The sequence below is a fragment of the Anomaloglossus baeobatrachus genome, chromosome 2, assembly GCF_048569485.1.
Source record: "Anomaloglossus baeobatrachus isolate aAnoBae1 chromosome 2, aAnoBae1.hap1, whole genome shotgun sequence".
Taxonomy (NCBI): domain Eukaryota; kingdom Metazoa; phylum Chordata; class Amphibia; order Anura; family Aromobatidae; genus Anomaloglossus; species Anomaloglossus baeobatrachus.
The window spans coordinates 624132656-624421013 of record NC_134354.1 but is presented as its reverse complement, the minus strand read 5'-3'; the positions used below and the strand labels follow the sequence as shown (position 1 = coordinate 624421013).

The 288358-nt window shown below is 44.9% G+C and overlaps 1 protein-coding gene across 2 annotated transcripts; it reads left to right on the top strand.

Annotated features, from left to right (window-relative positions):
* Positions 1-46908: 46908 nt before the first annotated feature.
* EPSTI1 (epithelial stromal interaction 1) lies at positions 46909-256321 on the top strand. Of its 2 annotated transcripts, XM_075334382.1 has the most exons (16): positions 46909-47097; positions 55675-55733; positions 65599-65682; positions 70045-70118; positions 77276-77359; positions 82236-82309; positions 135243-135318; positions 182233-182304; positions 187736-187792; positions 197529-197603; positions 197680-197745; positions 200810-200866; positions 211129-211212; positions 240825-240886; positions 251496-251583; positions 254522-256321. In XM_075334382.1, exons 1-15 carry the CDS (start codon positions 46928-46930, stop codon positions 251548-251550), a joined length of 1149 nt encoding a protein of 382 aa, XP_075190497.1. In that variant the 5' UTR covers positions 46909-46927; the 3' UTR covers positions 251551-251583; positions 254522-256321. The 2 variants fall into 2 exon arrangements, with proteins under 2 accessions (XP_075190497.1, XP_075190498.1); XM_075334383.1 differs by lacking the exon at positions 197529-197603.
* Positions 256322-288358: the final 32037 nt, after the last annotated feature.

Sequence of the window (288358 nt, the reverse complement as noted above, 5' to 3'; positions counted from 1 at the left end):
CCTGTGTCACAAATAATAGCCTTCGTTGCAGAGAAAAACAAGTCTTGGTCCCAGGGTGTATTAAGAAGTAGCTTGTTGTTTAGGCTCTAGTTTATAGTTTTAAGATGTGATTTAATGCATTGACGAGAAGTACGCTTCATGGATAAAAGTTATATGGAGACACTTTTGTAATTACTAAATCAAGCTCTCAGCTATCTTATCCCCCCTAGACCAACACATCAGGAGAATAGGTCATGCTAAAGAACTCGGTGACACAGCACTCTCACAGGACACCACCTTTCCAGCAAGTCACTTCATCGAATTTCCGTCCAGCTTAATTGCTCTTGTCCACTGCAGTGAAAACATCCAGAAGCAGTGACAGGTGCCAAATGGTAGACTACACAAATTCACACAACGAGACCGGCGATGCTGAAGCATGTCACACATAATTATACAATAGTACATCGACATCCAATATTACTTAGCTCCGATACCACTGTTGTATGTTCAGATATTATGTGTTGAAGCTATCATTTTATGGAAAATGGTCATTTGATTTCTAAAGCCTCAAAGAGCATTGCCAACTTTTCTTTTTCTGGACAGCTTATCAAAAAATCATGGACAGAACTATTTTTTACAAAAACATTGGAAAACTATAATAAATCATTAGGATTATAAGTGATTATAAGTTTGTAGCCCGTAATTCTTTATGAAGACATCAGCTGCATTCACTGTAAACTGTGAAATGATGAGAATTACAGTCAAAATAATATGTGTAAGTTTCTATAGCTTCAAAAACATCACAGACTCCTTACTTTTTTATGGACTAGGTAAAAAAGTGCCGTATTTTTAAGCACTGTCCTGTAATATCTAGGTAGTTGGTAATCCAGGCCTCAAATGACAAAGCTCCCACACCAAAAAAGGGAGATCGAGCAAAAATAACACAAAACTATAACAAAAAAATAGTCCCTGCATACAGTAATCAGAAGGGGCTACTAGAGATGTTAGATAATTTCTATGACAATGGGAGCATTTTTACGGTCTGACATCGTAAGGTCACATAATACATTTTCCAACAAATGATGTCTGTAAGCCCATATAAAAGCAACATAAATCATGCTCTGAGCATAACATTACATAAAACTTATTGCTTTTATATATATATATATATATATATATTGATATATACTGTATACAGTTAGGTCCAGAAATATTTGGACAGTGACACAAGTTTTGTTATTTTAGCTGTTTACAAAAACATGTTCAGAAATACAATTATATATATAATATGGGCTGAAAGTGCACACTCCCAGCTGCAATATGAGAGTTTTCACATCCAAATCGGAGAAAGGGTTTAGGAATCATAGCTCTGTAATGCATAGCCTCCTCTTTTTCAAGGGACCAAAAGTAATTGGACAAGGGACTCTAAGGCGGGCTTTGCACGTTGCAACATCGGTAACAATGTGTTACCGATGCTGCAGCGATAGTCCCGCCCCCGTCGCACGTTCGATATATAGTGAAAGCTGCCGTAGCGATTATTATCGCTACGGCAGCTTTACACACACATACCTGCCGTGCGACGTCCCTCTGGCCGGCGACCCACCTCCTTCCTTAGGGGGCGGGTCGTGCGGCGTCACAGTGACGTCACACGGCAGGCGGCCAATTGAAGTGGAGGGGCGGAGATGAGCAGGATGTAAACATCCCGCCCACCTCCGTCCTTCTCATTGCAGCCGGGAGGCAGGTAGGTGAAGTTCCTCGCTCCTGCGGCTTCACACACAGCGATGTGTGCGGCCGCAGGAACGAGGAACTACATCGTACCTGTCGCTCCCCCGGCATTATGGAAATGTTGGAGGCTGCAGCGATGATACGATAACGACGCTGTTGCGCTCGTTCATCGTATCATCTAGGATTTACACACTACGACATCGCAAGTGACGCCGGATGTGCGTCACTTTCGATTTGACCCCACCGACATCGCACCTGCGATGTCGTAGTGTGCAAAGCCCGCCTAAGGGCTGCAATTAACTCTGAAGGCATCTCCCTCGTTAACCTGTAATCAATGAAGTAGTTAAAAGGTCTGGGGTTGATTACAGGTGTGTGGTTTTGCATTTGGAAGCTGTTGCTGTGACCAGACAACATGCGGTCTAAGGAACTCTCAATTGAGGTGAAGCAGAACATCCTGAGGCTGAAAAAAAAGAAAAAATCCATCAGAGAGATAGCAGACATGCTTGGAGTAGCAAAATCAACAGTCGGGTACATTCTGAGAAAAAAGGAATTGACTAGTGAGCTTGGGAACTCAAAAAGGCCTGGGCATCCACGGATGACAACAGTGGTGGATGATCGCCGCATACTTTCTTTGGTGAAGAAGAACCCGTTCACAACATCAACTGAAGTCCAGAACACTCTCAGTGAAGTAGGTGTATCTGTTTCTAAGTCAACAGTAAAGAGAAGACTCCATGAAAGTAAATACAAAGGGTTCACATCTAGATGCAAACCATTCATCAATTCCAAAAATAGACAGGCCAGAGTTAAATTTGCTGAAAAACACCTCATTAAGCCAGCTCAGTTCTGGAAAAGTATTCTATGGACAGATGAGACCAAGATCAACCTGTACCAGAATGATGGGAAGAAAAAAGTTTGGAGAAGAAAGGGAACGGCACATGATCCAAGGCACACCATATCCTCTGTAAAACATGGTGGAGGCAACGTGATGGCATGGGCATGCATGGCTTTCAATGGCACTGGGTCACTTGTGTTTATTGATGACATAACAGCAGACAAGAGTAGCCGGATGAATTCTGAAGTGTACCAGGATATACTTTCAGCCCAGATTCAGCCAAATGCCGCAAAGTTGATCAGACGGCGCTTCATAATACAGATGGACAAAGACCCCAGGCATACAGCCAAAGCTACCCAGGAGTTCATGAGTGCAAAAAAGTAGAACATTCTGCAATGGCCAAGTCAATCACCAGATCTTAACCCAATTGAGCATGCATTTCACTTGCTCAAATCCAGACTTAAGACGGAAAGACCCACAAACAAGCAAGACCTGAAGGCTGCGGCTGTAAAGGCCTGGCAAAGCATTAAGAAGGAGGAAACCCAGCGTTTGGTGATGTCCATGGGTTTCAGACTTAAGGCAGTGATTGCCTCCAAAGGATTCGCAACAAAATATTGAAAATAAAAATATTTTGTTTGGGTTTGGTTTATTTGTCCAATTACTTTTGACCTCCTAAAATGTGGAGTGTTTGTAAAGAAATGTGTACAATTCCTACAATTTCTATCAGATATTTTTGTTCAAACCTTCAAATGAAACGTTACGATCTGCACTTGAATTCTGTTGTAGAGGTTTCATTTCAAACCCAATATGGTGGCATGCAGAGCCCAACTCGCGAAAATTGTGTCACTGTCCAAATATTTCTGGACCTAACTATATATATATATATATATATATATATATATATATATATATATATATATAAATATATATATATATATGTATATATATATATATATATATATATATATATATAGCAAAAATTGAGTCCAAGGCATAATTGTCAGTTTTTCTGATTTTTCTCTTTACAGGTATATTTTTGAGTAAAATGTAAATTGTTTTTTTATTCTATAAACTACTGACAACATGTCTCCGAATTTCCAAGCAATACATTTTGTATTTATTTTCTGAAAATGAGAAGTGGTCAAAATAACATAAAAATGCATTGCTTTCAGACCTCAAATGATGCAAAGAAAACAAGTTCATCAATATTTTGTGGAATATCCATGATTTTTAATCACAGCTTTCATGCGTCTTGGCATGCTTTCCACCAGTCTTTCACACTGCTTTTCGGTGAACTTATGCCACTCCTGGTGAAAACATTTAAGCAGTTCTTCTTTGTTTGATGGCTTGTGACTATCCAACTTCCTCTTGATTACATTCCAGAGGTTTTCATTGGGGTTCAGGTCTGGAAATTGGGCTCGCCATGATAGGGTTTTAAAGTTGTGGTCTTTCATCCACACATTGATTGACCTAGCTGTGTGGTACGGTGCATTGTCCTGCTGGAAAGAAAAATAGTCCTCAGAGTTGGGAAACATTGCCTGAGCAGAAGGAATCAACTGCTTTTCCAGGATAACCTTGTGTGCGGCTTGATTCATACATCCTCGCTTAAAGGGATATTCCCATTTCCAAGATGCTATCCCAATATGTAGTAAACATAATAATAATAAATTATAATAATATTTGCAAATATGTCTAACTAAAAATGTAGTAAAGTTTTCCTGATATAGCCATGTCTCTTACCTCATGTGCAGGGCATTGCAGATTACTGTAGGTATTCATGAATAGAACCATGAGCATAACTGACTAACTGTCTTTATATGAGGGGACATAACCATGGATACTTAAGCTGCCATGCCCTACACTTGAGGTAAGAGACATAGCTATATCAGGAGAACTATACTATATTTCTAATTGAAAGTATTTGCTATTATTATTACTACACCTACTACATATTGGGATAGGATCTTGGAGATGGGGATAACCATTTAAGTTTCCTTCCTTTGAGGTCCATAATGTCAGACGCTTCAAAACGTTCTCCCTGAGAGTGGCAGTTTTGTCATGCTCCAAGCAAAATGAACCATTTTTTGGATCACTTTGCCACCTGGCTTCCACATTTCCTATCGTAAGACGTTCCATCTATCATCATGGGGGACTTCAACATCACCATTGATAATCCACTCTCACCAATTACCCCTCTTCTTCTGTCTTAAGCCTCCTCTCTTGGCCCTTCTCAGCTTACTAACCTTCCTATGTATGAAGATGGAAATATGCTGGACCTGATATTCTCCCACTTCTTCTCAGCGTTTGACTTTATTGACTCTCCACTCACACATTCTGACCATAACCTTCTTTTGTCTGTCAAGATCTCTCACACAACCTGTTACCACACTTTCAGAAATCTACGTTCCATCAAGACGCAGCAACTTTTGAACAATCTACAGTCCTCCTTAGCTCCAATCTCTTCCCTCTGCATTCAGTCTTGAGGGTATGCACAAAGCAGATTCAGTCATCCCTGACAGCACTGTTCACGATAATGTGAGTGGTGGCTATAAATATGCCCTATAAGTTTGATTGCTTTTTCACATCACCTAAGTAAAATTAAAAAAAAAAGTTTTTTAATATATAATATAAACATTGAGTTTTTCACCATTAAAAAAAAATATAATATCAACATTATGAGTTTTTCACCATTAAAAAAATAAATTAATCAATTAAAAAAAACAAAACCCCTAAATATTTGATATCACATTGTTTTTAATTGTCCAATCTATCAAATTATTAAATCAATTAATCTGATTTTATGGGGTGGTGACCTTTCTGAATTTGAGAGTCACACTCAGCTCTGAGACGTGTTGCAAGACACGTCCAGCTTCTGCCTCCCTCATAGTAATGACAGTAGTGACAGCCAGAGCCCCCATTACCTGTATGATGTCATCCAAAGTTTTTCCACAGAAATAACACTGAGGCAGTATACCAACATCCCAGGGGTTCCAGCCTACCCTGATTCATACCTGTTCTTCTGTGTGGGGCTACTCACAAATCCCCATCTGGAGACCTGTTTTTCACAGCTGTTTGCTTGACCTGGTGACAGTGGCATACCACCAATAGAGGAAGGCCATGCCTCTGCTGTGGGGCCCGTGAGTTGGGGGCTCAGTGGTGGCTGCCTGCCATGTCAGCGCCAGCACCATGCCCCCCACCCAGGATCGCACTTTCAAATGTATTGGCATCGCAGATGTCGATACAGTTGAAAGCAATGATGAGATGGAGCACAGTACTCACTCCTGTCCCACTGTGTCTGTGCTCTGACAGCTTAGCTCAGTGGTGATATCACTACTGTGCACCACTATGTTGAGATGTGCAGAGCACAGATACAGCGGGCGAATGAGGAGCAGTGGCTGGGGACCGAGGAGAGGTGAGTATGTATTTATTCAGTACACAGTAGGGGCGCATAATGCTATGTGGGGGTGTATAATACTATCAGGGGCTGCATAATGCTAAGTGGGGGTGCATAATACTATGTGGGGCTGCATAATTCTATGTAGGGGTGCATAATGTTATCTGGGGTGCATAATGCTATATGGGGTGCATAACATAATGCTATGTGTAGGTGCATAATACTATCTGGGGGTGCATAATACTACGTGGGGGTGTATAATACTATGTGGAGCTGCATAATTCTATGTAGGGGCGCATAATACTATGTGGGGGTGCATAATACTATGTGGAGCTGCATAATGCTATGTAGGGAGTGCATAATGCTATGTCAGGGGTGCATAATACTATTTCAGGGTATATTATACTATATGGGGCTGCATAATGCTATGTGGGGGTGCATAATTCTATGTGGGGCAGCATAATGCTATGTGGGATGTGCATAATATTATGTGGGGATCCATAATGCAATGTGGGGGTACATAATGCTATGTGGGAGGTGTATAATACTATATGGGGCAGCATAATACTATGTGGGACAGCATAATACTATGTGGGGCAGCATAATACTATGCGGGGGCTGCATAGTGCTATGTGGGGGCTGCATAATGTTATGTAGGGACTGCATATTGTTATGTGGGGGCTGAAAAATGCTTTGTGAGGCTGTGTAATGCTATGTGGGGCTGCATAATACTATGTGGGGGCTGCATAATACTATGTGGAGTAATATGGAGAGTGTGTTATAGTATATGGAGGGCTATGGGGTGTATTAGATGAAATGGAGGACTAGGTTTGACCCATTATTATATGGAGATCTATGGGGCAGCATTATACTATATGAAATATATGTGGTGGCCATTACTATATGGAGGACAATGCTAGGCCCATTATACTAAATGGAAGGCTTTGTGGGGCCATTATAATATTTGGGGCTATGAGGGAGTCTTTATACTTTATTTAGAGTTATATGAGGATCATTATACTGTGTGCAAGCAATTATATAGTGTGAATTTATGTGTGGGGTCTGTCATACTGTGTGGAGGGCTGTGTCAGGGCCAATATATTATTTGGAAAGATAGTAAGGGCCATTATACTGTATGTGGGCCCATTATACTGCATAGAGGGCTGTGTAGGGGCCACAGATGGGGATCTTACTGTGTTGGGGTCACCATTCATTGCTGAGGTAGTTGAAGGGGGGTACAGTAGAGTCATCATACTTTGCATGTGGAGGGTACTGTTGAAAAATTTACTGTGGGGTATCATGCAGTGTTTGTGGGGCAATTTTATTGCCATCACACTTTATAGCTGTAATGAAAGGGGAATCTAAGGGCTTCAATAGGAGGAAAATTACTTGATAAGGGCTGTAAAGTTGTGAAATATGCTCTTCTGAGACCCAACCGAGTATTTTTTTTCTTTGGGGGGCCCAATTAGAAATTCTACTATGGGTCCCCATGATTTCTTTGTATGCCCCTGCCTGGTGCTAATGCACCAAGCTGGCAAACAGCCATGAGCCAAACATCACAGGCCCGTGAGCCACATGTGACTCCTGAGCCACAGGTTGGGGACCCCGAGGATAGAGAATAGCTTTCAAACTTTAGAATTCCTCTTTAAATGAAAACAAAAATCTATACAAGTTTAGTATTTCCTTAATCTTAATAATCTTTGGAATTGTGATTCAGAGTCATGTTAAACCAAAGCGTATGCCGTAAAAAATGAAAACCCAAATAACCATGTCGGAATTGCATTTTTTTTACTTGATCTCAATAAGTGCCTGCCACGACAACTTCATGAATGGCAGATATACAAGCCCTAAAGTCTACTGAACAGAACAAGTGCATGATATGTGCTGAAAGTGCATAGACCTGGTACGTACCTGTTGATACACGCCCGCATCTTTCACTTCCCGATGGAGAAGTGAGAGGCGCCAAAGGATCCTTTTAATTGTTGATTTTAATAAAAAGGCATCACATTTGATACATTGGTGTTACATGTTGAGAAGTACTTTAGCGTCTTTCATCTTGTTACCACTGTTCACAAAGCTCACAGTTGTTACATATGCATATGCTTCAGGAACTGTAGTTAAATCTCCAGTTTCATTAGTGGTGCACCTCTTAATTATTTGGTTCACAGAATTCTGCTGTATCTTTTCTTGCGAAAGGTTTTGATGCATATTTTAACAACAATATATGTTCACTGAGTGTTCCAGTTCATTATCCTAATTCCTGCCAGTACACAGAATCCATATAATTTATAACAAGGGGATGAGTTTGCTTGTTCTGACATTTTTTCCAGACTCGGGCACATGCTGAGTTACAAAGAGCTAGTTTTATGCACTGGAGACTTTAAATGTCAGACACGGTAAGCTATCAACGCGTTGGAATCCCTTAAGACAATTAGAAAACTCACTGGTAATATTGTTGATATTGGATTTTTGTTCCTTGAAACCTAAATTACAGACTGGCCTTATCATTAAGTAACAGTCAATTTGTGCACATTCTATTTGTACTCTCAGTACAACTGGTTTCAAATGCTGTCACTACAGAGAAAATTGTTACCATCTCTTTTAATAGTATCCTATGGAAAGGCTACATACATATGTATAACATATGACTATTTAAAAATTCAGCAAAGGTATGAGGGAAGATCACATTCATAAACATGTTCAAGGTTATACAGCGGGTGAAAAAGTATTGAACATGTCACCAATTTTTTTTTAAGTAAATATATTTCTAAAGGTGAATTTAACACCAGATGTCGGTAACAACCCATCCAATCCACACAGGCAAATAAATCAAACCATAAATTTAGTGGTGTGTAATAATGTGAAATGACACAGGGAAAAAGTTCAAACACACTTACTGAAATGTATTTAAAACTTTGTACAAAAGCCTTTGTTGTTGATAAAGCTTCAAGACTAGTGTTGAGGGAATAGTTGACTATTCGTACTCGCTATGCTGTTAGTAAGTACTGTCCGCTACTCGCATATTCGTTACGAGTAGCGGGCGCAATGTAAGTCAATGGGAAATACGTGCGAGTAGCGAATAGAACGGCTTTCGGGTTACTCGCTACTTAGCCCGGTATTCGTAACGAATATGCAAGTAGCAGACAGTACTCGCTAACAGCATAGGAAGAACAAATAGTCAACTACTTGCTCAACACTATTCAAGACGCCTCGTGTGTGGAGAAACTAGTCACATACTGTATATTGCTCATGTGCGATTTTGGTCCATTCTTCCACACAAACTCTTTTCAAATCCTGAAGGTTCTGTGGGCTCCTTCTATGAACCCTGAGCTTTAATTCGTTCCATAAATGTTCTATGGATACAGGTCAGGTAATTGGCTGGGTCATTCGAGCAGCTTTACTTTCTTTCTATGAAACTGAGAGTCTCCTTAGCTGTGTGTTTGGAATCATTTTCTTGCTGAAATGTGTAAACAGCCCAAAGGATAAGTAAATATAATGATTCTCTCAGGATATATAGGGTACACAGCATAATAGATTCAGTAAAACTTTTCCTTTAAAAGGTATCAATGAAAATCTGGATATACCTAGAGCAGATGATGCTGTAGAACCCCATGAAACAAAATGTCGCACTAACAAAATAATGATGATAAAGTGCAAGTGCAATCCAGTGCAGATAATAAAATGTGTCAATCTTACCAATCTTGTATATTGAATCACTTAGTCCATGGAGCCATGAAGGGGAGAGACCAATCAAAGGAATAGTCCTAACTGCTGTTAGGGCCAGGTGGACGGGCAGACCCAGGAGGTGGATCCACTGGGCTGAACACCTCACCGAGGGCAAGGTGCCTGGTAGCCGGAGCACTAGCAGGACAGTCCGTTTAGAGGAGTGGAGTAAAGAAGTCCCTGGGACCACGGGGTCTCTGATGGTAGTCCGGGTGACGGAGCTCAGGTTCGGAGGCCGAGATGTCGTCAGGCAGAGTCCGGAACCAATGGAGCGAGAAGACGGGTCACCACAGGGATCGGAGATGGCAGGAACTGACGGGATGGCAGGCCGTCACCGTTCGGGGTTCGGGTATCGTCAGGACCGGTTGGCAAGGCAGGATCGGCTCTACGAGAGAGATAGGTGAGTATATCACAGACACAAGGAGACCTGACTCCTAGCTTGGAAAACACGAAGAACAGGCCCCGCCCACTTGGAAAGGTTTCCCCCTATATACCCAGTACCTGATCCTTCAATATCCTGTTGGAGGACACTGGCCCTTTAAGAAAGGGTCAATGACCGCGCGCGCGCCCTAATGCGCATGCGCGAGGCCCGGGTGCCAGAAGCCAGGGCAGGGAGCGGTGAACAGGAGGCAGGGGAGCCGGCCTGGAGCAGAGCTGCCGACGGGTGCCGGGAGCGGGGACCGAGCCGCCTGGGGACCGCAGGTGATGGGGGCTGGAGGCTGTGGAGCGGGGAAGCTCTTGGAGAAGAAACCGCAAGTAACCATCTTCCCGGAGGAGGACTTCTGCATGAGCACTGCTCCGGCTCCCGAGGAGGAGGCATCCACCTCCAAGGTAAACTGTCGGTTTAACTCAGGACGGTGGAGCACAGGGGAAGAAGCAAATGCCTGTTTCAGGGAGCCAAACGCGGCGTCGGCCGCAGGTGACCAGTCCTTTGGATTAGCCCCCTTCTTGGTCAAGGCGGAGAGAGGTGCAGTCAGAGCAGAGAAGTGAGGGATGAACTGACGATAATAGTTTGCGAATCCCAGAAAGCGTTGGATTGCCTTCAGTCCGGAAGGAGGGGGCCAGTTGAGAATGGAAGAGACCTTCTCCGGGTCCATCTGCAGACCGGTATCGGAGATTACGTAACCCAAGAAGGGAAGAGAAGACTGCTCGAATACACACTTCTCGTACTTGGCGTACAGGCGATTCTCTCTCAGTCTTTGTAGTACCAGCTGCACGTTCTCTCTGTGGGTCTGGAGGTCCGGAGAGAAGACCAGGATATCGTCAAGATACACCACCACACAGACGTAGAGAAGGTCCCGGAACACGTCGTTCACCAATTCCTGAAACACTGCTGGTGCGTTACAGAGGCCGAAGGGCATCACACAGTATTCATAGTGCCCATCGCGAGTATTGAATGCGGTCTTCCATTCGTCCCCAGAGCGGATGCGGACCAGGTTGTAGGCACCCCGAAGATCCAACTTGGTAAACACACGAGCTCCTCTAAGCCGATCAAACAATTCGGGGATGAGCGGCAGGGGGTATTTATTTTTCACGGTGATTTGGTTCAATCCCCGGTAGTCAATGCATGGGCGTAGATCGCCCTCTTTCTTCTTAACGAAGAAGAAGCCTGCTCCCGCAGGGGAGGAGGACCTCCGAATGAATCCCCTTGCCAGGTTCTCCGTGATGTAGGCAGACATAGCCCTTGTTTCAGCAGGAGACAGCGGATATATCCGTCCTCGAGGTGGTGTAGTTCCCGGGAGTAGGTCGATGGCACAGTCGTAAGGACGATGTGGCGGAAGTACCTCTGATTCCTTTTTATCAAAGACGTCCGCGAAGGACCAATAGGCCGAGGGCAGTCCCGGTAGGGACTCCGGAACCGGAGGTCGTCGGATGGGCTGTATAGTCTTCAGACAATTCTCGTGGCAAGAGGAGCCCCATCGGGTGATTTCACCAGTACCCCAGCTGACTGACGGTTCGTGTGTCCGTAACCAGGGGAGTCCCAGCAGAATTTGATGGGACATGTCTGGGAGGACGTAGAGAGCGATGTTCTCAGTGTGCAGGGCACCGATACGTAGTTCCACCGGCTTGGTGATCCACGAAATGGTGTCAGAGAGGGGTCTCCCATCTACAGAGGCAATCACGAGGGGTTTGTCGAGTGGAGTAACAGGCACCTGGTACTTGTCCACCGTGGCCTGCTGGATGAAATTGCCTGCTGCCCCGGAATCGAGGTACGCCTCGGCCGTGAACCGCGTCTCTCCCGTTGTCACTTGAACAGTCCACGTAAGCGGGTCTGAGAGAGTCCCAGCACCTAGGGTGGCCTCTCCTACCAACCCTAGGCTTTGGAGTTTCCCGGCCTCTCTGGACAGGAGCGTAGAAGTAGTGTGCCCTCTCCGCAGTAGAAGCAGAGGCCCTTGGCGAGCCGTTCTGCTCGGCGTTGTTCGGACTGCCGCAAACGGTCAATCTGCATGGGCTCGTGGACAGAGACACCAGACGACGCTGACTGAAGTACGGCGGGCTTCTGCGGAGGAGAGGAATGCCGTATCGGACGTCTCTCACGGGACACCTCTTTGGATCGTTCCTGGAATCTGAGGTCCACGCGGGTGGCTAGTGCGATCAGGGCATCCAGGGTGGAAGGAACATCGCGGCCTGCCAGCTCGTCCTTAATACGGCTGGAGAGTCCTTCCCAGAAGGCGGCGGTGAGGGCTTCATTGTTCCACCCCAATTCTGAGGCCAAAGTGCGGAAGCGGATGGCATACTGCCCTACCGTCGTAGTCCCCTGACGTAGCCTGAGGAGTGATGAGGCGGATGCAGCGGCACGTCCAGGTTCGTCAAAGGTGTTTCTGAATGCCTGCAGGAAGTCCTGGATGTTGGTAGTCACAGGGTCCAGCTTTTCCCACAAGGGGTTCATCCAGCCAGTGCCTCACCCTCTAGATGGGACATCACAAACGCCACCTTGGGTTGGTCAGAGGCAAACAAGTGCGGAAGCAGCTTGAAATGAAGGGAGCACTGGTTTAGGAATCCCCTGAAGGTCTTGGGATCTCCGGCGTACCGGGGTGGTGAGGCCAAACGAAGTCTGGAAGCATCCGAGGAGGCTGCCATGGGAGCTGTGGCCGTGGATTGTACAGTGGAAACCTGAGATGCCAAGGATGTGGCAGATGATTGCAGCGTGTTCAGGCGGGTATCCACAGAAGACATGAAGTTCAGCATGCGGGTCTGGGTCTCGCGCTGGCGTGTGAGTTCCTGCTGCAAGGCCGCTAGTGCTTCGGCAGGATCCATGGCCTGTTCTTACTGTTAGGGCCAGGTGGACGGGCAGACCCAGGAGGTGGATCCACTGGGCTGAACACCTCACCGAGGGCAAGGTGCCCGGTAGCCGGAGCACTAGCAGGACAGTCCGTTTAGAGGAGTGGAGTAAAGAAGTCCCTGGGACCACGGGGTCTCTAATGGTAGTCCGGGTGACGGAGCTCAGGTTCGGAGGCCGAGATGTCGTCAGGCAGAGTCCGGAACCAATGGAGCGAGAAGACGGGTCACCACAGGGATCGGAGATGGCAGGAACTGACGGGATGGCAGGCCGTCACCGTTCGGGGTTCGGGTATCGTCAGGACCGGTTGGCAAGGCAGGATCGGCTCTACGAGAGAGATAGGTGAGTATATCACAGACACAAGGAGACCTGACTCCTAGCTTGGAAAACACGAAGAACAGGCCCCGCCCACTTGGAAAGGATCCCCCTATATACCCAGTACCTGATCCTTCAATATCCTGTTGGAGGACACTGGCCATTTAAGAAAGGGTCAATGACCGCGCGCGCGCCCTAATGCACATGCGCGAGGCCCGGGTGCCAGAAGCCAGGGCAGGGAGCGGTGAACAGGAGGCAGGGGAGCCAGCCTGGACCAGAGCTGCCGACGGGTGCCGGGAGCGGGGACCGAGCCGCCTGGGGACCGCAGGTGATGGGGGCTGGAGGCTGTGGAGCGGGGGACGCCTGATAGAGGAGCCGGGGAACGAGGCAGGGAAGCCGGGGAGCGTGGCAGGTGAGCCGGGGAGCGTGACAACTTCCCTGTCATTCCGTCGTGCGATTGCTCCTGTCCTAACAAGGGCAGTCCTCAAGTCTAGGACTAGACTTGATATTCCCCAAAGGTGAAAAGAAATCTCTCCCAATGCATTTACCTCTCAAAAATCATCAGTGTATTTTTAGGGGGAAAAAAAGATAAACCAGCTTCAAAAAGAAGTATGCTGCATTCTTGGGGTGCTGCAGTGGTAGACAACCCCCAAAATTGTGTGCAGGCTATTGCACTACCTCAAAGTCATAGTCTCCCTGCTATCTTTTTTTCCCCCTATAAATATGCTCCCCTGATGATCTCTTATTATTGAGAAGGAAATGTGTCGAGAGGCATTTTGTTTCACCTTTGAGAGACATCAAGTCTAGTCCCACACTTGGGGATTGCCCTTGTTAGGATAGGATCAATCACATGGGGCACAACAGGGCGGTTAGGGCTGTTCCTTTTATTGGTCTGTCCCCTTCATGCTTCATGGCTCCATGGACTCAGTGATTCAATATACAAGATTGGTAACATTGACACATTTTATTATCTGCACTGGTTTGCACTTGCACTTTATCATCACTATTTTGTTAGTGTGACAACTTATTTCTTAGTGCGACATCTTGTTTCATTGGGGGACTACAGCAGCATCTGTTCTTTGTATATCTCGTTTTTTTATATCTATTAAAGGCTATGTTTTACTGGATCTCTTCTGCTGTGTACCCTCTTGGTGAAATGTCCACCCTTGTTTCATCATCATCTTCATCATCCTGGTAGATGGTAGCTGATTTTTATCAAGAACATCTAAGTACATTTGTACATTCACCTTTTTTTCAGTTATATAAAGTTTGCCAGGGCCATATGCTGAAAAGCAGCGCGACATCATGAAATTCCCATCTACAAACATCACTCCAAGTATGGTATTTTTGCTATTATATATATGCAGTACTTTTTGGCCTCTAAACGTGGTGTGTATTATGGCATCTAGAGAGTTCTATTTTGGTCTCATCTGACCAGACTATATTCTCCCATTTCACAGGCTTGTCTAAAGGGCACTTTACATGCTGCGATATCGGTACTGATATCGTTAGTGAGCGTACCCGCCCCCGTCGGTTGTGCGTCACGGAAAAATCGCTGCCCATGGCGCACAACATCGCTAACACCCGTCACACGGAATTACCTTCCCTGCGACGTCGCTGTTGCCAGTGAATCGCCTCCTTTCTAAGGGGGCGGTTTGTGCAGCGTCACAGCGACGTCACATGGCAGCCGTCCAATAGCAGAGGAGAGGCGGAGATGAGCGGCTGGAACATGCCGCCCACCTCCTTCCTTCCTCATTGCCGGTGGACGGAGGTAAAGAGATGTTCGTCGCTCCTGCGGTGTCACACATAGCGATGTGTGATGCCACAGGAACGAGGAACAACATCGCTATTGACCAGACAACGATTTTTCATAAATAAACGACCTCTCAAACAAACTATTTTTGCCTCTTTTGCGATCGTTTAAGGACGCTCCAGCCTGTCACACGCTGCGATGTCGCTAACGATGCCGGATGTGCGTCACAAACACCGTGACCCCGACGATATATAGTTAGCGATGTCGCAGTGTGTAAATGGCCCTTTAATGTTGTTGAGCAAACTTTAAATGCAATTGAACATGTTTTTTTTTTTTTCAGCCATGGAGCCGTGCGTGGTTGTTGAGGTTGGAGTGGAGGTTAAGTACATTACTTATTGTTTGCTTTGAAGCAATTGTACCTGCTGATTCCGGGTCTTTCTGTAGCTCTCCACAGACGGTCCTTTGCTATTGGACAAACCCTGATCATTTATGATAATTGTTTTCACTTCTCTGTCTGAAATCATGGAGGGAGAACTTGGTCGTGGCCAGTTTGTGGAGAAATGATGTTCTTATCACTCCAGATTATGGGCCCAACAGTGCTCACTGGAAAATTCAGTAGTTTAGAAATTGTGTAATCAATGCCATTAGTAACAATAAGGTCACTGGTTTTATTCCTCATGAGATGTTTCTTGGCTGGCATCTTGGTAATCAGACACCTTTTTATAAACCATCAGTTGAACCAGCTGATATTATTTTTCAATAAGTGGAAGGATTTCTGAATTTCTTATCTACATACATAATCGCCAGTTTCTGTAACCCTATTCCAGCATACACCGCGGCACTGTCAGTTGCGCAGGCACAGTTTGAACTGCGCCTGTGCAAGTGACATACACGTCACCGCATGAACTGTGCGTGCGCAAGTAGCGGTGATGTCACCGCTCTTCCCACACACGCGCAGTAGCAGGTGTGCTTTGTGGCTGGTACTGCACCTGTGTGGGAAGAGCAGTGATGTCACTGCTACTTGTGCATGCGCAGTTTATGCCCGGAAGCTGCAGTGACATATATACGTACGAATAACAATGCTATAGCAATGAGACATGGTGGGCGACACTGAAAGAGACATGCAGCACTGAGACAGATATGGCGGGCGGGCGGCACTGAGAGAGACATGGTGGGCGGCACTGAGAGAGACATGGCAGGCGGCACTGAGAGAAACATGGCTGGCGACACTGTGAGAGACCTAGCGGGCGGCCCTGAGAGAGACAGGGCAGGCGGCACTGAGACAGACAGGGCGCGCGGCACTGAGAGAGAGAGAGAGACTCCAATTATAGTCACGACAGCTTACAAGAGACCATATAGTGTAAACACACACACAGCACACAGGAGAGGCACCATATAGTGAACACAGCTCAAGAAACACAACACCAGATACCAATATACAGCACACAACAATGAAGAAAGAGTGCACAGGGGTGAAAGAGGTCAAATGATGCAACAATACAATACACAAATGTGGAGGGATGACATACAACAGATATGTTGGAAAGCGCAAACCGTGACACGTCCACTGCTGCTGTCAGCACCACTAAGCATAGACAGATGATCATTCCCTCTTCCCTCTGTGATAGTCTGTCTATTGTAACGTGTATATGTATTCTGTATGTAACCCCCTTCTCATGTACAGCACCATGGAATCAATGGTGCTCTATAAATAAACAATAATAATAATAATAAAAATCATTTCATCGCTCTACCGATGCCTATTTCTAGTTACTGATAGATTTCAGTTGGTGTCATGAAGTTCCATGTCTGTTATCACGTCTCTTTCTGCTTGTGCTCAATACTTTTTCCCGTTGTCATTTCCTATTATTACACATGATTAAATTTATGGCCATCTATGGTTTGATTTCTTTGCGTGTGTGGAATGGATGGGTTGTGACTGACATCTGGTAAAAATATGTCAATAGCACCTTTAGAAATATATTTACTTTTTGACTTAGTGACTTGGGAACGGAAAAAAGATTTAATGTCTTGATAAGTAGGACTACCTAAGTCTAGAAATTTCTAATTAAATGATAACTCCACTATATGTGTCATCATCCCCATCCTCGTTCCACATCTCTAACATCTGTCTGACACTGCAGGGTACCATCTGTGCATCAACACTGACAGACAATACGATTGAGAAGTGATCTTGAAAGAGGTTTCTTGGGTTTTCGTTGCAAGGGCCAATTGGAAACAATTAACCCATTGTTGGTAATCAAAGGATTTTTCCAAGCAGAACAATATAATGCAGCAGGAGAAAAAACATCAGGCACTTACCCTGGTCTCAGTGACCAGCTGAAGCACCAGAAGGGTGCGAAACGGCCGTCGTCCTGGACGTGCTAGCGTCCTCTCCCTCCCCACCAGCCCTCATGCACATGTAAGCCCGAATGATTGAATAAATCATAAGCCTGCACAAGCAACCCAGGGTGAGTGCCTGATGTTTTTTCTCCTGCTGCTTTGTGTTTTAATGTTGATCGCATCAGTGGCACCGCAGAGCGGGGTTTTTTTCAGCCGATATTGAAGGACTTAATCTTCCATGGTATTTGGTGCGGATCAGTGCCCTGGATACCTTTCCTTAACAAGAACAATATAATGGTCTGTTATTAAATATCTGAGCAAGAAGGTTACAATAGAGCAGAGCTATGGACTGAGAAGGAGGAGACAACAATGGACACAGCTCTTCAAAGTAAGTGGGCTCTCCGTGAAGCTTCATATTTTTGTTTACTATGAAATAAAAGTGTTGTAGCTGTCTATAATCATTATTGGCTCTTGGAAGGATTGGAGCTCCTTGGAACATCTCACTTAGGGTACGTGCACACGATTAGGACCCGCTGCATCCTGGATGCAGCTGGTCCTGACCTGTGGGGACACGAGTCTCCTCCACTGGATACCACAGCTGCCCGTGCCCACAATCAGGGCTTGGGCAGTTGTGGTCTCTCTCTTCTGTTCTACCTGCGGAGGACGCTTTTGACTCTGCAGCAAACAAATTACTTGCTGCGGCTTGTAAAATCACACTGCAGGTCAGTGTTTGCTGCTAAAAAAACAAACACAATGGGCACGGGATTTCAAGAAATCCCATCCACTGTGCTTATACTGTACAATGCAGCGTTTCGGATGCAGCTGAAGCACCCTAAGAGACGTTTTAGACAGGACATGGGCAAGATGAAGGGTATGTTATTTTCACGAATTGGCTAGAGCAGTGATGGCAAACCTATGGCACGCGTGCCACCAGGGGCACGCTGAGCCCATTCTGGTGGCACGCGTGCTGTCGCCCGACCCTGCAGTTTTGATCTGCTAGTGCAGTCGCGCCGGCAGATCAAATCTGTGTTGGAGCGGAGGAGACATTTCTCCTCCGCTCTGACACTCCTCCTCCCCCAGGCTGCAGTGGGTTGCCTAGGAGACGGAGGAGCGTCAGAGAGCAGCGCCGGCGCCGTCTGCTGGCCGCGTGGGAACTGAGGACCCAGCAGCGCGCAGCGGGGGAGCGTGTGCAGGTAAGTTGTGTGTTGCTTTTTTTTAAAAAAAATTTTATAACTCGTGTGCGGCAGCGGCATGGTGGGGTGGGAGAGGGGGAACGCACATGGCAGCGTGGGGTGGGAGAGGGGGGAAGGCACATGGCAGCATGGGGTGGGAGAGGGGGAACGCACATGGCAGCGTGGGGTGGGAGAGGGGGAACGCACATGGCAGCGTGGGGTGGGAGAGGGGGAAGGCACATGGCAGCGTGGGGTGGGAGAGGGGGGAAGGCACATGGCAGCGTGGGGTGGGAGAGGGGGGAGGGCACATGGCAGCGTGGGGTGGGAGAGGGGGGAAGGCACATGGCAGCGTGGGGTGGGAGAGGGGGAACGCACATGGCAGCGTGGGGTTGGAGAGGGGGGAAGGCACATGGCAGCGTGAGGTGGGAGAGGGGGGAACGCACATGGCAGCGTGGTGTGGGAGAGGGGGGGAAGGCACATGGCAGCGTGGGGTGGGAGAGGGGGGAAGGCACATGGCAGCGTGGGGTGGGAGAGGGGGGAAGGCACATGGCAGCGTGGGGTGGGAGAGGGGGAACGCACATGGCAGCGTGGGGTTGGAGAGGGGGGAAGGCACATGGCAGCGTGAGGTGGGAGAGGGGGGAACGCACATGGCAGCGTGGGGTGGGAGAGGGGGGGAAGGCACATGGCAGCGTGGGATGGGAGAGGGGGGAAGGCACATGGCAGCGTGGGGTGGGAGAGGGGGAAGGCACATGGCAGCGTGGGGTGGGAGAGGGGGAAGGCACATGGCAGCGTGGGGTCGGAGAGGGGGAAGGCACATGGCAGCGTGGGGTGGGAGAGGGGGAAGGTACATGGCAGCGTGGGGTGGAGAGGGGGAAGGCACATGGCAGCGTGGGGTGGGAGAGGGGGAAGGCACATGGCAGCATGGGGTGGGAGAGGGGGAAGGCACATGGCAGCGTGGGGTGGGAGAGGGGGAATGCACATGGCAGCGTGGGGTGGGAGAGGGGGAACGCACATGGCAGCGTGGGGTGGGAGAGGGGGAACGCACATGGCAGCGTGGGGTGGGGGAACGCACATGGCAGCGTGGGAGAGGGGGAACGCACATGGCAGCGTGGGGGTGGGGGAACGCACATGGCAGCGTGGTGGTGGGGGAACGCACATGGCAGCGTGGGGTGGGGGAACGCACATTGCAGCGTGGGGTGAGAGAGGAGGAACGCACATGGCAGCGTGGGGGTGGGGGAACGCACATGGCAGCGTGGGAGAGGGGGAACGCACATGGCAGCGTGGGGTGGGGGAACGCACATGGCAGCGTGGTGGTGGGGGAACGCACATGGCAGCGTGGTGGTGGGGGAACGCACATGGCAGCGTGGGGTGGGAGAGGGGGAACGCACATGGCAGCGTGGGGTGGGGGGAACGCACATGGCAGCGTGGGAGAGGGGGAACGCACATGGCAGCGTGGGGGTGGGGGAACGCACATGGCAGCGTGGTGGTGGGGAAACGCACATGGCAGCGTGGGGTGGGGGAACGCACATGGCAGCGTGGGGTGGGAGAGGGGGAACGCACATGGCAGCGTGGGGTGGGGGAACGCACATGGCAGCGTGGGGTGGGAGACGGGGAACGCACATGGTGGGGTGGGGGAACGCAATGGCAGCGTGGGAGAGGGGGAACGCACATGGCAGCGTGGGGGTGGGGGAACGCACATGGCAGCGTGGGGGTGGGGGAATGCACATGGCAGCGTGGGGTGGGGGAACGCACATGGCAGCGTGGGGTGGGACAGGCAGGAACGCACATGGCAGCGTGGGGTGGGAGAGGGGGAACGCACATGGCAGCGTGGGGTGGGAGAGGGGGAACGCACATGGCAGCGTGGGGTGGGAGAGGGAGAACACACACATGCCAGCGTGGGGTGGGAGAGGGGGAACGCACATGGCAGCGTGGGGTGGGGGAACGCACATGGCAGCGTGGGGTGGGAGAGGGGGAACGCACATGGCAGCGTGGGGTGGGGGAACGCACATGGCAGCGTGGGAGAGGGGGAACGCACATGGCAGCGTGGGGTGGGGGAACGCACATGGCAGCGTGGGAGAGGGGGAACGCACATGGCAGCGTGGGGGTGGGGGAACGCACATGGCAGCGTGGGGGTGGGGGAACGCACATGGCAGCGTGGGGTGGGGGTGGGGGAACGCACATGGCAGCGTGGGGTGGGAGAAGGGGAACGCACATGGCAGCGTGGGGTGGGAGAGGGGGAACGCACATGGCAGCGTGGGGTGGGAGAGGCGGAACGCACATGGCAGCGTGGGGTGGGAGAGGGGGAACGCACATGGCAGCGTGGGGTGGGAGAGGGGGAACGCACATGGCAGCGTGGGGTGGGAGAGGGAGAACACACACATGCCAGCGTGGGGTGGGAGAGGGGGAACGCACATGGCAGCGTGGGGGGGGGAACATGCATGCCAGCATGGGGGGAACATGCATGCCAGGATGGAGGAAACATGCATGCCAGGATGGAGGAAACATGCATGGTAGGATGGAGGAAACATGCATGGCAGGATGGAGGAAACATGCATGGCAGGATGGAGGAAACATGCATGGCAGGATGGATGAAAACATGCATGCCAGGATGGAGAAAACATGCATGCCAGGATGGAGGAAAACATGCATGCCAGGATGGAGAAAAGATGCATGCCAGGATGGAGAAAACATGCATGCCAGGATGGAGGAAACATGCATGCCAGGATGGAGGAAACATGCATGCCAGGATGGAGGAAACATGCATGCCAGGATGGAGGAAAACATGCATGCCAGGATGGAGAAAACATGCATGCCAGGATGGAGGAAACATGCATGCCAGGATGGAGGAAACATGCATGCCAGGATGGAAGAAACATGTATGCCAGGATGGAGGAAAACATGCATGCCAGGATGGAGAAAACATGCATGCCAGGATGGAGAAAACATGCATGCCAGGATGGAGAAAACATGCATGCCAGGATGGAGAAAACATGCATGCCAGGATGGAGAAAACATGCATGCCAGGATGGAGGAAACATGCATGCCAGGATGGAGGAAACATGCCACGATAGGGTACATTTACCAGTAAGGGGTAAATTAACCAGGATTGGGAACATTTACCAGGAATGGGGTACATGCCGGGATGGGGGAACATTTACAAGGATGGGCAATATGTCAGGATGGGGTACATTTACCAGCATGGGGGAACATGCAATAATGGGTAACATTTACCAGGATGGAGGACATTTACCAGGATGGGGCCTTGATGGGGACAAATATACCAGAATGTAGGAAATATATATCAGGATGGTGGACATGTTTACCAGGAATTGGCCAGGAAGGGGGGCAGAACTACACAATGAAAGGGGAGGGGAGCAACTAGTACGTCTTTATGGGATTTCGAGATGTTCAGACTTTGAAATGTAGATGTGGATTACAGGGTGACATCTGATTGCATTCCAGGCTAAAATCTCTGTCTAATATGCTGCAATTTTTTTCCAGAAAGATCAATCCAACTGCTATGTCTGGAAAGGGCAGGGGCTCAGCTTCAATGTGTGGTAAGCATGCATGAGCGTGATGCCCCCTGCTGAGGAGAAGACGGCAAAGGTAAGATTACAATCAATTCTTTATATAATAGGATTGGTTGGCACTTCGGAAAAAAAATTGGGGTTAGGGCTACAGTTTGGGCACTCGGCCTGTAAAAGGTTCGCCATGACTGGGCTAGAGGATTATCCTTGTAAGAAGGTAGAGTTATTTGAGATTGACCCTACTGGCCTTCTATTTCCAATCAGAGAATTATTGTTGCTAACACATGTCAAGTCTAGGATTATCAAATATGTGTTGAATGACATATGGTTTATGGAAAAGGTAGAGAGATGCGAGTACCAGGAGAGGGTATTGTCACAATAACTATGGGGACAGCAGATAATCAGGGCTTCTAAGCAAACCCTCAGGCTAGGGGGCCCTATGTTATCCTTAGTCTCAGAGATACTCCTAGAGGTGGGGATGTCTGAGTCTTCTTCTTGGCCCTGCAACTGAGCAGCCCTGATCTGATACCCCCTCCCCTAGGAGAAACCGAAACAGGAGTGAAATTAAACCGACAAAAAGAGACAGGAGAAAACAAAACTCTGTCACAAAGAATGCAGTCACAGAGGTATAAGACCATAAAAGGTAAGAAGGAAAACAAGAGCAGGGAGGAAACAATAAGATGATGGGTATAATCCACAATCACTCCAGACAAAAAGCAACACTTTCCAGATAGTCTGGGACACCAAAACACACAGACCAACATAGTATAACCTATAGCTGGCATTGGTAGAATATTTCATCCAGCTTAAATATGAGAAGAACAGATGTGATTGGCCTCCTCACAACATGTTATCAAAGGAGCCTAACAAGCAGACTAGCAGAGGTTAACTCTTGTTAACCTGACTATGACTAAGCACACAGCAGGCTGATGCTCGAGTCTGCCTGTGTTGATTAGACGACAAAGAAACCATTGGCCGCAGTGTCAGAATCTGCAATGTGAACAGAGCCTTACACCGCTATGACAGTTGGCGAAGTTCATGAAAATCTTCATTATAAGTCAACTAAAAAATACCCTCAAAGTACATTTCAACATACAGTTGATAGACATATAATGATGATTATCATGGAAAACATGGAGAATTAAGAGAACAACTGTATTTTTAGTTAATATAAAGACTAGAAAAATGCAACAGAATACACAGAATAGGCTTTAAATTGGTAAAGTAGGATATTCCATTATTAGGAAATACGAATGAGTCCTACTTAAATCATAGAAATGTCCAAAAAGATGCACACCAATGCCATTCCAATATTTTCCCTAGCTTTCCCTTTTAGCTATAATTCCACCTAGCTACAGAAGTTGGCACCCTAGGTGTAATGACAGTAGTGCCCCACAAGCACAATGCTATCCCATATAAATTCCCTAATTGACTTCAAATTTCCACAATGCAGTAAGTAGTAAGATAGGTCATCGTTATCTGGTTGATGAGAGTGCAACAACCGGCACCCCCGCTAATCAGCTATTCCCAATGGTGCTGCCGACCAGAAGTACTCAGTTGCGGAGCTACACAGCACAGCGCCGTTGACAGAAAGTAGCCACAGCCAGGTAGTGCACATCCAACCCTTATTGATTCAATTAAGTGAACAATATGCATTACCTAGCTACTTGATGGAGCTGTGCTATGCGGTTCCGTTAACAGAGTAGTCCCAGCCAGCAGCCCCGACTATTGCCGATTGGCAAGGGTGCAATGTGTCACTCCCTCACTGTTTGGACATTGATGACCTTTCCTAGGGTTAGGTCATCAATGTTAAAGTACTAGACAACTGCTTTAAGCCCTTCATGACCAATGACGTACTGGTATGTTGTCGGTCATGTAGCGGTAATCACTGCTGGCTGCTGCGGTGAGCTGGCAGTGATCTCCACACATGTCTGCTGATTTGAATAGCAGACATGTGGGGCTAACAGACGAGAGTGGATCCGCGATCCACCCGCACCTGCTTGCCACTTAGATTGCACTGTCAAATTCTGACATTGCCATTTAAATGGTGGTAGCGGGGATTGCACCATTCCCAGCAACCATCGGTGGCTCATTGAGGTGATTGCTGCACTTCTGCTGATCAGAGCTGAGCAGATCTGATTGACAGAAATGAATAAGCGATCGGACTATGCAGTAATAAAGTCCCCTAAGGGGACTAGTAATATAAATAAAAAATGTAGAAATAAAGTTTAAAAATATAAAAAAATTTAAAAAAAACCTAAAAGTTCAAATTACCTACATTCGCCCCATAGAAAATAAAACAGTTAAAAAAATAAAAATATAAACATATTTGGTATTGCCACATTCAAAAATGCCCAATATATCAAAATATAAAATCAATTAATCTGATCGGTACACGGTGTGATGAGAAAAAAATTCTAAATGCCAAAATTAAAATTTTTGGTTGCCGGAATTTTTTTTAAAAATGCAATAACAGACGATCAAAGCATCTGCACAAAAATGGTATAATTAAAAATGCTGGCTCAAGACACAAAAAATAAGCCATCACTGAGCCCCAGATCCCAAAAAATGAAAACGCTATGGGTCTCAGAAAATGGTGCCAAAAGCACTACTCTTTATTTTGTACAAACTTCTGAATTTTTTTTAACCCCTTACATAAAAGTAAAAGTATAAATGTTTTGTATCTATGAACTTGTACCGACTTGAGGCATCACACCGACACATCAATTTTACCATATAGTGACACGGTGAATAAAAATATCCCAAAAACTATTGCGCAATTGCACTGGGTTTTTTTTCAATTTTATCGCACTTGGAATTTTTTTCCTGTTTTTCAATACACTATATGGTAAAATTAATGATTTCATTCAAAAGTACAACTCGTCCCGCAAAAAATAAGCCCTCATGTGACAAGATTGATGGATGAATAAATAAGTTAAGGCCGCTTTACACGCTTACCCCATCTTGCGTGCGTCACAGGCAAATCGCTGCCCGTGGCGAACAATATCGCTAGTACGCGTCACACACACATACCTTCCTAACGACATCGCTGTGGCCGGCGAACCGAACAAACTCTTTTTTTAAGGGGGACGTTTGTGTGGGGGTCACAGCAACGTCACACAGCGGGCCACCAATAGAAGCGGAGGGACGGAGAGCAGCTGCATTAACGTCACGCCAACCTCGTTGCTGGAGGACGCAGGAACGCTGTTGTTCGTCGTTCCCGGGGTGTCACAAGGAGCGATGTGTGCTGAACCAGGAACGACGAACAACCTGCGTCCAAAATGAGCAACGATATTTGGGAAAGGAATGACGTGTCAACAATCAACGATTTTTGCCGCTTTTCGAATCGTTTCCGGTCGCTCGAAGGTGTCACACGCAACAACATCGCTAACTAGGCCGGATGTGCGTCACGAATTCCATCACCCCAGCGATTTCTCGTTAGCAATGTCGTTGCGTGTAAAGCGGCCTTAACATCTCTCGAAAGAAGGGGATCAAGAAACGAAAATGAAATATGGAAAATCGCTCGGGTTAACTTAGATATAAAATTCCTCCATATTATAGCAGAAATCGTATCACAAACACAATCTCTATCTAATTTTTTCAATTAGAAGCAAATATACACAAAGTTGGGAATAGGTTAACATGAGTTTCAGCTTCCCGATAGTGACCTTGATAAATGCTGCCTACCTCTTATGTAAGATTTGCGTCTTTCCAAACACTGGAAAAAAAACAAAAATGAAAAAATTAGTGTCATCCACATTGTTACACAATTTATAATACATTGTAAAATAAAGTATTACCTACAAACCCTGCCTAACAGAAAGACAACTTAACTTTCAAATAATGAAATATTGATCTCTGGAAAATCATATTCATTTTTTTGCTCTAAAATTAGGCTTTTCAAATTATGGAAAATCATTATATTTCAAACAACTGTGAAATAAACATTGACATGGGCTTAAATGGGTGTACTGGAATGTCTGTTAATTAGGTTGATCAGCTATTTACCTACTGGGTGTTTATTGATCTCGCTGCGCATTCTTGAGAAGGACTCATGTAAATAAATAAATTACTTAAGTAACTATGTTTTCTGCTACATTTAACTTAGTTTGCTCTTTTTCATCATAAAACCCAGCATAACTTTAAAGATTTCCAACAACCTGCTATTAAAAATTTATTTGTGCTATATTTTTTCTGTATTCATGAAAGATGCAGGGAATAAATTAGCATCTCCTTTTCTCAAAGTCTGTATTAGTGATATAATTTCAGAACATATTAATATCAACAACATGTTCAACGGTTGTAGGTTTATCACCAATTTCACATTTATGGTTGTGGTTTTTACTAATATATGTTTGAAAAACAAAATTACCAAAATGTAAATATTTTGAGAAACTATTAAAGTGTATCATCTCTAAATGCTTTACTTTTGGTCAGAGATAGAGTTGAGCGAGTCCCTAACTATTCGTACTAGGTATACTCATAACGAGTACTGTCTAATACTCGCGTGTTCATTCCGAATAGTGTGTGCAATGCAAGTCAGTGGGGAAAGACTCGCAATGTAACGAGTAACCCGAATTGCGCATTATTCGCTACTTGCACAAATAGTACGGCATTCGGGTTACTCGTCACTTTGCGAGTTTTTCCCCATTGACTTGCATTGCACATGCTATTCAGAATGAATACGTGAGTATTATACAGTACGGTATTTGTTATGAGTATAGTGCGTACGAATAGATAGGTATTCGCTTAACTCTAGTCAGTGTTAAAAGATTTATCAAATAAAAAATGTTCATAGCATTGCCCGCTCGCATCAGCTGGAGTGCTGAAGGGATGGCATGGCAGCTGGGGGCATGCTGAAGGGGGCCATCTTTGTGTAAAAAGTCCACATTTATTAAATAATTCACAATACATATAAATATATACAGTACAGACCAAAGGTTTGGACACAATTTCTCATCTCTAGAACAACTATTAAGAGGAGACTTTGTGCAGCAGGCCTTCATGGTAAAATAGCTGCTAGGAAACCACTGCTAAGGACAGGCAACAAGCAGAAGAGACTTTTTTGGGCTAAGAACACAAGGAGTGGACATTAGATCAGTGGAAATCTGTGCTTTTGTCTGATAAGTCCAAATTTGAGATCTTTGCATCCAACCACAGTGTCTTTTTAGAAAAGGTGAACGGATGGACTCTACATGCCTGGTTCCCATCGGGAAGCATGGAGGAGGAGGTGTGATGGTGTGGGGGTGCTTTGCTGATGACACTGTTGGGGATTTATTCAAAATTGAAGGCATACTAAACCAGCATGGCTACCACAGCATCTTGCAGCGGCATGCTATTATATCCGATTTGCGTTTAGTTGCGCCATCATTTATTTTTCAACAGGACAATGACCCCAAACACACCTCCAGGCTGTGTAAGGGCTATTTGACTAAAAGGAGATTGATGGGATGCTACACCAGATGACCTGGCCTCCACAGTCACCAGACTTGAACCCAATCGAGATGGTTTGGGGTGAGCTGGACATTAGAGTGAAGGCAAAAGGGCCAACAAGTGCTAAGCATTTCTGGGAACTCCTTCAAGACTGTTGGAAAACCATTTCCGGTGACTACCTCTTGAAGCTCATCAAGAGAATGCCAAGAGTGTGCAAAGCAGTAATCAAAGCAAAAGGTGGCTACTTTGAAGAACATAGGATATAAGACATATTTTCAGATCTTTCACACTTTTTTAAGTATTTCATTCCACATGTTTTCATTCATAGTTTTGATGTCTTCAATGTGAATCTACAATTTTCAGAGTCATGAAAATAAAGAAAACTCTTTGAATGAGAAGGTGTATCCAAACTTTTGGTCTGTACTATATATATTTATATATATATATATGTATATATACCGTATATATATATACTTTATATATATATATATATGTATATATATATATATATATATATACAGTGGAACCTCGGTTTAGGAGTAATCCGTTTTGCGAGTATTTCGCTAAACAAGCAAAGCTTGCTGTAAATTTGTAACTTTACGAGCAAGCTTTGCTGTACGAGCAAATACTCACCGCACCACCGCACACACTCCTGGTTCTGTACTTTCATCGCGCTCTGACCCGCTCTTGCAGTCCGCACAAGCACACACAAAGACGCACAAACACACACAAGCATGCACGCACACACACATATTATGCTCACCTTACCTTCTGTTCCATCCCCGGCCTCATGGTTCTTGTAGTCCGCTGGTAATGGATGTGTATCAGGTAACCATCGCGACGATGGAGGAATTTCCGCTGTCAGCCGCTACTCAAAGGCAGCGTGCCGGCCAATCAGAGGCAAGCGGCTCATACCGTTGACGTCAGCACTCTGGCAGCGTAAGCTCCGGCATCGGTCTCAATGGTTACCCGATACACATCCTGTCCCAGCGAACTACAAGAACCATGAGGCCGGCGATGAAACGGAAGGTAAGGTGAGCATAATATGTGTGTGTGCGTGCGTGTTTGTATGTGTTTTTGTGTGTTTATGCATGTGTGGAATGGCAGAATAGGGGACCAGGATGGGACATTGAACAAGTTTTGGAACAAATTGTCTGAGCTTGCATTATTTCCTATGGGAAATTTTGCTTTGCTAGATGAGCAACTTGGTTTACAAGCACGCTCCCAGAACGGATTATGCTCGTAAACCTCGTATATATATATATATATATATATATATATATATATTAAATATAATTATTTTTTTTTTTGCTGACATCAAAAGCGGATATCTGTGTGTAATCCTGGTAAAGAGTTGCATCATGCAAGGGACAGGACCTCCTAAGAAGGACATCACTAGCTACACCTAAGACATATAAATACTCCATCACATGACACACAGTGGGCTCACTTTACTCGGGGGCTCGTCGCTGCTGCAAGACGTCAGAGCTGCAGTGTGAGACACTATGGCTTAGGCCCCCTTCACACGTACGTGCCTTCGGTACGTGTTTGGCAGCTTTCTCACGTACCGGAGACACGTACACACGTACACCTAGGTTTTCCTATGGTTTTGGACACACGTAAGTATTTGCGCACGGAAGGTGTGTCCGTTCCATACTTACGTGTGTCCGTGTGTTTCTCACACCGACATGTCCATTTTCTCTCCGGCATCACAGGAGTAACACAGAATGCAAATGTGTAACACGTAACACACACGGACCACACGGATGTGTTCCGTGTGACACGTACCGGAGAGAAGACATGTGTCTGTGAGAAAAAAAACCCAAAACATTACTCACCTTCTCCTGCCCTCCTGACTCTGCCTCTGCTGTCACTTGCTGCTGACCGCCGCTCATTATGCTCATTGAATATTCACTTCACTGCGGCCGAAAGCAGCAGCAGCGAGGACTCTGCAGGAGCGGAGACCGAAGATCAGTATCATGGACAACGACGCCAGGGACAGGTGTGCATTAAGTTCCCGTTCTCCAGATAACACATGGAGAACACACGTAGCCCATAAACACGGGTCACGAAGGGCAAAACGCACCTCTGACACGTCCGTGGAAACGTGCGTGATTTTCACGGACGTGTGAAAGAGGCCTAAGACTGTCCAGGATCTGGCATGGATGAAGAAAAAAGAAACCAACTTTTACAGATTTATTAGAGAAATGGACTATTATCCATTAGAACCTCAAAGACTTCATCACATAAGATAAAGGACAATACTATTTTTTCCTTTTCTGTAACTGATCAACATACAATGAACTCTTTTATTTTTGTCAATCATTTTTATTCTATATAAAATACATCTATTTATTTTTAAATCTTCTTAAGTCTATCTTTACTGCACATCATAGCGTCCTTACTTAAAAAAAAAAATAAGTAAGTCATTTATTTTTTAACACTTTGTCCTCTTATGAAGTTCAGCTTCTGGCTGAGCTTCATATGGTAAAGTAATTTTGTCTATGTATAGAAGAAAATGGTATTTTAGTGTTCCCTTTTTTTTGAGCAGTATACTTCAATACATTTGTATTACAGTATATAGCACAAGCAATCAAATGATTGCAGATTCAAATCTTCTACATGGACTAAAAAGATAAAATATACAATATACAAATAAAAAAGTTTTTTTTAAAAAAAAAATAAAAAATAAAATTTCAAATCACCTTTTTTTTTCACGTAATAAAGGTAGTTTCAGGAAAGGCAGCAGCACAGGCAATTTGAAAGAGGGGATGCACGCCTCTAAGGACTTGATCCAACAGTCACTAATAGTCAACAAATATGGAGACAGAGGCAGCACATCCAGTGAAATTAATCTTTTATTATTCACCGATGTGACGTTTCAGCTACAATGCTTGAGAAAAGTTAATAGGAGCTGAAACATTGCATGTCTGGTTAAAAGGTTTATTTTATTGGATGCACGGCTGTCGCGATTCAGCCACTCACTGTGTCGTAAGGATGCTGTGAGTGACAGGTCAGTTGCCCAATAGATGGCAGAGTTGTGCTGGGCTGTCAAGATGCTGAGGGACAGCAAAGCTGACTAATTTTGAACTGATGCAGACCGGGTTATTCCCATGCAAATTAACTATTTCTTTGCAGCCAAATCACGAGCTAGGGCTCCCAGGCTTCCTCCAGGTGTTGCCCTTTAACACTAGAAGTCCCAGAGAGGGGTCATTTAACATTTCTACCTTTGGAACCCAGAGACTGGTCGAATGACCTGAAGGATTTTAGCTAACATCCTATAATCACCGTTTTTTGTTCTTCAATTAAGGCCATTACTGTCGCACCACAGGGGGTTGTTGTTTTCCATTAAGTTCAGCCATTTAGTTTCTAGTTAGTTCTATTCAGTTTGGACTAAGGGTCATTTGACCCTCTTTCGGGACTTCAGAGGGAGCTCGAAATTTCTGGGACTTCTAGTGTTAAGGTGATACCTGGCTATTTAGCTGTCCGGCAGTGATCAGTTTACTGCCAGTTGTAGCTTTATGCTTGATGGTGTTTAGGGTGCCTTGTTCCTGTGCTCATTCTCTGATCAGTTGTTGCCCAACCCTTTACCTGTCTCCTGACTACCCATTTGCCTAGCCCCTTTGTCTTTATCCTCTACCTTCCTGGAATTCTGACCTCGGACCGTGACCCGACTAGTCCTCTGTCTTACACATTTTGGTTATTATGAGTCCTCCTGGTATCTGAGCCCGGACCTCTTGACTACCCAGCCTCACGACTAGCCAGTGAATAGTGAGTCAGCGTCTCGATTAGTTGAGCGAGTAGTTAACTATTTGTACTCACTATGCTGTTAGCGAGTACTGTCCGCTACTTTGTTACGATTAGATGGCACAATGTAAGTCAATGGGAAATACTCGTAACAAATATATGAGTAGCGGACAGTACTTGCTAACAGCATAGCGAGTACGAATAGTCAACTACTTGCTCGACACGTCACAATGCATTCCTCTCCATATTTGTTTTCTTTTCCACTATTGAAATAAAGAGATAGCAAAATTGAAATAAGTGTATTTAGCACCACCACATCTATAAAAGTCCTATCTATCAAAATATAAAATTAATTGACCTGAACGGTAAATGCTATAAATAGAAAAAAAATTGAATGGCAGAATTTCAGTTTTTCATTCACTGCAATTCCCTAAAAATTCAATAAAAATATCAACTTGCCATGTAAAAACAAGATCTCAAAGCTCTTCTGACAGAAAATAAAAACAGTACGTCTCAGAAAATATCAACACAAACAAATTTGTATTTTTTTCTTATAAATTTTTGGTTATTTTTTCAACAATTAAAAAAAAAAAATCTAAGGTTGGTATGAGTGTAATTGTACTGTTGTTATAAATTGTGTTGCCAGGTCAATTTTACCGCACAAGGAAAACTGGAGAAAAAAAATATTAATTATTATTATTTTCACCATTTTCCTCACTTATAATTTTTTTACTGTTTTCCAGTGCATTGTGTGATAAAATGTATGGTGTCAATCAAAACTACAAGTCTTATTGGAAAAAAGAGAACCAGCACGATCTGAGAGTGGCATGCATCATATAAAAAGTGCAAATACACGGATTTATTCCAACTGTACTATTATACAAAATGAGATTTTTAGCAAATAATTGATCAATTCTTTGAGCCGCCCCTGCTACGTCACGGCAAAACTCGATAGGTGGGTCCTACTCTAAATTATGTATTTCATGTGCCCTGAGGCATCCTAGATAAATAGATTAAAAGCAGAAGCATATTACAGCACACATACCTGTAACCTGTGTATAACTGCCCCTATATAATGACGTAGCAGGGGCGGCTCAAATAATTGATCAATTATTTGCTAAAAATCTCATTTTGTATTATAGTACATTTGGAATAAATTTGTGTATTTGCACTTTTTATATGACGCATGCCACTCTCAGATCATGCTGGCTCTCTTAACTCTTATTGGAAAAAGCAACCTCTCATATGGCTGCAGTTATGGAAAAATACAACTGTTTTCGCTCTTAGAAAAGATGAATAAAAAAAAGAATAAAAGCTCAAAAATTTAAAGGTCTGAAGAAGTTAATTTTGCTTTAAATTCTGCAGAAAAGACATTGCATTACAGCTTACTGCATATATTTCTTCATAGATGCAGACCGGTCCAAGCACACATTCGTCATGACTTATGTCCACCCCTGAGAGAACATACAATGGGACCATGAACATCAGAATTGAGCCATGGAGGTATGGCAAAAAGAAAGTGGCCTGGTCTGATGAATATCATATTTCTTATTACAACATATTAACAGCCAGGTGCATGCACTTTTCCTACCCGGTAAAGTGATAATCCCATGACATCCTGTGAAAAAAAGACAAGCCATCTTAGGCCTGCAACACACATCCGTGCCGCCGGCACGTGTTTGTCATTTTTTACACGTGCCGCCGGCACGGAGACACGTTAAGCAATGCTACCCTATTGTAGCAGGCACACACACGTATAACCACACGGAACGTGTGGCCGTGTGCGTTTGTACGTGTGTGCGTTTTTCAAAGCGCTGACATGTCAGTGTTTTCTCCCGCAGCACGGGTATCACATGGCCCGCACCCGTACCACACGGGTGTACTGTGGATGCGGTCCCGTGTGACATGCGCCGGAGAAAACACATGTGTCAGTGGAAAAAAAAACAAACATTTACTCACCTTCTCCAGCCCTCCTGTCTCTGGCGCTGCTGCCTCTTGCTGCTGACCGCCGCTCATTAATCTCATAGAATATTCACTTCACTGCCTGGCAGCAGCAGCAGCGGGGAGACGGGAGGGCTGGAGACTGAGGATCAGCACCACGGACAGCAGCACGGACAGCAGGAAGGACCAGGTGAGTATGTTAATTACCGGTTCTACGTGTGCTATCGCTGATAGCACACGTAGAACACACGTGTCCCGCACGTACCAGAGACACGTACTTACCTGCACGCAACACGCAGGGGAAATACGTGTCTCTCGGCACGTGCGTGATTTTCATGTGAATGTGGCAGAGGCCTAAGACAGTATGAATGTCTGAGCAATGTTCTGTTGAGAAACACTGTCTCTTAATGGCAGTGGCCTCTTTCTGCCCAATATGGGGCCCTGCTGCATGACCCTACACCTCATGTGCCTAAGGTGCCCCTGTGCAGAAAACAGTGAAAGGGACAAAGCCCTAACCTTTAAAGGGAATCTGTCACCAGATTTTTGCCACCTAATCTGAGAGTAGTATACTGTAGGGGCAGAGATCCTGATTCCAGCGATGTGTCACTTACTGGGCTGCTTAGTGTAGTTTTGATAAAATCACTGTTTAATAAGCAGTAGATTATCATTAGAGGACTACTGGCGTGCTGCAGGTAGCCCAGCATATTCATGATCCCTGTATAAGTGCTAGATCTGCAGCAGAGAAAACATTGATTTTATCAAAATTACAGCAAACAGCTCAGTAAATGACACATCACTGGAATCAGAGTCTCTGTCTCTACATTATGCTAATCTCAGATGGGGAAGCATAAACCTGGTGACAGATTCCCTTTAATTCTTAATATTGGTGTGACCCCACATAGATCACAAGCTATTGGCATATTGTAGTGATAAATCTTGCTATACAAGATGGAAATACTCCACTAATTGAACTGTGCTAACATTTTGGTACCAGATATATCAGATCTTCAGATGTCTTTTGCACTAACTCTGGGCCAATCGTCAAGTTAGTGCGGCGCCCTGGGCAAGCCAGGACGTCACAAGCACTACACCAACACACCCCACACTCCCGGTCAGGCACACCTAAGTCAAACAAAAACCCTTGTTGCCTCCCTCCAGGGGCTGATGTCCACACCAGGGGGTGGGCCAGGCAGTTGGTCCCGCCCACCTAGGAGTTCACAGTCCTGGAGGTGGGAAAAGAGGAAAGTGGGAGTTGAGTTTTAGAGTTAGAAGTGGAAGGAGTGAAGTGGTAAAGGAGCAGACAGAAAGTGGTCCGGGTGTGTGGCCCGGACGGAACAGCAAGGTTGGCAGACGGTGGTGACCGTCTGCAGGAGAGGCCTATTGGAGCTAGCCGTAAGGACCGTGGACGGGCGGTGGCCCGGCGGTACCGGACCGGTACGCAAAGAGAAGCCAGCACCATCCGGCAGGGGCTTACGGACCCCGGCAAGGTTAGGAGTCGCCATGCAATTTGTCAAATCCGTTAGTGAAGGGAACCTCCTGGGTTTCCCAGCAGCCAAGTCCCGAACAGAAGGCAACAGTCCAACCGTTAGAGGGAAACACAGTCACCGCCAAGGCTAAAGTTCCCAGGGCCAGAGCCTGCGGGCAAAAGGGGCTCCTTCAGCAACCTTCAAGCTGGGGAGCGGGTTACTGGTGGGAACCCATTGGAACCGTCTACACTACACAGGTGCAGGGAAAGGCAGTCACCATCAACCTGCCGGGAGGAGAAACACCGCAGCCGTCTGTGGGACCCGTCCATCCAGCCATTTGTTTTACCGGAGACTTTGTGTACATCATTGGCTGAGTGAGTACCACCGTGCCGTGCGGCACAGCGCTGCCCCGCGACCCTGCACCTCGCCAGGCCCCGTAACCCGCCTGCCATCCATCCCTACTCCATCACCGGGCCCCGGGACAACCAACCCCCTACCCACAGAGGGGAGAACTAACATCCAGGCTGCTCCCTGCCATCGCTCCCGGGATCCCCGTCCAGAGCAGCGGTGGTGTCACCAATCTCACCACAACCGTGGGTGGCGTCACGGACAATATCCCTAAACCCAAACCACCCCCTTTCACTCACAGGCGAGGAACGCCGCTCGAGTCCCCGGGATCCGGCCCACCGCTCGAGCCACCACCGAGCAGCAGCAGCAGCAGCCGGACCCGAGCAGTGGGAGAGCGCAGCCTCCCCTCCTCCGCCCGCGACATTAGTAGTCCATGGCCCCCTTTTAGAGGCCCTGCAGAACCCTTCTTACCTGTCTTTGTCCTGTCTCCTCTTTTTATTTGTAGTCCTGACATCATAGTTGGGGCATGGGTATATGACATCGACAAGGACTACAGATTAGGGCCTCCTTCACACGTCCGTGTCTCCGGTACGTGTTTGGTCCGTTTCCTCATGTGCCGGAGACACGGGCTCACGTAGACCTATTTAAATCAATGGGTCTGCGCTCACATGTGTGTTCTGCCATGGACCGTGTGCAGCATATGTGTGCCCGTGTGTTCCACACATAGAAATGTCCATTTTTCTCCAGCATCACGGGTGTCACACGGACCACACACGGACCGCACAGATGTGATCCGTGTGACACGCACCGGAGAAAACACACGTGTCTGTGATTTAAAAGGAATTTCTATACTCACCTTCTCCAGCGCTGCTGTCAATTGCTTCCGATCCCTGCTCATTATGCTCATCGCGTATTGACTCCACTGCGGGCTGGAAGTAGCAGCAGCGGAGAGTCGGCAGGAGCGGAGACTGTATATAAGAACCACGGACTGCAACGCCAGGGACAGGTGAGCAGAAAGTTCCTGTTCTCCATGTGTTATCACGGATAGCACACGGAGAACACATGTGTGCCATAAACACGGCACACGGGGGGCAATACGCACCTTTGACACGTCCGTGAAAAATGTGCGTGATTTTCACGGACGTGTGAAAGAGGCCTAAAAGAGGGGCAGCAGGTAGGAAGTGTTTCATAGGGCTTTAGTCCGGTTGCCATGAACTACTCTCTAGGCTACTAGACCAGGGTCCTGCAAATTATTTGCTCATTGCTAACAGGGACCTACCGTATTTTTCGGATTATAAGACGCACTTTTCCTTCCAAAAATTTGGGAGGAAAGTGAGGGGTGCGTCTTATAATCTGAATGTAGCTTTCCAGGGGTGGTGGAGAGGGGTCGCAGGAGGTCGGGGGAATGCTGCGGCGGTTGTGCAGGTGCTGCAGCAGCTGGGTTGGTGCTGCGTCGGCTCTGCAGGGGCTGCAGTGCCTGGGCTATTGCTGTTGAGGCTGGGCTAGTGCAGCCGCGGCTGTGCAGGGGCTGCGGAGGCTGGGCTGGTGCTGCCGTGGCTGTGCGGGGTCTGAGGTGGCTGGGTTGGGGTTGCGGGGTGGGCGATGAGGATTTCAAATAATGGCGCCCGGAGTCGGTGCGTGCACAGATGGAGTTCCTGGGGAGTTTCTGGCTCAAGATCTCATCTACGCACACGCCACCTCTGGCCCATTGATCTCCCAGCAGCGGACTTTAGGAAAATGGCACCCAGAGGTGGCGCTTGTGCAGATGAGATCTCGGCTTGCCATTAAGCCGGAAGCTCAATCTGACTCCGGGTGCCATTTCTTTGAAGCCCGCACCGCCCACACAGCTGCCCCAGCCACCGCTGCAGCCCCAGCACCAGCACAGCTGCCAGTTACTGGGACAGCATCTGGGACATCCACCATCACTGCCTTCTGTGACCCCGCTCCACTACCGATGCCGCCCAATCTGAAAAAGCACCAGATTATAAAAGGGACCCATTTTTCTTTACAATTTGTGCTCTGAATTTGGGGTGCGTCTTAGAATCTGGTGGGTCTTATAAACAGAAAAATGAGGTATGTAAAATAACTAACTGATCAAAGTGACTCTAGAAAATAAAACAGACCTTTTTTCTAATCCTGTACAGCCTCTTTAAATCTATACCTATACAGGGGATTTGGAGCGCCGAATTATAAACACACATTTTCAACCATTATAAATATTTATCAGGAAATTAATCAGCATGGATTTTATTTTATTTAAAAATGTGTTGATCTTGGTGAGAAAAGGTGGAGGTTCACTAAACCAAGTGCTGAAACTGCCTGAGGGCCTCAATCTGTCCTTGAATGGCGCTATATAGCCAGGTGCCAATAATAATAATGTAGCATAAGAAGATTCAACATCTGATTATGAAAACAAACTTAAGGATCACCTGAGATTTTACAGATTCTTCTTTTATTAACACCCTTATCACAGGTCAGTGCGGATTCATCTTGCTCTCCCATGTTATTTGTACATTTTAATTTCTTGGGGATTTTGTTGCTATGGAAACCCTGTTAAATGTCAGCGGAGTATAGCAATCACATTCCCTCCCTTTGACAGCTAATTTCTAAACAAGTATTTCACAACTGATTAATTGCTAATGTCAGACCCCTGAAAATTTGCCTTTATTCATAATTCTGTGCCACTTACACAAAATAAATGAGTAAATAAGGACAACATATTGTTAAATCAAACTTTAGTCTGTTTGCCTTGTAAATGAGAGCTGCACATTACGGTAATTACATTTATGCAACGAAAACCAGATAGACTCTATTTGACTGACAAAGCCGGACACATTATATGTTCAATATAAAGGAGCCATAAACAATGCTTAAAACTTTTACTCTGGACAGATAATACAGGTATGAGGGTCCAAATGTTGGATTTCCTGAATAGTAATATGATAGGATAGGTAATATATATGTTTAATGGCTGCCTCTCACACTAGTTATTAGGGCTTTGCCAAGGTAGTTTGATACCCTGGGCAGAAAACGGTACTGGCCTTTCCCCGCCAGCTGCCAAGCAAAGGAATGGGTCAGAGATAGTGATGGGCGCACTCGCAGATAACCGGGACCAGCGGATCTAACCGTAATTTAAAAAAATCTGCTTCCGGCCCGGAATTGATCCCGGATATCTGACCGAACGCCACGGTGATAGAAGGAATAGGGGAATTGGAGCACACGCTTCATACTTACCGAGTCTCCGGAATGCCTGTAACTGCTCCTGCAGCCTCTCATTCCACTTCCGGGGATTTGCTAATCCATATTCACTGCTTCCCCTGCTGACCGGCAGTTGTGTCGTCTGTGATTGGTTGCAGTGAGACGCGCCCCCAGATTGTGTGACAGCGTGTCTGACTGCAACCAATCACAGACCCTGTTTGCGGGTCCCTGTAGACTGGAGTAAAAATAAATAAATAAATTAAAAAATTGGTGTAGGGTACCCCCATATTATGATACCATCCAAGATAAAGCTCATGGATGTAGGCTGCAGCCCCCAGCTGTTTGCTTATCTTGGCTGTGTATCAAAGTAAGAGGAACTGCATGCAGCTTTTTTCTTAATTATTTAAATAATTTTAAAAAACGTTGTGAGGTCTCCTCAATTTTGATACCCAGGCATGATAAAGCCCGACTGCTGGGGGTTGGTATTCTCAGGCTGGGAAGGCCCATATTGGGCCCCAAACCTAAAAATAGCAGCCTACAGCCACCCAGGATTGTCACATCCATTAGATGTTACAGTCCCAGCACTTAACCAAGCTCATCCTGATTGCCTTGGTGTGGTGGCAATCAGGATAATAAGGGGTTAATTACAACTCACAGCTGCCATTAAGCCCTAGATTAGTATTGGGAAGCATCTATGAGAATCCCCCATTAATAATCTGTAAATAATAATAATAATAAGTAAGTGAAAAGAAATAAACACAAACACCCCAAAAAATATTTTATTTGAAATAAAGTACCAAAAAAACACCCTCTTTTACCTCTTTATTAACCCCCAAAAAACCCAGGTCCAACCTAATCCTCATGAGGTCCCACAATGATTTTAGCTCTGCTACATCTGAAGTCATAGCTGGTGGCCATAGAACAATGAGCGTCTGTTGTGAAGTTTAGGCGGATAATATGTCTGAGCTTTGCAATGAGCGGTGACATCACTCAGGCTATTTGTGGTCAAAGGGGGAGGACCATAGGAAACTTCAGCTGTGACCACAAATCACCTGAGTGATGTCACTGCTGATCACGTGGCTCACTCAGTCTCTGCCTGAAGCTCAAAGCTGATGGTCATTTTTCAATGGCCGCTGGTTGTGACTTTAGATGTAGCTGAGCTGGAATCATCATGAGACCTCGTGTGGATTACGTTGGACCTGGGTGTTTTTGGGGTTAATAAATTGGCGAAAGATGGTGGTTTTTGTATTTTATTTCAAATAAAAGATTTTTTTAGTGTTTGTGTTTATTTCTTTTTACTTACAGATTAGTAATGGCATGTCAGGTACTTGCACGTGTGTGTCCTCTTTTGCAAAGTGGCCTCATTGTAGTAGCTGGCAGTTATTTCAATGGCAGTTGACTAACATCCATCTTCTCTCTCTTTACACAGATGTGTATCTCTGCTTACTGTTATCCACTATGCCTGCTGCATTCTCATCCTAAAACCTTTACCTGGTACATAGCTCTGTTGCTGTAACCTTTTTTTTATGTCATCTGTTGCATTCTGTTCAGTACTCACCATTCTATGACTGTATTCCTCCATCATTGTAAACTTTACCTGATGGTGGAAGGTGTGATTTTGTGCACACTGGAGTCAGGCCTAGTATTAGATCTGTTCTGTTTCCTTTGATTAGTTAGTCATCCCCCTGTGTGTTCACCAGTTGTTAATTCCTTAAAGCGTACCAGTCACCAGGATTTTCCTATATAACCTAAAGCCAGTGCTATAATGGCACTATGATGCTGTTTCTATACATACCTTTACTTGTCAGCTAGGATATATAGGTTTTTAAACACAAGCATGTAAACTTTGTAAAATGTATAGCTTTTTGAATGGCAGCAGCTGCCGATCAACTAATAGCTGGGGTGGGTTTTGATAGTGATTCTTGCCCCCGCCTTTCCAACCTCACCCTATCTGTTTTTTATGCTAAGTCTATTATAAAATTATTTAACTAAGTGGCAAGAAGGACCTGTGCTGATGTCATACTCATGTGACCAGAAGGGGCGGGGCCTCAGCCAACATAGCTGATACCAGGAAGCAACATTATTTTTCTGTTGACTGAGGTCCCACCCCTTCTGGTGACATGGGTATGACATCAGCACAAGTCCTTCTAGCCACTTAGTAAAACGATTCTATAATAGAATTAGCATAAATAACGGATAGGGGGAGGACAGACAGGCAGGTTGGGGGGAATCACTATAAAAAACCCACCCCAGCTATTAGCAGATTGGCAGCTGCTGCCTTTCAAAAATCTGCTCCTTTTATAAACTTTATTTGCTTGTGTTTCACAACCTATACATCAGAGCTGACCACTAAAGGTATGTATAGAATCAGCATGATAACACCAGTATAGTACTGGCTTTAGGTTATATAGGAAAATCCTGGTGATTGGTACACTTTAACAACCTGAGTTCCCACAATTCCCCTTACTGCTTCTCTAGTCAGCCCTATATATGTGGATGCATCATAAGGGGTGCATGTGTGTGGGGTGCTTCCAAGTGTGTGCACTTTTTTGCAAAGTGGCCTTGTTGCCAAGTGGCTGGCAGTTATTTCAATGGCAGTTAGGTAACTTACTCTTTAACTATGACCTTTATTTCTTAGTCTGTCTTCCTATGTGCTTTTGTCTTCCATTTTCACTGCCCCGTCCCCCCTCCATACCCACTCATCCACATTAGCCCTTCTCTCCTTCCCTCTCCTATGTACAGCTCCCATGCTCTTTTCACCTTCCTGAATCTCAATCCATCATGCTCTAGCATCGTAAGCCATGTCACAAATCCAAAAACGTTTTATTTCAACTCTTACTGCTGCATCTCTCAGGCAATATCTCTCGTAATCCCGGTCCACCCTGTATCAACTTTACCCCCTCCCCCACCTCTCACAGAAACCTTGCTAACCTTATTAACATTAGTTATACACCTTCATCTCCATCTTTTAATTGTGCACTCTGGAATACATGGTCTGTATGCAAGAAGCTTCCCTACATCCACAAATACTTTCTCAATAACTCTCTAAATCTGCTGGCCGACACTAAAACCTGGATTCAGGATTCTGACACTGCTTCCCCTGCTATCATTTCTCATGGCAGCTTACAGTTTCCCCATTCCCCGAGCCTCTTCCCCTCTCTAACCACAACATCCTCTCCTTCATAATCACAAATCCTTGCCCTCCCCAGCACACTCCCACCTATCACACATTCAGAAATTTACAGGCCATTGACCCTGAGACACTTACAGACTTTCTACACGCTTCACGGTCCACTATCTCCTCTCTTTCCTGTCCTGATCTGGCTGCAAATCACTATAATGACACACTCAGAAGCAACCTAGACAATTTAGTGCTCCTACCCTCAGAACCTCCAAACACAGTGTAAAACAGCCCAATCTTGATTTCTCAAGCGATGCTCTAGGAGCGCCAAACGGCTATGGAGGAAAACCCGCTCACCAGAAAACTTAATCCACTACAAATTCATGTTAAAAACCTATAACTCTACCCTTCACCTTGACAAACAGTCCTTTTTCACCACCCTGATCTCCTCACTTTTCAACAATCCAAAAAAGCTCTTTGACATCTTTCACTCACTCCTCAGTCCCAAAGTGCAGACCCCTATCACAGATCTTTGTGCTGATGATCTGACCTCCTATTTTATAGAGAAAATAGAATACATCCATCAAGAGATCAGCCCCTGGCCACCAAGTGTTGTGATTCCCATCCCTCCCCATATTCCGTTCATTTTCCACATTTGACCCAATCTCAGAAGAAGAAGTGTCCAGGCTCCTTTCTTCTTCTCTTGCTACCACTTGCACATTCCCTCACACCTACTCCAATAACTCTCTCCAGTCGTCACTACTCATCTATCTAAAATTTTCAATATCTCTTTCTCTTCTGGTATCTTCCCCTCCTCCTTGAAACACTCTATCATTACTCCATTATTAAAAAAAATCTTCTCTTGATCCATCCTGCATAAATTGCAGACCAGTTTCCAATAACTCTTTCATCTCTAAACTCTTGGAGCGCCTGTTCTACTTCCACCTCACCCTTTACCTCTCCACTCATTCTCTTCTAGATCCTCTACAATCTGGCTTCCGCCCCCTACATAGGACAGAAATTGCCCTCATGAAAGTGACCAATGACCTTTTGACAGCAAAATGTAATGGTGACTACTCTCTCCTTTTTGTTCTTGACCTCTCTGCAGCCTTCGACACTGTTGACCCCCAACTCCTACTCACCATGCTTCATTCAAACAGCCTAAAGGACATAGCTGTCTCCTGGTTCTCTTCCTATCTTTCTGACCGCTCTTTCAGTGTATCATTTGCTGGCTCCACATCTTCTCTTCCTCTCACTGTTGGGGTCCCTCAAGGTTCAGTCCTTGGCCCTATTCTCTTCTTTCTATACACTGCTCCAGTTGGACAGACCATCTGCAAATTTGGCTTCCAGTACCATCTTGATGCTGATGACACACAATTATACACTTCATCCCCCAACCTCACCCCCGCTGTACAGCAGAACACCAGCGACTGTCTGTCCACAGTTTTCAACATCATGCCTGTCCTTTTAACCTCTCCAAAATGAAACATCTTCTTCTCCCTCCGTCTGCTAATCTTCCCAAACCTGACATCTCCCTCTCTGTGTGCAGCACCATGATGGCTCCTAGGCAGCAGGCTCGATGTCTGGGTGATATGCTTGACACCGATCTTTTCTTCCCCTCCTATATACAATCTCTCGCCACTCTTTGTCACTTGCACCTCATGAACATCTCTAGAATCCGTCCATTTCTCCCCATGGAAACTACAAAAGCCCTCACTGTGGCCATGATCCTTTCCTGCCTTGATTACTGTAATTCTCTATTAATTTGCCTCCCCCTAACTAGACACCTATCTGGCTAATCGTTACTCGGACACTTACGCTCTCTGCCAGTCCTTGCACTGGCTGCCTTTACATCATAGGATCCAATTTAAATTGCTTATTCTCCCCCCAAAAGCTCTCCACAGTGCAGCACCCACCTACATCTCCACCCTCATCTCTGTTTATCAACCTACCCATTCTCTACGCTCCGCAAATGACTTTCAACTAACATCCACATTAATCTGAACCTCCCACTCCCAGATCCAAGACTTCTCCTGAGATGCACCAATCCTCAGGAATGCTCTACTCAAAGAAACTAGGATGAACCACAACTTACACAGTTTCAGACGCTCCCTAAAAACACATCTTTTTTAGGGTGGCCTATCACCTTCCCTAATGAAAGTCAATTCGTATAGCGCTCCTCGACTACTTTTCAGAACATAACTCTCTGTCAGATTCCACTGCACCCAAAAGCATCAGAAAGATTTGGTGTTGATTGGCTTATGCAGCCTTTATCTATCCCCCACTTCATCGAGATGGCTGGACCATCATTGTAAATAAGCACCTGTACCTTGTCACCCATACCTCACCCCCTGTTGATTGTAAGGTCTTACGAGCAGGTTTGTTATTATTTTTGTTTTAAAAATAGTATTTTTTAACTGTTACTTATGAGTGTTTGTTTGTATATGAATCTCTTATTTGTAAAGCGCTGTGGAATATGATGGCATTATGGAAATAAAGATTATTATTATTATTATTAGCATAAACTAGGGAGATTTAGGGCTGGATGCACGAGGTTGGATTTCAACAGTATGGAACCAGACTGTGTTAGGGCTGGATGCACGAGCCTAAATTAGAGAAGTATGGACCAGGCTGTTTTAGGGATGAATGCACAAGGTTGGATTAGAGCAGTATATATCTGGATGCATGAGGCTGCATTAGGCCTGAATGGACCAGGCTAGTTTAAGGCTGGATGCACAAGGCTGTATTAAAGCAGTGTCGACCAAGCTCTTTTAGGGCTGAATACACAAGGCTGGATTACAGCAGTATGGGTTAGGCTGTTTTAGGCTGGATACATGAGGCTGCATTAGTGCAGTATGGACCAAGCTGTATTAGGCCTGGATGCACGAGACTGTATGGAACAGGCTGATATAGGGCTGGATTCATAAGGCTGGATTAGAGCAGTTTGGACCAGGCTGTTTTAGGACTAGATGCACAAGACTGGATTAAGGAAGTAAGTACAAGGCAGGATTATACCTATATGCACCACGCTGGACTAGAGCAGTCTGCACCAGGAGCGGATATTCTCAAAATGGCGGTGCAACCCGGGATTCTGCCTTTATACAGGATCACGTGGTTCGCTGGCCAATCATAGCCATGCCAATTCTCGGCATGGCTGGGATAGCTGCAGAAGTGCCCACAGCCAAAAAGCTTGTTTGCTGCTCTGCAGCCTTTCAACAAACTTTATTAGCATACGAACAGTACCTGAACTCGAAAACTGACTTTTTTTTTTACAGTCCGTATTCGATTCCAAGACACCCTCTGTTCGGTGCGAACCCTGAACTTTACATGATGGGCATTTTTAATGCATTTCCGAAGCACAAAACCACTAAAAATGCAAAGATGTTTTTTCTATGTGGATTTTTTGTATCATTTGCTACTCTATGTGGAAACCCAAGACATAAAACTCATCGTAGCAGCAAAAGAAATTGACTTGTGAATTTCGAACATGCATCACAGGTGAGTTTATGCAGCGTGAAAAAACCCCACAGTCGACATGAGATTTCTATAAATCCCTTACACTTTGCTGGAACTGCAAGATGCTGCATATTTTGCACATCAAAAATACACAGCATCAAAAACCCTTTGATGGAATTTAGCCTAGAATACATGTACAGTCAGGGCCAGAAATATTTGGACAGTGACATAAGTTTTGTTATTTTAGCTGTTTACAAAAACATGTTCAGAAATACAATTATATATATAATATGGGCTGAAAGTGCACACTCCCAGCTGCAATATGAGAGTTTTCACATCCAAATCGGAGAAAGGGTTTAGGAATCATAGCTCTGTAATGCATAGCCTCCTCTTTTTCAAGGGACCAAAAGTAATTGGACAAGGGACTCTAAGGGCTGCAATTAACTCTGAAGGCGTCTCCGTCGTTAACCTGTAATCAATGAAGTAGTTAAAAGGTCTGGGGTTGATTACAGGTGTGTGGTTTTGCATTTGGAAGCTGTTGCTGTGACCAGACAACATGCGGTCTAAGGAACTCTCAATTGAGGTGAAGCAGAACATCCTGAGGCTGAAAAAAAGAAAAAATCCATCAGAGAGATAGCAGACATGCTTGGAGTAGCAAAATCAACAGTCGGGTACATTCTGAGAAAAAAGGAATTGACTGGTGAGCTTGGGAACTCAAAAAGGCCTGGGCGTCCACGGATGACAACAGTGGTGGATGATCGCCGCATACTTTCTTTGGTGAAGAAAAACCCGTTAACAACATCAACTGAAGTCCAGAACACTCTCAGTGAATTAGGTGTATCTGTCTCTAAGTCAACAGTAAAGAGAAGACTCCATGAAAGTAAATACAAAGGGTTCACATCTAGATGCAAACCATTCATCAATTCCAAAAATAGACAGGCCAGAGTTAAATTTGCTTAAAAACACCTCATGAAGCCAGCTCAGTTCTGGAAAAGTATTCTATGGACAGATGAGACAAAGATCAACCTGTACCAGAATGATGGGAAGAAAAAAGTTTGGAGAAGAAAGGGAACGGCACATGATCCAAGGCACACCACATCCTCTGTAAAACATGGTGGAGGCAACGTGATGGCATGGGCATGCATGGCTTTCAATGGCACTGGGTCACTTGTGTTTATTGATGACATAACAGCAGACAAGAGTAGCCGGATGAATTCTGAAGTGTACCGGGATATACTTTCAGCCCAGATTCAGCCAAATGCCGCAAAGTTGATCGGACGGCGCTTCATAGTACAGATGGACAATGACCCCAAGCATACAGCCAAAGCTACCCAGGAGTTCATGAGTGCAAAAAAGTGGAACATTCTGCAATGGCCAAGTCAATCACCAGATCTTAACCCAATTGAGCATGCATTTCACTTGCTCAAATCCAGACTTAAGATGGAAAGACCCACAAACAAGCAAGACCTGAAGGCTGCGGCTGTAAAGGCCTGGCAAAGCATTAAGAAGGAGGAAACCCAGCGTTTGGTGATGTCCATGGGTTCCAGACTTAAGGCAGTGATTGCCTCCAAAGGATTCGCGACAAAATATTGAAAATAAAAATATTTTGTTTGGGTTTGGTTTATTTGTCCAATTACTTTTGACCTCCTAAAATGTGGAGTGTTTGTAAAGAAATGTGTACAATTCCTACAATTTCTATCAGATATTTTTGTTCAAACCTTCAAATTAAACGTTACAATCTGCACTTGAATTCTGTTGTAGAGGTTTCATTTCAAATCCAATGTGGTGGCATGCAGAGCCCAACTTGCGAAAATTGTGTCACTGTCCAAATATTTCTGGACCTAACTGTATTTCAGTGTGTAGTCTGGGTACTTTTACATTTTGCATACAATCAGTACTGTCTCTGGATACTGTATATAGCACAAGTAGAATGTTGCTTTTCCTTTAGTTTATGTAAGACAAATTAGATTGGGTTTTTTTTTCGCACTTATGCAATATTTGTTCTACAGTGTGAAGAATAGAAAGTTATCATTTAACTTTTCTGTTCTGCTAGAAAGGAAAGTTCCTGAATCTGGATGGAGGCTGTACATAGGCGGAGAATTGGCCATAGCACTGATCAGCATTCACTGGATAGTGTATAACACCTTGGGGAGAGGACAAGAAAGCAGCTCAGTATGTATGGACAAAGACAAAGTATGTATGGGAGAGGAAGAAATATAAAAAGTCTACACGATTACCAATCGCAAAGTCATGAAGGAGAGGAGCAGAATTCAGACCCTCAACAGAATGGCAGAAATGAACAGCAAACTGCACAGGCTCCACAAACCTCTCAAGAGTCCCAGTAGTAAGTGTCTCTGTTCTACTTTACAGTTACATGTACCTAAATATAGACTGTTAACATAAAACTACAATACAAATATGAGAAATGACATCAAATATTCTGGGACGTTTAAAAGGAAGAAAACATACTACATAGATGACTCCAAAGAATATATTGAAACGCTGTATAATCTCACTGTATACCCACCTGATGGTGTGTGTGTGTGTGTGTGTGTGTGTGTGTGTGTGTGTGTGAGTGAGTATGTATATGTGTGTGTGTGTGTGTACTGTGTATGTATGTGTGTGTGTGTATGTGTGTGTGTGTATGTGTGTGTGTGTATATATATATATATATATATATATATGTGTATATATATATATATATATATATATATATATATATATATATATAAAAATATAGAAAGTTTGTTTAAAAGAACTGAGAGTCCTCAGTGGTTGATACCTTTTAATGGCTAACTGAAAAGATGGTAATAATAGCAAGCTTTCGAGACTACTCAGGTCTCTTCATCAGGCATGGTACGGTACAAAGATACAAATATATATTTTACCTGTATATATATATAGACATATATATATATATATATATATATATATATATATATATATACTGCATATAGAGAGAGAATGTGATATATGGATAGGTACATGATCATTCATATAAATAGTATATTGGATATTGTAGTAGAGCAACACGGGAAAGACAACAGTGCGGTGAGTAATACGGTAGTAGTGTTCTCGTTTGTTATTATTTGCATTAGGCTATGTGCGCACATTGAGTATTGGTTGCAGAAATGTCTGCACCATTTCCGCATCTTATGGCAGAAAAAAAAGCTGCATTTTTGCTGCGTTTGCGATGCCTTTTGAATGCGTTTGTCATGCATTCGGGGGGGGGGGAAACTATTCAAAAACGCTGCAAGAATTGACATGCTGCAGGTTTCTTTTTGCACCAAATCTGCAAGGAAAAAAAGCAACATGTGCACAACTCTTCAGGATTCTCATTGACTTTGCTGGCAAAAGGATTTTCATGCAGTTTTTTTGACAAAACAGCACTAAAAAACACATTAAAAAAACGAGATAAAAATGCACTGTGTGCACATAACCTTAAGATTACTTGTTTTGTTTCTGTAAACGTTTCCTAGTTTCGTTTTACGGACCCCTGCTCCAGGGCATGTAGAGGGAGATCCTGTAATCCAATCCCTGTCATACAGCTCAAAGTTTCCTTTCCTTTCTCTGACTCATTATTTGTTTCAGTTTCGTTTCGTCTTCCTCGTCTTGTGGAATGATGATGAAATCTGAGCAGGGCGTAGTAACAGCAATGCTAAGTTTGTGACAATGTGTACATGTAATGTAACAAATTATATCAACTAATTTTATGTAGAGAGAAGTAGAAAATATAGCCATTCAATTAATGCTTTTTCCTTCTATAGGACATATGGGTAAGTGCACATTATCAGTGTCGGCAGCATTTTGGAAGCAGCATATTTTCCCTATGTCCAAAATTCTGCATTGTGCAGTACTAGCACAGTGGATGGAATTTATAGAAATCTCCTGTCCACTGTGTTTTTCCATGCAGCGTAAACTGACGTGGTGTGGCTTTACGATCCACAGCATAGCAACTAATGCGTGTAGAGATGCCGGTGTTCTGGGTGACAGAACACAGCAAAAATATGCTGCGCTCAGAATCCTGATCGTGTGCACGGATGCTGCGTTCTCCCGCAGAGAACACTCGCATCTCCACAAGTGGAATGACATTGCGTCCAGAACAGAGTGTTTTCCGGTCATGTGCACGTAGCCTAAAAGCCATTTAAATTTTTTTTCTATATTTTTTCTTTATTTTGTGATATTTGAATATTTTATCTTGACTACATCTGCACATTAAGGAAACCTTAGCATTCACTTTTTTTAAAAAAAAAAAAACAACGACCAGGATTTTGCTATATAAGGTCTCTTCCACACATCCGTGCAAAAACACACGTTTTGCACAGTCCATAGTGTGGGTGCATTTCTGTGTGTGTGTGTGTCTTTGTGTGTGTTCAGCGTGTGCTGGCAGAGTGCTATCCGTCTGACATCTGATGAATTTTTATACTTACCTATCCATGATGTTGATGTCTCAGGCACTGCTACTGGTTCCGGTCCTCGGTGCAGTGAATATGCAATGAGCATAATGAACAGGGGTCGGTAGCAAGTGACAGCAGCGGCTGAGACAGCAGTGCTGGAGAAGGTGAGTGTAGAAATTCATTTTAATTCACAGTAACGTGGTTTTCTTCTGTACGTGTCACACTGATGTCACACGGAGCACATCAGTGTGCGGTCCATGTGACACCCATGCTGCCAGAGAAAAATAGACATGTTTTCGTATGGAGCATACGGACACACATATGCTCCACATGGTCCATGTGAAAACACGCACGTGTGGGCAGACCCATTGATTTTAATGGGTCTACATGTGCCCATGTCTCTGGTATGTGTGAAAACGGACCTCACACATACCACACACACGAACGTGGTAATGGGGCCTAAAGAAAAGGCAGTGCCATACTGGTTAGTAAGATGCTAAATCCAGGCATACCTGTTGTAGAAAGATCGGATGCTTGGTTGCTGAAATATCTTTAATCAAAGTTACAGAAATGCAGAGGCGTATCTAGGGGGGGCTGGCGGGGCATCTGCCCGGGGCGCAGTGTCAAGGGGGGTGCTGTCTGGCCGACTGATGCAGCACTCTGAGTCTCCCCAGCGACCAGGGACAGCGTCAGCACCTTTCAGCAAGGGCGGTGATGTATGCTGCGGCCCCCGGGCCGAGTTCCAGGGCCCACAGCGATCATGTCGGCACTTCCCTGGCTGATGGCTCTTACATCCACACCTGAACGCAGCCTTCTCTGCGGTTTGCAGAGCCTACGTTCATCTGTGGGCGGAGCTAGCACGCAGCGTGCACTGCGTCCAATAGAAAAGGTAGATACTAGAATGTACGGGCTCCTTCCAGGTATGGCTTGTCATGAAGCTGGTCACGCCCACTAACCTGGAAGGAACCCATACATTCTAGGTTCAACCCACAGATGAAGACACTGTCAGACAGGTGCCGAAGCATCAACTTCACGCTGAGTTGTATGTCCTGTCCCCCCCCACCCAGTGCTATATACCCCCAGAACTGTCTATTCACCTCACCCAGTGCTAAATACCCCCAGAATTGTCTATTAACCCCACCCAGTGCTATATACCCCCAAAACTGTCTATTAACCCCACCCAGTGCTATAAACTCCCAGAACTGTCTATTAACCCCACCCAGTGCTATATACCCCCAGAACTGTCTCTTCACCCCACCCCAGTGCTATATACCCCCAGAACTCTCTATTCACCCCACCCCAGTGCTCTATAACCCCAGAACTGTCAACCCCACCCCAGTGCTATATACCCCTCCTAACTGTCTGTCCCCTGACCCCAGTGCTGTATACCCCTCAGAACTGTCTATCCCCTGACCCCAGTGCTGTATACCCCTCAGAACTGTCTGTCACCTGATCTCAGTGCTGTATACCCACCAGAACTGTCTGTTCCCCCCACCCCAGTGCTATATACCCCGCAGAGCTGTATCTCCACCCACCCCAGTGCTGTATACCCCCCAGAGCTGTTTGTCCCCCACTCCAGTGCTGTATACCCCCCTGAGCTGTTTGTCCCCACTCCAGTGCTGTATACCCTCAGAGCTGTTTGTCCTCCACTCCAGTGCTGTATAACCACAGAGCTGTATGTCCCACCCACTCCAGTGCAGTATACCACCCCAAAGCTGTATACCCCCACTCCAGGGCAGTATACCACCCTAGAGCTGTATACCTCCCAGAGCTGTATGTCCCCCAAACCAGTGCTATATACCCCCCAAAGCTGGGGAACGCCCCACCCCAGTGCTGTATGCCACCTCAGATCTGAATGTCCCCTCCATTGCTGTATGTCCCCAGCCTCTCCTGTGATATATATACAGCAGTGTCATTGTGCTCTGTGTGTGACCATGTATGTTAGTCATGGCCACCAATCAGTGAGGCACAGCCACATACCAAGGAGGAGCTGGACGGAGACAAGCGGGGGAGGTGAGTGAGTCTGCTGCTGGCTTCCCCATATTAATAATATTTGTAATGTGTCTGTGTGTGCATGTATCGCAAGATCGGGTCACTGTCACATGACACTCGGCTCACGCTCACAGTAGAGCCTGAGCCAAGGGTCATTAGCATATTGCATCCGTTGTACTCGCATTGGATGCCATACGTTAATGTGACTTCAGCCTTTATTTATGATACTGACTAATTCTCATCATTAGACCTCAGTCCCACTTGCGCATTGCTTCCCATGCGAGAACATCACATGCGATATGCTAAAGACCCTCCTCTACGGCTGTGCTGTGAGCATGAGCCGAGTGTCATGAGACTGTGATCCAATCTTGCGATCAGATCACAGCTTCGGACAAGAGGAAAGGGAGGGAGTAATTCTACCCTTTCTCCCCGGCCTGTCTCTGTGTACATCGTATTGCACTCTGATGACAGCCAATTGCAGTGCGATGTTTCACACTCTCCCGTAGATCTGTATGGGTGTGTGAGCTGAGACTCTCAGACACTCGCAGCATGCTGCAATTCTTTTTTCATGCCAATATATCATGAAAAATCAATCGCAGATGGACACTGCCCCATCATTTTACACTGGTGCGAGTGCAATTCGATGTTTTATCGGATTGTACTCGTCCGTGCAAAACGCAAGTGGAACCGAGGCCTTACTGTAGTTACTGTATAGTCCTCAGTCTGATGATGACTGATAACTCCCAAGCATCTCCTTACCATTGTTAAAAGGAATCTGTCACCAGGCTTTTGCTCCCCCATCTGAGAGCAGCATAATGTAGAGACAGACCCTGATTCCAGCGATGTGTCACTTACTGAGCTGTTTGCAGTTATTTTGAGAAAATCAATGTTTTCTCTGCTGCAGATTTAGCAGTTATACAGAGCTCATGAATATGCTGGACTACCTGGCAGCATGCCAAGCAGTCCTGTAATGATAATCTACTGCTGATTAAACAGTGATTTTATCAAAACTACACTAAGCAACACAGTAAGTGACACACCGCTAGAATCAGGATCTCTGCCCCTTACGTTATGCTGCTCTCAGATTAGGTGTTAAGCTTTTTGATGATGTATTTCTGTACTGATGAGGGTTTTGATGCTGTGTTTCTAAACTTATGGGGATATATGGATGTACTTCTGTGCTGCTGGTGGTTCGGATGATGAATTTCTGTACTGCTGGTGGTTGTGATGCTGTGTTTCTGTACTGTTGAGAGTTACAATTATGTATTTCTGTACCTTTGGTGGTTCTGGTGCTGTTACTAGTTCTGATCCTGTACACAAGTAACAATACATAAATTATGAGATTTGACAACCCCTTTACTTAAGCGGGCTTTACACGCTACGATATATCTAACGAGATGTCGGCGGGGTCACGTCGTAAGTGACGCACATCCGGCATCGTTAGTAATATCGTAGTGTGTGACAGCTATGAACGAGCAGAAATACTCACCTTCTCGTTCATCGCTGACACGTCGCTCATTTTGTAAAAATCGCACGTCCTGTTGTTCATCGTACCCGGGGCAGCACACATTGCTCCGTGTGACACCCCGGGAATGATGAACTGCAGCTTACCTGCATCCCGCCGGCAATGCTGAAGGAAGGAGGTGGGCGGGATGTTTACGTCCCGCTCATCACCGCCCCTCCGCTTCTATTGGCCGGCCGCTGTGTGACGTTGCTGTGACGCCGAACGTCCCTCCCCCTTCAAGAAGTGGATGTTCGCCGCCCACAGTGAGGTCGTTTGGAAGGTAAGTACATGTGACGGGGCGTTACAGCATTGTGCGACACGAGCAACAAATTGCCCGTGCCGCACAAACAATGGGGGAAGGTGCCATCGCAAATGCGATTGCACGATTAATTGTAACATGTAAAGCAGGCTTTAGAATTGGGCTACACTGCTTAACTGTATAAGTAAAGTCTTGTCCAGGTTTGAGATGAAAGTTTCCAGTAATTCTATTTGACTGCAGGCTTCTGAATTCTCACAGCGCTTGCACACTTTTAGGATTCTCCGGTGCCAGTGACGAGAGTGGACGGTCATATGAGCGCAAGTATGAGATTTTTATATTTCTGGCCACATTCTAACTAGATGTGTCCGGCCTTACTCAATTCATTTTTATTGAGCGAGGCCATACATGTCTAGTCGGCACGTGACCACATGTATGTAAATCACATACTTGCAGTTTCGTGACCTCCCACTCACCGCTAGCACCAGAGAATCCTGACAGTGTGCAGTGTGAGAATTCAGAAGTCTGTAGTCACATACAGTGACACATAGAGTGACTGCAGATTTTTATCTCAAGCCTGGAGAAGCCCTTTACTTGTAAAATTAAACAGTGTAGCCCAATCCTAACAGCATGTAATATACTCCCTGTCAGGATTCAGCTCTGCTTCTGGTTCCAGCAGATACCACATGGCCTCTCCACTCATATGTGATTTTCATACTTGCATGAGACAATTAGCTTTTCTTCCTACATTTCTCTTTGAATATTGAGAGAATTATTAAGAGAAGCTCGTCATCACGTGACTAAATGTGCAAATCACATATAAATAATTGATGACATGGGGGGGCACCAAATTGAATTCTTGCCCCGGATGCTGGAAAGCCTAGATACACCTCTGCAGAAATGTACTGCACTTTGATTGGCATGTGCAGTGGTGCGGACCTTTGTTGGTCGGGTCCTCGCTGTAAAGTCCTCCTCTTTTATCCTTTATGACGTGCCCCCTTTTCTTTATTTAAATATCGCTCCACACTGCCATTGCTGCTGTTGGTGGTGCATGCATGTTGCCACATTAATAATGTCTTCAATAAAATGGCACTGGAGTCTGCACATGCGTGCACTGCGACCTCTGGCGCCTTTTATAGAAGACACTGTGGAGAAGACTATGAGCGGCATCTGTGCATGGGCAGATTTTTTTTTTACGTCTGCGAATGCGCCGCTGCCACTCATAAATTTCCAACTTATCAAACTATTTTCAGGGTCATCAAATATCAGAAATTCCGAATAATTCAAATGACCCAAATTCTCATGAAACATTAAATTCTTTATTATTTTATTTAGACAAACACACAAGAAAAATATTAAAAAGATGGATAATGATATAAAAATATCCTGGGTTCAACAAGTGTTAATTTTTCTTTTTTTTAATATTGTACATGATAAATTCACACAGGTTCATCACACACAATTTTTTTGAACAAATTTTTTGTACATATGTTTTTGTGAAGTTGGTCTCTTGCAAAAGTATTCAATCCCTAATCCGCCCGCATCAAGGTCAACTATAATATATAATTTGTGATCATAGTCTGCTCCACAGTGTCTTTAATAAAAAGGCACCGTAGATCGCGTTACGCCCATGCACAGACGCCGTCGCCATTTTAATGATGACAGAACTACTGTGGCAATGTTAAAAAACTTGAATCCGCTCAACCATATAGTGCATAAAAAAGCCTCCAGCTAATAGAAATAGAAAAAAAACTGCACTTGTCAAAGAATAAAATCACAAAAACTTTTATTCAACGGATAAAATACATCCATAAATACTTCTAAAGTACAGAGCATAGGCTTGGAGCAAGGCAACATGTTTCTGACCTTCGTGGTCATCTCTGCTTTATTGCATTGTTGCAATGAAGCAGAGCTCAGGGAGGTGCAAAAAATGTGATTATAAGAAGTCAAATTTAATTTCTTCTGTTCTGTGTCAGTTACTTGTGTCACACTGGTAACGCCCCTTTATTTATAATAAGCTCTGGAGGCGGAGTTATCTTCCAGGCAGCATCCGCCCCATAGCCTGGAAGAGCTCATTTACATAAAGTGATAGAAGATGATTTATCCACAACAAGGCGTCTGATATGAGGCAGACAGGTATAAATTTTTTTAGCATTCTATAACCTGTATACCCATATTAATAGTTTAAAAAGGTTAAAGTGGTGACAGATTCCCTTTAAGCTAAATTCATACAAGAGTATAAAAAATTGTCCACTTTTTCATACAGAAAAAATCCAGAATTTTTCACTGTAATGTTATCTGTATCCAATCTATAGTGCATCCCTTTTTATACATCATCAGTTAATAAAATTTACAAGACCAAGTGCAGTTTCCTATGTTAAGAATTAATGTACCAGTAAAAATCCAATACAATTTGGGGTCATCCGTAAGGAATTTTATTATGTACCCATAGACTTGAGTAGACGAGTATCATCTGAAATACGGAAGGCACTAGTGCTAGCTGCAATTCAGACCTATTGAATACATTAGTCCTGTCTCTGTGAGTTTTTTCATGGACACAAATTGGACTGACAATGTGGTTGTGTAAACCCTAAGGATGGGTAATATCATGTCCACTCTTCTACTGGGGAAAACGTATGCCTTAGCGACAAAACATACTGTAAAAACAGCATTTATGGCTGAAGTATATTTGTGTTAGGTTTGAATATTAGATGTTAAAGTAATGTATATATTAATTCAATGTTCATTATTTTAATCTCTATTATATTGCAGCTCAAGTCCCTACCAGGTTACTCAACCAAATCCAACAAGAAGAGAAAAACTTCTCAGAAGTAAGAGAGCCTTAAACGCATTCTTAAACAGAACCTGTCACCAGTTTTTTCACTATGTAACCAAAATGTTCACCTTCTGCAGCTCCTGGGCTGCATTCTATGAAGGTATACCTTGTGCCCTGACTCCCCTTGGAGACCCCGAATATAACTTTCACACGCACGTGAAAAACACGTGCGTGTCTTACGTTCCATTTTTCGGGTTTTTGTTCCGTATTTTATGTCCGTTTCTCCGGTACATCTGACATTCGTGTGATGGTGTATGCTAGCCGTGTATGCGTGTGGCATGTCCGTGTGTGCATGAGATACGTACGTGTATTGTCCGTGTGTTGTCCGTGTGAAATGTTCCGTGTGTGATGCACAATGACGTTGTTACATGCCTGCTGACAGCAGACAGAGTCACGCGATGAGAATGAAATCGGGTGAACTTCACTCGACTTCATTGTCATACTGCGGCTCGGTCTGTGTGTCGCGTACTGATTAGCGGTCACCCGTGAACTACTCACCGGTGACCGCTAATCCCCTGAGTGACTTAAGTGAGCAGCGCGATTATCGCTGCTGTCACCCAGGCTACCCGCGGCCAGCTGGAGTCCTCCACCCGAGACCGCAACTCACCTGTGACTTCATCGCTGATCGCGCAGCTCACTTCAGTCACTTTGGCGACTTGCTGTCACAGTTGGAGGATCCAACGGTGGCTGCGAGTAACCTGAGTGACGTCATCGCTGATCGCGCGACTCACTTCAGTTGCTGTGTGGTGCTGGCAGGAGCAGTGGTGTTCTACTGCAGCTCTTGTCAGCTTCATGTAACTGAGCTGAGAGCGTCACGGGACCTCTGGGGATTACACCAGACATGGAGGGGTTTTTGGGGCTTAATAAAGTGGTGAACGAGGGTGTTTTTTATTGTTTATTATTTCAAATAAAGGATTTTTCGCTGTGTGTGTTTATTTACTTTAACCTACTGGTTAATCATGGAAGGTGTCTCGGGGAGACGCCTGCCATGATTAATCTTGGACTTAGTGGCAGCTATGGGTTGCTGCCATTAAGGCTATTTGCGCACGTTGCGTATTTGCATGCAGTTACGCTGCAATCTGCACCGCAGCGTAAATGCATGCGTCCTGCATCCCCAGCATAATCTATGAAGATTATGCAGGAGACGTGCGCACGTGGCGTATTAGAGCGCAGCGCTTCGGCTGCTGCCCGAAGCGCGCGTTCTAAGAAGTGACATGTCACTTATTCCGTGCGCTCTGCATGCATCCTCCACTCTGTCTATGGGAGGGGCTGCATTCAGAGCACATGAAATCGGCTTTTTTTCATTACGGACTCTTTCTGCAGCGATTTGAAGTCCACATGTGCTGTTCAAATCGCTGCAGAAATTTCTGCAGGGACAGAACGCTACGTAAACACATAGCCTATCTCCTTATTACCCCGATGGCCACCACACCAGAGGAATTCGGGATGAGTCGGGTAGAGTCCCGGAACTGTCGCATCTAATGAATGCACCAATACTGGGCGGCTGCTGGCTGATATTGTTAGGCTGGGGGGCTCCCCATAACGTGGAGCTCCCCGTCCTGAGAATACCAGCCTTCAGCCGTGTGGCTTTACCATGACTGGTATCCAAATTGGGGGGGACCGCTCGTCGTTTTTTTTTAATTTTTTTTTTTTACTGCTCGATATAGACACGCCCACTGGCGGCTGTGATTGGTTGCAGTGAGACAGTTGTCACTCAGCGTGGGGGCGTGTCTCACTGCAACCAATCATAGGCACCGGTGGGCGGAGAAAATAGGGAATACGAGATTGAATAATGAGCGGCCGGCATTTTCAAAATAGTAAAAGCTGCTGGAGCTTTTATAACAGCTGTCCAACGCCGCGACGGTAATCGGGGATCGGTGAGTATGAGAGAGGGGGAGAGACTGACCGACGGACTGAGGGAGATTGACTGACATACACAGAAAAAAAAGAGTGACCGACATCGCTTCAAAAAAGCACAAAACGGACACGGACCAAACGGAGATGCATCCATGTCACGTACGTGTGCTCACGGACCCATTGAGTTTAATGTGTGTGTGTGCGTGTTCCGTGAGGAAAACGGACATGAATCCGTGTATTACGGACAAACAAATGTATCACGCACACGGTGTGAAGGGGGCCTGTGAGTGGTTGGGCTGGAGCACTGAAGCAGTCTGGCTGTGCGAAGCAAAAAGAAACCCATATCTGCGTGGACTGGTATGTCCTGGACTTTGTGCAATGCTGGACTTTCTTTCCTTTTGTATTGTTGCTCTAATGTAAGATTCTACCCTTATGTTTGTTTTGTCTAGTGTTCATAAAACACTGACCTTTTTGGACTGAAAACCTGAGGATGCTTCTTTATTGCGTCCCTGCCATCGCCTACCAGAGTTGGATCCCTACACTATGTACAGGGTGGGCCATAAGTATGGATACACCCTGATAAAATGGAAGTGGTTGCTGATATTACCTTAGGGGTACTTTACACGTGGCGACATCGTTAGCATCGGCTAGTGATGTCGAGCGTGATAGTACCCGCCCCCGTCGCACATGCGATATCTGGTGATCGCTGCCGTAGCGAACATTGTCGCTACGGCAGCATCACACACACATACCTTGTCGGCGACGTCGCGGTGACCGCCGAACAATCCCTCCTTCAAGTGGGAGGTGCGTTCGGCGTCACCGCGACATCACTAAGCGGCCGGCCTATAGAAGCGGAGGGGCGGAGATGAGCCGGACGTAACATCCCGCCCACCTTCTTCCTTCCGCATTGACGGTGGACGCAGGTAAGGAGATGTTTGTCGTTCCTGCGGCTTCACACACAGCGATGTGTGGTGCCGCAGGAACGACAAACAACATCGTACCTGCAGCTGGAGCGACATTATGAAAATGAACAACGTGACACAGATCAGTGATTTTTGACTGTTTTGTGCTCGTTCATCGTCGCTCCTAGGATTTACACATTGCGATGTCGCTACCGGCGCCGAATGTGCGTCACAACAACCGTGACCCCGACAATATTTCGGTAGCGATGTCGCAACATGTAAAGTACCCCTTACTGTTTGTGGCATATTAGTACATGGGAGGGGCCAAACATTTGAGACTGGGTGGCGGCCATCTACAAAGCAGCCATTTTGAATTCAACTTTACTTTTATCAATGGGAAGAGGGTCATGTGACACATCAAACACACAGAGAATTGCACAAGAAAAACAATGCTCATTTTTAACGTACCTTTATTCATTATCGAGTTATTGACACGTTTGTGACATGGAAGAACGACAGTAACCCACAAAAGGTTGTGCTCAAAGTGCTGCCCATTGTGTTGAATTGTCAACGCGATTCTCTTCTCACACTCTTGACACACCAAGAGCAATACCACAGATTGAGGATCCAGTATATGGGGCACCTGGCACAATGGATATAGGAGGTCTGTGGTAGCATTTCTTCTGCTCATTTAGATACAAGAAAAAACATGGATTTCTCTGGAATAAGACATTGAATTGCAGATTTTTAAAATTCAAATGTCAAAATTCCCATAACATTTAGGTAATAAGTCAGTTGAATAACCTGATACTTGTGACTCAATGTCTAGTACCAGACAAATATACATTTTTTCTTAAAAAGCTGTCATGTAAACCTAATAGATACTCAGCTGAACAACTCTATGCGTATAATATCTGGTGCTATTAGACCTAAACCTGTTCACTGGTTACCTGTCCTGAGTCATATCGCACCCGCAAATCTGAGAAGACAAAAGCCTCTACTTAAAGAATACACTAAGGTAGTGAATAATGAAAAACTCTCAATACACCAAAATATCAGAGATGTTATAATACAACGATTGAAATCAAGACATCCACCCATCCGAACTGCAATCACCTTGCATGATCAAGACTTCAATGTAGAAGAGAAATGGCAAGAACTTTGGGTCAGTGTAATAGACGGTGAGCTCCAAACGTTCCCTAACTTACAAAACCCACAACCAGACTTCAATCTACCAAGGAAACATGGGTTACTCTAAATCGTATCAGAACAAACTTTGGTGTCCGTGCAGATCTTATGTATAAGTGGGGAAAATTTGACTCTCTGACCTGTGACTGTGGAGCAGACCGTCAAACTATCCAGCACATTGTTGAGGAGTGGCCCCTGAGATCTTACCATGGTGCCAAGAATGATTTCTATATTCTAAATGATAATGCTGTTGCATACATAGAAAACCTGGATATACGACTTTGATTTTTATCCTTTTTGATACTTTCAATCATTGTTTATTGTCCAGTGTTTATCTTTATATGATGGTAAGATATAAGTTCATACGATTAAATAAATAAAATTTTCAGCTGGGATTATTTAAAAAAAATATTTGTGTCTAGATATAGCTATTACATACTTTTTCTGATGCCCCCTAATGCTCTTTGAATTCCCTCTCAAAATAACAAAGTCCAATTTTTTTGTCTGGCCTTCACAATAGACGGGATTACTTCACCACCCTCCATACCGGGGATCCAGCGGGTCGGACTGAGGTATTGGGTATGTGTGGCCACCGCTAGACACATTAAGTACACAAGTATAGTACAGCAATATCTATTCCCAGAAGGATTTTTTTTTTTTTAAGAATTATTACATTTTGTGGGATGCGATCTTAACAGAGTTTTGTGTATTTAATTGCAGAACAGTCCTTTTTATTGTACCAATGTAATATCTTGCATTTATGGTAGAAACTTTTTTTTACTGTGATTTTTTTTTTTTCTTTTAATTCTTTTTTAACTAATGTTCAAACATTACTTTGAATAATTCATGCACTTGGAAACAAGCTCAACAGCGCGCTGTAGAGAACATTAAGGAGGTTGTTCATTAAAATGACATTTCAGGGGAAAAACAGACAATTAGGAACACGTTTCATCTTCTAGTCAGATGGTCAAACTGTGAATCCTGTTTCTGAAATGCTATGATTACATTACACCACTTTTACAATCTGCTAACCTTTAATGTTACAAAATGAGACAAAATTTCCAAATTGCTTCTTCTTTACTGTTGTTTATTATTGTGCAAGACGTCTTATAACCTGGAAAGCTGAAGCGTAGCACTACAAAGATCTTCCCACTGCGATCTTAGCCTGCATGCCAAAAACACAAGCTTTTTATTTTATAAAACTGATTAAACTGACAAAGTGCCTTACTATTCATGCTAAAATTACACGAAAGTTCATAAATACAAATCATTACTATTGAAGAGGTTTTAAACAAATAATTATGCCCATAACTGCTAAAAAACGGTGGTTTAATTTTTATTGTATCTAAAATGAAAAAATATCTTGATTAAAATGTTCTACTCGTTTGTGTCTAGAGTTCCTGTTCAAATAAAAAAAGAAATCCATGGCACTAAAATTGCAATGAATGACTCATATTTTTTCCCGCATGCCAATAGATGACAAATAATTATATACAAAAGATGGCAACATTTCTGTCCCCAGTGCTGAAGGAATTATTCCATAATAGTACCTCTTTTTTGTGGAATAAATGTTTAGCCATTTAATGACTAATAAATAATTAATTGCTCATTGCATTTGGAGTGCCCCCTTTTATTTTTCTATTTGCCTTTATGAATTACAGGAGGCTTTCACATGGCACTAATGCGGGCGTCACATGAGACGATCTATCATGCGATATGTCGTCGGGGTCACGGTTTTCGTGACGCATATCCGACATAATTTGCGACGTCGTTTTGTGTGACACCTATGAGCACCTCAGAACGATCGCAAATCGGTTACAAATCATGTATCGTTTACACGTCGTTTATTTTTAAAAAATCATTTATTCTTCTTTGCGCCGGTTGTTCATCATACCCGGAGTAGCGCACATCGCTCCATGGGACACCCCGTGAACGATGAACTGCAGCTTACCTGCGGCCGCCGGCAATGCTGAGGGAAAGAGGTGGGCGGGATTTTACGTCCCGCTCATCTCCGCCCCTCCGCTTCTATTGGCTGGCGGCTGTGTGACGTCGCTGTGACGCCGAACATCCCACCCCCTTCAGGAAGTTGTTGTTCGCCGCCCACAGCAATGTCGCTCAGCAGGTAAGTACGTGTGATGGGGTTTAACGACTTTGTGCGACACGGGCAGCGATTTGCCCGTGAAGCACAAACGACGGGGGCGGGTATGATGGCACGTGCGATCGCATGATAGATTGTATCGTGTGACGCCCGCCTAAGGAGAGGCATTGTATCCCAATCTGGGAGCAAATTATCAATTGAACAGATGCCTGAATCTAGTGGTCGGTCACTTACTGGAGTTCTTGCTTTAGTTTTCATAAAATCACTGTTTTATCTGCTGCAGCTCTGCTAGTCTTTTCAATGATGAGCTTCATCTAACCCCACCTGTGCCATTGATTGACATCTTTCAGCCTATACTGTGTAGAAATAAGCCTACACTGTGTAGAAAGGCAGGAAATGGTCGATGAGAGGGGACTGTTGACACTGGACTATATAGCAGGAGCTCATTGTCACATCTCTACCCGAGTCTGCTACTGCAACTTTTGCCCCAGTCACCAGGCACCACGATATTGCCACTGTAGGTAGTGCCTGAGATAGGGGAGGAGTCAGCATCACTAGTTCTGGTGGGAACAGTCTCCATCCATCCAACACACTTGGTATGCCTGGGACTTGCAGTACATGACTGTGCTGGTGTGTGCCTTCCACTGAAGTTATCAACTTCCAGCTCCAGCCAATTGTAAAGCACCACACCCTTTTTATACTTGCAGTGGTCTGCTGACCCTTGCCAGATATAGCTTTAGTATTATTACTGCTGCATCTCTGGTTCACACCTTGCCCTTGTACTTTAGTTCCCTGTGTTTTTGACATCTGCCTGTTTACTGTCAATTCGCCTGCCTGCCGTTTTTGTACCTTGCTGTCATCTCCGGTTTGACCTTAGCCTGATTTCCTTACTAAGCTTTTGCCTGCAGTTTTGCCCCTTTTTATACCTCCTAGTTATGACCCTGCCTGAAGACTATTCATCTCTGGGTTGCAGCCTTCAATAAGACATTAACCTTCTGGACCTTGTAGTAATTCCAGATCCCTGTACAGGGGTTAAAGGGTTTTGGAGTTCTTGGGACCCTGCTGAGTGGGGAGCTAGCCTCTAGTCTGTTTGTGACAGTCACCCTGTGTCTACAGTCCTGAACAGACGTCGTACTCATCATTGAGAGGACTTGCAGATCTGCAGCAGATTACATTTCAGCAATAAGCCCAATACACGTGCCAGTGCTACCATTCAGAATTCTTCCCTAATTTTATGCTGCTCAGCTGGCACAGCATAAACCTGGTGACAAATTCCGTTTAAAGCTATGTTAGTTAATAGCAGCAGGGAGGAAGGGGTTGTTTCCGCTGCCGTGGAGATAAACAGGACATGAATCCTAGTGTTAATCTTCATGATTTTTATTCTACGCGTTTCACAATCCAAACAAACTCCTTCATCAGAAATCAAAAACCACCGATGTACATCAAGATACAGTGCACAGGAGATCCTTATATACAAGATACAGGGTCTGAAAAAAAGGCAGAAGTGGCCGGGAGACAGACTCTGTAGGATGCATTGTATATAAGGATTTCCTGTGCACTGTATCTCGATGTACATCGGTGGTTTTTGATTCCTGATCAAGGAATTTATTTGGACTCTGAAACGCGTAGGATAATAAAAATCACAAAGATTAACCCTTGGATTCTTGTCCTGTTTATCTCCACGGCAGCGCAATGAAACCTTTCTTCCCTTCTGCTATTAGCTTGCATCTACTGGGTACGTGGCAGCCTACGTGGTTTGACTTTATGCTCCTATGGTAGTTGTGACTCTCACAACTCCCAGAAGTGAGTTTTTCCGAACTTCTTTTTTCCTGCTCCACTAGGATAATACATCATTTCTGCCACTTTGTCTCCTACAGAATTTATTTTAAGGCTATGTTCACACGGGTCATTCCTGAAATCTCATACACACACATACACACACACATACACACATATAGACACACACACACACACCCCTGCGTTTTTTCCTGACTGTTTTGTCAACCTCCTTGGTTTATGATGCATTTTTGAAGGAATGAGCATGTCAATTCTTTCAGCGTTTTTACCACGGTTGTGCCGCAGTTTTACTGCGTTTTTTTACCCATACAAATCAATGAGGAAGTGCAAAACTGCGGCAAATAAAACGAGGCAAAATCGCAGGTTATTACCTGGCAAAACCTGAGGTTTTACTGCAGAAAAACCTGAGCAAAAACACCTTGTGTGAACATAGCCTAAGAATTCCTATTCGTCTCCAGGCAGCAAATAAGCTATGTAATCTTATAATGCAGGTATATTTCCCTCCACTTATCCTCTATGTTTTACTAATTTACATCCCATAAGTTACACAACTGGGTACTGTTATAGAATAACCAATAAGTCTACTACTATATAATATTTCTTGTGGCTCCCTAGGTGCAGAAGCCTTTGTGAAGTTTGACTTTTTATTTTGCTGTGACTTTTGACCTTTTGAATTGCTCACACTGGCTCTGTGCATCAAACATCAGTATAGTATTATATTATAATATTATAATATTATAAGATAATATTATAAGATTGGAAGGTCAAAGGTTATGATCAAGGCCCAGTGGGTATAATAATAGGGACACTTGTTACTAACACTGTGGCTGCCATTGATCTTCTATCCCTGATGAAGAAGGTTAAGATATTCTGCACAGTATAATTAGCACTGCCCGCATTCCCCACCAAATAAAAGCAGCCAATATCAGTGCCATAGTATCAGCGATGTTTAAAGGGAACCTGTCAGGTCCAGTATGCACTCAGAACCACAAGCAGTTCTGGGTGCATATTGCTAATCCCTGCCTGATCTTACTCACCTCCCTGCTGCCATTGCCGCCCGACACTGGATTTCGGCTCAGTGTGCATGACCCCGGAGTTTTGGTTTTGCGCACTACTTCAGTTTGAAGCCAGGATGCGTAAACCCGGCTTCATAGTGCGCATGAACCAAACTCCGAGTTCATGCGCACTGAACTGAAATCCAATGTCGGGCAGCGATGGTGGTGGAGAGGTGAGTAAGATCATCCTCTGACACTCCGCATCATTAGTATGTTAGCACACCCACAGGGACGTACTAACATGCTAATGGAGCCGACTAGCAAGGAAAGCAACGCCCTTGGGACTGGTTCCCTCGCTCATTAGCATACGATAAAAGATCTTTAGAAATGCTTTTTCTGAAGATCTCTTCATCTATGCTAGTGTATACAGGGACAGTTAGTCAGGGATTAGCAATATGCACCCAGAACTGCTTGTGGTTCTGGGTGCATATTGGACCTGACAGGTTCCCTGTAATTATATTCTTCAAAACATTCAATACAAAGGTGGATTTTTGTATCTAAGGATGTTTGATGGATCGGGCTAATTTACAATTTATTTTGATAACCAACAAGTTTTGCAAAATACAAGGTCACAGAGCAATACAAATAACATGCTATGTGAAATATGAGTTTTGTTTCTGTACTTTTTTCGGATCTAAATTCTAACCTTAACCTTACTAATTAGAATGTACATTAACAAGTAGGAAGGGCAAGGGTGCATATGCAGCTCATAATATAGGCAGTATACTGCAGTTCTTTTAGGAAGCAGATGGAAAATTAAAAGAAAATAATTGAAATCAAGCGTTTGCATAGTAATCTTGACTCAGCCTATGCTTTTGAAATAGACATACAATTACCTAGAGCATCTGTGTTATATACAAACTGTGTTACTTTTGTAATGACTTCACAGTGACATTTGTCATTGTAGCTGGGTTTTAAGAAAACAAATTAACAATGCAGGCAAATTTTGTTACTGTCTTCAAGTGGCAAGAGAAGAGCAAGAGGAATATGATCACTACAAGCAATCTCAAAGCCATGGACGTATAGATCTTGCTCCGAGCAGACTAGGTTAGTAAATAAAAAGTTAAAGGTTGTCTTAAGCTGTAAAAGAATTAAATGGAAATCAAATCATTCATAGTGCAGAAATGAAATGTAACTTTGTAATATGACCTTTAAAGCTAGAAAATGGGATTTTAGGTAGTTTCTGTTTTTATAGATGTATTAAGTCAGAACTCACAATGCAAATTTCAAACACAAACTGGCTTCTATTTAGGGAATAAACCAGCTGATACAATAAAGACCCATCATACATGTTATATTGTAAATATCTTAACCCCCTCACCCCTGGGCAATTTTCTGTTTTTCTGGGTTTTTTTTTTTATTTGCTTTGCTCCCCTTCTGCTGAGAGACGTAACTTTTTTATTTTTCTGTCAATCTTGCCATATAAGGGCTTATTTTTTTGCAGGACGAGTTCTGCTTTTAAATGAAACCATAAGTTTTATCATACAGTCCCTGGCAGAAGTTCTGTCGCTTATCCATGTTATGTAAATAAAAGCTTATAACCTGACTTTAAATTCATCCATTGGTTTAATAAATTACTCTTTTGAAAGCTGAAACCCTCCCAAATTTGGTTTAGGTTATGAAAATAAAATTGCTGCAAAGCTTAAATATTGATCATTTAATGAACACAGGTCAGATTTTGGCAAGACAAAAGTTTTGTCGCCTTGTCATACAATGCACCCATCCTAGTTTACATCCTCAAATGTGCTCACTAAATGATCGGTTAATTAGTGGGTGTGTACAAAAAGAAACCCAGCACCCCAGACCTTAACTTAAACTGCAACTTGACCTCTGACAACATGCCAAAAATCCACCCTGCGACCAAAGCCTTGATTATCAAGAGGCTGAAGACCAGATCCACTGCAGAGGTGGCTGGCACCTTTAATGTGTCTCAGCATCAAGTACAAAGAATTAAAAAAAAGATTTGAAGAGACTGGAGATGTTTTTGACAAGCCCAGGTCCGGCAGACCCTGCAAGACAACTGCTCAGGAGGAACGTTTGTTGGTTAGAAAATCCAAAGTCAGCCCCTCTTCCACTGCAGCAGAGCTCCAAAAGACCTGGTCGCCTCAAGTCCCTGTGTCAACTAGAGCAGTTTGTAGGATTCTGTCTCGAAATGGCCTCCATGGTTGAATCAGTGCCCAGAAGCCAGCACTAAACAAAAGGCAATTAAAAACCCCTGTGGCATTTACCAAGTCCCACAGCCTGCTAAACAGATGGATGCTGGAAAAGTGGCAGAAGGTGGATTTCTCTTTTGAATCTTAAGTTGAATTACACCACAGCTGCCGCAAATACTATAGGAGACCTACTGGAGCCCGTATGGATCCAGAAAACAGTTCAGTTTGGTGGTGGAAAGATCATGGTCTGGGGTTACATTCTGTATGGAAGTGTGCAAAACATTTGCAAGGTGAAAGGCAATATCAATAGCCAAAAATATCAAGAAGTATTAGCTACCGCTTACATTCCCAATCCTAAAAGGAGTCAAATTCTGCAGCAGGATGGTGCTCCATCTCATACATCCATCTCTACAACAAAGTTCCTCCTGGTAAAGAAGATCAAGGTGCTCAAGAACAGGCCAGCCCAGTCATCAGACATGAACATTATTGAGCATGTTTGGGATAAGATGAAAGAGGAAGCTTGGAAGACAAAACCAAAGAATCTAGATGAACTCTGGGAAGCATGTAAGACTGCATTATTTGCTATTCCTGATGACTTCATCAATAAATTGTATGAATCATTGTTGAACTGCATGGATACAGTCCTTCATGCTCATGGAAGTCACACAAAATATTAAATATGGCTCTAATAGAACTACAACTTCATTCACCAATGTTATGCAACATATCTTTGTATTAGAAGTTAATTATTTGTTTGAATTTCACATTACTTTCTGTGAGCGACAAAACTTTTGTCTAGCCAAAATCTGACCTTTTCTGTGTTCATTAAATGATCAATATTTCAGCTTTGTAGCAACTTTATTTTTATAACCTAAACCAAATTTGGGAGGGTTTCAGCTTTCAAAAGAGTAATTTATGAAACGAATGGATGAATTTAAAGTCAGGTTCTAAGCTTTTATTTACATAACATAGATAAGCGACAGAACGTCTGTCAGGGACTGTCGGGTTTTTGCAGCTTCTTGGGAAAGGAATGTACAAATCCTGGAAATATTTTTGAGTTGGAGGCGGCAGGAGGTGAAGAGGGGTTGGATGTGTGGCTTGAAAGAGAGATCAGAGTCTAGAGTTACTCCAAGGTAGCAGGCACGTGGGGCTGGGAAAGAGAGCAGCCATTGACATTGATGGCTAGGTCAGTTGGGGGCGTTGAGTGAGGAGGAGGAAAGATAATGAATTCTGTTTTGTCCATATTCAGTTTTAGAAATTGAGTAGAGAAAAAGGATGATATAGCAGACAGACACTGTGGAATTCTGGTTAGTAAGGAGGTGATGTCAGGTCCTGAGATGTAGATCTGTCTATCATCAGCATAGAGGTGATACCAAAAGGCGTGGGACTCTATGAGCTGTCCCAGGCCGAAGGTGTAGATGGGGAACAGCAGGGGTCCTAAAACTGATCCTTGGGGCACACTGACAGATAGGGGGCGAGATGAGGAAATGGTGGGAGATGCTGAAAGTTCAGTCGGTTAGATATGAGGAGATCCAAGATAGAGCCAAGTCTGTGATGCCCAGAGACAAGAGAATTTGTAGTAGAAGGGAATGGTCTACTGTGTCAAAGGTAGAGGACAGCTCCAGGAGGAGGAGGACAGAGTAGTGTCGCTTGGCTTTAACGATTAGTAGGTCATTGGTGACTTTAGTTAGGGCAGTTTCAGTGGAATGATGCGGTCGAGAGCCAGACTGTAACCAGTCAAAGAGGGAGCAGAAGGAGAGGTGTGAGGACAGTTCAAGATGTACATGCTGTTCCAGTAGTTTTGAGGCATAGGGGAGAAGTGATATGAGACGATAGTTTGACACAGGAGGAGGGGTCAAGGGAGGGCTTTTTGAGGATGGGTGTGATGGTGGCATGTTTAAAGCATGAAGGGAATACACCAGTTGTTAGTGATAGGTTGAAATGATGGGTTAGGGCTGGGATGAAGACTGTCTTGAGATTGGGGATGAGGTGGGATGGGAGTGGGTCAAGCGGACAGGTGGTGAGATGTGATCTTGAGAGTACAGTGGAAAGATTATCTTCTGTCATGGTGGAGAAGCTGGATTTGGAGGAAGAAGGCTGAGTAATTGTGAGAAGAGGCTGTCGTGATTGTAGGCCAAAGCTTACTCTGATGTTGTCAAAGTCTTCAGCTGAGATGAAAGGAGTGGGAGGTGGTGCTGGGGGACGGAGGAGAGAGTTGAAAGTGTTGAATAGCTGTTTAGGGTTGTGAGATAGAGATCATATGAGGGATGAGAAGTAGGTTTGTTTTGCAGCATTGAGTGCAGACTTGAAAGTGGTGAGGGAGTGTTTGTATGTGACGAAGTGCTCAGTGGAATGAGACCTCTTCCATCTGTGCTCAGCAATTCTGGAAGCCCATCTCAATTCTTTAGTCTGGCTCGTGTGCCAGGGTTGCCTGTTGATTGTGCAGGTTTTGGTATGCGTGACGGGGACGGACGATTCAAGAGCTGCAGAGATGGTGGTGTTATATAAAGGGTCCAGAATAGTGCGCCTGCCAGCCCAAGCACTGCAGTCGCCGGAACTCATAGTGCGCCCGGGGCCCGCAGGACTGAAGACAGCGAGTGGTCCCCCCCAGCTGTCCAGGGGCCTCGGCATTTACCCATGTGTGCCGGGTGCTGACGCCGACCCTGCATGTAGCTGGAGTGCAGCACAGATTAATCTCAACTAAAAGCCTAGACTCTTTGATCAGGAATAGAACAGAAATTTATTGGACATTTCATAACTTTCTCAAATTCCTATGAAAAAATATTAATCACATGCTGCATTGAACCGCTGTACCCAATTAATTATATATTTTCGGAGTCAGTCCATTTTATACCGACTCCAAGAAAATGGACACCGACTCCAACTTCATAGCTCTTCTAAACAGTAAAAACATCATACATTGCCAAAAAGATATGGAATTTTTTGTTCTGGTGTCCTATTAACATTGTGTTCTTACTGATTGTTAAGAAATATTGTTTAATTTTTATTTCTAGGTAAATGACTTTGTAAATACAATACAACATTTATCCTGTACCGATCTTAAAAAAAATCATTATAACTCAGAACTGCAATCTACAGGTTCTCCTGCAGAAAGCTTTTTCTAGCAATTTCCCTCTCATTAAATAGAAGTGTAGCTAAATTGTTAGGGATGAGTCTAGTGAGAAGTTTGACTGCTTGTGATTGCAAAGAGCAAAACTGTAATTTTGTTGGCTTTTTTATGCTATGTGTTTTTTAGGAGGACATGTATCTGAATCAGAAGCGCGACAGCAGCAGCAACGGATACAGTCGCAGTCCAAGTATCAGAAAATGGTTTGCATGTGTTTCTTAATATCTTCTTTACATTTGTACTTGTGCACTTTCTTAACCCTTTAGTGAACTAGCCAAATTTAATTTTTGTGTTTTCATTTTTTCTCCCCTTCTTTTTTATTTTTCTGTCTATATACACATATGAAATCTTTTTTTTTTTTTTTGTTTTTTGTTTTTTTAAATGACACCATTTGTTTTACCACATAGCGTACTGTAAAAAGGGAAAGAAATTCCAAGTGGAGAAAAATTCTAACCCACCCCTCCCCAGAAATCTGCCATTTTTTTGCTGTCATAGCAACCCATCGGCGATCACAGGTGTGAAGATTGGCAATTAAAATGGTTCAAACCATGTCGGCGTGTGTTAAATCCTGCTGTCAGAGTTTGTCAGCAGGGTTTAACAGGTTAACAATCTTGGGCATGGGCTGCTCCATCCTCGATTGTTAGTGGTAGGTCCTGGCTGTAACAGGCTTTACCTGCTGGGCATGGGATGAGCTCATCCTGTGAGCCAACTCCATACACCCACTTCTGACTCACGTTGGAGGATTTCGAAAAGGGGTTGAAGGGAACCTGTCATGTCAAAAAATGCTATTAATCTGTCAGCAGGTTTTTCCTACCTCATCTGAGAGCAGCATAATGTAGGCAGAGAGATCCTGAATCCAATAATGTATCACTTAGATTACTGGGTGGAGCTGTTCTAACACAATCAGAATTTTTAGATTTAGGCTATGTGCGCATGTTGCGTACTAGCCCTGCAGAAATATCTGCAGCGATCTGAAGAGCACACGTGCGCTTGAAATCGCTGCAGAAAATGTCCGTAGAGAAAAAAAAGCCGATTCCATGCGCTCTGCCTGCAGCTCCTGCCATAGACAGAGCAGGAGCTGCCGGCAAAGCGCACGGAAGAAGTGACATGTCACTTCTTAGAACGCGCGCTTCGGGCAGCAGCCCAGCGTAACTGCATGTAATTACGCTACGTGCACACATAGCCTTAGCCACGTAGCAGAGCTGAGAAAGCTGCCCCCGCGCACACCAGGCTCTCTATAGGGATTGTGCATTGATAGTGACGTGCCAATCAGAGGAGGGAGTGTGCCGGACTGCCGTGAACCTGGCATTGTTATTCGAGCAATGAGAAATCCTGCTGGTTAAACAAACATAGAAAATAAATAACAGATCAGACCTTGTCAAAACAGTCAGCCCTGAATTCTCTGTGTTAACCCCTGCAGCATGCTGTCTTCAGCTTATAAAGCAAAATCCTGCTGACAGATTCCCTTTAACCATTTAAATGTCACTGCCAATCACTGACAGCGGCATAGCAATCACCAGTTTACACGTTCACCAACTCTCATCGGGTCTCCCAATATGCAATAACCTTTGGCTGATGGGTTGTCATGAGAGAATGGGGGCTTGCTTAAGGCCGCCATGGTTGCCAACTTTGTTCTACTGGAGAGATGGAGAATGTCATAGTGTTTATATAGTGCAATAAAGTTATATTTTCTTGGCCTAAAAATATGATCAAAACATCATATTTGTCCCAAAAATGTGTCAATAAAAATATTAGCTTGCCATACAAAAATCAAGCCCTCCTGTGGCTCCATCAACAGAAAAATAAAACCAGGCTCCTGCCTGGCTCTCAGGACAAGATGACTCAAATCAATATGCTTTTTTGTACAATATTTTGACTTTTTCTTCACCACGTCCTTAAAAAAATTATACATGTTAGCCATCACAATAATTATACTAACATGGAGAGCCATGTTACATGTTACCATGACATTTGTGCCACACAATGAATGCTGTAAGAAGAAAACCCCCAAAACGAATGGCTTTTGGGAAGGAAGAAGCGTCAATTAAATATTAAATATTCTTCGTCTGAGACCCACTACGTTTCCACCCTTCCCCCACCCCCCCTTATACTTGGCATGATGTAATGGACAATTTATAATAAGAAGTTACACCATTGGTGAGAGACACTTGTTTCTTCTACTTGGAGTTTTTGAACAAGGTGATTAAGATGATTAGTCACTCAGTTATGTCCCTCCGGCTTCTCCCCGCCCGGCTTTGCTTGACTAACAGGCCTCTCCCTATACACAGACCTGTCATCTCGGTCACCTTTTCACTTGCCCCTGTCGAACATGTTCTTCTCTGAAATGCCACATTGTTTTAGAGTAAAACCAATATTTTCAGACATTAAAGAATTACACGGTATAGATGTTATATGTGGGCACTGTGTGAAGTTCTGTTTGAGATTATTTAGATGCTCTTTCACTCTACAATTGAGTACTATATAGCGGCATTGTTTGAACTCTGTATGTCAGCCTAGTTAGACTCTGTATAGTTGGTGACATTAGTATCTAGAAAGGAAGTCACAAACCTTTCATCACAATAGTGACACAATACATAAAGTCTAAATCACGGCTTGCTTTTGCCTTTTACAGTGTTAGGCTAGCGCCACACATCCGTGCTGCCGGCACGTGTTTGTCATTTTTTACACGTACCGGCGGCACGGAGACACTTTAACCAATGCTACCCTATTGTAGCAGGCACACACACGTAAAACCACACGGAACGTGTGTCCGTGTGCGTTTGTACGTGTGTGCTTTTTTGAAAGCGCTGACATGTCAGTGTTTTCTCCCGCAGCACGGGTGTCACACGGCCCGCACCCGTACCACACGGGTGTAGTGTGGATGCGGTCCCGTGTGACACGCACCGGAGAAACCACACATGTCAGTGAAAAATAAAAAAACATTAACTCACCTTCTCCAGCCCTTCTGTCTCTGCCGCTGCTGCCTCTTGCTGCCGACCGCCGCTCATTATTCTCATTGAATATTCACTTCACTGCCTGGCAGCAGCAGCAGCGGGGAGACGGGAGGGCTGGAGACCGAGGATCAGCACCACGGACAGCAGCGCGGACATCAGGAAGGACCAGGTGAGTATAATAATTACCGGTTCTACGTGTGCTATCGCGGATAGCACACGTAGAACACACGTGTCCCGCACGTACCAGAGACACGTACTTACCTGCACGCAACATGCAGGGAAAATACGTGTCTCTCGGCACGTGCGTGAATTTCACGTGAGTGTGGCAGAAGCCTAAGAGAACCTGTCTCAATTTTTTTGCTAGCCCATTTCAGAGTATCATGAACTGGAGGCAGAGACCAGACATGTATCACTTACTGGGCTGTTTACTGGAGTTTTAATAATATTAGTGTTTCATCAGGTTTACTAGTCCTTTATTAATAATGTACTGCTGATAAAATACTTATGCTATCAAAACTACCGTAGGGCGGCACAGTGGCTCAGTGGTTAGCACTGCAGTCTTACTTCAAATTAGAAATGTGGTGTAGTTCTCCTGAATCACTATGTTGCTTACCTCACGTGCAGGGCATTGCAGGACCTTAGGTATCCATGGTTATGACCACCAGCAACTAAATAACTGACTATATGCATGGTCGTAACCATGGATTCCTAAGGTCCTGCAATACCTTGAACATTAGGAAGGCGACATAGTCAATCAGTAGAACTATACTACATTTCTAATTTGCTATTATTATTATTATTATTATTACTACACCTACTACATATTGGGATAGGATATGGAGATGGGACTAGCCCTTTAAATCCTACTCAGTGAGCATAAATTAAACAATTGTCATTTGCTACCATGTGTGAGACATCATTATAGGATAGAAACATGGTTACGGAAAAGAGTTGGAAAAAATAAGCATATTTTCACCTTCCCCTTCATAATAATATGCTACACAATGCAGCTTGCAGAATGTTTTGTCAGAAATTAAACCTGTTGGAGTTTTATTATGCTCCATTCTTATATAAAAAAGAGGCTTGATATTTAAATACTAGACGATTAAATTAGAAATGTTAAAAGGTTCTTTATTATGATAAAGAAATACACAACAGAACATTTGCTGCATTACAATCATAGACACAAAAGACGCAGGGGACAATTATTTGCTAGGGAAATATTTTTCATCCTTTTTTAATGAACAAAGTCATTTATTAAATCTGTGTATTACAGTGATATATTATATAATCATAACCGAACAGCAAGAGTAATAATGCAAGTGATTATTACCACTGTCACTTCTCCTTTGTCTATATTTAACACTGTAATGTCACCACATTTCTGCTTGGTTTGAAGTCTTTGTTGTGAATATTCTGAATGCATCTAATGACATAGAAAGGTATATACAGCCTGGGCTGACATTGACTGTCATCATCAACACATGGGCTATTATTGCATAAAATGCTTGCTTTTATTAAAATCTAGCCAACATGTTTTAAAGGGTTATTCCCATATCCAAGATCCTATCCCAATATGTAGTAGTAGTAGTAGTAATAATAATAATAATAATAATAATAATAATAATAATAATAGCAAATACCTCCAATTAGAAATGTAGTATAGTTCTTCTGATTCACTATGTTGATTACCTATGTGCAGGGCATTACAGGACCTTGGGTAGCCATGGTTACGATCACACATATCGTGACAGTTAGTTGCTTATGGTCATAACCATGGCTACGTAAGGTTCAGCAATGCCCTGCACATGGAGTAAGTGAATCAGAACTATATTTTAAAAAGCTGTAATGTTTTAATTTATACAGTGATCACACTTAATTAGGATATATAATCCTTTTAAACACCTATTTTTATTTTAGCACTTGTACAGTTATGCAAAATTAATCTGAACTATTCTATTTTGTTTAATGCCAGACTTTTCTTAAAAAAAAACCAAAATAACTACCAGTACAAAAAGTTTTTCACTCTTGGATAGTGCACCCATCCTTCCAGAATGATGATTACCCCTACACAATAACCACCCACGTCACCCTTGGATAAATGGAGTCTTGTCAACAGAACATGACTGTTCAAACCAAGCACAGCGTCTTATAAGGATATAGCCTTAATACAAAATTGTACTAGGAGTTGGTACATTTGCCAGAAAATTTGATTTATTCAACTAAGTCAGTGATGAGATTAGTAAACCCAGAGACAAACACAGAAGAGGGCCCGCGTGGAAGTACAGCATATGAGTCCTTTGCATCATAATGTACAATTCCAAGTGCTTTGGATGTAGAAGAGGGCACTCTTAAGTTTTAAGCCCCAGTGTATAAAAAGGGGTGGCTGAGGGCACTCCCAATAGGCATATAATGTAAGTGACAATCAGGAAAGAGAGAAAAGAATATGCCATACTACTGGGATTACCAATATATACTAAACAAATGCATTTACTGCACAAAAATGTACATAAAACAATCCAAGGTGACAAGGGTTAAAAACATTTAAAAAGCACAAGAGCTTACAAAGGTAACAAATAGGTGTGCCCTTGATAAAGCTAACACCTATCTCACAATATAAGGCTAACAATAGGAACTGGCACAAAGGTACATACAATGAACTTTTAGATATACGGTAATTCCCTGCTAAAGTACATAAATGCGAAAAGCAACACTAATTGGTAGGATTGTTTTCTAATTACTGATAGATTTCATGGCTTTTTGCACCTCTCTTTCTTCATGTGTTCAATTCTTTTTCCCTTTGTTATTTCTCATTATTACACATACCTTAATTTGTGGACACCTATGGTTTGATTTCTTTGTCTGTGTGGATTGGATGGGTTGTTACCGACATCTGATGAGAAATTCATGTCAATAGCACCACTAGAAATATATTTACTTAGAAAATCGGTGACTTGTTCAATACCGTATTTTTCGGATTATGAGACGCACTTTTCCTCCCAAAAATTTAGGAGGAAACTGAGGAGTGAATCTTATAATACGAATGTAGCTTGCTGGGGTGGTGGAGAAGGGGTCACAGGAGGCAGAGGAGAAGCTGCGGACCGCTTACTGCAGGCGGTGGGCTGTGCTGGGCACTGTGCTGGACGCTGTGCTAGGTGGTGAGACCGGGGCCGCCATTTTGAAAATGTCGGCAGTGCGGGCTTCAAATAATGGCGAAAAAGGTTTTTTCAGCTCACCTGTCATCCGATGCCATACAAATTTCCGGGGTGCATGTGGTCCACCGGCCAGTCCGTGCCGGTATAGCAAAGAGAGGAAGAGGAATGATATGGACCCGGCAAAAGTTACCTGTATAGGGCCAAAGACAGAGTATTTATATGTGTCCCTCATGGAAACATATTTGTAACCTAATGGGGAGAATTCTTTATGAATTTTTTACATTTCCCTTATTTGAGTGTTTAATTGTTTCTATTCAAACTTGTTGAACCTAGCTTGTACTCACCCGACACCTGTGATTATACAACCCCTCCCCTCCTCCTCCTGCATTCCCTAAAATTTCTGTTTCCATGAGGGACACACATAAATACTGTCTTTGGCCCTATACAGGTAACTTATGATTAAGGACTTTCTTGTTTTTAATGTTATGTCCGAAACACGTAAAGTTTAACCTGTAATGTAACCCTTACACAGTGCGTTCTCTGTCTGGCATTTTCTGGCTGAATTTTAAGATTTTTTCAATAAAGGATCAAAAAAATTTTTTTACGGAATTTGTGCCAGGTCCATATCATTCCTCTTCCTCTCTTCAAATAATGGCGTCTGTAGTTGGTGCATGCACAGATGAAGTCCTGAGCTCAAGATCTCATCTGCTCACACGCCGCCTCCGGCCCATTGATTCCCCGCAGTGGACTTAAGGAAAATGGCGCCCGGAGGTGGCGCATGCGCAGATGAGATCTCAGCTTGTCATTGAGCCGAGAGCTCAATCTGTGCATGTACTGACTCTGGTAGCCATTTCTTTGAAATCTGCACCGCCGACAACTTCTGGAAGCTCCTGCCTCACAGTGCTGCAATGAGCATCTAGGACACCCGTGGCATCGCCTTACTCCAACACCGCCCCATTTCACCCCCGCTGTCGGACCCCGTATTATTTTTTCACTTTTCTTTTCTCTAAATATGGGGTGCATCTTATAATCCGTTGCATTTTATAAAACAAAAGGTATGGTACTTATTTCACCTGTTGTATATCTGTGAACTACTCAGTCAAAAAACAGACATATGAACAGCCCAATAGACTATAGTGTTTACGTTCTCTACCTGTGAATGAGGCCGTAAGGATCAAGACGCTTGGCTTATCTGTCTCTAGTTCATTTCATAGTGAGATTCTGACCATTAAATTTAAGGTTTTTGTTCAGATCCAGAGAGAAAATGACAGAAGAAAGCAAAAGGAGGAGGAAGAAGCTAAAAATCAAGAGATGAAAGACATTCAGAGAAAAAAGGTACTTTTTTTGCATAGAGGTATATTGTTCCTATTATTATTATTATTATTATTTTATTTATAGAACACCATTGATTCCATGGTGCTGTACATAGGGGGTTACATACAAAATACATGTACTAGTTACAATAGACAGACTGGTACCGAGCGACGAGGACTCTGCCCTTGGGGCTTACATTCTATAGGATATAGGGGAGGACTCTTTATTTACTATTTTACTCGTTATTACCGTGAAAAAGATTAAATTGTTTAGCAGTCTTTCTATTGCAGCATTTGGACTTAAGGGTATTAAGATTTTTAAGAGATTTATTGTAGACATATCGAGGACGTTTATAACTACTAAAGCCAAAACCTTGTAATCAATAAAATTATGATTTTTTTTTTTTCCAACAAGATAGTATATTTGTTTTATTGCTGGCTCTCAAAACACGCTTTTGCTATTGCAGTATATTTTTAATAATGTGTCTAGTTGACTGTCATTTTTTTCGATACATGCAAATTATTGATTGATTGGCTTGATATGTAAGCAAACAGACAAAAGAAATACAGAAAGAAGGAAAGCATTTTGTACAGCTTTGTGGTGCTTTCTTTATTTTTTATTTTAATGGGTCTTTTGTATCAAGGCACAAAGAGTCTGTGTAAGGCTAAGGACACATGGTGAGTAAAACGGAGCGAGTGGAATGCGATAAAAATATCGCATTCCACTCGAACCAATGTTAGGGCTCGTGCACACATTGCGTAATTGCATGTATTTATTTACGTCGTGTATTGCACAGCAGTGTAAATGCATGTGTCCTGCGTCCCCTGCACAATTTATGTAGATTGTGCATGATACGTGCGCACGTTGCTTTTTTGAACGCAGCGATTTGGATGCCAAACTTTTGACCCAAATCCGTTCGTACAAAAAACCAGCATGTCAATTAATTAATTCATTGGATGCTGCTCCCACTCTGTCTATTGTCGGGGCAGAATCCCGAGCATCAGCTGACAATGGAGGAGATGGGGAGATTAGTCCCTCCTTCAACTCTGCAGCGCCCGCCCTGTCCTCCTATGTGATCACAGGATCATATCACAGTGGCATGAGACTTGGCTAAGGGTATCGTCTCATTAAACGACGTACCAGCGTTTCCGACCACGATATGACCTGGTCAGGATCGCTGGTGCATCGCTACATGGTCGCTGGTGAGCTGCCAATCAGGCAGATCTCACCAGCGACCAGCCACCAGCGACTCTGCGCTTGGTAACCAAGGTAAATATCGGGTAACTAAGCAAAGCGCTTTGCTTGTTTACCCGATATTTACCTTGGTTACCAGTGTGCACCGCTTAGCGCTGACTCCCTGCACACATAGCTAGGGTAAATATCGGGTAACTAAGCAAAGCGCTTTGCTTGGTTACCCGATATTTACCCTGATGACCAGCGTACACCGCTTACACAGAGTCGATGCTCGTTGGTCTCTCGCAGTCAAACACGCCGATGTGTGCTGCACAGCGGGAGACCAACAAGCAAAAAATGAACCAGAACAGTGTGTAACGATCAGCAATTTCACAGCAGGGGCCATGTCGGTGCTTAGTGTCATACATAGCGAGATCGCTGATGAGGTCACTGGTACGTCACAAAACTTATGACTCAGCAGCGATCTCGCTAGCGACCTCGCTATGTGAGAAGTAGCCCTTACACTCGCAGCACAGTGGAAGCCTAGTGTCATGCGATGAACTTGCATTAATGCTTGTGTGGCCCCAGCCTAACAGCACATGCAGCCTGCATGATGGCACATGGAGTCTCTGCAGAGCCCTAAGCTCTCCATGTTCCACCATGAGATGTTTCCATGTGGAGATATTCTCAGCTCAGATACAGTGCTTTTGGTCAATAATACCTCTGTAATATGGCAACTGTTAGAACATGACATGATAAATTAAAAATTCCTTACAGCTTTCAACAAATAAACCCCTACATAACTATATAGTATATAAGAGGGATATGGAAGAAGATACAGTATACCCCCTTTTCAGTAATCCATTAAACTACTGGATAACTTAGAGCTTGTATAGAGGAGCTCCTACTTCACACTTGGCTGCTCTTGCAAAACATCCTAGAGTCTCCTGTAAAATGGAAATGATATGGCATAAATTAAGGCTCATTAAGGGGTCACTTTTGACTTTTAAGATTGCTGCTTCCAATAGTTGGCACTAGCATTCGTCTACTTCCTCCCTGAAGAGATAAGAGATAATCTGTAAAATAGAGACACCTTCCAAACTCTCAGAAGTGTTGACAGATCTCCACCTTAAATGCCCATAAGAAAACAGCACTTTCCCAATATTTATTATCGCTGTCACTCTGAGCCCTGACATCTAGACACCTGGATGTTGAGGGCTCTTGACTTACCAAAAATGGGGTGACATTATGTAAAAAAAAAAATCCCCCATCAATTTCTTGTCTTAGGCCTAAGACACACGGCGAGAAAAACGGTGCGAGTGGAGTGCGATAAAACATCGCATTCTACTCGGACCAATATTAGCCTGTGTGTCAGCACCTGTGAGCAATTATTTTCTCAGCCATAATCGGACCGAGAAAAAATTCACAGCATGCTGCGACTGTAATACGAGACTTTCTTTCGCACCTATTCAAGTGTATGGGGCGAGAGAAAAATCGCACTGCACTCGCGGTACACCGGTGTACCGCGAGTGCAGTGCGAGAATTGCAATAGCCACCAATGGAGGAGAGAAGGAGATAATTCCCTCCCTCCCCTCCGCAGCCCCAGTGCGCCCCTCCTCAGTGCCGGCCCTCCCCTCCTCAGCATCGGCCCGCCCCCCACAGCTGTGGTCCATTCGCACAGTCGGACCTAAGTCGCAGGGACACTAGCATGACACTCAGCTCTTCTGTACTGCCAGCGTGAACCGAGTGTCATGCGAGGGGATCGCAGTAATCCCTGTGTGGCTCCGGCCTTATGGAAAAGGTGAGAAAATAGAACACAGCAAATGATTTGTTTACACTGTCAACAATATTATCATTAAAGATATGAACTAATGTACTCTACAAAGTGACTCTTCAACTGTAAAGACTACATTGCAGTAGGATCGCCAGGTTGATTTTTTACTCTTTCTGGACAACCTATCAAAAATCACAGACATTCAATATTTTTTATGCACATAGTTGACAACTATAACAAATTATTAAGATTATCAGTCATACATGTCTACGGTCCATAATTTTGATATGAAGACATTAGCTGCATTCAATGTGATATGTAAAATGATCAATATTACAGTCCTAGCAATCTGAAGACGTTTCTCAAGCTTTAAAGAAAAAAAAAATCATGAGTGTATCAAGTTTTTTTTATGAAAGAGGAAAATAGTGCCCTATTATTAAAACGGACTGTCCAGGAATTTCTGGATGGTCTGAAACCCTGCTGTATAAACATGTCGGTAAATAAGTAGGTATATATGTAAGGAGGGATGTAGCTATCTAGGCTAAAGTTCATTACAAATAGAATATAATCATTCAGCCTCCAAATCAGAATACTCAGTGGAAATAAAATAAGTGGGAATAATAAATATTTGCAAAAACTGGCCCTTTCTGTTGTGGTGGCTGGTTCATGTTCAGTGCTGTCTGTTAATACTTCTGATCACTGCATGTTGGAAATCTAATTCAAACTTAAAGGAGTGGTCGGGCACCCAAAATGTCCTTTCTAAACATCTATCGTTACATTCTAACCCCTTTTATAATTAGCTTTATTACACAGTACCCTACACTTCTTCCTATCTAGCTAATCCCGAAATGTGTTTTTTGGGTTTTTTTTTTTTTTGCTCCTCCTGTAATGTTTCCTTTGAGAGGCGTATCACTCGTGACATCATAGGAAGCTAGGGCTGCACTCACTCCTCGCAGCATTCATCGCCCCTCCTGGAACAGGACATCATCAGGAAACGGCACTGCAGTTACTTACTAGAGTCTTGCATCGCATGCCTCTTTGAAGATGTCCTGCATCCGTGATGATAGACACTGGAAAATGTGAGTTCAACGCCGTCACTTTTCTTTTATCTCTGCCACTGCCATAGTTTCTGTGACAGAAGACATCTTCAGGGGGCAGAGATGGAAGCAGTGAATGACACCAGTGCTATCCACAGCTTCTAGTGCTACCTTCAAATGAATCATCATCAGGGACCGTGATTGAAGCTTTGAGTGACACCAGCGCCACCCCAAGATGACTATTAATATGAGATCATGGCTAGAAACTATGGGGCAGTGCTGGTGTCACTGACTTACTTCACTAGTGGCGCTAAACTTACAGCTGCCAAAGCATCTATCATCATAGATGCAGGACATCTTGATAGGGGGTGGTGATGCAACAAACTAGTAAGTAACTGCCTTCCCCAATGACGTCCTTTTCCAGGAGGGGCAATAGACACAGCAGTAGATTGCAGCCCCAGCCTCCTGTAATGTGACGTTTGAGACTCCTCTCAAGCGAAATGCCACAGGAGGTGCAGTTCAAAAAACACAAATAGGGATTAGCTAGATAGGGTTATGTTTTGAGTAATATATAATAAAACAAATTACAAAAGTGGTTAGGGAGTAAGGATGGGTATTTAAGAAGGACATTTTAGGTAGTGGACCAACCCTTTAATCATGTTTGATGATAGAAATACAGTATACTGAGCAGAGGGCATTGTTTCATTGAAATTTAGCTTTGCAATTTGAAACTGAACTATTTCATGTATCGAAACCTAAAATTTGATGCACTGTATTTTTTCCTAGTTGTGACCATTCTACTAAATATAAAATTGTCTACCTGCTGCCTGTACCATATTGTGCTGTGTTCTTTACATTATTCTGTTTCACAGTATAGTCAGAGTAAATAAAAAAAGCTCTTTGCTTTTTTCAGGCTGAAAAACTAGAAAAAAATAGACAAAAACAGGATATGGAGAGAAAGGAAAAATGGCATGAAGACAGACAAAAGTAAGTTATCTCTTTCTATATTCGCAATATAATCTTATTCATAAAGACACTATGTACAGTTACGGTATAATAGTATAATGTACACAACAATATATCATATGTATATGCATACATATCTTGCTTCCTTTCTCTCTATCAATAATGTAGTGTATATATTATGACATTGTTATGTAATCTATATATAAGGTCAGCTATAACATTAAAGCCACCAAAAAGTGGGGTTAATAATCGCACCCAGCGTCCTGCTCTCTACCACTACTAGCGCCCACAACTCTCCCAAGTTCTGTCTGGCTCAGAATAGACAAAAACGTCACATGACACTTGAGCCATAAATGAAATAGTCTTTTTCACTGCCGGATTCTTCTTATATATTGATACGGAATGGAATCCTATCCAGGCACCGCCACGCAACTCGGAGTGCTGGATTTCTCTGCAACAACTAATTACAGTAACACTGAAGATTTTGTAATTAAAGTTATATTATTAACCCTCCTGTGATATAATGGGTATAACAATGTTATTTTAAACATCAGTATTATCAAAGTATTGGAAATAGTTATAGAAGTCAGTGGGAAATTTATTAAAATCTTACTGCTCACATCGAGTGTACTCACTTATACTAAGCATTGTTTGTTTATATTTTAAACATATATACAGTACAGACCAAACGTTTGGACACACCTTCTCATTCAAAGAGTTTTCTTTATTTTCAGGACTCTGAAAATTGTAGATTCACATTGAAGGCATCAAAACTATGAATTAACACATGTGAAATGAAATACTTAAAAAAGTGTGAAACAACTGAAAATATGTCTTATATTCTAGGTTCTTCAAAGTAGCCACCTTTTGCTTTCATTACTACTTTGCACACTCTTGGCATTCTCTTGATGAGCTTCAAGAGGTAGTCACCGGAAAGGGTTTTCCAACAGTCTTGAAGGAGTTCCCAGAGATGCTTAGCACTTGTTGGCCCTTTTGCCTTCACTCTGCGGTCCAGCTCACCCCAAACCATCTCGATTGAGTTCAGGTCTGGTAACTGTGGAGCCTAGGTCATCTGGCTTAGCACCCCATCACTCTCCTTCTTAGTCAAATAGCCCTTACACAGCCTGGAGGTGTGTTTGGGGTCAATGTCCTGTTGAAAAATAAATGATGGTCCAACTAAACGCAAACGGATGGAATCGCACGCCGCTGCAAGATGCTGTGGTAGGCATGCTGGTTCTGTATGACTTCAATTTTGAATAAATCCCCAGCAGTGTCCGCAGCAAAGCATCCCCACACCATCACACCTCCTCTCACGGTGGGAACCAGGCATGTAGAGTCCATCCATTCACCTTTTCTACAAAGACATGGTGGTTGGATCCAAATATCTCAAATTTGGACTCATCAGACCAAAGCACAGATTTCCACTGGTCTAATGTCCATTCCTTGTGTTTTTTAGCCCAAACAAGTCTCTTCTGCTTGTTGCCTGTCCATAGCAGTGATTTCCTAGCAGCTATTTTACCATGAAGGCCTGCTGCACAAAGTCTCCTCTTAACAGTTGTTCTAGAGATGAGAAGGTGTGTACTTTTGGTCTGTACTGTGTGTGTGTGTATATATAAGAGACAGCCGGGCAAAGAGACAGCCCGGGCAAAGAGACAGACACAGAGATGGCGACAGACTGATACAAATACAAACAGAGAGATAGAAACAGACAGACAGACAATGAAAGATATATATATATATATATATATATGAAAGAGAATGCTTTAAGGCATTTTCATTACTTTCTGCAAAGTCAGACGTTACATACACTCATCTGTTCAGCTGTACAAACAATTATACACAAGATGGGAATGTCCAGCCATCATACCGCTCAGGAAGGAGATGGGTTCTGTGTACCAGAGGTGAACGTGCTTTGGTCACACATGTGCATATCAACCCAAGAGCAAAAGCAAAAGACCTTATGAAGATGCTGGTGGAAGCTGGTAAGATTGTGTCATTATCCACAGTGAAACGAGTACTGTATCAACATGGGATGAAAGACCACTCTGCCAGGAAGAAGTCATTAAGCCAAAAGAAACAAAAAAGCCACATTAATGTTTGCATATGCACACATGAACAAAGACCTTCATTTTTGGATACATGTCCTGTAGTCTGACGAAACTAAAACTGAACTGTTTGGCCATAATGACCATCGTTACGTTTGGAGAAAAAGGGAGAAGCATTGAAGCCTAAGAACACCATCCCAACTGTGAAACACACGGGTGGGAGCATCATGTTGTGGGATTGTTTTGCTGCAGAGACTGGTGCACTTCACAAAATAGATGGCATCATAAGGAAAGAAGATTATGTGGCAATTCTGAAGTAACATCTCAAGACATCAGCCAGGAACCTAAAGCTTCGGCGGAAATGGGTCTTCCAAATGGACAATGACCCGAATCATACTACCAAACTGATTACAAAGTGGCTTCAGGATAACAAATTGAATGTTTTGAAGTGGCCATCACAAAGCCCTGATCTCAATCCTATTGAAAATTTATGGGCAAAGCTGAAAAGGCCGGTGCGAGCAAGGCGAACTACAAACATGGCTGATACACCAGTTCTGTCAGGAGGAAAGGGCCCAAATTCCTGCCAACTATTGTGAGAAGCTTGTGGAAGGATATAAAAAATGTTTGACATAAGTCATACAGTTTAAGGACAATGGTACCAAATACTAATGAAATGTATGTAAACTTTTGACTTTGCAGGAAGTAATAAAATGACTTAAAACATTCTCGATTAGGGCTGGGTGGACTCGGACAGAAAAAGTACGGATCGTTTAAAAGTTGCCCAGTGCCGGACCTGGGTCCTGGATTCCGGGTGTTTGATCCAGATCCAGCACTCAAGAAAATAAAAAAAACAAAGGAAAAATAAAGAAAATAAGAATGAAGCGAGCGCCCAGGTTCCGGCCCGGTTGTACGCTGCTCCTGTGGCCTCCCTAGGCCTCTCATTTCATATTCACGGCTTTCCCCACCCACTGGCCAGCCTGGCCTCTGTGATTGGTTGCCGTCAGATGCGCCCCCAGCCTGTGTGACAGGGTTTGCATGCAGTCGTCGCTCATCGCGGCTCATTCATTCTCTGGAGCTCACAGCGGGCAGTCTTGTTCTATAGCCTCTATGGATTCAGATGGTAACATTGCTGGACTCGCCGTGGGATATTGTGGGGATTGTGTCGGACCTGCAGGGTATTGGGGGTTAGTAAAGTGGTGAAAGAGAGTGCTCTTTTGTATTTTATTCCAAATTAAGAATTTTTTCGATGTTTGTTTACGTTCATTTACAGATTAATGATGCGGGTTTCATAGGCACCTGCCATCATTACTCTAGGGTTTAGTAGCAGCTGTGCGCTGTTATTAACCCCTGATTACCCCAACTGCCACCGCATCAGGGCATTTGGGAAGAGCCGGTAAAGCACCAGGCTTGTCACATCTAATGAATGTGGCAATTCCGGGCAGCTGGAGGCTGATATTGTTAGGCTGGGTCTCTCCAGCCTGAGAATACCAGCCCCTTGCTGTGGGGCTTTATCTTTGCTGGGTATCAAAATTGGGGGGAACCGCACGTTGTTTGTTTTAATTATTTATTTAAATAAATGAAAAAAAAAAAAGAAAAGGCCACATGCGGTTTCTCTTCTTTTGATACACAGCCAAGATAAGCGTAAGGCTTGGGATGTAGCCGTGGTCTTTATCTTTGCTGGGTTTTAGAATACCTGGGGGGACCCTGCACAAATTGTTTTTATTTATTTTTTATATACCACGATACTGACAAACAGATGCTAAAATGTATGGGCTCCTTCCAGGTATGACGTCATTTCAACACGTCCCCTATCACATGGTATGGGTGTGTTCAAAATGCCGTCCGATGTTTCCAACCAGAATAAACTTTCTTTTTCTAACTCCACATGGGCATGGAGTTGTTTATAATAGATACATGGGAAAGATTCAGCTCACCCCTCTTCACTCCTGGTCAAACCTCCGACGCACGGAAACACCCTGACCCGGGTGGGAAATCACATGAAGAATTGAAAAACAAAATCCAGCGTCTCCAGGAGGATTGGATGTAAAAATAAAGTCTTTATTCGATATAAAAGGTTTTTTCCATCAACATACAGCAAAATACAAAGGCAGATGGGAGAGAGGAGCATTTTCTTACGCGTTTCGACCTATGCAGGTCTTAGTCATGGAATGCGCATAAAAGTCTCCAAAGGGATATTTAAATTCAGTGCACATCACAAACAGGTTGAATTGATTAAGTGGGAAACACACCCATCACACTCAATATAGATGGCAAAAAAAAAGGGGAAAAAAAATAGAGACAGCTGCATTGAAAAAATACAGATAAACAGACAACTGAATAAAAACATGCAGGAATACTGCTAAAAACAAATGTAGTTTAACCCGTTAGTGATGGAGCTAATTTTCACCTTAATGACCAGACCAAATTTTGCAATTTTGACCAGTGTCCCTTCATGAGGTTATAACTCTGGAACGCTTCAACGGATCCCAGTGATTCTGAGATTGTTTTTTCGTCACATATTGGACTTCATGTTAGTACCAAATTTAGTACAATATTTTTTGCGTTTATTTGTGAAAAAAATGAATTTTGGCAAAATTTTTGAAAAATTTGAAATTTTCAACTTTTGAATTTTTTTACCGTTAAACCAGAGAGTCCTGTGACACAAAATACTTAATAAATAACATTTCCCACTTGTCTAGTTTACATCAGCACAATTTTGGAAAAAAAATAATTTTTTGTTAGGAAGTTAGAAGGGTTCAAAGTTCATCAGCAATTTCTCATTTTTACATCAAAATTTTCAAAACTATTTTTTTAGGGACCACATCACATTTGAAGTGATTTTGAGAGACCTAGGTGACCAAAAATACCCAAAAGTGACCCCATTCTAAAAACTGCACCCCTCAAGGTACTCAAAACCACATTGAAGAAGTTTATTAACCCTTTAGGTGCTTCACAGGAACTAAAGCAATATGGAATTAAAAAAGCAAAAAATAAAATTTTACCTAAAAATGTTGCTCTACCCCAAATATAATCACTTTTATAAAAAATAACACAACAAAGTGGACCCCAAAACTTGTTACCCACTTTCTTATGAGCGCGGTGATACCCAACATGTGGTAAGAAACCTCTGTTTGGACAAATGGGAGGGCTTGAAACAGAAGGAGCAATATTTGAATTTTGGAAAGCAAATTTGGCTGAAATAGATTGCGGGCACCATGTTGCATTTACAGGTCCGATAAGGTACCTAAACAGCAGAAACCCCTCACAAGTGATGCCATTCTGGAAACTAGACCTCTCAAGGCTTCTATCTAGTGGTATAGTGAGCATTTTGGACCCACAGGTACTTCACAGATTTTGATAACGTTACGTTGTCATATTGAAAATTTTCATTTTTTTCTCAAAAATGTTGCTTTAGCATTAATTTTCTCATTTTTTCAAGAGGTAATTCCAAAAATTGGACCCCAATGTTTGTTACCCACTTCCTTATGAGCGCGGTGGTAACCCACATGTGGTAAGAAACCTCTGTTTGGACAAATGGGAGGGCTTGGAACAGAAGGAGCAATATTTGAATTTTGGAAAGCAAATTTGGCTGAAATAGATTGCGGGCACCATGTTGCATTTACAGGTCCGATAAGGTACCTAAACAGCAGAAACCCCTCACAAGTGATGCCATTCTGGAAACTAGACCTCTCAAGGCTTCTATCTAGTGGTATAGTGAGCATTTTGGACCCACAGGTACTTCACAGATTTTGATAACGTTACGTTGTCATATTGAAAATTTTCATTTTTTTCTCAAAAATGTTGCTTTAGCATTAATTTTCTCATTTTTTCAAGAGGTAATTCCAAAAATTGGACCCCAATGTTTGTTACCCAGTTCCTTATGAGCGCGGTGGTAACCCACATGTGGTAAGAAACCTCTGTTTGGACAAATGGGAGGGCTTGGAACAGAAGGAGCAATATTTGAATTTTGGAAAGCAAATTTGGCTGAAATAGATTGCGGGCACCATGTTGCATTTACAGGTCCGATAAGGTACCTAAACATCAGAAACCCCTCACAAGTGATGCCATTCTGGAAACTAGACCCCTCAAGGCTTCTATCTAGGGGTATAGTGAGCATTTTGGACCCACAGATACTTCACAGATTTTGATAACGTTACGTTGTCATATTGCAAATTTTCATTTTTTTTCTCAAAAATGTTGCTTTAGCATTAATTTTCTCACTTTTTCAAGAGGTAATTCCAAAAATTGGACCCCAACGTTTGTTACCTAACTCCTTATGAGCGCGGTGGTACCCCACATGTGGTAAGAAACCTCTGTTTGGTCAAATGGGAGGGCTTGGAACAGAAGGAGCAATATTTGAATTTTGGAAAGCAAATTTGGCTGAAAAAGATTGCGGGCACCATGTTGCATTTGTAGGGTCCCTAAGGTACCTAAACAGCAGAAACCCCTCACAACTGACCCCATTTTGGAAACTAGACCCCTCAAGGAATTTATTTAGATGTTTGGTGAGTACCCTGAACCCACAGGTGCTTCACAGAATTTTATAACGTTGAACCATGAAAATAAAAAAATAAAATTTTACCACAAAATTGCTATTTCAACCAGGTAGCTTTTTTTTCACAAGGGTAACAGGAAAAAAATCACCATGAAATTTATTGTGCAATTTCTCCTGAGTTTGGCGATACCTTATATGTGGTGGAAATAAACTGTTTGGGTACACGGCGGAGATCGGAAGGGAAGGAGTGCCATTTGACTGCAAAATTGTCTGGAATCAATAGCGGACGCCATGTTGCATTTGGAGAGCCCCTGAGGTGTCTATACAGTGAAGCGCCTCAACATGTGGCCACATTTTGGAATATAGACCCCAAAAGGAATTTATCTAGATGTTTGGTGAGTACCCTGAACCCCCAGGTGCTTCACAGAAGTTTATAATGTTGAGCTGTGAAAATAAAAAAATACATTTTTACCACAAAATTGTTATTTCAACCAGGTAGCTTTTTTTTTTACAAGGGTAACAGGAAAAAAATCAGCATAAAATGTATTGTGCAATTTCTCCTGAGTTTGCCGATACATCATATGTGGTGGAAATCAACTGTCTGGGTGCACGGCAGGGCTCAGAATGAAACTAGCGCCATTTGACTGCAAAATTGGCAGGAATCATTAGCGAACGCCATGTTGCGTTTGGAGACCCCTTGAGGTGGCTTAACAGTGGAGCCCCCCACAACTGACCCCATTCTGGAATCTATACCCTTCAAGGATTTTATCTAGGGGTATAGTATGCATTTTGAACCCACAGGTACTTCACAGAATTTTATAACAATAGGTTGTCCTATTGAAAATGTTCTTCTTTTTCACAAAAGAAGGGAATTTTGTTACTTACCGTAAATTCCTTTTCTTCTAGCTCTTATTGGGAGACCCAGACGATTGGGGTATAGCTACTGCCCTCCGGAGGCCACACAAAGCACTACACTAAAAAGTGCAAGGCCCCTCCCCTTCTGGCTATACCCCCCCGTGGTATCACGGGTTCTCCAGTTTTAGTGCCAAAGCAAGAAGGAGGAAGCCAATAACTGGTTTAAACAAATTAACTCCGAATAACGTCGGAGAACTGAAAAAACGTTCAACATGAACAACATGTGTACCCGCAAACAACAAAAAAATCCCGAAGGACAACAGGGCGGGTGCTGGGTCTCCCAATAAGAGCTAGAAGAAAAGGAATTTACGGTAAGTAACAAAATTCCCTTCTTCTTCAGCGCTCTATTGGGAGACCCAGACGATTGGGACGTCCAAAAGCTGTCCCTGGGTGGGTAAAGAGATACCTCATGTTAGAGCTGCAAAACAGCCCTCCCCTACGGGGATGTCACTGCCGCCTGCAGGACTCTTCTACCTAAGCTGGCATCCGCCGAAGCATAGGTATGCACCTGATAATGTTTGGTGAAAGTGTGCAGACTCGACCAGGTAGCTGCCTGGCACACCTGTTGAGCCGAAGCCTGGTGTCGCAAAGCCCAGGACGCACCCACAGCTCTGGTTGAGTGGGCTTTCAGCCCTGAAGGAACCGGAAGCCCAGCAGAACGGTAGGCTTCCAGAATTGGTTCTTTGATCCATCGAGCCAGGGTGGCTTTAGAAGCCTGCGACCCCTTGCGCTGGCCAGCGACAAGGACAAAAAGTGCATCTGAACGGCGGATAGGCGCCGTGCGAGAAATATAGATTCTGAGTGCTCTCACCAGATCTAGCAAACGTAAGTCTTTCTCATACCGGTGAACCGGCTGAGGACAAAAGGAAAGCAAGGATATATCCTGATTAAGATGAAACGAGGATACGACCTTAGGGAGAAACTCCGGAATGGGGCGCAGCACTACCTTGTCCTGGTGGAACACCAGGAAGGGAGCCTTGGATGACAGAGCTGCCAGCTCAGACCCTCGCCTAAGCGATGTGATCGCAACAAGAAACGCCACTTTCTGTGACAGGCGAGAAAAGGAAACGTCCTTTAGAGGCTCGAAGGGCGGCTTTTGCAGAGCAACTAGTACTCTGTTCAGATCCCATGGATCTAACGGCCGCTTGTACGGGGGCACAATATGACAGACCCCCTGTAGGAACGTGCGCACCTTAGGAAGACGTGCTAGACGCTTCTGAAAAAACACAGATAGTGCCGAGACTTGCCCTTTAAGGGAGCTGAGCGACAAGCCCTTTTCCAACCCCGATTGCAGGAAGGAAAGAAAGGTGGGCAATGCAAATGGCCAAGGGGATACTCTCTGTGCAGAGAACCAGGATAAGAAAATCTTCCACGTTCTGTGGTAGATCTTAGCAGACGTTGACTTCCTAGCTTGTCTCATTGTGGCTACGACTCCTTGAGATAATCCTGCGGACGCTAGGATCCAGGACTCAATGGCCACACAGTCAGGTTCAGGGCCGCAGAATTCTGATGGAAAAACGGCCCTTGGGACAGTAAGTCTGGTCGGTCTGGCAGTGACCACGGTCGACCGACCGTGAGATGCCACAGATCCGGATACCACGATCTCCTCGGCCAGTCTGGGGCGACGAGTATGACGCGGCTGCAATCGGATCTGATCTTGCGTAACACTCTGGGCAAGAGTGCCAGAGGTGGGAAGACGTATGGGAGCCGGAACTGCGACTAATCTTGAACTAATGCGTCTGCCGCCAGAGCTCTTTGATCGCGCGACCTCGCCATGAATGCCGGGACCTTGTTGTTGTGCCGGGACGCCATTAGGTCGACGTCCGGCACTCCCCATCGGCGACAGATTTCCTGAAACACGTCCGGGTGAAGGGACCACTCCCCTGCGTCCATGCCCTGGCGACTGAGGAAGTCTGCTTCCCAATTTTCTACGCCTGGGATGTGAACCGCGGATATGGTGAATGCAGTGTCCTCCACCCACATTAGAATGCGCCGGACTTCTTGGAATGCTTGCCGACTGCGCGTCCCTCCTTGGTGGTTGATGTATGCCACCGCTGTGGAGTTGTCCGACTGGATTCGGATCTGCTTTCCTTCCAGCCACTGTTGGAAGGCCAGTAGGGCAAGATACACTGCCCTGATTTCCAGAACATTGATCTGAAGGGTGGACTCCTGCGGAGTCCACGTCCCCTGGGCCCTGTGGTGGAGAAACACTGCTCCCCACCCTGACAGACTCGCATCTGTCGTGACCACTGCCCAGGATGGGGGCAGGAAGGATCTTCCCTGAGACAATGAGGTGGGAAGGAGCCACCATTGTAGAGAGTCCTTGGCCGTCTGGGAAAGAGAGACTTTCCTGTCCAGGGACGTTGACTTCCCGTCCCATTGGCGGAGAATGTCCCATTGAAGTGGGCGCAGATGAAACTGCGCAAAGGGAACTGCTTCCATGGCTGCTACCATCTTCCCGAGGAAGTGCATGAGGCGCCGTAAGGGGTGCGACTGGCCTTGAAGGAGGGATTGCACCCCTGTCTGTAGGGACCGCTGCTTGTTCAGCGGAAGCTTCACTCTCGCTGCTCGAGTATGAAACTCCATGCCAAGATACGTTAGCGACTGTGACGGTGACAGATTCGACTTTGGAAAGTTGATGATCCATCCGAACGTCTGTAGAGTCTCCAGCGTAGCATGTAGACTGAGTTGGCATGCCTCTTGAGAGGGTGCCTTGACAAGTAGATCGTCTAGGTAAGGGATCACCGAGTGTCCCTGAGAGTGCAAGACTGCTACCACCGCCGCCATGACCTTGGTGAAGACCCGGGGGGCTGTCGCCAGACCGAATGGCAGAGCTACGAACTGAAGATGGTCGTTTCCTATCACAAAACGTAGAAAACGTTGATGTTCTGTAGCAATTGGCACGTGGAGATAAGCATCTTTGATGTCTATTGAGGCAAGGAAGTCTCCTTGAGACATTGAGGCAACGACAGAGCGGAGGGTTTCCATCCGGAACCGTCTGGCGTGCACATGTTTGTTGAGCAGCTTTAGATCCAGAACAGGACGGAACGAGCCGTCCTTTTTTGGAACCACAAAGAGATTGGAGTAAAACCCTCGCCCTTGTTCCTGAGGCGGTACAGGAACCACTACTCCTTCCGCTCTTAGGGAGTCCACCGCCTGCAGCAGGGCATCTGCTCGGTCTGGATGTGGGGAGGTTCTGAAGAACCGAGCTGGAGGACGAGAACTGAACTCGATTCTGTACCCGCGAGACAAAATGTTTGTCACCCACCGGTCTTTGACCTGTGACATCCAAATGTCGGAAAAGCGGGAGAGCCTGCCCCCGACCGGAGATGCGGAGGGGGGGGGCTGGAAGTCATGAGGTAGCCGCTTTGGAAGCGGTTCCTCCATTTGCTTTCTTGGGGCGTGCGTGAGCCCGCCAGGAATCTGAGACTCTTTGCGTCCTCTGAGTCCCTTTGGACGAGGAGAATTGTGTCTTGCCCGAACCTCGAAAGGACTGAAACCTCTGCTGCCATTTTTTCTGCTGAGGTTTGCTTGATCTGGGCTGGGGTAAGGAAGAGTCTTTACCCTTGGACTGTTTAATGATGTCAGCCAATGGCTCGCCAAACAGTCTATCTCTAGATAAAGGCAAGCTGGTTAAACATTTTTTGGAACCAGCATCTGCTTTCCAGTCCTTTAACCACAAGGCTCTGCGCAAAACTACCGAATTGGCGGACGCCATTGAGGTGCGGCTGGTAGATTCTAGGACCGCATTGATAGCGTAAGACGCAAACGCAGACATCTGCGAGGTAAGGGACGCCACTTGCGGCACCGCTGGATGTATGACAGCATCCACTTTTGCTAAACCAGCTGAAATAGCTTGGAGTGCCCATACGGCTGCGAATGCTGGAGCAAACGACGCGCCGATAGCTTCATAGACAGATTTTAACCAAAGGTCCATCTGTCTGTCATTGGCATCCTTAAGTGAAGCGCCATCCTCCACTGCAACTATGGATCTAGCTGCAAGTTTGGAAATCGGGGGGTCTACTTTTGGACACTGGGTCCAGCGCTTGACCACATCAGGGGGGAAAGGAAAACGTGTATCCTTAGAACGTTTAGAGAAACGCCTTTCTGGATGAGCGTCGTGTTTCTGGATTGACTCTCTGAAGTCAGAGTGATCCAAGAAAGCACTCAATTTACGCTTGGGATAGAGGAAACGAAACTTCTCCTGCTCTGCAGCTGCCTCCTCTGCAGAAGGAGCTGGGGGAGAAATATCCAACAGTCTATTGATGGCTGAGATAAGCTCGTTTACCATGGCGTCCCCATCCGGGGTATCCAGATTGAGAGGGGTTCCAGGATAAGACTCTTGATCACTCTCTTCAGACGCATCACAGGGCGACTGATTGTGCTGAGACCCTGAGCAGTGTGATGACGTTGAGGGTCTTTCTCAGCGAGCTCGCTTAGGGTGGCTGGGGCTATCATCTGAGTCATAATACTCAGCCTGGGAAGCCGGGGACCCCCTTGCAGTCTGGATTAATTCCAACTGAGGGGGATTAGAGGACAGAGACCTCGCCGTGTCCATAGACTGAGCCCCAGTCATGGATTGCAAAGTTTCAAGGATTTTTGCCATAGTCACAGACATTCCATCAGCAAAAACTGCAAAGTCTGTCCCTGACACCGGGGCAGGACTTACAAGCGTCTCAGCCTGGGTCACTACCCCTCCGGACTCCGGCTGGCGAAGCAGCACCGGATCTGAGCATTGCACACAATGGGGGTCTTTGGAACCTGCTGGTAGAGCAGCCCCACATGCAGCACACGCAGTGTACACAGCCCTAGCCTTGGCAGCCTTGCGTTTTGTGGATGACATGTTGCTGCCTCCTCAGAGCGATCTGGGGTATCCAGCCAGGAAGCGACCTCACAGTGCAAGAAATAAATAAATATATATATCTGGTGACACAGTACACCAATACACACTGAGGCACTAGAGGGGCCAGCTGAAATGCCGCTTACCGCCCGCTTAAGAGCGGGTGTGTGGTCGCCAAAAGCCCCCTAGTCCAGGTCTCCCAGAGCCTTGCGTCCTTCCTCTAGCCAGACTGCATGTAATGGCTGCCGGCGTCCTGGGAGAGGAGGGGGGGCGGGCCCTGGGCGTTCCTGGCTAAGAGCGGGAAGCCTGCTTCCCTCTGTGCCTAGTGAGAGGGCTGGAGCATGTAAATCAGGCTCCAGCCCTCGTCGCTGCTGCGAAACAGCGTCTCTCCCCTACCCTGATTGACAGGGTGGGGGCGGGAACGAAGCGGAGCTAGGCCGCAAAAGCCGGGGACTGGATTTATAAACGCCGCCGCCGTAAAAGCGCGGTCGGCGTGTCCCCGGCGCACTACAAGTCACAGCAGCGCCGCCGGTCCAGTGGGGGTCGGCGCTGCGTTCCCACAACACAAAAGTCCCCCAGTAAACTGCAGGAACACCAACTCAATCGTTACGGTCCCCGGCGCACTACAACACCCAGCCAGCCCGGAGTGTGTCTGTGCCTGCCGGGGACACAGAGTACCTGTATGATGCAGGGCCATGTCCCTGATTGTACTCCTGCTCCATATCCATCAGGTTCAACTGGGTCTGTGGATGGAGCCCGGCGTCAGAGCTTAGAGGCCGGCAGGATCCCACTTCCACAGAGCCCTACAAGGGGATGTGGAAGGAAAACAGCATGTGGGGCTCCAGCCCCTGTACCAGCAATAGGTACCTCAACCTTACAACACCATCCACGGGTGAGAAGGGAGCATGCTGGGGGCCCTATATGGGCCCTCTTTTCTTCCATCCGAAATAGTCAGCAGCTGCTGCTGACTAAAATCTGTGGAGCTATGCGTGGATGTCTGACCTCCTTCGCACAAAGCTTGAAAACTGGAGAACCCGTGATACCACGGGGGGGTATAGCCAGAAGGGGAGGGGCCTTGCACTTTTTAGTGTAGTGCTTTGTGTGGCCTCCGGAGGGCAGTAGCTATACCCCAATCGTCTGGGTCTCCCAATAGAGCGCTGAAGAAGTGATGCTTTAGCACCAGATTTTCCACTTTTACAAGAGGTAACACCAAAACGTGGACCCCTCAGTTTGTTACCCACTTTCTTACGAGTGCAGCGATACCCAACATGTAGTCAAAAACTTCTGTTTGGGCAAACTGCAGGACTTGGAAGGGAAGGTGCACTTTTCAAAATTTGGATTATTAGATTTGCAGAGCCTATGTGTTTTTAGAACAACTGAAAACCCACATAAATGGATTTTTTTGTACATGTTATCTTGGAGTGAAGGGCAAAATGTTGAGGAAAATACCGCCAACTATATGGCAGACTTGTGCTTGTTCCAGAGATGAAGGAACACCAGGAGGGCTAGAAGGACACGTTAATTTTTCAGAGACTGGTCGTACAACGTCTGTTTAGCACCATCAATCCCTATATGAGGGACAATTGTGCCAGCCAACGTGGTATACCATAACAGGCTCCTACCTTCCAAGGTCGGAACCGCTATATGCACAAAACAACCAGTCCCCTACAGGGTTATAAAAGTATTGTCCAGTACAGGAGGTTCGGCAAGAACCATGCAGTAAAGCCCAAGGTGTAAAATTACAGAACAGCTTCAGATCCTCCAATAAAATTATCATGCACGTATCACCAAGACATAGTTGTAATAGCAGTCAGACTAAGATGACTGGTGCTAACACTTTATGAGTGATCAAATCTTGGAATTATTTGTCAGATGATCAGATGTTTCAAGAACATTTGCGGGGTCCACATTCTGGAGTACGCAGACGTGGGCATATGACGAGAATTTGTGTGCATAACACTTCGGTATGTGAGTGATCAAGTCCTGGAATTATTTGTGAAATGGGGTAAAATGTGTTTTATTGATGAAAATAGTACATTTTATTTGACAAGTAACACAGGGGCTCACTACACAGGAAATATAAATGTTGTGAAAGAAAAACCCTACCACACAATTTGGGAATAGTGTATGACGTCTAATAATTGTGAGATGTGTGGTAGATCTCGAAGCAGGGGGTAACACAAAGTCCTGGCTGGGAAGGGCACATGGGACAGTAATATCTAGAGTCGCTTCTCCTACCCTGCTTGCGACATACCCGGCACCTTTTTTTAGGACGGTTTTGGGTGGGAGTAGGAGGCACGAGATGCATAAAATGCCGTTCTGTTAGTCTCCGGGCATTCTCTGACTCGAAGGCTGCCTCTGGTGCCGCTGAGTCAAACATGAGGGACTCAATTTTTTCCTGGTATTGCAGAAATGTGAGGGCCCCGTGTGATTTTTTTATACAGTACAAAACTGTTGTAGGTAGCAATCTGTATCAGGTAGATACATGGTATGGTTGGAGTACCTGGTCAGACAGGTCCACACCACCCATAAACCTATTGTATTGTGTCACACAAAAGGGTTTTTGTTCGTCCCTGGTGGCTCCCCTCTCTCTGACCGACACAGTGGTGTCCTCATGCAGGGTGGTGAGCATGTAGACGTCCTTGCGGTCATTCCACTTTACGGCAAGCAGTTTGTCACTTGCCAGTGCGAATGACGCCCCCTCTCTAGACGTCTGGACACTAACTTGTCCCACAGGCCCCTGTATTTGCAGCATGGAGGGATTGGTATAGGGGGATACTGGTGTAGTAGTTGTCGGTGTACACATGGTAACCTTTACCAAGAAATGGGGACATTAGCTCCCAGACAATTTTTCCTGGGATGCCAATTGTCTGGGGACAGTTGGGTGGGCTTATTTGGCGGTCCCTACCCTCATAAATGATAAAGTTACACGTGTACCCGCTGGTGCTTTCGCACACTTTATATAATTTTATGCCATACTTGGCTCTTTTGGAGGGAATAAACTGACGGAATGAGAGACGGCCCTTGTAACTCATTAGGGACTTGTCAACCGAAACATTCTCCTCTGGGCTGTAGGAAGTTAGGAAGGACTCTTTCAGGAGGGATATTAGAGGTTTCAATTTATTAAGGCGGTCATAATTGGGGTCAGTTCTTGGGGGGACTTGGGAATTATCACTAAAATGGAGGAATCTCAATAGGGTCTCGTATCGGGTTCGGGACATTATGGCTGCAAATACAGGGGTGGCGTGGACAGATTTGGTTGCCCAGTAGGAGCGGATACTGGGTTTTTTCACTATTCCCATGTTGAGGGTAATGCCTAAAAATGTTTTGATTTCCGGGACACTTGTGGGGATCCAGGACCGGGAATGGACAGATGTTGGCTTTTGGGCAATATATTGGCGGGCGTATAAGTTGGTGTGGTGGGTGATGAGCTCAAGTACTTGTTGGGCAACAAAAATTTGGAAAAAATCCAGTGGGGCAAAATTGGTGACATTTATTTTGATGCCAGGGTCTCCTATGAAAGGGGGAATTTGTGGGGTAAAGGACGGGTCGGGGTACCAGAGAGCATGGGGGACTGCAGAACTAGGTCCTGCCCCTGACGCTTCAGCAGTGGCGACTGGAGGGGTGTGGGACCCCGTGGAGGAAGCCGAATCGTCACCGCTATCCGAAAACTCTCTTTCTGAGGCCGATTCGGTCTCTGACCCAGAACTGCCGGAGGCAAGCAGTGAGTACGCTTGCTCTGCCGTAAACATTCTGTGGGCCATGGTTTTTGTTTTTATCCCTGGCTAACAAAAAATAAACCTAAACCTAACACTAGTATTTTTTTTTTTTTTTATATACCGTATTTTTCGGACCATAAGACGCACTTTTTTTCCCCCAAATGTTGGGGGAAAGTTGGGGGTGCGTCTTATGGTCTGACTGTGGCTGCGGGGAATGAGGTGCTGCGGTGGAGCGAGTCATCGGGGGCACGAGCAGACTGTAGCAGCCTGCTGTGACCACGTGTGCCCGCTCATTACATATGCACGCCCATCCTCCTGCCCATTTCTCAGCGCAGAAGCCGGCGCTGACAGGTGGGCGGGAGGACGAGCGGGGATGCGCGCATAGTAAAGAGCCGGTCCACATGATCACCCCTGGCAATTACAACCTGGAGTGATCATGTGCGGCTGTATTCACTGCCCCCCGTGCGTCATAATCAGCGCGGGGTGCAGTGAAACAGTACACTCACCCGTCCCCATGTGTGGAGCCGTTCCCCCGCAGCATGCGATGTCTTCCTGTCTGTGCCGGTCAGCTGATCTGCGCTGATCAGCTGATCGGCACAGACAGGAAGACATCGCGTGCTGCAGGGGAACGGCTCCACACACACACACACAGGTCAGTGGTGCAGAGAGGAAGATGATCGGCTGCAGGGAGTGAGGAACAGGTGAGTATAAACGTTTGTTTTTTTTTCTCTGTGCTATAGGATACAGGCCATATACCAGGATGGTATATGAGCACGATGGGGGTATATAGCAGGATGGGAGTATATGAGCAGGAGGGATGGGGGGTATATGAACAGGATGGAAGTATATGAACAGGATGGGGGTATATGAACAGGATGGCAGTATATGAGTAGGATGGATGGGGGAATATGAACAGGATGGGAGTATATGAACAGGATGGGAGTATATGAGCAGGATGGATGGGGGGTATATGAACAGGATGGGGGTATATGAACAGGATGGGGGTATATGAACAGGATGGGGGTATATGAACAGGATGGGAGTATATGAGCAGGATGGATGGGGGGTATATGAACAGGATGGGGGTATATGAACAAGATGGGAGTATATGAGCAGGATGGATGGGGGGTATATGAACAGGATGGGGGTATATGAACAGGATGGGAGTATATGAGCAGGATGGATGGCTGGTATATGAACAGGATGGGGGTATATGAACAGGATGGGAGTATATGAGCAGGATGGGGGAATATGAACAGGATGGGGGTATATGAACAGGATGGGGGTATATGAACAGGATGGGGTATATGAATAGGATGGGGGAATATGAGCAGGATGCTGGTATATAAGCAGGATGGGGGTATATGAGCAGGATGGGGGTTTATAGCAGGATCATATACAAGGCAGGAGGATCATTACCAGGATGGGGTACCTTAGTAGAGAATTTGTGGACATTACCCCCATAACAGTGTCAGCAGCAAATCCTCGCCCCATAACAGTGTTTCATGACCACATTTTTTTGCTTAAAGTTTTATTTTCCTATTTTCCTCCTCTAAAACCAGGGTGCGTCTTATAGTCCGGTGCATCTTATAGTCCGAAAAATACGGTAAACCCTACATTTTTTTATAACGATTATAAAAAAAAATATTTAGGGGAATGACGCAGCGAGGGATGACGGAATGATGGAGGGGGGATGATCACAGGGGGGTGATCAGAAAAATTGGGAATTGATTATGATGATTTTAGTGAATTGATAACTTTTTCTCTCTATATGGCAGCACGTAGTCTCTCTCTCTTCTCTCCCAGATCAACTACAAGGGAGAGAGGAGAAAGGCAGACCTAAATGCTGCCATATTTATCAAATATTGGCATTTTGACTACTGTGATAGGATCTATCACAGTATTCAAATCTAAACAGCCAATCAGAATTTTTTTTTTTTGTTGCCGGGTGCAGGAGGCAGATTATGCCAAGCACACTGCGCATGCGCCCGCCATTTTCCCGGAGAAGAGAAGAAGGGGGGCCGCGGAGGGACGCGGGGGACCGGTGATTTTTTTTTATTGAGGTACAGGGGAGGGGATTGGGGGAACGGGGGATCCCAGATCGGGTGGGAGAGAGACTGGGAACGGTGGTGAGAACTCCGGTTCTCCAGATCCCTCTCTCTGGTCCCCCGGAGGGGGCTCCGGGGAACCAGAGAGCTCCGGTGTACCGGAGGAGGGGTCAGGGGGAGGACATTTCCCTCCGATCTGAAATGTTTGATCATTTCAGATCGGAGGGAAATGAATGCAGAGTCGGCGGCGGCAGTTTTCAGCGCGCGTCGGCGCCATCTTGCATGCTCCGGAGGGGGGCTCTGAAGAACCGGAGGGGGCTCCGGGGACCAGAGGGCTCCGGTGTACCGGAGGAGAGGTCAGGGGGAGGACATTTCCCTCCGATCTGAAATATTTGATCATTTCAGATAGGAGGGAAATGAATGCAGAGCCGGCGGCGGCGGGAGTTTTCAGCGCGCATCGGCGCCATCTTGGATTTTCCGGAGGGGGGGGGTTGGATGGATTTCTCCGGTACCGGGGGCCTTGGGGGCACTAAGGGCTCATATTTATTTCTCATCTGACATGTTTGATCACGTCAGATGAGAAATAAATCAATTTTACCAGCCATTTATTTTTTTTTAATGTTGTCGCCGGTATACGGTGTATACCGGCGATCGCATTAACAGGGTCCAGAAAAAACACCCCGATTCATAATCTGGGGGGTCTCAGCTACCCCCGGTAGCTGAAAACCCCGAAATTTTCGGTCGCTGGGGGGCGCTACAGGGTTTTTTCGGGCCGCGGAACAGAATAAGTACCCTGTTTTGCCGCCGTTTTAAGTCGTACGGCCGTCGTTATGAGGTTATGGAAGCCAAATATTTGCTTGAGTAGAAAATTCCTTTCGCATCCTGGAAGGAAAAATAAAAAATTACTGATGAAATACAAGCAAAAAAAGATTTTTTTATTCATAGTGAATGCATAAAAAACGCTGTTATAGCAGACATAAAGAATTAGTGTGGGGCAATGGAAAGAGTTAATGCACATGGGTGCCGCATATGCGATACTGAATCAGCACCAAGACAGAGACCAGCTGGTGCTTCATATATGCGATCTCTCCCTGTGTTCATACTGTGCAGGACTTGAGTGCCGAGTATAAAAATGTGGAAGGATCTTGTATTGTATTATATTGTTTATAATAGAAGCGGAGGTCTGGGGGTGAAACCCCCAGATAGGGGGAGTGCAGGGGGGACAAAGCAACATCTCAAGACATCAGCCAGGAACCTGCATGGTGATACTAACCTGAATGGAGCCTATACATTCTAGGTTCACGGTAGATGCTCGTGTGTATGGGCTCCTTTACACTGCTTTCCCCGTCCACCGACTATCCTCCCGCCTGTGATTGGATGCAGTCAGCTGATACGCTGACACTCAAGGTGGGGGCGTGTCTGACTGCGCGTCTGACAGTAATCAGCGGCCCAGGCAGTGAATGCGAGGCCTGGGAGCAGTGTACAGCCATGCCGGAGCCTTGGTAAGTACACCGCGCGCTCCCATTCCTCTATCTTTTCTACCACCATTTTTAATCTCCGGATTCTACTCACCATAGACTTATATGGGGGTTGATTCCGGACTGGATCCGGATTTTTTTTTAAAAGAGAGCAGGTCCTGTTTTGAGTCCGCCCAGCTCTATTCTTTACCTTTCATTATTCTGGCTGGCATTTGGCAAATATATGTAATTTTGGTTCTTAATTAACCTAAAACAGGAAAGGTTTATTCTGGTTTCATGACAGTGAGAAAAACATGCAGATGTGTCTTTAGTGTATGTAAACTTCGGGTTTCAACTGTATATACCTGTAACGTTATAGGTATATCAACATCTCCCTTTAAATATTATATTATGTTGGCTTTGATAGCTGGGTAAAGAAGTGAAACTTACTGTGAAGGTGTAAATTGTGCAATTATGCTTTTAATTCTGCTTGATTGCTACTCGCAGCATCTGTCACTGATTTACTTGAGCTGTTAAATTAAGCATAAGCTAATTTGATCTTCTCACTGCTTATCAAATTGTCATGAAATATAAAAAGAAAGTACAGTACAGTCGAACAATACTGCTTTGGTCCATGTATGCAACCCAGGAATATTGGTGTGAGTTTCCAAAGAGTATGCAAATATAATGCTGCACTGCATTTTCTACCCAACTATGTAGCTTTGCTCAAATAATGTTTCATTTTGTTACTTACGAGTACATGCTCGTATTGGCCAAAGAAAAATAGGTGAAGCCCCCGTTGGGCCCAGATGCAAAAGTAAGACACTTAAGCCTGCTTTACACGCTGCAATTAATCATGCGATCGCATTTGCGGTCGCACCCGCCCCCATCGTTTGTGCGGCATGGGCAATATGGTGCCCGTGTCGCACAATGTTGTAACCCCCCGTCATACAGACTTACCTTCCAAACGACCTCGCTGTGGGCGGCGAACATCCACTTCCTGAAGGGGGAGGGACGTTCGGCGTCACAGCGACGTCACACAGCGGCCAGCCAATAGAAGCGGAGGGGTGGAGATGATCGGGACATAAACATCCCGCCCACCTTCTTCCTTCCACATTGCCGGCGGGACGCAGGTAAGCTGTGTTCATCGTTCCCGGGGTGTCACACGGAGCGATGTGTGCTGCCTCGGGAATGATGAACAACTGGCTCGCAGAAGGACGTTCGATATTTTGAAAATGAGCGACGTGTCAACGAGCAACGATAAGGTGAGTATTTTTGCTCGTTCACACTCACTCATAGCTGTCACACGCTACGATATGTCAAATGATGCCGGATGCGCGTCACTTACGACGTGACCCGACGACATATCGTATGATATATCGTAGCGTGTAAAGCCAGCTTAACTCTCAAACATGATCAGTAGTTGGCCCAATATATTTGATTTACTATGTAAATATAAAAGTAGCATCTCACCATTTATTCTTCAAACTATCTAGTTGATTATTTTATAAAAACATACAGATACATAGATAGATACATTTGAAAAAGACTGTAATGTATCATTTGTATGTAGCTGAATAGTGGGCCCCTAGAGTAATGTTACTGGTGGGTTGTGACCACGCTTGTCTGCCACTGATTAAGAGTGTTCAGTTCCTGATGACCAATGTTATGTAGAGTAACCAGTTCCTGGTGATCAACAGCTCCTGTGTCTATATCATAGATCATGCTTGCCTCCTGGTGACGAATATCATATATCATGATTAGCTTCTGTGACCAATATCATAGATCATGCTTAGCTCCTGGTGACCAATATCGGAGATCATGCTTAGCTTCTGGTGATCATGGTTTACAGTGCACTCAGCTTTAAGTAATAAAGTTCTCAGCTCCTTGTTACCACTATTAGAATTATTGTATATTTCCAGTAACCACTAGAGATGAGCGGTTCCATCGTGGCTCGGTTCGCCAGCAGCAAACGAGCCTAACTGCACAGGCTCGAGCTTGACCTGGACCCCTTATCAAGTCACTGATTGGCAGTTTGAGTCTCCGCCCACATGCGGGCTTTTTCAAACTTTTTTTTTTGTTGCACACTACATCCGATCACGTTGTTGTTACCCCCAGTGTGCGCCGTTCAAACACTGGAAGTGGCTCGCAGAGGTCTGATTACCAAGCGCAACTGAGCACAGTGTTGTTCGCACAAGTTTTGTTTGCACGTAAAGCATCTGAAGCCCGAACCTTGATTTTTAAATTTGGTGTTTGGTTCAAAAATCAAACCTCAGGTTCGCTCATCTCTTGTAACCACTAGTATATACAGTGTAATAGAGTATTCAGATCCTGGTGAGCGTTATAGATTGTATTTGGTTCCTAATGAACAATGAACATGTGAGAATAGGAAGGGTCTGAGCAATTACTGTCTGGCACTCTCACTTGGAGAGGCACAGTAAAGAATCAGCAAACTTTTGAATACTCAGTTCTGGGAATATCACAATGCATTCTTTCCCCGGTGAGCAGACTACTTTATACTTCTTTATACTCACTTTCCTCTCTGTCACCTTGTTACTATGCATACACAGACGAGACCAAGATAACAAAGATCAGTATAGGGAAGAGTTGAGTGTTATGTTCCTAATCATGTATTTCATGAAGAGGCAGATACAATATAATTCTATGGTCTTGACAAACAGTTAAAGGGGGTTGTCCAGTCCTTTTTTATTTTACAAACAGACTCAATGTAATCTGAAAATAATTAAAAAAATATATAGTCTTGTAATAGGGTGTCCAGTGTCCTACCGGCCCCAGGATATGTATGGTGAAACTGGGTTATTGCACTGTACTGTATTGATGATAGATTTATGTGTTTCGAGTATATTTAGATAGTAATGTATTGATGTGTATTTTTCCTGTGTAATGTAGCTGGCCACCAACAGGGACAGGGAGTGACTGGATGGCATGGGTTAAAAGGGGTGAGGAAAATCCCCAACATCCTGTTTTGAGGCAGATAGGGAGAGGATGAACCAGTGAGAAGAAGAAGAGAAAGGACCTGCAGGGTCAGACGTAGCAGAGTGGAGTCGGTTGGTGTGTGGAGAAGACATGCATAGAACAAAGGCAAAGAGTCATGGAGACTGAAGTGGAGTGCGAGCCCCTCAGCTATTGGGTGTAATTCCAGTAAGAAGTAGTAAAGGAGGAGGGTGTCCCTTTCCTAGGCTGGCAGCAGTGAGTACCTGTGGGAAAACCAGCACCTCGGGGTCATCATCAAGAGTCCATCCGTTGGTTAGAAGTCGAGCTGTCAGACCAGCCATCATGCTTAGTGACTGGGTCAGGAAGGAGAGCATAAATTGCCTCACGGTGGCCATAGCTGGGAAGCCGGGTTCTGCAGTAAATAAATGCCTGTAGCACATCTGGAAGTAGAAACTGCCTTTAAGAAATGAAAGCTGTGTGCTAAGAACATGTTTAGTAAAGTTGTTGAAGTTTTAACGGGTGGTGGATTCGTTACTGACTCTGCAGCGTGCAAGGCCAATTATAGTGAACGGGATTCAGAGAAGCCGGCTGAAGATACAGAAGTGCAGCTGCAGGCAGGTACCACATCCACACCCACTCCATACACCACTCTGCCCCACGTGTCTGTACTGTGCCGGGGTGGGTCAAGGACCTCCATCACCTTCACCTATAATTGCCCCTCTCCGGCCTATCACAGTCTCTTACCAATCTCCTGCTGTACTTGTGCATCCTGTTGCTTAGTTCCTCATTGAAACCACCGGTCTACTTTTTAGTAACTGGCATTATTCCCTGACTTTCATCCCCAAATTTATTTGTGCTTCCATCTAATCATAATAATGAACTGGGTGCTTTGATAAGTACTGCAATAACTGTGGCAAGCACTGCTCATATGGAGCTCACTCCTGTTCAGGGGCTCACCAGTGGATTCTCCTTTTCCCCTATGGGCCAGTCCACGCCTGCCTATATTCTAATTTGTATTTTGTTCCTGATGACCACTATTATATACAGTACAATGGAGTACTAAGCTTCTCATGACCACTGTTACAGATTAATGTTGGATCCTAGTGACTTGTTTTATATACAGTCAATTTGTGCTGAATGACCTGGTGTAGTATAAAATAGAGTACTTCTCTGCTGGTGACGTTATTTGATTCCTGCTGATTAGTGATGAGTGGACCTGGACTTTAAAAGTCCGGATCCTGCGTGGTTTTGAAGGTACCAGGGTGCCGGGCCCAGGCACGGAATTCTGGGTGTTTGATCCAGATATGGCACTCGAGAAATAAAAAAAATGAAAAAAAAATAGAGAAAATAAGAATCAAGCGAACGCTTCATACTTACCGAGGCTCCGACATGGCGTCACACAGCTTCCAGGTTGCCCATTCACTTCCGGTGTCGCACATTAGCCTCATCGCTATGCACTGCTTTCCATGCTTTCCCTGCCCAACGGCCCTCCTGGCGTATGTGATTGATTGTAGTCAGACGCACCCCCAACCTGTGTGACAGCGCCTGCCATAGGCGCTGTCTGCGGGTCAGTATCGTACAGTAAAAATAAAAATATTTGGCGTAGGGTCCCACATATTCTGATACCCAGCACAGATATAGCCCATGGCTATAGGCTGTAGCCCTCAGCCTTACGCACATCCTGGCTGGGTATCAAAATAAGAACAACTGCATGCGGCTTTTTTTTTTTATATCATTTAAATAAATAATTAAAAATTAAAAATCGACGTGCGGTCCCCCCCAATTTTGATACACAGCCAAGATGAAGCACGACAGCTTGGGGCTGGTATTCTCAGACTAACGAGGTCCATGCTTATTGGACCACCTCCAGTCTAAAAATAGCAATAGAGTCCATGTGAGAAAGAGGACGGCACTCACCAAAATCCAGTAGATTCTTTATTAGAAAAGGTGCAGTAAAAGCGGCAGGAGTAGAGCTGTCAGCAGGCCCCCTCACGGACGACGGTCGTTTCGCGTATGAATGCGCTTCCTCAGGTCCAAAAATAGCAACCTGCAGCCGCCCCACAATTCTCACATCTATTAGATATGACAAGCCCAGGGCTTTACCTGGCTGTTCCCGATTGCCTTGGTGTGGTGGCAATCGGGGTAATGAGGAGGTTAATGGCAGCGCACAGCAGCCACTAAGTCCTGGATTACTGATGGCAGCCCCATCACTAATTTGTGAGTGAAAGTACCATTTTTTCCCGCGTATAAGATGACTTTTTAACCCCTGAAAATCTTCTTAAAAGTCGGGGGTCGTCTTATACGCCGGATGTCATCTTATACGGTGGTGCAGGGTGTCGTCATGGCTTTACTGCCGTTGTTTACACACAATAAAATATATTTTCACCTGTCCTCCGTTCCCGCGGTGCCTCCAGCTGTTTCTTGCAGTCCACAGGCACACAGACCCCTCTGTGATAGCGTCCGCTGCATGGAGTGGCCGCTGCAGGATGTCGTCATTTCTTTACTGCAGTTGAATGCTTTACGACGCCACAAAGCATTCAACTGCAGTAAAGCGCTGACAGCAGCGGCGGCCCCGTATATTGGACGTGATCATGGAGGAGTGCTTCTTGTGGACCGAAGGTACATAGACCCCTCCATGATCGCGTCCAATAGACAGGGCCACCGCTGCTGCTGTCAGCGCTTTACTGCAGTTGAATGCTTTGTGGCACTGTAAAGCATTCAACTGCAGTAAAGCCATGACGAAATCCTGCAGCGGCCGCTCCGTACACCGGACCCTATCACAGAGTGGTCTGAGTGCCTGCAGACTGCAAGAAGCATCTGGAAGCACTGCGGGCATGGAGGAGAGGTGAGAATTTCTTATTATGTGTAAACAACAGTGTAATAGAGGACAAGAAAGAACTAAAAGGAGGACATTACTAAACAATGGGAACAATACTGCAGGGGACATTACAGCAGGGGACATTACTATACAATGGGGACCTTACAGTAGGGGACATTACTGCAAGGGACATTACTAAACAATGGGGAAATTTAACTGGAAAAGTTGGGGGTCGTCTTATACGCTGGAAAATACGGTAAATAAACACAAACAAACAAAAAATTCTTTATTGGTAATAAAAGACAAAAAAATGCCCTCTTTCACTACTTTATTAACTCCAAAACACCCCTGCAGGTCCGACGTAATCCACACGAGGTTCCACAACGATTCAGCTGTGCTACATGCAAACCACAGCGAGCGGCCATAGAGCATGACTGCCCGCTATGGCTGCAGAGACTGAGCTGCGCGATCAGCAGTGACGTCATTTAGGTGATTTGCGGTCACAGCTGTTGGTTTTCATGGTTGGTTTTCATCCACCTGTGACAGAAGGTAACCTCAGTAAAAACCTGCATCTCCTGGCAGAAAACCGCTGTTTTTTTTTTTTTTTGCCAAGAGATGGAGATTTGGTGCTGAAAATTTGACACCATATTTCTGCATCTAATCTACACCTTCTGGCAAAAAAAACGTGTTTCTTGGTGCATTATTTTGCAGCAGTTTTGATTTAGTTTTCTGCCAGTAGGTGCAAATTTGGTGATGACATTTATACTCCATATTCCTGCACCCAATCTATACCTCCTGGCAAAAAAAAGTGTTTTTTTATGCTTTTTTCTTTTTGCCACGGTTTTGATGCAGTTTTCTGTCAGAAGGTGCAAATTTCGTGCTGTAATGTCTGCACCAGATTTCAGCACCAAATTTGCACCTACTGGCAGAAAAACAATTTTGTTTGTTTTTTTTACATTTTTGGGCCAAGAGATGCAAATTTGGTTATGAAATTTTGACACTATACTCATGCACCCAATCTACACCTCCTGGCAAAAACCACATAAAAACCGCATGAAGTATGATGCGGCAGTGATGCAGTTTTATGCCAGGAGGTTTAGAATGGGTGCAGGAATATAATGTAAAAAAAGTTCAGCACCAAATCTGCATCTCTTGGCAAAAAAACACTGTTTTTTGCCAGGAGATACATGTGAGGTCACTGAGTTTAATGAGGCCATCAGAGGTACTCTGAGGTCAGGTTACCTGCGATCACAGGTGGAGGACTCCAGCTGAGACCGCAAATAGCCTGAATGACGCCAGTGCTGATCACTGCTTCTCATTCATTCTCTCGAGCTCACAGTGGGCAGTCATGTTCCATGATCATACGCTGTGAGGTTTCAAATGTAGTAGAGCTGAATCATCGTGGAACCTCGTTTGGATTATGTCGGACCTGCAGCAGTGTTTTGGGGTTAATAAAATGGTGAACGAGGGTGTTTCTTTGTCTTTTATTCCAAATAAAGGATTTTTTTGGTGTTTGTGTTTATTTACTTTCATTTACAGATTAGTGATGGGGGTGTCTCAGACACCTGCCTTCACTAATCTAGAGATTAGTGACAGCTGTGGGCTGTTCTTATCCTGTTATATTACCATGATTGCCATCGCACCAGGGCAGTTGGTAAAGTGCCGGGATGTCGCATTTAATAGATGCGAAAATTCTGGGTGGCTGGTGGCTGATATTTTTAGGCTGGACCTCCCCAGCCTGAGAATTCCAGCCGCCAGCTGTTGGGCTTTATCTTAGCTGGGTATCAAAATTGGGGGGAGACCGCACACCAAACACCAAAAAAATCCTTTATTTGATATAAAATCCAAAAAGCACACCATCTGTCACCTCTTTCTTAACCCCAAACACCCAGTTCCAACATAATTCACACGAGATCCCACGACAATTCCAGCTCTGCTACATAGATACTGAGCTGCAGCAATGAGCGTTGACGTCAGTCAGTTTATTTGCGGTCACAGCTGTAGTTTTGACACAGTGCCCCAGCTTTGACCGCAGGTAAACTGACCTCAGGTGACCTCATTAAACTCAGTGACCTCACCTCAAGTAAGGTCACTAAGTTCACACACTTGCTTCTCCTGGCAGAAAACCCTGTTTTTAATTCCCAAGAGATGCAGATTTGGTGCTGAAATTTATACACCATATTCCTGCACCTAATTGCATCTTCTGGCAAAAAAAAACGCATCAAAAGACAATGCATTTTTGATGCAATAGTGATGTATTGTTTTTTTTTGCCATGAGATGCAGATACAGTGCAGGGATATGGTGTATAAATTTCAGCACCAGGTCTGCATCTCTTAGCAAAAAAAATCCACAAAAACAGTTTTGATGCCTTTTTTGTTTGGTTTTCTGCCATGATGTCCAAATTTGGTGCTGAAATATCTGCACCAGATTTCTGCACCAAATTTACATCTCCTGACAGAAAACTGCATTGATACAGCGTCAAAACTGTTTTTGTGTGTTGTTTTTTTTTCGCTAAGATATACACATTTGGTGCTGAAATTTATGCACCATATTACTGCACCAAATCTGCATCTCCTGGAAAAAAAATTGCATAAAAATGTGCTATGATGCGGTTTTGATGCATTTTTCGCCAGGAGATGCAGATTTGGTGGAGGAATATGGTGCATAAATTTTAGCAACCAATCTGCATCTCTTGGCAAAATGTTGTCATGTATAATGTTGTACATTGTCTTGTGAGGGAGTTGAGTTCTGCCCAGTAACTGACAGTGAACAAGATCAAAGATATTTTAAAAGTTGGCATTAGCCCATAGTGGGAGGGGTTAGCATGTAGGGAAATAGCTGTTTTTTCCTTCTAGAAGCTCAGATGGGACCCAGCATGTGACTAGAACAGACCGATGGTCTGAAAGTTTGTCAAAGCCACATGCAGTGCGTGACCTGTCGCAAAGAGGAGAAAGGAGACCAACACAAGATAGTGTGATTCAAAAAGATTGACTGAAATACAGAATAAGGGATTGCTTTAGATCCTGGGAGCCACCTTCAAAACGGATTGCCCTAGTCAGAAATGTCCAGGATGACAAGCCATCAGGCCCCAAATAACCTACAGCTCTTAAAGGTAACAGACCAAAGATGGAATAATCTATAAGGCGACTGTTCTCTAGATATCTTAAAGCATGAAGCTTGGCATATTGCCGAATCAGACGCGGCACCCCAGGGAAGGTAGAATGACTGTCACGGGCTGTACAGTGGTGCTATGCTGGGTTCTGCTGAAACTAGCTAGACTTATGAGAACAGGATCATTCCAGATGTGTTTGAAGAATGTGTGCTTGAAGATACTCTGTGCTACTGAAATGTATGAGAAATTCTGTACCCGCTATTTTGTGTATATAGTTGTTATTAATGGACAGTTCATTAAAGCTTTACTGTTTAAAAGGAAGTGGTGTTCTCCTTCCCGAAACAGGTTACCATCGGGTCCTGGCCAGCCGAAGCCATCAGCAACATGTGGCCTACCCGGGCATACCGTTCTTTCGACATTAACGCACACACCCTGCGAGGACCTTGCCCACGACTGCCGCCCCACGCCATTCTACATAAGTGTGTGCATTTCTGTGTGTTGCTCCTATAGTTGATTTTTAATAAATTGAGATGTTTAAAAAGTTTTGCTCAGATTTTTTCCCCATTTGTACATCATTAACATGTCTGTCGATCCTGTGATTTCTACAATTCCAAGAATTTTTGTTCTTGGTGCTGCAATTGCAATGTTGATGAGTGTATATTTGAGAAAAGGTAATAGTGATCACATTGGTAGATTTCACTTGCTACTAAACCTTTCCATTTTTGCTGGCAAATGAGGAATGGAATGTAGCCAATAAGCAAGGCTTAGCATTACTTGCATGCTGGCATAAGGAAATATCCAGCACCAAATGTTAAAATCTTAGCTTGGCCCTATTAATTATCCATAAACACAATCCAAAGATACAGTAGTACTACACATCATCTGACGTGTTTCAGATTGTAGGTAATCTTTAGTCTAAATAACTGTCGGACCCGTTGTTCTCTGCAATGGCGGACACAGACAGAAGTGGGCCCCTGTGAAAAAAACAATATATGGAACCTTTTAAGTCAAATAACTCCTCAAAATGCACAATTCCACCTGTTTTGGAGATAGAAATGGACCCCCTGGGCCCCTGTGTGGCTACACAGGTTGCACCAATGATGTGTCCACCCATGGTTCTGTGTCCCGTGCACCTTTAGGCTATGTGCGCACTAGAAATGTGAAGTTTCTCAAGAACATTTCTTGAGAAACTTCTGGGAGTGAAAGATTTCCGGACCTCCGGAAAAATCCGCACCAAATCTGCATGCGGATTTGCCGTGGATTTGCCGCGGATTAGCCGCGGAATAGCCGCGAATTTGCCGCGATTTTCCCGCGGGTGGTTCCCTGCGGATTTTGCAGGCTGTACTGCCGAAATCCACAGGGTACCTGCCGAAAAGAATTGACATGTTCATTTTCCCAAGAAATTTTCTCGAGAAATTCTTCTCAAGGAAATTTCTTGAGAAAAATCCGCACAGTGCGCACAGCTATTTTTTTTTCTCATAGAATTTGTTGGGAAATGTCTGCACAAAGATTGCAGACATTTCTCAAGAAATTTCCGCGGCAAATCTGCGGGTAAATCCGCGGGTAAAACGGTCTATTGCGCACAGAGCCTTATGCTGGTGATTGAGCCGGACTTTGTAACACTTGTCAAATTTTAAAGAGTTTTCAAGCCAGTTTTTTTGCAGCTAGATGTAGAATTGTTAGAAGTGAGAAAGCAAATGGCTGATATTCTGGAAGATGTGAACAAGAATTCATCTCTACATATTTCTTTTTCTTTTATGTATAATATACTTGATATTGAAAGAAAGGAGGAATTATTAAAATCTTATATTTTCCTGATTTTTTTTTTTAAATAAAAGACAAAGTATAGGTATTAGATGTGCTAATAAATCCTATTATACTATTAACCCCTTCACCTCTGAGCGATTTTCTGTTTTTTCATTTTCGTTTTTTCCTCCCCTTCTTCCGAGAGCCGTAACATTTTTAGTTTTCCGTCAATTTTGCCATATGAGGGCTTGAGTTTTGCGGGACGAAATGTACTTTTGAAAGAAATCATTACTTATACCATATAATGTACTGAAAAATTAGGAAAAAAATTACTTGTGCAGTGAAATTGCAAAAAAAGTGCAATTGCACAATTGTTTTGGGATGTTTTATTCACCGTATTGACTATATGGTAAAACTTACGTGACCCTATGATGCCTCACTTCGGTATGAGTTCGTAGATACTAAACAAGTACACTTTACTTTTATCTAAGGTTTTAAAAAAAAATCAGAAGTTTGTCCAAAAAAACAATTGCACTTTTGCGCCTTTTTCTGAGACCCGTAGCGTTCTCATTTTTTTAAGTCTGGGGTGGCTCAGTGACGGTGATTTGAATTTTTAGCTTTTTTATTTTCACATTTTTAAAAACTTTTTTTTTCCATATTTTCTCTTTATTTTACTAGTTTCCCTATGGGACTATATCACTCCAGTGTTTGATCTCTTGCGCTGCATAGCTCTGATCTGCAGAAATGCATCTTTTGGGCTCTGACAGGAAATCAGTCATGATAGCAACAGGGGTCATCATCACATGACCCATCTCTACCATGGCAACCATCGGCTCCCTATGATCGTGTCACAGGGCTGCCGATGGCGGCAGCGAACGGCGAGATCTCTACTGCAACAATTTACATTGAATGGCAGTATTTGACAGCGCGATCTAAAGAGTTAACAGGCGCGGGTTGATCACGGATCCACCTGTGCCTGTAAGCCACACATCTCTGCTGATTAGATAAGCAGAGATGCGCGGGGAATACCGTGTGCTCACCAACACAGCCTGCGGTTACCGGAGGGAGGGGACCAAGGAAGTACTAGTACATTCTTGGTCGTAAAGGGATTAAAGTATATACAGAACCATTGAACCCAGCACACAAAGGATTTGTTTATTTATTATGCATTACTTATATAGTGCCATCATATTCCTCAGCGCTTTACAGAGTTTAATACCCTTGTCCTCATTGAGGCTCACAATCTAAATTGCCTCTCCGTATGTCATTGTAGTGTGGGAGGAAACCAGAGCTCCTACAGGAAACCTATGGAAGTACGGAGAGAACATACAAACTCCTTGCAGATGTTCTCCTTAGTGGGATCATATAGTTCTAATAGTTTGTTATTCTTTTTGAAACATGCATATTATTTATTTATTGACCTCCTTGATGTGTAGAACATTGTCATTGTAGAGCTATGGCTTGGCAGGTAAATGTGTTGCATAATTAGTAACATTTTAGCATAATATCCAGGGACAGCTTGCAGCTAAGGAAATAAATATATGCATATAAAATTCTGTTTTACATTGGCAGACCTTGGATAGCTATTGCTGCCATTATGATATATTAACTAATCTTGAATATAATGTTCTCAATGCAAATATTCTTCAATGGATATATTTCATAACGCTTAGGAATACATCTGAAATTATTATAAACAGTATTGCCTTTGAGAAAAATATGAAAATGTGATAATTTAAGAAAACACTTGCACTTCTTAAAGGAGGGTCTGCTTCTTAAAGTATAGAAAATTGGAAATGTATTTGTTTACAATGGCACTGTAGTTTAGAGCTTCAATTCCCTGGTGCTAAAATGATTCAGGTTGTTGGTAACTTTTTGTAGTTACTAAAAGTAGATTAGATTGTTTAGAATAGGGAGAAAACTGTCAAGACTAGTGAAGTTGGGCAGGGACAATCTGCTGGTGACCTACCTTAGACGAGTCATCTGAGACACAGTGCCCAGCCATCTTTTGAAGGTATATTATCTCTGAAATGCCACAGAACTTCCGGGTAAACCATTCATGGCTACAATAACGCAGCCAGGGTCTGATTCATGCAGCCTGTGGTTTTGGCAACATGAATCCAATCTAATATCGGGCTTCCTTTAAAGAGGTTGTCCATTATCAGGAAATTCCCTTTAAATAGTTACATAGTGCATATAGAAAAAAAAATGATGGTAAGCATATTCAGGTGCTGTTAGCCCTGTATCTCCCAGTATTGAACAAGGAAAAAAATTGATTGCTCTCATTGCTATCCATCCTTTTTTCTGATCTAATACTGGAGATACCAAATTGCGAAGGTTAGAAGAGGCTGCTCACACTGCTATTCACCCGTGACTAATCAAATGCTGGAGATACCAGGAGAGCTTAGATAAGAAGAGACTTGACATATTGCTGTCTCCACTGTCTTTCTGGAAACTAAGAGACTGTTGTCACCTGGAGATAATTATCAGGTATTATCAATATCTCATGTATTGGTATAAGCTACCTTCAGGTCACAGCAGTGCTCAGCTTCCAAAAACAAAGGGTGGACAGCAGTAGGAGCAACCCCTTCCTACCACAGCTCTCTCCAGTATTAAGACAGCATTGTGAGCGGCCTCTTGTTTACTTTGTACCCTAGATGTCTACCTACCTAGCATGTGTCGCTACATCCGTCTATTAAACAGATTGTTAAAAGTTAGTTATAGTGTTATACAAAATGAATGGTAAATGGAAATGTGACAATGGACCGGTAGTGTAACAGTAAAAAAAACCCCAAAAACAACCTACCACAGCTATGCATGTGGTAGCCTTAGGCAGCACCACCGCCACCACTGGCACCAGTGTCATGGGTGATAGACAGTCCTGTGTCCTTGACCTTCTATTATCCCTGCATGGTGTATATGGTATCTTATGTATCTCCTCTGCTTGGTGTTCATCTCTTTCTCTTTAGGACCCCTTGGAGTCCTTAAATACCCTCATTCCCATCTAGTTTGTGCTGGTGATAGCTCTATCTATCTACAGATCCTGAGTGCAAGCAGTTGATTTTCAATCATTTGAAGTAATTTTGTTGCATGTTGCAGTCCCTCTCCTTGAATCTTCTTGAAGTTAAGTTGTTTCCTTCTCCCTGTATCTTTTTGGAGATAAGTTGTTTGTTATTTTCCCTTGTTTGTTATACCTGTGTGTCCTTTAGCTCTTAGGGTCGTTGACCAAGAGCTCATCCCATCTGTTCAATCCCTAGGGCCAGATCAGGGTCAGCCTAGGGTCCGGTATCCTGCTCAGCGCATTGGTGCGGAACCTATCTAGGGCAGTGAGGGGAGTCAGAGCCCAGCGGTAGGCTTGGTTAGGGATCACTAGCTCCCCCTTCCTTAGACACAGGTCTCCCTTTCCTTCCGCCATTCACTGGGTACTTCGCTGAACGTAATGTGACAATCAAGTACTGTATCTATGCAATAGTCAATAATATCAAGCGCAGGTTACAGTTTGTCTCCAGGAAGTGTGCATTATGGAATATTGTATATGGCACATATACAGTCTTATTCACAGCAGGATGATGTGGCCATCCATTTCTATGGTGAGGTCACTTTGACATTGCTAACCCTGAAATTGCATTAAAGAGCCTGAAACAGGTTGCATACAGTCTCAAGAGACCTTAGAGTGTTACATACATCTTTTCAGAGCAGTTGGAGGCGTTGTAGTATTTGGATTCATGAAGAATCAATTAGGTGAAGCTTATTTATTTTTAAACCGTAGAACTGTTTTGAATTTCAAATAAAATAATAATCTCTATCTGTATTAAAGTCTATTTCCATTTTCTCTAGAAATTTGTTTGAATAATTCACTGGCACTTACAAAAAGGGTTTTGGGATTGGCCGATACTGTATGATTTATGGGTTACCAATCTGCTTTGATCTGGGAGGATTTTAATCTGCAAAAACAGACTGGCGTATAAGACGACTTTTTACCCCCTTAAAATAATGGCTACAGTGGGGGGTCGTCTTATACGCCGGATATACGGGGGGGGGGGGGAATGTGTGTGTGTATATATATGTACACTGCAGCGTCCAGGGGAGGTGGGGGCAGCAGCTCTGGAGTGCAGGGGAATGCTGCGGGCTGCAGCCTTTGATCTCCTGCTCCCGCTCATATAATATGCACAGCCGCTGTCCATCTCCAATGGTGCTGAAATCGCACGCAGTGATGGGCTGGGGAGCGGTGCATATTATATGAGCCTGCGTCCCAGTGTGATCGCACATGCCCACCCCTGTGTTAGATTTGGCCCCCAGGCTGCTGCTCATTCTAAAATAAAAAAGCTTTACTTACCCCTGCAGCGTTTCTCCCCGTGTCCCTGCTTCCACTGTGATCAGGCAGGCAGAGAGCTCAGCCTGCTGTGCCGATCACATGACCGCACTGAGAACCAGGAAGTGGAAGAACAGAAGCACGGAGCCAGACAGGAGGGAGCTCAGCGCTGGAGGAGGTAAGGAAAGAGGGTTTTATTTTACTTTGGGAAGCAGCCTAGGGGCCATATCTGACACAGGGGGACTTGTGCGATCTATAGGGGCCATGGGCAGCACTATGGGGGCGATATCTGACACAGGGGGACTTGTGCGATCTATATAGGGGCCATGGGCAGCACTATGGGGGCGATATCTGACACGGGGACTTGTGCGATCTATAGGGGCCATGGGCAGCACTATGGGGGCGATATCTGACACAGGGGGACTTGTGCGATCTATATAGGGGCCATGGGCAGCACTATGGGGGCGATATCTGACACAGGGGGACTTGTGCGATCTATATAGGGGCCATGGGCAGCACTATGGGGGCGATATCTAACACAGGGGGACTTGTGCGATCTATATAGGGGCCATGGGCAGCACTATGGGGGCGATATCTGACACAGGGGGACTTGTGCGATCTATATAGGGGCCATGGGCAGCACTATGGGGGAGATATCTAACACAGGGGGACTTGTGCGATCTATATAGGGGCCATGGGCAGCACTATGGGGGCGATATCTAACACAGGGGGACTTGTGCGATCTATAGGGACCATGGGCAGCACTATGGGGGAGATATCTAACACAGGGGGACTTGTGCGATCTATATAGGGGCCATGGGCAGCACTATGGGGACTATATCTAACACAGGGGGACTTGTGCGATCTATATAGGGGCCATGGGCAGCACTATGGGGGAGATATCTAACACAGGGGGACTTGTGCGATCTATATAGGGGCCATGGGCAGCACTATGGGGGCGATATCTAACACAGGGGGACTTGTGCGATCTATAGGGACCATGGGCAGCACTATGGGGGAGATATCTAACACAGGGGGACTTGTGCGATCTATAGGGACCATGGGCAGCACTATGGGGGAGATATCTAACACAGGGGGACTTGTGCGATCTATATAGGGGCCATGGGCAGCACTATGGGGGCGATATCTAACACAGGGGGACTTGTGCGATCTATAGGGACCATGGGCAGCACTATGGGGGCGATAGATAACACAGGGGGACTTGTGCGATCTATAGGGGCCATGGGCAGCAGCATGGGGGCGTTATCTAACACGGGAACGTGTGCAATCCATAGGGGACCATAGGCAGCACAGGGGAACGTGTGCCATCACAAGGGGGCTATATTCAATATAAGGGGGCCATATCCAGATTAAGGGGGCTAATTTTAGGATGGGGGGCTATGAGGGACATATACCCTATATGATTTGTTAGAGGGACACTGGCATTATAAGATGGACCCCATTTAACATTAAAAAAAAAAATTCTCTTTTCCTTCACCAAATTTGGGGGTGCGTCTTATAATCAGGTGCGTCTTATAAAGCGAAAAATACGGTATATATCATACAGCAGGGGTCGGGAACCTATGGCTCGCGAGCCAGATATGGCTCTTTTGATGGCCGTATCTGGCTCGCAGACAGGGCTCCTACCTGTCTATGGGCAAATGCCGGGGCCCTGGAGAGCCGGGGGGGCCCACTCGGCCTCGTCAGTTCTCCTGTCCCTTGGCCGGGGCCCACTCGCCTTTATGGTTCTGCTGCCCCCGGCCGAGTTCCGGGGACCGCAGTCCTCGGCAGCAATCTGCGGCGCCGTCACTTTAAGGCGCGCAGACATCCCTGTTTTGAATTTCATCTGTGGGCGGAGCTACCGCCTTCTCAGTCCCACAGATGAAGGAGGCGAGATTCTGTCCGGCGCTGTGTGGGCCCCCTCTCCACCGTGACCTAATCGGGTAAATGCCCTCCCCGCCTCCCCATTATGGGCCCCGGTGAGCTGCTTCTAACCCCCCAGATGTATGCCCTGCCAATCCCCCCCCCGCCGATGCCGCAGGTGCTGTACCCGCCGAGCCGCGGGTGCAGGCCCCACAGAGCAGCAGAGTTGTGTGTATTTGTCTGTATGTAGCAGAGTTGTATGTGTTTGTCTGTATGTAGCAGAGTTGTATGTGTTTGTCTGTATGTAGCAGAGTTGTATGTGTTTGTCTGTATGTAGCAGAGTTGTGTGTGTTTGTCTGTATGTAGCAGAGTTGTATGTGTTTGTCTGTATGTAGCAGAGTTGTATGTGTTTGTCTGTATGTAGCAGAGTTGTATGTGTTTGTCTGTATGTAGCAGAGTTGTATGTGTTTGTCTGTATGTAGCAGAGTTGTGTGTGTGTGTTTGTCTGTATGTAGCAGAGTTGTGTGTGTTTGTCTGTATGTAGCAGAGTTGTATGTGTTTGTCTGTATGTAGCAGAGTTGTATGTGTTTGTCTGTATGTAGCAGAGTTGTGTGTGTGTGTTTGTCTGTATGTAGCAGAGTTGTGTGTGTTTGTCTGTATGTAGCAGAGTTGTGTGTGTTTGTCTGTTTGTAGCAGAGTTGTGTGTGTTTGTCTGTTTGTAGCAGAGTTGTGTGTGTCTGTTTGTAGCAGAGTGTAGTACCATTGTTTCAGTCCAGTTGTGGCTTTATACAGCAGGGAGGAGCATTCCTTGCTGTACTAAGTGAACATTGGAGCGATTGATCTGTCAATGGCCCTTTAAAAACATATTGTACGGCTCTCGCGGAATTAAAATTAACATGTTGCAATCAAAGCAGACTTTTTTCATTTGGGAGCGGGGTAGTCTTATACAGTGAGTATATCCCAAATTCTATATTTTTAGGGCAGAAGTTGGGGGTCGTCTTATACGCCCAGTCGTCTTATACGCCGGCATATACGGTACATCCAATTTTATTGGGGTAAATGTTAAAAAATTGAGTTTTACAGAGAGCTTTTATCTACAAGCTAGTGTCATTCAAAATTGAAGGTACATACTGTTTTATGATGATGGTGCTGTTTCAAATTATATGTTTGCTTCAGCTTTTCATACAACGTGTTGCATCTAAGTAAAATCATGGCATATGTGTAAAATGTCTGCCATGAGGCTCTTGTCTTGATGTTCATTTAAAAGATTAGAATTTACTTCCACAAAAATTTAATTATGATGAGTACGATGTGGCAGGCTTTTTATCGTTGAAGAGTTTGCAAGTGCATAATCAACCCAATCCTAATCTAAGTTTGTGTTGGCAGAAGTATTCAGATGATTTGGTTATTAGATTGAATACTGCAAGCTCATTTATTTGAGTGCATTCATAGCAGTTGAAAATTCTGAAAATTAACAACGTAAAGTATAAAATTACTGATTTCAGGAAAAAAACCCCCATTAAATTCAAATAAATCGGATTACCTATAAGTTTTTTCCTAATTTATAGAGAACCTGTCAGCATGATTTTGTAGTGTAAAGTTAAGACATTGGTGTAATTGTGCTGTAATACTGAATAAATTGATACCTTGGGTGAAGATATCCATTTTGTGGTTCTTTTTTAATCACAATTTGAAGTTTTCTGCTAATTAGATTTTGGAGCACAGGGGCCGGACTGTATACTGGGGCTTCTCCTCCCTGTCTGTGATTCCACAGCATTTCTGCCTGCCTCCAGTTTTTGAATGACGGGTCACTGTGGAGATTTGAAACAGAAGAAGAAAAGTCATTCACAGGTCGGAGGCAGGCGGAGGAGCCTGGGAATCAGACAGGGAGGAGACCCAGTATATAGGCCAGACTGCACTTGTAAAAGGGAAGATAGAAACCTCACCATTATAAAAGGAGAGAAAACTAGAAATGTGAAAAGGCTGCTTGCTTTTGTAAAAGGGACAAAAAGGGCGGAAAAATACAATAACTTATTTATTCCCTCCTTCCTGCACAAAGGATCTATTCCCACACCACAGATATACTGTATATATTCCCCTGGGTATAATTTCTCAGTAGCTTCAGGCACCATAAGACAATAATCCAGCACCAGGGAAAAAAAGCTTCATCATAAAATAAAATTTAACTTTTATTAGATCCCATATTAAAATCCATAGACAGATATATTAAAATTCTGGGAAACCTGACGTTTCGGATCTAACAAATTTGATCCTTACTCATAGGTAACCTGGACTAGTGTGAGAGACATAATATAACTTTCATTTAGAGGAAGGAAAACTCCACAACTAGAACCATCGAAAACCAATCAATCAAATCAGAATAATCAGGGAGGGATAGTGTTTGATTCACATTAGTTCTCAAGTTCACCCATAATAAATTGTTCTAATATAGACTCTGATTAATATATCATAAAGACTCATATTGTGATCATAATTCAGATATTATATGTTACATATACCTATATTTTTTTAAAAATATCATTAATAAATCTGCAGATCCACTTATGTATCCCCTGTGCACATTCTATCTCAGTCTCAATTCAAAATAGATCATTTAAATCACTACAGTCATTTAGACCATTTGGGGCTCTGGCTTGTAGTTGTAATATCCAATATGCTTCTCTAGATCTCACTGTTCAGCCAGTCGCCACCCTTGGTCGGTTTATTCACATATTCAATACCTATAACCTGTAAAGTATCTGTATTTCCCTCGTGAATATCTTTAAAATGTTTCGATAACATAGACAGTGATTTAGATTTAGATGCTGATGTAGCTCCGGATATATGTTCTCTAATTCTCCGCTTCAAAGTTCTAATCGTGCATCCAACATAATATTTACCGCAAGATGTGCATGATGCCAAATATATCACATGTGTCGTTGAGTAGTTAATGAAGTTTTTAATATAATACTTTTTTCCTGTATTGTCAAAAAAATCCGTGCTTTTCTTCATATACTTACATAAGCTACATGTGCTTACCCCACATTTGTATGATCCTGTTAAATGGAGCCATGTATGAGTTCTTTACTTGAAAAAAGACTGAGTGAAATCATATTGGAGATACTAGTCCCCTTTCTTGCCACAAAATTAATACCTTTTTTTTAACAAGTCCGATACAATAGAATCTTGATGTAACATCGTTGTGTATTTTTTCATATCTACAGCTATGTGGTTGCCCGATGGGCTCATGTTTCTCACCTTCTTTGGCCAATTTATATATGGCCTAGTGGGAACACTTGCGGTAAATATTATGTTGGATGCACAATTAGAACTTTGAAACGGAAAATTGGAGAACATATATCTGGAGCTACATCGCATCTAAAACTAAATCACTGTCTATGTTATCGAAACATTTTAAAGATATTCACGAGGAAAATACAGATACAGGTTATAGGAATTGAATATGTGAATAAACAGACCAGGGGTGGCAACTGGCTGAAAACAGTGAGATCTAGAGAAGCATATTGGATATTTCAACTCCAAGCCAAAGCCCCACGTGGTCTAAATGCTCATAGTGATTTAAATTATCTGTTTTGAATTGAGACTAAGATGGAATGTGCACGGGGGATACATAAGTGGATCTTCAGATTTATTACTATATTTTTTTAAAATATAGGTATATGTAACAGATAATATCTGAATTATGATCACGCTATGTGTCTTTGTAATATATTAATCAGAGTCTATATTAGAACAATTTATTATGGGTGAGCTTGAGAACTAATGTGAATCAAACACGATCCCTCCCTGATTATTCTGATTTGATTGATTGGTTTTCGATGGTTCTAGTTGTGGAGTTTTCCTTCCTCTAAATGAAAGTTATATTATGTCTCTCACACTAGTCCAGGTTACCTATGAGTAAGGATCAAATTTGTTAGATCAGAAACATGTCAGGTTTCCTAGAATTTTAATATATCTGTCTATGGATTTTAATATGGGATTCAATAAAAGTTAAATTTTATTTTATGATGAAGCCTTTTTTCCCTGGTGCTGGATTATTGTCTTATGGTGTCTCAAGCTACTTACCTCCAAGAGTCCAAGCCCGGGTTGTTTCCATGCATCAGGAACTTAGTAGTACTATGGATATGACGGTATCCTGAAACTTAAAATTCTTTTTTGTTTATAATTTCTCAGTATTACTTTACTACTACTGTTGTATGCTATTTATCCATTGTATCCCAAACATGTGCAGACTCAAAACACTGTTATAATAAAATATATCAAGTTTATTTGCTAACAAGACTACGCTTAATACTCAATATAATACTAGCACATGTAACCAATATGAAAAGCATACACTAAATTATACACACATACAATACAGGAAACGCCAGTAAATATCCTCACAAATACAATATCAAACCCACAATTACATACCACCGACTTTGGCTAGAAACACTCGCAACATTACAGCCCACCTAATCACTGATGCTATCCCTTATACTCAGCCATGTTGATCACACATCATGTTACTTCTTGGGAGAGACGAGAGAAGAGAGAAGGAAGGGTCAGGTTATATAGGGGCCTGGGACCAAGCTTCACTTCCCCTATCATTGGCTGTAATCTGTGATGTCATGGGGGCATGTGTATTGCCAGGTGTTGAAGCCTCCTCCCAATCTGGCTGAGGGTTCAAACACATGGTTCTCCTTTGTCTTCCGAACCCCTCCCCTCCCAGCACAAGAGAGCCCTTCTACTACACTGCATGCGTTTTTTGGTGCTTTTTTCTTCCACAAGGTGCATTTTTTTGGTGTAGAAAATTTCTGCACCTAATCTGCAGCATGAGCACATACCCTAAGGATATGTTCGCACGGTGTGTTATTTATGCAGGTTTGGTGCAGTTTATCGTGCATATTGTTGCACAAATCTACATGTCTATCCTTATGGGACCCTATATAACAAGAAAAAACAGCATAAAAACAACCTCCACTCAAAAATATTATGTATTGCAAAGTGTGCACAGTACCAACATTCCAAGCTGTACTATTGAAAAAATGAGATTTTTGGCAAAAAAATTGCAATTTTTCGAGCCACCCCGCCAACGTCACGGCAAATCTCCTGGGGCAGTCCTAACACTAAAATATTTTTATTTAAAGTGTGCCATGTGGCCTCACATATGCAAAATTAGGACTGCACAGCACGTACCTTGTGCTTTTCAGTCACCGTCTCCATGACTGATTCATGGTTGTGGGCGGGACAGGCCCGAGCACATGCTGCTTAGAATAAATAGCCAGTGGACGGGGTTGGATGGCCAGTGTGAACAGCCACCAACCGCCAAAAATCAGGACAGATGGAAAAATAAACATGAGGTGCACTGCAAGATGAGAACCAACTGGGACCCTATATAACAAGAAAAAACAGCATAAAAACAACCTCCACTCAAAAATATTATGTATTGCAAAGTGTGCACAGTACCAACATTCCAAGCTGTACTATTGAAAAAATGAGATTTTTGGCAAAAAATTGCAATTTTTCGAGCCACCCCGCCAACGTCACGGCAAATCTCCTGGGGCAGTCCTAACACTAAAATATTTTTATTTAAAGTGTGCCATGTGGCCTCACATATGCAAAATTAGGACTGCACAGCACGTACCTTGTGCTTTTCAGTCACCGTCTCCATGACTGATTCATGGTTGTGGGCGGGACAGGCCCGAGCACATGCTGCTTAGAATAAATAGCCAGTGGACGGGGTTGGATGGCCAGTGTGAACAGCCACCAACCGCCAAAAATCAGGACAGATGGAAAAATAAACATGAGGTGCACTGCAAGATGAGAATCAACTGGGACCCTATATAACAAGAAAAAACAGCATAAAAACAACCTCCACTCAAAAATATTATGTATTGCAAAGTGTGCACAGTACCAACATTCCAAGCTGTACTATTGAAAAAATGAGATTTTTGGCAAAAAATTGCAATTTTTCGAGCCACCCCGCCAACGTCACGGCAAATCTCCTGGGGCAGTCCTAACACTAAAATATTTTTATTTAAAGTGTGCCATGTGGCCTCACATATGCAAAATTAGGACTGCACAGCACGTACCTTGTGCTTTTCAGTCACCGTCTCCATGACTGATTCATGGTTGTGGGCGGGACAGGCCCGAGCACATGCTGCTTAGAATAAATAGCCAGTGGACGGGGTTGGATGGCCAGTGTGAACAGCCACCAACCGCCAAAAATCAGGACAGATGGAAAAATAAACATGAGGTGCACTGCAAGATGAGAACCAACTGGGACCCTATATAACAAGAAAAAACAGCATAAAAACAACCTCCACTCAAAAATATTATGTATTGCAAAGTGTGCACAGTACCAACATTCCAAGCTGTACTATTGAAAAAATGAGATTTTTGGCAAAAAATTGCAATTTTTCGAGCCACCCCGCCAACGTCACGGCAAATCTCCTGGGGCAGTCCTAACACTAAAATATTTTTATTTAAAGTGTGCCATGTGGCCTCACATATGCAAAATTAGGACTGCACAGCACGTACCTTGTGCTTTGGAATGTTGGTACTGTGCACACTTTGCAATACATAATATTTTTGAGTGGAGGTTGTTTTTATGTCTATCCTTATGCCTGGAAAGTCAATGAGAATTCTGAAGTGTTGTGCATACTTTGCTTCCTTGCCGTTTTGGGTGCAGAAAAAAGGAAGTATGTCAATTGTTGGTGCGGTTTCTGAACTTATTGAGTCTATTTCCCGGTCGCTCATTCTACTTCCGGGGCCATACATTATCGCTCATGCTTATGCACTGCTTTCTCTGCCCCGCATCTGTGATTGGTTACAATCAGACAGAGCCCCCAGCCTGTGTGACAGTGTGTCTGACTGCAACAAATCACAGACCCTGTCTGCAGGTCACTGTAAATTGGAGTAAAAATAAATAAATAAATTGGTATAGTGTCCCCCATATTATGATACTCAGAACAGATAAAGCCTATGGCTACAGGCTGCAGCCCTCAGCTCTGTGCTTATCTTGACTGTGTATCAAAATGAGAGAAACCGCTGCATGCGACTTTTTTATTATTTAAAAATTTGGAGACTTTCAGTGAGACTCCCTTCATTTTGTAGACAGTCATCGTGGCTATCTCATACATAGATTTGACTTACTTTTATTTAGCATATGATTAGTTATGCAGATTTTCTTCAGTGTAGTTGAAAATTGACCTTCCAGCTGTTTCATTAGTACCAATTACTTTTCAAGCATTTTGTTAACCCTGTCACATCCTTTTTGAAATGTGTTGCTGCCATCAATTTCTAAATGAGACTTTTTTTCTAATGCAATGGAAAACTGTCTAACTTTCAATTTTCTATGTTCTGTTGTGAAAAAAATATTGGCTGTAGCAGATTTCCAAATCACTGCATTCCTTTTTTTTACACTTTATACAACATCCCAACTTTTTGAGAATTTGGGTTCTAAATTTAAAATAGTCATGATCATTCTTACTCACTGACTAAAGTTATTATTCCATTTTTATTATTGAATGATGCAATAAAAAATGAAATCCAATCAAGAATGGCAAAATTGATGATTTTTTCCCAAAACACTATTTTTTCTTGAACTTTATTACATTATATAGTAAAGGGTGCTTTACACGAGATGATCTATCGTGTGATAGATCGTCGGGGTCACGGTTTTTGTGACGCACATCCGGCATCTCTTGCGGCGTCGGGCTGTGTGACACCTCCGAGCGACACAGTATCGCTCACAAATCGTGAATCGTGTACTCGTCGCTCGGTTTCATAATCTCGTTTAATTAAAATGGCGCCAGTTGCTCATCGTTCCTGGGGTAGCACACGCCACTCCGTGTGACACCCCGAGAACAATGAACAGCAGCTTACCTCCGTCCCACGGCACCCGCCGGCTATGCGGAAAGGGGGTGGGTGGGATGTTTACGTCCCGCTCATCTCCGCCCCTCCGCTTCTATTGGCCGGCCGCTGTGTGACGTCGCTGTGACGCCGAATGTCCCTCCCCCTTCAGGAAGAGGATGTTCGCCGCCCACAGCGACGTCGCACAGCAGGTAAGTGCGTGTGACGGGGGATAACGACTTTGTGCGCCACGGGCAACTAATTGCCCGTGACGCACAAACGACGGGGGCGGGTACGATCGATCGTGAAATTGCACGATAGATCGTACCGTGTAAAACAGGCTTTACAGTGCCTTGCGAAAGTATTCGGCCACTTTGAATTTTTCAACCTTTTCCCACATTTCAGGCTTCAAACATAAAGATAAAAATTTAAAATTTTATAGTGAAGAATCAACAACAAGTGGGACACAATTTTGCAGTTGAACGATATTTATTGCTTATTTTAAATTTTTGTAAAAAATAAATAACGGAAAATTGTGGTGTGCAATATTATTCGTCCCCTTTAAGTTAATACTTTGTAGCGCTACCTTTTGCTGCGATTACAGCTGCAAGTCGCTTGGGGTATGTGTCTCTCAGTTTTGCACATCGAGAGGCTGAAATTCTTGCCCATTCTTCCTTTGCAAACAGCTGGAGCTGAGTGAGGTTGGATGGAGAGAGTTTGTGAACAGCAGTTTTCAGCTCTTTCCACAGATTCTTGATTGGATTCAGGTCTGGACTTTGACTTGGCCATTCTAACACCTGGATACATTTATTTGTGAACCATCCCATTGTAGATTTTGGTTTATGTTTGTGATCATTGTCTTGTTGGAAGGCAAATCTCCGTCCCAGTCTCAGGTCTTTTGCAGACTCCAAAAGGATTTCTTCAAGAATGGTCCTGTATTTGGCTCCATCTATCTTCCCATCAATTTTAACCATCTTCCCTATCCCTGCTGAAGCAAAGCAGGCCCAAACCATGATGCTGCCACCACCATATTTGACAGTGGGCATGGTGTGTTCAGGGTGATGAGCTGTGTTGCTTTTACCCCAAACATATCGTTTGCCATTGTGCCCAGAAAGTTCAATTTTGGTTTCATCTGACCAGAGCACCTTTTTCAACATGTTTGGTGTGTCTCCCAGGTGGCTTGTGGCAAACTTTAAACAACACTTTTTATAGCTATCTTTGAGAAATGGCTTTCTCCTTGCCACTCTTCCATAAAGGCCAGATTTGTGCAGTGTACGACTGATTGTTGTCCTATGGACAGACTCTCCCACCTCAGCTGTAGGTCTCTGCAGTTCATCCAGAGTGCTCCTGGGCCTCTTGGCTGCATCTCTGATCAGTCTTCTCCTTGTTTGAGATGAAAGTTTGGATGGACGGCCAGGTCTTGGTAGATTTGCAGTGGTATGATACTCCTTCCATGTCAATATGATCTCTTGCACAGTGCTCCTTGGGATGCTTAAAGTTTTGGAAATTTTTTTGCAATCAAATCCGGCTTTAAACTTCTTCACAACAGTATCACGGACCTGCCTGTTGGGTTCCTTGGTCTTCATGATGCTCTCTCCGCTTTTAAACAGAACACTGAGACTATCACAGAACAAGTGCATTTATACGGAGACTTGATTACACACAGGTGGCTTATATTTATCATCATCAGTCATTTAGGACAACATTGGGTCATTCAGAGATCCTCAATGAACTTCTGGAGTGCGTTTGTTGCACTGAAAGTAAAGGGGACGAATAATATTGCATGCCCCAAGTTCCAGTTTTTTATTTTTTACAAAAATTTAAAATAATAAATTATGTTCAACTTCACAATTGTGTCTCACTTGTTGTTGATTCTTCACCATAACATTAAAATTTTTATCTTTATGTTTGGAGCCTGAAATGTGGGAAGAGGTTGAAAAATTCAAGGGGGCCGAATACTTTCGCAAGGCACTGTATTTAAATGGTGGCAATAAAAACAACTTGTTGCCCAAACCACAAGCTCTTACTTGCCTATGCTTATGGAAAAAAAAGAAATAAATAATGGGTCTTAGCTCTTACGTTCCTAAGCTGGTGGAAAAAAATAGAAAATAATATGTCTTGTAAGGTGGAAACAATGAAATTATTCTGAAAAAAAATGACTGCAGTGGAAAGGGTTTAAGAAAATGTATATTGGAAGCTTTTTAAATACACACTCAAAACTCTATGAAATGGATCAGATCTGTATTACACATTACTCATTGGTGACATTGTACTCTCAGGGGGCTATTATTGAGCCGATCCTCACTTGCTTTCTCTGCAGAGGTGTCTCATTGCAGACTAGGCAAGTTTCTTATATAATGATACAGTATATTCATTATGAATGACCAGTCAATGGATGAGTGCTCTTCTAGGAATGCTACTATCACCCTATAGTAAAGTCAAAATGCAATTATATATGAGATATAGCATAATATTATATGGATATAAAACACACTTGGACTCCTCATGGGTCCATTTTCTCTTACATCTTTTTAGATCAAAGAGGATCACATTGTATGTGAAGAAATTCTGATTATTTGTCATTGCCATCCAACTGTTCGTCAACTGACTTCGAAAATGGACCCCTTCCAATTGTCTGGAAGCTGGGTGAATGACTGTCACAACAGACTATACAGGGACTGGAGTAATAAAAATTAATATGAAGCTTAACTCTATCATTTCTTATTTATGGCTTTTATAGTTGTGATACTTAATTGCTGTCTAGGAAAAAAAAAGCGTACAACATAATAGAATTTTGAACCTACAGTAGCTCTCTCTGTTGCCCGCGCTGAGTTTCAGGATAACCAGTACTGATTGTATTTGATTCAATGGAATCTTAACTTTTAAATATTTTTTTTCCCTGAATAGTTTATTATGTCTTTAGTTTTAGGCAAATTATCCCCTCCTGGTGATTTAAAGGCAGGTCAATTATTTAGCTAACAGGCAGAAAACTAGGCTTTTATAGGCTTTTGAAGAGGCTCTCCAGAGTATAATAATGAAAGCAATTTATTGAATGCCTATGAGCTTGCTTTCCAAGCTGTGCACATTAATCTAACCGTGCTTGCTAGTGTAAAGTGTGCAAACAGATTGCACCAGTTAATTGGCATCACACCATGCGTTATGCATGCAAACATAATATCAACTGATGTATGCCAAAGTAAGATTAGAGAAACAATTCAAATAGATTTTATTGTTATATTCTCTATTTGTATGGCTCATTTATTTGAATAAGTGCTAGTGTTTTCTACATGTTTCTTCATTTATTACGTAAATGTACTCATTCAATACAATAATATGCCCATTTCAGTTTTACAAAGTCTACACCTCAGTACATAATAGCTGTTTATTAAATAATTTAGTTTTTAGGGGAATCTTTCTTTGAACATAATATAAAAAACTTTTTGGTATAACCTAGGGAAACGTGAGCAGTCAGAGGCTTAAGCCTGCTTTACACGTTGCAATTTCGCATACGATTTCGTATGCGATTTGCAACGCCCCCATCGCATGTGTGGCACGTTCAATTTGTTGAACATGTCGCACAAACGATTAACCCCCGTCACACATACTTACCTTCCATACGATCTCGATGTGGGCGGCAAACGTCCACTTCCTGGAGTGGGAGGGACGTTCGGCGTCACAGCGACGTCACGCGGCAGCCGGCCAATAGAAGCGGAGGGGCGGAGCTGAGCGGGACGTAAACATCCCGCCCACCTCTTTCCTTCCGCATTGTGGGCCAGGAGCCGCAGGACACAGGTAAGATCTGTTCATCGTTCCCGGGGTGTCACACACTGCAATGTGTGCTACCCCGGGTACGATTAACAATCTGACATGCAATTCTAGAGACAGGTACGATGTATATGCAATGAACGTTTTAACGTTCAATCGCACATACCTGTCACACACTGCAATGTACCTTACAATGCCGGATGTGCGTCACTTACGACGTGACCCCGCCGACACATTGTAAGATACATTGCAGCTTGTAAAGCTGCCTTTAGTTTCATACATTAGCATCATTATGTATAAGAGATCTATTTTAATGTATCCAGTTTATACTGTAAAAAAAACAACAAAAAACTGCATCTCCAAATATATCAAGAGTGAACAGGTGCTAGCTGCTAAAACTACACAAAACACAAACAAGGATATAGCAGCACTCTGTAAGCATCAAGACATATGCAATTAACCTCAACCCCTATTAAAAATATATACGTTTTATTAATAATTGGTTAAAATTCCAAGGACACACAAACACAAAAATACCAGAAGCAGGTAACCCCTATATGGGAGTCGGTAAAGTATATATATATATATATATATATATATATATATATCTCGTGGAAGGAGGGGGGGGGAAACCCTAGTAACCCTCAGGGGACTAGATGTCCCTACCTGTCAATGGAGGGTATGACGCCTTAAGTTTCCGGGCGCCCCCGTTCCACGACGGCTTTCCCTCTTTCTCCTTACCCTAAAACCAGGGACAGTGCTCAAATGAAGGTAAATAGGGGGAAGTAAGATTGCCGCTCCCAAAATTTAAGTGGGGTTTGGTACACCAATATGTATTCAAGGCCTGATTACTGGCAATATGATATACAACCATAGGAGGTGATATTTAAGAAAACAAAAAACCTGCAAACATTAGCCCATGTAATAATCCCTTATACCAAAAACATTCCAAAAGGGAGCTATCATGGTCCCTCCACAATCAGACCAAGACCATATGTTTTGCAGAGTTTACAGTACCACACATGAATGGTGCCTTACTGGGATACAATCAGTCCCAAGTAAATATAAAAAAGACACTAAAGGGAATATAAGGATAGTTTTACTTCCCTGAAAAAGTAGGTCCTCATCCCTGCCTTGCCTCTACGCGTTTCTCCTTTCCCATTAAAGGTTCCTCAGGAGGCTTGGGGAGACAGCAGCAGATCCTGTATGGTGGTAGTCCATGGCTATAGGCCTATAGCCATGGACTACCACCATACAGGATCTGCTGCTGTCTCCCCAAGCCTCCTGAGGAACTCCCTCATGTCTGTTACACCTGTCAGCATGGAAAAATAAAGCTGTCTGAAGCTACCTGCAGAGTGCTGCCCACTCCTTTATTTTCTATGAATTGATGGCTTCGTCTGGGCAATAGCACCACGGTTGAGACAGCAGCTTCCATCATACCAGGAATTTTTTCAGGATTGTGCCTGATGTCACAAAGCAACAACCACACTGCTTAGTGGTGAAACGAGATCATCTCACTACCTCTTGAAAGGGTAAGCAGTGCTGTGCACTTTTCCTTCTATGTTATTTCAAAGTCATTTTTGTTTGTGTTTCATTTCGTTTATATTGTGAAATCTGGTGACAGGTCCACTTTAAATACTAATAGATAGAGATGCAGTAATTGATTTGGTATGATTTGGTATGAATTTTTATTGGCTGAATATGAAAAATTTGAAAAATATGCAACTGCTCTGTGTAGATCACCAAAATTGCCATCATCATTTGAAACATTGATGCTGAGGTGTTTAACACAGTCCTAGGAAACTTCAGAGTGTCACAATTGGAGTACTTGTAATTCACAGCAAATCGATTCTGGACAACTTTGCCAAAGCTTTCTAATTCGACTTTCAAAAGGTTCATTTATCTTTACTAAAATAACAATGAAAATGTTTGTATCTTCCTAGAAATAGTAATTTACATGAACTTACATAATGTATGTTTTGCTAATGACATTTAAAGGGAGCCTGTCAGCAGAAATTTCGCAATAAACCTAAAAGATTCCCCTTCTGCAGCTCCTGGGCTGCATTGTAGAAAGGTTCCTGTTGCTAGTGTGCCCCCTTTGAGACCTAAATAAATATAAAGTCTTACCTTTTTGTATGCAAATTTTTTTTATGGTCTCTTGCGTCCGTTATTTGCCTCCTGCCGCTTTACGCCATCCCCCATTGCTCATTTCCATACATGAGGTCGCCGCCCAGTGCTCCCGAGGTCTCGCGCATGCCCAGTGGCACTATCGCGGAACAGCACTGTGTAAAGCGTGACCGATGGTGAGGTGATTGCGCAGGCGCGAGATTATGGGTGGCGCTGTGATTGTCATCAGCAGCGTCATCCAAGTACCCGCCCATAATCTCGTGCCCGCGCTTTTCCCTCTGCCTCCACTGTTATGCGCAAGCACTGGCCATATGAACCCACGTCACCTATTACCGCAGGCGCGAGATTATGGGCGGCGCTGTGATTGTCATCAGCAGCGTCATCCAAGTACCAGCCCATAATCTCGCGCCTGCGGTAATAGGTGACGTGGGTTCATATGGCCAGCGCTTGCGCATAACGGTGGAGGCAGAGGGCAAAGCGCGGGCACGAGATTATGGGTGGGTACTTGGATGACGCTGCTGATGACAATCACAGCGCCGCCCATAATCTTGCGCCTGCGCAATCACCTCACCAGCGGTCACTCTTTACACAGTGCTGTCCCGCTATAGTGCCACTGGGCATGCGCGAGACCTCGGGAGCACTGGGCGGCGTCCTCATGTATGGAAATGAGCAATGGGGGACGCCGTACAGCGGCAGGAGGCGAATAACAGACGCAAGACAGCTCGATCCCCGTGACCATAAAAAAAGTTTGCATACAAAAAGGTAAGACTTTATAAAGTATTTATTTAGGTCTCAAAGGGGGCACAATAGCAACAGGAACCTTTCTACAATGCAGCCCAGGAGCTGCAGAAGGGGAATCTTTTAGGTTTATTGCGAAATTTCTGTTGACAGGTTCCCTTTAATTCATTCAAATACATAGTAGTAAACATCATCCAGAAAATCTTTCATCCTAATTCATGACATATAGGGATGATCCTCCCATTCATGATACTATGACATTAGTCTACAACAGTTTGTCAGCTTGTGCTAACTGATATGGTACTTTACATATGATGGTAAAAGAAGTAGGGATCATGGGTGATTCATCTGCAACTAGTCCATCTCAAAGTCAGCAAGAGATATTTAGGCACCTAAAACTCTTATATTTTGCATTTTATATAGGGCAAAGCTGAATAAAATATTAGTTATTTCATTTTCTCAATAGCTACAGCTGAATTAAACCAAGAAAATTAAACAGAATTAGTCTCATGTATTAAACTTCTCAAAAAAGGAAAGTGATCATATAATGTACTGGTTGATCTAGAATGGACACAATTAGGAAAGGTGCAAAATATCTCAGGAGGATGTAATTCAGTATCTAGTTTATAGTGTAAACAAAGAGCACGGTCAGTGCATATTGTAAAAGGGAGAATGTGGTGAGCAGGAAGAACAGAGACCAGTATGCCCATTTAGGTTTCATGCTCTGCCGACAGCAGGCCAGAGCAAAGTGCGCCTCCACAAACTGCGATGCCTCTGCAAAGGCGCGAGATTTAGTTCGGCTATGTGGATGACACAGGATGCATCATCCACATCAGTCACATCGGAAAGATGGCAGTTCACAGTGGAAAGAATGGACAGGAGTCGCTGTAATGTTGCCATCAGAGCTGACTGTTCGGATTTGCATACAGCGTGGGAGCTATTCAAAAGTTTTTGGGGGGGGATATTCAGGGGGGTCAGGACATATTATACAACATTTTAGAATGCAGCACAGAGGCTGAGTAAGGTGGTGGTATTAGCTCATACTTGAAAAAAAACTGGTGACAGGTTCCCTTTAAGGGAAAAAGAAATCCAGACCTACAGGTTTGGGTTTAGTTAGATAGGGCAGAGTCACACTGACGTATGACTCGCATGAGTGCAATGCTAGAAAATATCACATTGCACTCGGCCCCATTCAAGACAATGCTGCAGCTCAGAGCTGCATCTCAGCATGCTACGATTTTCTGCGAGTACACTCGCACCCATACAAATCTATGGGTGCGAAGGAAATATTGGACTGCACTCAAATGACATCCAAGTGCAGTGTGATATACGCACAGGCTGACAATGGAGGAGATTGGGAGGTTAATCCCTCTCTCTCATCCGCAGCTGTGATCTGATCGCAGTATCAGAATATAGTATAATGACACTTGGCTCACACTCGCAGCAGAGCAGGAACCGGAGGTAATTAGCATATCACATCCGATGCTCTCGAATCGGATGCCATACTCTAATTTAACTCCAGCCTTAGACATATTTGCTGAGCCGACTCCTTCACTGCCATCATCTGTACTTCAATTGAGTACATTCTGAGATCCAAGCAAATAAACTGGGAAAAGTAGGAATTTGGTAACCACTTACATGCAATTTTTTAACAGGTTTGAAGAGAAATCCCCTAATAAAGTGATTTGCAAAATTTCATAACTCTCCAATCAGGACAAAATTATGGAAAAAAAAAAAAGTTTAATCTGTTCCTAAATGCTATTAACTTTAGCAGATATAGGATTTATTCTGCATGTTAATAGCAATACAATGCTGTCTGCCCAGTTTAGTGAAAGTGTGGCCACTGGGAGAAAACTGAGATGCGCTTGAGTGTCTACAATCACGATACACACTATTGTAGCGATTGGCAGCACACCATAGCACTTTGATTGATAGTTCGCTCTGCACAAGTTCATTTATCCCTAGGAGCTGCACTTTCAGTAAATTGGCCAAATTTTGCATTGTAATGCTATTAATCTGCAGATTTACACCATATGTGCAGGTTAATAGGGTTTGAGGACATGACCGGTTCCCTTTAAGTTGCTAATGTAATATTTTACCAAAATAACATACTCTGATTTTATTTCTTTTTACCCTAGACGAAACAAAGCATTTTTGGATCAATTGCAGCCTAAAAACCCAGATGACAGACACTTTGGCTATTCAAGTGAATGGGTAAGATTCATAACCAGTTATTTTGTTGTAAATCATTTTGGGGACGTTAAGGCCTTGTTCCCACATGCAAAAACCTTGCTCTTTTTCTGCTGTTTTCTGGCATGTTTCTACACCAAAATAGTAGTCTGCTCTTAAGGCTACTTTACATACTGCGATATCGGTCACGATATCGCTAGTGTGGGTACCCGCCCCCATCTGTTGCGCGACACAGGCAAATCGCTGCCCGTGCCGCACAACATCGCCCAGAGCCGTCACACATACTTACCTGTCCGGCGACGTCGCTGTGACCGGCGAACCGCCTCCTTTCTAAGGGGGCGGTCCGTGCGGCGTCACAGCGACGTCACTGAAGCGTCACTGAACCGCCGCCCAATAGCAGCGGAGGGGCGGAGATGAGCGGGACGTAACATCCCGCCCACCTCCTTCCTTCTGCATAGCAGCCGGGAGGCAGGTAAGGGGAGCACACATCGCTGCATGTGACACCGCAGGAACGAGGAACAACTTCTTTACTGCTGCAGTAACGATTTTTAAGAATGGACCCCCATGTCGCCGATTAGCGATTTTGCACGTTTTTGCAACGATGCGAAATCGCTTATCGGTGTCACACGCAACGGCATCGCTAATGCGGCCGGATGTGCGTCACGAATTCCGTGACCCCAACGACTCCGCATTAGCGATGTCGCAGCGTGTAAAGCCCCCTTTTCTATTGCATTTTTGTCACTTTGTTTAAAGTTTTACGTGAAGATTTGAAAATGCATTTTTTTTGCCTTTCCAGTGAGAAACACTTAAAAATGCAATTGTGTTTCTTACAGGATTTTTGTAAGCTTCCCCATAGAAGCCTTTTGGGTAAAAAAGGACATAGAAAAAAAAACAAACTTCACTGCAGCTTTAAACACACAATGGACATGAGTTTTCAAGAAATCACAGACACATTGTTTGAGCTGTTGATGTTGAATTGAGCAAATTTGCGGCACAAACAATGCTGAGAGCATCGCCAAAAAGAGCTTTCTGACCACTGTCAGCCTAATGAAGATTAGATGAGTTGTGTCTGACAGCTTGGACTTCACCAATCCTGAGAAAGAAATTATTCTATTCACCATTTTTAAAATTTTGACATTTTTTATCAGCATCAATGAGCACCTGCAATGACATACTCTATTAACATTAGATCATTTTTCATTGGAGGGGGTATACTTTTTCCCTCTGTATGACAATGACAAATCATAACTAAGCAGCAACACTTAGGAGAAAGAACAACACAACCCCAACATCGCTTACATTTTTCTCACTGTGAAGCATATAATGACAGCTCTGATCTCACTGTACGGCCATTACAAGTTGCTGACCTTAGTGTTATAACTGACACCATTGAGCTTTTATTTCCTGCCAGTCCATGTTTTGGAAGGGGCAATAAAGTTATCAGCACCATAAGAGGAGAGTTGATAGCAGGGTTTGTAATGTGACACAGCTAAACTCAACTCTACTTACCCCCCCCCCCCCCCCCAAACACAGACTACCATGAGATGAAAGCTCAAAGGTGTCAGTAATGGCACTAAATGCTCACAGCAACTAAAAATGGCTTTGCAGTGAGATCAGGGCTCTGTCATTATATGCCTCACAGTGGAGAAATCTGCTCTAAGCTATGGTTGAGGATGTGTTCTTCTCTCTCCTATGTGTTGCTGCCTGCTTATGATTGGGCAGTGTCATGCAGAGGAAGAAGTACACTCCTCAATGAAAACTCTCAGGCCCCTTTACATAGGCTGATCCATACCATTAAACAACATCAATAGGCTAACTGCAATTGGATTAATGGCCATTTTCAGGACTGTTTAGATTCTAAAGGCCCAGTCACACACAATGACTTACCAGCTATCCCGACAACGGTACGTCCTGATTAGGATCGCTGGTAAGTCGCTGGGAAGTCGCTGGTGAGATGTCACACAGTCAAGCCTTACCAACGACACAGTAACGATGCAGGTCGCAGTAGCGACCTGTATAACGATCTCGGCGGTCATTGGGACCCTGTCACACAGTGTCAAACATAGTGATGCGTCCTGCCCAGCAGGATATTGCCTTTGAAGAAAATGGTCCGGACCCTTCTGCAACGACTAGTGATCTAACAGCAGGGGCCTGATCGCTGGTAGATGTCACACATAACGAGATCGCTGGTGAGATCGTTGCTGCGTCACAGAAACTGTGACTCAGCAACGATCTCGTTAGTGATCTCGTTGTGTGTGACGGGGCCTTAAGTGCACAGAATGAGTTATTGGCTGCAAATCACCTATTTACGCAGCGGGCTTAAAAATTATCCCACCTAACAAACAGTTTTTTTTCCATCAGGTTATTACTAGAGATGAGCGAACCGGTCCCGGTTCGGCTCGAGGCGGTTCGCCGAACGGGGGGTCTGGCTCGAGTTCGGCTCGTCGAACGTTCGACGAACCGAACTCGAGCCCATAGGAAACAATGGCAGGCAATCACAAACACAGTAAAACACCTAGAAAACACCCTCAAAGGTGTCCAAAAGGTGACAAACAACTCACAACACAACACAAACACATGGGAAAGTGACAAGGACATGTACTCATGCGAAAACAAAACAGCTGGACAAGGAAAAAGAGGAGGACACACAGATATAGGCATGGCACGCCCTTCTAAAGTCATGTAAAACACCGCAAGGTGACTCCAAGCGGAGTCTCCCTTTTTTCCAAAAATTGGGCCCCACACACCCACCCCTTCAGTGGCAGCAGTTGTGCCCCAGTTGTACACTTCACAGCTAGATTTGCATCAAGCACATTCAAAAATACGCCATTCTTATCCGTCCCCAGGATGACACCGGGGTAGGTAGCAAAGTCTTTCCTGATCCCAGCTCTGTTCATCTTGGCTTCTTTTAAAAACACAGCAAGCAAGGGTTACTCCAAGCGGAGTCTCCCTTTTTTCCAAAAATTGGGCCACACAGACACCCACCCCATCAGTGGCAGCACTTCGGCCCTAGTTGCAAACAGGATGTTTTGATTTGCATCAAGCACATTCAAAAATACGCTATTCTTAGCCGTCCCCAGGATGACACTGGGGTAGGTAGCAAAGTCTTTGCTGACCCATGACTTGTTCATCTTGGCTTCTTTTAAAAACAATGTAAGCAAGGGTTACTCCAAGCGGAGTCTCCCCTTTTTTCCAAAAATTGGGCCCCACACACACCCACCCATTCAGTGGCAGCAGTTGTGCCCCAGTTGTACACTTCACAGCTAGATTTGCATCAAGCACATTCAAAAATACGCCATTCTTATCCGTCCCCAGGATGACACCGGGGTAGGTAGCAAAGTCTTTCCTGATCCCAGCTCTGTTCATCTTGGCTTCTTTTAAAAACACAGCAAGCAAGGGTTACTCCAAGCGGAGTCTCCCTTTTTTCCAAAAATTGGGCCACACAGACACCCACCCCATCAGTGGCAGCACTTCGGCCCTAGTTGCAAACAGGATGTTTTGATTTGCATCAAGCACATTCAAAAATACGCTATTCTTAGCCGTCCCCAGGATGACACCGGGGTAGGTAGCAAAGTCTTTCCTGATCCCAGCTCTGTTCATCTTGGCTTCTTTTAAAAACACAGCAAGCAAGGGTTACTCCAAGCGGAGTCTCCCTTTTTTCCAAAAATTGGGCCACACAGACACCCACCCCATCAGTGGCAGCACTTGGGCCCTAGTTGCAAACAGGATGTTTTGATTTGCATCAAGCACATTCAAAAATACGCTATTCTTAGCCGTCCCCAGGATGACACTGGGGTAGGTAGCAAAGTCTTTGCTGACCCATGACTTGTTCATCTTGGCTTCTTTTAAAAACAATGTAAGCAAGGGTTACTCCAAGCGGAGTCTCCCCTTTTTTCCAAAAATTGGGCCCCACACACACCCACCCATTCAGTGGCAGCACTTGGGCCCTAGTTGCAAACAGGATGTTTTGATTTGCATCAAGCACATTCAAAAATACGCTATTCTTATCCGTCCCCAGGATGACACCGGGGTAGGTAGCAAAGTCTTTCCTGATCCCAGCTCTGTTCATCTTGGCTTCTTTTAAAAACACAGCAAGCAAGGGTTACTCCAAGCGGAGTCTCCCTTTTTTCCAAAAATTGGGCCACACAGACACCCACCCCATCAGTGGCAGCACTTGGGCCCTAGTTGCAAACAGGATGTTTTGATTTGCATCAAGCACATTCAAAAATACGCTATTCTTAGCCGTCCCCAGGATGACACTGGGGTAGGTAGCAAAGTCTTTGCTGACCCATGACTTGTTCATCTTGGCTTCTTTTAAAAACAATGTAAGCAAGGGTTACTCCAAGCGGAGTCTCCCCTTTTTTCCAAAAATTGGGCCCCACACACACCCACCCATTCAGTGGCAGCACTTGGGCCCTAGTTGCAAACAGGATGTTTTGATTTGCATCAAGCACATTCAAAAATACGCTATTCTTAGCCGTCCCCAGGATGACACCGGGGTAGGTAGCAAAGTCTTTCCTGATCCCAGCTCTGTTCATCTTGGCTTCTTTTAAAAACACAGCAAGCAAGGGTTACTCCAAGCGGAGTCTCCCTTTTTTCCAAAAATTGGGCCACACAGACACCCACCCCATCAGTGGCAGCACTTGGGCCCTAGTTGCAAACAGGATGTTTTGATTTGCATCAAGCACATTCAAAAATACGCTATTCTTAGCCGTCCCCAGGATGACACTGGGGTAGGTAGCAAAGTCTTTGCTGACCCATGACTTGTTCATCTTGGCTTCTTTTAAAAACAATGTAAGCAAGGGTTACTCCAAGCGGAGTCTCCCCTTTTTTCCAAAAATTGGGCCCCACACACACCCACCCATTCAGTGGCAGCACTTGGGCCCTAGTTGCAAACAGGATGTTTTGATTTGCATCAAGCACATTCAAAAATACGCTATTCTTAGCCGTCCCCAGGATGACACCGGGGTAGGTAGCAAAGTCTTTCCTGATCCCAGCTCTGTTCATCTTGGCTTCTTTTAAAAACACAGCAAGCAAGGGTTACTCCAAGCGGAGTCTCCCTTTTTTCCAAAAATTGGGCCACACAGACACCCACCCCATCAGTGGCAGCACTTGGGCCCTAGTTGCAAACAGGATGTTTTGATTTGCATCAAGCACATTCAAAAATACGCTCTTCTTAGCCGTCCCCAGGATGACACCGGGGTAGGTAGCAAAGTCTTTCCTGATCCCAGCTCTGTTCATCTTGGCTTCTTTTAAAAACACAGCAAGCAAGGGTTACTCCAAGCGGAGTCTCCCTTTTTTCCAAAAATTGGGCCACACAGACACCCACCCCATCAGTGGCAGCACTTGGGCCCTAGTTGCAAACAGGATGTTTTGATTTGCATCAAGCACATTCAAAAATACGCTCTTCTTAGCCGGCCCCAGGATGACACCGGGGTAGGTAGCAAAGTCTTTCCTGATCCCAGCTCTGTTCATCTTGGCTTCTTTTAAAAACACAGCAAGCAAGGGTTACTCCAAGCGGAGTCTCCCTTTTTTCCAAAAATTGGGCCACACAGACACCCACCCATTCAGTGGCAGCAGTTGTGCCCCAGTTGTACACTTCACAGCTAGATTTGCATCAAGCACATTCAAAAATACGCCATTCTTATCCGTCCCCAGGATGACACCGGGGTAGGTAGCAAAGTCTTTCCTGATCCCAGCTCTGTTCATCTTGGCTTCTTTTAAAAACACAGCAAGCAAGGGTTACTCCAAGCGGAGTCTCCCTTTTTTCCAAAAATTGGGCCACACAGACACCCACCCCATCAGTGGCAGCACTTGGGCCCTAGTTGCAAACAGGATGTTTTGATTTGCATCAAGCACATTCAAAAATACGCTATTCTTAGCCGTCCCCAGGATGACACTGGGGTAGGTAGCAAAGTCTTTGCTGACCCATGACTTGTTCATCTTGGCTTCTTTTAAAAACAATGTAAGCAAGGGTTACTCCAAGCGGAGTCTCCCCTTTTTTCCAAAAATTGGGCCCCACACACACCCACCCATTCAGTGGCAGCACTTGGGCCCTAGTTGCAAACAGGATGTTTTGATTTGCATCAAGCACATTCAAAAATACGCTATTCTTAGCCGTCCCCAGGATGACACCGGGGTAGGTAGCAAAGTCTTTCCTGATCCCAGCTCTGTTCATCTTGGCTTCTTTTAAAAACACAGCAAGCAAGGGTTACTCCAAGCGGAGTCTCCCTTTTTTCCAAAAATTGGGCCACACAGACACCCACCCCATCAGTGGCAGCACTTGGGCCCTAGTTGCAAACAGGATGTTTTGATTTGCATCAAGCACATTCAAAAATACGCTATTCTTAGCCGTCCCCAGGATGACACTGGGGTAGGTAGCAAAGTCTTTGCTGACCCATGACTTGTTCATCTTGGCTTCTTTTAAAAACAATGTAAGCAAGGGTTACTCCAAGCGGAGTCTCCCCTTTTTTCCAAAAATTGGGCCCCACACACACCCACCCATTCAGTGGCAGCACTTGGGCCCTAGTTGCAAACAGGATGTTTTGATTTGCATCAAGCACATTCAAAAATACGCTATTCTTAGCCGTCCCCAGGATGACACCGGGGTAGGTAGCAAAGTCTTTCCTGATCCCAGCTCTGTTCATCTTGGCTTCTTTTAAAAACACAGCAAGCAAGGGTTACTCCAAGCGGAGTCTCCCTTTTTTCCAAAAATTGGGCCACACAGACACCCACCCCATCAGTGGCAGCACTTGGGCCCTAGTTGCAAACAGGATGTTTTGATTTGCATCAAGCACATTCAAAAATACGCTCTTCTTAGCCGTCCCCAGGATGACACCGGGGTAGGTAGCAAAGTCTTTCCTGATCCCAGCTCTGTTCATCTTGGCTTCTTTTAAAAACACAGCAAGCAAGGGTTACTCCAAGCGGAGTCTCCCTTTTTTCCAAAAATTGGGCCACACAGACACCCACCCATTCAGTGGCAGCAGTTGTGCCCCAGTTGTACACTTCACAGCTAGATTTGCATCAAGCACATTCAAAAATACGCCATTCTTATCCGTCCCCAGGATGACACCGGGGTAGGTAGCAAAGTCTTTCCTGATCCCAGCTCTGTTCATCTTGGCTTCTTTTAAAAACACAGCAAGCAAGGGTTACTCCAAGCGGAGTCTCCCTTTTTTCCAAAAAATGGGCCACACAGACACCCACCCCATCAGTGGCAGCACTTCGGCCCTAGTTGCAAACAGGATGTTTTGATTTGCATCAAGCACATTCAAAAATACGCTATTCTTAGCCGTCCCCAGGATGACACCGGGGTAGGTAGCAAAGTCTTTCCTGATCCCAGCTCTGTTCATCTTGGCTTCTTTTAAAAACACAGCAAGCAAGGGTTACTCCAAGCGGAGTCTCCCTTTTTTCCAAAAATTGGGCCACACAGACACCCACCCCATCAGTGGCAGCACTTGGGCCCTAGTTGCAAACAGGATGTTTTGATTTGCATCAAGCACATTCAAAAATACGCTATTCTTAGCCGTCCCCAGGATGACACTGGGGTAGGTAGCAAAGTCTTTGCTGACCCATGACTTGTTCATCTTGGCTTCTTTTAAAAACAATGTAAGCAAGGGTTACTCCAAGCGGAGTCTCCCCTTTTTTCCAAAAATTGGGCCCCACACACACCCACCCATTCAGTGGCAGCACTTGGGCCCTAGTTGCAAACAGGATGTTTTGATTTGCATCAAGCACATTCAAAAATACGCTATTCTTAGCCGTCCCCAGGATGACACCGGGGTAGGTAGCAAAGTCTTTCCTGATCCCAGCTCTGTTCATCTTGGCTTCTTTTAAAAACACAGCAAGCAAGGGTTACTCCAAGCGGAGTCTCCCTTTTTTCCAAAAATTGGGCCACACAGACACCCACCACATCAGTGGCAGCACTTGGGCCCTAGTTGCAAACAGGATGTTTTGATTTGCATCAAGCACATTCAAAAATACGCTATTCTTAGCCGTCCCCAGGATGACACCGGGGTAGGTAGCAAAGTCTTTCCTGATCCCAGCTCTGTTCATCTTGGCTTCTTTTAAAAACACAGCAAGCAAGGGTTACTCCAAGCGGAGTCTCCCTTTTTTCCAAAAATTGGGCCACACAGACACCCACCCCATCAGTGGCAGCACTTGGGCCCTAGTTGCAAACAGGATGTTTTGATTTGCATCAAGCACATTCAAAAATACGCTATTCTTAGCCGTCCCCAGGATGACACTGGGGTAGGTAGCAAAGTCTTTGCTGACCCATGACTTGTTCATCTTGGCTTCTTTTAAAAACAATGTAAGCAAGGGTTACTCCAAGCGGAGTCTCCCCTTTTTTCCAAAAATTGGGCCCCACACACACCCACCCATTCAGTGGCAGCACTTGGGCCCTAGTTGCAAACAGGATGTTTTGATTTGCATCAAGCACATTCAAAAATACGCTATTCTTAGCCGTCCCCAGGATGACACCGGGGTAGGTAGCAAAGTCTTTCCTGATCCCAGCTCTGTTCATCTTGGCTTCTTTTAAAAACACAGCAAGCAAGGGTTACTCCAAGCGGAGTCTCCCTTTTTTCCAAAAATTGGGCCACACAGACACCCACCACATCAGTGGCAGCACTTGGGCCCTAGTTGCAAACAGGATGTTTTGATTTGCATCAAGCACATTCCAAATCCACAAGCATTTACTCTCCCCAGGATGACACAGGGGTAGTAAATTCCTTCTGGATCCATGACTTGTTCATTTTGATGAACGTCAGTCTGTCCACATTGTCACTGGACAGACGCGTGCGCTTATCTGTCAGCACACACCCAGCAGCACTGAATACACGTTCAGAGACAACGCTGGCAGCTGGACACGACAAAATCTCCAAGGCGTAACTGGAGAGCTCTGACCATTTTTCTATGTTTGAAGCCCAAAAGGAGCAAGGCTCCAGTTGCACAGTCATGGCATCGATGTTCATTTGGAGATACTCCTGTATCATCCTCTCCAGCCGTTGAGTATGTGTCAGACTTGTTGTCTCTGGTGGCCTTGCAAAAGAGGGTCTAAAAAAATTATGAAAAGATTCCATAAAATTGCTGTTACCGGCACCAGAAAAGGTCCTACTGGTACGGGTAGACTGTTGAAGATGACGAGACCGTCCCATGTTTGTCAAGTTACAACTGGGAGATTCACTCCCTGCACCTGCACGGTTGTTTGGTGGAAAAGCCGAGCTAAGATCTAGTAACAGCTTCTGCTGATATCCCTGCATACGTGCGTCCCTTTCTATGGCTGGAATTATGTCACAAAATTTGGACTTGTACCGGGGATCTAATAGTGTGGCAATCCAGTAGTCATCATCACTTCTAATTTTGACAATACGACTGTCATGTTGGAGGTAGTGCAACAAAAAGGCACTCATGTGTCTTGCGCAGCCATGCGGACCAAGTCCATGCTGTGTTTGTGGCATAGAGGTGCTACCCGTTCTTTCTTCCTCTGACATCTGACCCCAACCTCTTTCAACTGAAATTTGACCAAGGTCTCCCTCATCCGCTGAGTCTTCCATGTCCATGGACAGTTCGTCCTCCATTTCTTCATGTTCTCCTGCACCTTCCTCAACATTTCGCCTGCTACTATGCGCCCTTGTCGATCCCTGTCCCCCATGGTCCCATGCCTGCTGCGTTGGTGATGATGAACGTCTGGACCTTCGTGATGTTGTTGTCCCTTGCGCATATGAATCCTCCTGTAGTTCCTCCCCTTCATGTTGTCCCACCCCCTGACTCCGAATAGTGTTTAGCGTGTGCTCCAGCATGTAAATGACTGGAATCGTCATGCTGATAATGGCATTGTCAGAGCTAAACATATTCGTCGCCATGTCGAAACTGTGCAGAAGGGTGCATAGGTCCTTGATCTGAGACCACTCCATCAGGGTGATCTGCCCCACCTCTGCATCTCGTTGGCCCAGGCTATACGTCATGACGTATTGCACCAGGGCTCTGCGGTGCTGCCACAGTCGCTGTAACATGTGGAGAGTTGAATTCCAGCGTGTCGCCACATCGCATTTCAGGCGATGAACCGGCAGGCCGAAAGACTTCTGGAGCGATGCAAGTCGCTCTGCTGCGGCGCTTGAACGGCGGAAGTGAGCTGACAGTTTTCGTGCCCTGTTCAGAAGGCCATCTAGGCCGGGATAGTGTGTTAAAAATTGCTGCACGACAAGGTTCAACACGTGAGCCATACAAGGTACGTGTGTCACCTTGCCCAGGCGAAGTGCCGCACCCAGGTTTGCAGCATTGTCGCACACGGCCTTACCAGGCTGCAGTTTGAGTGGAGACAACCATTTATTAAACTCGGACCGCAAAGCTGACCACAACTCCTCAGCTGTGTGACTCTTATTACCAAGACATGTCAAGCTAAAGACCGCCTGATGCCGTTGCGCTCTGCTGCCAGCATAGTAATGAGGGGTGCGTGATTCCTTCTGCGCAGTGAGAACGCTGGTGGCCTGACCAGGCAGGCTTGGGGCGGAGGTGGAGGACCCAGATGAGGTGGAGGATGCAGAAGCAGTGGCGGAACTTGGACAGACAGAGGATTGACACACAAGTCGTGGGGACGGCAAGACTTGTGCAGCAGACCCTTCACCATCTATCACCATAGTTACCCAGTGCCCAGTCAGCGACATGTAACGTCCCTGTCCATGCTTACTGGTCCAAGTATCGGTGGTGAAATGCACCCGTTCACACACAGAGTTTCTCAAGGAAGCGGTGATGTTGTGTGCGACATGCTGGTGTAGCGCGGGCACACCTTTCTTAGAGAAGTAGTGGCGACTAGGCATCTGGTACTGGGGCACAGCGACAGACATAAGGTCTCTAAAATCCTGTGTGTCCACTAGGCGGAAAGGCAGCATTTCGGTAGCCAACAGCTTACAGAGGGATAGAGTCAACCTCTTAGCTTTGTCATGGGTCGGAGGAAGTGGCCTTTTATTTGACCACATCTGAGGGACAGAGATCTGGCTGCTGTGTGTAGACGGTGTTGAGTAGGGTGTCCCTGGAAAAATGCAGGTTTGTGAGGAAAGTGCAGGCGGAGACATGATGTTGCCTTCATCCAACGTTGGTGCTATCGATGTCTGAGAGAGCTGTACACACTCACTTGTTTCCCCTTCCAAACCAACTGACGACCTTACAAGCAAACTGCCTGTTGCGGTTACAGTGGTGGAAGTTTTGCGTGGAAAAACAGGTGTGGCAGCTGTCCCCACAGTCCTAGAAGATGAAGAGCGCGCGGATGCAGTGGAAGGGGCGGGCGGTGGATGGTTCGCTCCACTAGGCCGCATTGCAGCACGGTGAGCTTCCCACCGGGACTTATGATATTTAGTCATGTGACGATTCATGGAAGAAGTTGTCAAACTGCTGAGGTTTTGACCTCTACTAACAGAATCATGACAAATGTTACATATCACATGAGTTGGGCGATCTTTTTCGATGTGAAAAAAGGACCAGGCTAGGCAAGGCTTAGAGGCCATGCGACCTGTTGATCCACCACGAATAATGCTCATAGGCAGAGTGGTGGCTGAGGATGCAGTTGTAGACGTGCTACCAGTTCTCCGACTCTGTCCAGGAAGGCGCAAGGTAACTTCGTCGTCGGTTGCATCCTCCTCCACCGCCTCTGTTGACCTCCTCGAGTGCCTGACTGGGGGTTGACAGTAGGTGGGATCTAGAACGTCATCATCAATTGTTGTGTTTGCACTCCCCTCCCCCTCAGACCGAGCCTCTTCTTGCCCTGAACGAATATTTAAGTTGTCATCCCAATCGGGTATCTGCGTCTCATCTTCATCAGTATGTTCCTCATTGTCTATAACCACAGGTGTTACAGTTTGTGACAAAGGGTCAACATTATGCTCAGAAACTTGGTCCTCACGGCCTGAATCTGAGTCACAAAGGTTCTGGGCATCACTGCAGACCATTTCCTGTTCTGTACTCACTGTAGCTTGGGAGCAGACCTCTGATTCCCAGGCTATAGTGTGACTGAACAGCTCTGCAGACTCAGCCATCTCAGTTCCACCATACTGTGCAGGGCTGATGGAGACTTCAGAGCTGGGAGAAAGCAAGTTTGATTGGGATGACAACTCAGAGGACTGGTGTTTTTTGGATGCGGTACTTGAAGTGGCAGAGAGGGCACTTGTTGGACCACTTGAGATCCATTCAAGCATTTTCCTTTTTTGCCCATCATCTACCTTTGTTCCTGTTGTTCGTGTCCGTAACAAAGGGAGCACATCGGATTGTCCACGGTAAGTAGTAGACATCTTACTTTTGCTGGTAGATGGTCTATCTTCAGCAGATGATAATGGAGCTTTGCCACCTTCCCCACGGACAAAACCTTTTTTGCCTTTTACACCACGCCTCTTCCCCTTTCCACCAGCATCTGTCATTTTGCCACTCATGTTGATTGCGACAAGATTGTGGACTGAAAATGTGGTAGTAAAAATTGAGAGGTGGTGAAGATTGCAGTGGTGGTCTAGCTTTATTAACAGCAGAATAATAAAGAATAAATATCCCTGACAATGCAACTTAGTTATAATTAGTTGGAGTGTGCAACGCAGGCAGACGTGCTGCAAATGTCTTTGCACTAGTGGGACTATAGCAAAGTCCAATAGCCACGTATAGGATGCCACTAGGTACACTGAGTGTTTGCTAGTATAATGGCTTGGTTAGAATGAGTTGTAGTGTGCAATGCAGGCAGATGTGCTCTGCTAATGTCTTTGCACTAGTGGGACTATAGCAAAGTCCAATAGCCACGTATAGGATGCCACTAGGTACACTGAGTGTTTGCTAGTATAATGGCTTGTTTAGAATGAGTTGTAGTGTGCAATGCAGGCAGACGCGCTCTGCAAATGTCTTTGCACTAGTGGGACTATAGCAAAGTCCAATAGCCACGTATAGGATGCCACTAGGTACACTGAGTGTTTGCTAGTATAATGGCTTGGTTAGAATGAGTTGTAGTGTGCAATGCAGGCAGATGTGCTCTGCTAATGTCTTTGCACTAGTGGGACTATAGCAAAGTCCAATAGCCACGTATAGGATGCCACTAGGTACACTGAGTGTTTGCTAGTATAATGGCTTGGTTAGAATGAGTTGTAGTGTGCAACGCAGGCAGACGCGCTCTGCAAATGTCTTTGCACTAGTGGGACTATAGCAAAGTCCAATAGCCACGTATAGGATGCCACTAGGTACACTGAGTGTTTGCTAGTATAATGGCTTGGTTAGAATGAGTTGTAGTGTGCAACGCAGGCAGACGCGCTCTGCAAATGTCTTTGCACTAGTGGGACTATAGCAAAGTCCAATAGCCACGTATAGGATGCCACTAGGTACACTGAGTGTTTGCTAGTATAATGGCTTGTTTAGAATGAGTTGTAGTGTGCAATGCAGGCAGACGCGCTCTGCAAATGTCTTTGCACTAGTGGGACTATAGCAAAGTCCAATAGCCACGTATAGGATGCCACTAGGTACACTGAGTGTTTGCTAGTATAATGGCTTGGTTAGAATGAGTTGTAGTGTGCAATGCAGGCAGATGTGCTCTGCTAATGTCTTTGCACTAGTGGGACTATAGCAAAGTCCAATAGCCACGTATAGGATGCCACTAGGTACACTGAGTGTTTGCTAGTATAATGGCTTGTTTAGAATGAGTTGTAGTGTGCAATGCAGGCAGACGCGCTCTGCAAATGTCTTTGCACTAGTGGGACTATAGCAAAGTCCAATAGCCACGTATAGGATGCCACTAGGTACACTGAGTGTTTGCTAGTATAATGGCTTGGTTAGAATGAGTTGTAGTGTGCAATGCAGGCAGATGTGCTCTGCTAATGTCTTTGCACTAGTGGGACTATAGCAAAGTCCAATAGCCACGTATAGGATGCCACTAGGTACACTGAGTGTTTGCTAGTATAATGGCTTGGTTAGAATGAGTTGTAGTGTGCAACGCAGGCAGACGCGCTCTGCAAATGTCTTTGCACTAGTGGGACTATAGCAAAGTCCAATAGCCACGTATAGGATGCCACTAGGTACACTGAGTGTTTGCTAGTATAATGGCTTGGTTAGAATGAGTTGTAGTGTGCAACGCAGGCAGACGCGCTCTGCAAATGTCTTTGCACTAGTGGGACTATAGCAAAGTCCAATAGCCACGTATAGGATGCCACTAGGTACACTGAGTGTTTGCTAGTATAATGGCTTGGTTAGAATGAGTTGTAGTGTGCAATGCAGGCAGATGTGCTCTGCTAATGTCTTTGCACTAGTGGGACTATAGCAAAGTCCAATAGCCACGTATAGGATGCCACTAGGTACACTGAGTGTTTGCTAGTATAATGGCTTGTTTAGAATGAGTTGTAGTGTGCAATGCAGGCAGACGCGCTCTGCAAATGTCTTTGCACTAGTGGGACTATAGCAAAGTCCAATAGCCACGTATAGGATGCCACTAGGTACACTGAGTGTTTGCTAGTATAATGGCTTGGTTAGAATGAGTTGTAGTGTGCAACGCAGGCAGACGCGCTCTGCAAATGTCTTTGCACTAGTGGGACTATAGCAAAGTCCAATAGCCACGTATAGGATGCCACTAGGTACACTGAGTGTTTGCTAGTATAATGGCTTGGTTAGAATGAGTTGTAGTGTGCAACGCAGGCAGACGCGCTCTGCAAATGTCTTTGCACTAGTGGGACTATAGCAAAGTCCAATAGCCACGTATAGGATGCCACTAGGTACACTGAGTGTTTGCTAGTATAATGGCTTGGTTAGAATGAGTTGTAGTGTGCAATGCAGGCAGATGTGCTCTGCTAATGTCTTTGCACTAGTGGGACTATAGCAAAGTCCAATAGCCACGTATAGGATGCCACTAGGTACACTGAGTGTTTGCTAGTATAATGGCTTGGTTAGAATGAGTTGTAGTGTGCAACGCAGGCAGACGCGCTCTGCAAATGTCTTTGCACTAGTGGGACTATAGCAAAGTCCAATAGCCACGTATAGGATGCCACTAGGTACACTGAGTGTTTGCTAGTATAATGGCTTGGTTAGAATGAGTTGTAGTGTGCAACGCAGGCAGACGCGCTCTGCAAATGTCTTTGCACTAGTGGGACTATAGCAAAGTCCAATAGCCACGTATAGGATGCCACTAGGTACACTGAGTGTTTGCTAGTATAATGGCTTGGTTAGAATGAGTTGTAGTGTGCAATGCAGGCAGATGTGCTCTGCTAATGTCTTTGCACTAGTGGGACTATAGCAAAGTCCAATAGCCACGTATAGGATGCCACTAGGTACACTGAGTGTTTGCTAGTATAATGGCTTGTTTAGAATGAGTTGTAGTGTGCAATGCAGGCAGACGCGCTCTGCAAATGTCTTTGCACTAGTGGGACTATAGCAAAGTCCAATAGCCACGTATAGGATGCCACTAGGTACACTGAGTGTTTGCTAGTATAATGGCTTGGTTAGAATGAGTTGTAGTGTGCAACGCAGGCAGACGCGCTCTGCAAATGTCTTTGCACTAGTGGGACTATAGCAAAGTCCAATAGCCACGTATAGGATGCCACTAGGTACACTGAGTGTTTGCTAGTATAATGGCTTGGTTAGAATGAGTTGTAGTGTGCAACGCAGGCAGACGCGCTCTGCAAATGTCTTTGCACTAGTGGGACTATAGCAAAGTCCAATAGCCACGTATAGGATGCCACTAGGTACACTGAGTGTTTGCTAGTATAATGGCTTGGTTAGAATGAGTTGTAGTGTGCAACGCAGGCAGACGCGCTCTGCAAATGTCTTTGCACTAGTGGGACTATAGCAAAGTCCAATAGCCACGTATAGGATGCCACTAGGTACACTGAGTGTTTGCTAGTATAATGGCTTGGTTAGAATGAGTTGTAGTGTGCAACGCAGGCAGACGCGCTCTGCAAATGTCTTTGCACTAGTGGGACTATAGCAAAGTCCAATAGCCACGTATAGGATGCCACTAGGTACACTGAGTGTTTGCTAGTATAATGGCTTGGTTAGAATGAGTTGTAGTGTGCAATGCAGGCAGATGTGCTCTGCTAATGTCTTTGCACTAGTGGGACTATAGCAAAGTCCAATAGCCACGTATAGGATGCCACTAGGTACACTGAGTGTTTGCTAGTATAATGGCTTGGTTAGAATGAGTTGTAGTGTGCAATGCAGGCAGATGTGCTCTGCTAATGTCTTTGCACTAGTGGGACTATAGCAAAGTCCAATAGCCACGTATAGGATGCCACTAGGTACACTGAGTGTTTGCTAGTATAATGGCTTGTTTAGAATGAGTTGTAGTGTGCAATGCAGGCAGACGCGCTCTGCAAATGTCTTTGCACTAGTGGGACTATAGCAAAGTCCAATAGCCACGTATAGGATGCCACTAGGTACACTGAGTGTTTGCTAGTATAATGGCTTGGTTAGAATGAGTTGTAGTGTGCAATGCAGGCAGATGTGCTCTGCTAATGTCTTTGCACTAGTGGGACTATAGCAAAGTCCAATAGCCACGTATAGGATGCCACTAGGTACACTGAGTGTTTGCTAGTATAATGGCTTGTTTAGAATGAGTTGTAGTGTGCAATGCAGGCAGACGCGCTCTGCAAATGTCTTTGCACTAGTGGGACTATAGCAAAGTCCAATAGCCACGTATAGGATGCCACTAGGTACACTGAGTGTTTGCTAGTATAATGGCTTAGTTATCAGTTGGAGTGTGCAGAGGACAAGAGGGTACAGTGGCAGGATTGTGGTGCTCTGGGTAGAGGAATGGAAGCCTGCCTTTCTATTCCCTCCTAATGGTGAAATGCAGGTAGGAAATCCCTGACCTGGGCTACACAGACGCTGTTGCTGTTTGCAGGACCTGTCACCTATGGCTCTCTGACCCTGCCGGTTGGAGCCCTTAAAAGGACTGCTATAAAGTGCTCTCCCTAAGCTGTCTAACGCTGTGTATGCAGCGCATACAGCTGTATCGGCTATAGGACTCAGGAAGACGGAGCTGCGACAGTGATGTCTGACACCAAAGACGCAGAAGGCAGATAATGGCGTCCGTGAAGAAAATGTCCGGTTTTATAATGCAGGGACATGTGACATGCAGATCCTATCACACATGCCGTTGCTTCTCTGGCTCAAAGTCCACTTAGCTGTGTGTGTGTCTGGGATTGGCTGACATGCTGGCCCGCCCCACAAGACGCGCGCACTTAGGGAAGGAAGACAAGAAAAAAAAAAAAAAAAAATGGCGATCGCCATTATAGAAACAGCAGTGATCTGAAGGCGCTGTTCACGCACACTATACACTGAAATGTGATAATAGTTTGATTCACAGAGTGACTTACACTATTACAGCAGAAACCAAGCTATGATTTAGCTGTTTTTTGGCTGCTAGAACCGTTCTCGAACGTTTCTAGAACTACCGAGCTTTTGCAAAAAGCTCGAGTTCTAGTTCGATCTAGAACATGCCCCAAAATCACTCGAGCCGCGAACTGGAGAACCACGAACCACGAACCGCGCTCAACTCTAGTTATTACTAGCCTTTTTAAACGTGTCAATAAGCAGGAATTAGCATTTCTATGAACACTCGCTCCCTGTTTGGCTAAGCTACATTGGTCATTACAAATAAAATACAATACTGCCATACATACAGTTAGGTCCAGAAATATTTGGACAGTGTCTGAATCTTTGTGATTTGGGCGCTGCAGGTCACTGTTTTTGTTAATTAATATGAAACAACTGAGATACAATTGATGTGTAGACTTTCAGGTTTAATTAAAGGGAACCAAACACCAGGTTTTTCGTCTATAAGGTGCAGCGAGTGCAGTACTGGCACTATCAGGCACAGTGTTTACATACCTTCAGGGTGCAGCTCGGGTGTTTAGGCAGCGAAATCCAAAATTTATAAAGTTTGAAAATTCGTGCACTTTTTGATTGACGTGTGCACCTCTTTCCTAATGTCCGGGCGTGTTATGCACGTGTATCCCCGCCCCCCCCCCCCCCCCCCCCGCTACCTGTTCTTCCCTCTCTCTGGTTGTATTTAAATTTCCCTCTTCAGTAACATGACAGAGTTGGCGCCTGCGCATAGCGCATAGTTTCTGAAGCCCGCAGTACCATGCAGCCGTGTGCACGAGAGGGCGGCGCATGCGCCCTCGCTTCTTCAGATCCTGTTGTGACCGCGGGAGCACGCGCGGTTACAACAGGACTGGAGGTCAGCTGACAGGAGGACGCGATTAGCTGCAGCTACGCTACCAGCACAGCAGCCGCCTAGGACCTCGCTTAGGTGAGGTGAGTTCACAATGCTGTGTGTGCGCCCCTGCATTGACCTGGGCTCACCTTCTGAATGCCAGGTCTCCGCAGGAAAGCACTCACAGCTGTGTGTCTGTGCTATGTGTGTGTGCAGTGTGTGTGTGTGTCTGTGCTATGTGTGTGATTCTGTGCAGTGTGTGTGTGCAGTGTGTGTGTGTGCAGTGTGTGTGCAGTGTGTGTGTGCAGTGTGTGCGCGCTGTGTGGTGTGTGTGTGCGCACGCTGTGTAATGTGTGTGTGTGCGCACGCTGTGTGGTGTGTGTGTGCGCACGCTGTGTGGTGTGTGTGTGTGCGCACGCTATGTGGTGTGTGTGTGCGCACGCTGTGTGTGTGTGTGTGCGCACTCTGTGTGGTGTGTGTGTGCGCACGCTGTGTGGTGTGTGTGTGTGTCCTGAATCCAGGCCTGGCATTACTGGAGTTTCCTCCGGTAGCCAGTCCGACGCTGCACTAAAGTGTGTAGGTTTTTTTTTCCCCCATATGATATTGGATCCGGATTCGAAGGACCCTTGACCCAGGATTACTGCGGAGAGGGGTTCTTTATTTCAATAAAGATGGAGTCACTAATTGTGTTGTGTTTTATTTCTAATAAAAATATTTTTCTGTGTTGTTTTTTTTTTTTTTATCTTTACTAGAAATTCATGGTGGCCATGTCTAATATTGGCGTGACACCATGAATTTTGGGCTTAGGGCTAGCTGATAATACACACCTAGCCCTAACCCCACTATTACCCAGTGAGCCACCCGGCATCAGGGCAGCTGGAAGAGTTGGATACAGCGCCAGAAGATGGAGCTTCTATGAAAGCGCCATTTTCTGGGGTGGCTGTGGACTGCAATTCGCAGCGGGGGTGCCCAGAAAGCTTGGGCACTCTGCACTGCGGATTCCAATCCCCAGCTGCCTAGTTGTACCTGGCTGGACTCAAAAATTGGGCGAAGCCCATGTCATGTCAAAAGGGCTACACGTGCATAACACGCCCGGACATTAGGAAAGAGGTGCACACGTCAATCAAAAAGTGTGAAAAGAATTTTCAAACTTTATAAAGTTGGATTTCGCTGCCTAAACACCCGAGCTGCACCCTGATGGTATGTAAACACTGTGCCTGATAGTGCCAGTCCTGCACTCGCTGCACCTTATAGACGTGCACTGGCTGCACCTTATAGATGTTTGGTTCCCTTTAAAGGAGTTAAACAAAAATATCATGTGAAAGAGTTAGGAATTGCAACCATTTTTCTACAAAGCCTCCTCATTTGGGGGCTGAAAAGTAATTGGATAAATTAACCATAATTTACCATAAATAAAATATTAATTTTGAATACTTTCTAGAGAATCCTTTGGAGGCAATGACTGCCTGAAATCTGGAAGTCATAGACTTCACCAAACGCTGAATTTCCTCCTTTATGTTGCTTTGACAGGCCTTTACTGCAGCTGACTTCAGTTGTTGCTTGTTTGTGGATCTTTCTGTCTTAAGATTTGTCTTAAAGGGAATCTGTCAGCAGGTTTTTGCTATCTTATCTGAGAGCAGCATGATGTAGGCAAAGAAACCCAGAATACAACAATATATCATTTAGATTACTGGGTGCAGCCGCCCATGTAGCAGAGTCCATATGTCGCGGGCGGGGAGGAGGGTGTCAGCACACCGCGCTCACCCTATTCTGCTCGGGTCCGGCAGCTGCTCAGTGGTGGCTCGAGCTGTGGGCCGGATCCCAGGGTTTCTCGAGCGACACTCCTCGCCCGTGAGTGAAAGGGGATTTGTGGTTGGGTGTGGGGGATTGTTATAGTTCGTGACGCCACCCACGGTTGTGGTGATTTCACCACCGCTGCTCAATTCGGGGGTCCCGGGGATGGTGATGCGGAGCAGCCAGGTGTTGTGTTGCCCCTCCGTGGGTAGGGGTTGGTGATCCCGGGGCCCAGGGGTGGAGAAGGAGGTGCGGGGCCTGGTGGGCGCAGGGACGCGGGGGCAGCGCTGTGCCTTGCGGCACTGTGGTACTCACTCAGCCTGAGACTTGGACACAGTTTGTACGGTAAACCAAACGGCTGGTAGGACGGTCCCACAGACGGCTGCACCTGCACTCCCGGTAGGTGACGGTGATGTCCCTCTTCCTTGCACCTATGTTTGACTGATGGTAGCGGTGGATTCCCTCCGGTTACCCGCTCCCCGACTGCAATCTGGGCCGGAGGAGCTCTACACTTTGCCCGCAGGCGCTGGCCCTGAGAAACTGGTGCCGTGGCGGTGGCGGTGTCTCTCTGCTTCAGGTTGGGCTGTTGCCTTCAATCGGGACTTGGTTGTTGGGGGATCTACGTCCCCTTCACTGACGGATTCGGCAAATTTGGCGACTCCTAGCCTTGCCAGGGTCCGAGAGGCCCCTGCCCTGGTGCTGACTGTCCTTCGGAACACTGCTCCAGACCACCGGGCACACAGCCAACGGGGTCCTTCCAGGAACTTCCAAACGGTCCCCCTCCAGACAGTCACCGCCGTCGCTGACCTTGCTGTTCTGGCCCTACACAAAGCTGGACCCTTCAGGCTTTCCTTCCTTCTTGTCACCTCACTTGCTTTTCTCCTTTTCTCCTTTTCTTTCCTTACTTTCACTTGCTGTTTACTTTAGCTCCTCACTCAAGCTCTGTTGTTTACTCTTGCCCTCCCCGGGCTACTCTGCCTGGTACTTCCCGCCTCCAGAGCTGTGATCTCCTTGGTGGGCGGAGCCAACCGCCTGGCCCACCCCCTGGTGTGAATCATCAGCCTCTGGAGGAAGGCAACAAGGATTTCTGGTTAGCTGTGATGTGCCTACCTGGAGTGTGGGGTGTGGTGGTGTTGTGACCTGTGACCCCTGGCTTGCCCAGGGCGACACATTCCCCCTTAGCAAAATGCAGACCGTCCGCGGGCTGCCGTCCTACACCGGTTTTATTTTTCTGAAAAAGGGGTAACAAGGTTAAGCAAACAATAATAACATTTTTAATAACTTCTTCCCAAGACGGGAGGCACATTTACTTTTAACGTTGCAACGGTTAACGGTTACGGTTTCCGCTCTCTCCCACCCAAGTAACCTGGCCCTGATGCTGCCCCTAAAACCCAGGCAGCACCCCTTGACCCACAGTCCAGCACACGGTACCCGAGCGGGATCTGTCCTTCCCTCCAGAGGGTAGCCACCGGTTCCTTTGGTGGCTGGGCCCTGGCCTGCTCTGCTCAGGGCCCTCCCTCCAACCTGCCTCTCCGGAGGCGGCATTGCGGAAAACGGTAACGGTAACCAACATATTTACAAGCCACTAACGTCTGTGGTTGCCCTGCAAGTTCACGGGCTTGTCCATGGATAGTTCCCATGCATTTTTAAACGGTCCCTTTGGGGACAACGGTGCCGGCTCCAGCCGGTTGCAAATCAAGAAACAAATCAGGTTACTTCTTCGGTGTGATCATTTTCATTATCATTGCAAACTTTCAAACTTTCAACTTTTCAAACAAACAACCACTCCTTCACATTTGCGGACCCCTTTTACTCATAGAACGGTCTCCCTGTACCTAAGTGGGGGTCTACCTAGGTTGGAACGGGTGGACCTTCGGGGCCCGGTGTCAGTGTTGCTAGACAGTGGGGTAGAGGGAACAATCGGTTCCTCCTCCCTGCTATAGTGTGGAGCAGGCGGAGGTGTAGGGGGGCTGGGTGCAGGTTCATCCCTGGGCACTGGCACTGGTTCTGGCTCACGGTTAACCGCTTCCACTACTTCTTCATCCACGGGTTGTGGGAACAGTATTACTGGGAGTATCACCGCGCCGTTCTGTGTAGGCCAGTATGCTGGGAAGTCACCCATTACAGTGTGGATTACCTCTGCTGCCTTCTCCACGGGTGGAGGAACCGGTACTTCAGCCTCTGCCTTCAACGCTGGGGGGCATTTTTTTTAGATGGTCCCGGGAAACTGTGGCCAGGGTGCCCCCTTGGTCACGACTGATCTGATAGGTCTTCCCATCTCCCCATTCTGTGGGTTGTATGACGTAAGGGACTTGCTCCCACTGATCATCCAGCTTGTGGGCTTTTCTCTTCCGTTTCAGCACCACATCTCCTGGCTGGAAAGGACCTGCGGGCGCCTTCTGATTGAACCGGTGCTCTTGCTGTTCTCGACATCGACTGAGGTTTTTCTCCACATACTCCTGGATTTGCCGGTACTGTGCCCTCCTCCGACTTTCCCACTCTGCCGTTGAAGGGAGTGCTTCCGGGGCCTCCAACCCCATCTCCAGATCCACCGGCAGGCGGCCAGGCCGAGCCCTCATCAGATACGCTGGGGTGCACTTCGTCGAGCTGGACGGGATATTATTGTACATGTCGACCAAGTCGGGCAACTTTTCCGGCCACATGTTCCGTTCTTCCAGCGGTAGCGTCTTGAGGAGCCCCAGGACCAAGTGGTTCATTTTCTCGCACATGCCGTTGGTTTGGGCGTGGTATGGAGTGGTCCGGATCTTCTTGCAGCCGTACAACTGACAGAATTCGTGAAACACTTCTGCTTCAAAAGCCGGGCCTTGGTCAGTCAGCACCTTCTCGGGGTACCCATGGGGTCGGCAAAAATAAGCCTGGAACGCTCGAGCAGCGGTTCGACCAGTCAGGTCCTTAACGGGGACTACCACCATAAATCTTGAGTAGTGGTCTACCATGGTCAATGCGTAGGTGTACCCACTTCGGCTAGGGGTGAGCTTGACATGGTCTAGGGCGACCAGCTCCAACGGCTGATGGGTGACTATGGGATGTAACGGTGCCCTCTGGCTAGTCTCGTCCTTTCTCCTCAGCGTACAAGGACCGCACTCTCGGCACCAGGCTTCCACCGATTCACGCATCCCACTCCAATAGAACCGCTCCCTCAACAGCATCTCCAGCTTCTTCCACCCGAAGTGGCCAGCACCATCATGGTATGCCCGCAGGACAGTAGCGACATCAGCTTGAGGAACGACTAACTGGCATATTTTCTCATGGGTCTTCGGGTTGATCAGCTCACGGTACAGCCTCCCTTGGTGTAGGTAAAGCCGTTTCCGTTCTTTCCACAAGCGTTGGGCTTCGGCTGGAGCGGCAGGGTCTATTCCCATAGCACCTTGTTCCACTAGAGTCTTGACAAGGCGGACAGCCGGTGCTTGGTCCTGGGCGTCCTGCCACTCTTGACTGGGCCGCGGGTCCAGATCCACCCTTTGCTGACATACTTGTACCCTTTCAGTAGGCGGCTGGTGAAACGCAGGCAACTCGATCTCCTCGAGGTCGTCATCCTCGCACCCCTCTTCTGACAAATGGGGCATCCGGGAGAGTGCATCAGCATTTATGTTGACACGACCAGCTCGGTACTTTATGGTGAAATCATAGTTGGCTAGCCGGGCTACCCACCGCTGCTCCAGCGCGCCCAACTTGGCCGTGTTCAGGTGAGTCAGCGGATTGTTGTCCGTAAACGCGGTGAATTTTGCCGCCGCCAAGTAGTGGCGGAACCGCTCCGTGATAGCCCACACCAACGCCAATAGCTCGAGCTTGAAGGAGCTATAGTTCTCAGGGTTCCTTTCGGTCGGCCGGAGTTTTCGGCTGGCGTAGGCAATCACCTTCTCCTTTCCATCCTGGACCTGGGATAGGACCGCTCCTAGCCCCACGTTACTGGCGTCCGTGTGGAGGATGAACGGGCGCCCATAGTCAGGGTACGCCAGGACCTCTTCTCTGGTCAAGGCCGCCTTCAACTGGCAAAAGGACTCCTCATGCTTGTCCTCCCATGACAGTGGGGCTCCAATGGGTCTACCACCTTTGGTCTGTCCCACGAGGACATCTTGCATGGGGGCAGCCATCTTCGTGTACCCCTTTATAAAGCGCCGATAGTACCCCACCAGACCCAGAAACTGCCTTACTTCCCTCACTGTAGTTGGTCTCGGCCAGCTCTGGATGGCAGTGATCTTCTCAGGGTCGGGGGCGACACCATCCGCACCCACCACATGCCCTAGATACTGCACCCTGGGTTTCAGCAGATGGCATTTTGAGGGCTTCAACTTCATCCCGAACTTGGCAAGGGACGCGAACACCTCGGCCAGGTGCTCCAGATGGGCTTCATACGTCTGGGAATAAACAATCACATCATCCAAATACAGCAGGACGGTCTCGAAGTTTAAATGTCCCAGACAGCACTCCATCAACCGTTGGAAGGTCCCGGGGGCATTGCACAGCCCAAACGGCATGCTATTGAATTCACAGAGCCCCATCGGGGTGGTGAAGGCGGTCTTCTCCCGGTCCTCGGGGGCCACGGCCACTTGCCAGTATCCGCTGGTGAGGTCAAGGGTCGAGAAGTAGTTTGCAGTTCTCAGTGCAGCCAAAGACTCTTCAATACGAGGTAATGGATAGGCATCTTTATGGGTTATCTGGTTGATCTTCCGGTAGTCCACACACATCCGCATGGTACCATCCTTCTTCTTAACCAGTACCAACGGAGCGGCCCAGGGACTACAGCTGTCCCGAATAACCCCTGCCTCCTTCATATTCCTCAACATATCCTTGTCACACTGGTAATGTGCAGGGGGAATAGGCCTGTACCTCTCCTTGATAGGGGGATGTTCACCTGTGGGAATGTGGTGTTGGACCCCCTTGATCTGCCCAAAGTCTAGGGGGTGCTTACTGAAAACCTGTTCGTACTCCTGCACCACCCTGTGTACCCCTGCCCTGTGATCTGTAGGGGTATCATCAGTGCCTACGTGTAGCTGCTGATGCCACTCCTTTGTCTCCCCCTGGGGTGGGGAAGTGCTGGTGGTAGGTGGAAGTGTGGATGGACTGGCTTCATGGATAGTGTGAGGGTCCAGGGTGAGCAGCTTGGCAATGGTGGCATACCGGGGAAGCCTGACTTCTTCCTCTCCACAGTTCAGCACTCTCACAGGCACTCTCCCTTTCTTCACATCCACCACCCCTCGGGCGGCCATCACAGTGGGCCAGTGCTCAGAAGGCATGGGCTCCATCATCGCAGGGTAGTCACGCCCCTGAGGCCCTACTGCTGCCCTACACCAGATCATCATCTCACTCCTAGGGGGCACAGTCAATGGAGCAACATCCATCACTCTTACTCCACCAATCTCCCCTCCTGTTGAGCTTACATGCTGGCGGTACATCAGGGCTCGGATCTCACGCTGCACAGCCCTCTGCCGGCTCCCTGCTGCTGTGGCGGCTAGCTGTTGTAATAGGGTTAACACATCAGCCATGCAGTGCTCCATCACATTGGTTCCCAGCACTATTTTCGGGTTATGATCACTGGGCTCATTCATGATCACAATCATACCCTGGTGTTGCAGTTCGGCTTGCCCCACTGTCATAGCCACTTGTTTATACCCCACCTGGGTCAATGGGAGTCCATTAGCGGCAATCAATGTTATACTGCTGTCTGGGGGCGCCAGTTCGTCTACGGCCCAGTACCGCTGGTACAACGTGTACGGTATGGTAGTTACCTGTGATCCAGTGTCCAAGAGAGCCATCACTGGTATGCCGTCCACAGCCACGGGGATGATAGGGCGGGCCCCAACATATCGGTCCCGCCAGTCCGGGGGGCCACGATGTTCTACTCCTGAGGATTGGCCCGGGGCCCCAGGGGTTGCTCGTTTAACGGGCACTGTCGGTAGTAATGACCCGGCTTACGGCACTTGTAGCAGATTGGGGGTCTGCTCCGCGGGTTGTCGGCACTTCTCCGCTGCATCCAGGGAACGTCCTCGGGACTGTCAGCAAGCTGTATCTGCGCCGGAGGCTGAGGTCTGGTCAGAGGTTGTAGGGCAGCCAGGATTTTGGCAAGGTCTCCGTCCATGCGACGGACCTGGGCCGCCAATTCTTCCACTGTGCTGCTCGGGGCTGCAGGTGTTGGAGAGGTAGATTTGGCTGAGGCCGCCATAACGGGAGCCGTCTCGACGGGCCACGGGGCGGGTTCCAGAACTTCGGTTGCTGGAGGCTGTAGTGCTTTAATGGCCCGCTCCTTTAACACAGCAAAGTCCACATCAGGGTGTTCCAGGGCCCACAGCCTGAGTTGTTTACGATCCTCAGGGGACCTCATCCCCTGCGCAAATTGCTCCACTAACATCTTGTTGCTATCCGCCTCATTAATAGGGTTCACCCGCTTCAGCGTGCGGAGGGCGGTCTGCAGACGTAGAGCATAGTCCCGAATGCTATCCACAGCCCGTTGCCGGCACTGGTAAAACTGCATCCTCAGCTCAGCTTCAGTCCGGGTCTCAAAGGCAGTCTGTAGCTTCTCAAAGATGGTGGCTACAGAGAGCCGGTCCCCCTCGGCCCAGGTCTCCGCTTCCTGCTCCGCCGCACCGGTTAACTGGCCTAGCACTATCGCTGCACGTTGCTTATCAGTCAGGGGGTACAGCTCTAGCAACGGGTTAAGCTTTTTCCGGAAGGCCTGTAGGGCATCCGGTTTCCCGTCATACTGCGGTAGCCAGGCAGCTCCGGGCGCATAGGGCAAGGAAAACGGCATAACCTGAGCGAGTGTGGGGGCCACGGCACCTCCCGCCGGTACAGCCGGGACCTGGGCAGGTCCATTCCCATCCGCGGGTGAGCGGTAAGATCGTGTTCGTGACGCCAAGTTGTCGCGGGCGGGGAGGAGGGTGTCAGCACACCGCGCTCACCCTCTTCTGCTCGGGTCCGGCAGCTGCTCAGTGGTGGCTCGAGCTGTGGGCCGGATCCCAGGGTTTCTCGAGCGACACTCCTCGCCCGTGAGTGAAAGGGGATTTGTGGTTGGGTGTGGGGGATTGTTATAGTTCGTGACGCCACCCACGGTTGTGGTGATTTCACCACCGCTGCTCAATTCGGGGGTCCCGGGGATGGTGATGCGGAGCAGCCAGGTGTTGTGTTGCCCCTCCGTGGGTAGGGGTTGGTAATCCCGGGGCCCGGGGGTAGAGAAGGAGGTGCGGGGCCTGGTGGGCGCAGGGACGCGGGGGCAGCGCTGTGCCTTGCGGCACTATGGTACTCACTCAGCCTGAGACTTGGACACAGTTTGTACGGTAAACCAAACGGCTGGTAGGACGGTCCCACAGACGGCTGCACCTGCACTCCCGGTAGGTGACGGTGATGTCCCTCTTCCTTGCACCTATGTTTGACTAATGGTAGCGGTGGATTCCCTCCGGTTACCCGCTCCCCGACTGCAATCTGGGCCGGAGGAGCTCTACACTTTGCCCGCAGGCGCTGGCCCTGAGAAACTGGTGCCGTGGCGGTGGCGGTGTCTCTCTGCTTCAGGTTGGGCTGTTGCCTTCAATCGGGACTTGGTTGTTGGGGGATCTACGTCCCCTTCACTGACGGATTCGGCAAATTTGGCGACTCCTAGCCTTGCCAGGGTCCGAGAGGCCCCTGCCCTGGTGCTGACTGTCCTTCGGAACACTGCTCCAGACCACCGGGCACACAGCCAACGGGGTCCTTCCAGGAACTTCCAAACGGTCCCCCTCCAGACAGTCACCACCGTCGCTGACCTTGCTGTTCTGGCCCTACACAAAGCTGGACCCTTCAGGCTTTCCTTCCTTCTTGTCACCTCACTTGCTTTTCTCCTTTTCTCCTTTTCTTTCCTTACTTTCACTTGCTGTTTACTTTAGCTCCTCACTCAAGCTCTGTTGTTTACTCTTGCCCTCCCCGGGCTACTCTGCCTGGTACTTCCCGCCTCCAGAGCTGTGATCTCCTTGGTGGGCGGAGCCAACCGCCTGGCCCACCCCCTGGTGTGAATCATCAGCCTCTGGAGGAAGGCAACAAGGATTTCTGGTTAGCTGTGATGTGCCTACCTGGAGTGTGGGGTGTGGTGGTGTTGTGACCTGTGACCCCTGGCTTGCCCAGGGCGACACACATACACTTACCCCCACCCACACCAGAGTACATTTCCATAGACAGAAGCAGCTAATCACACAGAGGGGACAGAGTCAGACTACAGCTCACTAGGCTCCTCAGACCCACTAATGATAAAGCTAAGAGGCTTAAGCTGGGTTTACACGCTTCAACATCGCAAAGGACATCGCTGTAACGTCACCGGTTTGGTGACGCAATAGCGACCTCCCTAAGTCTCTGCTAAGTCTCTGGTGAGCGTTCAAACAGGCAAACCTGGCCAACAACTCAACAGCGATCCGGACCTGCAGAGCGACCTAGCTGGTTGTTGGGGACGTTGATAAGCAGCCTTTTGAAAGGTAAGTTGCTAACAAAGTCGCTGAAAAGGCTTCACACACTGAAACTTCATGCTGCACAGCGGGAAACAAAGGACCTAGGAATGGTCCTGAACGATTTGTAACGATTACAACTTCACAGCAGGGGCCAGGTCGCTGATAGGATTCACACACTGCAACATCGCAAACAACATCGCTATTGCGTCACAAAACCGGTGACGTTACAGCGATGTCGTTTGAGATGTTGCAGTGTGTAAACCCAGCTTTAAACTACTGTAACATTGCAGGTAAACAAAAACACACTTTGTGATAAGAGATACAGGGCTGAATTATCTGTTTAACTTTTAAAGCATCCTGTTTTCAGAGTACATAGCAGAAGTCTACTGACAGAGTCCTTTTAAACAATTGAAATGCAAGAGATCTGGTGATTGACTTGGTTATTGCAGAATATTCCAATCTTTTGATTTAAAAACCTCCTGGGTTGCGTTCTCACTATAATTTGCATTATTGTTCAACTGTACTGTGAATTACTGTCCAATAAATCTTACAGCATTTGGTTTTTTATTCACTTAAAAAAATACAAAATTAATGAACAAAATAGTCATGTTAATTAAATCATTATTTGGTTTGACCATCCTTTGCTTTCAAAACAACATCAATTATTTTAAGTAAGCTGGCACAAAGTCAGGGAGAATATAGTCAGGTGTTTGAGTAACCAATTAAACCAAACAGATGATAATGGTCATCAATTCCAAATGTAGGTTAAAACATAGCCATTCACTGTCTCAGAAACAGCTGTGAAAGACAATTAAAATTGAGTTTTGAACAGCCAAATGTTACTACAAAGGTGAGATTGTGAAAGATATTGTCATATCGCATGTCATACACCATGGTAAGACTAAACACAGCCACAAGACAAAAGGTAATTGTACTGCATCAGCAAGGTCTGTCCCAGAAAAAGATTTCAAAGACTGAGGTCTGAAAATATCATGTCCAAGCTCTTTTGATGAAGTACCAAGAAATGGACACCTTTAACACTGTAGATACAGTGACCAGCAAAGGAAAGTTGTGCAGCACAGGAAAGAAACATCATGCTTACTTCCCATGGGAATTGTAAGATATCCAGTAGTGCCATCAGCTCAAAACTGTCAGGAAGCAATGGGACCCAGCTGTAACCATCTACTCTTCAAAGAAGTGTGGTCAGAAGTGGTCATCATGGAAGAATTGTAGCCATACGTTTAACATGGAAAGAAGACAAAGTAAGTCAAGTATACTGTATTTGGCTGTACCATAAGGCAGTTTGTTTGAGGAAGGCCTCAAGAGTGGTACAATAATTAGTATCTGCTGGTGTCGCGGGCGGGGAGGAGGGTGTCAGCACACCGCGCTCACCCCTTCTGCTCGGGTCCGGCAGCTGCTCAGTGGTGGCTCGAGCGGTGGGCCGGATCCCGGGGTTTCTCGAGCGGCACTCCTCGCCCGTGAGTGAAAGGGGGGTTGTTTGGGGTGTTGGGATAATGTCCGTGACGCCACCCACGGTTGTGGTGATGTGTAGCACCACCGCTGCTCAATGCGGGGATCCCGGGGATGGTGATGGGGAGCAGCCAGGTGTTGTGTTGCCCCTCCGTGGGTAGGGGTTGGTGATCCCGGGGCCCGGTGATGGCTTGTGAGGTGCAGGGCCTGGTGGGCGCAGGGACGCGGGGGCAGCGCTGTGCCTTGCGGCACTATGGTACTCACTCAGCCTGAGACTTGGACACAGTTTGTACGGTAAACCAAACGGCTGGTAGGACGGTCCCACAGACTGCTGCTTTGCTTCCCCGGTAGGTGACGGTGATGTCCCTCTTCCTTGCACCTGTATGTACGGATGGTTGCGATGGGTCCCCACCGGTAACCCGCTCCCCGGCTTCAAGCTGGGCCGGAGGAGCACTACACTTTGCCCGCAGGCGCTGGCCCTCAGAGACTGGTGCCCTGGCAGTGGCGGTGCCTCTGTTGTACAGGTTGGACTGTTGCCTTCTATCGGGACTTGGTTGTTGGGGGAATCTACGTCCCCTTCACTGACGGATTCGGCAAATTTGGCGACTCCTAGCCTTGCCGGGGTCCGAAAGGCCCCTGCCCTGGTGCTGACTGTCTTTCGGAACACTGCTCCAGACCACCGGGCACACAGCCAACGGGGTCCTTCCAGGAACCTCCAAACGGTCCCCCTCCGGACAGTCACCGCCGTCGCTGACCTTGCTGTTCTAGCCCTACACACAGCTGGGCTCTCAGGCTTGCTCACTCTTTGCTCTGTCACCTCTTCTTGCTTTCCTCCTTTACTCCTTTTCTTTCCTCCACTTTCACTTCTTGGTTGTTTACTCTAGCCCCTGCCTGGGCTACTCCTCACTCCTTCCACTTCCTCCTCCCTGACTAGACTCCTGCTCCTCCCGGAGCTTTCTGCCTGACACTTCCTGCCTCCAGAGTTGTGAGCTCCTTGGTGGGCGGAGCCAACCGCCTGGCCCACCCCCTGGTGTGCATCAACAGACTCCTGGAGGAAGGCAACAAGGATTTCTGGTTAGCAGATGTGCCTACCTGGAGTGTGGGGTGTGGTGGTGTTGTGACCTGTGTCCCCTGGCTTGCCCAGGGCGACACATTCCCCCTTAGCAAAACGCAGACCGTCCGCGGGCTGCCGTCCTACACCGGTTTTATTTTTCTGAAAAAGGGATAACAGGGTTAAACATAACATAAATACATTTTTAATAACTTCTTCCCAAGACGGGAGGCACATTTACTTTTAACGTTTCAACGGTATACGGTCACGGTTTCCGCTCTCTGCCACCCAAGTAACCTGGCCCTGATGCTGCCCCTAAAACCCAGGCAGCACCCCTTGACCCACAGTCCAGCACACGGTACCCGAGCGGGATCTGTCCTTCCCTCCAGAGGGTAGCCACCGGTTCCTTTGGTGGCTGGGCCCTGGCCTGCTCTGCTCAGGGCCCTCCCTCCAACCTGCCTCTCCGGAGGCGGCACTGCGGAAACGGTAACGGTACCCAACATATTTACAAGCCACTAACGTTTGTGGTTGCCCTGCAGAGTTCACGGGCTTGTCCATGGCTAGTTCCCATGCATTTTTAAACTTTAAACGGTCCCCACGGGGACAACGGTGCCGGCTCCAGCCGGTTGCAAATCACACGGTGAATCAGGTGAAAACTCGGATAATCATTTTTCATCATCTTTCAACTTTGGCAAACTTTCAAACTTTTTCAAACAAGCAACAACACTCTCTTACATTTGCGGACCCCTTTTACTCATAGAACGGTCTCCCTGTACCTAAGTGGGGGTCTACCTAGGTTGGAACGGGTGGACCTTCGGAGCCCGGTGTCAGTGGTGCTAGATAGTGGGGTAGAGGGAACAATCGGTTCCTCCTCCCTGCTATAGTGTGGAGCAGGCGGAGGTGCAGGGAAGCTGGGTGCAGGTTCATCCCTGGGCACTGGCATTGGTTCTGGCTCACGGTTAACCGCTTCCACTACTTCTTCATCCACGGGTTGTGGGAACAGTATCACTGGAAGGATCACCGCGCCGTTCTGTGTAGGCCAGTTTGCTGGGAAGTCACCCATTACAGTGTGGATTACCTCTGCTGCCTTCTCCACTGGTGGAGGAACCGGTACTTCAGCCTCTGCCTTCAACGCTGGGGGGCATTTTTTTAGATGGTCCCGGGAAACTGTGGCCAGGGTGCTCCCTTGGTCACGACTGATCTGGTAGGTCTTCCCATCTCCCCATTCTGTGGGTTGTATGACGTAAGGGACTTGCTCCCACTGATCATCCAGCTTGTGGGCTTTTCTCTTTCGTTTCAGTACCACATCTCCTGGCTGGAAAGGACCTGCGGGCGCCTTCTGATTGAACCGGTGCTCTTGCTGTTCTCGACTTCGACTGAGGTTTTTCTCCACATACTCCTGGATTTGCCGGTACTGTGCCCTCCTCCGACTTTCCCACTCTGCCGTTGAAGGGAGTGCCTCCGGGGCCTCCAACCCCATCTCCAGATCCACCGGCAGGCGGCCAGGCCGAGCCCTCATCAGATATGCTGGGGTGCACTTCGTCAAGCTGGACGGGATATTATTGTACATGTCGACCAAGTCGGGCAACTTTTCCGGCCACATGTTCCGTTCTTCCAGCGGCAGCGTCTTGAGGAGTCCCAGGACCAAGTGGTTCATTTTCTCGCACATGCCGTTGGTTTGGGCGTGGTACGGGGTGGTCCGAATCTTCTTGCAGCCGTACAACTGGCAGAATTCGTGAAACACTTCTGCTTCAAAAGCCGGGCCTTGGTCTGTCAGCACCTTCTCGGGGTACCCGTGGGGTCGGCAGAAATAAGCCTGGAACGCTCGAGCAGCGGTTCGACCAGTTAGGTCCTTAACAGGGACGACCACCATAAATCTTGAATAGTGGTCTACCATGGTCAATGCATAGGTGTACCCACTTCGGCTAGGGGTGAGCTTGACATGGTCCAGGGCGACCAGCTCCAGCGGCTGATGGGTAACGATGGGATGTAATGGTGCCCTCTGGCTAGTCTCGTCCTTTCTCCTCAATGTACAAGGACCGCACTCTCGGCACCAGGCTTCCACCGATTCCCGCATCCCACTCCAATAGAACCGCTCCCTCAACAGCATCTCCAGCTTTTTCCACCCGAAGTGGCCAGCACCATCATGGTATGCCCGCAGGACAGTAGCGACCTCAGCTTGAGGGACGATCAACTGGCATATTTTCTCATGGGTTTTTGGGTTGATCAGCTCATGGCACAGCCTTCCTTGGTGTAGGTAGAGCCGTTTTCGTTCTTTCCACAAGCGTTGAGCTTCGGCTGGAGCGCTAGGGTCCATTCCCATGGCGCCCTGTTCCACCAGAGTCTTGACAAGGCGGACAGCCGGCGCTTGGTCCTGGGCGTTCTGCCACTCTTGACTGGGCCGCGGGTCCAGATCCACCCTTTGCTGACATACTTGTACCCTCTCAGCAGGTGGCTGGTGAAACGCAGGCAACTCAATCTCCTCGAGGTCGTCATCCTCACACCCCTCTTCTGACAAATGGGGCATCCGGGAGAGTGCATCTGCATTGATGTTGACACGACCAGCTCGGTACTTTATGGTGAAATCATAGTTGGCTAACCGGGCTACCCACCGCTGCTCCAGCGCGCCCAACTTGGCCGTGTTCAGGTGAGTCAGCGGATTGTTGTCCGTGAATGCGGTGAACTTTGCTGCCGTCAAATAGTGCCGGAACCGCTCCGTGATAGCCCACACCAACGCCAGTAGCTCGAGCTTGAAAGAGCTATAGTTCTCAGGGTTCCTTTCGGTCGGCCGGAGTTTTCGGCTGGCGTAGGCAATCACCTTCTCCTTTCCATCCTGGACCTGGGAGAGGACCGCTCCTAGCCCCACGTTACTGGCGTCCGTGTGGAGGATGAATGGGCGCCCGTAGTCAGGGTACGCCAGGACCTCTTCTCCGGTCAGGGCCGCCTTCAGCTGGCAAAAGGACTCCTCATGCTTGTCCTCCCACGACAGTGGGGCTCCGACGGGTTTACCACCTTTGGTCTGTCCCACGAGGAGATCTTGCATGGGGGCGGCCATCTTCGTGTACCCCTTTATAAAGCGCCGATAGTACCCCACCAGACCCAGAAACTGCCTTACTTCTCTCACTGTAGTGGGCCTCGGCCAGCTTTGGATGGCAGTGATCTTCTCAGGGTCGGGGGCGACACCATCCGCACTCACCACGTGCCCTAGATATTGCACCCTGGGTTTCAGCAGATGGCATTTTGAGGGCTTCAACTTCATCCCGTACTTGGCAAGGGACGCGAACACCTCGGCCAGGTGTTCCAGATGGGCTTCATACGTCTGGGAATAAACAATCACATCATCCAAATACAGCAGGACGGTCTCGAAGTTTAAATGTCCCAGACAGCACTCCATCAGCCGTTGGAAGGTCCCGGGGGCATTGCACAGCCCAAACGGCATGCTATTGAATTCGCAGAGCCCCATCGGGGTGGTGAAGGCGGTCTTCTCCCGGTCCTCTGGGGCCACGGCCACTTGCCAGTATCCGCTGGTGAGGTCAAGGGTCGAGAAGTAGTTTGCAGTTCTTAGTGCAGCCAAAGATTCTTCAATACGAGGCAATGGATAGGCATCTTTATGGGTTATCTGGTTGATCTTCCGGTAGTCCACACACATCCGCATGGTACCATCCTTCTTCTTGACCAGTACCAACGGAGCGGCCCAGGGACTACAACTGTCCCGAATAACCCCTGCCTCCTTCATATTCTTCAACATATCTTTGGCACACTGGTAATGTGCAGGGGGAATAGGTCTATACCTCTCTTTGATAGGGGGATGTTCACCCGTGGGAATGTGGTGTTGGACCCCCTTGATCTGCCCAAAGTCTAGGGGGTGCTTACTGAAAACCTGTTCGTACTCCTGCACCACCCTGTGTACCCCCGCCCTGTGATGTGTAGGGGTATCATCAGTGCCCACATGTAGCTGTTGGTGCCACTCCTTGGTGTCCCCCTGGTGTGGGGAAGTGCTGGTGGTAGGTGGGAGTGTGGATGGACTGGCTTCCTGGATAGTGTGAGGGTCCAGGGTGAGCAGCTTGGCAATGGTGGCATACCGGGGGAGCCTGACTTCTTCCTCCCTACAGTTCAACACTCTCACAGGCACTCTCCCTTTCTTCACGTCTACCACCCCTCGGGCGGCTACTACAGTGGGCCAGTGCTCGGAAGGCATGGGCTCCATCATCGCAGGGTAGTCACGCCCCTGAGGCCCTACTGCTGCCCTACACCAGATCATCATCTCACTCCTAGGGGGCACAGTCAATGGAGCAACATCCATCACTCGCACTCCACCAATCTCCCCTCCGGTTGAGCTTACATGCTGGCGGTACATCAGGGCGCGGATCTCACGCTGCACAGCCCTCTGCCGGCTCCCCGCCGCCGTGGCGGCTAGCTGTTGCAATAGGTTCAACACATCAGCCATGCAGTGTTCCATCACATTGGTTCCCAGCACTATTTTCGGGTTATGATCACTAGGCTCATTCATGATCACAATCATACCCTGGTGTTGCAGTTCAGCCTGCCCCACTGTCATAGCCACCTGTTTATACCCCACCTGGGTCAATGGAAGTCCATTAGCGGCAATCAAAATTATACTATTGTCTGGAGGCGCCAGCTCGTCTGTGGCCCAATATCGCTGATACAACGTGTACGGTATGGTAGTTACCTGTGATCCAGTGTCCAAGAGAGCCATCACGGGTATGCCGTCCACAGCCACGGGGATGATGGGGCGGGCCCCGACATATCGGTCTCGCCAGTCCGGGGGGCCACGGTGTTCTACTCCTGAGGATTGGCCCGGGGCCCCAGGGGTTGCTCGTTTAACGGGCACTGTCGGTAATAATGGCCCGGCTTACGGCACTTGTAGCAGATTGGAGGTCTGCTCCGCGGGTTGTTAGCGCTTCTCCGCTGCATCCAGGGAACATCTTCGGGACTGTCAGCAAGCTGTATCTGTGCTGGAGGCTGGGATCTGGTCAGAGGTTGTAGCGCAGCAAGGATCTTGGCAAGGTCTCCGTCCAGGCGACGGACCTGGGCTGCCAGTTCTTCCACTGTGCTGCTCGAGGCTGCAGGTATTAAGGAGGTTGGTTTGGCTGGGGCCGCCACAACGGGAGCTGTCTCAACGGGCCACGGGACGGGTTCCAGAGCTTCAGCAGCTGGGGGCTGTAGTGCTTTGATAGCCCGCTCCTTTAACACAGCAAAGTCCACATCAGGGTGTTCCAGGGCCCACAGCCGGAGTTGTTTACGATCCTCAGGGGACCTCATCCCCTGCGCAAATTGCTCCACTAACATTTTGTTGCTATCCGCCTCATTAATAGAGTTCACCCGCTTCAGCGTGCGGAGGGCGGTCTGCAGACGTAGAGCATAGTCCCGAATGCTATCCCCAGCTCGTTGCCGGCACTGGTAAAACTGCATTCTCAGCTCAGCTTCAGTCCGGGTCTCGAAGGCAGTCTGTAGCTTCTCGAAGATGGTGGCTACAGAGAGCCGGTCCCCCTCGGCCAAGGTCTCCGCTTCCTGCTCCGCTGCACCGGTTAACTGGCCTAGCACTATCGCTGCACGTTGCTTATCAGTCAGGGGGTACAGCTCTAGCAACGGGTTAAGCTTTTTCCGGAAGGCCTGTAAGGCATCCGGTTTCCCGTCATACTGCGGTAGCCAGGCAGCTCCGGGCGCATAGGGCAAGGAAAACGGCATGACCTGAGCAAGCGCGGGGGCCGCGGCACCTCCTGCCGGTACGGCCGGGACCTGGGCAGGCCCATTCCCATCCGCGGGTGCCGCTGCGGCTGCGACCACCGCTCCTCCAGCGGCTCCGTCGGGCGCAGACATCTTGTTTCCGTCCCCCTTAGCTCTTTCCGGCCCCTCCTCTCTCGGGGCGGGGTTTTGGCCTTCGCGCCTCTACTGCTCGAGAAGACGCTCGAGCGGGAACTTTTCGCGCCAAAGATGGCGGCTTCTGAAATTTTTCTGCCGGATACCTCCGGCGGTAACAAGGCGCACCTCTACCAGACGGCAGAGCGGTAAGATCCTGTTCGTGACGCCAAGTTGTCGCGGGCGGGGAGGAGGGTGTCAGCACACCGCGCTCACCCCTTCTGCTCGGGTCCGGCAGCTGCTCAGTGGTGGCTCGAGCGGTGGGCCGGATCCCGGGGTTTCTCGAGCGGCACTCCTCGCCCGTGAGTGAAAGAGGGGTTGTTTGGGGGGGTGTTGGGATAATGTCCGTGACGCCACCCACGGTTGTGGTGATGTGTAGCACCACCGCTGCTCAATGCGGGGATCCCGGGGATGGTGATGGGGAGCAGCCAGGTGTTGTGTTGCCCCTCCGTGGGTAGGGGTTGGTGATCCCGGGGCCCGGTGATGGCTTGTGAGGTGCAGGGCCTGGTGGGCGCAGGGACGCGGGGGCAGCGCTGTGCCTTGCGGCACTATGGTACTCACTCAGCCTGAGACTTGGACACAGTTTGTACGGTAAACCAAACGGCTGGTAGGACGGTCCCACAGACGGCTGCTTTGCTTCCCCGGTAGGTGACGGTGATGTCCCTCTTCCTTGCACCTGTATGTACGGATGGTTGCGATGGGTCCCCACCGGTAACCCGCTCCCCGGCTTCAAGCTGGGCCGGGGGAGCACTACACTTTGCCCGCAGGCGCTGGCCCTCAGAGACTGGTGCCCTGGCGGTGGCGGTGCCTCTGTTGTACAGGTTGGACTGTTGCCTTCTATCGGGACTTGGTTGTTGGGGGAATCTACGTCCCCTTCACTGACGGATTCGGCAAATTTGGCGACTCCTAGCCTTGCCGGGGTCCGAGAGGCCCCTGCCCTGGTGCTGACTGTCTTTCGGAACACTGCTCCAGACCACCGGGCACACAGCCAACGGGGTCCTTCCAGGAACCTCCAAACGGTCCCCCTCCGGACAGTCACCGCCGTCGCTGACCTTGCTGTTCTAGCCCTACACACAGCTGGGCTCTCAGGCTTGCTCACTCTTTGCTCTGTCACCTCTTCTTGCTTTCCTCCTTTACTCCTTTTCTTTCCTCCACTTTCACTTCTTGGTTGTTTACTCTAGCCCCTGCCTGGGCTACTCCTCACTCCTTCCACTTCCTCCTCCCTGACTAGACTCCTGCTCCTCCCGGAGCTTTCTGCCTGACACTTCCTGCCTCCAGAGTTGTGAGCTCCTTGGTGGGCGGAGCCAACCGCCTGGCCCACCCCCTGGTGTGCATCAACAGACTCCTGGAGGAAGGCAACAAGGATTTCTGGTTAGCAGATGTGCCTACCCGGAGTGTGGGGTGTGGTGGTGTTGTGACCTGTGTCCCCTGGCTTGCCCAGGGCGACACATTGGCAACAGTGAAATATTGTGGCGGCGCCTTGTCAGTTTGGGTGTGTAATATTTCAACAAATGGAGTTGGGGAATTGATCAGAATTTATTGACCTCAATGCTGAGAAATTCAGGCAGATACTGAACCATCATGCAATTCCATCAGGGTGGCATCTGGTTGGCTCCATATTATTCTGTAGCAGGACAACAACACCAAACAGCCAATGTCATTAAGAACTGCATTCAGCATAAAGAACAAGGAATCCTCAACATTGACTCTTTCTGGGATTACATGAAGAGAGAGACAGACTTGGGCAAGCCTACACCCACAGAAGATGTGTGGTTAGTTTTTCAAGATCATCAATATATGTGTGCTAGTGTAAATAGAAGAATTAATGCTGTTTTGAAGGCAAATATTTATCACACCAAATATTAGTTTGATTTAGATTTAGGTTATTCAGTTTGCATTTTATTCAATTGATAAAAATAAACCACAAACACTTTTTTTAAGCTCACCTACCTAAAACTTTGCAAATCAAAAAAGGTCCGTGGAGCCTCTGTTAAGAGTCTCAACACGGAAAATAGCCAGATATCCCTCCGGGAAGGACCTAGCCAAGGAGTGTCTCTTTTTAGGAGACCACCATAACCACCATATTAAGTGGCCCTTTGACCAATACAGCACAGTGCCCGCAGCTCCAGCACAGCGCCCTCGGCCCCAGCACAGTGCCCATGGCCTGCAGCCCCAGCACAGCACCCGCAGCATTCCTCCTGCAACCTCTCTACCCCCACCCGGTAAGCAACATTCGGATTATAAGATGCTCCCCTCATTTTCCTCCCAAATTTTTGGGAGGAAAAGTGCGTCTTATAATCCAAAAAATACAGTAATAAAGTATGCTATTTGTATTGTAAAATCTGGTGACAGATCCATTTTAATTAGTTTGACGCCTTCTGGTTTATAAAATGCGGGCACATAGGACTGCATTTTTAATTTGACAGGTTATTTTGAAAGAGGCTGCAAAGCCCAATACCATCCTCCATGTTCCCCTATTAACTATAACATTTGATGACAAATGATTTATAAAGTGTTGATAAGAGCGCTTTCACTGCCTAAAAGCATGTGCCACAATAAATGCAGAGTACTGTCCACTATTCATAGGACGGATGTGAACGGTTGCTTACTTCCTACAGTAATTGCCATTAGTTTCAGCAGTGTAAAGGCCGCGTCTCACTAAGCGACATCGCTAGCGACATCGCTGCTGAGTCACGGTTTTTGTGACGCAACAGCGATCTTGCTAGCGATGTCGCTGTGTGTGACATCCAGCAACAACCTGGCCCCTGCTGTGAGGTCGCTGGTCATTGCTGAATGTCCTGGACCATTTTTTGGTTGTTACTCTCCCGCTGTGGAACACACATCGCTGTGTTTGACAGCGAGAGAGCAGCGATCTGAATGTGCAGGGAGCAGGGAGCCGGCTTCTGCGGACGCTGTAACCAAGGTACACATCGGGTAACCAAGCAAAGCGCTTTGCTTGGTTACCCGATATTTACCTTGGTTACCATCGTCCGCAGCTTCTAGAAGTCGTCTCCCTGCACACATAGCCAAGGTACACATCGGGTAACTATAAGCAAAGCGCTCCCAGGAAGACTTCACCACATTCAAAAATGCAATTCACACATTTCGCTCAGTCCTCACCTCTGCTAAACACGATTACTTCAGAAACCTCATATCCTCTCTAACACACAACCCCAAACAGTTATTCAACACTTTCAACTCCCTCCTTCGCCCACCACTGCCCCCTCCAACCTCCCTCATTTCTGCAGAAGACTTTGCCACCTATTTCCAAGAAAAAATCGACCTAATAAGGCAAGTCTTCTCTGCTCAGCCACCACAACCCCTTCATGTAGCTGACCACTGCCCCTCTCCCATAAACTTCCTCCCCACCATCACCGAAGGAGAGCTTGCACGTCTTCTCTCAAAAGCGCACCTCACCACCTGCGCACTTGACCCCATGCCATCCCACCTCCTTCCCAACCTCACCACCATCCTTACTCCAGCCTTAACCCACCTCTTCAACCTATCTTTAACGACTGGAACCTTCCCCTCTGCCTTTAAACATGCAACAGTCACACCTATCCTAAAGAAACCTTCCCTCGATCCAACCTCTACTACCAGCTATCGCCCCATATCACTACTCCCACTTGCCTCAAAACTCCTGGAACAGCATGTCCATGCTGAACTTTCCTCCCACCTCTCCTCTAACGCTCTCTTTGACAACCTACAGTCCGGCTTCCGTCCACATCACTCTACCGAAACTGCCCTGACTAAAATCACAAATGACTTGCTTACTGCCAAAGCGAACAAACACTTCTCTATACTCCTACTCCTAGACCTGTCCTCAGCCTTCGATACCGTTGACCACTCCCTCCTATTACAGACCCTCTCTTCCCTTGGTGTCAGAGATCTTGCCCTCTCTTGGATCTCTTCATACCTCTCAAATCGCACTTTCAGTGTCTCCCACTCTCACACAACCTCTTCATCCCACCATCTCTCTGTTGGCGTCCCTCAAGGCTCTGTCCTAGGACCCCTACTTTTCTCTATCTACACATTTGGCCTAGGACAACTCATAAAGTCCCATGGCTTCCAATACCACCTATATGCCGACGACACCCAGATCTACCTCTCTGGCCCAGATGCCACATCTCTGCTGTCCAAAATCCCGAAATGTCTATCTGCTATATCCTCCTTCTTCTCCTCTCGCTTCCTAAAGCTCAATGTGGCCAAAACTGAACTAATCATCTTTCCTCCGTCTCGCCTACACTCTCCACCTGATCTATCTATTACAATAAATAACACCACGCTCTCGCCAGTACCCAAAGTTCGCTGCCTCGGAGTGACCTTTGACTCTGCCTTATCCTTCATACCACACATCCAGTCCCTCACCACCTCCTGCCGTCTTCAACTCAAAAATATTTCCAGAATCCGCCCTTTCCTCAATTTGCAATCTACTAAAATGCTAGTGCATGCCCTCATAATCTCCCGCCTCGACTACTGTAACATCCTCCTCTGTGGCCTCCCTGCCAACACGCTCGCCCCTCTCCAGTCCATCCTTAACTCTGCTGCCCGACTTATCCACCTCTCTCCTCAATACCACCCCGCTTCTCCCCTCTGCATGTCCCTCCACTGGCTTCCAATCTTCCACCGTATCCAATTCAAACTTCTAACACTGACCTACAAAGCTGTGCATAATCTTTCCCCTCCGTACATCTCCGAACTACTCTCCCACTACACTCCAACACGTCACCTCCGGTCCTCCCAAGATCTCCTCCTCTCCTCCTCTCTCATTCGCTCCTCACGCAACCGACTCCAAGACTTCTCCCGAGCATCCCCAGTCTCCTGGAACTCGCTGCCTCAACACGTCAGACTATCCCCTACCCTTGCAAACTTCAAACGGAACCTGAAAACTCATCTGTTCAGAAATGCCTACAATCTACAATGAACTCGCTGCCGCCCGACCACCGTGCGGAGCTGCCGCCCGACCACCGTGCGGAGCTGCCGCCCGACCACCGTGCGGAGCCGCCGCCTGACCTACACCCCACCTATTGTCTCCTCCCCATAATCCTATAGAATGTAAGCCCGCAAGGGTAGGGCCCTCTTCCCTCTGTACTAGTCTGTCTACTGTAACTTGTATACGTATTTTGTATGTAACCCCCTTCTCATGTACAGCACCATGGAATTAATGGTGCTCTATAAATAAATAATAATAATAATAATAATAATAATAATAATAATAATAGTAACCCGATGTGTACCATGGTTACGAAGCACAGCGTCGTTACACAGGTCGCTGGTGGCTGGTGCCTGATCTCTGATCGCTGTTGAGATCTGCCTGTTTGACAGCTCACCAGCGACCATGTAGCGACACTCCAGCGATCCCTGCCAGGTCAGATCGCTGGTTGGATCGCTGGAGCATCGCTTAGTGTGACGGTACCTTTAGTTTCAGCAGTATGATATGCTAATGAAGGGAATTCATGGAAAATAAAAGAAAAGAGAAGAAAAAGTATCTTTATGACAAGAAGGAATTGATATACAAACTACATTAGATAGTTGGCTATGGCTAACTTGTTAGTATGCAGTGTACAAGCGTTGCTGGACTAATGTATACCTTTAAATAAGATTGATAATAAAACAGGAATGAAAAGAGAATGTTTGAAACAGAACTGAGAACAAAGTAACTATATATAGATCAAGTGAAATTGCTACACAGGTGAAATCATTAGAATTCTTCTTATATTCACACATTCACGGTGAGTGACCTGTTCAACTAGAACCAAAATCACATTGTGTTACTGTGCTAACGAGAATGTGAAATATTTCTGCTGCGGCTCGGTACATTTTCTTAATGTTATTATTCTCCAGCAGACTAGTGATATTCTGTTTTTCGCTAAGACATTTCCCTTTTATTGATCCACAAAATAGAATTGATCTTTTTTTGTGAAATGAATAAAACATGTTGTAGCCTTTGCAAAAATAAAACTTCCAAATATCATAAAAAAACAGACACATTGATCAATTTAATGTATTTACATACAGTGCAGTTTCAAGCTTCACAAAGTGTTCTGTGCACCTCGGTTTTAAGCTGCACATATTCTGCTTTGCAGTTCTTCAATACGGGTAAATTGAAAGAAAAAATAACTTCTTGAGCATATCCAAATATTATTTAAGGATTGCCTTCATAATTCAATAATTTTTAATTAATTTATAATTATAAAGAGCTTTAAATCAGTTTTTCATTTATCACAATATATTTAAAATATCCTGTTACATAGCAACAACTCGAGGGCTTGTTTTTTGCTGGACGTGTTGTACTCTTAAATGACTCCATTCCTTTTCTAATGTGAACTGGAAAGTGGGAAAAAAATCCAAGTGTGTTGAAAATGCAAAACAAAAGTACATTTTCAGAATTGTTTTTATTTATCCAAGTTTTATTGAGCTTTACAACTATTGAAACATGAGGCATTCAAAGGATAGCAATAATCAAGAGAAAAATAAAAATAAAAAACACATCTAGACATCTTCAAACAATCCTTACGGTTAGGACCATGAGGAAGGCGGACAAGGCCGCCGAAACGCATAGTCCCATCTGCAGTATCTCCTGCTAACCATACTTTCTTGTTCCTGAGCTTTGTGAGTCGTGTTTACTTTTTTTGGATATCACAAATAAAGAAGAAGTTTTATTACAGCACTGGTGTTTCCAAGTCTTTGCTGGATTTTCTTTATAGCCATTTCCATTGCCAGATGCACTCCTATCCATGTCCGTGCAAGGCTTTGTTTACCGGGCGAGTCTGAACCCAGGTGGCTTGTAGGCTGGAGCTGGACTTTCACTTACTTGTGTGTGTATATATATATATATATATATATATATATTTATATATTTATTTACCATCTTTATAATACAGTAAAACTCACCTGGCAATATGATTTTCCAGGTCAGTACGATTACGTAGATATCAAGTATGCATATACTTTTTTTATTTAAGTGGTGTAAAAATATTCTGCTTTTATCACAATTTTATGAGACCCGCAGCGTTTTCAGTTTGCAGGATTTGGGGCTTTATGAGCATTTATTTTTTTGTGCATTGAGCTGACTTTTTACTTATAGCATTTTGGTGTAGCTATGATGTTTTGATTGCCTCTTATTGCATTTTATTGTAATGTTGCAAAATTGTAATTCTGGCATTTCGATATTGTTTCTTGTTACGCTGTTTAATTACCTGATTAACATATTTTATGTTTTCATAGATCGGACTTTTAATATGTGTATTTTGAATTAGTTTTTAAGTGTTATTTTTAAAGGGGGGTTTACTTTATAACATATTTTATAGTTCCCTTAGTGGACTTGAAGCTGCGATCGTCTGATCGCTTGTGCTATACAAATGCTGGTTTTCACAGGAGCTTCATAATGACAGGCACGGGGTCTTCAGCATACCCTTGGCTGTCATGACAACCAATCAGTGCACCATGGGCATGTCAATGGTCGCATGGAATGACTGGCTGCCCTGCTGGCATGTCTTAAATGCCACTGTCTGAAATTTACACCGGCATTTCACAGGTTAACAGTCAAGGGCAGAACTTACCTTCACCTGCGGCTGTTAATGGAACATGATGGATGATTAAATCGGCCATCATCTGCTGAGAAACAAAGATGCGGGCTTGGCGTTTGAGAATGCATCACAGTCAGGGATCTCAGATATGACTTAACTGTACGTCATATGTCATGAAGGGGTTAAAAAGAGTAATACAGGAGAGTATACAATGGACTGTTTTTATTTTTGTTGCCTGAGTTATCTTCTGATGTTAATCATACCGGAAGCTTCGTTCTTACTTCTTATAAGTAGGATGCCTAAGAACTCATTGTTTTCTGGCCTTCGCTCCTTGATGTATAATTTAGGCTGGGTTCAAATAACTTTATCTAAAAATGGACTAGTCATGTCTCCAATGGACTTGTTCAGTGTGCAGCTTCATTGTGCTTCTCTGCATTGCAGATCTGTGCACTTTTCTGGTGTAGAAAAAAATAGGGCATGCTTGAATTTTTTGAACCAATATCATCAGTCTGTGCAAAATTTTCAATATGCACAATATGGTTATAATGGTGTTACGTATGAAACGACATAGACCGTTCCTTCCGGGATGGGCATGTGAATCCACTGGACCATGGATCACAGTATTACCCTGGAGGAGCATGACTCAATGGCTACCTGGTCTTCTCTAGAGCCTCTGATGGTGAGGTTAGGGTTGTGTTGCAGGTAGCCACCAAGTACCACTCCAAGGCAGTCCCGGAATCCACAAAAGCTGAGACTAATGAAAACAGGTGAGACGTAGTCGGTGCCACTGCCGGGACAGGATCAAGATAACCGGCAGGGTGGAAGCTGGTGCTGTTTCAGACGGGAATAGATCAGGTTTGGGTTCAGGTGCAGACATTATGGCTGCTAGAGACAGGACAAATTAAGTTTTGGGTTCAGGTTCAAACAGGATTCAGGAACACAGGCAGGTATTGGGACACAGGAACTGATTCAGGAATTCAGACTGGTACCGGGACACAGTAATGAATTCAGGAAAATGGACTAGAACCAGGACACAGGAATGGAATCAGGAACTCTGACTGGTACTGGTACACAGGAATGGATTCAGGAACTCAGGCGGGAACCAGGACACATAAATGGAATCAGGAACTCAAGCTCATACCAGGACACAAGAACAGAATCAGGAACTCAGCCAGGAAGCAGGAAGGGAACAGGAACCTGGGCTTGAACTAGGAAACAGGAACGGGATCAGGGACTCAGGAAAGAAGACGTTGTGACACTAGGACACGTTCAGGACTGGTTTAGGCATACAGGCGAGTACCAAATCTGGAACCAGAGATCAGACATGGAGCTTGTAGCCACAGGACACACTGGATAGGCTAGAAACATATCAGGTATCACCTGGTACTCCGCAGCGGTAGGCTGTGGACACATCAGGAATGCGTTGGGCTGGCAGTTTAAGAAGCAGGGAGTGAGCGCGCACAACTTAAGTGCACCCCCAGGAACCCCACATGATGTGTGTGGACCCTGGAAACCAGGAACCGTGGCAGTCACAGACACTGGGGGAAACAGAGTGGTAAGCGGAGAGATGAATACGTCAGTGTCCCTGCTAGTTAGCACAGGGATTTGCCAGCATTACAAATGGTCCATGTGCAGTCTGTGGCACACACATGGACAGCACATGGACCAAATTTACACTTTTTTGAATGAGCCCTTACTTTAAGTGACTGAGAAATAATACAATTATCTCTTTAGGACTTGAATTTGTATTTTATTTAAAGACAATGTATTCAAAAACTGTGATATTGCCAGCCTCCAGGAATAGAAGTAGCAGAAAGGCCAAAGGAGTCTATCATTCCTATATTCTTATAGGGCTTATCTCTGATTTGGTTCAACCATGATCAAATATTAATTGAATATACTGCAACCTAATACACATTGGCCCTTTAACGAAGTTCAAATTACAACCTCTAACAGTACTATTAAGAATCTATGAAAATGTTATATTGTATGGCTATGTTATATTATCCAAATAGATAAAGTAATTGCACCCCAACACCACTTTATTATCCATATTTCCCATATTCCTAAGTTGACAATGTTTAGGCCAAGTTTTACTTGCTCAATTTTTGCAATGCCTCCACTCTATTATAGATACCGGTTTATTACTGCCAATATATTTGGTTGTTTCACTCAATGGGATTTGATGTTGCTTTATGTTCATATATTTGTGGGTATATTTAACTTTTATCATTTCCACTTTTAAATAATAAGGCTATGCTAAAAATCTACATTCTCAAGGAAAATCATAGACTAAAATGATAGCTGTGCCAAAATAGCATAACCTGATCCCTCAATAAATGTAACTTGGCGTCCTGTAGTAAACACTTAGTAAATTAGCAGGTTCTGCATGCATCACATAAACAGCTTTACTAGTAATGAAGCATAATAATTATTATAATTCAATATGAGGTGTTTTTCTTCCTCCAGGAAAACCAACAAGCTGTTAATCAAGATCGGATAATGGGAGAAATGTATAGGGAGGATGACTGGCCTGAATTCAGAGTCATTTTCTTACATTCTCTTCTCGATGGTACTGTACGTTGTGTCACCCAAATAATAAAATAAAACATATTTATCTTACAGGCTATTGATCAGGATGAGGATTTTGATAATGACTTGATGTTTGATAGAGCCCTTGAAGAATCAATGATAACGGTATGACACTTTCATATTATACGTGGTTACACATTACAGAAAGTATACATAGGATAATGGGCCGATAGTCATTTGGTAGAAACAAATTGTCCAGACTGAAAACAATTATAGTAGATTTATTATTGCCAAGAATATGTACAGGTTATATAAATATACAGTGAAACACAATATATAAACTGCAATTGATAGGCTATATAAATTAGAACTTTAAAGATAAAATAAATGTTATGTGCCATTAACAATAGTATATAAAGAATTATCAATTTAAAATAATTCTACTGTAGGAAAATCTAATGACTCCCAACATAAAGAAATACACGGAACAAAAATATCTACACAACACTTTAAGACTTTTCTATGTACGCGAAAGGCCCTTTTCTCTCAAATATTTTTCACAAGTTTGTCTCATTCTGTGTTAGTGAGTAGAGGTGATCGAACGCCTCAGAAACCGGGATCGGCATATCACTGCCAGATTTTAAAAAGAGTCCGATCCGCTCTGGAATCCGGTGCCCATATAAGTCAATGGGGACCGGAGTCCAGAGATTAAAAACATTTGGGAGGTGATAAAGGGGGTAGGAGTGAGCGCAGCATACTCACCGAGATGCTGTCACGCTTTTCCCTTCCGGAGCCGACAATTCAATATTCACTATATTGCCCGCCCACCGGCGCGTGTAATTGGTTGCAGTTAGACACGCCCAAATTCTGAGTGGCAGTGTGTCAGCTGACTGCAACCAATCACAGGCGGCAGGACGGCAGGTGGGCGGGGAAAGCACTGTATCCCTCGCAAGTGTTGTGGTGTTTTTTGTTTTTTTTTATAGTTAAATAATTTAAAAAAAAACTGACGTGCGCCCCCCCCCCCCAATTTTCATTCCCAGCCATGATAACACCGGCTGGGGGCTGGTATATTTTTAGCCTGCAGCCGCCCAGTTTTGCCACATCTATTAGATGTGACAATCCCGGTGTGATACCGGCCCTTCCCAGTAGCCTGGTGCGGTGCCAATTGGGGTAATAAGAGATTAATAGCAGAGCACAGCTGCTACTAAACCCTAGGTTTGTGATGGCACAGGCATCTATCAGATACCTGCATCACAATACCTGTAAGTGAATGTAAGTAATCACACACAGAAATATTCTTTATTTTGAATATAGTATAAAACATACCCTCCTTCACTACTTTATTAACCCCCAACACAGCCCTCCAGCTCTGGCGTAATCCACACGAGGTCCCACGACGACACATCCAGCTCTGCTACATGTCACAGCCAGCAGCCAGAGAGAAGACTGCCAGCTCTGAGTGTAGCCTATTAATGAGCCGCGATGAGCGATGACTGTCACAGGCTGGGGGGCGGGAAAAGCAGTGCAAGTGTCTGCACTCCTGTCAGAAGAGTGCTGTTGTGCCAGTGATGTCAGACTCGTGGGGGTCTGCGATGACATCACCCGGCACAGCCTGCTCCTGTCTGAACATTAGCGTGCATGTACCTAGAAACACATACACGCTCCTTTCAGAAGTGTGCAGCTGTGCTGCGATGTCAGACTCGCGGGAGTCCCTCCCAAGTGTGACTGCGGCCTAAGAAAAAACGCATGCGGCTTTTTTTTTTAATTTAAATAAATATTTTTTTTAAAAAAAAACGACGTGTGGTCCTCCCTTATTTTCATCCCCAGCCATGATAACGCTGGCTACGGGCTGGTATATTCCCAGCCCACAGCCGCCCGGTATTGCCACATCTATTAGAATGTAAATAATCACACACAGAAAAATCCTTTATTTGGAATAAAGTACAAAATACACACCCTCCTTCACCACTTTATTAACCCACAACACAGCCCTGCAGCTCCGGTGTAATCCACATGAGGTCCCACGACGTCACATCCAGCTCTGCTACATCTCAGAACGAGCAGCCATAGAGAAGACTGCCAGCTCTGAGTGTAGCCTATTACTGAGCTGCGATGAGCGATGACTGCAGCAGAAACTGTCACAGGCTGAGGGGCGCGTCAGCCTGCAACCAATCACAAACGAGAGAACGGCCGGTGGAAAACACGGAAAGCTGTGTGTATGCGATGGACAGTACAGGAAGTGAATGCGCGACCCGGAAGCAGTATGCCACCATGACACCAGGTCTCGGTAAGTATGAAACTCTCACTTATTTCTTCTTTTCTTTATTTTTACTTTAAATGCAGAATCCGGATCGTGCACCCAGAATCCCGGGCCTGGGTCCGGCACCCAGAGAGCGTTGAAACAGACTTTTACAGACCTATTAGTGAGCAATTCTCTTTTGCTGAGATAATCTATCCACCTCACAGGTGTGGCATAACTAGATAAAACTGCACATTTTAGACTGGTCTTTTATCTCTCTTATCGAATCAGCATCTTGATATGCCACACCTGTGAGGTGGATGGATTATTTCGGCAAAGTAGAAGTGCTCACTAACACAAATTGACACAAATTTGTGGACAATAATTGAGAGAAAAAGGCCTTTTGTGTACCTAGAGAAAGTCTTAGATCTTTGAGTTCAGCTCATAAAAAATGGGAACAAATACAAGTGTGTTAATATTTTTGTTCAGTGTATATTCCCACATCACTCGATACCAGCTCTTCTCTACAAAGTTGAAAATCTGCCTTTTCTTCCCCAACCAACTCATCAGCTCCACAGCAAAGAAGATCATACTCAGAGAATTAACTGCCTTGCAGCGTAATCCTCCTACTTATTGCTCAGCAGGATTAGTCACAGACAACTTGTTTCACTGGCAAACATCAATTATGATACATTTAAACTGCCCATATCAGATGGTATCTTTTATGTCTAAATCAATTTTTCTTTGGATTATCTATTCAAACCACCTAATGTAACCTTCATAACAAAAATATATCATCCGACTATAGAAGACAAAAGGATTTCTGTTGATTAGAGATTAGCAAACCCGTGGGAGTTTGGTTCGGCCGGTGCAGCTGAATCGAACCTCCACGGGTTCGGACTTGACCTGAACCCCAAAGGAAGTCACTGATTGGCAATTTGGGTCTCTGCCCACAAATAGCCAGCCTTAAACAGATCAATTTCGGAGGCAGGTGGGCGGGATATTTCAATTTTTCTTTTTGCGTTCCACACTACATGTGATCATGCTGTAGTTGTTATGTTACCCCCAGTGCGAACCGTTCAAACACTGCAAACTGCTCGCACTGGGCTGAGCACCAAGCGTACCTGAGCACAGTGATGCTTGCACAAGTGGTTTGCATACGTAAAGCACCCGAACTTCGAACTCGATCTCTGTTTTTTTTGTAAAGTCCGAGTTCAGCCCGAAAACCGAACGCCAAACATCGGGTTCGCTCATCTCTACTCTTGATATTTTGGGTTCACAGTGGTTTTTAGCACTGACTATCTCAAAACTTTTGTTGTCTATATACACCTTACTTTGTGATCCCAACATAATGATCCTTTAGTACCTGATATTGCAGAGATCTACAAGACAAACAAGGAAGAATACAAAACAACAAATGATGGGGCTCAAACAATATGCAGAAATTTGAAGCTCTCATTTGATATTTAGTAGTCCAGTGTGCTATACATTTTAAAGTAAACTAGAGAAGTATTTCTCTATGTATAAACTAAAGTAAGATTTTTTTTTCTTACATTAAAGAGGTCCTTTCATCAAATTTTTCGTGTTGAACTGGATATATAATTTAAAAGAATAAAATTTGCATCACCCAGCGCGGCCACACACTCTCCTGACAGGAGTGGGTTGGCTGCATGTATTTCTATGCAGCTGAGACTCTCCTATACGGAGAGTGCGGCCGCGCCGTGTGATGAGATGCGAGAGTCGCGTGAGTCACTCGCAAGTATCACTCTGGCCTTAAGGCGGCTTTGCACGTTGCAACATCGCACATGCAATGTCGGTGGGGTCAAATCGAAAGTGACGCACTTCCGGTGTCACTTTCGACATCGTAATGTGTAAATGCTAGATGATACGATTAACGAGCGCAAAAGCGTTATCGTATCATCGTTGCAGGCTCCGACTTTTTCATAATTATGCTGCCGCGACAGGTACGATGTAGTTCCTCGCTCCTGCGGCTGCACACATCGCTGTGTATGAAGCCGCAGGAGCGAGGAACATCAGCTTACCTGCCGCCGGCGGCTATGCGGAAGGAAGGAGGTGGGCTGGATGTTTACATTCTGCTCATCTCCGCCCCTCCGCCGCTATTGGCCGCCTGCTGTGTGACGTCGCTATGACGCCGCACGACCCGCCCCCTTAGGAAGGAGGCAGGACGCCGGCCAGAGCGACGGTCGCAGGGCAGGTGAGTGCATGTGAAGCTGGCATAGCGATAATTTTCGCTACGCCAGCAATCACAAGATATCGTACCTGCGACGGGGGCGGGGACTATCGCGTGCGACATCGCAGCATCGGCTTGCGATGTCGCAACGTGCAAAGCCCGCCTTAGTGTGATCAACTTACAGCTTTCAGCACTCTAGTAGTGATGAGGGAGCACTAAAATAACTTTTTGTCTGGATATGCATTGGGGCATGAAGAAGCACTTCTAGTTTCTAAAGCCTGCTTTACACATATCAATTTTGCAATTGCACCAGCCCCCATCGTTTGTGCGGCGGCGAACATCCACTTCCAGAAGGGGGAGGGACGTTCGACGTCACAGCGACGTCACACAGCGGCTGGCCAATAGAAGCGGAGGGGCGGAGATGATCAGGACGTAAACATCCTGCCCACCTCCATCCTTCCTCATTGCCGGCGGGACGTCGTGTCACACGGAGCAATGTGTGCTGCCTCGGGAACAATGAACAACTGGACGTTCGATTTTTTGAAAATGAGCGATGTGTCAACGAGCAACGATAAGGTGAGTATTTTTGCTCGTTCACACTCGCTCGTAGCTGTCACACACTATGATATGTCAAACGATGCTGGATGTGCGTCACTTACGTCGTGACCCCGACGACATATCGTTTGATATATCGTAGCGTGTAAAGCCCGCTTAAGTCTCACGTAGCAGCACCTTTACCTGGCAGATTGACAGGTTATTTGATCTGGTACGAAGCCACTGTCTGGTTAGTTAGTCAAGGGAGGGAGCTGCTAGGTTGGAGATACAGCATGAGACTGAGAAACTAGTCTGCATCGCCATGCTTCAATGTACTTCAAGGCACAACTTTAGAAGCAAATTCTCACTGGAGCGCTGCTTTGGGATCATGAAGGAATCAAATGTCTTCACAGTCATGTAATGTGTGTGATTTGGTGGGGGTTAAAGTTTCTAACTGGTTAACTTTAAAATGTGCAATTAGTACATTTTATTTCCATATGATGTGCCAATCACTTTATCCAGTAAAACTTAGTTCAAAGGTATTGTTTATTAAGGACAAACTTACATTCAAATTTTGAGTTATATGTTTCTGATACTTAGTAATTTAACATTTGTATACAAATCTGCTACAGCACAAAACTGAGGAGGAAGCGAGACTGCGAGAAAGTAAAAAGCATCAACACAAACAGGTAAGACTAAAATGAATGATTTTTCCTGTTTGAGGTTCTAGTACTATATATATATACTATGATATCTCACGTTTAGATAATTATATGGGGTGACAATTCACACTTTATTTATTGTGCTGCTTTGTTTTCTTTGTATCTATCTTTAATGTTCATTAAAGTACAGTATATCTGCCAGCAGGTTTTAATCATCTAATCTGAGAGCAGCAGAATTTTATTCCAGCAATGTCACTTGCTTACTGCAATTTTAAGAAAAATGTTTATCAGCAGGAGATTATCACTAGAGGAGTAATAATTTTGCTTCCATATAGTCCTCCATATTCATGAGCTCTGTACAGCGTCGGACTGGAGTACCTTGTCCCTACCAGAAAAAAAATAATTTTTTTGGGGCGACCATGCGGTTAAAAAGAAATAATACAAGGCTAACAGGAAGACTTTTCAGCTTATGTATGGTGTCCAGTGAGAAAATGGGTCCTCCAGTTTTTACAGGACCAAACACAAGAGTTGACAGATCCTGAATACACTACACCACACAGGAGAGATCCTCTATATACTGTACCACACAGGACAGATCCTCAATATCTGCACCACACAGGACAGATCCTCTATATACTGCACCACACAGGACAGGACAGTTTCTCTATATAGAACACAAGGAGATCTTCTATATACTACACCACAAGAGACACATCTTCTATATACTACATCACACAAGGCAAATCCTCTATATAAAACACCACACAGGGAAGATCTTCTATATACAACACTACACAGGGAAGATCTTCTATATACTGCACCACACAGGGCAGATCCTCTATATACTATGCTACACAAAGCAGATCTTCTATATACTACACCACACAGCACAGATCCTTCTATATACTACAACACACAGGACAGATCCTTTATATACTACACCACACAGGACAAATCCTCTACATACTACACCACACAGGACAGATCCTCTATATACTACACCACAGAGGACAGATCCGTCTATATACTACACCACACAGGACAGATCCCCTATATACTACACCACACAGGACAGATCCTCTATAAACTACACCACACAGGACAAATCCTCTACATACTAGACCACACAGGACAAATCCTCTATATACAGTAATACACCACACAGGACAGATCCTCTATACACTACAGCACACAGGACAGATCCTCTGTGTTCTACATCACACAGGACAGATCCTCTATATACAACACCACACAGGACAGATACTTCCAGGGGCGTAACGATCGCGGTCGCAGAGGTCGCCACTGCGACCGGGCCCGCAGGGTTATAGGGGCCCGGCAGCTGCTCTGCAGAGCCGGCTGCCGGGCCCCTATGTGTAGTGCCACTATGTAGTGGCCGACTGCGCGACCGTTAGGGGGCCGGCCTGTGATTCAGGGGGGCCCAGTGTCTGCAGGGGGCAGAGGGGCCCCTGACCTGGAGAGGCCACCAGGCGTTCCTGACCTGCTGCAGAGGAGATGTGCTCCTGCACGGCAGACGGAATCCATCCCTACCAGGACCTGCGATGACGTCACGCCCATGTGACTGTGTGGAAGGAGACACAGGATGCCGGGGAGAAAGCAGGAGAAGATACTTCGAACACATGAGTGGTAATGAGAAAAGAGGGGACATGAGGGGAGGGGCTGCAGGGTGAGTGGGATATGAGGGCTGCAGACTGTGACAGAAGCATGTGAAGGGTGCAGAGTGTTTGAGAGGGGTAAGTTGGGGTACGGGCAGGGTGAGATATGTGGGTCAGGGTGTGTGTGTGATATGGGGGTGCAGGCTGTATAGGGAGCAGGGTGTGTGACATATGGGGGCAGGGGCATAACTACCGCAGTCGCAGGGGTCAGAAGGAGCTGAGAGGTACTTGTTTTTTTATTTTGCTGGCTGCATGACACATATAGGCCCGGGGAAGCTGCCTGCATGATACATGGAGGCCCTGGTGGGGCTGGCTGGCAGGCTGCATTACACATAGAAGCCCTGGGGGCTGGCTGCATGACACATGGAGGCCCTGGGGGGGCTGGCTGCATGACACATGGAGGCCCTGGGGGGGCCGGCTGCATGACACATGGAGGTCCTGGGGAAGCTGGCTGCATTACACATGGAGGCCCTGGTGGGGCTGGCTGCATGACACCTGGTGGGGCTGGCTGCATGACACATGGAGGACCTGGTGGGACTGGCTGCATAATACATGGAGGCCTGGGGGTGCTGGCTGCATGATACATGGAGGTCTATGGGACTGCATAATAAACATGAAGGACACCTTATACATAGACTATAGCAGCGCATAATACATGGAGGTCTATGGGGCTGCATTATAATACATATAGGACTATGGGGGCTACATTATAATATATGGAGGACTATGGAGGCTACCTTACACATGGTCTGTGGGGGTGCATTATAAAGCATGGGGGACTGTGGTGCAGTATAAAATATGGAGAACTATGGGAAATGCATTATAATACATGGAGGACTATGGGGGTGCATTCTAATATATAAAGGGTTATGTGGGACCCTTTATACTATATGGAAGGCTATGTGGGGGCCATTATAGTATTTGGAGAACTATATATGAGGGAGGAAAAAGATACAAGTATGGGATGGCAATGTTTTGTGCTGAGGGAAAAGGGCTCTTTCCCATGCTCTGCTATACATCTCTCAGCACCCAGCTTTCCCATGCTCTGCTATACATCTCTCAGCACCCAGCTTTCCCATGCTCTGCTATACATCTCTCAGCACCCAGCTTTCCCATGCTCTGCTATACATCTCTCAGCACCCAGCTTTCCCATGCTCTGCTACACATCTCTCAGCACCCAGCTTTCCCATGCTCTGCTATACATCTCTCAGCACCCAGCTTTCCCATGCTCTGCTATACATCTCTCAGCACCCAGCTTTCCCATGCTCTGCTATACATCTCTCAGCACCCAGCTTTCCCATGCTCTGCTATACATCTCTCAGCACCCAGCTTTCCCATGCTCTGCTATACATCTCTCAGCACCCAGCTTTCCCATGCTCTGCTATACATCTCTCAGCACCCAGCTTTCCCATGCTCTGCTATACATCTCTCAGCACCCAGCTTTCCCATGCTCTGCTATACATCTCTCAGCACCCAGCTTTCCCATGCTCTGCTATACATCTCTCAGCACCCAGCTTTCCCATGATCTGCTATACATCTCTCAGCACCCATCTTTCTCATGCTCTGATATGGGAAAGCTGGGTGCTGAGGGAAAGATGTATGACAGAGCATGGGAAAGCAGGGTGCTGATAGAGGGATTTTAGATCATGGGAAACCTGGGTGCTGTGGATAAAAGCCAAGTGTCAGCATCATTATCTCGTACCCTAAGTGTTGTGTACATGGAGGGGGGCCCCGGTCCAAAGTTTGCACCAGGGCCCATCAAACTCTAGTTACGCCACTGGATACTTCTATATACTACACCACACAGGATAAATCCTCTACATACTACACCACACAGGACAGATCTATATACTACACCACACAGGAGAGATCCTCCATATACCACACCACACAGGACAGATCCTTCTATATACTACACTACACAGGACACATCCTCTTTATACTACACCACTCAATACAGATTCTCTTTGTACTACACCCCACAAGAGAGCGGATGGCACCTCTATACACCACAGTGGATAGATCCCATATTTATTACAACTCACAGGATGCCTCCTTTTTATACTACACCACACAAGACAGATCCTCTATATACTACAGCACACAGGATACATCTTCTCTAGACTTCACACCACAGGAGAGGTAATAGATTTGTGGCGCCCCATAGGCGTCAGGTGCCACAGGGTACTGCATCTAACCCCGATTTCCTGGAAGACCAGTGTCGGTAAATACCAACCAAACACACACACAACCACGCCCTTTTCCCCCAGACTGGGTAACAGGCTAGGGACGAATCTAATGCATGGCCACCTATTGGTTGGGACTCATCCAATCCGCTAGTCAGACACCTGGGAGGAGGAGGGGCTAGTCAGTGAGTTGAGAGTAGACAGACATCTTGTCAGACAGTCAGTCGGAAGACAGTCAATCGGAAGACATTCAGTCAGTAAGACAGTCTGTGAATGGTCAGTCAAAAGTCAATGCTCTGACAGAGAGTGTAAAGTGACTGATTGAGCTAAAGGAGTACAGTCGTCAGGGAGAGTACGGTGTGAGTAATCACTTGACCGAGCACCGGCGGGGTGAAGAGCCCTAGTTTAGGAAGATATTTCAAGGTCACCTGATAAATCTGCCTGGTGAGGGAATCATCACGGTTCCTCACCAACGTTGGTGTCCAGGACACAGCAGCAAAGAGGGAACTCGGGAACGGGGACAGAGGTCCGACCCAAGAGAGGTTCAAGCTGCCTGCCATACGAGCCAAGACTGGGACGACAGGAGGGGACCCTAAGACGCTTCAGGCCACAGGGACCCACCAGCTACAGATGGGTGCAAGGAAGAAAAGCTCACAATGTCACTACATCGGCACTGGGACGAAGGGAATAACGGATCACCTGAGGCCCAGACTGGTAGAGACCAGCACCAGCCGGCTTGCAGCTACTCCAAACCAGTGAATCAAGCACAAGTTAAACCGCAGCCCCTGTGTTGTCTGAATTCTTCCTACACCTCTGCATCACCGTACTACAATCACCATCATCCTCCCCTGGGGCCTAGCTCTACTTGCGAAGAGCCATAACATCTAAGCTGCACAACATCACCAGCCCCAGTAGTGAGAGACTTTGCAACGGTAGGCTTTCCCCACATAGCCGCATACCTCAAGTGGCGTCACAAAAAAACATTTTATTTATTTTTATTTTCCCTTTTATTTTTACTCCAGTTTTTAAGTGACCCCCAGGGTCACGGAACCGGGCTTCGGCCACCTGTGATACGTCCCAGAGTATTCAAGGCCCAGGACCGAGTACCCCAAGGCCCTGGGGTGCATCAGATTCTCTATATACAACACGACACATGATACAGATTCTATATCCTTCACATCACAGGAGAGGTAATAGATCCTGTATTTAGAACATGACACAGGACAGATCCTCTGTATACTACACCAAACAGAGAGCTGACAGATCCTCTATATCCTACACCACACACGACAGATCCTCTATATACTAAACCACACAGGACATATCCTCTATATACTACCCCACAGAGGAGAGCTGATAGATCCTCTATATACTACACAGTGACAGGACACCCTCTTTATACTACAGCGCACAGGACAGATTCTCTATATACTACACCACAGAGGACAGATCCTCTATATACTACACAACACAGTTGATCCTCTATACAATGGGAACGGAAAGTATTCAGACCCATTTAAATTTTTCACTCTTTGTTTCATTGGAGCCATTTGGTAAATTCAAAAAAGTTCTTTTTTTTTCTCATTAATGTACACTCTGCACCCCATCTTGACAGAAAAAATGTAGAAATTTTTACAAATCTATTAAACAAGAAAAACTGAAATATCACATGGTCATAAGTATTTAGACTCTTTGCTCAGACACTCATATTTAAGTCACATGCTGTCCATTTCATTGTGATCCTCCTTGAGATGGTTCTACTCCTTCATTGGAGTCCAACTGTGTTTAATTAAACTGTTAGGACTTGATTTGGAAAAGCACACATTTGTCTATATAAGACCTCACTGTGACTGTCAGACCAAATGAGAATCATGAGGTCAAAGGAACTGCCCAAGGAGCTCAGAGACAGAATTGTGGCAAGGCACAGATCTGGCCAAGGTACAAAAGAATTTCTGCAGTACTCAAGGTTCCTAAGAGCATGATGGCCGCCATATTCCTTAACCCCTTCACGACCTTGGACGGATCTATCCGTCCAGGATCGTGTCCCGTTAAGCCCCGCCCCCTGCCGCGGGCAGGCGGCGTGGATCGGCACACATATCAGCTGTTTTCAACAGCTGACATGTGTGCCTGCTAGCCGCGGGTGGAATCGCTTCCACCCGCGGCCATTAACCCCTTAAATCTTGCTGCCAAAGTCTGGCAGCAAGATTTAAATGCGCGCGGCCATGTTTGTTACTTACCGCCGCCCCCACCGGAAGTCACGTGTGTTATCACGTGACTATCGGTGGTTGCCATCGTAGCACAGGGTCATGTGATGACGCCTGCTGCTACGATGTTTCACTTTCGTTTTCCCTCGGCCGAGAGCAGAGGGAAAACCAAAGTGACTGAATCTGCTGATTACAGCTGTATTGCTGTGATCAGCAGATAGCGATCAGCGATCGGATTGCTGATTGCTATAGCCCCCTAGGGGGACTAGTAAAATAAAAAAAAAAGTAAAAAAAAGTTTTAAAAAATAAAAAAAACCCAAAAAACCTAAAAGTTCAAATCACCCCCCTTTCCCCCCATTGAAAATTAAAGGGTTAAAAAATAAATAAATATACACATATTTGGTATCGCCGCGTTCAGAAATGCCCGATCTATCAAAATATAAAATGAATTAATCTGATTGGTAAACGGCGTAGTGGCAAAAAAATTTGAAACGCCAAAATTACGTTTTTTGGTCACCGCAAGTTTTACGCAAAATGCAATAACAGGCGATCAAAACGTAGCATCTGCGCAAAAATAGTACCATTATAAACTTCAGCTCGAGACGCAAAAAATAAGCCATCACTGAGCCATAGATCCTTAAAAATAAGAACGCTACGTGTTTCGGAAAATGGCGCAAAACGTGCGCCACTTTTATTGGACAAACTTGTGAATTTTTTTTAACCCCTTAGATACAAGTAAACCTATACATGTTTGGTGTCTACAAACTCGCACCGACCTGAGGCATCACATAGATACATCGGTTTGATCATATAGTGAACACGGTGAATAAAACGTCCCAAAAACTATTGTGCGATGACACTTTTTTTGCAGTTTTTCCACACTTGGAATTTTTTTGCTGTTTTCCAGTACAATATATGGTAAAACCTATGGTTTCATTTAAAAGTACAACTCGTCCCGCAAAAAACAAGCCCTCATATGGCAAGATTGACGGAATAATAACAAAGTTACGGCTCTCGGAAGAAAAGGAGCAAAAAACAAAAACGCAAAAACGGAAAGTGCCCGGGGGCTGAAGGGGTTAAATGGAAGAAATTTGGGACCAACAGAACTCTTCCTAGATCTGGCCGTCCAGCCAAAAGGAGCAATTGTGGGAGAAGAGCTTTGGTTAGAGAGGTAAAGAAGAACCCCAAGATCATTGTAGCTGAGATCCAGAGATGCAGTAGGGAGATAGGAGAAAGTTCCACAAAGTCAACTATCACTGCAGCCCTCCATCAGTCGGGACTTTATGGCAGAGTAGCCCGACGGAAGCCTCATCTCAGTGCAAGACATCTGAAAGCCCGCATAGAGTTTGTAAAAAAACACATGAAGGATTCTCAGACTATGAGAAATAAGATTCTCTAGTCTGATGAAACGAAAATAGAACTTTTTGGTGATAATTGTAAGCGGTATGTGTGGAAAAAACTTGACAATGCTCATCACCTGCCCAATACAATCCCAACAGTGAAACAAGGTGGTGGCAGCATCATGCTATGGGGGACTGGTTGCAAATGAAGGAAAAATTAATGCGACCAAGTACAGAGAGATCCTGGAAGAAAACCTCTTCCAGAGTGCTCTGGACGTCAGACTTGGTCGAAGGTTCACCTTCCAGCAAGACAATGACCCTAAGCACACAGCTAAAATAACAAAGGCGTGGCTTCAGAACAACTCTGTGACAATTCTTGACTGGCCCAGCCAGAGCCTTGAGCATCTCTGGAGAGACCTGAAAATGTCTGTCCACCAACGTTCATCATCGAACCTGATGGAACTGGAGACGATCTGCAAGGAAGAATGGCAGAGGATCCCCAAACCTAGGTGTGAAAAACTTGTTGCATCATTCCCAAGAAGACACATGGCTTTACTAGTTCAAAAGGAGAGTGCTTCTAGTCAATACTAGACTGGCACCACTCCACACATCTTCTCCCACTTATGAATCTTTTTTGCGAGATGCGTAGGGGTACACTCCAACCTTAAATCCTCCTGAAGTGACCTTCCACATGGGTGAGTTAATTGTTTTCCTCTCTGGATCTTCCTCTCATCCATATAGATGGATCTACGGATTTAACCTTCTGGCTCTTTTCCTGCCTTAGATTGATGATGAATAGGTCCCCTGTTTTGATTACAATTAACCCCCTGTTAGCCGTTTTGCTTGACTTAGTCCCTATTGCATGTCAGCACTTGCTATAGTTTCTTTATTTGACATGTCAGGCTATTAACTATAGGTCTACTTACCTTGATAATCATGTAGGGTATATTGTGCCATTTTTTCCCTGTCTCCGTTTTCCTGCATCATACATTCATGTATTACTATATTGTATCTTCATTTGACATCCCAATCCTTTATATTTAATAAAAAATATCTTTTTATATACAATTGATTGGTATTGGGTGGTATTAATTATGCTGATACATACCTTTGGCACACAAAGCCCTATTTTGCTTCGTTTTCTTCTCACTGTGTCATCTACTGTAGTCATGTGGCGGGGAAATATGGTGAGTGATGGCCAGGCTATTATGGCTGTTTAGACATTGCATTTTTGCAGCATTTTTTTCACAGCGTTTTTAAAGTTTGATGCAAATTAAAAGCTGATTTTACAATACCAGTAAAAATGATGAAATGTCATAAAGCTAATGCACACGATTGTTTATTTTGCCTGACTGAAATGGGAACTGCTGTGCACTAAGGCTGTATCCCCACTGTGTTTTTATTACATTTTTTGATGCATTCTTACTGAAGTTTGAGGGGTTTCTTTCTTGCAGATTTGGTACAGAAAATAATCTGCAGCATGTCAATTATTTGAGCATTTTTGCATGCGTTTTTCACCATTGAAAGCAATAGAAAAGCATGCAAAATTGCATCAAGAATGCTGCAAAAATGCAAATTTTTGCTCTGCATTTGCCCTGCCAAGAAAGGCAGAAATGGTGCAGAAATTTCCAATACCAATGTGCACACGTATCCTTAGTGTATAGCCATAGGGGGGAGCAGGCAGTTTTTCTCTCTAGTTAAATTGACCTTATAAACAAGTCATTACACAGGAAAGAATATTTCCTAACATTTTATCCATTCAAATTTATTTTATTAGCAGTTTTGTATGTTTTATTGTCAGTCCGTTAAAGGGGCGTGATACCCTGACAACATTGTTTTCAGCAGTCTCCATGCAGTTCCCATTTCATTTCAGCGGTGTTTGCATACATTTCATTGATTTCCAGGCCGCCCTCAGACCTCCTGGGTGGGTCTGTCGGAAAAATGCTCAAGTTTCCCATTGACTTCCATTTTGCTCATTACTCAAGACCAACACCCAAACATTAGAAAATGTTCTACTCAAGTAATGAGCACCTGAGCAGTTTAGTGTTCTGCCATCACTAATAATTATTATAATTCAATATGGAGTGGGGCAGCACAGCAGACTTGCAGAGCTGGGGTCCTGAATTCTAATCCAACCTAGGACAACATCTTCATGGAGTTTGTATGTTCTCCTCATGTCTACATGGGCTTCATCCCGGTTCTCCGGTTTCCTCCCATACTCCAAAGACATACAGATAGGGAATTTAGATTGTGAGATCCAATGGGGACAGTTATGATTACGTCTGTAAACCGCTGTGGAGTTATTGGCGCTATATAATTGAATGAATAAATAATAAAAAAAAGTGTATTTCTTCCTTCAGGAAAACCAACAAGCTGTTAATCAATATCGGACAATGGGAGAAATGTATAGGGAGGATGACTGGCCTGAATTCAGAGTAATTTTCTTACATTCTCTTCTTGATGGTACGTTGTGTCACCCAAATAATAAAATAAAACATATTTATTTTACAGGCTGTTAATCAGGATGAGGAATTTGATGATGACTTGATGAAAGCCCTTAAAGAATCAATGAAAATGGTATGACACTTTTATATTTACATGGTTACACATTAGAGAGTATGCATAGGATAACAGACCGACAGTGATTTAGCAGAAACAAATTATCCAGACTGAAAACCAGTATAGTAGATTTTTTATTGCCAAGAATATGTACAAGTTATGTAAATATACAATAAAACACAATATATAAACTGCAATTCATAGGCTATATAGATTAAAGATAAAAACAAATGTTACATGTCAATAACATTAGTTTATGAATTATCAGTTTTAAATAATCGATCTAAGACTTTTTATATCTACACAAAAGGCATTTTTTTCTCAATTTTTTTTCACAAATTTGCTTAGATCTGCGTTAGTGAGCACTTCTAGATAAAACTGCACATTTTAGAGCGGACTTTTATTGTGGCCAGCCTAAAGGCCCCGTCACACTAAGCAACATCGCTAGCAACATCGCTGCTAACGAACAACTTTTGTGACGTAGCAGCGATGTTGTTAGCGATGTTGCTGTGTGTGACATCCAGCAACAACCTGGCCCCTGCTGTGAGGTCGTTGGTTGTTCCTGAATGTCCTGGGCCATTTTTTAGTTGTTGCTGTCCCGCTGTGAAGCACAGATCGCTGTGTGTGACAGCGAGACAGCAACAACTAAATGTGCAGGCAGCAGGAGCCGGCTTCTGCGGAGGCTGGTAACCACAGTAAACATCGGGTAACCAAGAAGCCCTGTCCTTGGTTACCCGATATTTACCTTCGTTACCAGCCTCCTACGCTCTCACTGTCAGTGCCGGCTCCTGCTCTGTGCACATGTAGCTGCAGGACACATCGGGTTAATTAACCCGATGTGTGCTGTAGCTAGGAGAGCAGGGAGCCAGCGCTAAGCAGTGTGCGCTGCTCCCTGCTCTGTGCACATTTAGCTGCAGCACACATCGGGTAATTAACCCGATGTGTGCTGTAACTAGGAGAGCAGGGAGCCAGCACTCAGTGTGCGCTGCTCCCTGCTCTCTGCACGTGTAGCTGCCTGCGCTGGTAACCAAGGTAAATATCGGGCAGCATCTTCCACGCGGCGCTGGGGGCTGGTCACTGGTTGCTGGTGAGCTCACCAGCAACTCGTGTAGCGACGCTCCAGCGATCCCTGCCAGGTCAGGTTGCTGGTGGGATCGCTGGAGCGTCGCAGTGTGACATCTCACCAGCAACCTCCTAGCAACTTACCAGCGATCCCTATCGTTGTTGGGATCGCTGGTAAGTTGTTTAGTGTGACTGGACCTTAAGGCACACCTGTGCAATAATCATACTGTCCAATCAGCATCTTGATATGCAAACCTGTTTTGTGGAAAGATTATATTGGTAAAGCAGAAATGCTCACTAACACAGATTTAGACAAATTTGTGGACAATATATGAGAGAAAAAAGCCTTTTATGTACATTGAATAATGCTGGCGTCACACGGGACAATATATCGTGCGATCGCATGAGCAATCGCACCCGCCCCCGTCATTTGTGCTTTACTGGCAATTCATTGCCCGTGGCGCACAAAGTCGGTAACCACCGTCACACGTACTTGCCTCCCGCACGACCTCGCTGTGGGCGGCGAACATCCTCTTACTGAAGGGGGGCGGTTCGTTCGGCGTCACAGCGACGTCACACAGCGGCCGCCCAATAGAAGCGGAGGGGCGGAGATGAGAGGGACGTAACATCCCGCCCACCTCCTTCCTTCCGCATTGCCGGCGGGATGCAGGTAAGCTGCGTTCGTCATTCCTGGGGTGTCACACGGTGTGTTGCCTCGGGAATGATGAACAACCAGAGCACAGAAGGAACACCGACATTTTGAAAATGAATGACGTGTCAACGAGCAACGATAAGGTGAGTATTTTTGCTCGTTCACAGTCGTTCGGAGGTGTCACACGGTACGACATCTCTAACGATGCCGGATATGCGTCACAAATTCCGTGACCCCGCCGACATATCGCACGATATATCATACCGTGTGACGCCGGCATAAGTCTCAGAGCTTTGAGTTCAGCTCCTGAAAAATGGGAGCAAAAACAAAAGTGACAACTGACAGCTTTTAGCACTCTAGTAGTGATGAGTGAGCACTAAAATCACTTTTTGTCTGGCTATGCATTGGAGCATGACGAAGCACTTCTAGCTTCTCAGCATTAGACTGGAGTCACACTTGCGAGTGGCTCGTGCGAGAATAGAGTTGCATCACCCGGCACGGACTACTACTCTCCAGACAGGAGTGTATAGCTGCATAAAAATGCATATAGCTGTATACTCCTATCTGGAGAGCGGCAAGCCATGCCGGGTAATGGGACTCGATTATCATGCGAGTCATTCACAAGTGTGAGTCCGGTCTTAGGTTGGAGCTCGAGGATTGCATCTTGCTGCTTGGACAGGCGTCTGCTCTCAGGTCAGCTACATGTATTTACAAGCAGCTGACACACCCTTGTCCTGAGAGCGGGTGACTGGTCCGGGCAGTGCGATGGAATCCTCGCATGAGTCAAACGCAAGTGTGACTTCAGCCTTACTCTGTATTTCCTACCTAGCAGCATCCTCCCATGGCAGATTGACAGGTTATTTGTTCTGGTACATAGCTACTGACTTGTCAGTCAAGGGAGGGAGCTGCTAAGTTGGAAATACAGCGTGAGACTGAGAAACTAGATTACATTCCCGTGTCTCAATGTACTTTAACACTAGAACTACTGGACTCGTGACACCTATATAGAAATACATGGTGCAAAGTAGTCAAAATGACTACCTCAGTAGTTCTAGTGTTAAGGCACAACTTCAGAAGCAAATTCTCACTGGAGCAGTGCTTTGGGATCATAAAGGAATCAACTGGCTTATCTGTAGAAGGGCTTCACAGTCATGTAATGTGTGTGATTTGGTGGGGGTTAAGGTTTATAACTGGTTAACTTTAAAATGTTCAACCAGTACATTTTTTTTCCATATGACGTGACAATCACTTTATCCAATAAAACTTAGTGCAAAGGTATTGTTTATTAAGGACAAACTTACATTAACATTTTGAAATCAATGTTTCTGACACTCAGTAATGTATCATTTGTATACAAATCTGCTACAGCACAAAACTGAGGAGGAAGCGAGACTGCGAGAAAGTAAAAAGCATCAACACAAACAGGTAAGACTAAAATGGATGATTTTTCTTGTTTGAGGTTCAAGTAATAAATATATATATACACATATATACAACTCTGGCAAAAGTTAAGAGACCATTGCAAAATTGTCAGTTTTTCTGATTTTTCTCTTTATAGGTATATTTTTGAGTAAAATGTAAATTGTTATTTTATTCTATAAACTACTGACAACATGGCTCCAAATTTCCGAGCAATACATTTTGTATTTATCTTCTGAAAATGAGAAATGGTCAAAATAAAAAAAAAATCATTTCTTTCAGACCTCAAATAATGCAAAGAAAACAAGTTCATAATCATTTAGAAACAACAATACTAATGTTTTAACAAAGGAAGAGTTCAGAAATCAATATTTTGTGAAATAACCATGATTTTTAATTACAGCTTTCATGCGTCTTGGCAAGCTTTCCACCAGTCTTTCACACTGCTTTTGCATGACCTTATGCCACTCCTGGCTCAAAAATTTAAGCAGTTCTTCTTTGCTTGATGGCTTGTGACTATCCATCTTCTTCTTGATTACATTCCAGAGGTTTTCAGTGGGGTTCAGGTCTGGAGATTGGGCTGGCCTTGACAGGGTTTTGATATGGTGGTCCTTCATTCACACATTGATTGACCTAGCTGTGTGGCACGGCGCATTGTCCTGCTGTAAAAAACAGTCCTCAGAATTGGGGAACATTGCCTGAGCAGAAGGAAGCAACTGTTTTTCCAGGATAACCTTGTATGCAGCTTGATTCGTCCTTCGCAAAGTTTAATCTGCACAATTCCAGCCTTGCTAAAGCATCGCCAGATCATCACCGATCCTCCACCAAATTTCACAATGAGTGCAAGACACTGTGGCTTCTACGCCTCTCCAGGTCTCCTTCTATCCATTAGATGATCAGGTGTTGGGAAAGCTGAAAAGGACAATGTGCCATGCCACACAGCTAGGTCAATCAATGTGTGGATGAAGGACCACTACATCAAAACCCTGTCATGGCCAGCCTAATCTCCAGACCTGAACCCCATTGAAAACCTCTGGAATGTAATCAAAAGGAAGATGGATAGTCACAAACCATCAAACAAAGAAGAACTGCTTTTATTTTTGCACCAGGAGTGGCATAATTTGGAACCAAAGCTCCTCAGCTGAGATACTGTAGAATATTCTTCAAGTGAAGCAATTCAATGATTCCCCAAGCTGGAACCGAAGCATCTTAGCTGTGGTCATGTAGAGTCTATCCCTGGTGACAGAAGCAAGGCCCTTTTATACCACTTAGTTCTCTTACAGGATTGGTGGAGAAGGATGCTCTCTCATTGGTCGCAAGTTCAATGCAACGGCATAATTTTCCTTTGGACTATGCAGCCAGAGGGACTGATGCAATACACATTTATAGACAATAAGGCTCCAATCAGTCTGGAAAGAGACAATGGTTAACTTCTCTTGATTAACAAAAAAAGGACCCATACGTCTGGCCTTATTAATTAAGAACAGTTCACCTTCACACAAGTGACCACACGCTGAGTTGTCACAATGTACCTCTTATTTGAATTTCTGAGGTTGACTGAATTTAGGAATTGCATCATTGCTGGCACTCAATATGTCAGTCAGTTAGTTATTAATGATTTATTTAAATCATTTGAATGTCTACAAGAAGAGTTTCACCTATTGGATAGGTGTTTTAATATTTTCAAATTAATCATGTTTATAGAGCTCAACACAAGGTGAGGAACATGGAAATTCAAAAGGGATATTGTACTAGATATCATATGTTCAGCGGGAGACACTAATAGAGTATTTTATATGTAAAGCACTATGGAATAAAATGGCGCTAGAATAATATATAATAATAATATCCTGTATTTAAAATAATTTACTGTACATTTTCTTTAAAAAAAAATCCCTAGTTGGAGGTTCAGGACATTTCTGAGGAGAGGTAGTGTTCTGTCTTGCAGTATGTCCAAAGTTTTTCACTTAATAAGCCTAAAAGGCCTTTTCTTTAATTGTTTAAAATCAATAAAAATTTCAGCCCAAGCAACACCGCTGAAGAGGCACCTGCTCCACCTATTACATTCATTTTTGACTTACTGAATTTGTAAATTACTATTGTTTTTTTAGTTATTTATTTATTTTTTGGCTAAATACAAAGCTAAACACCCTTTAGTGCCACATCAAAGTCACTAAAGAGTGCCATCTTAGAATATGTAGTGAGGTGGGACATTATATATGTGTTGCATATCTATCTATCTATCGATTCTAGTTTTTTAGGCTGAGTGTTCACGATTAGGTTTGCAGCATTTTAGATGCAGATTGTTTTTGCTACGTCCAAAACACGGTGTTGTACAGTAGAAGCACAGTGGATGGGACTTTTAGAAATCCCATGCCCACTGTGTCTCTTTTCTCCACAGCATTAACTGACCTGTGGCACGGCTTCCCAAGCTGCAGGATGTCAGGATGGCGAGAGTGATCTCCGCAGGAGAAAATAACTAAAGTCAGCAGCGGCTCAAACCCAGATAGTGGGCACAGACTGCTGTATTCTCCCATGGACAACACTCTCTTCCCCACAGGAGGACTGATACTGCGTCTCTGGATTGTGGGCACATAGCCTAAAAGGGAGAAATTTGATGCTACCGCAACATTTTCGGGAAGTACCTGTGGATTCAAAATGCTCACTATACCCCTGAATAAAATTCTTGGGGTCACTTGTGTGTGGTTTATGCTCTATAGGTACCTTAGGGACCTTGCAAATGTGACAAGGTGCCGACAGCTTATTTCAGCTTTTCGAAAATTTAAATGTTGCTCCTTCCATGCCAAACCCTCCCATTTGTCCAAACAGAGGTATTTCACCACATGTGGGGTATGCCTCCACTAATAAGATATTGGACAATAAACTCTGGGGTCCATTTTTTGATGTTGCCTCTTTAAAAAGTATGAAATTTGGTGCTAAAGCAACATTTTTGTGAAAAAAAATAGAAATTTGTAATATGCTGACCTAAGGTTAGCAAAGTCTGTGAAGTACCTGTGGTAAAATGCTCACTATACACCTGAATAAAATCCTTAAGGTGTCTAATTTCCAGAATGGGGTCAGTTGTGGGGAAGCTCCACTGTTTAGATACAGCTGGGGCTCTCCAAACACGGCATGGCGTTTTCTAATGATTCCAGCCAATCTTGCAATCAAATGGTGCTTCTTCCCTTCCGAGCCCTGCTGTGAACACAAACAGTTGATTTCCACCACATATGAGGTACCAGCATACTCAGGAGAAATTGCACAATAAATTATATGGTGTATTTTCTCCTGTTACCCTTGTTAAAAAAAGCGATCTGGTTGAAGTAATACTTTTGTGGTAAAAATGTATTTTTTTATTTTCATGGCTCATTGTTATAAAATTCTACGAGGCACCTGGGGGGGTTCAAGGTGATCACCAAACATCTAGATAAATTCCTTGAGGGTTCTAGTTTGCAAAATGGGGTCACATAGAATCATAGAATGGTAGAGTTGGAATGGACCTCCTGGGTCATCTAGTCCAACCCCCTGCTCAAAGCAGGATTAACTAAATCATCCCAGATAGATGTCCGTCCAACGTCTTTTTAAAGACTTCCATTGAAGGAGAACTCACAACCTCTTGTGGCAGCCTATTCCACTCATTGATCACCCTCACTGTCAATAATATCTAATCTGTGTCTCCTCCCCATCAGTTTCATCTCATTGCTTTTAGTCTTTCCTTGTGAAAATGAGAATAAATGAGAATAAAACTGATCCCTCTACAGTGTGACAGCCTTTAAGATATTTGTAGACAGCTATTAGGTCTCCTCTCAGTCTTTTCTTTTGCAAGCTAAACAATCCTAAATCCTGTACCTGTTCATCATAGGACATGGTTTGCAGACCAGTCACTACAGTGGAACCTTGCTTAATGAGAACAATCCGTTCTGGGACTGTGCTTGTTAACCAAGTTACTCATTCAGCAAAGCAAGATTTGCCCTAGGAAATCATTGCAATGCAGACGATTCGTTCCACAACGTGTTAAATGTCCCATCCTGGTCACCTATTCTGTCATTCCATACATGCACAAACACACACAAACTTACACAAACACACACACGCGCACATATTATATGCTCACCTTACCTTCCGTTCCATCGCCGGTCTCCTGGGACTTGCTGTTCTCTGGTACGGGGCCGTGCTGTGTATCGGGTTACCATAACGACGAGGGAGGAACTTCCGCGGCCAGAGCGCTGACGTCAAAGGCAGAGCCGCTTGCCTCTGATTGGCCAGCGCGCTGCCTTTGAGTAGCGTCTGACAGGAAGTTCCTGCCTCGTCGCTATGGATGCCGATACACAGCCTGGAGTAGAGCGGAGCGGCGAACTACAGGACCCAGGAGGCCACGATGAAATGGAAGGTACACTATATTATATTATATGCTCACCTTACCTTCCGTTCCATCGCAGGCCTCCTGGGTCTTGTAGTTCGCCGCGAGGATGTCGCGATGTACCCGGGAACTACAAGAACCATGAGCCCGGCAGTGGAACGGAAGGTAAGGTGAGCATAAGGCCTAAGCCACACGGCGAGAAAATCGGTGCGAGTGGAGTGCGATAAAACATCGCATTCCCCTCGGACCAATTCTAGCCTGTGTGACAGCATACATGAGCGATTATTTTCTCAGCCCTAATCGGACCGAGAAAACAATCGCAGCATGCTGCGATTGTAATCCGAGACTCTTTCTCTCGCACCCATTCAAGTGAATGGGGCGAGAGAAAAATCGCACTGCACTCGCGGTACACCGGTGTACTGCCAGTGCAATGCGAGAATGTCTATAGCCGGCTACACAGGCGAGAGGGAGAGAAATCCCTTCCTTCCCTTCCTGAGTGCCGGCCCGCCCCCCGCAGCTGAGGTCTGCTCGCATGAACGGACCTCAGTTGCAAGGACACAAGCATGAGACTCGGCTCTGCTGTACTGCCAGCACGAGCCGAGTCTCATGCAAGGGGATCGCAGTAGTCCCCGTGTGGCCCCGGCCTAATACTGTATGTGCGTGCGTGTGTGTTTGTGTGTGTTTGTGTGTGCATGTGTGTGCTTGTGTGGACTGCAAGTGTGGGTCAGAGCACGGTGGATGGACGGAACCGGAAGTGTGTGGAGTGAGGATTTCGCTCGTACAGCAAGGCTTTCTCGTAAATCGAGTTATAAATTTACAGAAAGCTTTGCTTGTTAAGCAAAATTCTTGTTAAATGGGTTACTCGTTAAGCGAGGTTCCACTGTATTCTGGTCACTCTTCTCTGAACTTTCTCCAGTTTGTTGATGTCTTTTTTTAAAATGTGGTGCCCAGAACTGAACACAATATTCCAGATGAGGTCTGACCAAAGAGGAGTAAAGGGGGATAATGACTTCATGTGATCTAGAATGTATGCTTCTGTTAATACATCCTAGAAGGGTGTTTGCCTTTTTTGCTGCTGCATCACACTGTTGACTCATGTTCAGTCTGTGATCTATTAGTATACCTAAAGGCCGCTTTACATGCTGCAACATCGCTAGCAATTGCTAGCGATGTCAAGCGCGATAGCACCCACCTCGCAGCGTCACACGCACATACCTGTGCAGTGACGTCTCTGTGAGCGGCGAACTGCCTCCATTCTAAGGGGGCCGTTCGTTCAGCGTCACAGCGAAGTCACAGCAGTGTCACTGAACCGCCGCCCAATAAAAAAGGAGGGGAGGAGATGAGCAGCCGGAACATGCCGCCCACCTCCTTCCTTCCTCCTTTTCCGGTGGACGTTGGTAAGGAGATGTTTGTTGTTCCAGCGGCATCACACATAGCGATGTGTGCTGCCGCAGGAATGACAAACAACATCGTTACTGCAGCAGCAATGATATTTGGGAAGAGGGGGCATGTGACCGATGAGCGATTTTGAACGTTTTTGCGATGATTCAAAATCGCTCATAGGTGTCACACACAAGACATCGCTAAAGCGGCCTGATGTGCGTCACAAATTCCATGACCCCAACGACACAGCTTTAAGAACAAAATTGTCTCCGCCGCTAATGGGTTAAAGGGAGCCCGGCACTTAAAATTTCCTTTTCTTTCTGGGCTACACTCAGTTCCCCACAGTGTCTATTGTTCCTGCTGGAACAGGACGTTAATAGGGAGCAGCGCTGCAGTTACTTAATGTAGTTACTTTCTATAGTTTCTTGCATCGCTGCTCTCTGAAGTTTCTCCTTGATCCATGATGATAGATACTGTGGGAAATGTTAATTCAGCACTAGCACTCTGTTTTTATCTACACCGCCACCTTAGCTTTTGTGAAAAAAGATGTCACCAGTGGGCAGTGATAGAAACATTGAGTGACACCAGCGTCGACCCCTGATGATGATTCATTTGAGAGCAGTGAAGTGCCAGACCAACCCTTTAAAGGGGTGGTCACCCATTTTTTTTATCATTCTCTCGATCAGTGTAACTTACCATTTCAGCTGTCTTCTTAATTGCCTTCTATTTACAGTTCTGGCACTGAGCGTCGCTATCCTCCTCGCTCAGTGCTGATCACATAACCCCCGGGTGCTGTGGCCTCTGGTATCTGCTGATGTCACGTCAACTGTCGGGCTCTGAAAGTTGACGTTACATCAGCAGCAGCAGCTGCCTCTGATCTTGAGTGACTGGGCTGTGGGCGCACGTCACAGCCCAGAATGGGAAGGATAGGAGGGTTTACTTACTATCCTGTAGCTGTGTGCGGGTCCGGCAGCAGGAGTGAGAGGAGAGGAGGAGGAGTCATGTCGGGTGAGTATGTTATTGCACGGGGGTGGGGGTGGGAGGATGAGCAGAGTGCAGGGTACCACTGCAAAGGATTATGGGAGTTGTAGGAACTGAACCCAGGAAGTCAGAGAGATTAACCCCATCAGAGCTGGAGCCAGCAATGAGGAAGTGCTGCTAGAGCACGATAAAAGGTAATATTGCTGAAATAACATAATAGATTTGTGGAGAGGCACATAATAGCAAGATTTAGGAGAAAAAAAAATCAGTTTTGGTAACTGGACAACTTCTTTAAGTATTTTGCACCCATGTACCATTTATATGAAATTACTGCAAAGTCCAATTTCATTGGTGAAAAATACACTATTATCAAACATTTTTCAATTGTCATAATTTTTAAGATGCATAGATCAAAGAACTAACAAACGTTTTACAGGATTTACAAGATCTTGAAGAGAATCCCTTGAATATGCAGCAATAAAAAACAGACAATTTGTCTTTTGTGAAATGAAAAATGTGCAAGATAATAGTTTCATGATTTATTTGCTGAAAGGGTTTTCCAAATTTATATATGTTCTTCGCAAAATATGGAGAAATTTAATATAAACACATTTTGCAAAATATTTAGGGACTCCTTTCAAATCCGATATGAGCAGAATTATATCAGCTGCCTGGATATGCACTTGTTTTCTCTAAGTGCATGGAAAAAGAATTTCTACCATGCGCTGATAATCAATCAAGTTAAAAAAAAGAATTCTCCAGTGCTATAAATATGATCTGTGTAATTTTTAACGACAGCACCAAGTCATGGAATAAACAAGTTGGAGACATATTGCAACATCTATCTTTTACCATTTTTCAAGAATGACCTCTTTTAGAGACTCTATGCTGAATGGAGAGTAATGCTCCACTTTTTTCTTCAGAATTCCCCATAGGTGTTCGCTTGGGTTCTTTCATATGCGCTGCATCATTATGTCACCTCTGGGGGACCTAGGGTCAGTAGGTCTCAGCGTTTAATCGATTGCAGGCCTTCTGAGTATTATTGTGCTCATATACTTTCTCTTCAATTCTGAAGGGGTTAAGGAATCTTTCCATGCTCGATGAAAATTATCTTCGCCTTCAGCTGCAGCTTGTTATCTTTCCCTTCCGCTATATCTACCTGCCTCTGGTCTCACTCCATGCCGGATATAGATAATCCCTATACTAACCACGTTGATGAAGCTTGTCTCTGTACAGCTGAGGTTTTCTTTCCATTTACAGCAGTAATTCTCTCTCCTGGACAAGATAAGATTTGGAGTCCTTTTATATTTGTTTCCTTGCCTGTTTTGTCTGTGTGCTCCACTTGCACTCCTGCCCCTTAATTCACTTGAACGAGATGGGGGACATAGAATTGAGAAGTATCTAGGAGTATAGCAAGGTACAGGACTCCGGCATCTCCACCTTTAAGGGTAATCCTGTGGACAGTTATAGCCTAGGGACCCCTAGTTTGAGGGACAGCGCAGGTACACACTAGTCCTCCTCACCTCCTACCTTCACTGACGTGACAGGTTCAGATCAAAAGGTATACTTTACCACTGACTTACTTTCACCCTGTTCGTCTTCAGAAGTGCAACAGATGCGTGTTTTGGATCATTGTCATGTTGGGAAAGTGCACATCTACAAAGGACACAAAGTGATGGCAGCATCTTCTTTTTCAGTATAGAGCAGTACATCTGTGAATTCAAGATACCATCAATCAAATGTAGCAGCACTCATGCAGCCCCACATAACTGCACTACCATCACTATGTTTCATTCTAGGCACCATACATTTTTCTGCTGGTGTCTGGGAGCTACTACCATGATTGCATGTAGTGTTCTATATTGAAGGATAAAATGCTACTATCACTCCATGCAATTGGCAGATGTGAACTTTTTCAATATGACAATTATTAACACCTATGAGGAATTCTGAAGAGACAAGTTATTATTTTTTATTATAGCGCCATTAATTCCATGCACTTTACAAGTGAAAAAGGGTATACATAAAAACTAGTACAACAATCATTAACAGTACAAAACAGACTTGTATAGGAGGAGAGAGGACATTGCCCGCGAGGGCTAACAGTCTACAAGGAATGGGGGAGGTTACAACAGGTTAGGACATAGCCGGTTGCGCAGTGGTGTACTGGACTGAGAGTTATTGTAGGTTGTAGGCTTGTCAGAAGAGTTGAGCATCAATCTCCACCCAGCATCTAGACTCCAAAAGATAGATGTGCAATATTTTGCCAACTTGTTGATTTCATGCCTAGAAAACTTGGACTTGCACTTAAAATCATGGAGGTCACACAGAATACTAAATGTAGTAGTTTTTGATGTAGGGTGTATTCATGTTTGCATTAACTAATTTGAGTAAAACTAAACATTTTGTAAAGAAAGTTATATTATTAACCGCAGTTTCATGTTATGGGTTACAAAATGTTCTACAAAATTCAGACCTGTCCAAACATTGAAAATTGTTTTTGTATTCAGTGAGATATTGACTAAAATCTTACTTTTTAAGGGGTGTACTCATTTATGCTGAGCACTGTATATATATATGGTTTACAACAAAATATCCAGAGTGAATACTTTTCATGGGCACTGTGATGAAACTTTCATACAATGTGAAATGTTAAAGTACTTTGAGACAGACGGGTGAAAGGCAATGCTTGACAGTTGTAAATATAGTTTAATTCAAATAGTTTTTATCGATTTTCAAATGTAGGAAAGGATATGGACTAGAAACGTATGGGGATACAGAAGGAAAAATTAGTGGTGGTGATTAAACGGGGTAAACAAGAAATAAAGCAATTTACATGAAAAGATCAGCGCTTTTTCCTTTTATTAACAGTTCACTAATCTGAGTATTTTTTACAATTATTATATATATCATAGCTGGATATATAATGGCATAAGGAGAGCTTAGTCCTTGTCAATGGCGTCATTAATATGCAAGTTGTGCATGAAGGTTTTGATCCAAGGAAGCCATTTTTGGTTGCTTTTTTTGTATTTCTTCTCTTAGGGCCAAATTATATTCAAATGTGTTGTGGAGGGAAACTCTGTCCACTAGGTACTCTATTTTGGGGGGAAACACCTATTTCCATCTTGATGCTATAAGATGTTTTATGGTTAGTAAAATGTGGCAGATGATATGTCTAAATTTGTTTGGAATGTCTTCAAGACCTATTAAGAGTAGAATTAGCTGGGGAGTAAATATAGTTTCAGCAGACAGGAGCCCACTATAGCTGATGTTGACTTTCAGGAGTCTGACACATATAAAATCTGTCTGTTCAGTCTCATGGCCTTTATACATGTTTGATGTAAAATCCATTAGGTAATTTTCCAAAAAAAGCTTATCGTCTCAGCATAGTCCAGGATTTGCAAGATCAATTAGAAATGTAATAATACTGCATTGAGTATCGTTGGGCTCATTATTTGTTTAGTATTTCTATTAATCCAATTTCTCACAATCCTTTTTAAGATTCTGTCCATAGTTACTAGTCTCTTTTCAATATCTGTTACAGCCAATACAGAAGACTTACAAACAACAGCAAAAAGAAGAAGAGGAAAGAAGACTTAAAGAGATGAAAGAAGAGCAACACAGAAAGGTAGATATCCTTAAGAACCAGGGAATTTTTTATTTTTGCGCACTTGTTTCATCTTCCTTTTTGTTTCAAGAGCTATAACTTTTTATTATTTTTCAGTCAACATAGTTATGTTTCATATATGTTTTATGTTTTTGTAGTTAGGCTTATCTTTTGCAAGACAATTTATAGTTTTGACTGACAACATTCATTCTACCATACAATGTACTGGTAAAAGGGAAAACATTTCCAAATGCAATGAAATTACATACACACAAAATTCTACCATTGTTTTTTAAGTTTTATTCTTAAGTCATCAGATTTAGAAACCTCAGAATCAGGACAGCCTGAATTTGAATCGAGTTGTAATAGCAACGGTGAATGAGCAAGAAACAAAAGCAAATGGTGCAATGGAGGAAAGAGAGAGAGAGTATCAAATAAGAGTGAACACAACACAGTAAGGCTGTGATTTTGGTAAAGTTTTGATGCTGTGTATTATCGCTATGTTAAAAATGCAGCGTCTTACAGTTCCATCAAAGTGGATGGGATTTATAGAAATCTTACACCCACTGTCCTTTTTTTACCCAATGTAAGCTGATATGCAGTGCTTATTGCAAATCTCCAACATGTGTCAATTTCTCTTGCGGGTACACTGAGTTTTAAGTGGCGATTTGTCCCATAGACTTGGATTAGATGTAGAAAATCCGCAGGTAAAAAACGCAAATGCTTTTTCTGTGCTTTTCTACAGCAGAAACATAAAAATCTCAAGTAAACTGTATACAAGTATATCAGTAAAGTATTGTCAACACTAAATACTAGGAAGTATCAAAAACAAAGCAGCTTTGTTTAAAACATGATATACCGGACTTCCTGTTCCTGCGCTGAGATGTGAGGAGGGAGAAGAAGCAGCTCCATACAGCCCCTGCAATATACAGTGACCTACAGAAGCAAACAGCACCCTAGACGAACATAGAGAGGCTGCACTGAATTACCAGCTGTCAGTGCATGGATCGTTATCTCCTCAGAAGTGGAGGAACACCATTCAAGCCCAGAGCAGAGCAGAGGGAGGAGGGGGTGAGTGCAGATAACATGGCACCGACAGTGAGGAGGAAGGAGGGGGAGGAGGGAGAGGAACCACAAGGGCAGCTGCAGCAATGTGCAGGAGGCCAAGATAACAGAAGAATTCAGAGTATGTAGAGTGGTACAGAGACATTGGGCTTGGGGGAAAGATATGAGATTGATTACAAAAGGTTGGCAAAAGAAGTGGCAGATCATCTGACAGCAGAAATCAGAGAGGCAATTGCAACCTCAGTGAAGAAGGCTTTGGCTGCGCTGCAGGAGGATGTGGAGCACCATGATATGAGACTGACAGAGGTAGAGCAAAGAGTTTCTGATGCTGAAGAGAATCTGACAAGATTGGAGGGCAGATTTAAGGAGCTAAACACTAATGCTCAGCTTATGAAGGATAAAATAGAAGATCTTGAAAACAGATCGAGGAGGAATAATTTAAGGCTGGTGGGTCTGCCTGAGACAGTGACAACAAAATATTTGGACTCAATCTGTGAAAAAGAATTACCCCAGGCTTTAGGCTTACCACATAGCTGCCGTGTAGAAAGAGCGCACAGAGTGGGACCCATAAGGGAGCAAAGAGATGGTCACAGTAACAATGATAATACCTCCAAGCAAGGTGAAATGTCCAGAGCAAGACAGGTTATTATAAAATACCTGGAATACAAAGATAAAGAAGAAATTCTACGGGCCTTCAGGAATAGGAAACAGGCACTATGCATTCAGGGACACAAGATTCTATTATTTGGCGACTATTCGGCAGAAGTCACACGAAAAAGAAAAGCATTTAGCCAGATCTGCACTGCCCTCTATCACAAAAACATTAAATTTCAGCTTTTATACCCAGCAATACTAAGAGTAAGAGGAGCAGATGGGGTCACAAAGACTTTTCGGGATCCTTCAGAGGCGGAGCGAGAGATACTACAGGACGGGAGAACACGGCGACAGGAGAGGAATGGAAAAGAAGGAACTTTCACTGATCCAAAACATGCAGATCCTGCAAACATAACATCTGCAGTTAGACCCGACAACGAGCCAGAGTGGAGTCAATCGAGATCCAGACCAGCCAGTCTGAAGGAAAAGCGACAGATGGCGACTTCAGCTGGGAAAAGAGGAGGAAGAGGCAGCAGCTCATGAACAAGCAGGCAAGACAAGGACTTAATTTGGGACTGCTGAATGGAGCCGTATGGTGACAAATGTGCCTTAACTCGCTAAAGTCTCGCCTACCTACTCTTCTCTTTCTTCTCTATCTCTTTTTCTTTCTGTCCCTTTTTCTCTCTCTCTTTTTATGCTTATCACTTTTTTCCTTTTATCATTTACTAATGCTTTTTTTTTTTCTTCTCTCTCTCCTTTTCTTCTTTTAATGACAGTTTTAGGAGCTTCATAAATTTATAAAGGCTGTTTAGGGGCAAGGAGTTAATAGCCAACAGAGGGGGAGAGGTGACTTAGTGGGGTGGCTTCATGGAGAGCTTGACTTGAAGCAGGGGTTTGAAAGGAGTCTCAATCATCTCAAAAAAAATGGAAGACGTTAATTGTATTTGTAAAGTTGGGGATGGGGGGGTTATATACAGTTGTGGGAGGGGAGGGGAGGGGAAGAGAGTTGGGGAATCCATGCGACACGGCCTAAAAAAGGAATTGTTGATTTTGGGGATTATGGTTAAGCTCATTACGTGGAATGTTAAGGGACTCAGATCGCCGCACAAACGAAATATGATACTACGTCATTTTAAGAAGCTTAAGGTTGATATTGCTTTATTACAGGAGACGCACTTGCAAAAGGATGAGTTCTTCCGTATGAACAAGATGTGGGTGGGAAGGGTATATGGGTCGGCCTCAAAAGGTAGGAAAGCAGGGGCTCTTATTTTGATTAATAAAAACTTTGCACACGAGGTGGAAACACAAGATTCAGATGAAGAAGGAAGGTACATACATATAAAGATTTCAGGTACTCAAGGCACTTTTAGTATCCACTATATATATGCACCCAATACGGAACAAAGGTTTTTTTTTTAAAATATAGCTAATAAGATTTTGCTGGATGGGGATATATGTAAATTGGTGGGGGGAGACTTCAATACAGTGGTTTCTCAGGAAGAAGACAGGAGGAGTCAGGGGAAGCAGGGGAGGAACACGGAGGGGTCGCTGAGAGCATTGTTAAATACAACTACACTACAGGATTGCTGGAGATTATATCACCCGCAAGAGAGAGAATTTACACACTATTCCCACCCACACGACTCTTGGTCAAGGATTGACCTTTGGCTGACAAGTGAGAATTTATTGCAGAGGGTAAAAGAGATAGTTATAGAGACTATGGTAATATCGGATCATAGCCCAGTGGTAGTCAGTATAGCTGACAAAGTTCAGAGAGGACAGGATTATATATGGCGCTTCCCCTCGTTTTTGACTTTGGACGAGAACTTCCATAGAATACTGAGAGAATGGTGGGTGGATTATACATTGACGAATCAGAAGCACAGTGGGGAAACACTATTGTATTGGGAGACGGCTAAGGCAGTTTTGAGAGGAAAAGTGATAGGATATACGACAAAGGCGAAACGACAGGCACAAGTAAAGTTTCAGGAGGCTAGCCGGGCAGTCAGGGAAGCATATACTGACTTCTTAGAAAAACCATCAAGGGTGACAAAAGCAAAGTGGGTGGAGGCGAAGGGCCATTTTGAGAACTGGGAAGAAAGGAAAGAAGGTATGTACAGGACACAAAAAGATGCAGAGTTGAATCGTTTCGGGAACAAGGCAGGGAAGTTATTGGCAAATCTGGCAAGGGGACGACGACCGATGACACATATTATGACACTGAGAAATGCTGTGGGGAGTAAAACGACAGATCCCAAAGAGATAAACGACATTCTTGGAGACTTCTATGCAGGTTTACATAAAGAGGAGGGGTTAGATGATAGGAGAGAAGGAAATGAGTGGTTAAAAGGAAGAAAAATGCCTACGCTCACAGAGGAAAATTTACAGGCTCTGAATAAAGAGGTGACGGAGGAGGAGGTGCTACAGGTTATAGGAGAGTTAAAAACGACAAAGGCCCCAGGACCAGATGGCTTTAGCGGCAGTTTTTTCAAAATTATGAAGGATCAAATCTCACCTATACTGACGGAGTTATTCAATAAGATAATGGACGGGGAAAGAATATCGGGTACACTTAATACAGCCTATATAAAGCTCATTCCTAAAGGAGGAAAGAATTTAGAAGACTCATCTAGTTATAGGCCCATCTCACTGATTAATCAAGACCTAAAAATTTTAGCGAAGTTGATGGCAAATAGGTTAGCGGCAGTATTGCCTGAGATTATAGATCTCCCCCAGGCTGGCTTTGTTAAAGGACGTTCAGTGGTGACAAACATTAGGAAAGTAATGCTAGCAATTGATGTAGTAAAGCAGACGAGAGAAGGGGGGGAGGGGAATCCAGCCTTGATCACCTTGGACGCGGAGAAAGCCTTTGAGAATGTGAGGTGGTCATGGCTGGAACAGGTGTTAGATCACCTGGGCTTACACGGAGCTTTTAGGAATTTTGTGAGGGTCCTTTATGCAAATCCTCAGGCAAGAGTGAGTACCCCGGGATTTCTGTCAAAAACATTTTCTTTGATGAAGGGAACCAGGCAAGGATGCCCGATGTCACCACTATTGTTTAACTTGGCTATTGAACCACTGGCTAGACGTTTGAATGAGGGGGGGTGGTTTGAGGGGATCAAGGTAGGGAGGAAGTCATTGCACTCAGCCTTATTTGCTGTCAGGTTTCCGGGTTTTCCAGTCCTCTTTTGAAAAAGCTTGCCCTCGGTTAACATGGAGTTTTATGTTCTGTTGCCCTACTTCCTGTCCAGCTGCTTAAAAGGCAGCCTCTAAGCCTAGTCCAGTGCCTGAGTATACTGCTTGCTGTGTGCTCCTGCCTTACTGCTGCTGCTACTTGGATCCTCCTGAAAATCTACCGACCGACTCTGGACCACACCCGGTTTCTTCAAACTGTGCCCGGACTCCGTCTGCCGTCTTTGGTCAGCACGTCTGCCCGGTTTCTTCCGGTTCGTAACCATTCTGGACTTTCATCCCGTACGGACACTTCTGGACTTTACCGCTTGCCCCTTGTGTCCCGGCTGCGGCGCATTTAGGCCTTCCGGGGTTGATTGCCGGACAGTCCCTGTATAGGGGTTCGCTCTGGTGGTCTCCCTGGGGGAGTCTGGTGCGTGGCCCCGGGAATTCCCTCCGCTCCGTTTCGGGAAGGTATTTCGTGTGTTTGTTCTGCTGTGTTTGTTCTGCTGTGTTTGTTCCGTTGTGTATCTACCGTGGTTACATATCATAAACATCTTGTACCACAAACACGTCTCTGGCTGTCATTGCCCTAACGCTATCGAAATCCTCAAAACATACAATAGTATTACATTATACTCAGCCGCAAGAGGATTTCGCTGGGGCAATGACTGAGACACGAGGAGTAGATCAGCTCTTTTCTATGATTAACTCCTTGCAGCAGGAGATGGAGGTGGTGCAGACTAAGCTTAGAGATGTGGAGGCACAGCTGGGCCATGATCACCAGGTACTGGGTCCGGCTATACAGGACTTGCAAGTCAGAGTGGAGGCTCAGGAAGCCGGCCCCACTACGTCCGTATCAGCTGCCGGTATGCCTAGGTTACCCCCATTCCGTTTCAATGGTGACCGTAGTCAGTTTCGTGGATTTGTGAACCAATGTATACTGTTTTTTGATGTACATGCTGATTATTACCGTTCTGACCGGTCCAAAGTGTTATGTATAATTATGTTATTAACCTCACGAGCACTGGCTTGGGCTAATCCTATGATAGAGAATCGGGACATCCGTTTAAATCACCTAGATGATTTTCTGACCGCAATGGCGCAGATGTTTGATGATCCGAATCGCCGTGCTACCGCTGAATCGGCTCTCCTTTCCTTACGTCAGGGAAGGCGTTCTGTAGTTGAATACGCCACTGAGTTCAAGAGGTTAGTGGTAGACACCGACTGGGGAAACAATGCATTATTGTCTGTTTTCAGAAAGGGGTTGTCCGGTACCATCAAGGACGAGTTAGCTCGTTCTGAATCTCCAGGGGATTTTGAACTGTTTCTCCAGCACTGTGTGCGTATTGATACCCGCTTGACGGAACGTAGACAGGAAAAATGGGCAGCTGTAAACCGTGTAAACAACTTTGCATTTCCTTCCAGAGAACCCGCTCTCAGGACGCCACGGGAGGCCGAGGACGTTCCTATGCAAGTGGACTCTCTGCAAAAGCGAGAGACCAATGAACGTCGCGAACACCGGCTCCGTGAGCGTCTGTGTTTCTATTGCGGTCAATCGGACCATTTCTTGATCGACTGCCCGAAACGTCCGAATCGCCCAAATAAGGTATTGGCAGCCATGGCAGAGTGTGACAACACGGACGCAGAGTCCGATATCTCTGAGGCAAGTGGACACTTGGATGCGGTATTTCCCTTGACTGTAATGTCAACCTCACCGAAGGACTCGGAAGGGAAATATACCCATTGCTCGCTCCCCATTCAGATCCGGTGGGAGGGACAGCTAATACCTACCTCTGCAATGATAGATTCTGGGGCAGGGGGAAATTTCATGGACTCCTCTTTTGCCAGGAAACACGGTATCCGGACTCAGCAAAGAGCCTCACCGGTTACCATGGAGACGGTAGACGGATCTCCGTTAATCTCTGGACCAGTTGATCGGGAAACCGTACCGCTAGAATGCGTCATGAAGCCAGGTCAGCAGGAGACCCTTGTTTTCATGCTAATTTCTTCTCCTCATTTTCCGATTATTTTAGGTATTCCGTGGCTACGGTCTACAAATCCGGTCATCGATTGGGAAACTAAGGAAATATCCTTCCCACCGCAGAGTATTCCGACCATTAGTCCAACTGTTCCGGTTCCAGTAACACCGAATGCGGAGGGCACTGTACAGGTACCTGTTCTACCCCCGGTGTATAACGACTTTGCGGACATATGCGACAAAAGAAAAGCCGATCGGCTTCCCCCGCATAGACCGTATGATTGCCCCATAGACTTACTCCCAGGGGCGGAGATCCCGTTTGGTCATGTCTACCCGTTGGCGGCACCTGAGTTAGAAGCACTAAAAAACTACATTGATGAAAGTCTGGCTAAGGGATTTATTCGTCCGTCTACCTCACCAGCAGGGGCACCCATCTTTTTTGTGAAAAAGAAAGAGGGGACTCTAAGACCCTGTATTGACTACCGGGAACTGAATAAAATAACCATCCGGAACCGGTATCCGTTACCATTGATTCCTGAGCTATTGGAGAGGGTCCAACAGGCAAAAATATTCACCAAATTGGACCTCCGTGGGGCATACAATCTACTCCGCATACGTCCCGGAGACGAGTGGAAGACCGCGTTCCGATGTCGGTATGGACATTTTGAGTACCTAGTGATGCCTTTTGGACTTTGTAACGCTCCCGCGGCTTTCCAACATCTAGTTAACGATATTTTTAGGGATATCATGGACCAATTCATGGTGATTTATCTGGACGATATCCTAATCTTTTCTGATTCCCTACAGGAACACCAGGAGCACGTCAAGACCGTACTTACCCGGCTGAGGGAAAACCACCTGTACATCAAACTGGAGAAATGCGAATTCCATTGCTCACAGATACAATTCTTAGGTTATGTCATCTCTCCTCAGGGACTGAACATGGAGTCTGGCAAAATACAAGCAATTCTAGACTGGCCGGAACCGGGAAACATCAAAGAGGTACAACGCTTTGTCGGTTTTGCCAACTTTTACCGACGTTTTATCCGTAATTTTTCAGAGATCGTTCGTCCCATCACTCTGCTAACCAAGAAAGGACAGAAGTTTGTGTGGTCCGCCCAGGCCCAGGAAGCCTTCCATCGTCTCAAGGTCTGTTTTACCTCAGCGCCTATATTGGTACATCCGAATCCCGCACTTCTCTTTATCGTGGAAGTCGACGCTTCCGACTACGCATTAGGGGCCATCCTTTCTCAAAGGACTGGGGACAAGAGTCTCTTACATCCGTGTGCTTTCTTTTCCCGCCGGTTGTCCCCTGCAGAAAGGAACTATGACATTGCGGACAAAGAATTGTTAGCGATTATTTCCGCTTTCAAGGAATGGAGACACCACTTACAGGGAGCCGCGCAGCAAGTGATAGTACTCACAGATCATCGTAATCTGGAATTTCTTAAGTCTGCCAGGTGCCTGTCTCCACGGCAAGCCCGTTGGAGCCTATTCCTTAACCAGTTCAATTTTGTCGTTACATACCGTCCAGGTTCACGTAATGGGAAAGCCGATGCCTTGTCCCGAATCCACGCCGTGGACTCCGTGCCTGGAACCCCGTCTCAGACCGTGTTATCGGATGCCAATTTCGTTGGAGTAATCCAGGACCGGGACTTGTGGAAGGACATCAAGCTGGCCTATGATGGTGACGTATTTCTTGCTGCCCCCCCGAATGATGTAACTCTTGTTCTTCGGAATGGTGTGTGGTTGAGAGAGCGACGCATTTATGTCCCGGAGGCCGTAAGACTTCGGGTTCTCAAGTTGGTCCATGACTCCGTGTTGGCTGGTCATAGGGGGGTACAGAAGACGCAGGAATTTCTGAACCGTTTCTTCTGGTGGCCTACCTGTTTAAAGGACGTAAAGGACTATGTCCACTCATGTGTGGTTTGTGCCCGGTGCAAGGTCCCTCGTGTGGCTCCTACAGGACTCCTCCAACCGTTACCCGTGCCATCTCGCCCTTGGGGGTCTATCTCAATGGATTTTATTGTGGAGTTGCCCGTCTCAGACGGTCACAATACCATTTTAGTGGTGGTGGATCGGTTGACTAAAGCTGCTCACTTTATTCCGTGTGCCGGTCTTCCCTCAGCCTCAGAGACAGTGGATCTGGTTATCCAGAAGTATTCCGATTGCATGGGGTACCAGACGAGATCATCTCTGACCGGGGCGTGCAGTTCACGTCTAGGTTCTGGAAGGGGTTTTGTACGGCACTCCAGATTGATGTCTGTTTGTCTTCTGCATACCATCCTCAGACAAATGGGCAGACCGAACGGACCAATCAAACCCTGGAACAATACCTTCGCTGTTATGTCAGCCATCTGCAGGACGATTGGTTGAAGATGCTTCCGTTGGCGGAGTTCTCGTATAACAACACTCAGAGCAGCTCCACTAAGGTAACACCCTTCTTTGCTAACTTGGGTTACCATCCGACTATTTTGCCTAGGTCGCCGGTTGCGGTCTCAGTGCCTGCGGTGGAGGACAGATTGACAGAGCTACGACAAAATCTGGAGGTTCTGAAGGACACTGTGGCTACAGCTCAGGAGCGTTACAAGAGGTCGGCAGACGCTCACCGGAAACCGGCACCCATGTATAAGGTAGGGGACTCTGTATGGTTGTCCACCAAGAACCTGAGATTGGGTGTCCCTTCGCAGAAGCTGGGACAAAAATTCATCGGTCCGTTCAAGATCACCGGGATCGTGAGCCCTGTGGCCTGTCGGCTGCGGTTACCGCACCATCTAAAGGTACACCCGGTCTTTCATGTTTCTCTCCTCAAATCCGTCTCTCCCAATACGTTTCATGGTCGTGTCGTGCCTCCTCCTCCGCCTGTGATGGTCGACGGCGAGGAGCAGTTCGTGGTTGAGGACATTATTGACTCCCGGCTCCATCGTCGTCGGCTTCAGTATCTGGTACGTTGGCAGGGGTACGCCCCCGAGGACGATTCCTGGGAACCGGTGGGTAACATTCGAGCACCCCGGAAGATCGCTCAGTTTCATCGACGGTACCCGGACAAGCCGGGCCCTGACCCGTCCTGAGGCCGTTTCTGGGGGGGGGAGTAATGTCAGGTTTCCGGGTTTTCCAGTCCTCTTTTGAAAAAGCTTGCCCTCGGTTAACATGGAGTTTTATGTTCTGTTGCCCTACTTCCTGTCCAGCTGCTTAAAAGGCAGCCTCTAAGCCTAGTCCAGTGCCTGAGTATACTGCTTGCTGTGTGCTCCTGCCTTACTGCTGCTGCTACTTGGATCCTCCTGAAAATCTACCGACCGACTCTGGACCACACCCGGTTTCTTCAAACTGTGCCCGGACTCCGTCTGCCGTCTTTGGTCAGCACGTCTGCCCGGTTTCTTCCGGTTCGTAACCATTCTGGACTTTCATCCCGTACGGACACTTCTGGACTTTACCGCTTGCCCCTTGTGTCCCGGCTGCGGCGCATTTAGGCCTTCCGGGGTTGATTGCCGGACAGTCCCTGTATAGGGGTTCGCTCTGGTGGTCTCCCTGGGGGAGTCCGGTGCGTGGCCCCGGGAATTCCCTCCGCTCCGTTTCGGGAAGGTATTTCGTGTGTTTGTTCTGCTGTGTTTGTTCTGCTGTGTTTGTTCCGTTGTGTATCTACCGTGGTTTCATATCATAAACATCTTGTACCACAAACACGTCTCTGGCTGTCATTGCCCTAACGCTATCGAAATCCTCAAAACATACAATAGTATTACATTTGCTGACGATATAATCCTGTTCATGAGCAAACCTAAAACGCAATTGAGTAGAGTCATATAACAAATTGAGGAGTTTGGGAGGTTAGCAGGGTTTAGACTTAACAAAAACAAATGTGAAATTCTCTTCTTGGACGGAAAGAGCGGAGGGGGAGAGGGGTGCATTATGTGACATTCCAATAGCTAGAAATACAATTAAATACTTAGGAGTACAGGTTGGGAGGGATACTAAGACCATATATTCATTAAATTATTCCCCTTTGATCGAGAAAATTGAACGTGAACTGCAAGGTTGGGCAAATTTTCCGTTGACTCTTCTGGGAAGAAATCATCTAATAAAAATGATGAGCTTTTCCAAGCTTCTCTATCCAATGTAGACAATCCCATTGCTTCTTAAACACTCAGATGTGAACAGATTGACAAAAGCATTCTCACGTTTTTTGTGGAAGGGATATAGGCCAAGGATTAGTGCCAAAAAGCTAATGTTATCAACAGAAAATGGAGGGATCAGACTACCTAACATCAGGGGGTACAATTTGGCCTGTATCTTAAGACATGTAGTCGATTGGATTAGACGAACAAGTAGGTATTCTGACTGGGATATAGAGGCTGAATTTTGTAAACCTTGGGACCTGAGTTCAATCCTACATACCTCCATTCCAAATTTGCCGCCCAACATTAAACACTCACTGATTTGTAGAGACACAGTAAAGACTTGGAAGGCGGTTAGGAAAAAGTTTGGGTTAGCCTGGAACATCTCCAAATTCCTTAATATATGGGCTTGTCCTGACTTTCCACAGGGAAGGGAAAATTATCTCTTTAAAGAATGGAGGTAAAAAGGATTGGAACTCTAAAAAACCTGATGCATGATACAGAACGGAGATGGATGACGTGTGAGGAGTTGAGAGCAAAGTATGACTTGCGCCCATTCCAGACTCTCCAGTTTGAACAGGTGAAACAAGGGATAATGAAGAAACTATACAACATAAATAACGAATATGAGGCAAATCAGATGGATGCGCTCATATTAAGGGACATCCATGCCACAAATATATCAAGTCTTTATGGAAATATGAGAGAAGTGTTAGGCGGGCTTTGCACACTACGACATCGCAGGTGCGATGTCGGTGGGGTCAAATTGAAAATGACGCACTTCCGGCATTGCATGCGACATCGTAGTGTGTAAAGGCTCGATGATACGATTAACGAGCGCAAAAGCGTCGTAATCGTATCATCGGTGCAGCGTCGGCGTAATCCATGATTACGCTGACGCGACAGTCCGATGTTGTTCCTCGCTCCTGCGGCAGCACACATCGCTGTGTGTGAAGCCGCAGGAGCGAGGAACATCTACTACCGGCGTCACTGCGGCTTCCGTAGGATATGCGGAAGGAAGGAGATGGGCGGGATGTTTACATCCCACTCATCTCCGCCCCGCCGCTCCGATTGGCCGCCTGGCGTGTGACGTCGCTATGACGCCGCACAACCCGCCCCCTTAACAAGGAGGCGGGTCGCCGGCCAGAGCGACGGTCGCAGGACAGGTGAGTCCATGTGAAGCTGCCGTAGCGAACATTATCGCTACGGCAGCTATCACAAGGAAATCGCTGCTGCGACGGGGGCGGGTACTATCACGCTCGGCATCGCAGCATCGGCCTGCGATGTCGCAGCGTGCAAAGTACCCCTTAGTCCCTAACATATCAGGAAGAATATTGGAAGGGTGGGCAAAGCAGTTGGGAGATCAAGAAGTGGAGGAGAAGATTTTGAATGGTTGGATGGTGATGAGAAAGAAGATTGTGAATGAGAACTTAAGAGATACCCAATTCAGGATCATACATAGAGCTATCTATGGATTTAATATACTGAATGCAAGACATCCAGATAAGATGATGAGTTGTCCAAATTGTGGTACGGAAAAAACAGATCTATATCATGGGATATGGCAGTGCGAAAGGATTGAAAGATTTTGGAAACAAGTCCAAGGGGTAGTGAGGAAAATCTGGAATAGAAAAGTAGAGTTAGATCCAATGGTCTGGTTATTTCACTATCAGCATCGGGAGGAGGGAGAGAAAGGGGGAGACAAGTTACCGAATCTTTTCCATGATATAGCAATGATAAGTAAAAGGGCTATTCTTCAGAAGTGGCTGGTGAAGGAAATACCAACAAAAGAAGAACTTGTTAATCAATTGAAAAAAACGCTAATGTTGGAGAAGGTGATTGTGGAGAGGTGCAAAGAAAGGATGACAGCAACATTTTTCAGTAAATGGAGAAAGTTCACAAGCGTTATATGTTCTAGAGAAGAAACAATACAAATAATGTCCACATTTGTGTCTACGGAATGGTACATGAAGGAAGACCTGTCAGGGTCCCTGTGCGAGCTGAAAGTGTAGTTGGCCAAATTCTGGGTTGTGTCGCATGGAGAGGGGAGGGGGGAATGGGAGGGATAGTGTTTACAAGTAATGTTTGCAAGTAATGTTTGTAACAAGTTATCAAGGAATGCTGAAGGGGGGGAGCGGAGACTGAAGAATGGAAATATACACTGACGAAGAAGGGCAAGGAGCAAATTTGATGACCGTGACAAATATTTGATCGATAAATTGTAGAGACTATGTTATTTGATATTTTGATTTGTTGACCCTTATTTTCTTCATTCTGTACCCTATTTTACCATTACAAGAAAAGAAATAAAAATTTGGTTTAAAAAAAACAAACCATGATATACCAACAAGAGACAAAAAGTGCAGCATAAAAAACACTTGTAAAAAAGTGCAATTAAAAAACACAAGTAACCTAATTTACTTAATAGGTGCAGAAATGGGGCTGAAAATCTGCAAATCAAAAACTCACCGAATACTCATTGTGAGAAGGTAGCCTAAAGGATATGTTTAACAATGTTGCAGTTTAACTTAAAGGGATTTTCCACCGAGCAGAGTTAATTTTAAAATTAATTTTAACCCCTTCACGACCAGTTGATTTTTCACTTTCCGTTTTTTTTTTGCCATTCTACTTCCGAGAGCCGTAACATTTTTACTTTTCTGTCAATATAGCCATGTCAGGGCTTGTTTTGTGCTGAATGGGTTGTACTTTTAAATCAAACTATTATTTTTGCCATATAGTGTACTGGAAAACAGCAAAAAAATTCCAAATGCTGAAAAATTGCAAAAAAACGTACGATTGCACGATTGTTTTTGAGATATTTTATTCATTGTGTTCATTATATGGTAAAACTGATGTGTTTCTGTGATGCCTCAAGTCGGTGCGAGTTCATAGACACCAAACATGTATAGGTTTACTTTTATCTAAAGGTTAAAAAAAAATTAGAAGTTTGTCCAAAACAAGTGGTGCACGTTTTGCGCCACTTTCCGCGACCCGTAGCATTATCATTTTTCAGGATCTGGGGCTCAGTAATGGCTTGTTTTTTGCATCTCAACCTGATATTTCTGACGGTACCAGTTTTGTGCAGATGTTACGTTTTGATCGCCTGTTATTGTATTTTGCGCAAAACTTGCCACAACCAAAAAAAAAATAATGTTTGCGTTTGGAATTTTTTTCCCGCTGCGCCGTTTACCGATCAGATTAATTGATTTTATATTTTGATAGATCGGGCGTTTCTGAACGTGGCGATACCAAATGTGTGCATATTTTTTATTTTTTAACCCTTTAATTTTCAATGGGGCAAAAGGGGGGTGATTTGAATTTTTAAGTTTTTTATTTTTTTAATTTTTCAAAACTTTTCTTTTTTATTTTACTAGTCCCCCTAGGGGGCTATAAGGATCAGCAGTCTGATCGCTTATTTCTTTCAGTAGTTCAGAGTAGCATTGCTCTGATCTGCAGAAAAGCAGCTCTCCTCTCACACACGGACCTCTGCCGGCTGTAAGAGGAACTGACTCATGATAGCTACAGGAGTCATTACTTTTTTTTTATTTTACTAGTCCCCCTTAGGGCACTTTAAGGATCAGCAGTCTGATCACTCTTCCATATCTGCTGATCACAGCTACACAGCTGTGAACACCAGATATGTTCATCTCCTATCTCACACAGCTCTGGCCGTGTGAAACAGGAAGTGAATCATGTGAGCTACAGGAGTCATCACATGACTCTGTGCTACCATGACAACCATCGGATCCACGTGCTCACATCACGTGACTTCCATTGTCGGGCGGTGAGTAAAGTTTAACCGCGACCTCCATTATAATGACACTGTCACATCTTGACAGCGCCGTTTAAGGGGTTAACAGGTATATATCAGCTGACATGTGCGCGGATCCCCTCCAGCTGCCAGCGGCAACGAGGTGGGATTAACACTATGACTGCTGGGACGTAATTTTACTGCCCGTGGTCATTAAGGGGTCATAAATTTTGTAATAATAATAAGTACCACAATTGGGTGTTCAAACAAAAATGTTCCTGTGCTGAGATAATCTTATAAGACTATCTCTACACAGGAACATTCAATGGGGGAAACTTATTATTCCAAGATCTATTGATGAAAATGAACTTTGATTGTGGGGCAATCCCTTTAAGCTATGATGACTATTTACTGAGTTTTTGATGATGCAGAATTTCTGCTCCCAATATGTAAATTAATTACTTGTGTTTTTTCATTGCTGTTTTGAGTGTGGTTTTTTTAATTGAGTATTTATTGTGTTTTTTTTATGCTGTGATTTTTGTCTCTTTTTGGTATGTCCTTCTTTGATTTTAATTCTTCCTGGTAATTAGCTTTCACAAAACTGTATTGATACAGTCATGTAAAGTTGCGTTTTTGGTTCATTTCCACAGTTGAAACGCACTAAAAACGCTTTTGTGCTTTTTTCTGTGGATTTTCCACATTTAATGCAATTTTATGGGGGAAAATTTGCACTTAAAACTCAGAATACTCACAAGAGAAATTGATATGTTGCAGATTTGAAACAGACATCGCATTTCTATAAATCCCATTCACTTTGTTGGAACTGTAAGACGCCACAGTTTTGACTCAGCAAACATACCAAGCATCAAAAAGTCATTGTGGGCACATAGTCTTATTTTTAAGTAACATTTTCATAATACAAATCATAAGGATGAAAATAAGTAACTTCTCCTATAATTTATTATAGTGGATTCATATTTTCTTAGCAGATTGCACGTAGGGATGGGCGACTCCCCTGATGGTTGGGATAGGGGAGACTCGCCCGGTCATTTTGTAAAGATCGTGATCGGGATACAGATAACACAATCTTCCGTCCCGATCACCTATCTTTGACTTTACAGTTATGGGAAGGGGAGGGGGGGCTGTAAAATAAAGAATACAGTTAATAATAAACATTGTCATTATACTTACAGGTTCCATGACGTGTCCTGCAGACTCTGTCTCTCGCCGCTTCTCCTTCCGAGTACGATCATCGCTGTGCCGCCTGGTAACAAAAGGATCTTCTGTGACGTCATAGCATGTGACCAGTCACGTGTGAATGCTGTATTATCTCATTGGCTACAGACCGGGTCACATGGCTATGACGTCATGCTAGGTCCTGTCAGTGCATCTCGCAGCGGGGAGGGCCCATAAAGCTTGGGCCATCCTGCGCTGCGGATTCCAATCCCCAGCTGCCTAGTTATAACTGGCTGCACACAAAAATTGGCGAAGCCCATGCTTGTTGTTTTTTTTTTTTAATTATTGCATGAACTTCATGAAATAATTAAAAAAAAGGGCTTCCCTATATTTTTGGTCCCAGCCGGGTACAAATAGGCAGTTTGGGGTTTGGGGCAGCCCGTACCTGCCTGCTGCACCTGGCTAGCATACAAAAATATGGCAAAGCCTAGGTCATTTTTTTTTTGTTTGTGGGCAAAAAAACGTTAAAAAAAGGGCTTCTCTGGATTTTCCATTACCAGTGAAGGTAACAGCAAGCAGCCAGTTGGATTACCCTTAGCAATGGAAAATGCAGTGGGAGCGCACACATTTTTTTTTTAAATTATTTTCTTAAATATCCAAAAAAAAGTGCTTACCTGCATTTTGATTGCCAGCCAAGGTAAAGCCAAGCAGATGGCTCTGGCAAAAATTAAGAGTCCACTGCAAAATTGTCAGTTTTTCTGATTTTTCTCTTCATATTTTTGAGTAAAATGTAAATTGTTATTTTATTCTATTAACTACTGATAACATGTTTCCAAATTTCCAGGCAATACATTTTTGTATTTATTGTCTGAAAATACAAGTTTATAGAATAAAAGAGCAATTTACATCTTACTCAAAAATATAAAGAGAAAGGGTTACAGTGGTCTCTTAATTTTTGCCAGAGCCGTATATATATATATATATATATATATATATATATATAGATCTATATACATGTAAACAATATATAGGTGCATAAAAATAAATGAATAATTTAAAAAAAATGATGTAGCGCTCCTCGGTATTTTTTGATTCTCAGCGCACATAAAGCGGATAGTTACGGGCTGCTAATCCCATCTGCCTGGCTTTACCTACTTGGCGATTATAATACAGGGAAGCCCATTAATTTTTTTAATTAGTTAAAAAAAAATAACTTAAAAAAATGCGTTGGGCTCCTGCTGCATTTTGATCACAAGTCAGGTAAAGCCAGGCAGCTGGGGACTGGGATTCTTGGCAGCCCGCAGCTGCCCCTAGAAATGGCGCATTGTTTCTTAGCGCCATTTCCAGGCACTATACCTGGCTCATCCAGTGGCCCTAATGCGGTGGCACGATGGTTATAAAGGGGTTAATACCAGCTTTGTATTTTAAGATGGTGCTAAGCCCGATATTCATGGTGTCATGCCAAATTAGACATGGCCACCATGAATTTCTAGTAAACAGTAAAAAAACACAACACAGAGAATTTTTTTTTTATTAGAAATGAAACCACAAAAACACTTAGAGACTCCATCTTTATTATAAAAGCAATCCTTAGTCCGACATAATCCACAGGTAGAGCAATGTCAGCTTCTGTAGCTCTGCTACATCGCTCTCTACAGAGCAAGCAGCAGCCTGACAGTGAGGGGATGATTGCACTTGTGTCTTGCATTGCATCATCCCGCACCTGACAATCTCCAGACAGGAGCACATCAACTGTATGGAAACACATGCTGCCGACTGCTTATGTGGGGAGATTGTGCGCCGTGATGCAACACTCGCACAGTAACAATGAAAGTTCAGTTACCAGGACCGTCGATGACGTCATAGTCATGTGACCAGTCTGTAAGCCAATCAACATTCACACCAGACGGTCACATGCTATGACGTCATTGAAGGTCCTGCAAGTCACTGCTGCTTACCGGCGGCACAGCAATGATTGGGCTCAGAAGCAGGAGCGTCTGGGAGTCTGCAGGACATGTCGCGGGACCTGTAAGTATAATGACAATCTTTTTTAATAATGTGCTTTTTTTTTTTTTTTACAGCCCATGATGACCCGATCTGGACTCGATCTGTAACACAAGCGTCCCAGGAAAGCTTGTGGTCAGGATCGTGTACACGATCACTATGTGATCGGTACGATCCCCGATCTTTACAGATCGGGATCGCCCATCCCTACTCATAAGGCACTTGTAAATGAAATCACAATGGCAAATCATGACATCTGATACTATCAAGGTTGATAATATTGACATCAGAGTATCTTTCTAACCTTATATTTTATACCATGCAGGAACAAATTCTTTAGAAAAACTCCAGCCCTTTGAGCTAAATTATCTCATTGACTATGTATATAACCCTCATTTTTGTTTGGTTCTTTCAATAATTAAAATGTAACAAATGTCAACCTATTGCTATTAAAGAACTTAAAAATAATAAAAATGTTAGTATAGGGAAGGCAAACAAAGGATGGGCTATAACTGTTTTGGTTGCTTTTTTGTACCATAAGCAAATTAAGTCTATTTTAAGCAATACTAGCACATACAGTATATGAAGTTAAAAGAGAACCCCGTCAGTATGTGTAAAATAAAGATAGAGAAAATTGCTCTGGGAGTTTTGACATTAATTTTTTTCATAGATTACCTAAAATACAGAAAGACAATTTCCACGGGTTTTGCATCACTACTTGCATTATTGCACTACTTGCAAGAATTATATATATATTAGTAGTTTATAGAATAAAAGAACAATTTACATTTTACTCAAAAATAGACCTATAAAGAGAAGAATCAGAAAAACTGACATATTTGCAGTGGTCTCTTAATTTTTCCAGAGCTGTATATGATATTCTGTAAATTCTTACAGTAAGTGCTAGTGTAAATAAATATATTCTATTTTATTTTAATTTAGCAAGCATGATAGGTATTAAAACAGGCAAAAATAATAAAGGTATATTAAATAGCAGTAAATAAATAGCACATAATTCACAAATGAGATTCACAAATACTCTTATGAATACAACAAATAGGAACAAGCAAAATTATGTGAGAGCTGCTCGTAGGATTGCTAGAGAGGCAAATCAGAACCCCCACATGACTGCAAAAGACCTTCAGGAAGCTTTAGCAGACTCTGGAGTTGGAGTACATTGTTCTACTGCTCAAAGATACCTGCACATACAGTATATAGCTTTCATAGAAGAGTCATCAAAAGAAATCCTCTCCTGCATCCTCATCATAAAATTCAGCGTCAGAAGTATGCAAAAGAACATTTAAATAAGCCTTTTGCATTTTGGAAACAAGTCCTGTGTGAAAAATGGATTCAATGAAATTTCAACAAATTCTTGATGCAAACATATCTCCATCTATAAAAAAAAAGCTGAAGTTGAAAGAAGAATCACTTCTACATAAGGCTTAAACTGAAGGTTTTACAATGGCCCTCACAGTCCCCTGATCTAAACATCATTGAATTCCGTGGTTAAACCTCAAAAGAGCAGAGCATGCAAGATGACCCAGGAATCTCACAGAACAGACTTTTCCAAGGAAGAATGGATTAAAATCAATCAAACAATAATTGAAAGACTCTTGGAGGGCTACAAAAAGTTTTTACAAGCTGTGATATTTGTTAAAGGGTATGCTACTAGGTACTAACAATGCAGGGTGCCCAAATGTTTGCATTGGCCCATTTTTGTTTTTTTATTAATTTTACAATGGAAAAGCTGAAAATATTTTTTTTGCCTAAAATACAAAGGAAATGTGTCATCTTTAACTTTATATAACTGAATAGGATAACTGAAGTGAGCACTAATATATATATTATGAGTGCAAGCCAAAAATTACATACTATATACGGATAAGGCTGCACATCAAACTTAGATAATAGTATAATGCCTCAAGCATAATGGACAAATATTGGAATATACAATGAAAAATGCTACTTGCTAATTTGAACATGTGAATAATGAATTGCATACCTGCCATGAATATTAGGAAAAAGGAGATATTTAGCAATCGCATTGATCAATGTAACTGAGCCCCAAGGCCTCGTCAAGGCATATCTCTATATTGGGGTTGCACTCATAATATATATATTAGTGCTCACTTCAGTTATCCTATTCAGTTATATGTAGTTTTTTTTCTGAATGTGAACACAGCTCCGCCCCTTTCGGCCATGTTTTTTCCATCTCCTATATAAGAAAGTCCTTAGTTACCCCTCTCCACCCATAGCAGTTTTTAATTGCAATGAGATGACACACAGTTAGGGTCACAGAGCTAGGGACCCCAATATAGAGATATGCCTTGACGAGGCCTTGGGGCTCAGTTACATTGATCAATGCGATTGCTAAATATCTCCTTTTTCCTAATATTCATGGCAGGTATGCAATTCATTATTCACATGTTCAAATTAGCAAGTAGCATTTTTCATTGTATATTCCAATATTTGTCCATATGCTTGAGGCATTATACTATTATCTAAGTTTGATGTGCAGCCTTATCCGTATATAGTATGTAATTTTTGGCTTGCACTCATAATATATATATTAGTGCTCACTTCAGTTATCCTATTCAGTTATATGTAGTTTTTTTTCTGAATGTGAACACAGCTCCGCCCCTTTCGGCCATGTTTTTTCCATCTCCTATATAAGAAAGTCCTTAGTTACCCCTCTCCACCCATAGCAGTTTTTAATTGCAATGAGATGACACACAGTTAGGGTCACAGAGCTAGGGACCCCAATATAGAGATATGCCTTGACGAGGCCTTGGGGCTCAGTTACATTGATCAATGCGATTGCTAAATATCTCCTTTTTCCTAATATTCATGGCAGGTATGCAATTCATTATTCACATGTTCAAATTAGCAAGTAGCATTTTTCATTGTATATTCCAATATTTGTCCATATGCTTGAGGCATTATACTATTATCTAAGTTTGATGTGCAGCCTTATCCGTATATAATCTTTAACTTTATGCCTTTTAGAGATCATTTCATCTTCAATTTGCTTAACTGTTCACAATAACAGTAATTTGGTGCCCAAACCTTTACATGCCACTGTATAGTAATGAATATCATAGAAAATAGTCCTCAAATGAGGATGGCAGGTATAATGCATTATAATCAAAACCACAATGGAGAAATAATAAATACCCAACTCAGTTCATAAAGTTAAAATAGAGCTCCCCTGACGCACGTTTTGCCTGGGGTTCTTCAAGAGGGGTGTATGAACCTGTTGTATAACACTAAATATGGAGATAGAGTAGGCTTCTTACAAGCACATAAAGCATAAAAACTATCAGCTTAAGTTTTGTGAATGGTTTTAGTGCATTGAAAATTGCTGTAGTAAAATAATACACATTTACCATTTATTATTTTGTATTTCACTAGTTATTAGAGATTGTGAACTTATCATGTGTTTTTCCAATAGCCATTAGTCAGGTTAGTAACCTGACCCTGTCGTGTGTTTTTGATTTTAGTGTACAACTGTTGTGACATGTATATTGAAATTCTAACATAAATTCCCCAGTAGCTGACACATAAAATTGATTAGTTTTGTTAGCTAACCTTTATTTTCCTGAGCATTTATAAATCTGTCACCTAGGTGTTATTGCATTAACATCTGTCAGCTGCTCACATTTACCATCCTTGTTCCAGAAAGACAGAGTTTTTTCTCTACTTAATATTGCATTAGGCTCATCTCACAAGGTTTTTTTTACCCATTGCATCAATCATTTTTCTCTCCTGTGATGTATCTTTTATGTTCCCTTCAAACCATTTTTCTTTTTTGCATTACCCTAATCATCCCGATGACTGGCTTCCACATTTGTTAAATCACCTTTTATTCTTCCTGGTGTTTCATCAACTTCAGATCATCCTCTGGCTATTTCCAGAACGACATGAGCTTTTTAACTTCTGTATTTAAGCTGTAATGATATTTCTTCTCACACTTAATATGAAATTGTAAGAGTTTTATGTCTGGTGCGTGCATAACACTTTTCTGGCATTGCACAAATGTAACTAACAATAACTTTATAACAGTTAATAAAAATGAAGAGTTGTTGGTCTTTTTTAAAACTGCAATATTCTATATAACAGATGCCGCTGCATTAAATGTCACTGTATGTGAATATAAAAGTCTTACTACACAAGTGGAACGTTGAAAAGTAATACGGTTCATTAGTGTAAATATACTTTTCTTATTCCAGATGGTACATGACCTCTTATGGACCCATTTATTTACACATTTCTTTTCAACACGTTTTACCAAAATCTATTGATTTAACTTATAGTGACAAGTAAAAGGGTAACAATGTTTTGACTTTAAGATTCCTTATCTCACTATCCACTACATTTTCAAGAATGAAATTACCGTATTTTTCGCTTTATAAGACGCACTTTTCCTCCCAAACATTTGGGAGGAAAATGGGGGGTGCGTCTTATAATCCGAATATAGCGCTACCTGGGGGTCCTGTCTGTGCGGCGATCGGGCGGCCGGGTTCCTGTGGCTGCGTGCAAGTGGCCGGGTACCTGTGCTTGTGTGCAGTGGCAGCCGGGTACCCGTGGCTGTGTGCGGCCGGGCGCTGTGTGCGGCCGGCGGCCGGGCGTTGTGTGCGGCCGGGTACCCGTGGCTGTGTGCGGCTGGCGGCCGGGCGCTGTGTGCGGCAGGGTGCCATTAGCGTTCTCATTTACCATCTGAGACCATGCACATTTAAACGTTACTTTTTTCCTTTGGGCATTTTAGGGTTAATCCCTTCCCTTCTGAAGCAGCAGACTTGCTCAGCTGTTGTCAGTTGAGCACTTCTAGGCTGTATTTAATCCCTCTGCTTCCTGGATAGGTTGCTGGTTATTCCAATCAGTTAGTAGCTAGCCAAGGGGCTGAGAGGACAGGTTCTTACTGCTTCTGCTGTCTGCTGTGATTGTTTTTGGTGAGTGTTGTAAGTTGTTTATTCTATTTCCTTTTCTTTCTACCCTTCCCCGTTCACCTTTGGTTATTCCCTGGTGCAGGTTTTAAGTGTTTTTAATTTTTTTTTTTTTACCCCGTCTGTTGTTCTGTGTTGATGGGATTTTTGGGGTCTCCATCACTGTCAGTTCCCTTGGTAGTAAGGACATAGTCTTCAGGGCCAGGACAGGAGACAGGGCCATGTTGGAGGCTCTACCCTGACTACCTTTAAGTCTACTATCGGGATAAGGGACAGTACAGGGACCCCAGTCTTAGGGTCAGACAAAGAGCCCCTGCACCATCCTTGTCGCGCCATTACAGGAAGACTGAGGGTGGAGAAAAACATCCTTTGTGCTCAATCAACCAAGGAGAATTATTTGTTCTCCTGTCACACATTTCTCCTCAACTGATGGAGCAACTTGTATTTTACATTTCTAGTCTTCTGTCAGTTAAGACACAGTTCTTGAGAGCTGTGTTTCTTCACACTGCATCAGGTCCTTACACGTGATTAGATGTGGCTACTATTTGAATTACCTGATTGGGCCATTTTATTACATTCTTGGAGAATCCTCTTTAGGGAACTGCTGTTGTTTGGCTCTGGGGTTTAAATACTTAGTAGAACAGTAGGTGTTGTACACTTGCAAAAGGCTCCAATTTTTGTTGAGATGTGGCGTAGATGGGTCTGTCTGGCACTAAAGAATCTTATAATGCTGGTGAACCATGTTAATTTTTGGCATTGATGGGTCTGTAGGATATACTGGACTTCCTTCACTGAGTATAGGGCAAGAATCTGACAGTAGAAGTCCTATCTAGTAATATCAATGTTGAGTAAGTTAAAATATTTTTTAAAACAGAATTCCACTTCTGGCTCACCATGTAAACCAAACACACAGATGTCAGTTATGTACTTGAGCATTGAAATCCATGACTAACTGTGTCTACTATTGTGTCCTTTTGGTCTGGTCATTGCATATAAATCCACAAATCTGAATTTCTGATTTATTGCATTGTCTCAAATCAGGGAAGGTAGATTCCTATCTAAACTAATATTAATCTGTAAAATTATATGTCAAAAAGTGTTTGTAAACTAAATAGTTGATTTCCATGACTACCTTTGTTATGCCTAGGTAGTGGGTCTACTACTGATAAGGTTGTAGAAGATTGCAAGTACTGTGTTTCCCCAAAAATATGACTTACCCCTGAAAATAAGCCCTAGCAGGAATTTTCAGCATTTTCAGCTTAAGGCTTAAATATAAGCTTTACCCTGAAAGTAATCCCTAGTCACTGTTCAATAATGAAGTGTCCATGCACCTAAAAAAAGAATACTGCAGGACACTTCATTATTGAAAGCAGATACCCCCAAAAGAAAGAAGACAGAAGGCCCCGCAATCATACTCACCAGATGCCAAACAGGAGGAACTGCAGTGGAACCCATCAAGGACCTGCAGTGGAACGCACATCCACACACATCGGATCGCTCACTCACACACATCAGATCACACACCCACAAACATCAGATCACACTCACACATCAGATCACACACGTCAGATCGCACACCCACAAACATCAGATTGCACACACACACATCAGATTGCACACAATCACACATACACACACTCACCATAACCAGCGATACCAATTGCTTCTTTCGGTAGGGGAAACTGGGACACAGTGCAGTGGAGCGTGAGGACCTGCAGTGGATTGTATGGAGGACTTGCGGGGGGAGGGGGGGTAAATTTACCTCCAACTGTGTTTGCCCGAGAATAAGCCCTACCCCGAAAATAAGGGCTAGCACTTTTTTAGGGCAAAAAATAATATAAGACAGTGTCTTAATGTCCGGAAAACACAGTATGTTACTGCAGTATATTGGTAGGGTAACATCTTTTGTCTTTAGACAACAACCAAGATAAGGTTAACCCTGTCCCAACATTGGAAGTACCGATACGTCCTATTTTGCAGGGCGTTCCCGCACATCGAATACACTCATGGTTTAAGGGCATAAAATTTGAAAGTTTGAAAATTGTAGCATTTTCACCCAAATTCCGATATTTGCACAAATAGAAGAAAAAAAAGTCAACCTAAATTTACCACTAACATGAAGTACAATGTGTCATGATAAATCATTCTCAGAATCACTGAGACCCATTGAAGCGTTCAAGAGTTATAACCTCATAAAGTGACACTGGTTAGAATTGTAAAATTTGGCCTGGTCAGGAAAGTGAAAACAGGATTCGGCAGTAAGGGGTTAAACTAGTAGCAGCTAAAAGTAAGTCCTAACCAGCTTCAGAACCACAGTGAAAGAGTAAAGGCGCCGTCACACGTGCCGATATGTCGTGCGATCGCATGAGCGTACTTACATCCCTAACGACGTCGCTGTGGGCGGCAAATATCCTCTTCCTGAAGGGGGGAAGTTCGGCGTCACAGCAACATCACATAGTAGCCACCCAATAGAAGCGGAGGGGTGGAGATAAGCGGGATGTAACATCCCACCCACCTCCTTCCTTCTGCATTGCCGGCGGCCGCAGGTAAGCTGCAGTTCGTTGTTCCCGGGGTGTCAGACGTAGCGACATGTTCTGCCTCGGGAATGATGAACAACCAGCGCACTGAAGGAGGAATGATATTTTGAAAATGAACAACATGTCAACGTACAACGATAAGGTGAGTATTTTTGCTTGTTCACAGTCATTCGGAGCCGGATGTGTGTTACAAATTCCGTGATCCCGCCGACATATCGTTAGATATATCGTAGCGTGTGATGAGGCCTTAAGAATTTTGTACTGAACATCAATCTGGGAGGGAAATCTAAGGGGTACTTCTCACATAGCGAGATCGCTAGCGAGATCACTGCTGAGTCACAGGTTTTGTAACATACCAGTGACCTCATTAGCGATCTCGCTGTGTGTGTCACTAAGCAGCGACCTGGCCCCTGCTGTGAAATCACTGATCGTTACACACTGTTCTGGTTCATTTTTTGCTTGTTGGTCTCCCGCCATGCAGCACACATCGGCGTGTTTGATGGCGGGAGACCAACGAGCACCGACTCTGTGTAAGCAGTATACGCTGGTAACCAGGGTAAATATCGGGTAACTAAGTAAAGCGCTTTGCTTGGTTACCCAATATTTACCCTGGTTACCAGCATACACCGCTTAGCGCTGGCTCACTGCACACGTAGCCAGGGTAAATATCTGGTAACTAAGCAAAGCGCTTTGCTTGGTTACCCTATATTTACCCTAGCTACGTGTGCAGTGAGCCACCGCTAAGCGGTGTACGCTGGTAAACAAAGTAAATATCGGGTAACCAAGCAAAGCACTTTGCTTAGTTACCCGATGTTTACGCTGGTTACCAAGCGCAGAGTTGCTGGTGGTTGGTGACTGGTCGCTGGTGAGATCTGCCTGATTGACAGCTCACCCGCGACCATGTAGCGACGCACCAGCGATCCTGACCAGGTCATATCGTGGTTGGAATCACTGGTACGTCGTTTAGTGAGACGGTACCCTAAAGGACTGTGGTGAGAGCCCTGTGTGTCATACCACCGAGCTATACAACATTGCTAATGCTGACAAACAAAAAGTACAACCAATGAAGTGCCTTATATAGGTCATCATCTGTGTACTGATTTGGCCACTTACAAGAAACGAACGGTAACAATATTCTTATAAATTGATTATATTGTGACCATATTAGTGGAGGTAAAAAAAGACTTCCAACTGTCAGCCTACAGAAGGTTCAATTTAATCCATACTCCAGCACTGGTGTATTTTAGGTAATATGTAAGGGTAGACCAATAAATCTACTCATTTTGCTTACATATGCATGTAATGTCATATATATTATGAATTAAGTACAAATCATAATTGGAAGCAATGTGACCAGAACAATTCACATTGATCACAATACACTTCACTATGAAATAGTATTCATTCTACTGTTACAAAATTAGTCTACTACTATTTTGACCGTGATATTTGTATCCAATCTAGATTTGGTGACAGAATATGTACTGTACCCGTAAAGGACTTATTTAACACTTTAACACAAATATATAACTTAGCTTTTCAATACATGGGAACATTTACTTAAAAGTATTCCTTATTTTTCATGTTTATAAAGTTCTAGGTTTTTAAAGAGATGTTAAAGGAAATCTATCAGCTCCCCTACACTTGATAAAACGCCACCATAACTTAAACCCTTTCTCCACCTGATGATTTTCCATTTTTCGTTTTTTGTTTTTTCTTCCCCTTCTTCCAAGAGCCATAATGTTTTTATTTTTCCGTCAATATTACCATATGAGGGCTTGTTTTTTTGCAGGGAGAGGTGTACTTTTGACCGACATCACACATTTTTCCTCATATGGTACTGGATAATGGGAAAAAAAAATTCCAAGTGCGGTGAAATTGCAAAAAAGTGCAATTGCACAATTGTTTGTAGATACCAAACATATATAGTTTTACTTTTATCTAAGTGCTCGAAAAAAAATCAGAAGTTTGTTAAGAAAAAAAAAACAGAATTGCATTTTTTTGTTGCTTTTTTTCAAAACCCATAATGTTCTCATTTTTTGGGATCTGGGGCTGTGTGAGGGCTTATTTTTTGCATCTCGTGCTGTCATTTTTCATTATTCCATTTTTGGGTAGATGTGATGTTTTGATTGTCTGTTATTGCATTCTAATGTAATGTTGCAGCGACCAAAAAAACCCAGAATTCTGGCGCTTTGATTTTTTCTTGCTATACCCTTTACTGATCAGATTAATTAATTTTATATTTTGATAGATCGGACATTTCTGAATACAGCGATACCAAATATGCATTTTATTAATATTATTTTTCATTTATTTTTAATGAATCAAAAAGGGGGTGATTGGAACTTTGTATGTTTTTTAATTTTTCATATTTTTAAAAACTTTTTTAGTCCCCTTGGGGAACTTTATGCCAGCACTATTCGATCCATTCACAAAAATGCTGATCTCCTGTGAATGCCGACACTCTGCTGGCATTCAAAGGAAATACAGTTAGGTCCAGAAATATTTGGACAGTGACACAAGTTTTGTTATTTTAGCTGTTTACAAAAACATGTTCAGAAATACAATTATATATATAATATGGGCTGAAAGTGCACACTCCCAGCTGCAATATGAGAGTTTTCACATCCAAATCGGAGAAAGGGTTTAGGAATCATAGTTCTGTAATGCATAGCCTCCTCTTTTTCAAGGGACCAAAAGTAATTGGACAAGGGACTCTAAGGGCTGCAATTAACTCTGAAGGCATCTCCCTCGTTAACCTGTAATCAATGAAGTAGTTAAAAGGTCTGGGGTTGATTACAGGTGTGTGGTTTTGTATTTGGAAGCTGTTGCTGTGACCAGACAACATGCGGTCTAAGGAACTCTCAATTGAGGTGAAGCAGAACATCCTGAGGCTGAAAAAAAAGAAAAAATCCATCAGAGAGATAGCAGACATGCTTGGAGTAGCAAAATCAACAGTCGGGTACATTCTGAGAAAAAAGGAATTGACTGGTGAGCTTGGGAACTCAAAAAGGCCTGGGCATCCACGGATGACAACAGTGGTGGATGATCACCGCATACTTTCTTTGGTGAAGAAGAACCCGTTCACAACATCAACTGAAGTCCAGAACACTCTCATTGAAGTAGGTGTATCTGTCTCTAAGTCAACAGTAAAGAGAAGACTCCATGAAAGTAAATACAAAGGGTTCCCATCTAGATGCAAACCATTCATCAATTCCAAAAATAGACAGGCCAGAGTTAAATTTGCTGAAAAACACCTCATGAAGCCAGCTCAGTTCTGGAAAAGTATTCTATGGACAGATGAGACAAAGATCAACCTGTACCAGAATGATGGGAAGAAAAAAGTTTGGAGAAGAAAGGGAACGGCACATGATCCAAGGCACACCACATCCTCTGTAAAACATGGTGGAGGCAACGTGATGGCATGGGCATGCATAGCTTTCAATGGCACTGGGTCACTTGTGTTTATTGATGACATAACAGCAGACAAGAGTAGCCGGATGAATTCTGAAGTGTACCGGGATATACTTTCAGCCCAGATTCAGCCAAATGCTGCAAAGTTGATAGGACGGCGCTTCATAGTACAGATGGACAATGACCCCAAGCATACAGCCAAAGCTACACAGGAGTTCATGAGTGCAAAAAAGTGGAACCTTCTGCAATGGCCAAGTCAATCACCAGATCTTAACCCAATTGAGCATGCATTTCACTTGCTCAAATCCAGACTTAAGACGGAAAGACCCACAAACAAGCAAGACCTGAAGGCTGTGGCTGTAAAGGCCTGTCAAAGCATTAAGAAGGAGGAAACCCAGCGTTTGGTGATGTCCATGGGTTCCAGACTTAAGGCAGTGATTGCCTCCAAAGGATTCGCAACAAAATATTGAAAATAAAAATATTTTGTTTGGGTTTGGTTTATTTGTCCAATTACTTTTGACCTCCTAAAATGTGGAGTGTTTGTAAAGAAATGTGTACAATTCCTACAATTTCTATCAGATATTTTTGTTCAAACCTTCAAATTAAACGTTACAATCTGCACTTGAATTCTGTTGTAGAGGTTTCATTTCAAATCCAATGTGGTGGCATGCAGAGCCCAACTCGCGAAAATTGTGTCACTGTCCAAATATTTCTGGACCTAACTGTATATAAAAAATCTATATATTTACCAGTCCCTGCTGCCTTCCCTAGGACCCATAGTTCCAGGCAGGAAGTGGTGATGCTAGAGGCTGAAGGGAATTGGTCAATTTTAGCTTTATTTCAACCTAACTGAGCATGGTAAATAGGAACATTTTGTTGTTCTAGACTGAACTGCTACAAATGCATGAAGAACAAAGAAGACTGTCTCAAGAGGAGGAACGCAGAAGGTATGATGTTCCAAGCCTTTCATTATATATAATAGTTGTGCAGTGTGTGTACATATACAATACAGTGGAACCAAGTTACTCTTATATCAAAGCAAATTTTCCCATAGGAAATAATTGAAATGCAAACCATTCGTTCCATAACCCAAAAATATTTACTATAATTATACAAACTTATTACAGTAATACAAAATAATGTACTGTATTCATATACAATTATTACAGTACTTTAATACAAAATACTGTACAGTAAAAAACATAAAACAAATTAAACTGCACGTTAGCTTACTATAGAATTTTTGTGTGGGAGGTATGTTATAGAGAGAAATAATAATGTATAAATATGACAACCTTTATTGTAGTAGAATACACAAAAAAAACACCCCCCAAATCTATTCTCCCCAAAATAAGGGCAGAACTAGGCCAAAGGTGGGGTAGGAAATAATACTGCACAGGCAACTAGATTACAGTACAAAGACTAGCAGAAAGAAAGTACAATACTGTATCCACAAATGCAAATTGATAGACATGCTGTATAGTATATACTGTAGTGTGCAATGGTATATTGTATACAGTACATATGTAGAGAAAGTTATCACCAGAGCGGGTTACAGCTCAAGGAAAGGACGGACCCAGAAGTATGCACTGTGAGTATTTGCTCTTACTGCAAATCATTGCTCTTAAACCAAGTTACAAATGTGTAAAAAGCTTTGCTTGTCTTGCAAAATGCTCCCAAAACAAGTTACTCTTAATCCAAGGTTCCACTGTACTAACATGAAATCTGGAGTCTTGTGCAGTATGGGTTATTAGGAAATTGCATGTGCAGCAGTTTTGCTGGCTATGTATTATTGTGTAGATAATCTAATAATATAATTTACTAAATTAGGTATGTCGTTGATATATTCTTCTAAATGAGCTTTGTATTGCTGCTTAATATTATTACTAGAGTTGAGCGCGGTTCGAGGTTCTCCAGTTCACAGCTCGAGTGATTTTGGGGGCTGTTCTAGATCGAACTAGAACTCGAGCTTTTTTGCTAAAGCTCGATAGTTCTAGATACGTTCGAGAACAGTTCTAGCAGCAAAAAGACCAGCTAATTCCTAGCTGGCTTTCCGCTGCAATAGTGTAAATCGCTCTGTGACTCACACTATTATGACATTTCAGTGTATAGTGTGCGGGAACAGCGCATTCAGATCACTGCTGTATGTATAATGGCGATCGCCATTTTTTTTTTCCTTGTCTTCCTTCCCTAAGCGCGCGAGTGTAGTGGGGCGGGCCAGCATGTCAGCCAATCCCAGACACACACACAGCTAAGTGGACTTTTAGCCAGAGAAGCAATGGCATGTGTGATAGGATGTCCATGTCACATGTCCCTGCATTATAAAACCGGACATTTTCCTCCAGCACGCCATTATCTGCCTTCTGCGTCCTTGGTGTCAGACATCACTGGCGCAGCTCCTATCGCCGATACTGCTGTATACGCTCCATACACAGCGCTGGACAGCTTAGGGATAGCACTTTCCATCAGTCCTTTAAGGGCTCATACCGGCAGGGTCAGAGCCATAGGTGACAGAGTTTAAAACAGAGTTTAACAGCTACACAAGATGACAGCGTCTGTGTAGCTAAGGTCAGGGATTTCCTCGCTGCATTTCCCCATTAGGAGGGATAGAAAGGCAGGTTTCCTTTCCTCTACCCAGAGACCCACAACCCTGCCACTGTACCCTCCTGCCCTTTGCACACTCCAACTCATTGTTACTAAGCCATTATACTAGCAAACACTGAGTGAACTTAGTGGCATCCTAAACGTGGCTGTTGGACTGCTGTATTGCCCCAGTAGTGCAAAGATATTTGCAGCACGTCTGCCTGCATTGCACACTAAAACTCATTGTTATTAAGCCATTATACTAGCAAACACTGAGTGAACTTAGTGGCATCCTAAACGTGGCTGTTGGACTGCTGTATTGCCCCAGTAGTGCAAAGATATTTGCAGCACGTCTGCCTGCATTGCACACTAAAACTCATTGTTACTAGGCCATTATACTAGCAAACACTGAGTGAACTTAGTGGCATCCTAAACGTGGCTGTTGGACTGCTGTATTGCCCCAGTAGTGCAAAGATATTTGCAGCACGTCTGCCTGCATTGCACACTAAAACTCATTGTTACTAAGCCATTATTAATAGCAAACACTGAGTGAACTTAGTGGCATCCTAAACGTGGCTGTTGGACTTCTGTATTGCCCCAGTAGTGCAAAGATATTTGCAGCACCTCTTCCTGCATTGCACACTAAAACTCATTGTTACTAAGCCATTATACTAGCAAACACTGAGTGAACTTAGTGGCATCCTAAACGTGGCTATTGGACTTCTGTATAGTCCCACTAGTGCAAAGATATTTGCAGCACGTCTGCCTGCATTGCACACTCCAACTCATTGTTACTAAGCCGTTATACTAGCAAACACTGAGTGAACTTAGTGGCATCCTAAACGTGGCTGTTGGACTGCTGTATTGCCCCAGTAGTGCAAAGATATTTGCAGCACGTCTGCCTGCATTGCACACTAAAACTCATTGTTACTAAGCCATTATACTAGCAAACACTGAGTGAACTTAGTGGCATCCTAAACGTGGCTGTTGAACTGCTGTATTGCCCCAGTAGTGCAAAGATATTTGCAGCACGTGTGCCTGCATTGCACACTCCAACTCATTGTTACTAAGCCGTTATACTAGCAAACACTGAGTGAACTTAGTGGCATCCTAAACGTGGCTGTTGGACTGCTGTATTGCCCCAGTAGTGCAAAGATATTTGCAGCACGTCTGCCTGCATTGCACACTAAAACTCATTGTTATTAAGCCATTATACTAGCAAACACTGAGTGAACTTAGTGGCATCCTAAACGTGGCTGTTGGACTGCTGTATTGCCCCAGTAGTGCAAAGATATTTGCAGCACGTCTGCCTGCATTGCACACTAAAACTCATTGTTATTAAGCCATTATACTAGCAAACACTGAGTGAACTTAGTGGCATCCTAAACGTGGCTGTTGGACTGCTGTATTGCCCCAGTAGTGCAAAGATATTTGCAGCACGTCTGCCTGCATTGCACACTAAAACTCATTGTTACTAGGCCATTATACTAGCAAACACTGAGTGAACTTAGTGGCATCCTAAACGTGGCTGTTGGACTGCTGTATTGCCCCAGTAGTGCAAAGATATTTGCAGCACGTCTGCCTGCATTGCACACTAAAACTCATTGTTACTAAGCCATTATTAATAGCAAACACTGAGTGAACTTAGTGGCATCCTAAACGTGGCTGTTGGACTTCTGTATTGCCCCAGTAGTGCAAAGATATTTGCAGCACCTCTTCCTGCATTGCACACTAAAACTCATTGTTACTAAGCCATTATACTAGCAAACACTGAGTGAACTTAGTGGCATCCTAAACGTGGCTATTGGACTTCTGTATAGTCCCACTAGTGCAAAGATATTTGCAGCACGTCTGCCTGCATTGCACACTCCAACTCATTGTTACTAAGCCGTTATACTAGCAAACACTGAGTGAACTTAGTGGCATCCTAAACGTGGCTGTTGGACTGCTGTATTGCCCCAGTAGTGCAAAGATATTTGCAGCACGTCTGCCTGCATTGCACACTAAAACTCATTGTTACTAAGCCATTATACTAGCAAACACTGAGTGAACTTAGTGGCATCCTAAACGTGGCTGTTGAACTGCTGTATTGCCCCAGTAGTGCAAAGATATTTGCAGCACGTGTGCCTGCATTGCACACTCCAACTCATTGTTACTAAGCCATTATACTAGCAAACACTGAGTGAACTTAGTGGCATCCTAAACGTGGCTGTTGGACTGCTGTATTGCCCCAGTAGTGCAAAGATATTTGCAGCACGTCTGCCTGCATTGCACACTAAAACTCATTGTTACTAAGCCATTATACTAGCAAACACTGAGTGAACTTAGTGGCATCCTAAACGTGGCTGTTGGACTGCTGTATTGCCCCAGTAGTGCACAGATATTTGCAGCACGTCTGCCTGCATTGCACACTCCAACTCATTGTTACTAAGCCATTATACTAGCAAACACTGAGTGAACTTAGTGGCATCCTAAACGTGGCTATTGGACCTCTGTATAGTCCCACTAGTGCAAAGATATTTGCAGCACGTCTGCCTGCATTGCACACTCCAACTCATTGTTACTAAGCCATTATACTAGCAAACACTGAGAGAACTTAGTGGCATCCTAAACGTGGCTGTTGGACTGCTGTATTGCCCCAGTAGTGCAAAGATATTTGCAGCATGTCTTCCTGCATTGCACACTAAAACTCATTGTTACTAAGCCATTATACTAGCAAACACTGAGTGAACTTAGTGGCATCCTAAACGTGGCTGTTGGACTGCTGTATTGCCCCAGTAGTGCACAGATATTTGCAGCACGTCTGCCTGCATTGCACACTCCAACTCATTGTTACTAAGCCATTATACTAGCAAACACTGAGTGAACTTAGTGGCATCCTAAACGTGGCTGTTGGACTGCTGTATCGTCCCACAAGTGCAAAGATATTTGCAGCACGTCTGCCTGCATTGCACACTCAAACTCATTGTTACTAAGCCATTATACTAGCAATTTATGCTGCCAGTTTAAGGGCCGTAGTTGCATTGTCAGGGATAATTATTCTTTATTATTCTGCTGTTAATAAAGCTAGACCACCGCTGCAATCTACACCACCTCTCAATTTTTACTACCACATTTTAAGTGCACAATCTTGTCGCAATCAACATGAGTGGCAAAATGACAAATGCTGGTGGAAAGGGGAAGAGGCGTGTTGGAAAAGGAAGAAAAGGGTTTGTCCGTGGGGAAGGTGGCAAAGATCCATTAACATCTGCTGAAGATAGACCATCTACCAGCAAAAGTAAGATGTCTACTACTTACCGTGGACAATCCGATGTGCTCCCTTTTTTACAGACACGAACAACAGGAACAAAGGTAGATGATGGCCAAAAAAGGAAAATGCTTGAATGGTTCTCAAGTGGTCCAACAAGTGCCCTCTCAGCCACCTCAACTACCGCATCCAAAAAACACCAGTCCTCTGAGTTGTCATCCCAATCAAACTCCCAGCTCTGAAGTCTCCATCAGCCCTGCACAGTATGGTGGAACTGAGATGGCTGAGTCTGCAGAGCTTTTCAGTCACACTATAGCCTGGGAATCAGAGGTCTGCTCCCAAGCTACAGTGAGTACAGACCAGGAAATGGTCTGCAGTGATGCCCAGAACCTTTGTGACTCTGATTCAGGCCATGAGGACCATGTTTCTGAGCATAATGTTGACCCTTTGTCACAAACTGTAACACCTGTGTTTATAGACAATGAGGAACATACTGATGACGATGAGACGCAGATACCAGATTGTGATGACAACTTAAATATTCGGTCAGGGCAAGAAGAGGCTCGGTCTGAGGGTGAGGGGAGTGCAAACACAACAATTGATGAGGAAGTTCTAGATCCCACCTACTGTCAACCCACAGTCAGGCACTCGAGGAGGTCAACAGAGGCGGTGGAGGAGGATGCAACCGACAACGAAGTTACCTTGCGCCTTCCTGGACAGAGTCGGAGCACTGGTAGCACGTCTACAACTGCATCATCAGCCACCACTCTGCCTCTGAGCACTAGTCGGGGGGGCTCAGCAGGTCGCATGCCCTCTAAGCCTTGCCTAGCCTGGTCCTTTTTTGACATAGAAAAAGATCGCCCAAATTATGTGATGTGTAACATTTGTCGTGATTCTGTTAGTAGAGGTCAAAACCTCAGCAGTTTGACAACTTCTTCCATGAATCGTCACATGAATAAATATCATAGGTCCCAGTGGGAAGCTCACCGTGCTGCAATGCGGCCTAGCGGAGCGAACCATCCACGGCCTGCCCCTTCCAGTGCATCCGCACGCTCTTTATATTCTAGGACTGTGGGGACAGCTGTCACACCTGGTTTTCCACGCACAACTTCCACCACTGTAACCGCAACAGGCAGTTTGCTTGGTAGGTCATCAGTTGGTTTGGAAGGGGAAACAAGTGTGTGTGTACAGCTCTCTCAGACATCGATAGCACCAACGTTGGATGAAGGCAACATCATGTCTCCGACTGCACTTTCCTCACAAACCTGCATTTTTCCAGGGACACCCTACTCAACACCGTCTACACACAGCAGCCAGATCTCTGTCCCTCAGATGTGGACAAATAAAAGGCCATTTCCTGCGACCCATGACAAAGCTAAGAGGTTGACTTTATCCCTCTGTAAGCTCTTGGCTACCGAAATGCTGCCTTTCCGCCTGGTGGACACACAGGATTTTAGAGACCTTATGTCTGTCGCTGTGCCCCAGTACCAGATGCCCAGTCGCCACTACTTCTCTAAGAAAGGTGTGCCCGCGCTACACCAGCATGTCGCACACAACATCACCGCTTCCTTGAGAAACTCTGTGTGTGAACGGGTGCATTTTACCACCGATACTTGGACCAGTAAGCATGGACAGGGACGTTACATGTCGCTGACTGGGCACTGGGTAACTATGGTGATAGATGGTGAAGGGTCTGCTGCACAAGTCTTGCCGTCCCCACAACTTGTGTGTCGATCCTCTGTCTGTCCAAGTTCCGCCACTGCTTCTGCCTCCTCCACCTCATCTGTGTCCTCCACCTCCGCCCCAAGCCTGCCTGGTCAGGCCACCAGCGTTCTCACTGCGCAGAAGGAATCACGCACCCCTCATTACTATACAGCGCAACGTCATCAGGCGGTCTTTAGCTTGACATGTCTTGGGAATAAGAGTCACACAGCTGAGAAGTTGTGGTCAGCTCTGCGGTCCGAGTTTAATAAATGGTTGTCTCCACTCAACCTGCAGCCTGGTAAGGCCGTGTGCGACAATGCTGCAAACCTGGGTGCGGCCCTTCGCCTGGGCAAGGTGACACACGTACCTTGTATGGCTCACGTGTTGAACCTTGTTGTCCAGCAATTTTTAACACACTATCCCGGCCTAGATGGCCTTCTGACCAGGGCACGAAAACTGTCTGCTCACTTCTGCCGTTCAAGCGCCGCAGCTGAGCGACTTGCATCGCTCCAGAAGTCTTTCGGCCTGCCGGTTCATCGCCTGAAATGCGATGTGCCGACACGCTGGAATTCGACTCTCCACATGTTACAGCGACTGTGGCAGCACCGCCGAGCCCTGGTGCAATACGTCATGACGTATAGCCTGGGCCAACGAGACGCAGAGGTGGGGAAGATCACCCTGATGGAGTGGTCTCAGATCAAGGACCTATGCACCCTTCTGCACAGTTTTGACATGGCGACGAATATGTTTAGCGCTGACAATGCCATTATCAGCATGACAATTTCAGTCATTTACATGCTGGAGCACACGCTAAACACTATTCAGAGTCAGGGGGTGGGACAACAGGAAGGGGAGGAACTACAGGAGGATTCATATGCGCAAGACATAACAACATCTCCAAGGTCCAGACGTTCATCATCACCAACGCGGCAGGCATGGGACCATGGGGGACAGGGATCAACAAGGGCGCATGGTAGCAGGCGAAATGTTGAGGAAGGTGCAGGAGAACATGAAGAAATGGAGGACGAACTGTCCATGGACATGGAAGACTCAGCGGATGAGGGAGACCTTGGTCAAATTTCAGTTGAAAGAGGTTGGGGGGAGATGTCAGAGGAAGAAAGAACGGTTAGCACCTCTATGCCACAAACACAGCGTGTACTTGGTCCGCATGGCTGCGCAAGACACATGAGTGCTTTCTTGCTGCACTACCTCCAACATGACCCTCGTATTGTCAAAATTAGAAGTGATGATGACTACTGGCTTGCCACACTATTAGATCCCCGGTACAAGTCCAAATTTTGTGACATAATTCCAGCCATAGAAAGGGACGCACGTATGCAGGAGTATCAGCAGAAGCTGTTACTCGATCTTAGCTCGGCTTTTCCACCAAACAACCGTGCAGGTGCAGGGAGTGAATCTCCCAGTTGTAACTTGACAAACATGGGACGGTCTCGTCATCTTCAACAGTCTACCCGTACCAGTAGGACTGTATCTGGTGCTGGTAACAGCAATTTTATGGAATCTTTTCATAATTTTTTTAGACCCTCCTTTGCAAGGCCAACAGAGACAACAAGTCTAACACATAGTCAATGGCTGGAGAGGATGATACAGGAGTATCTCCAAATGAACATCGATGCCATGACTTTGCAAATGGAGCCTTGCTCATTTTGGGCTTCAAATCTTGAAAAATGGCCAGAGCTCTCCACTTACGCCTTGGAGATTTTGTCGTGTCCAGCTGCCAGCGTTGTCTCTGAACGTGTCTTCAGTGCTGCTGGGTGTGTGCTGACAGATAAGCGCACGCGTCTGTCCAGTGACAATGTGGACAGGCTAACGTTCATCAAAATGAACAAGTCATGGATCCACAAGGAATTTACTACCCCTGGGTCATCCTGGGGAGAGTAAATGCTTGTGGATTTGGAATGTGCTTGATGCAAATCAAAACATCCTGTTTGCAACTAGGGCACAAGTGCTGCCACTGATGGGGTGTCTATGTGGCCCAATTTTTGGAAAAAAGGGAGACTCCGCTTGGAGTAACCCTTGCTTACATTGTTTTTAAAAGGAGCCAAGATGAACAAGTCATGGTTCAGCAAAGACTTTGCTACCTACCCCGGTGTCATCCTGGGGACAGTTAATTATGGCGTATTTTTGAATGTGCTTGATGCAAATCAAAACATCCTGTTTGCAACTAGGGCACAAGTGCTGCCACTGAATGGGTGGGTGTGTGTGGGGCACAATTTTTGGAAAAAAGGGAGACTCCGCTTGGAGTAACCCTTGCCTACATTGTTTTTTAAAAGGAGCCAAGATGAACAAGTCATGGTTCAGCAAAGACTTTGCTACCTACACCGGTGTCATCCTGGGGACAGTTAAGAATGGCGTATTTTTGAATGTGCTTGATGCAAATCTAGCTGTGAAGTGTACAACTAGGGAACAAGTGCTGCCACTGAATGGGTGGGTGTGTGTGGGGCACAATTTTTGGAAAAAAGGGAGACTCCGCTTGGAGTAACCCTTGCTTACATTGTTTTTAAAAGGAGCCAAGATGAACAAGTCATGGTTCAGCAAAGACTTTGCTACCTACCCCGGTGTCATCCTGGGGACGGTTAAGAATGGCGTCTTTTTGAATGTGCTTGATGCAAATCTAGCTGTGAAGTGTACAACTAGGGCACAAGTACACAAGTGCTGCCACTGAATGGGTGGGTGTGTGTGGGGCACAATTTTTGGAAAAAAGGGAGACTCCGCTTGGAGTAACCCTTGCTTGCTGTGTTTTTTAAAAGGAGCCAAGATGAACAAGTCATGGTTCAGCAAAGACTTTGCTACCTACCCCGGTGTCATCCTGGGGATGGTTAAGAATGGCGTATTTTTGAATGTGCTTGATGCAAATCAAAACATCCTGTTTGCAACTAGGGCACAAGTGCTGCCACTGATGGGGTGTCTGTGTGGCCCAATTTTTGGAAAAAAGGGAGACTCCGTTTGGAGTAACCCTTGCTTACATTGTTTTTTAAAAGAAGCCAAGATGAACAAGTCATGGTTCAGCAAAGACTTTGCTACCTACCCCGGTGTCATCCTGGGGACAGTTAAGAATGGCGTATTTTTGAATGTGCTTGATGCAAATCTAGCTGTGAAGTGTACAACTAGGGCACAAGTACACAAGTGCTGCCACTGAATGGGTGGGTGTGTGTGGGGCACAATTTTTGGAAAAAAGGGAGACTCCGCTTGGAGTCACCTTGCGGTGTTTTACATGATTTTAGAAGGGCGTGCCATGCCTATATCTGTGTCTCGTCCTCTTTTTCCTCGTTACGCTCTTTTGTTTTCGCATGAGAATTTGTTCTTGTCACTTTCCCATGTGTTTGTGTTGTGTTGTGAGTTGTTTGTCACCTTTTGGACACATTTGAGGGTGTTTTCTAGGTGTTTTTATGTGTTTGTGAATGCCTGCCATTGTTTCCTATGCGGTTCGAGTTCGGTTCGTCGAACGTTCGACGAACCGAACTCGAACGGGACCTCCGTTCGGCGAACCGACCTCGAGCCGAACCGTGACCGGTTTGCTCATCTCTAATTATTACTATTAATGTGTAACATGCACTATATGGCTGAATTTCATACAGGATCTTCCAAATACAGAACATTTAATAAGATATATTTTGCCTTTTAATAGTTTAAATGCAATTCTCCATTTTTTTCCTGTTTTATGGGTGCAATAACAAAAAAGTGTTTACTATGAATGAATGTTTCCATATTCCATACTTTTTATAGTATCTATCTTTCTATCACAAAACTCTTAAAAAAATACTTTAAAAGAGTAAAGCAAAATAAAGTCATTATTTTTAGCTTTTTGAGCAGAATTTATTCCTCCTGCTGCCAAGTGTTTGCGGTGTTTATCTTGTGTTTAGCATTCAGCAGTGTATACATAGCATACTATATCTTACATTTTGATGGTGCTGTCACCAAAAACCATGTAAATGCATGTATTTAGCATTACAAAAAGGTACTTTAAATGTCTAAAAGCATGTTATTCTTCTATTTTAAAGAGTAAATAAAGCTTTCCTGGACAGACTGGACAGACTACAAAATAAAAACGCTTGAGAACAGGGATTTTCTGGAGAGTCGAGCACATAGGTGAGAGTCAGATAAAGCTTCTATTATTCTTTCATCCATTATTATATTTAATTTTTTTTAAACAAATAAGAACCTATGGAACATTTATTCTTCAATCCAATGCATACACTTAAATTTAGATTTACAAATAGGTTTAAATGCAATTTAAAAGAAAAAGTGATTAATCAAATTGACTTTGGCTGCTCTATGATCAGGTGTACACTCTTTATGTGTATGAGGACCTCCTGATTTTTCCTTGCAAGGGGAGTTAAGTATCGGTAGTTTGAAATTCAAATATTTTGTTCTCTTGGTAGATAAGCCACTGCCTCTGTTCTCCACATAGAGAATTCATGAATGCTCAGCCAAATGTTCATGCATATTGGGGAGTTTGGAAAGATAGCTGTGAGTCGAATAAGTGCTCTCAGACGTATAAGCTCTAGAGTTGGTAGAAAATAATTTGCACAAACCGATTCATCTACCAGAACAGTAATCTTTTACTGCTGTACTCAAGCCATGAGAACCTACCCTAATGCCACGAGTGTGTCATGGCTTGATGGGATCTCGGGGGGATCTGGGATGAGAAGGTAACAGCGTATAGTTGATCACAGATCCTATTTAGTGCCCACTCAACACTTACCCTGAGTTGGAGCGTATCTGATTCCATCTGGTGTTGAAGGGGTTAAGGTTCTTCTCCATCCTGCTGTGATCTAACAGGTAATTGTAACCTCAGCTGTAGCAACTATATTGTGCTTTAAATATCCACACCTCACTCCCTCCCTATCTTATTCTATGCTGTCCACTTTGAAAGTGCTTGTCTCTGGAGAAGCTTAGGTGTTCGCTTCTGTTGCAGTTGAGACGTTCCTATCAGAGAAGCCGTAGAGTGTTATTTGTTTTGTCTTTCCCCACCTGTTTGTCTTACTTTCCTCATGTTGTCTTATTTCAGTGGCAAGACTAGTGTGTCTGGTCTTCAGTTCACTAGTGAGGGTGAGTTCAGCGCCAGCGAGGGCCTAGGCACGGTATTGTGCTAAGGGGAAGGACCCTTCTAGGAACATTATGGAGTTCAGGGATCAGACTCAGGTGATTGTTAGGAGGTAACCCTGCTCCCCTCTCCCTAGTGACAGGGCATTCCGTTGTATTGCTTCCCTGGTATCCCCTTGTGTGTTGTGTTGCTCACCAAGAGACGTCTCGCTCCCTACGTGACAATTTACCTAAACATGTCTGTTGCTCTTCTTTTGACTAGCCAGCTTGATGCAACATGATGTGTGCCGCTCCCGTGTCAGCAGCCGGGCTGATCGGACCTGGATCCACGGTGACTCGAGGGCGTCCAGACCCGGGAGTCGTGCGGCCACTCGAATTAAGGGGATATTTACAGGGGATGGCGTATTTATAGTTCGTGATGCCACCCGTGGTGTGTGGTAAGGTGGAGTACCACTGCTGCAGCTGGGGAGTACCTGGTGGCGATGGAGTGGGCAGCAAGGTGTTTAACCCCTCCACGAATAGGGGGGAATGCCCCAGGACTCGGTGATGGGGACAGGGATGTGCCTTTGGGGAGGTAAGGGTTACTTGCGTACTCACTCAGTCCAATAATGCTGACACCGACAACTTAGTAAACCAAAGTTCTGGACACCGCTGCTGCTGAGGGGGAGCACATTTGGGTACCGTTTCGCTGGTGTTGCCTGATTGTGACCTTTCCCTTGGCACCTTTTTCTCTTCTTAGTTGGCCCCTATAGCTTGAAACTAGTCGGGTCCCGCTCCCCAGCGTGGCTAACTGAGGGAGCTTGCTCTCAGGGTTCACGCTTGGGATTTCCTGGACCATTTTAGTGGAAAGTCCTATCTCCCTTTTTGCGCTAGTATCCCCATTTTGGAGTGGGTGGAGAGCGAATCTTGAAAGCTCCGTTCTCGTCGGGTGAATTGTCAGGTTGCCTGAAGCTACTCCCTGACCTAGGGTCCACGTACCCAGTCGTGCCCTGGTCCCAGCCCGGTGATGGTACAGGGCCGCCGTCTGTCCTCCACGACAATACCGTGCCCCTTGTCACGATCCCATGCAACTGGGGGTCCAGCTCCTACTAGGCCCAGACCAACGTCTGCTACCTAGTACTTCCAAGGAGCCCAGCTCCTGACCTCCTCTCTCCTTCACTTCCAACACTACACTGGCCTACTCCTGACACTCCTGGCCTCCCCTTAACCAACCCCCCAAGTGGGCGACCCTATTCCACTCAGGCCGTCCACTGGTGGGTGTGGTGAAGAGTGTTCCTAGGATTTTGATTAGCTGGTTTTGGCAACACCATTTGTTAGGGACCCGTAACCAAGGAGGAGGTGGATATTGCACAGAAGGGCAGATTGCATAATACCCTGTGATGACCTGATAGGCCAGGGCGTCACAGATGCACATATAATATGCTAGGATAGCTAATCAAAAGAAGAGCCACGGACACCATCAGGTAAGAGGTGGTTCTCATGGATCATGTTACTTTCCTGGCCAATACAGTCATGGAAATCAATTTACACCAATTCTAATGGGCAACTCTATTATTCTACTACTGCTCTCTATGCATGAAAATCATAATGGAGCTTCTTTGTCCAATCTGATGAAAATCCGTATTGTTTTACCTATTGATTGTGACGTTTGAAGCATGTTTCCATTTTATCTGTATTATTGTACAAGTTGTCACATATCAAAACTATTTCCTCCAAAGAAAACTAATAAATAGTATAGACTTTGATTAGAGAAAAATACTTGAAGCCTTTCTGTGTAGTCATCTGCCCCATGTTGATATTATATCAGAAGTTCACAAATTCATGAATGAGCAAAGGGTAAGAGTGCATTCATTACATAAATTATCCAATTACAAATTATTTGCAGTATATAAAATGTAAACAGAACTATCTCCAGTCGTAATGTGATTTGAGTACAACATAAGTCAGTTAGTAATTACAGAACTGTTTCCTTTTCTTCAAGGCTAAGTGTTTACTCTAGAAGAGATGCCCACCTATAGCCAAGCAAAGCTGGTGTCAACTGCATATTCTAAGGGAACATTCAACATACAGAGAAGAAAATGATCCAAAAATTATAATAGTTTTTGCCTAATCAATAACAATGAATATATAACTAACTGTGCTGGTGTTTTGGTATAATCTTGTTAATCACTCTCAGGAATATTTTGATATTGGTGTAGGGTTGTATCAGTTCTTCACTTGTTAAAAGAGGTTATCCAGGACTTTTTTCCTGTTGGGCTAAGAACTTACAGGCGGGCAGTTTCTAACTACTTGATTGTTCTGCCCTGCAGAGATCTCTCCTGGCTTCAGGGCGGTGACTTTCCTGCTTCTTTTGACTTCACATCAACAGAGCAACTCTTCCTCTTCCACTCTGCTCTGTAGATGGAGTGTCACTGCCAACGTCACGCTGATTGACAGCCAGCTCCCCACATTTACGTCGCCAGAAGGAGAATGGCTGACAGAACCGGTCTGTGACCGCTCCAAAATGGGACACATCGTCATAGGGCAAAACAGGCAGCTACTACCTATCTGTAAGTTCTTAGCCCAATAGGAAAAACCTAAGTCCCGGAAAACCCCTTTAATGTTTACAATATATTTGTACTGTAAGTGTAAGAGAATTTACCAATTATTTATAGTAGATGCTACAAATTGTTGGTCTGTGCAATAATTGAGTTTGTTTGCTGCCTTTTATAATTTTACCACTTGCTGTGATAAACAAAGGGTGTATGCACACGTTCAGGGAAAAATCTTCTGCAAATATTGGAGCGTTGGTAGGAAAAATGCTGTGTAAAACGCACGTGTTTTTGTTGCATTTTGCCTGTGTTTTTTATGCATTTCTTGACACTTTCCCCTTCATTGGATTCGGTGAAAAATGCCGCAAAAATTCTGAAGAATTTGAAACTGCATCAAATCTCCCAGGAAAAAAAGAAGCAGTGTGTGCATGAGATTCCAGACTTCTCATTTACTTTGCTGGTACAGTAAAACGTTCCATTTTTTGGTTCACAAATGCATGGAAAAAATGCAGCAAAAATATGACGTGACCAAGCCCTTAGAATAAATCAACAGGAAAGTGGGTTTAATCTTTCTTGTACCTCTGCTTCACTTTTTTAGAGCAGTTTAATGGTACTATTTAAAATGCGTTGTCCAGTATGGAAAACTCATCTTCATACAGTATATATCATTAGGGAATTTTCACCTAATAGTAGGAGTTGCTTTATTCAGAATCCTGGCCTCCATAACCAGAGAGAAGAGCAAATATAAAGACCATCTCTGCTGATGGTTGGGTGTCTCACCGTGATGATCTTAATGTCTAGATTTAGGAGAAAGTAATAATTGTATGATTATCTGATGAAGAGGTTTTCCCCCAAAATTCATTAGCTTACAGACAATATATTTTAGTTTACAATTTAACTAAGTGCTGGAACACTTTTTGTTGTTTGTTTGTTCATACAAACAATTATTTTCTCCTGAATCCGTTAATTCAGCTTGATTCTATGGCTATGATTCCTGAAGACCAGGAGCACGAACAAAGCCAGCATATGCTTTTATAGTAGTGGTGACTCTTCACTAATGTACAAGTTAAGGACTGATCCTATATTTTATTCACTTGTCTGTTTTACGTTATCACTTTATGGCTAGGAATGGCTAGGAACCTGAACAAAATGTAGAGTTTGTCCAAAGTGAACAACCTCTGACTATAGTGCAGTTACATTTTTTGAGACTTGATGTTTTCCCCCCTTCCTTTCGTACACACTTTAAAGGGTTAGTGTCCATCTCCAAGGTCCTATCCAAATATTTAGTAAGTGTATTTATATTAGCAAATACCTCCAATTAGAAATACAGTATTAAGCTGGGTTTACACACTGCAACATCTCAAACGACATCGCTGTAACGTCACCGGTTTTGTGACGCAATAGCGATGTTGTTTGCGATGTTGCAGTGTGTGAAACCTATCAGCGACCCGGCCCCTGCTGTGAAGTTGTAATCGTTACAAATCGTTCAGGACCATTCCTAGGTCCTTTGTTTCCAGCTGTGCAGCAAGCATGGCTGGAAAGTTTCAGTGTGTGAAAGACTTTGCAGAGACTTTGTTAGCAACTTCCCTTTCAAAAGGCTGCTTATCAACGTCCCCAACAACCAGCTAGGTCGCTCTGCAGGTCCGGATCGTTGTTGAGTTGTTGGCCAGGTTTGCCTGTTTGACAGCTCACCAGAGACTTAGCAGAGACTTAGGGAGGTCGCTGTTACGTCACAAAACCGGTGACGTTACAGCGATGTCCTTTGCGATGTTGCAGTGTGTAAACCCAGCTTAATTCTCCTGTTTAGCTACCATGTTTCCCCAAAGATAAGACCTCCCCAAAAATAAGACCTAGTAGGAGTTTTCAGGGAGGCTTAAATATAAGACATTGCCGAAAACAAGACCTAGTCGCAGTTCAGTAATGAAGTGTCCATGCAGCGGTAAAAAAGTTAAAGATACTGCAGGACACTTCATTATAGACAGCGGACACCGCCAAAAGACAAAAGAGAGAAGACCCCACGACCTTACTCACCAGACGCCGACCGGGAGCAGAGGAGCACATCAAGGTGCTGCGGCGGAACACACACATCAGATCACACATACATATGAGAACGCACACACACAATCACACTACAGATCGCTTCAACACACTCACCACATCCAGTGATGTCGCTTGCATCTCAGCGGCGTAAGGACCTGCGACGCTGTGCACTGTGCGTTGAGCTTCCAGGACCTATGGGAGGATCACATGGCCGGAAGCAAGTGGTATCACTGGATGTGGTGTGTGCGCACGATTGTACCGGTATGTGCGATTTCGTGAGTGTGTGTTCTGATGTGTGAGTGTGTATTCTGATGTGTGAGTGTGTGTTCTGATGTGTGAGTGTGTGTTCTGATGTGTGAGTGTGTGTTCTGATATGTGTGTGTGTTCTGATGTGTGAGTGTGTGTTCTAATGTGTGAGTTCTGATGTGAGAGTGTGTATTCTGATGTGTGAGTGTGTGTTCTGATGTGTGAGTGTGTGTTCTAATGTGTGTGTTCTGATGTGTGACTGTGTGTTCTAATGTGTGTGTTCTGATGTGTGAGTGTGTGTTCTGATGTGTGAGTGTGTGTTCTGATGTGTGAGTATGTGTTCTGATATGTGTGTGTGTTCTGATGTGTGTTCTGATGTGTGAGTGTGTGTTCTGATGTGTGAGTGTGTTCTGATGTGTGAGTGTGTGTTCTAATGTGTGAGTTCTGATGTGGGAGTGTGTGTTCTAGTGTGAGTTTGTGTTCTGATGTGTGAGTTTTGATGTGTGAGTGTGTGTTCTAATGTGTGAGTATGTGTTCTGATGTGTGAGTGTCGGCCAGACGCAGGGGAGGACGGCGTGCAGCATACCTGCCTGGAGCGCCCACCGGAGATCACAGGGAGGAATGATGTGGAATTTGTTGTGTGTGTCTATATGAGTATGTGTGTGTGGGAGTGTTATCTGATGTATGCGAGTGTCGGGCAGACGCAGGGGAGGATGGCGTGATGCAGCATAGCTGTTGGGAGATCACAGGGAGCTCTGGGAGCCACACAGACGCCCAGGGCTGGTAACTATGACGATCCTGGGAAGGGGGGTCTGCTTTTTTGTGGGGGATAAATTTATCCCCAACCATGTCTCATCGAGAATAAGACATCCCCTGGAAATAAGACCTAGTGCTTTTTTTCGGGGCAAAAAAAAATATAAGACAGTCTCTTATTTTCGGGAAACCGGGTATCTGTCTTACCTCATATGCAGAGCATTGCAGCTTAGGTATCCATAGTCACATTTACTCATATCATGACAGTTATTTGCTAGAGGTCATAACCATGGATACCTAAGCTGCAATGCCCTGCACATGAGGTAAGAGACAGCTCAACATGAGAACTATACTACATTTCTAATTGGAGGTATTTGCTAATATTATTATTACACCTACTATATATTGGGATAGGATATTGGAGATGGGAATACCCCTTTTAACCCCTTCACGACCATGGACGGATCTATCCGTCATGGATCGCGTGCCGTTAAGCCCCACCCCCTGCCGCGGGCAGAGTGCGGCGATCGGCGCACATATCAGCTGTTTTCAACAGCTGACATGTGCCTGCATGTTACGAGTGGAATCGCATTCCACCCGTAACATTAACCCCTTACATCTCGCTGCCAAAGTCTGGCAGCGAGATGTATATACGCGCGGTGAAGATTTTCACTTACCGCCGCCCCCACCGGAAGTCACGTGAGTGATCACGTGACTTTTGGTGGTTGCCATGGTAGCACAGGGTCATGTGATGACGCCTGCAGCTATGACGTTTCACTTTCATTTTCACTCGGCCTGGAGGCCAGTGAAGCAGGAAGTGACCGTATCTGCTGTTTACAGCTGTATAGCTGTGATCAGCAGATAGATCAGAGCAATCGGATTGCTGATCGCTATAGCCCCTAGGGGGACTAGTAAAATAAAAAAAAAAAAGTAAAGAAAAAGTTTTAAATTTTTTTAAAAAAAAAACTAAAAGTTCAAATCACCCCCCTTTCACCCCATTGAAAATTAAAGGGTTAAAAAAAATAAACATTTACACATATTTGGTATTGCCGCGTTCAGAAATGCCTGATCTATCAAAATATAAAATCAATTAAACTGATCAGTAAACGGCGTAGTGGCAAAAAAATTCCAAACGCCAAAATTACGTTTTTTGGTTGCCGCAAAATGTTGCAAAATGCAATAACAGACGATCAAAACGTAGCATCTATGCAAAAATAGTACCATTAGAAACGTCAGCTAGAGATGCAAAAAATAAGCCATTACTGAGCCATAGATCTAAAAAAATGAGAACGCAACGGGTTTCGGAAAATGGCGCAAAACGTACGCCACTTTTATTGGACAAGCTTGTGATTTTTTTTAACCCCTTAGATACAACTAAACCTATACATGTTTGGTGTCTACAAACTCGCACCGACCTCAGGCATCATACCCACACATCAGTTTTACCATATAGTGAACACCGTGAATAATACATCCCAAAAACTATTGTGCCATAACACTTTTTTTGCAGTTTTTCCACACTTGGAATTTTTATGCTGTTTTCCAGTACACCATATGGTAAAACGTATGGTTTAATTTAAAAGTACAACTTGTCCCACAAAAAAACAAGCCCTCATATGGCAAGATTGACAGAAAAATAAACAAGTTACGGCTCTCGGAAGAAGGGGAGCTAAAAACAAAAACGCAAAAACGGAAAGTGCCCTGGGGCTGAAGGGGTTAATGATTATTGTGTATGTTATAAATGCTATGAACAGTCATCTTATGTTAGAAACTCAGTGATTAACACTTTATGTATACTGGTTAAATTCGAATGGAGGGATAACAATGAGCCCAAAATCTGTTGATTTTAATTTTTATACAACTGTCTGCTATGATAATTTGTGTTTTATGCCAGCCTTTCATGGTGCTTCATTACTGCACAGGTGAGTTAATGAATTAATATGACTCACAATGGTTTATATTATACTTTTTCCAAAAATTCTAAATTTGTTGTAAATATCAAGTCTTCTTGGCTATAGTGAACACTCAATATGTCTTTTAGTTCTTTAAATAAAGCATTGTTATAAGGCAATTGTCATTTTTTATTTGTAATTGTCAATTTGTTAGTATGCTAAAAGGAACTTACTGGCAAAAACCTATTTATAATTGATGCGGAAGTTGAACTTAAAGATTAACCATCAATTTTAACTTTATTTTTTTCTTTATAAATCAATATTACACATGGATATAAAAACTTTGTAATGTATCTTATTAGATAAATTTGTTTTCTCCTCTTGAACTGACTTCATTCTCAAAATTATCAATTTACAGATAAAATCAGTGTCAGTGAATATAGATTTTCCTATTACTGAGATAGGAGATGGCAGTTGGTGCTTATAAAGTTCTATGGAGTACAGTCCTTGTCAGATTAGGAAAACTGGCAGCAGAATGTCTGTCTGCCTCGAAATCCTCCCTATCTATGTAATGGGAAAATATGTCTTCACTACTGATGGGCAAACCCGGACTGTAAACTTTGGAATCTATATTATCCGTGCACCGACCCCAAACATGGAGTTCTCAGGGAACTCTGTGTAACTATCCAAATCAGCCACCTGGATAATTAAAAAGAAAAAGAAAGCAAACAGAGAATACCGTATCAAAACCAAATCGTGTTTTGATGTGGTTATTTTTCCAGAAGATGCAGATTTTGGCGCAAGAATAGGTTGTATAAATTTCAGTACCAAATCTGCATCTCTTGGCAAATAAAATGCGGTTTTCTGCCAGGAGATATAGGTCTGTGAAATCATCTGAGATCAGATCACCTGAGGTTAGTTTACCTTAAGGCACAGGTGGGGTATTGTGGGAAGTTCCAGCTCTGACCGTAGATAAACTGAATGACATCACCGCTCACAGCTGCTAAGTCAGTGTCTGCTTGAAGCCACAGCGTGCAGACATGTTCTGTGGCCTCGCGCTGTGACTTCAATATGTAGCCCTGTCAAAATGGTCATGGGACCTTGTGTGGATTATGTCACATCTTGCTGTTTGGGGTTAATAAATTGAAGAAAGAGGGTGAGTTTTTTTGTATTTTATTTCAAATAAAGGATTTTTTCGGTCTTTGTGTTCTATTGCTTTTCACTTACAGATAGTAATGGTTGGATCTCATAGACACCTCCCATTACTAATATAGGGCTAATGGATTGCAATCAGGATGACCCGGGTAAAGTTCTGGGATTGACGCATTTAATGGATGCGATAATCTTGGGCAGCTGCAGGCTGCTATTTTTAGGCTGGTGGGGCCCAATAACATGGGTCTCCCCAGCCTGAGAATGCCAGCCCCTAGCTGTCACCTTTATCGTAAGAATTAATGAGTGGGCCCCAGAAGTAGTGGGACAGCCATGCGGGAAACTCGGTAAGTATAATGTTCCTTCTCTAATTCTCATAGCCCTTTTTACCACCATTTTAAACCACAATATTTGGGTCCCCATAGACTTATATGGGGATTGGCATCCGGGAACATATTCTGGATTAATTCCGGTCCTGAAGCGATTTTTTTTTTTTTAAACCCGGTGTTTGAACCGGCTGATCCCAAATATCTACAGGTTCACCCATCTCTAGTCTTTACAACGTTTATACTTGAATTGCTAACAGAGAGTAGTAGATTGAGGGTTTTCAAGCCGCGCCAATGACCAGCCGATATTAAGGTAGTAGATTAATGTTGCTTTTTATTCCATATACAGGTCAACGCGTTTCGGAAGGCACCCCTTCCTTCTTCAGGACCAACAGGCAAGAAAACATCAAATTGGAGATTTGATGTTTTCTTGCCTGTTGGTCCTGAAGAAGGAAGGGGTGCCTTCCGAAACGCGTTGATCTGTATATGGAATAAAAAGCAACATTAATCTACTACCTTAATATCGGCTGGTCATTGGCGCGGCTTGAAAACCCTCAATCTACTACTCTCTGTTATCTGTCTACCGAGGGACCGCTGCCGGGGCTTGGAGTTATCTACATACATGCTGTTAGCTGTTATAGGAGTTGTGACTGTCACAACCCCTATAGGTGAGTAGTACCATTTATCTCTCTCTCCCCTGTTGCTACCGGGGTAAGACCCTATTTGCGCTTCTCTTTTTCCACAGTTCATTCCTCTATACTTGAATTGCGAATGACAGATCAATCCAGAAGGTGAAGGTTTTAGATTTCTCTAAAAAGATATGTTAGAAAGGTGCTTATTTTGTTTTGTACTATTGATTTATAAAATAAAAATTAAAATAAGTGTTACTCTTTAGTCATTGTTAGCAGATGATCATACACTTCAGATACTATTGTTCCATTAGATACTATACAGAAGGAAATAATCCAGCAGGTGCTAGTAAATATCATTTATACCCTGAATGGATCACAACTGAGGAAATAATCTACAATGGGGAATGATTTATAGCATGCAATGCCAATCAGCAGCATAATCAGATATGTTTTCATATTAGAGTGTGGCTCCTCGAAAAGAAGGCACTATTTTATCTTTGTTAGGGTGCTCTCACACTGGTTTATAAAACAGACTAGTGCAATGTGGGAAAAAAAAATCGCATTGCACTCAGACCAATGTTAGTCAACGAGTCAGAGTTAGGCTATGTGTCCACGTTGCTTTTCCCTACTTGCAGTTCTAAATGCACGTTTTGTCCTTAATTGAATTAGCAAAAGTTGCCTTTTGCAGAACTTTAGCGCTGAAAACGCATGCGTATTTGCCGCGTATTTGGTGCGTTTTTTGCGCTTCTTAGATGTTGTTTCAAATGCACTTTGACACATGCGTTTTGAACATCAAGACAATGATAAATAAAGTTACAACAGTCAAACAAAATGAAAAAAGAGAAAAAAAAGGGACACATAAATATTTGTATGAAAAAAAATAAAATAGCAAGATTTAATAGAATTATAGCGGTTATTTAATAAAAATCGGAAATATAGCAATAAAATGATAATTTTCTTTACATAAATTGTCGGACTATGTGTGTGTGTAAAGGGACATATAAAATCATTATTTTGATGTGCAAAAAGCATGCGTTTTAGTAGTCCAAAACGCATGTTTTCTGCACCTAAAAAGCAGGTAAAACGCTGGAATTTTGATGTTTCTTGGTTACTCCCTGCTTCTCATTGACTTCTATGTTATCTAAACGCACCTCGAATGGCAAAAACAATTGACATGCTGCTTTTTAAAACGCATGGTTTTTGCCACAAAATATGCAAATTAAACGCAGCATTTTGAACTGCATGGTGGGCACAGGAAAACCCTATTTTCCATAGACTTTGCTGGGAAATCAAAACGCAGCCATTTGGGCACTAAAAAGGTGCAGTTGAAAACGCTGCAGAAAAGCATGAAAAAACGCACTGTGGACACAGGACCTAAATCTGTGCTTTTTTCCTCAGCTCAAATCAGACTGAAGAAAAAAAATCACAGCATGCTGAGATTGCACTCGTATATTGGAAAAAAATTGGAAGTCAAATGCATGTCCATATGGTGTCTGTGTGATGTCAATTTTTATGAATACATTCCCATTTTGTAGCACAGAACATTGTAAATGGACCTGTAAATGACTGTAGAATAATAGTAGTTGAGAAAAAAAAACGCATTACATAAGCATGTCATACAGCTACCCGAAGCTCTAGGCCACGGTAATGTTCACGGAATCCCCCTTATTTGTATATGGAATATAAGGAGGTTTAAAAGTAATTATAGTGATGAAATCTAGACAGTTTATTGGATCTTTATAGGAACTAAGTCTCATATATATACTGTGTATATATTTATATCTGTTTAATTAGTTTCATTTCTGTTGGGAGGGAGACAGACTCCCTTTACAGGGGTTATCCCACAAATAAAGCTCATTTTAATCATTTTCATAGATGTTGCAATAAAAATAATTTCCATAGTGGTATGTGTTAATTAAAAATGTTTCTGTGCTGAAATAATCTTATAAATGTGTCCCTGATGTGTACTGTGTAATGGCCATGTCTGGTCGTACAGGAACATAGTCTTGAATATACCACATCTTCTGGGCAGAGAGGAAACAAAAGCGAGTATACAGACAGGACAGCAAAGGATCACAGCTGATTCTATCTGTGAGGTAGAACACTGGCTGTTTTTAAACATGTTTAACCTCGCCAAAAGAGTCATCTGCAATTCCATTCTGTCTTTTCTGTATACTCTTTGCTTCCTCCCCTGCCCAGGAGATGTGATATGATCAGATCATGTCTCTGTATAGTGTCATACACGGCCATTACACAGTACATAGCAGCACAGTGGCTCAGTGGTTAGTAGTCTAGCAGTACTGGGGTCCTGGGTTCAAATCCCACCAAGGACCACATCTGCAATGAGTTTGTATGCTGTGCCCGTGTTTGCTTGGGTTTCCTGCCACACTCCAAAGACACACAGGGAATTTAGATTGTGAGCCCCAATGGAGACAGTGTTTCTGATGTATGAACCTCTGAATTGTAAAATGCTGTGGAATATGTTAGTGCAGTCATGGCGAACCTTTCACAGCCCGAGTGCCCAAACTGTAGCCCTAAACCCAAATTTTTTTCCAAAGTGCCAATCAATTCTATTATGTAAATAATTGATTTTAACCTTACCTTTACACTCAGTCTTCTCCTCGGCAGGGGGCATCACGCTCATTCGTGCTTACCACACATTGAAGCTGAGCCCCTGCCCTCTCCAGACACAGCAGTTGGATTGATCAGAGATTTTTGCATGGAATGCAATCAGATTTCACCCTGTAATCCACATCTACATTTCAAAGTCTGAACTTCTTGAAATCCCATAACCACTTCCTGGTAAACATGTCCCCCATCCTGATATATATTTCCTACATTCTGATATATTTGTCCCCATCATGGCCCCATCCTGGTAAATGTACCCCATCCCAGCATATTCCCCATCCTGGTAAATGTTCCTGATCCTGGTAAATGTTCCCCCATCCCGGCATGTACCCCATTTCTGGTAAATGTCCTCCATCATGGTAAATGTTCCCCCAGCCTGGTAAATGTACGCCATCCTAACATGTTCCCCCATCATAGTAAATGTCTCCCATCCTAGTAAATGTCCCCCTTCCTGGTAAATGTCCCCCTTCCTGGCATGTTCCCCCATCCTGGTAAATGTACCCCATCCTGGTAAATGTCCCCCATCCTGGCATGTTACCCCACCCTGGTAAATGTTCCCCCCATCCTGGTAAACATGCCTCATCCTGGCATGTTCCCCCATCCTGGTAAATGCCCCCCATCCTTGTAAATGTACCCCATCCTGGTAAATGTTCCCCCATCCTGGTAAATATTCCCCCATCCTGGTAAATGTCCCCCTTCCTGATAAATGTCCCCCTTCCTGATAAATGTCCCCTTTCCAGTTAAATGTACCCCATTCTGGCATGTTCCCCATCCTGGTAAATGTTTCCCCATCCTGGTAAATGTACCCCATCCTGGTGCCATGTCTCCCCATGCTGCCATGTTTTCCCCCATGCTGCCATGTCTCCCCATGCTGTCACGGTCCTCCCACCTTGGCACAGCCTCACACAGTTTTAAAAAAAAAACAATTCACCTTCCAACTCCCGCTCCACCGCTGGGTCCTCAGTTCTCGCGCCACCACAAGATGTCATTATGCTGGCGCTGCTTACTGACACTCCCGCTGTCTCCTAGGCAACAGGCCTGTGGCCTAGGAGAGAAAGAGTGTCAGCGCGAAGAGAAATGTTTCCTCTGCTCCAACACAACTTTGAACTGCTAGTGCGATCGCGCCAGCAGCTCAAAGTGGCTGAATGAGGCTACAGCACGTGTGCCGACAGAAAGGACTCTGCGTGTGTCCCAGTCTGGCACGCGTGCTATAGGTTCGCCATTACTGTGTTAGTGCTATATAAAAATAAATATTATTTTATTAAAGGCAAATATATAAGACTAGAAGGTGGCTCGATTCTACGCATCGGGTATTCTAGAATTTACGTATTGTGTAGTTAATGTATGATTTTTGTTATATATATATATATATATATATATATATAGATGTTGTTGTCTGTAGTTACCAAGTGTTTGTGTAGGGCGCTGTACATGTTCTGGGTGTTGTCTGGGTGTGGCGGGGGGTGAGAGCGTTGTTGTATGTGTGTTGCGTGTGTTGCGTTGTTTGTGGAGCGCTGTGTGTCTGTAGCGTTGTGTGTGTGTGTTGCGCAGTTTGTGTGGGTGTGGTGTGTTTTGGGGGAGGTATGTTTTGTGCAATGTGTGTGTGTTGCGTGGTATGTGCGTATATTTATGTATGCCGCGGTGTTTGTGTGTTGGGTGTTGTTTGTGTGCAGCGTTGTCTGTGTGTGTGGGTGTCTGTGTAGGGCGGTGTTTGTGGTTCCCAGTGTGTGTGTGGTGTGTTGTGTGTGTGTGTGTGTGTTGGGGGGAGGTGTGCACCTCCCATCGTGCTCCATCCCCCATGCTGCGCACCCCCCATCGTGCTCCATCCGCCATGCTGCGCACTCCCAAACGTGCTCCATCCGCCATGCTGCGCACTCCCAAACGTGCTCCATCGGCCATGCTGCGCACTCCCAAACGTGGTCCATCTGCCATGCTGCGCACTCCCAAACGTGCTCCATCCACCATGCTGCGCACTCCCACACGTGCTCCATCCGCCATGCTGCGCACTCCCAAACGTGGTCCATCCGCCATGTTGCGCACTCCCAAACGTGCTCCATCCGCCATGCTGCGCACTCACAAACGTGCTCCATCCCCCATGCTGCGCACTCCCCATCGTGCTCCATCCCCCATGCTGTGCACCCCCCATCGTGCTCCATCCCCCATGCTGCACCAGCATCAGCCTCTCTCCTCCCAGCATCAGCCTCTCTCCTCCCAGCATCAGCCTCTCTCCTCCCAGCATCAGCCTCTCTGTCCCTATCATCAGCCTCTCTGTCCCCAGCATCAGCCTCTCTCCTCCCAGCCTCAGCCTCCCCCAGCATCAGCCTCTCTTCTGTCAGCCTCCCCCCTCCCAGCCTCCCTCCTCCCAGCCTCCCCCAGCATCAGCCTCCCCCTCCCAGCCTCCCCCAGCATCAGCCTCCCCCAGCATCAGCCTCTCTCCTCCCAGCCTCCCCCAGCATCAGCCTCTCTCCTCCCAGCCTCCTCCAGCATCAGCCTCTCTCCTCCCAGCCTCCCCCAGCATCAGCCTCTCTCCTCCCAGCCTCCTCCAGCATCAGCCTCTCTCCTCCCAGCCTCCCCCAGCATCAGCCTCCCCCTCCCAGCCTTCCCCAGGATCAGCCTCTCTACTCCCAGCCTCCCTCCTCCCAGCCTCCCCCAGCATCAGCCTCTCTCCTTCCAGCCTCCCCCAGCATCAGCCTCTCTCCTCTCAGCCTCCCCCAGCATCAGCCTACACCCTCCCAGCCTCCCCCAGCATCAGCCTACCCCAGCATCAGCCTACCCCAGCATCAGCCTACACCCTCCCAGCCTCCCCCAGCATCAGCCTACCCCAGCATCAGCCTACCCCAGCATCAGCCTCTCTCCTCCCAGCCTCCCCCAGCATCAGCCTCCCCCTCCCAGCCTTCCCCAGGATCAGCCTCTCTCCTCCCAGCCTCCCCCAGCACGCCGTGCTCCTCTGCCGACACTCACAGATCCGATCGCATACACTCACACACACACACTCACACATCAGAACACACTCACACACATCCGATCGCATACACTCACACACACACTGACGATATCGCACATACGCGCTCACACTCACAACATCCGGAGATACCACATGCTTCTGGCCATGTGATCCTCCGGCAGGTCCTGGAAGGTCACTCCACAGTATCGCCGCAGAGAAGCAAGCGATATCCCAGGATGTTGTGAGTGTGTGGATGCGATGTGATGTGTGTGTGAGAGTGAGTGTGATCTGATGTGTGTGTGTGTTGTTATGTGTGTGCGTGTGTATGTTCCGCCGCTGCAGGACCTTGATGCGCTGGTAACTATGCTACCATGGTTACCAGCGTATCCCGTCCCCCGCTCGCACGGGAGCCCACACCAGCATACGGCGGCAACCCCAGCAATGCGAGGGTATGTGTCGGCTGGGTTGGCGGCGTACGCTGATGTGGGCTCCCGGGGGTACAGTACTCACCTGGGAGTCATGGCTCCGTGTCGGTTCGGGAAATGCGTGCGGGGGGCGGGGGCCAGAGCGAGCGTGCATTGCGTGAGGGGGGCGGGGCGTGGCCGAGTTGCCAATACGTGCAGGGTGCCGGGGCGAGAGGCCAATCCGTGTGGGGGCGGAGCTTGGGCGAGCGGCCGGCCAATCCATGTGCGGGCGGAGCCTGGGCGAGCGGCCAATCCGTGCGGGGGGGCGGGGCCATGGCGAGCCCAGCGGCCAATCAGCTTTGTGTCACCGTAAGGACAGAATTTTGGAGCAAGACAGACAGACAGACAGACAGAATAAGGCAATTATATATATATAGATTCTCTCAGCACAGGAATATTTTTATTTAACATATCCAATTGTGAAACTTATTTTTACTCCAACCTTTGTCCACAAGCAAATACTGAGATAACACTATTATGTTATTGCAAGTGCAACCCTTGTTCTATCCTTTGAGAGATGTCAATGCACAAAAGTAAGAAAAATGAGAAAATATTGGATGAACCATCTGAAGATCTTCCGGAAGGAAAAAGCTAGTAATAGTGTTGCAGAAATTGCAATGGAAATTATAAAAAAATATATTAATCATAATCAGTGTCGTAAAATAACCAGGAAAGGTAACTTAAATCAGCACAAAGCGCTACAAGGAACAAATGTCATCAAGAAATATTGTCACAGAGGAAAGGCGGCAGAATGATCTGCTGAAATAATCATTTCTCAAGATCTGAGCCCACAACGTACCTTCAAAGCAGATGACAACATTGCTGCATCATGAGATTAGTATTACACACCTTACAATCCTGTGGGAAATGTATGTATTTTATGTCACTGCAAAGCCTATTCCTTGTAGGTATATATGAAAATATGCAATAAAACAACCAAAACAGAAATACTCATTAAATACCCTGCTGCTCCAGGGCTGATGCCATCACATTCCACCACAGGTGAGTATTGTATTTTTTTTAGACTTTTTTCCTATTACATAGGTTGCTGCTAGATCTTTTAAGTCCACAACAAGATGCTTCAAATGATCCTAAATAATATATCAGTTAATCATTTCTTCATGATGTCTGCAAATGGCTAGAAAACAAAATGTTCCTTTTCGTTTGTTAAGCTGAATTCCCAATAAAATGCTTTATTTTATTTATTAATTGTCTTTTCCCCTCATTCCTAAAGCCGTAACATTCTCTGTTTGACAGTGAGTGCGGTATATGACTAAAGATGTAACTGAATGTTCTATAAAATGACTGTTCCGGAGATGTACAGGTACATTAGGTGAGGAGGTGACTCTTCATAAGTAAATGTTATTACGGGACTTAACACAGAAATAAATTTCATTTTATTGTACTATTTCTATATGATGTTGGCTTGAAAGTTTTGAAGGTTGTTAACCCTTGTGTTGTGCTTCTACTGTGATAAGTATTACTTTTATGCAGTAATTTTGTTATTTGTAAAAGTATTTTCTTTGAAAAAAGGGTTCATTCAATGATCTAATGTAGGATTTTTAGTATTTATATATACATTAATGGCCATATTGTTAAGGGCAACCTTTTTATGTAGATGTTGGGGAGAAAACTCACAGTGGTCGGATGTAATACTGGAGACTGCTGGATGTAATGAGTGAAAAGAGCTGTACTATGCTGATTCATTAAAGAGTTTGTCCACTACTTTAACATTGATGGCTGATCCAAAGGATAGGTCATTAATTTCTGATCATCTGACACCAGACATCCTGGCCGATCAGCTGTTTCGGTACCGACTGTGGCAGCAGGTGTCCGGAAATGCTCAGTTCAGAAGCTCCCCTTTTAATTGATAGCGGCTGGGTAATATACATTTGCCTCCCATTCAAATCAATAGGAGGCGAATGTGCAGTACTCGCCTGCAGCCGTTATCAGTAAACTGAGCAGCTGCGGAACTGAGTATTTCTAGCCTCCTGCTGCCACCACCGACACCACAAACTGCTGATCGGCTGGAGGGTGCGAGATGTTCTGACGATCGGACATTGATGACCTATCCTAAGAACAAGCCATCAATGTAAGGCTGTGTGCGCATGTTGCATCGTGTCCCTGCAGAAATGTCTGCAGCGATTTGACAGCACATGTGCGCATCAAATCGCTGCAGAAACACTACATAATGGATGTAGTGTTTCTGCAGAAAAAAAGCCGATTTCACGCACTATGGCTGCAGCCCCCACCATAGACAGAATGAGAGCTGCATCCAGAACGCACAAATTAATTGACATGCTCATTTTATGAACGCACGGATTTGGGTAAAATTTTTAGCACCAAAATCGCTGCGTTCATAAAAGCAACGTGCGCACGTATCATGCACAATCTACATAGATTCTGCTGGGGATGCAGGACGCATGCATTTACACTGTGGTGCAATACGCAGCGTAAATGCATGAAATTCGGCAACGTGCTCATGAGCCTTTAAAGTAGTGGCCAACCTCTTTAAATGTATAGCAGCTGCTGATGGGGACTAATGATCATCTCTTTTTACTATGCACATCTGATTGGAGGAGATGCCAGGTGTCAGACTTCCACCATTCCTAAGAATAGGTCGTCAATGTTAATTGACCAGACAATGCCTTTAAATCATGAGTACATGAAAATATACATCTCATTATATCCATTAAGAAAAACAATTGATGACCATTAGACATATAGTGAACTTTCTTAACATGAGGTCTTCTGTACAAAAGTAATTCTTGATGGCCTTAATAATTTAGTTAGATTCTATTATATAAATTATTTGGATATATGTCAAGTGTGTGTATATGTGTATATATATATATATATATATATATATATAAAAAATAAATATACATGTATGTATGTGTAACGTGTGTGTGTATATAGCAATATATCTATATATTGTATATATACAATGTGTATACATATATATATATATATATATATATATATCTATATATATCTATATATATATATATATATCTGTATATATATATATATATATATATATATATATATATATATATACAGTGCCTACAAGTAGTATTCAACCCCCTGCAGATTTAGCAGGTTTACACATTCGGAATTAACTTGGCATTGTGACATTTGGACTGTAGATCAGCCTGGAAGTGTGAAATGCACTGCAGCAAAAAAGAATGTTATTTCTTTTTTTATTTTTTTTTTAAATTGTGAAGTTTATTCAGAGGGTCATTTATTATTCAACCCCTCAAACCACCAGAATTCTGTCTGGTTCCCCTAAAGTATTAAGAAGTATTTCAGGCACAAAGTACAATGAGCTTCACATGTTTAGATTAATGATCTATTTTCCAGCCTTTTCTGACTAATTAAGACCCTCCCCAAACTTGTGAACAGCACTCATACTTGGTCAACATGGGAAAGACAAAGGAGCATTCCAAGGCCATCAAAGACAAGATCGTGGAGGGTCACAAGGCTGGCAAGGGGTACAAAACCCTTTCCAAGGAGTTGGGCATACCTGTCTCCACTGTTGGGATCATCATCCGGAAGTGGAAGGCTTATGGAACTACTGTTAGCCTTCCATGGCCTGGACAGCCTTTGAAAGTTTCCACCCGTGCCGAGGCCATGCTTGTCCGAAGAGTCAAGGCTAACCCAAGGACAACAAGGAAGGAGCTCCGGGAAGATCTCATGGCAGTGGGGACATTGGTTTCAGTCAATACCATAAGTAACGTACACCGCAATGGTCTCCGTTCCAGACGAGCCCGTAAGGTACCTTTACTTTCAAGGCTCGTCTACAGTTTGCTCATGATCACTTGGAGGACTCTGAGACAGACTGGTTCAAGGTTCTCTGGTCTGATGAGACCAAAATCGAGATCTTTGGTGCCAACCACACACGTGACGTTTGGAGACTGGATGGCACTGCATACAACCCCAAGAATACCATCCCTACAGTCAAGCATGATGGTGGCAGTATCATGCTGTGCGGCTGTTTCTCAGCCAAGGGGCCTGGCCATCTGGTCAGCATCCATGGGAAGATGGATAGCAGGCCTACCTGGAGATTTTGGCCAAGAACCTCGGCTCCTCCATCAAGGATCTTAAGATGGGTCGTTATTTCATCTTCCAACAAGACAACGACCCAAAGCACACAGCCAAGAAAACCAAGGCCTGGTTCAAGAGGGAAAAAATCAAGGTGTTGCATTGGCCTAGTCAGTCTCCTGACCTTAACCCAATTGAAAACTTGTGGAAGGAGCTCAAGATTAAAGTCCACATGAGACACCCAAAGAACCTAGATAACTTGGAAAAGATCTGCATGGAGGAGTGGGCCAAGATAACTCCAGAGACCTGTGCCGGCCTGATCAGGTCTTATAAAAGACGATTATTAGCTGTAATTGCAAACAAGGGTTATTCCACAAAATATTAAACCTAGGGGTTGAATAATAATTGACCCACACTTTTATGTTGAAAATGTATTAAAATTTAACTGAGCAACATAACTTGTTGGTTTGTAAGATTTATGCATCTGTTAATAAATCCTGCTCTTGTTTGAAGTTTGCAGGCTCTAACTTATTTGCATCTTATCAAACCTGCTAAATCTGCAGGGGGTTGAATACTACTTGTAGGCACTGTATATATATATATATGCTTATTTATATCTACTATAAGAAAATAGTGTACAGAAGACTGTCATGGACAGGACAGCGATTGAGTAGAGGTGAGTGAACCCAACGTTCAGTGTTTATTTTTTGTACGAACACCGACTTTACAAAAAAACAGAGTTCGGGTGCTTTATGTATTAACACCACTCTCGCAAAAATCGCTGTGCTCAGGTACGCTCGGCCCTCAGCTTATTTTAAGCTGTAAGTTTAAACTGAACAAACATTAATAATGACTCATGATGAGTGAGCACTAAAATGCTCAAGTTCTCGGTATTCGAATCGAGCAGTTCGGATGCTCGGACAGGCTTGACTAGAGTAACGAGTATGATGAAAGTCAATTGGAAACTCAAGCGCTTTTCCGGAAGACTCTAATAAGAGGACTGGGAGGCAGGAAAATCACTGATTAGGGTGGAAACAGTGTTCAAATGGAATGTAAATAGCATAGGGAAGACGCCTGGATCCATCTCTGACTCCCAGGTCGCTGGTGGGAACAATGTTGTCAGAGTATTGCTCCACTTTTATGGACTGGCAAGGCCAGGACTACTCCTCCTATTATCCTCCTCTCCCCCCAGGACTACTCCTCCTATTATCCTCCTCTCCCCCCAGGACTACTCCTCCTATTATCCTCCTCTCCCCCCCAGGACTACTCCTCCTATTATCCTCCTCTCCCCCCAGGACTACTCCTCCTATTATCCTCCTCTCCCCCCAGGACTACTCCTCCTATTATCCTCCTCTCTCCCCAGGACTACTCCCCCTATTATACTCCTCTCTCCCCAGGACTACTCCTTCTGTTATACTCCTCTATCCCCAGGACTACGCCTCCAACACACACACTGCTCAAAACATACCTCCCCCCAAAACACACCCACGCACCATACACACACACCCACACAAACCGCGCAACACACACAGTACCACACACACACAACGCTGCAGACACACAGCGCTCCACAAACAACACAACACACAAACAACACCGCTCTCACACACCCCACACCTAGACAACACCCAGAACATTTACAGCGCCCTACACAAACACTTGGCAACTACACACAACAACATCTATATATACGAAAAATCATACATTAACTACACAATAAATTCTAGAATTCCCAATGCGTTAGAATCGGGCCACCTTCTAGTATATACACAAGCTTCTCTAAAAATAGTGACCTGGCAAAAAGAATACATGAATTAGGGGAAATAAGGATCAGCTTTGCCATTCCATCCTATTCTAAAAAGGTACAAAGTGTATGTAGTCTCGTGCAACATGTCATCACCTTCTTAGCCTTCAAACACATAACAGGTGAGGATATGGATCTAGTGGTTGTTTGGATCTCATCATTACTAGTGATGAGCGAGTGTGCTTGCCACTGATCAATACTCGATCGAGCATCAGGGTGCTCTGGTACGTTCATTACTCAATAGTGTATAGCGGGTGCTCGAGTCCCTGCCCGGCTTGATTTGCTGCTGTTAGACAGCCAATCAACATGCAGGATTCCCTGCCATACACGGTAATGCCATATTGGCTATTGGTATTCCTGTAATTGGCCGCATCATATCATCAGGTCTTATAGTCCTCTTAAAGCAGTACTTAACACACTCTCCTCTGGAAGCAATTTAGGGAGAGTTGATCACGGCCCCCTTCACACGTCCATGTTTCCAGTATGTGTGGTATCCATTTTCACACGTACTAGAGACATGTTCACATGCATACTCAATAAAATAGGTGTTGATTTTCACACCTCTGTATTTTCACATGGACCATGGGTCCGTGTGAACCACACGTGTGTCCGTGTAAACGTGTTTTTCATGAACCCATAGACTTTTAATGAACCTTTTTATCCATGCTGATGTTAAAAAATGGGCATGTCTCCATGTGGATCTCAAGGACCCATGTGTGGTTCACAGGGACACATGGTCTCTGTAAAAATATGGAGGTGTGAAAATCAACTCCTATTTTAATGAGTATGCGAGTGATGGTGTCTCCAGTACGTTTGAAAATGGTCACCACTCATACTGAAAACACGAACGGGTCAGTAAATTAACTCTCTCTGAGCTACTTTAAGAGGACAATGGACCGACCATTGCGTCACCGAGTCTTATATAAGACCCTACTACATGATGCAGCCGGTCAATCACAGTATTGCCAATAGCCAACATGGCTACGGCATTACCATGTATGGCAAGCAATCGTCACATGTTGATTGGGTATCTAACAGCTGTTAAACATGTGTTGCGGATGGGGGCTGGACCGTACCTAAGGGGCTGCTTGGGGATGCTCAGATCCGGGGCTTTACTGTGGCTCGAGTGGGAACCGGACCCGGGCTCGAGCAGCGGTCTGCCGCCCACAAGTGAAAAGGGGATATTTACAGGGGAGATTGTCTGTGACGTCACCCGTGGGTTGCGGTGATGGATGGTGGCACCGCCGCTGCCTAGATATGGGGGTGCCCGGAGCTGATGGAGCAGGGCAGCAAGGTGGGATCCCCTCCACGGGTAGGGGAGGTGTAGTCCCGGGGCCCAGGGTAATGTGAGAGGTTGCAGGGAGCAGTCTTTAGGAGGCAGGAAATAGAATACAGTTGGTTGTCGTGGTGCTGGATGAGGATGTGCTCATGTGGAGGGTCAAGAAAACACAGATTCCTTTTGTAAACCAAAGCCGAATGCCGGTAGCCTTCTAGAGGGGTGTGCTGGTCCCACACCCGGGCTGACAGGGCAGGGGCCTTTATTCCTGCACTGTGTGTTTCTCTTATGTTGATTTAACCGGTGTGGAACGGCAGAAATCCACTCCCGGTGTATTGTGAACCTGAGGAGCCGTGCCCGCAGACGCAGGTCCGTGGGATCTATGGGCTTTTGGCGGATGCCCTATCGCTCTCTGTGGGCTGTTGTCTTCTTTCGGGACTTTGGTTGGGACAGGACATATAATCCTGCCCTCAATCGGTTAATTAGCTAGGCCGCTGGTTTCGATCCTGGCTTCAGTGTCCAAGTACCCCCTCTGTGCACGGTTTCCGGTCAGGTCTCCGGTGTCAGTACCGGCGGGCTCCAATCCTGTCCCGGTCCACCTCGGATCTGCCAAGCCGTCTTCCCGTCTCCTGTGGCCCTGCTCTGCCGTCTGCCTTTTGCAGGTGCTGCTGTAGTCCAGGGGCTCCGACCCCCGACCACACTTCAGTGGCTGCTCAGTACAGCACGACTGTCACTTTCCCTGTCCAGCTTAGCTCTGCCTTGATCCCTCCCCTCGCACCTCAGGACCCCTAGGTGGCTGTTCTCCAACCGCCTGGTCCCGCCCACTGGTGTGTCCCTATTGCTATGGGGGGGTGACTAGGGTTTCAGGTCCACTGAATGTTAAATGGGTGAGGGAAGGTGTTGTGCGGGGGCCTATGTGTGACTACCTGGTTTTGCCAGGGTGTCACACATGCAGAGCATGGCACTCGAGCACCAGCAATACTCGATCGAGTAATAAACATGCCCAAGCCCCCCGATGCTTGATCGAGTATCAATCAGTGGTGAGCATGCTTGATCTTCACTAGTAATTGTGAGATCCGAACATCCACTGAATCCATTTGCCCACCTGTTATGTGTTTGAAGGCTTAGAGGGTGATGACATGTTGCACGAGACTACATACACTTTGTACCTTTTTAGAAGAGAATGGATCCTTATTTCCTCTATCTCAAGTATTCTTTTTGCCAGGTCACTATTTTTGGAAAAGCTTGTATATGTATTGTATCATCATTGACCAACTATAATAGACACCATTTTTTTTTCTCATATTTTTTTTATCTGGTTACAGAACCATATATTTACTGATACTAGGGCAGGTTAAAATACCAATTCCTATAAGAATGCAGACATTCCGCAATATCATATTAGGTAAGTGTGTACTAGAAAAAAGGCCTTAAGAATGCTGTCAACTCTTCATTGTAATGCCAGCACTGGCGTCTGTACGTTGTCCCGCTTCCTCCTCCCAGCAGTTATGCTGGCGCACTCACCTTCTTAGGCTGCTCAGTGCTAGCTTCTGCCCCTGGCTCTGCCATCCACTCCCGGGGCCTGAGAACGCCGCACAGATCTCTCGCACGCCTCTGTCCGCTCATAAAGGACAAGTGTGCTTTAACCTGGAAGCGACTCTCAACTTATGGCTAACAGGTACTAGGTAGGTGTACCTTATGGGAGGTGATTGAGCAACGTGTACCTACAGTACAGTACCTGTCGTATATCCCAGTACCTGCCATACCTGCCAGTACCTGCTGTTCCTGCCTGCCTAAACCAGCCATCCAGTCTGTACAAGTCATCCAGTCTCTTCCAGCCATACTGTTAATAAACAAGTTGTCCTTTGCATTCAATTAGTGCACACATAACAACATGAACACACAACATGCCCAAGGAACTCAAGTCCTGGGAACAATTAATGCGATTGCACCATAGATGTTTAATCAAATATAAATTTATTGTGAAAAAATATATAAAACATTCAAAAAGTGGAAAACAGGGAGCCACCTAGAGGGACAACAGATAAAATACAAAAGCTGATACTATCAATGAACATTAATTATCAAGCCACCAGTATATTATTATGCGTTATAATTATGCACTTGGTGTATATTAATGTACTTATAATGTTACCATGATATTAATGAGGTAATGCCCAAATATGTTCATTTGTGGAAAAAGTATGGATTTATATGCCAATTAATAAATTGTAGTCAATGAGCTACAATATAAATCCACAAAACCGCATCCACTGAAAATCGGATCTGTGTATAAAAATTGTCAGGTTGTGCTACAACCCCACAGCCATTTACTATAAAGTGCAGCGTGCAAAAATGTAACAAAACGCTATTGGGTATATATGGTCATACAGTATAACCGCATGTAGTAGAGGAGACACCGAGCCACAGCCAGCTGCCCTAATTCACTTGTATATGCGTGAAGGGCCAGTTGGCTGTGCTCCTAAAAAATCTCTATAGTGAATTAAAGATTCATCACATTATCCTCACCACATGCGAGCTTTATCATGCGCATGGCATAACTGTACCACAAAAGATCATACTCACAACCATGTAAGTTCATCCATCAATGAAATGTATAATACAGAGTTAAACGGCATTACCTTTAACAATCAGAAGCATTGGCATGTCCTTCCACCTCTGACGTACGTTTCACTAATGCTTTCTCGAAAAGGCATGAGGCATACAGAGCATCAAGCTTTCGTTTCCACTTGAAACTTTATTTTAGTAAAGTTAAATATCCTTTCACTAATAGTACCAGTACAAAATCTGGGGTGGTGTCATGAAGGGGTATTATTACCCTGGAAACACATAACCATTGAATGGATTTTACTTTTAACACCTTCATGACCAAGGATGTACCAGTACGTCCTTGGCCATGTCTGTCCCGTTAATCGCTGCGTGAGCCCACGGTCATCCCCACACTTCTCATCTGATCAGCAGACATGTGCAGGTAACATATGTGGGTGTATCGGAGATCCATCCATGCCTGTAACCTCTTAGATTGCGCTGTCAGACTCTGATAGTAAAATCTAAACTGCTCCAGCTGGGATTTCGACATTTACCACTGCCATTGATGGCCACGTGACCCAATTATGGGGTGTCAATGGGTTAAACATGGAGATATTTTAGAGAAAACCTACAGTAGTTGACAGCAGAGATTGGGAATGAGCTGACTGAGAAAAATAGATGGGGGAGGGTCCCCATCGGCTTCTCCCCACCCTGCTCAGATAAACTGACATTTCTTTCCCTAACATGCAGAGTCAAGCTTTTCCTCATGAATATTTTTCTTGGTCAGCTCATTCCCATCTTCTGCATATTTTCATATTTTCTCTGACATACCTCAATGTTTAAAGGTAAAACGCAGAGATCTGTAATGATAGAGCTTGTCATCAATCACCGGACAGGTTCCTTTTAAGCCTATGTCTGATGACAGGTAACATGTACATATTTGGCGTCATATTATTCTTACGAATTAGAGGATTATGGTATGTGTAATATATTGAACCACATTAGATTTCAATTTTTTTTTTGTGTTGTCTATTTCCCTTAAATTATGCATTATAAAGGATAGGGTGAAAAAAACAGGCCCCTTTTCCCTTGTGTGATTTGTACAGAATAAAGCCCTGATAAAGGCCTCATTCATCAAAATTCATTATAGTAAGGTACGTGCCCATGATCAGGACCCGCTGCATCCTTGATGCGGCTGATCCTGACCTGCGGGGCCATGAGTATCCTCCGCAGGAGACCGCAGCTGCCCGTGCCCATGATCAGGGTTCGGGGCGCTGCGGTCTCTCGCTTGTTTTCTCCCTGCAGAGAACACTTGCGACTCCACAGCAAAAAATTGACATGCTTACCGGTCGGGAAGCCGCCCCGCAGGTCAGTTTACTCTTCAGGCAGTACACGCACAGTGGGCATGGGATTTCTATAAATCCCATCCACTGTGCTTGTATTGTACAATGCAGCATTTTGGAAGCAGGTGAAACATGCTTCGACCAAAACGCTGTGGAACCTGATCATGGGCACACAGCCTAAAACTCTTTTTGCTGCACAATCATTGCTCAGTTTTCATTTTACCAGACAATACAAAAAATGAATGAGGTCCTTCATATCACTTCTTTGCCAGTCGAGTGCTTCTCTTTGTGGAGGGCAGTAGCATTGTGTGTGAGTGTCAAATTCCATTCAACAAATAAATTGTTTTTTTCAATTTTATTTTTTTTTAAAAATACAATATTTGCGTAGTGCTGCCATTATATCTTGCAAAAAAATAACCTGATAGGCTATTAAATAAAAAAATAAGTCACACCCATAGATTTTTTTTTCCCCAAACACCTGAATAGACTAAGGTTCTGAAAAGATTAAAAATTAGAAACTTTATATCATTTTGTTGTAATATGTTGTTGCGCATGACATTGTTCTTCCTTATTGTTGTGTGACTTTCAGTCATGTGGTGACAATCTGCGTAATTCCGCACAAATCCCACAGTCAATAATTAAAATGGCAATTGAGCCTCAACGCCATGCATGCACTATGTGGAAAAAGATACTCAATTGGACATAAAAAATGTGCAGGGCTACAGCAAATAATCCTCAGTGTCTTGTTAATGGGTTTATACTCGCTAAAAGATCCCTCCAAATGCAGAAAAACAGCAGAAATATTGGACAGATAGAAACTCAATTTACTGCTCTTAAAAACTATAGAGATTAAAAGTGTTTTATTGGTGTAAAGTAAAGAAAAATGCAGCACTCTTAAAAGTTTAATGCAGGAGAATTTCCAAAGGGACACTTATGAAATAAATGTTCACCGTCACCAAATATATAGTTGCTCCAACTAATTCTTTCTTGTTTTTGCAACATAAAAATAGCAGAACTGAAACAAATGGCTTGCCAAGCAAGATGATTTTTAGCTCAGATGAAATTAACAGCCACTGATTTTTACTTAGAGAAGACAGTGATAAATTTAGACTAAAAGAGCAGCAAGAAGATATACAAACCATGCTCGAAAATAGTATTAAACTGCACTCTTTACTCTTGACTGGGAAATAAGCAACTAAGGAGACATGACAAATTAGATATTAGGCATCCTTGTTTAGAAGATAAAGTATGTTTCAAGGTTTAAGGAACTTTCTCTGAAAATAATCTCAGTGAAATAGTAAGTGCAAGGCAAAAAAATTTACAGCTTCTATAGCTAAGATGCTATAGCAGAACTGGCCTTAAAGGGGTATTCTGGGGAGTGAAAAAATCTTCTACTGGCCCTGCCCTCATAAACTATAAAAATGAGATGCACTATGCGGTTTTTGTACCTGGAATTCAGTGTAACACTGGAGCTGTTCTTTGCTGCTCCCCCTCCCTTCTCTACATCACACATCAGGAGGCGTGGCCTGCTTACTAGTAACAGCCAGCCCCCCGATAGTATCGGCTTTACTGCAGTCCATGAATAGGGGGCATAGCCACACCCCTGCATGCCCCCTACTCTGAGACACAGAGGTGTATCTGTGACGCCCTGGTCTATCAGGTCGTCACAGGGTATTGTGCAATCTGCCTTCTGTTCAATATCCACCTCCTCCTTGGTTACGGGTTCCTAACTTTTGGTGTTGCCAAAACCAGCTAATCAAAATCTTAGGAACACTCTGCACCACACCCACTAGACACACCAGTGGACGGCCTGAGTGGAATAGGGTCGCCCACTTTGGGGGTTGGTAAGGGGAGGTCAGGAGTGTCAGGAGTAGAACAGTGTAGTGACTGAAGTGAAGGAGAGAGGAGGTCAGGAGCCGGGCTCCTTGGAAGTAACTAGGTGGCAGACGGTGGTCTAGTCCTAGTTAGAGCTGGACCCCTGGTCGCAGTGGATCATAACAAGGGGCTCGGTATTGTTGTGGAGGGGGTACGTGGCCCTAGGTCAGGGAGTAGCTTCAGGCAACCTGACAATTCACCCGACGAGAACGGAGCCTTCAAGATCCGCTCTCCACCCGCTCCAAAATCGGGGTATTAGCACAACGAGGGGGATAGGACTTTCCACTAAAACGGTCCAGGAAATCCCAAGCGTGAACCCTGAGAGCAAGCTCCCACAGTTAGCCACACTAGGGAGCGGGAACCGACTAGTTTCAAGCTTCCGGGGCCAAGTAAGAAGCAGACTAAGTTCCAGGCAAAAGGTCACAGATCATCAGGCAACACCACCGGGGATGGGACTCATACAGTTAGGTCCAGAAATATTTGGACAGTGACACAATTTTCACGAGTTGGACCCTGCATGCCACCACATTGGATTTGAAATGAAACCTCTACAACAGAATTCAAGTGCAGATTGTAACGTTTAATTTGAAGGTTTGAACAAAAATATCTGATAGAAATTGTAGGAATTGTACACATTTCTTTACAAACACTCCACATTTTAGGAGGTCAAAAGTAATTGGACAAATAAACCAAACCCAAACAAAATATTTTTATGTTTAATATTTTGTTGCGAATCCTTTGGAGGCAATCACTGCCTTAAGTCTGGAACCCATGGACATCACCAAACACTGGGTTTCCTCCTTCTTAATGCTTTGCCAGGCCTTTAGGTCTTGCTTGTTTGTGGGTCTTTCCGTCTTAAGTCTGGATTTGAGCAAGTGAAATGCATGCTCAATTGGATTAAGATCTGGTGATTGACTTGGCCATTGCAGAATGTTCCACTTTTTTGCACTCATGAACTCCTGGGTAGCTTTGGCTGTATGCTTGGGGTCATTGTCCATCTGTACTATGAAGCGCCGTCTGATCAACTTTGCGGCATTTGGCTGAATCTGGGCTGAAAGTATATCCCGGTACACTTCAGAATTCATCCGGCTACTCTTGTCTGCTGTTATGTCATCAATAAACACAAGTGACCCAGTGCCATTGAAAGCCATGCATGCCCATGCCATCACGTTGCCTCCACCATGTTTTACAGAGGATGTGGTATGCCTTGGATCATGTGCCGTTCCCTTTCTTCTCCAAACTTTTTTCTTCCCATCATTCTGGTACAGGTTGATCTTTGTCTCATCTGTCCATAGAATACTTTTCCAGAACTGAGCTGGTTTCATGAGGTGTTTTTCAGCAAATTTAACTCTGGCCTGTCTATTTTTGGAATTGATGAATGGTTTGCATCTAGATGTGAACCCTTTGTATTTACTTTCATGGAGTCTTCTCTTTACTGTTGACTTAGAGACAGATACACCTACTTCACTGAGAGTGTTCTGGACTTCAGTTGATGTTGTGAACGGGTTCTTCTTCACCAAAGAAAGTATGCAGCGATCATCCACCACTGTTGTCATCCGTGGACGCCCAGGCCTTTTTGAGTTCCCAAGCTCACCAGTCAATTCCTTTTTTCTCAGAATGTACCCGACTGTTGATTTTGCTACTCCAAGCATGTCTGCTATCTCTCTGATGGATTTTTTCTTTTTTTTCAGCCCCAGGATGTTCTGCTTCACCTCAATTGAGAGTTCCTTAGACCGCATGTTGTCTGGTCACAGCAACAGCTTCCAAATGCAAAACCACACACCTGTAATCAACCCCAGACCTTTTAACTACTTTATTGATTACAGGTTAACGAGAGAGACACCTTCAGAGTTAATTGCAGCCCTTAGAGTCCCTTGTCCAATTACTTTTGGTCCCTTTAAAAAGAGGAGGCTATGCATTACAGAGCTATGATTCCTAAACCCTTTCTCTGATTTGGATGTGAAAACTCTCATATTGCAGCTGGGAGTGTGCACTTTCAGCCCATATTATATAGATAATTGTATTTCTGACCATGTTTTTGTAAACAGCTAAAATAACAAAACGTGTGTCACTGTCCAAATATTTCTGGACCTAACTGTATGTGCTCCCCTCAGCGGCAGCGGTGTCCAGAACTTTGGTCTACCAAGTTGTCGGTGTCAGCTTTATGGACTGAGTGAGTACCCAATTGACCCTTTCACCCACAACGGCACTTCCCAACTCCACCACTGAGGCCCGGGGCATCCCCCTACCCGTGGAGGGTCACAACACCTGGCTGCCCCTGCCCTCGTACGGCCGTCCGTCCTCAAAACCGTCGGAAGGGGATATTTATAGGGGATTGATGTGTCGGTGATGCCACCCATGGGTCGCGGTGAGGGATGGTGACACCGCCACTGCCCTGGTGATGGGGCGCCCGGGGCTGATGGAGTGGGGCAGCAAGATGGGATCCCCTCCACGGGTAGGAGAGGCGTAGTCCCGGGGCCCTGGTACACGGGAGTAATGGCTGCTGGAGGTGGCGTGCCGGTTTGGACCAAGGATCAATGGTGTACTCACAGTTCAAGAATCACACAGACAAGTCCATTGGTAAACCAAGTTGTCAGTGACCGGTTGCCTTTGGCGGGGGTAGCAAACAGGGGTCCCTTCCTCCTGCACTCTGTGTTTGAGTCTTCTGTGGGACAACTCCGCATGGAACGGGGAAGTCTACTCCTGGTACTGTGTATGTTTGGGAGCTGTGGCCCACGAAATCTGACCCTTGGGATTTCTGTGTGTTCTGACGGACACCCTATCCCCCACGTTGGGCTTCCGTTTTTGTTCTCTGGTCTTCTGGAGAACAAGGCCTGAAACCTCGTCCTCTGCTGGTTAATTAACAAGGGGCATGTAACCTTCCTCATCCTAGGATCCAGGCACCCCGTCTGTGCATGGCCTCCGGACCGGATTCCCGTTGTCGGTACCGGCGGACCTCAACCCTGCCCTGGTCCACTTAAGGTTTCCCGCGACCAGATCTCCATCGCCTGTGGCCCTGTTGGCTGTCTGCCACCTAGTCAGGAAGTCCAGGGGCCCCTACCCCTGACTCCACTTCACTGTCAGACTTCAACTTCCACTCCACTTCAACTGTCAGCTTAAACTACTGTGTTCCCGCCCCTGACACCTCAGGACCCCTAGGTGGGCGTCCTCATCCGCCTGATCCCGCCTACTGGTGTGTCTCTGTTGTCATGAGGGGGTGGCTAGGCTTTAATGGCTGTGTGTTGTACCTGGGTGTGGGTTTTTGGTGGGATCAAGGAGGGTGGACTACATCTGTGACTACCTGGCTTTGCCAGGGCCTCACATATATATCTCCCTTCCTCACCCTCTCTCCTCATACTGTGTGGACATATATACATCCCCTTTCTCCACCCTCTCTCCCCATACTATATATGTTCCCCCCTCCCCACCCTCTCTCCCAATACTGTTTTGCCATAAATACATCCATTTTCCCCACCCTCTCTCCCCATACTGTGTGGCCATATAGACATCCTCTCCTCATACTGCGCGGCCATATATACATCCCCGTTCTCCACCCTCTCTACCCATATTGTGTGTCCGTATATACATCCCATTTCCCCACCCTCTCTCCCCATACTGTGTGGCCATATATACATCTCCATTCCCCAACCTCTCTTCTCATACTGTCGCCATGTATACATTCCCTTTCCCCACCCTGTCTCCCTATACTGTGGCCACATATACATTCTTCCACTCACCCTCTCCCCTCCATACTATGTCTATAGATATACCTCCAACACCTTCTCTTGCTCCTCTTCAGTGTTTTCAGCTCCATTGGAGCACTTACCACCAGCGTTGTTTGCCGCTTCTGCAGCGCCAATGAGTGATGTCAGCAGTGTGATCAGCTGACCTGATCACACTGCTGATGTTGCACTGACCCGGAAGTGGCCATTGGTCAGGGTTCAATTGTACTTGTTTCTGAAAGACGCAAGTACAATTGATCTCAGGGAGCCGTGGGCTGCACTTTTTCTCTGAGTTCGACTGTCAGCTTGTAACAATGTAGTGAGATGACAAGAATCTGCATCACTAATCATATGCTAAATTGTTGTAAGTCAAATTTAAGTATGAGATAGCCAAGATGATTGTCTATAAAATGACGGTAGTCTCACATTAAAATAATTTATGGTGAGATATGAAGCCTGAAAATCAAAAGTTCAAAACATTGTTACCGGTTTGCTTGGTTCTGTAGCTTCCCATGGCTAGGTGTCTAAACAGTCAGGCGCTGTTTCTGCTCTGCCCCATCTACATTGAGGTCGGTTGACATAAGGTGATGTTTTAATAATAGAGGATATGACCTTCCCGATGGATACACTTTGTCGAAGTGGAATGTCTGTCATACTGTTTTATTAAACAGTGTTAACCAAGTACTTTATGTTATTTAAGTTTACTACTATTATTTACTTATTTACATTATTAAAGGGTATATGCTCATTTTGTGTTTTTCTCTTGGGTTTTCACATTCACTACTATGAGTTACAGTATAGTAGTGTGACATTGTTTCATGCGAATATAAATTGCCATACAGCCCTATACTACTAGAGATGAGCCACCCCCAGAGTTCGAGTTCGGTTTGGTTCGTCGAACGGAGGACAAGTTCGTCGAATGTTCAACGAACCAATTCGAACCCCATTGAAAACAATGGCAGACATGCACAAACACATAAAAACACATTATACATGTACAAATACAGTTAATAAACATTGCCATTACACTTACAGGTCCTCGCGACGCGTCCTGCACTCTGTCTCCCGCCGCTTTTCCTTCCAATAATCGCTACGTCCTCCCGGTAACCAGCACTGATGATAGGACCTTCCGTGACGTCAAAATAGCATTTGACCAGTCACGTGTGTATTATCGCATTGGCTACAGACTAGTCACATGGCTAGATGTCATTGCTAGGTCCCGTCAGTGCATCTCTCCGGTACGCGTTGCTCATTTGTACATCTCCGTGTATCGGCGAGATGCTCTGGCACATGGTCGGCTTCCCCGTTCCTGCATGTGGCCTCTCTTTACAGAGTCAGCCCACATGCAAGGACTGGCTGCCACAGCTGGTGAATTGTGGCACCGGGAATCACGTGATCGGAGCACCGTTGCTATAGTAACCGCCTGTCAGCGGTGACGTCATCACTCACAGCCCGCAGCCTCTGCTCACTCTCACTGAGTGATTAGACTGCACGGGGAGCATCACCGTCTTCCTCCCATGCAGAGCTGCATGGGTTGAAGGAGAAAGAAGACAGAAGACCAGGATCATGGAGGGGTGAAAGGGAGTAATAAACATGGAATCTCTAAGTGTGTCTATGTATTTATTTCTATTAAAGTATTTTTTCTTTGTGTGGTGTCTTTTTTTTTAACCCTTTATTGGAGATTCTTAATGGCCGGGTCAAACTTGCCTGACATTAAGAATATCTGGCTTAATACTAGCTAGTAAAACAAAGCTAGTATTAACCCATTATTACCCAGCAAGCCACCCAGCTTCAGGGCTGCTGGAAGAGTTGGATACAGCGCCAAATGATGGCGCTTCTAAGAAAGCGCCATTTTCTGGGGCAGCTGCAGACTGCAATTCGCAGCAGAGGGGCCCAGAAACCTCGGGCCAACCTGTGCTGCGGATTCCAATCCCCAGCTGCCTAGTTGTACCTGGCTGGACACAAAAATGGGGCGAAGCCCATTTTTTTTTAATTATTTCATGAAATTCATGACATAATTAAAAAAAGGGCTTCCCTATTTTTTTAGTTCCCAGCCCGCTACAAATAGGCAGCTGGGGGTTTGGGGCAGCCGTACCTGCCTGCTGCACCTGGCTAGCATACAAAAACATGGCGCAGCCCACATCATTTTTTGGGGGGGCAAAAAACTCCTGCATACAGTCCTGGATGGAGTATGCTGAACCTTGTAGTTCTGCAGCTGCTCCTCCATACAGACAGACAGCAGACAGCAGCTGCAGAACTACAAGGCTCAACATACTCCATCCAGCACTGCAGCAAAAAGAAAAAAATATCCAGCAGCGTCTTCATATGGAAAATATTTTTCTTAAAATTCCATTTTATTGAAAACTAATTAAAAAAACATAGTTCAGCAAGTTATAAACAAACGGTTGACGCGTTTCAGAAATTAAACTTCCTTAATCATAGCCATAACAACAATGGTTATGATTAAGGAAGTCTAAATCCTGAAACGCGTCAACCGCGTGTTCATAACTTGCTGCACTATGTTTTTTAATTAGTTTTCAATAAAAATGGAATTTTAAGAAAAATATTTTCCCTATGAAGACGTCGCTGCTGGATATTTTTTTCTTTTTGCTGCAATCACGTTTGAGCCTCCCTTATTCCATGCACCGTCTGACCTTCTCTACAACATGAATTTACCAGCATAATATCATACGGTGAGCTGTATTTTTTCTTTTTTTTACTTGTGTCCATCCAGGACTGTATGCAGGAGTTTTTTGCCCCACCCAAAAAATTACGTGGGCTTCGCCATGTTTTTGTATGCTAGCCAGGTACAGCAGGCAGCTACGGGCTTCCCCCAACCCCCAGCTACCTATTTGTACCCGGCTGGGAACCAAAAATATAGGGAAGCCCTTTTTTTTTTTAATTATTTCATGAATTTCATGAAATAATTAAAAAAAAAAAATGAAGTGGGCTTCGCCCAATTTTTGTGTCTAGCCAGGTACAACTAGGCAGCTGGGGATTGGAATCCGCAGCGCAGGGTGCCCAAGCTTTCTGGGCACCCCTGCTGCGAATTGCAGTCTGCAGCCGCCCCAGAAAATGGCGCTTTCATAGAAGCGTCATCTTCTGGCGCTGTATCCAACTCTTCCAGCTGCCCTGGTGATGGGTGGCTCGCTGGGTAATAATGGGGTTAGGGCTAGCTGTATATTATCAACTGGCACTAAGCCCGAAATTCATGGTGTCACGCCAATATTAGACATGGCCATCATGAATTTCTAGTACAGATTAGGGGGATAATAAAAAATTGGGGGGAACCGCATTTTTTTTTTTTTTTTAAATTATTTATTTATTTATTTTACTGCACGATATAGACCCACTCACCAGCAGCTGGGATTGGTTGCAGTGAGACAGTTGTCACTCATCGTGGGGGCGTGTCTGACTGCATCCAATCATGGGCGCTGGTGGGCGGGGAAGGCACGGAATACCTGATTGAATAATGAAGTGGCAGCAATTTTCAAAAAAGGAAAAGCCGCCGGAGATTTATGACAGCCGTGCAGCGAGGTGCCCGTGATCGGTGAGTAGGAAAGAGAGAGGGATTGTGCTGGGGATGCAGGACGCATGCA

What these genes read in the sequence shown, in the direction of transcription:
- EPSTI1 (XM_075334382.1), top strand. Translation starts at nt 46,928, where the DNA reads ATGTATGGACAAAGACAAAGTATGTATGGGAGAGGAAGAAATATAAAA. An exon ending in AAGACATTCAGAGAAAAAAG is followed by an intron (nt 77,360 to 82,235) that starts GTACTTTTTTTG and finishes TGCTTTTTTCAG; the next exon opens with GCTGAAAAACTAGAAAAAAA. An exon ending in AAGAAGAGCAACACAGAAAG is followed by an intron (nt 211,213 to 240,824) that starts GTAGATATCCTT and finishes TTGTTGTTCTAG; the next exon opens with ACTGAACTGCTACAAATGCA.